This window comes from Anolis sagrei, chromosome 4 (genome assembly GCF_037176765.1).
Source record: "Anolis sagrei isolate rAnoSag1 chromosome 4, rAnoSag1.mat, whole genome shotgun sequence".
Lineage (NCBI taxonomy): Eukaryota > Metazoa > Chordata > Lepidosauria > Squamata > Dactyloidae > Anolis > Anolis sagrei.
Window position 1 is genome coordinate 46,584,395 of NC_090024.1, and position 288,358 is coordinate 46,872,752.

Here is a 288,358-nt window from a genome sequence, read left to right on the forward strand (position 1 = left end):
TGGTGAATTTAAGAAGCTGAAGCCACAGTAAGTTTTCCAGTTGAGACAGTCATTCAAGGGAAACTCTAATGTGACTTGAATGTGTAGAGGTAAGAACACTAGTTCTATAGCTCACAGTAATGAAGCAGCAATTGCTTGGCCAACAGTATTCTGTGTGAACTACATGGCAGGAATGGCATAAATCACACCTGCCTCCACTTCAATCCTTTCAGCCTGAAAGAAGATGATAAGGAACTATGATTGGATTGAAATATGGAACAGTTTATCCCAGTGGCGCATTGAGTTAAACCATTGAGCTGCTTAACTTGTTGACCGAAAGGTTGGTGGATCGAATCCAGGGAGTGGGATGAGCTCTTGTTGTTAGCCCCAGCTTCTGCAAACCTAGCAGTTCAGAAACATGCAAATGTGAGTAGATCAATAGGTATTGCTCCGGCGGGAAGGTAACAGCACTCCATGTAGTCATGCCGGCCACATGACTTGGAGGTGTCTACACCGGCTCTTTGGCTTAGAAATGGAAATGAGCACCAACCCCCAGAGTTGGACATGACTGGACTTAATGCCAGGGGAATACCTTTACCTTTTTATGGAACAGTTATTCCATGCATCCATCCATGTTTTACATAAAATAAAAAGTTAGAAAGGACAGGAGCTCTTCTTTTTGCCTTGTGAGTTGCTTAATGGTAGACATTCTGATATTCCATCTGCATTAAAATCTTTGAGGTCTACATTGATCTTCACTGATCTGTTTTGGCAATGTCCCTGAGGTGCTTAATGCTATCATGTCTGCATATATGGGATAATACATCTTTTTGGACAAGGAAATATCACTCCTCCTCTTCTCTTCTACCTGTTTTCTTTTCCTGATATTCAGTTTCTGATCCCACCTGGTTTTCAAAGTGTCCCCAGATTTCATGTACACTTGGTATGTTGCATTTTATGAGCTTTCAAGTTTGACTTATGGGGACACTAAAGTGAACCTAACAATGGGTTTTCTTGGCAAGATTTACTCTTAGGGCCTTTACTTTCCTCTGTGGCTGAGAGAGTGTGACTTGTCCAATGTTATCCAGTGAATTTCCATGCCATTTAAGGATTCAAATCCTGGTCTCCAAGTCATAGTTCAATGCTCAAGCCACTACACAACACTGGTTCATATGTCTACTCCTAAATTGCCTGTTTGGAGAATTTTACTCTTCCACTTCCCTTCTTTTTTAAATCTGTAAATCTTGGAGTTCTCTTGGATAGTTTTCTCTTATATGTGACTACTATTATTTTGGAAACATGAACATGATATATAAAAGCTTTGGATAGCATAGGGAAGGGTAAATACCTCTGTGGTGTTTGTTTTGCTCTCTGTGCCCTTGTTCAGGAGATTTCGCCTCAATTTCTGTCCCTGTGATATTTGGATTTTGAAAAATTTGGCTTGTTGTGGGAATAAGGATTGGTGGAAAAGCTTTAGTGGAGAGTGGAGACACCTTTTCCCCATGATAACTTTTTCAGGAGTGAGTATCCCTTCCTAGGGTAGATTTCTCTCACTTCCTATTGTCTTACCCCTGCTCTTAACTATGAGTCATTTGTAAGTCGGATGTTTATAACTTGGGGACTGCCTATACATACAGTTTATTACTTACAAAGTTTCTGAACCTATATTTGCTATATGAATGTCTGGACTGTTGGGATCAATTTCTGTGATCAAAAACAGAGATTGTGTCCACACTGCAGAACTGTAGTGTTTGACATATTAACTGCTGTGGAATTCTGGCATTTGTAGTTTTCATAATATATTTATTCTACTCTGTCAAAGAGCTCTGGTGCCATAACAAACTACAAATCCAGGATCCCATAGGATGAGGCTATGACTTCAAACTGCTGTAATTCTGCAGCATGGATGGAGGATAGAAATCAGGAGCTGTAGAGTAAGCCAGTAGTCGGGATCAAAGAACAAGACAGTGTGCAGTGTTAAGGAGAAAAACAGAATGGGGTCAGGAGTCAAGGACAGTGAGACCATAAAGGACCACAGTAGGATTCAGTAAGATCTCATTGCTTAATTGGAAAAGGGAGTCTTTTTATATCATTTCCTGTTGGGGGGATCTCTAGAGCCTGAGAACCTTAAACTGCCTGTAGAAAGGTTGAGATGTCCAGTTCAGGGATTCATCACACAAAGCAGAAAGGTTCCCTGTTCAAGCGAAAGCTGCTTTTGAAAATGGGTTGTTTGGAATTCTAGAAAATGCTGTTGTGGGTAACAAGCATACAATTTACAAACATATGGAGCTTGAGAGAGTCATCGTGGTGTAGCAATTTGAATATTGGACTGACACTCTTGAAGACCAGGGTTCAAATCCCAACTCAACCCTAAAAACTACTGGGTGATCTTGGGCAAGACACATTCTCTCAGCCTCAGAGAAAGACAATGGCAACCTTCCGACCTGAACAAGTCTTGTGAAAGATATGCATGATAAACCCAGTCATAGTTTTACAAATTCATGCCTTCATTTAGATTCTAGGGTAAGCATCCAAATTTGAGTTTGAGAAATGAAAATAGGTCTACTGGGAGAATTTTAAGCAGCACAATTTCTTTTTCTCTTCTTTTGAAAACTAATCATTTTGTGGGACATATTTTTGACATGTAGTTGAAATGTTGTGCAAATTTGACAACTGAAGCCCAATGTTTTCCCATAACGGAAACCCAGAATATGCAAAATGAGAGACAAAAATAAAGTCCACTTGTGAAATGTCTGCATATTAATATAAAGCAATGGAATAATATTAATAAACATTGGAAATTCAATCTGTTGAAGCAAAAGTAAAAAATAAAGATTCATGCACTGAATGCATCCAGCAAGGATAGCATCTCATAAAGATCAAAAAGGAAGTATGATAAGTAGAAGAAAGTTATAAGATATAACAAGATGTTCATGATACAAAGCTTCATACTTATGAGACCTACTTTCTTTCATGCTTCTTCATGGGCACATTATCAAGAGGGGGCTTATGAAGAGTTTAGGAGGCCATTTTTGATTTACCACTGTCACTGGCCAAAGATATCAACTGAAAGTCACTCTGTTTTGGACTTCTGGTTTCTGGTAAATCTATATTTTTTGTACTTTTCATTGCGGGTGGTAGTTTTAGTGTATGAATAAGTACAGGTAGCCATTTGTCAAGGAGCCCCCAGTGGATAACGCTATAATAATGTATTACCAATAATCAATAAGAAGAAGATATTTGGGGTGGATGTTTCCTTAGGCAAAACCTATAATGGAAAAAGGAGCCCTGGTGGCACAGTGGGTTAAACCGCTGAGCTGCTGAACTTGCCGATCAATAGGTTGCAGGTTTGAATCCAGGGAGCGGCATGAGCTCCCGCTGCTAGCCCCAGCATCTGCCAGCCTAGCAGTTTGAAAACATGCAAATGTGAGTAGATCAATAGATACCGCTCTGACAGGAAGGTAACGGCACTCCATGCAGTCATGCTGGCCACATGACCTTGGAGGTGTCTATGGACAATGTCAGCTCTTGAGCACCAACCCCCAGAGTCAGACACGACTAGACTTAATGTCAGGGGAAGCCTTTACCTTTTATGGAAGTGTGATAGGCTTTGAGCTAAATAAAGAGGAATCTATATTCTTAACTAAAAACCTCTTGTAAAAAGAAAATCAGTAAACTGGACTCTTTGTCTAAGAAATGGAGATGAGCACCAACTCCCAGAGTCAGACACAACTGGACTTTATGTCAGGGGAAAACCTTTACATTAGCTGCTTGTCATTTTTCATACATTTAAGGCAAAATATTTCTTTAAAATTGGGGGCTTGGGGAAGTCTGAAGGGGGCAGCCTGGTCCGACCCAGGTTTCAAAAACCTGTGTCAGGCCAGATTTCTGTCCCTACACTGGCAAAAATCCCCACACTTTCCACCCAGACAGTAACAACAACAACAACAAAACAGTGTGAGGTAATAGAGGATCTTGACTATGGGTTCACACATTGGGCTATAACATCTTCCAATAGCCTCAGCAAGCTCACACAATAATAAGGGCTCATGGGAACTACCATTGAGCAATATTTGAAGGTCTGGAGTTCCCCTCATCCTGATGCAAACAATACAAAGCTAAATGGACCAGAGGTCTAATTTAAGACAGTTAATTATGCAATATGCATCACAATGGAAGCATTTTTATAATAAATATTCACTGGTTTGATTTAAAAAAGCATTCCATGATGCTTTTACCCACATGAAAAGCAAATGTAGTAATCAAACCAGTAGCCCATGATTAGATTTCTTTTCATCCCCAATATATTTCTGATACTATTTTCTATATTTGGTCATATGAAAGTCTACCACCTTCCCTTTGTCCTATTAATCCAATGCTGTGATGCAATAATGAGCATGACCACTTAGCTTCTCATGCATAAACAGACGATTGATGTTTTTAAAATTTCACTTCCACTGGAAACATGATTGCAGCTCCACTAACATAAAATTAGTGAACACTTTCAGATAATTAGGCTGCATCGGGGGCCCTGTGTTCCACTTATGCTCAGCATAATGGTTAATCCTGCCCTGTTTGATTCTGTACTATTAAGGATACCACAATAGCTATATGTGTTCTACCTGGAGCTTTTGCTTAAACAACAACTACCACTTAGATGTTAAATTAACAGAAAAAACATTACTTGAGTGGTCCTTAGGTATATTTTATTATTGTGTTAATCAAGCAATTATTTCTTTTAGGAGTTATTTACTGGAAGGGGATTTGCTGTGTGTATGTACGTGTGCGTGCACACACACACACGCACACGCACACACATATAATACTGTTGCCCAGATGACCACCAAAGGGGGGAAATGGAAAAGGGGGTGTATGTGCTAGGAAACCCCAGGTCCTTTGAAAACCCAGATATTACACAAAAGCCATGAAACTACCACCACTGCTCAACTATTTCACCTTTGCTGCGAGGTTGTATGACCCCTCTTTGTTGGGATACCATGCAACCAAGAAAGAACTGATACTGGCAGCAATAATTACTTCCAACTTGTTCTGTACATCACACTGGAGAAATTGGGGTCTCGAGGTGATTTGCAGTAGATCAACCAGAGGTTCTGACTCCCACAACAACAAAACTTTATTTATATCCCATCCCATCTCCCAGTGGGGTCTCAAAGTGGCTGTCTAACAATAACAACAGCAAAAAAGGCTTTCCTCTACTAAATTGGGATCATGGGGGAAAAAATAAAGAAAACTGGAGTAAATTCTGTGAGAGAGAGTCCTGTGAAACTAGTTCTGATGCTGAGCCCAATTTCCTGAATTGAGGATATGCTCAAAGAAATAAAGAAACTGAACAGTGCAGTTGACCAGGCTCCAAAACATGCCAACTTCTGAAGTGGAAAAATGAGAAGATCTGGAGTGCTTGGGAAGGTCTTAAAGTTCTAGAGAAATATTATATCCCATTACAACCACAATAAAACTTCCATATTTATTTGAGTCAAGTGCGCCATTGAATGTAATGCAAACCTGTTTTCAAAACCCTGATTCAAAACAACAACAACAACAACACAAACATTTGCTGGTGAATGTAATGTGCAGCTGCAAAAAGTGCACTTTGAAATTTGACCAAAAAATATGTGTATAACAGTTGCTGCCTTTTTATAACTGCTTCTTTAAAAACTAAAGTGTTAAGACGCCAAATCTTCCAGAAATTGAAAGAAAAATCAGAAAAATAGGTAACAATTCTTTCCTCAAAGAGCCTCTCCTGTTTATCCTGCCCCAGCTTCCTTGTAGAATGAATGCAGCTTGACAACAGTTTAATTGTCCTGGCTCAATGCTATGGAATCCTGGGAATTGTAGTTCTCGAAGCTCTTTAGCTTTCTCTGCCAAAAAGGGCTGGTGCCTCTCCAAAGTACAAATTCCAGGATTCCATACACTGAATAATGGTATTCTCAGTGATATCAGACATGCTTACAGTACAGGTGCATCCTAGGTAATTCCAAAGTCCTTGAGTGCATATCCACTGGAATTAATGCAGACTATGGTTGAACCCACAGATATTATGCATGTACAGTCAGTCCTTCATATCTAAAGATTCAACCATCCACATCTTGATTTTTTTTAAAAAAATCCCAATATCAAACATTATTTTGTAGATAATACATCTAGAACAGTGATAGTGAAACTTTTAGAGACCGAGTGCCTGGGGGTTTGGGTACTTGGGGGCGGGGGAGCAAGCATGCTACAGGTTCCCACAACTGGTCTAGAACATCCATGGATTTTGGTAACCACAGGGGATGTTGGACCCAAACCCCAATAGATACCCAGGTCCCACTGTATAGGCATAAAACACAAGGAAAAATTCTTAAATTGTAATCAAACTATTTATAGAATTATAAACAATGAAAATTGCACTGGACATTATAAAAAACTTTTCACTTTCCTTCTTAAGGTTTGCCAGAATAAAAGACTGTTCCGCAATGGAATGTGTTGTTTTGCAGTGTGGTGGTATCTCCTCCGCTTGATGTTTTTAGGCAGAGGAGGGAGAATAACATGATCAGATGTCTAGAAGCCATGCCCCACGAGGAACAGCTTAAAAAGCTGGTTATGTTTAGCCTGAAGTAGCGAAGGTTGAGAGGAAACATGATAGCCATATTTAAGTATTTGAAAAGATGTCACAAGAAAGAGGGGAAGGTGTGTTTTCTGTGGCCCTGGAGACTAGGACTCGAAGCAATGAGTTCAAATTACAGGAAAGCAGATTCTCCTTGAACATTAAGAACTTACTGAACGTAATATCTGTTCAGCAGTGGAACTGTTTGCCTCAGAGTATGGTGGAGGCTCCTTCTTTGGTGGCTTTTAAACAGAGGCTGAATAACCATCTGTCAGGAGTGCTTTGCTTTTGTATTCCTGCATGGCAGGGAGTTGGAGTGGATGGCCCTTGTGGTCTCCTCCAGCTCTATGATTCTAAGCCCTACAAAGACAGAATCGAGCTATTCTAGGCATCCTCAAACTATGGCTTTCCAGCTGTTTGGACCTCCAGCTCCCAGAAGCCCTAGCCAGCTTGTTCAATGGCCAGGAATTCTGGGAGTTGGAGGCCCAAACAGCTGGATGGCTACAATTTGAGGATGCTTGGCCTAACCTCTTTGGGATGACAGTTCCACAACCCAGGTGAAACTGCCAAAAGATTATATCCAATATTAACAGCATATAAAGATGGCTATAAAGATGTCTGCACCAAGATAAGGGCTTTCTCAGAAGATCTCCTCAAAGCACAGGCAGAGCCAAAGCAGAGGACAGAATATTTCCAATCACTGAATCATAAAACTCCATAAAGGACATTTTGAATTGTGCCTGGAAAGAGGTAGCCAGTGTAACTTCTAATGAAGCAGTTCTGTGTGTTTCCTGTTACCAGCCCCAGTAAGACTTTTGTTTCTTAGTATTCATAAGTTAACCAACACATAGCCAACAAAGTGCCATTTATATTAATGTAGAAAAACACAATTAAAACAGGAGAATACAAAAGCATACCTAATTATTCTGCATACATTTCTTTATTCTTACAAATTAAAAAGTGCACTTTTTCTGTTTGGAAATAATAATTGATCACAGGCTAAAGAGTGCATATTAAATTAAAAACATGACTGAGCTTTGAGAATCAATTTGCATAATCCTGACAATAATTGTTAAAGGGCAGCAACAGTGCCGTGGACTTAAATCTGGAGTTATGAACTGCATAAAGGAAGGTCTAATTCTTAATGGATAATAAATTGATGCTCTCTGTCAGCTTTCCAGCATATAAAGAATCACACTGTAAAAACACACATCATCACTTTGAATATAATTCATTGTAAATATAAAGAAGTGAGTGACCGTTCTGGTGCTTTTATATTAATCCATGTTAATTGTCTTTTCGCTAATCTTAAGACAACATCTTGAAATTTTTGGGAAGTCTATTATACAAAATGGGGCCACTATCGATTCTGTCCTAGAACATGTGTGACCATCTATAACTAAATAAGTCTGAGAGTTTTAAAATCCACATTTCAACAGAAAGCATAGTGTGACCACAATATCCATAGGGGATATGTTCTCAGACTTCACATGGAAACAAAAAATCATGTATAATAGTGAACCCTATTGAAACAATGGGCTTCTGGCCTAACAATACCATAAAGTTGTGCTGAAGTTGTGCCTTAAAAATACCTAGGGAGGACATAGAGACAGGGAGATGAGAGACAGGGCCTTCTCTGTGGTGGCTCTTTGGCTGTGGAACTCCCTCCCCAACAACATCAGATCAGCCCCCTCCCTCCTGACCTTTTGTAAAAAACTTAAAACCTGGCTATGGGGTCAAGCCTTTGAGCAATAAGTTGGAATAATCTGAGAAGAGAATGTTGTAACGACCTTAATGGTTTGACCTGGACGATGTTTTAAACCAGCAAATTGTTTTAAATGGACTGTTTTAAACTGATTATTTAATAATGGTGTTATTGTGTTTAATTATATTGTGATTTTTAATGTATTGTATTGCCACCATGGCTTGCCTGTTGTAAGCCATCCTGAGTCCCTCCCGGAGGTGAGAAGGAAGGAGTATAAATGCCCCAAATAAATAAATAATATTTTGCTTGCCATGGAAAACTGAAACTGTGGATACTAGTCCCAGTCATACTGCACTTTAAAAAAGTAAGTAACGGGGAGTATTTATTTTCAGATAAATGGTTCCACTGAATCTATACACATCTATGAGTGTTATGCAGCTTTAACTCTTCCTATTAATCCTGAAATCTGTAGTCTGGTGAGGTGATTATGTATTTCTCCTAGAGGACAAGTGCTCTGCCTTGTAAAGATTTTTAAGTACTTCACCAGACTACAAATTTCAGGATTATTTAGGAGGTCACCATGAGAGTAAAGGCTATGTCAAACTGATGTAACAACATAGTACAGATACAGTGAAGAGGACATTCTCAAGGAAAGGACACCTCTCCATCTGCAATCAAGTCCAATCAACAAGGCAGCAAACAGAAGCGAGAATACACCACCATTCTGAAACATCCTCCAGCTGAACACACAGAGGTTCATATCTTTGCAAATATGCCACAGTTCCAGAATTTTTAGCATACTAAATAGCAGTAGATACAATCAGACTGGGATAAAGCTACCAAGGTGTGGGAAACTTTGCCCTTTCCCCAGACCAATTTCTATGTCATTTTTGCAGTGTCAAGCACTTTACACTGGGAGTTACTGGCACTGGGAGTTACTGGCAGCCATGTTCTCTCTTGGATTTACTACAAACCTTTACAGGAAATATCTTTTAGGTGGTGAATCCTATCCCCAAAATATAATCAGAACAATGTTGGATTAAAACTCAGAGCAATTTCACTGGCCACTTATTGTTTTATCTAGTGAGTCATGGCTTCTCATTATATGGCCAAAGTATGATAGTTTCAGTTTGGTCATCTTGTCTTCTAAGGAAAGTTCACCATGACTAATATCCAAAATCGACTGTATTTGCCACTTAAAATATAGGAGGTACAGCTGTTGATCTCCTAATGACACGTTTTTCTGACTTGGCTTTGTGAGCTGCTGTAAGTTACTAATATCTATGGTGGTGGTAAAATTTCAGTGAATTTGATTGAATTGGATTCAGTCTGCTGGGGGATTTTGTAACCTAGCACAAGCCTTCAGAATGGGTCAAGCTATAAATCCAAATGTATTAATGAGGTTTTTTTTTTAAAAAAAGAAAGAAACATGGATATTCTAAACAATGCTTTGCATTAAGAGTATGCACACAGACATATTTATATCTGTCAAAATGTGATTTCAAGAGCAAGAAGCTGGAAATTTAGGGTGACAACAATAACCATTTACCTTGATTGGAGAGGCTTTTGTTGGAGTTGCTGGCCTGAAAAAGCTTAGAGACTGCTTAATCTGGCTTTGTAATAATTGGAAATGGCATGCCCTATTGGCCTGGGATGAGTACTTGGTTTATATAGAATGCCACCAAGCCAAACCTGTAAAGGGGAACTCCAAATGGTTTTTATGCAGCATAGGATTTTGTCTGTCAGTTTTATTTCTTGTGATCATACATTATCAACATACCGAAAGCTATTAAATGTGATCAGTTCTATGATCCAGGATAAACAAAAATGGGACGGTTGAAATGCTTAGGTAAGAACCAGAAAAGATCCCAATGCTGGTACTAAGGTTATATAAAATGGCTCTGCATGAAATCTTTGAAGATCAGAATTTTATTTATCTTTAACTTTTCATGAATAATTATGGAAACTTTTAAATGTTAAATTAGATTCTTTAGGGGAACAATTGAAGGTGTGTGAGGGGAGACATTTCAATTGACTAGGGAATTACTCCTCTGCATGGAACATGCCATTATCTAAATCTTTTTAGTGAATTCTACAATATTCCATTCTATCTGCATTTTTAAAAATTAATGTTAGATTTGATTTTGGAGAGAAATATATATATATATAATTTTCTGATCAAATGAGAAAGCTTGAGTCTTGTGGAATGAACCAACATAGATATAAGAGTGACCAAAAGCTCCTTCAAAGGTTAAGATAGTTTACTGGTGGCATTTTTGTATTTTCTCAGGAAGAAGGGTTGGCCCAAGAAATTGTGATTCTAGAAATGCAGCATTAAAAGCCTACCCCCTACTTTATGCACACCCAGTTAGTCCTGCACTCTTAGAAAGAAATCCATGTGCATTTTCCATAGACTAGAGTGAATATTTTCAAATATTAAACACTTTTCCATGCAAGTCACAAAATTGAGCATATCATATCTACTGGTCCAAATACTTCTTAAAAATGAATGGTTTGAGTTAAGAATGTGCAAGTTTGGGAAGACAAAAGGCTCTCATCCCTACTTACATCATTTCGCAATTCAGTTGATCATAGACGATTACATGCAGATACATGCACAATAACTATGGTGCTTCAATATAGTCTACTGGATTAGTAGTTCTCCAGTTACAGTCATGTAGTATTATTTATGGTAGCATGCTTTGTATCTATAAAATGAATGTATCTATGTATTCATTTAATTAATTTATATGTTGCCTTTCTCCCAATGTGCAATTCAAGGTAGCTTCCAAAAACAGCAATTAAAAAATCATACAATTTAAAAACAAATGAAATTGTTTTAAATCAATTAAAACACAAAAGTTAAAAATGAAAGTAAAATATGCAAAATTAAAAATATTTTTAGATATAGAGCAGCTCAATTCTAGTGGTGTTCAAAAAGTAAAAGCTTACTTAAATAAAAATATATTTGCTTGCTGGTGAAAAGAGAGGGGGAGTTCCATAGGGTGAAATGGTCAGTTTGCTGCCCAAAATCTATTGTTGATTGTCAAATATAACATTCTTGCTTGTTTTTCTGATATTTTATTTTCAGACTAGGACTGGTTTGCTCTTTATATAGAATACTGTGCGATGACAATGCTTCATATGGAATGCTGTCCACCAAGAAGTAGAATTCATGGTTATAAAAAAGTAGGAACTAAACTATATTAAGAGCCAGCCTTTGAACTGGGGTGGGCTGTTTGCCCATCTGTCAATGAGACAGTAAAAGTACTAGTTTTAAAAGTGAACCCTAGAAGAGCTCTCCAAGGTGCTGAAGTTATTTAGGGGCAAATAGGCTTCAGCACCCGTGATAGTCGCCTTAAAGTTAAGATGAAAACATTTGTGTGGATGTACTACTCCATTGACTGCTAGACCACCAGCCACCTTTGCTGTGAACAAATATTACATGTTCATTTGAACAAGTACTTTTTTCAAATTACTTGATGGAGGTTCCTTCTTTTGAAGCTTTTAAACAGAGGCTGGATGACCATCTGCCAGGAGTGTTTTGAATGCGACTTCCCTGGCAGGGGGTTGGATTGGATGGCCCACAAGATCTCTTCCAACTCTATGATTCTATGGTTTTATGATTCAGTCTTCCAAAGCAGACCACTTTGCAATACTCTGACATATATACAATAATAAAAAAGCATTTGCAATGGTCATTCAGACTACATTTTGTAGGAAGGTCACAGATTTTGCATGAGCCAAAAAAGTTCCATTTACTACCATAACTAGCTCATTTCTTCACTCTTTTTCATGGTAAACCATAGGAAATGTGGAAAGAGTGTGTATTGTTTATATAATAAATTATAACATCTCATGATAGTTTCCCAAGAATTAAACTAAAATTAAATTCCAATAATCTTAAAGATAACACAGATACACTGATACTAGGATTAAACAATCAAAGGGTAATACACTAAGAAAGTTGAAATATCCCTACAGGGCCTTAAGTTGAAAGATCCCTAAAGGGCCATGCCTCAATGCTGACATCCTATAGAAAAGTGGCAAAGCACTCCATACATTTCAGCTAGATTTGAGTGTGGGAGCACTCTCAAACCTAGAATGAGGATGAGCATATAACCTCCAGTCTGCTTACTTAATGACTATAAAGACTTCTGCCTTGCCTGGATTAATTTTCAACTTGTGAGCTCTGATTTCAATAGCAAGAGACCAATTCAGGACATTCACTACCATCCTGGACTCCCAGGGGAAAAAGAATGTGAGAAAACCTGGTGTTTTCTGCAACTCATAGCACTATAATCACAATTCCCAGACAGCCCCTCCCAGAATCTGAACAGACCGAATGGTCCTGGAGCGACACAGTGGTCTATCACTACCATGTGCGGTTTTCCAGGTAAAACTAGAACCAACACAAAATGATGTTCCCCCTCCACAGTTGTCTAAAAATACCACTTTTTATGCTTTGGTTCATCGGAATCAACAGGTACACACATTCAATGTCCAGCTCCTAATGCTGATGACTAAGACAGTGTCAGACTCCAGCATGAGATGTAAACCAGACACAGGCACCAATATGGATTTCTTCTAATCAGGTATGAATTTGCATACTCAGATACAGGACTGATGTTAGAACGAATGGGACTTTTGTTCAGAACAGAGTGAACTAAGAAAAAGTTCTGTCTTGAAGCAGCAGCTTTCAAGAATGTTTCTGTGCACACCCTTTTTGTTTATACTCAGGCCATCTCCAGTGGGCATTAAGGATCACAAGAGAAAGAAGTATCTTATACAGTTACTTATGCTTCTTCAAGAACATTTATTCATGCAAGGAAAGAGATAGTGAAGAAATAGAGAAACAAGAAAGTGAGATCTGTGCAATCCCTCTGTGCACACTGCCATCTGCTCTGGGTTCATTTTCCATTAGCTGAGACCCATGATTGATTTGTCTCTTGTATCAACAGCTCCTCAGAGGACCTCCTCTATAGATCAAAATCAGCAGTTTCTCTTGTGACCAAACAGAATGTTGTATCATGAACACCTGCACAGAACTCAGAACTCTGGATTTATATAATCCATTCTATTCTCAACATCAAAGGAGTTCTTGAAGCATGTTGCCTAAATTGTAGAAAAGAAAAATTACTGTTGTTCATATATTCATGTATCGGAGGAGCACACAAAATGTAGTGAATTCATTTGAGTTGAAAGTTCTGCAAGATTCAGCATCTTCATCATTTGCCAAAGAATTACTGGGTGCTCCATAACCAGACACATTTAATTATGGATGGGCATCTCCTCCCTATCTTTGTTCCATGCCCATCAAAGTTGTAAAAATAATATGAAATAAAAATGAACCAATGTAAACTATGCTTTTATGACTCCCGCTCATATGGGGCAGGTTTTAATTAGGATTTATGGCACCCAAATAATATTTTCCAAATCTTAGGAGATCTTTCCTCTGCTAAATCTTACAATGTCCAAAACTACCAGATGTTAGGAGGTCTCTGTGGATTTCAGCATGCTGGGCTTCATTATACTTCTTTCATTAGGATTTCTCTTACTGGCATTCCTCTTTCTTGTGCTACAAGGGTCATGGCTTATGATCTGTGGGTTGGAGGTCCCTTCTATTCTGGATATTGGCTTTTCTGTAGGCTCCAAGAAAATGATTAATTTATGCACATATAACACATGTGCCTTAAGTCTTCATGATCACATTTTGGAAGGGTAACATTTCTAGATTATAGCTCCCAATCACCATGCTTCCAGGCTTTGTTAATGTTTTAGTTGATATTAAACCTCTGCTTGTGACATTTGATCTCTAAGGACTACATTTTGTATTTACTTGATGTTTCATATAATAATAATAATAATAATAATAATAATAATAATAATTTATTTGTAGCCTGCCCTATTTCCCCAAGGGAACTCAACTAGTAATTGCCCTGTATTCAAATCAGGGTTGGGCAAAATCCAGGACTTCCATCAGTCCTAGCCAGCAGACTGGTAGTCATGAATGCTGGAAGTTTCACTATAAGAGCATCTGGAGAGGAACACTTTGTGTTGCCTGTTTAAATAAAATTTCAGATATCAGTGAACCCAATGGGATTTGATTTCTAGTTTCTTGTATTTGAGTAATTTCATGTATTTGTCACAAATACACCTGGATAAGGATATAAATAGGACCTTTTGATTTATTTTAAAATTATCACTTGACCTAGTTCTGCTTTTCAACTGATCACAAAGTATTTATTTTATTTTGACCTTTACTATCTTTTTCTTTCATTTTGCTGTTTAGAGGCAACCTTTAACATATTTCAGACAGAGCTATTTAATATAGTGTATTGTAATTCTCCAGCTTCATCATAATCTATTTTCCTAAGGAGGTCACCTTTAGCACAGGATGAGATTAATATATTTTATTAACAATCCATCCTTTTTATGAGGTTGTCTAATTTGAAAAAGGGAATAGACAAATTCAGGTGGCCTTTTTTAATCTTTAAGAAATACCTTTTCAAAATCCTCTGTGGCATGAAAACGCAAAATGAGTTGGCTTTTAAAATTACAAAATAACATGCTGCTCTGCAGACTGTCTTTTGTTCTGAATAATATTTTGTCATTTCCATTTGTGATTTGCTGAAAAAATACATCTAATCTGTTCTAATATTCTGGTCTATTGCTGCAGTCAGTATGGTATCTGTTACTTTGTAAAATCACCTTTTAAAGTGTTCATTGAAAATTAAAGTGTAGTTTATAAGGATCATTTTAGGAAAAGAGACAATGCAAGATTTTGTGGCTACAGCTTTCCATTAATCTTATCCCTTTGTTTTGTTTACACACTCCTATGAAATCCCAGTATGATTATATTTGTTGGTTGAAGGGCTATAAAGTGCTTGGATAGGAAGGGAAAGAAGTCAGTTTTGCTTTTTGTACATAAATACTTGACAATGTTTATTCAATTTCAGCTTAATCTTTTAACCAGCGATAGGAGCACAATAGGCTGATCAGTTGGACTTTTGTTTAGACCAAACTCTCTCTCCCCCTCCCCCCTCTCTCTCTGTATGTATGTGTGTGTGTGTGTGTGTGTGTGTATATGGCAGAAGGTTTATTTCTGGTCTGCTCTGACAGTGGGGTTGATAGGTTTCATTCTCATAGCTTAATTAATACCTTTAATCTTTTTTAATGGTTAAACTGTCTCCCTTCGGTTACAAGGCAGACGAGAGATAAAGGCACATATGACTAGAGGTTAATCCTTCCATTTTACTTCTTAATATCTGTAGTAAAGATTTCCTCCCACCCCTCTTTCTGACTATTTGAGACATTGTTTAGATATTGAAAAATGAAGACAACAGGAAGTTTGTATAGCCCTATCATTCAAGATTAGGAAGACATTAAACTAAGGAGGATAGAATCTGAAATTATTATTATTATTTGAATGAATAAGCCACAGATTTCCATATTTGTTTAGAGAGGTTGTTTTTCAAGATGCAAATGAAATGTTTCTTTTGTGACTGCTTCTTTGAGGCTGAGAGCCCTGACAAAATGATTTTTTACAAATTGATAAAAGTACCATAGATGTTAAAGACAAAAGTGTGTACAATTTAGGTGATCAAAATGATGCCTGTATATCAAGAAATGCTGTTACCACTTCATTGATGTTCTCCCCTAACATTCCTTACCTTCAGAGTAAAATGTGCTCTTTCTTGTTCATATGAATGGTTTCCAACTGATATCCTTTTCAGGACTAAAGACTAGTATGATCCACAGAGGCTTCCATTAGTAGAGGAAGAAGTGAAAAGCAATTAACTTAAGAGATTTTCTAAGGCATAGGACCAATGTGGTAGTTGAATTTATTTTGTGGTTTTTTAAAAAAAAGTTTTTGCAAGCTGACTTTATCTATTTTATTAATCCATATCCCACCTTTCCCCCAATAATGGGACACATTATATAAAACAATATTTAAATTTGCAACATTTTTAAAACAATACAGGTTGAAAATAGATAAAATAGATTAAAAACAACATTAAAGTATGTGTTTGTGAATGTGTATGAATGTACACACTCCATGCAGTCATGTCAGCCACATGGCTTTGGAAGTGTCTACAGACAATGCTGGTTCTTCGGCTTAGAAATTGAGATGAGCACCACCGCCTAGAGTCAGACATGACTAGACTTAATGTCAAGGGGAAACCTTTACTTCTTCCCCTCCTCTCTCTTTCTGTATGTGTGTGTATAATTAAACAATTAAAATGTATTCAAAGACTACATGGAAATTACAAAACAGAACAGCAAACTATTACAGATCCCAAACAAGTCAATTTCTAAATATCTATTGGCATAAGAATGTTTTGTGTTGCTGGCCGAAGGTGACCAAAGAAAAGGCCATTTTAGCCTTTCTAAGAATTGAGTTCCAAAGTCTAAGAGCAGCTGTGAAAAAACCTGAGCAAGAGAAGCATTTTCTGATCTTAGTGCTCTAATGGGTCCATAAAGGGAGATGCAGGGTTTCACATAGCCTGGATGAAAGCTGCATATGGTTTTATAGGTCAATAGTACATAGGGGTTTATAGGTCAACAACAGTACAGAAACAGCCTGGCAGTCAGTGGAACTGTTGCAGCAAGGAAATGCTCTATCACAAGGTGCTCTTTGGACTAGCTGCCTAGAATAATCCAGATGGCATGTCACCCAGACATGTGTTATTGTAGCAAGATCAGGCATCTTTAAGAATGTATCCTAGCTTAAATTATGCAAATGCACTCCTAGGGCCCTTCCACATAGCCATATAACCCAGAATATCAAGGCAGAAAATCCCACAATATCTGCTTTGAATTGGTTATCTGAGTCCACACTGCCATATTTTTGAGTTCGAAACAGAAAATGTGGGATTTTATTCAGTTGTGTGGAAGGAGCCTTGGTCACCATTCAAATTTGAGCCTCAAGGTCCCGGACTGCATTTAGGAGTACATCCAAACCATTAACCTGTGTTTTCAGGGGAAGTGTAACTCCCCCTAACATAGCCTAATTCCCGATTTCCAGATTTATGGAAGTAAAAAAATGAAAAGAATAAAGGAAGTTGAGAGAGACATAATTATGTTTAGAAAAGGAAGCCTTCAAACATATTCTGTACATTCTGTATAATTATATCAAATTACCATTGCACAGAACAATCCAAAAATTCAGTACTAAATTGATAGTCATTATTTAAATAAATTTAAATACAGCCAGACCTCCACATTCACTAGAGTTAGGGACATAACAGTTAAAAAATGAATAAAAATGACTATTTTATTGTGTTTCTTTTCTATTGTTATACAAATGTCAATACATATGGTGTGTGTGTGTGTGTGGATGGCATGGTTAGGTTCGGTCAGAATCATTGTAATTCGAAATAAATTCAGAAAGATTTGCTTTTTGAAGCGATTTTGAAGTTTTTAAGGAAACTGGAAGTCCCTTTGCCCTTCGGAAGCTTTTTCAACCATTTCTGTTACAAAGCAGTAAGTGAGTCAGAAATGATTCAGCATTTCCCCGCTTCTGGTCCCTGGCCTTGGCTCAAGCTTGGGAAGCCATTTTAAAGCAGAGTGGATGAATTTCGTCCCTCTCCTCTCCCCTCGCTTCTGTCTGGAGCCCGGGAAGCGTTTTAAAACAGAGTGGATGAATTTCCTCCCTTTGCTTCCCCCCCTCCCTCCCACTTCTGGATTAAAACAACTACTTTCAAAGTAAAGACCACTCAATGAAACAGGAAATAACACTTTCAAACCATTAAGGAAGGATTTGGAAGTCTCAGAAGTTTCAGAAAGTATTGAATATTTTTTCTGTGAAAATCGGAATTGACTTTAGAATCAAGCCCCCAGCACCCCTTACATCCCAGAGTTTTGAACCTTTTTTTTTTTAATCAAACAAGCCATAGAGAAAAAGCCAGTGAGCAAACACTGGTCTAAACATTTCCAGCATGATTCTATGGTCAACTTCCACTGGAAGATGATCATACTACTTCATCACATTAGAGAATGAATCCACTTTATATCCGGTTTCTGCCTCCTGCAGAATTCTGGGGTTTGTAGTTTAGTGAGGCTGTTAAAGGCTCCTCCCTAACCTGCAAACCCCAGAATTCTGCAGGAGGCAGCAACCAGATTTAAAGTGGATTCATTCTCTAGTGTGATGAGGTCTAAATCACACTGGAGAACCTAAAGGTTTCTGGAAAAAAATGTTTATAAAATCAGTGAATGATCAAATCTTCAAAAGTCAGACCCACAAATGTGGAGGGATAACTGTACTGTTCCAGAATAGTTTCATTTTTTTTCTGAAAGGTGCAGGAAATGTATGGCATATTGTCTCAGTTTGTTTTCTGATGAAATGTTACTTAAACTGCCATTAGTATTGCATGTTTCTACATCTGTATTAAAAACACTAGTGTTTATAGTTGAGTACTATTTTGTTAGAGTACAAATAACAGGATCACCAGAGGCAAAAGACACACATTTTATGTACAAGAAGGTATTTCAGCAAATGAAGCTTCCATGACAAGTTATAACTTCTGAAATTCTTGATCCTGCCCAATTATTAAAGAGGTGGGCACCCTGTCCTCTTTTACATCTCCAAATGCTACTAAGAAATATCTAAACAATATCAAATAATGCCTGAGAGAACAGTGAAAATATACTGATTGGATGGTGTATATATTAAGAAAAGCCCAGCTGGGTCAGATCGAAAGCCTACCTAATCCAGCCTTTTATACTGAAAGAGGCCAAAAGAATGAGTGCACTGACACGGTCCTGCTTGTATTCCTTGGTACAGAGAAGGACACTAGCTCTAAAGGAAGCCAATCTGATTAATAGCAAGTGATGAATCCTTCTTGAGTCTGCCAGATGCATTTTCAAAGGTGTCCACATCATTGTACGTTGTGATGGTAATACCATCACTTGACTTTGCATCAGGTGAAGGATTATATGTTTTTCTCTTACCTTTCTTCTACAATAGTATCTTTCTTCCACAAGAGCACAAGTACACATGGGGTCTCTGAGTGGTTCCCCATATAGGCACTTCAGTTTTAGTAAGGTTACTATATCACATACATTTAAAACAGGGTAAGGCTGAAAGGCCTAGATGTAATGTGGCATGGGCCCTGTGGGGGGAATGAGGGACTGCTTTTGCAGTCCCAGGAACCTGTCCCCACAGCCCAATTTGCTTCTTCGGGCTCCATGAGCCCAGAGAAGTGAAGAGGGCACTCCATCCCTCCCCAAACTCCCTGAAAAAAGCCCTTAAAATAAGAAGAAACTTAATGCACACCCTGAAGCCTCTGGCAGGTCCTGTGGCACATAGAAATGATTACCAGGAAGCAGGGGAAAATTGCCATGCTGGCATAGAGACACCAACCAAGAAAGCACAGTTTTTTAGGCAGGACATGGGGTCTTAATTTATGTAATTTATGTTTTTCTTTACCATATTTATACCTTGCCCTTCTCACTCTGAAGGGGATTCAGAGCGGCCTTACAAGTAGGCAACAATTCAGTGCTGCATAAATACATCCAAATAAAATAATCACGTCACTTTATTTCTTAATTAGTCGCTCTCCACCAAGGTGCTCCGAGTGACTTACAGTCTAAAATAGCATTTACACAATATAAAAACATTCAACATAAAAACATTCAACAGTGACTATTTGGCAATTTAGATCTGATTACTTAAATGCACACCAAACAGCCAAGTCTTGAGTGCCTTTACAAAAGGTTGCAACTCTGACATTGCTCTATGGAATTGGAGCATAGGTCGAAAAAGCTCTACGCCTTGTAGCTTCCAGGTGTACCTCCCTAGGGCCCGGTATGTATAGGAGATTTTCCTATACAACAAAAACAAATACTAATCTTTAAAAAAATGGAATCCAAAAAACCTCTGGTCTCAATCATTTCAGGTAAGGGATATGCAATCTATATAGCCAGTTCCAACTCAAAATAATTAGTTATATAGCTTAAACAACACCTTCCACATAAAAGGGCAGAATTTTAGAAGTGCATGGATACAAACACACCTCTGCAAAGTGCCTCTCCCTCCACTGCAAAACAAGAGTGCAGGGAGTACTGTTTGCTTCTTATGTCACTGCAACAAGACAATGGGATTTCCTATGCCTATGACTTGGGAGATAAATGCCAGAAGTTGACAGAATTATCTAAGATGTATCACTCCTCAGCTTTTCAGCAAGCAGTTCATTTGTAAGAGACCCAGGGTGAAATTAGTGAATTAAAACACAAACATGTTGATGTGATTAATGAGCCATGAAGAGCAGAAAGGACCACAAATATGAGAGGCAAATTGATTACATTGATTGAAAGGCGAAAGCTATAAATATCCCAACAAAATGAAAGACTGTTGAGTAAAAAGTAGTCTTTCTCTACAACATAGAAACAAGTTTAATTGTTTTATGTGTATGTGCATCATGCACACATTCATGAAAGTGCAACTGTATAGATTTCACCATCTAAATTATATCTGAATATATATGTATTAAAACATTCCAAATCTCCCTTCATTGAAACACTTTAAAGCAGTGGTTATCAACCTACAGGTCCCCAGATGTTTTGATCTTCAACTACCAGAAATCCTAACAGCTGGTAAACTGGCTGGGATTTCTGGGAGTTGTAGGCCAAAACACCTGAAGACCCACAGATTGACAACTACAGCCTTAAACTGTAGTGACATATATACTTCATGTAAGTGTTTTCCAATTTTTGTCCTCCAAATGTTTTGGATGTTAGCTCCCAGAATCCTTGATTGATGGCTAAGTATGTGGGCCTCTGAAGGCAAAGTCTCAAACACTTGGATGACCAATGTTTGAGAAGCATTGGATTAAACAATGCAGTAAAGCATAATCAAAATTCTAAAACATATCTTTTTTTAAAAAAAAGAATGGAGTCACTCCAAGAGTATACTGGAGGCCAGGTAAGTTTTCTTTATTTTTCAAAGGGGTCTGGGGGCTTTGGAGGAGGGGGCTAGGGCCTCCAGATGTTCTCACGGACTGGTCCCATCTGGACACCTGCCCCAGAAAGTGCACGTTTTCTGGGGATGTATGAACAGGCCCCCAGTATTTTTAAAATGCGGATTCACCTGAGATAAAGACCTGTCCGGATCCACCCTTAGTTTGCTGACTGCTGAAAACTGAGAATTTAATAACAGAGTTATGTCCAGGGGTACACCCAAGCTATGAACCTGAGTCTGTATTTTATGTGATAATAAGCATAATGATTTGCAGTATCAGATGATGTCATGCATCAGCGTGGTGTCACAGTTCCATTATGATGAGCAATACCTTCTTTTAGAATGCAGGCTGAGGGCTTTTGGCATTTTGCCAGTCCTTGACATAATTTCTCAATAATTATTAGCTTCACTGCAAGGGAAGCATATGATTGTGAACTGTGGCTGGGAAGGAGTGCTAAGAAAGAACATTTGACTTGGATGCAGTTGAGAAGTAGCTGCATCTGCAACTTTGAACTAAGCACAAGTGTCCAAGTGAACCCACTCCCACTGAGAAATCTGCTTCCTTTCCACCATCCATATTTTTTATGGGGGAGAGGAAGAAGAGTAGGAGGAGTAGGAGGAGGATCCCAGCTTCAGAAGACTAACAGTTTGAGCCATAATGGATCAACTAATGGAGCTAAATCAACAGTCAAGTACACTTTGCACTCCTGTCAATACACGTTTACTTCTGAGAACAAGTGGCAAAAGCGGAGTGGCTAATTGTCTCAATTATGAGATACACAGGAAGGGAAGCCTTGGCACAATGATCAACACTCCACCACCCCACACAGACCTGCTCCATTACCAGAAGGGAGCTTGTTGTTGGAGGAATCTTCAAACAGTGTATTGTGGAAGTCAAGGCTGGGAGCAGCTTTTGTTTCAATCAGCAACACATTCCAGTTAGTGATCAAAGCAGACCCCTTCCACATCCTCACACTTTATAGTCAACATCTGAGGCCTGGATTAAAGCTCATAAAGCAACAAAGGGCTTGTGGGTGTCCGGACTATAGCAGGAATATAGTGGGTGCTTTTGCATCCTGAGTTTGAAACTGTGCCTTCCTTTAAAAGAAATTCCTGCCATCAAGATGATGTTTGCTGAATGTTGGATTGACTTAGTGACTTGATTAAAGAATGTGCCATTCTTCTCCTTTGTCAACTCAAAGAGGAATTATATTTGCTCTCTGTTTCGTGCATTAATTCATTGCACAAGGTGAGAAACATATTTCTGTTTAAGACATGAAAGAAGTGTAAAAGCAATTAATTAGAAATGCTTTCAAAATGACTAATGTTAAATAAATCTGTTTTATAATTTTCTCTTAGCCACTGTTGTTTTAAGCAACTGAGACTAAAAGAATCTCCAGTAGGGTGTCATTGTGGATTTGGACTTGTCAAAATGTACAGATCCATATATTGTTATTTTCTTATAGCATGAGAACCCCACTTCACAACTTTTCATGAAAAGAAGCTCAATAATGTTATAGGGCTCAATGTTGTCATATCTTCAGTAAAGGTCTATCTTTTTCTCAACTTGTTCTTTCTGCCAATATCATATAATGGGCATGTGTGCAGACAGGACAATGTCTTATATTTAGGGCTGAGCTTCTCATGTAGTGGCTAGATATGTCACTTAGCAGTAACGATGTCCTTTGCAAGGAGAATATTTCTGGTATCAAGGAAAGGCTCCTGGAGAGTCACAGCCAATCAGCATTGATAGTGAGTTAGATGAACCAATAGTCCATTATGCCCCTTCATGCTGCTTGCAGATGTGCTGATGCACTGGGACAGGGAGCACGTCAAAGAAACATTATTTAGCCAAACTCAACTATTTGTTTCTGGATCAAATCTATATTGTTAGGGATCTACCAGACATTTAATTCTAGTGCTAGAAAGTGCCCACCGTCACTCTCATTCTTGTTATTAGAGTGATATTCTGTTGACATCATTTTTCTGTGTTGAGTCAGTCAGAAGACACATTGAGTCCTGATTTGGAGAAGAAAGGAGATAGATACATAAGAGGGATGGCAATACCAATAGCAATATTCCACTCTGGAGCATTTGCAAGGTGATCCTCTATCCTACTTTACAAACTATATTTCTGTATTTGAAGGGTTTCAAATACAGACATATTTGGTCCCATGTTGATAATATGAGGGTGGACGGACAAATTGCTTTATTCAATATAAACCAACTTCTTATGTTCCTTTGCACCACAGATATATGAACTGCTATTGTTAAAAACAGTTTAGAAATACCTTGCCATGGTAAAGACCCCTATTCAATTGTCAATTCCTATTAGAATAGCTCCAGAGATTCAGTGAGCTCCCATGACATGAGAGAAGCCTCCCAGAGGCATCCCCTGGGCAACGTCCTTGCAGACAGCCAGTTCTCTCACACCAGAAGTGACTTGCTATATATTCTCAATTCGCTTCTCACACGATAAAAAAATGCAACTTACATAAGTGTTATGTAGTTCATTCAGTCAATTTGGGACTAAAATGTGAATTTAGCCCTCAAAAACCAGTATTAGCCAATTTGCCTTGTAGTGATTAGTGCTAGTAATTGTATCATGCACATTAGTTAATATAAATGATGGCATTGAGTGTTTTGGATCAAAGGTATATAATATTTGAAAGCATTTCTTGTAAATTCTTAAAATAAAGGTGGAAGTGCCAGATATGTGCAGAGCAATGCAGTACTTTCTCCATTCTATTAACAATTTTAATACTCTTATTGCTGATTTGCAATAGAAATATTAGATGATTTGTCTGTTTATTTCTCCTAATTAAACAGTGTTCCAATAAGTAACCTAGATATAAAATCTTTCTTTTTATTTTGATGTCCCTTTTGCATATCTGGAACAAATGTAGATTCAATTTTTTTTTCTCAAAAACGCATAATAAATGTATAATCCTCTTTACAAGGAAAGATTAGGGTTTTTTCTTATTATAATATAACAGCAGGAAAATTGAAAGGGCGCATTTGAGGCCATATTCATTTCAGCAACACAAGTTAAAGTTTTACAAATAAAAATGTTTGCTCTGAAGACTTTGCATAGTACATAAATATTGAAAGTACTAAGCTTTATTGCATAAGTTTAAAATTAAAACCAGGGGACAGTCTCCTAAATTGGGACAGTATAACTTTTTATATGATTTTCATTGCATGGTTATTAGATTAAAACAAAAAGAAAGTGTTTATTCAGGTGCTCATTTCTTTTCATAACTAGAGGGCAAAGCTTGGAAATAACCATATAGCTGATTGATTCACCAAATGATTGACTTGTTAATTTTTTCCTGCATATCATTTAACTTCCTCAACTTCCTCATTAATACCAAAGTTAATCCTATACTGTAATGAATTATTTTATTTGTAATGTTAGAATTCATTACAGTGGATGACTCTAACTCTGACAGATTCAGTAAGACAGGAAGGCCTAGAGAGGATAGTGAGTGGAGAAAAGATATCACGTGGCTCTGTTGCTAGGCAGCAGAAGAGCTGAGAAACAATTGAAAAGCTAGGACTGGGGAACAATTGAAGAAGAAAGGAAGGAAAGAACAAAGAATCCTCTATATGCAACGGAATGAAAAAGAACAAGGTGTATTAACTGATTTAGTTATGCTCTCAAGCAGCCCAATGGCGTCACTAGGGTTGGTGTCACCCCGTGCAGTAACTCATGGTGTCACTCATCCCAACTGAGCAGATGGCATGGGATGAAGGAAGGTGTCATGATGAAAAAGAACCGAGGCAGTTATTAAAATTTTAAAGCACAATGCAGCTCATGGATGAGGGAAGCAATAGTGTCCTATTCTGGGTGACAAGGCTCTTTGCAAAAGTTGTCAAGCAGCGAGAGACAGTAGTATGTTTTGCCTTCTCCAAGAAATTCTGAATTACCAACAAAGCTAGGTCAAGTAGTCATAGATCCACACCAAAGTGATCCATCAAAGGAGTCCATCTATGGAAGTCCAAGAGATTAATCTACAACAAAGCCAAGGTCGGGTCACACAAGAAACATGAGCCAAATATTCAAAGCCAGTTAGTTGCTGCTTCTACACAGGTTGGTTATCGGCAACAAACTCACAGGGCTACATCTCTTAGAATTATAGCCTAGCAGCAGCCCTCACCTGTGTCCAAATTGCTATTTTTTTTCTGATAAAGGTGTTGAGATCTTCTAATGCAGGGGTCCACAAACTTTTTAAACAGAGGGCCAGGTCACAGTCCCTCAAACTGTTGGAGGGCCGGATTATAATTTTTTAAAAAAACATGAATGAATTCCTATGCACACTGCAAATATCTTATTTGTAGTGCAAAAAACACTTATACACAATACAATAATTAAAATGAGGAACAATGTTAATAAATATAAACTTATTAGTATTTCAATGGGAAATGTGGGCCTGTTTTTGGCCGATGAGATAGGATTCTTGTTGTTGTTGTGTGCTTTTAAGTAGTTTCAGACTTAGGTTGACCCTGAGCGAGGGCCGGGTAAATGACCTTGGGAGGCCGCATCTGACCCCCGGGCCTTAGTTTGAGGACCACTGTTCTGAGGTCCTCCCTTTCTTGGTTGCATTCTACCAAGGCGGGCATCTATGTGAGTTGGTTTTGTGTCTGTTGAGGGTAGCTATTTTCAGGGTCTGCCAAAAGCTCCACTTTTGGCGGCTGCTGGGAACTACAATTCTCTGGCCCAAGTGTTGGCACTACCACTTGCTCTTCCCTCTCACTGTCAGAGTCCTGAGAGCAGGGCATAACAGATAGGGAGTATGCATGACTTTGAAGGTACCCAAAAACCTATATGTGGAAGAAGAACAAGAAGGAAGGTTTGTCTAGCAGAATATGGCACCAGGGATCTTGTTTAGAAAAAAAAATGTGTCATTTTGGTGTCACCTCCTCTGATGTGGTCCACAACTCCTGTTCTCACCACTGAAGCTGCTTACAGAATTTTGGTCACTTTTGGCCTAAAAGGCTGGTGTCCTCCACTCACCTTTTGGCCTTTGCAATTTTGGAGTTGGAATTTGTATAGCTGTGTATTCATTGTGTTGTTGTTTCTACTATATAGTATTCTATAGTATACAAAATTGTACTGTCACCCCAATCTATTACTATTTGTGGTAATATGCAATATAACCCTTTAGTGTGTTCATTATTATCCACACCAAACTATGCACTTAGAACCCTTCCACACAGCCATATAATCCAGAATATCAAGGCAGATAATCCACACTATCTGCTTTGAAATGGATTATTTGAGATCAAACTGCCACAAAATACAGTTCAATGTGGATTTTATACAACTGTGTGGAAGGAGCCTCAGATAGTTAATTCCTCAAATATGTCCTATTTCCTTCTTTCTTTTCTTTATTATTTATTTATTATTTATTTAAAACATTTATATTCCACCCTTCTCACCCCGAAGGGGATTCAGGGCGGAGCACAGCATATACATGGCAAACATTCAATGCCAAGACACAAACTCACATACAATACATAAATATTAAAAAACATTTATCAAAATATTAAAATACACCATTTAAAGCCGTCCTAGTCATCCATGTCAAATCTAATTGGCCTGGTCATCTTTCCTATTGCCGCGTTATTGCCCTGTCCAGAAAGCTTGACCCCACAGCCAAGTTTTTACCATCCTTCTAAAGGACAGGAGGTAGGAGGCCGACCTGAACTCACCAGGAAGGGAGTTCCATAGCCGGGGAGCAGGCCCTGTCTCTCATCCCCACCAATCGTGCCTGTGACAATGGCAAGATGGAAAGCAGGGCCTCCCTAGAGGATCTTAATCGCGATGGTTCATGGGGGAGATGTGTTCGGACAGTTAATTTGGGCTGGGGCCATTTAGGGCTTTATAGGCCAAAGCCAGCATTTTGAATTGTGCCCGGTAGCAAACTGGCAGCCAGTGGAGCTGGCGTAACATGTGAGTTGTATGCTCCCTGTATGCCGCCCAGTTATTAACCTGGCTGCCTTTTATTGGATTATTTGAAGCTTCAGAGCAGTCTTCATAGGTGTGTTGCAGTAGTCTATCTAACCCTCTATTCCCTCTTCTACTTTTCACTTACCTATTTCTTCTGCAGATTATGCATTTTGAGAGGGTTAGAAAAGTTGGGGTTTGGAACTAAAATCACAACTAGCTAAATTTGCTCCTCTGTCTCTCCTAATGCTTTCCATTTTTTAAAAAACCTATGCAACAGTAAATTCCATTTAGTGAAATGAAGCAAACATGTGCTCCACGGCTGATATTTGCCGATCGTCCCTCCTGGTTGGAAACATTGATTAGGAATTCTCTATCTTTGATCCACTGACTGATCTTTGTAGATCACACTGCAAGTTGAGCCATTTATTGCTAGACTTGCATTACATTAACAGATGAAATAAACACATAATCCATTATTTACACTTATTAAATAAAACATATAAAGGGCAAGTGAAAAGTATACATGCTGGAAGATTGGGGTATAAAAAAGAGGGGAGGTATAAATCCTTGAGAAAAACCTAATCACACAGATTGTAAGATGAGTTCCTTCACTTTGGGACACCCTTTCCCCAGCTCGTAGTTTTCTTACACATTGAAGTATTACTGTTTTCTATATTATGAGCTTTGTAGCATATTGTTTGGAGGGGAGTGATGTCCAAGTTGGGAAAAGCAAACTTTTAAAGGATAAAATGATCATTTTTGAAATTTCCAAGAACAAATTGTGCCTCTAGGATCAATAGTGATAATGTCCATGTAAATCCCATGGTCTGCAACAAAACTAATACACTACATGCTGTTTTAATTAATGATAATGACTTAATTAAATTCAGTTATTAATGCTCATGATGATGAATTGATTCCCAAAATTCTACCATTTCATATTATCAAACCTAAAATTTCAAACTCTGTTACAAGGAACTGGAAGCTTTTGTTTCAGTCATCCCACACTCTGTTTCTCACTTGATCATTTTGATAAGCGAGCTCAAAAAATGAAGTGTAGCCATATTTGAATGAGTGAAGTTAAAAAGCTTTCTTCTGTCTTAATAGGGATTGGAGGCAATGGGGCTAAAATAGTAGGACTGAAACATATGCCCCAATTTCTTCTGCTCTTGTAGAGAAATGAATGTCTGCATGGGGTATTCTTTCAATGACATCAACAGCTGAATCTACATTGCCATATAATGCAGTTTCGGAATGCAGAGTAACTGTATTGAACTGGATTATATGAGTCTACACTGCCATATAATCCAGTTCAATGCAATCAATAAGCATTCTGAAACTGCATTATATGGCAAAGTAGATCCTGCTAAGAATAAGAATTCGAGCCGCAAGGATAGGCAGGAAATAAAATAATAATAATAATAATAATAATAATAATAATTTACACAAAAGCACAGTATGTCACAGCAAACGAGATCTATATGCTGGATTTCATATCACAAAACCACAAGTCGAACACTTCCCAAGCGTTTGGACTGTGTGATGTATTTTCGAATGATGTGCACAGATCCAAGTAAGGTGGCCTTTTGCAGTTGACAGATCATGATTTTGTCAATGTTTATTTATTTATTTATTTATTTATCTATATATATAAATCTGTTAGGTTGGTTCAACCGGACAGCAAAACTCCACAACCCCCCAACGAAACTGTACCAAAATTCCCATGCCCATAACACAACCCACAAGGTACAAACATATCTACTCAAAATGAAAAACAACACAACAACACACTCACAAAACGGCAAAACAACAAAACTCAAAAAACCCCAACGAAACTTAACCAAAATTGCCATGCCCATAACACAACCCACAAGGTACAGACATATCTACTCAAAATGAAAAACAACACAACAACACACTCACAAAACGGCAAAACAACAAAACTCAAAAAAACCCAACGAAACTTAATCAAAATTGCCATGCCCATAACACAACCCACAAGGTACAAACATATCTACTCAAAATGAAAAACAACACAACAACACACTCACAAAACGGCAAAACAACAAAACTCAAAAAAACCCAACGAAACTTAACCAAAATTCCCATGCCCATAACACAACCCACAAGGTACAAACATATCTACTCAAAATGAAAAACAACACAACAACACACTCACAAAATGGCAAAACAACAAAACTCACAAACCCCCCAATGAAACTTAACCAAAATTCCCATGCCCATAACACAACCCATAAGGTACAAACATATCTACTCAAAATGAAAAACAACACACTCACAAAACGGCAAAACAACTGAGCATGCGCATTGGTGCCCAGCCGCAAGTTCCCTGGTGCGCGCACACAGTCTTCCGGCCAACGTTCCCTCTGCGGAAGCCATGCCCACTCCAAGCCCTGCCGCGCTGCTTCCCGCACACACACACACCCCCGCCGCACGCACACACACAACCCCACGCTCCATCACTCCCCCCGCTGCACACACACACACAACCCCACGCTCCATCACTCCCCCCACCGCCACACACACACGCGCAACCCCACTCCCCCCCGCTGCCGTACACACACACGCAACCCCATGCTCCATCACTCCCCCCGCCGCAGCACACACACACACACAACCCCACGCTCCATCACTCCCCTGCCCCAATCTTACCTCCTTTTACTTCACGCCACCTCCAAACCCCGCCCCGCCCCTTCCCACCCTGTCAAAATCCAGGAAAGACAGGAAGGAAGGAAAGAAGGAAGAAAGAGAAAGGGAGATAAAGAAAAGCGGGAAGGAAGGAAAGTTAGAGAAAGAAGGAAGAAGAAAAGGAAAGAAAAGGAAAGAAAAGGAAAAATGGAAGGAAAGAAAAGAGAGACAGCAGAAGAGAAAGAAAAAGGGGGAAGAAAGGAAAGAGGTAGAGAAGGAAGAAATGAGAGACAGAGGGAGGGAAAGAAAAGGGGGGAAGGAAGGAAGGAGAGAAGGAAAGGAAAAAGGGAATAAAGGAAGGAAAGAGGGAGTGAAGGAAGGGCGAAGATGTAGAGAAAGAGGGAGGGAAGGAAAGAAGGAAAGAGAGAAGGAAGAAAAGAGACCAGAAGAGAAAGAAAAGGGGGGAAGGAAAGAAGGAGAGAAGGAAAGAAAAAAGGGAATGAAGGAAGGAAAGAGGGAGTGAAGGAAGGGGGAAGATGTAGAGAAAGAGGGAGGGAAGGAAAGAAGGAAAGAGAGAAGGAAGAAAAGAGACCAGAAGAGAAAGAAAAGGGGGGAAGGAAAGAAGGAGAGAAGGAAAGAAAAAAGGGAATGAAGGAAGGAAAGAGGGAGTGAAGGAAGGGGGAAGATGTAGAGAAAGAGGGAGGGAAGGAAAGAAGGAAAGAGAGAAGGAAGAAAAGAGACCAGAAGAGAAAGAAAAAGGGGGAAGGAAGGAAAGAGATAGAGAAGGAAGAGGAGAAGGAAAGATGGGAGGGAAGGAAGGAAGGAGGGAAAGAAGGAGAGAAAGAGGGAAGGTTGGCCACAGCAACGCGTTATTTCTATGGTTGTTATTTCTATGATTATTATGATGCTATTATTCCTATGAGACCCTTTTAGGGGGAATGGGAGAGGTGTCAGGTCCCAGAGGCAATGCATTGCATTATTGTTATTGTTATGATGGTGGTGAAATAAAAGGAAATAAAAAGAGAAAGAAGGAAGCAAACAGGGAGGGAAGAAAGGCAAAGGAAGAAAGGGGGAGGGAATGAAGGAAAGAGAAGGATGAAACCAAGTAGTGAAAGAAGGAAAGAAAGAAAGAGGTAGAGAAGGAAGAAAGGAGAGAAAGGGGGAGGAAAAGGGGGAAGGAATAGGTAGGTACCTCTCTTTCATAATAGTCCAGATATCTACCTCAACTTTGATAAGTTTTACTATAGGCCACAGCAACGCGTGGCAGGGCACAGCTAGTTATTCTATATACCTTGTATTAAATAAGATAGAGAAAAAGATGAGGAGGGAAGATGTTAGATTCTCATTTCTATATGGAAATGTCCTTTTTGTACTTAACCAAGACTACAAATAGAATGCTCCTCGCCTAATTGGTCCATGCCTTTGAGAGCTTGCAATCTGTTTGAAAGAAAAAAAGAGAAATAATAGCAACTGATAAAATGCAAATAATTTGAACAAAGAAAAACCTTATTTCACAAAAGCATGCAAAAATGAGTATATTAGAAAATGCGTAAACATTCGGAAAAGTACACAAATGCCATACATTAATTTTGGGGGGAATGCAGTCAAACATGTATTAATCAATGCACGCAACAATGTATACATTAGACAAATGCTGACAGCCAAGCCAGAAAAAGAAAGTGTAATTCATAATGAATCTCAAAACTCAACACTGAAATAGAAAGGAATAAAATCACAAGTAGGACAATGAAAAACTGAACAGGGATGAGACTAAGAATTTTTCACAGTACCAGTAGGGTAGCAGTTTACTGTGGTGATCATTTGTTATAATACTTAAGAGGTAAAAATTGCATTAAAAAGTGACATGAGGTTCAGTATAAGCAAGTATAAAGTAATACACTCTGAAGCAAAAGAAAAAAAATCCCACCTTCTCATATACACTGATGGTATCTGGGCTGGTAATTGACTTACAACCTCATCACACTCACCTAAAAAAGAGTGACACAACATGGTGTGACTTCTAGCAGAGGTCTCACCCCCAACTGGGGTGAAAGTGTCACTGGAGGCCTCCGCAGAAGGGCAATGCTTCTCCAATGTTATGGGGAAATCATCACTGAGAAGGAGCTGCGCATTGGGTGACAGATTTGCCCCGCTGCCCCTCTCTTTCAAAGTGTCCCACTTTGGTGATGATGCCCTAAGACAGAAATCTTGGAGTTGTGTTGACAGTGTGCTGAAAATTGCATCGTAGTTACTATAAAATAAAAGTAAGAAAGAGACAAATTCCATGTTGAGCAAATTATTGCAATGGGTTAATCATCTTCATTGTAATAAACATACACATTGGTGATGCAGTTTATTCAGAATTATTAATTAATTCTACATGTTGCATATTTATCATCTGACACTTCTTGTATTGTTTAAATAATATCCAAGGGAAATATTCTAATAAATACTCTTGTTGTTGTTCAATCGTTCAGTTGTTTCTGACTCTTTGTGACCTCATGGACCAGCCCACGCCAGAGCTCCCTGTCGGCTGTCACCACCCCCAGCTCCTTCAAGGTCAATCCAGTCACTTCAAGGATGCCATCTATCCATTTTGCCCTTGGTTGGCCCCTCTTCCACCAAAATGGCTAAAGAACTAAACTGGAATCAACCTTTTCTTTGAAATAAGTATCTATATTTTACTCCTAGGGAAAAAATATCCTTCAAGTTTGACATAAATAATGTGGATATTTTCCTAAAATTTATTTTCACAGGGATTTAACTGGATTTTTTATAATACATTCCAAGGAATATTGGTTTTCAAAACCTTGAAAAAATGCAATGTCATTTTTCCAGAACAACTTCAATTTCAGTGCCAAGCATTTTATCTATATTATAGATGAACACATTATAAAATGCTATCAACAATTTCTGAGACATTTAGCTCAAGTGACCGCCTAGAGATCACATCACAACTAAGAAATAGCTTTACAGACCTCATGCAGTTTCTATTGATATCCCTTTAAAACTATTTAAACTCCATTACATGCACTTTTCTTCCTTCCTGAAAAAATGACCAAAGCCTTTTCTGTTCTAAGGTTGTAATACCTGGCCAGAAAACTCTACTGAATAGAGCTCACTGCTGAAATCTCAAAAGTGTGGTGAATCCTCTACAGCACTATTGGTTCAAGTTGGATTTTAACTCCTAGTCGGCAGAGCCAATGGTTAGAGATTCTAGATGTTATAGATCTCTACCTATTCTGTGCTGCATTTCCCCTGCTTCATCATTTCCTCCATTTTCCCAAGGCTGACTCGTTCTACTGCTTTCATTTTAGGAGAAGACTGAGGCAGAGAAGGTGCTGAGTAGTTCCAACTTTATATGTCCTATTAGTATTTCACCATTTTCTATATGCAGTGATCCTACCATTTACTTGTTCTTCTTTTTTGCTTTAGACCTAAGACTACTAGTTTACCTGACCATATTTTGCATTCAAGCATTTCTTACCATCTCCCTAAACATACTAGCTTTTGGTTTAAATCTAAAACTTTAAACATTTTCTAACTTGTTTTTAGCCCATCATTCTCTGTCTCCTCCCACATGTTTTGTGGAATGATGCTTCATTATTTTAAAAGACTCCAGGAAATAAACAGGCACAACTAGCGTAGATGTCCCTTGTAGCTTATGGGAAATAATTATGGAATCTGTCTCTTCTATATGGCAGTGGGGACATGGCCATTAGACTTGGCCTGACTTCTGCACAGTGATGAGGTCCTCTGGGCAGTACATGTTGGCATTTCACATCTGGTGGAGTGAGACCCTGCCAGCCTCAAGTCAGCAAAACACAAAGGTTTGGCATGCAGGATTTGTTCCTTGTAGCTATATTATTGCTAGTGGTAGAGAGGCCATAGGTAGAGCTGGTTAAAGAACAGATCCCACTTTCTCTGCTCCATCTGCACTCTCAAAAAATGAAGGGCATCACGGGAAACTCCCCTCAAAATGCGGGTGGGATTACCAGTAAAGTCAGCTGTTGGGAATATATTAATAAAATCTTTTAACTTGAACTTTCTCACTATTTCAAGTGATTTAGCACAATTCCATCTGTCTGTCATAGAAAGAAAAACTTTTGAAAATTTAAAAGAAAGGCCCATGAACTTGAAATTAATAGTGCCTGCTATGCACACACATATTTGGATATAGACACAATAATTTGCTTCCCGAAATGCCCTTCTTTTTTTGTTGGCTTCTGGAATAAATAACAGATTGTTTATCCCTAGTGAGTGCAAATCTCATGAAACAGTATCCACAGGAGCCTTCAGAAAAGCACTCACCACAGTTCAATGATAGAGCAGCTGCTTTTGATATAGACAGTCCCACACTCATAGCATGTTTGGTATGCCTGAGAAATACTCTTCTCCTAAAGCATGCAGAGCCACTTGCCAATCGGTCTGTACACTGATGAGTTAAGGGCAATTTTTCTATTGTCATAGTCAAATACTGTAGCGACCAAAGACAGTTTAGTCTGGGACCTTTATACCACACCATAGTTCTAAAATTTTCTGGAATGGGAAGCAATGAGATCACAGAAAGCAGAATTTGGAAAAGCTCCACAATGCACTGTTTTCTTACAACATTCTGGCAGTAGATACTTGTGGTTTTTGAGGTCTATTGCATCTATATTTTAAAAGAGCTCTCCTAAAACTGAGACTACATCTCAAATAGGTTCAGCACCTTGGACGGTTCCTTTACAGTCTGAAATAAATCCAAAGTAGATTTATTACACCACTGACATGGAAGTTGCCAGTTGCCCCTGACACTGGGCAATTTGCAGCTAGAGGAGATCACCATGTTCTCCCTAGGCTATCAGATTTCTTGCTTTCCTAATTTCTGGGGTTTTTTTTCTTATTATTTTTATTGTTCTTCTGCTTTCTTTTGGTATATGCTTAAAACACCAAAGCAAGTATTTTATAGGAGGAATCACAAGGCATTCTACAAATAGTTGTGAGCAGTATTTCTACTTTGGTCCACAGAGGAGGATATACTTTCTAAGACTGTTTGCATACAAATAAAAGAATACCACAGCTGGTTCAACATTTTGATGAGTCAGTACTCTTGGCAGAGTACTAAACCTTTGAGAGCAAAGTGACTCATATTTGTTACTATTGTTTACCTTGCATATTATCATAGAATCATAGCATTGGAAGATACCTTGTGGGCCATCCAGTCCAAACCTGACAAGAAGCAGGAAAATCACATTCAAAGCACCCCCAACAGATGGCCATCCAGCCTCTGTTTAAAAGCATCCAAAGAAGGAAACTCCACCATATACTTTTGGAGTCAACTAGCAACAGATTTCATAAGTGGGGAAAGAAGGCATATATACTTCCATTATTCGTGCACACTTGAAGACAGTGGATAAACAAACTGTAAAGGCATTGAGGAGTAACTTTCTCTGCTGTTAAATGATTGAATTCTTAAACTGTATTTATATATCTTCAAGATAAGTTTTCAATTATTGCAATGCTAGTGATTTGGGTACATTTAGATGGGGCAAAATAATAATGTGACAGAAAATTCTGCCTTGAAAAGCTACACTACTGAGGAGCATGAATAGCATTGGGTTTGGGCAGTCTATTAAAGCACAGATCACAGAAAGCAACCAACAATGCCAACTCCAAATTATTACATCAGCAGCAGCCTGATGGGGACATGGGACATTAGATTCCTGTTTCAGCAGATACATCATCCTGGGCTGAAGCAACAACTGCAATTTCCTTTCCTTCTCTAACTAGTGATGCTCATTTGGATACAGAGCTAAAGTTATGATCACCTATTCCCAGTCTCATTCTAAATGTTAGTGAATCAAACCTAACAACTTCCTCTTTCCCCTGTCCAAAACACTCATCTTCAATGGCTTTGATTCAGAGATCCTATAAATGGAAATCAACTCACAGCACATCCTGGTGAAAATACTGGGGAATAAGATCATGACTACCATTTTTCCTTCTTCCTAAAGAAGGCCCTCCAAAATATTTTCGAACTCACCTCCATTGGCTGGTCAGGCTTGAGCTTGTTGCAGTGAGATAGCAACATCTAGTAGGCTACATTTTGCCCACCCTTGCCTTATAGTTTCTAGGCCTCCTCAAAAACTCCCTCAGAGATTTAGTAATTGTCTGGAACCCTATGGGTTATGGCATAGTGAATTAAAAAACCAAAACTTACTTGGTTCAAAGTCCTTCCAACTCAGGGATTCAATTCAATGTATTTATCTCCATTTCTTTTTCTTTTTTACCGCTTTTCCTTGGAAGCTATTAATAATGTAATCAGCTTCAGTACATTCATTTGTCACTTTGCATACTGCAGTTCTGGGATTTTTTAGCAATTAATTTTAAATTTAATTTTTAATAGGTTTGTACTTCAGCAAAAAATCTCAACAACAGCTAAGTCCCACACTGAAAATTACAATGTTAAAAATGAATTCTAATATTTGCAGGTTTTGGTGACTTTTTAAAAGTATAATCCTTTAATTCAAAATTATAAATCTTAGAAGTTATTTTATATATACATTTTTCTTGCCCATAGTGTATTATTGCATCAATTTCTTTTTTTCCCCAAAGCTATTGATTTAGACATAAAATCAGTGAAACCCATCCATTGTAGAATTGATTTTTTAAAAATAAAAATAAAAATAGTATTTTCTACATATTTATAAATAATTTTTTAAGGAAATTGATAAGAGGACAGTAAGTACAATTCATTAATATGTTTTCTTTGTGAACACAGACTTCAAAAATATGAGGGCTTTGACAGATTTTTTCAGTTCAATTACTGACATGATTCGACAGTCCAAAAGTAATTCAAATATACTATGAATCATGAAAGAACAATTTATACAAAAATAGTTTTGTATCAAAACATGCTTTATGTAGTATTTTAAATATTGGATAGGGATTTTTTTTGTTTATGGGAAGGAGACTATTAAGCTATCAAATGAAAAGAGATACCATGTTTAATCTATTTCGGGGGGGGGGGGTGGGTACAACTACAGAATTTCCTTTAAAGTCTGTCGTATTGCATCTTTTTCACATTACTTTCCCGCTGAACTAAGTGATTTGCTGTGTATTTTAAATCCTTGATCCACTGAAAGTCATATCACATCATAGAAAAACTGTCCTTCAAATGGAAATACATTCAGTGGCAGAAGACAAAAAAAACTTACACTGACTCAAATTTATTTGGTACTTTCTTATACAGCTATTGGATAGCTATTTTCAAAACAGAGGATTAATAAGTATCTATTTTCATGTTGTCATTGGCAAGCGATTCCATCTCACTCAGACATCTTGCCATTCTGTATCACGAAACTAAAGCCTAGTGTTAAAAATGGCTTTAAAAACCCATTGTGTTTCATCGATTATTTGGAGTGAAAAATATTTTCCCTCCCTACTATCCCAGTGACTCATGTTTTAATGTTATTTAAACAAATCTTTATCCTAAAGGCATATTCATAGTGTTCATCTGTTCTTCTAGTTTATATACCTACATACACCTATTCTAGCAATGCAATAAGTGGCTAGTGCCCCCAGAATTACCTTTTGAGCAATTCAAATTATTAGAAGGTTAATAATCTGGTCATGAAAATTCTAAATCATTAGAGTAGTTACTCTTTTTATCTGGAATCCCACAGGTTTCACTTGAATCGGTTAAATAAATAGAACTACCCAGAACAAGGGATTTCTGTTTTGGGTGAAATTATTTTAAATATATACATACATTTTCAAAAGAATCAGAAATATGAATGTTGTCCAACGTTGAAATTAAGAATTAATATGGGCAATATTATAAGGAAAACAGGAGAAAATCACAACACCAAACAGAGAGAATAAAAGAAGGTGCACTGCTGGTTTTTTAAAATAAGGGGTGGTGGGCAGTTCTTGTTTCTTTAGTTATTATTAGGAGTAGGCTGCCAACATCAATTAGGAAATCCTTTCATTAAAAACTAAATCTAATAATTGTATAAAAATTTTGACTTTTATTTTTCTCTCCAGTCACCTCGCACTACTTGCTTTTAGTGAGCAACACAAATTAGAGAAATCCTCCAAAGTGTAGATGGTATAACTAGATGAAGCTGAAGTCTGCTGAAATCTTCTTATGTAAACGGCATAATAGTACTTCAAATGGCCCCTTTCTGTCATCCACCATCACCATCACACACCCCCATTTCTGCTGCAGTCAGGTGAACTGTCAAAGAGCTATTATGGTTGGCTGCCTAGAATTCAGAGGAAAGACAAATCTGTACAATTTTCTCCTTGGACAATAAATGGCTCTTTCGGTGCTTTTCGGTTTTCCTAAACAATCCTTCTCAACAAATAATAAGCGTTGTTTATTTCATTTCACTTTTTAACATGTTCACCAACAAAGGTAGTGGAGGGCTTTTGTTTGGGCGGAAGCCTTTACCATGAATGTATAGCTCTTTGATGGACATACACGTTAGCAATGCCATATCTGGGTAAGCTTTTATTTTTATTTGTCATGCTATAACTCATCATGCACGATTTCAAAATACATCAGGGCAGCATGCAAGATTTGGGGGGCTATGTTAACTGCTGTGAATAGAATAAGGGGTTCATTGAAGGGAGGGTCTGAATGTATATACATCTGCAAGATCACTCAATTTACAATTCAGTGCTGCGACTCGACAAATGCTACATATGCTTAGCATTCCATGCCTGTTTGAAATACTGCATGCTTGGAAATGGACACATTATTGTAATGTGTAACAGTGCATCTTCTGATCATTCTTAGCTCATAAATAAAGAAATGCACACATATGTTTTTTTTCTGAGAGGGTATTTCTTTAGAAACCAATGTTAGAATTATTATTTTTTATATTCTAGAACAAAAAAAGTTCAATAGGGTTTTTCATTGTGAAATTCAAATATTTAACAATCAGCTGGTTGTAAATGTTTTATGTATTTTAGAAAAATATAGCCTGGAAAATTAGCAGAACATTCTTCATTCCCCTCTCCCCAGTTTCCATATTTCCATATATCTTCTATTTATTGAAGAATTTGCCTTACTAATAACGAGTGGAAGTCAGATTTTATACACTTGGAGTGGCAGTTCAATAATTGCTTGTTCTGGTGTAGTCCCATTTATTTCAGCGATTTGACTTGTGTGAATAGTAGGGATATGATTCCCTAAATATTTTCTTAGAAGTGACTAAACTGCATGAAAGGCACAGTTGTTAAAAGATGCTATTATAAAAGGAACAGATGAAACCTGTGCAAACAGAGCTTTTAAAATCCTGTCTATTTCAAAATGTATATTGAAAAAAAGTTTTCAAAATAATATGCAAATTTGGGAATCCTTCCTCAAAAAATACCTGCTATTAAAAACATAGTGGCAGAATAGCTTAATACTTTTGTTTCCTTTTGGGGAGTGATAGGATATAATAGGATTGTTGTTAATTTTGTTTTTATTAGCATTATTCCTTAGAGTTATACAGGAAAAGTCATATGTGAAACTCTTTTAAAAATCATATGTCAGTTAAATTTTGCAAACATGTTATGATATGTATATAATTTTATATCATAATGAAGATAAAATTCTTCTTTTTGCAAAATTGCTTATAATAATAGCTTAGTATTTTTACATGTATGTTTCTTCTTTAAAACGCAGTCTTCTGATTTGAGGAGGAAAACACATTTTCTGTGCATTTATTGTTCTTCTGTAGGACATTCAGTCTTGCACAGACAAAAGAGTGCAGTGCATTTGAAAACAGCAGCATCAACAACAACCCTCCACTGAATACTTAAGAGCTACACAAACAGTGTTCTTCTGGTACATGCACCACTAAAGCATTGCTTAGCATTGTCAGCTCTGGTAACTTGGCTAAAATATGGGAGACAGACATTCATCCCAATCACCTTTTTTTTGTCTTTACCTCCATAAAGCAATCCATTCATTAAAAGTCGACAGTGCCCACTGCACTCAGGACCCTACTGAGCCACACCATCTCTATGATGAACACTGCTATGAACCTTTTCACACTGTTGTGTTCACACAGCAAAGCAAATGGAAGTCGAGCCTTTTGAATGGGGGCTGCCACATGTGAAACAGAAGCAGTGCTGAGCCCATATTACTGTACTGGCCAGGTTTTCTGTTCTCTCAATGCTTAGCTAGAGTGCCCATTACATGTGCATAACTACAGCCCACTGATGTGGGCTCAACATCCTTTGTTTTGGAGGCAACATTGTAAATAGCCTGTCTAAGCAGAGTCTTGAGATATCAGTCTAGAAAGGATAGTACCCTTGTGGAAATAGGTTTGCCTATTGATGACTAAAATGGGTATAAATACATCTGCCTGTGTAACTTTGCGTTGTATGGGAGAAAACAGCATTATCTGGAAATTGGGTCACTATTTATTTATTTATCGTATCAGGAGCGGACCAAGGGTACATTTGTACTGTATTTAAAACATTTTTTGAAAAACATAAAGTTTGAAAACTTGGCATTATTTTAAATGTCCTTTGATCAGTAGCTGGCCACTTGGAGTGCTTCTGGGTCACTATGCATCCATAACCCTGTATATGTTATATACAGTTTGTGCACAAAGCCTTGCACATCTGTTCTCTAGGAAACACGTTTGAGGAAGGCCTCAAAAAGGCTGTGTCTACAATTCTCTGCTTTACAGTCAAACTCGGTTCACCAAAACACTAACCCAAAGGCTAGAAATCAGTAATAGAATACTCTATAATGAATTCAGAAATGGTTCCTCACCAGGCTCTGGGTTTGACCAAAATCTACAATATAGATAGTTCTAGAGGTATGTTTCTGGACCTGTTTATAAATTCCTCTATCTTCTGAATGGAGCTGTGTAACATTTCTTGGCTAGAATAATTTGGTAAACATTGTTAAGTTTATTTGCTTCTCAGCTGTGTTGAAAAGTGGAAGAATATAATGCATTTCTGCATATCTGCTAGGCTGGACAAATCAAGGTGACAATCCATGCTTTGGCCTGTCAGGCCTTTTGTCCCGCTGCTGCTCTGAGTAGAAATACAATAGACACAAAGTGGTATATATAACAGTCCAGCTGCTTTGCTGTGACAGGAGAGCCCCGCTATTTTAGTGTGTCAGATCTTGTTTGTATACCAGTCTTAGGGTCATTCTGTACGATGACAATGCAAATTGTGAAGAAAAAAAAACCCCTCTTCTGCAGAATAGGAAGTCAGATGTGATATATGCCTGGAAATGTGGAAACTGCTTTAAACTGCTTTGCATTTAGGATCCTGTATCAAAGATTTTCTTAAATGTTTCATGTATTTCATAGGCAAACCACTTTTCCAAACAGTAACATGAAAACCAGGTAGTGTTGTGTTTGCAAATACATCAGAGGTTGCCTTTGTCAGGGTTTTGCACTGATGTTACTTTTTAAAGGTAGTTTTATATTTCATTTAAGCATGCAATTAATCATCTTAACAGTGCTGGGATGACTGGCATCAACAGTGTAGTTTAATTAAATTTCAAATTATTGTAGAGAATATATAGGCATCCAACTAGCCGGTCCAAATTAAATGCTGTGGTCTATTTCTTTCCCACAGTGTTTCCAATTTAAGTATTCGTCCAAAAGGTTACCCTTCACAGAATGGAACCATTTTTATGTTTAACGGTTAACAAACCTATAATAGCAATATCCATGCTAGACTTGGGTAGGATCTCTTCTTGTTATGTGTTCTCGCATGCACAATTATATATGTGTTAATAGAAAAATATACACAGAATTTTATATTTATGTTGATTTAAGTGCCAATATTCATTGAATGCTGTCTCCTTTCTTCTGTCATATAAGCACTGAGCTGGTTGAGGATGGAAGAGATGATCCACCATTTTGATTCACTTTTGTAATCAAGCAATTAGTTTACAAAATGGAAGCTAGCTGCTCTCCTTCTCACCCCAGAATCCAGCCATTTGAGTGGCATTTACCTTTTAGAAAGCAGGAAGCAAAGCTATATGCTGTATTTCCTGTTACAGCAAATTCTGCAATAAGTTTCAAGAAGGATTGAATTGATGGCTATTACTACAATGTGTGTGCTACAAAAAGAGCTTTATAGTATTTCCACATTCTGAATGGTTTACATTATATAATGTACTTGCTTATATAACGGAAACATTCAACTCAGTTTCTTTCTGGAAATGAACTGAAAACATTCGTAGAGATTTGATCATTCTTTTATTTTAAAGGTGTGTAGCACCCACCCGACTCTCCACACATACAGCTTGCAAATATAATTCACAACATGTCAAGCAAGAAGCTGGCCAGGAATACACTTGTGTATGTATGTGTAATACGCAGAAGGCTGCAGCAGAGATGTGTGTCTGTTTAGATGGATATTAAAGCTTTTGGAATCCTAGAAAATGTGTCATCTGTTAAGTGCAGTTCAGGTCTTCTGTGTGAAAAGCATCAACCTTTTTTTTTTCTTCCACATGCTGCTGTGTCTGCACTTTTTGAAATTGCATATTTATCAGCCTATGAATTATTTATGAGCTTAGAAGGAGAATTGGGAGGGATAGAAAGAGTGCAAGAAACACATGCTTAGAAAGAAGAGTATCTTATACGCATCTCGTACAAAGTCTTTTGCATGGATTACACCAAGTAACTATATTGCTGCAGCTCTTTTAGTATTTCACTGAGTTGGCTAGGTTTGGGATTCTTTGTTTCTTTCTTGTTCATTACGCTAGAGATGACTTAGAAGATATTTGTCATTTATGGGGAATGGTTCTGTAACATCCAAAGAGCAGGGCATTTAATAAATATTAATTCTTCAACTGTCATGATGTATTATTGTCAAGCAGGTTCTGACAAACTGGGGATTAATGACATCTCTCATAAATTAGAAATGGCCCCTTCCACAGAATGTCCAAACTCAAGATCAGGCCGGCACTCTGCTCCAGTTGAGTATCTTGTCTTTGTCAGTCTTGTGAAGGAAAGAAAATAAAGTCTTTTGCCATTCATTATTGTTTGACATTCAGATTCCTGAGATATCTGTGCACAAAATCATGAAGGTTGCTTTAGCCTCATCATTAGACGAGATACACAGAGCAGATACATCTTTTTGGTAGCTTTCCCCATCAGAAACATAAAAAAACTGGGGAAACAGTTCAGGATAACCATTGTCATTGCCGCTGTGGTAGCTGACAGAGGTGAGGGCATAGTATAGAATGGAAATTCACTGTAGAAAAAAAGAATCAAGATATGATTCCCTGAACTGTATATAAAAGCAAATGGGCATCAAATAAAAATTAAAAACAAATTTGAATGGATATGGCTTCTAGGGAATGTAAATACGTAGCCAAAAATAATTCATATATGGATATGGTGATTCACTCTTTGTGTGTGTGTATATATGATTGTATTTTCCTCAAACAGAGAAGGAAACAGAAAGGAATTTGTTCAAAGATCAAAGTTATCCTTTCGTATCATGAATTCGAGCAAACAAAATAAAAACCATTTGACCAGTGCATTCTGCCCCCCCCCCCCCAAAAAAAAACTGGGCAGATACTGTGCACAACATGAAGCTGGGCTACCGAGTGTATAAAAATGTTTAGCCTAATCATTCCTTAATGACAGTGACTTATGTCCTTAGTGCAGTTGATTTGTTTCCTGGGTTTTAAAAGTAGATTATTTCCATGGTGCAGGCTTAGTGTAAGCCGCTGAGAAACCACAAGCACTGCACTTCAGCCTGAGTTTGGGACATTCGCCAAGGGTAATCTGATTAAAAGGGCTTTTTAAAACACACACACATTCACACACACGCATTCTACTGCTTTGAAAATTCTGAGCAGCCAGATAGAATGGGGCCAAAAATTGCTTTTTCTAGGCAAACCGTTCTGCCTGAGCAGAATTAAAAGCACGATAAGCAGCATCACAGGAGGAGTGATTCTTTTTGACAGACTTGCAACTGGATAAACAAAGCATCTGTTACAGACCCACAAGCAAATCCATGATCTATTTAATGCTGGTTTTGCTTGTTTGTTCTGCCTTTAATCATGTTTGATTACTGTATAGGTGTGAGGCTCCCAGGCCTGGCCTTGTCCCCAAGAATTCAAAATGTGTCCTTATTTTTGAAACACGCATGCACGTATATACAAATGAAAAGCAAGACACCCACACCCACAACAGGGGTTTTCCTCCCCTTGTTTTTCTATGGCCTGACATTTACAAATGTTCTAGTCTACATGGCAATTGTTTGTGATGTGTGCTGGTACCATTTACCTGGGAAATTTAGTGGCAGTACATTGTTCAAAGGTAATTATCCAATCTCAAATCTCAGATGACTTCTAAAAAGAGAGTGCAGTATTAATTAAATATGTCATGTTTGCACACACCATAATGTGCTGTCATTGGTGTTTTTTTACAAAAAAAAATTGCCTTCTTGAACTACATTCCTGTTCTTCTGGTGCATTTAAACAACAAAAGAAAAACCTTTCTCCCTTCCTTAGTATTTCTTGAGTTCTGAGCATGGCAGATCACCTTGATCTTCATTAGTAGTACTGGGGAGGGGGTTACTTCAAAATGTGTCTGTAACAGATAATCTGATTCCATGTTTTCTTGTTCATTCAGCCTTCGGAGCAGCATCTCTCAGTTGCACTAGGGCCCTTTGTGGCAAGGAGAAAATATATATCATTTGTTGTCTATGAAACAGCTGTCTCACCTACACTTTCCTTCCCAACATTGAATGGAAGGGTACAGATATTTTTCTGTTCCATTGTTTCAGATGATAACGCTGTAACACAAATATAGTAATGCAATGGTGCCACATTTTTCTCCCTTTTCCCCAAACTAGTAAATAATATAGTAGATTAAGGGAAACTACAGGGCAGCCAAAACCATAATTTCCTTCAAATAAACATTGGTACGCAAAATTGCACCCAGAATTTGGCATTTATCTTTTATTCATGGATGCAGGCCACAATATTCATTGCATTAAGGCCTTTTAGCTTTTAGCTCATGTAGATACATACATCTTTGTGCTTTCCAGGAATGCCATGACAACCTTTCTAAAGTGACATTCCTATGATCAAATCATCTTTGCCTCCTCTCCTCCTCCCCACAGATCTCTCTCTACTTCTCCCCCTCCTCTCTCTTATATTCAGCAGCTTTCACGAAAAGGACTCCAACACTACAGATTGGAATGCGGGTTTCTGTCACATTTAAACATACAATTATTTAAAAATTTAGAAATCAGCTAGAAATCACAACTCTGGAATTGGTTTCTAAATAGAAATGCTTGGATTTGGTGAAATAATTCAGAGTTGAGAATCTGAGCCACTCTTATTATAAGGCAGTAGGGTTGCCAGGATTGCCAGGTCAGGCCTATCCCAAACTGTAATATTTCAAGGGCAATACCAGAGTTTGACACCACTTTAACTGTTGTGACTCAATGCTATGGAATCCTTGGAGTTATAGTTTTAGCAGGTCTTTAATCTTCTCTGCCTAAGAGTGTTGGGGCCTTGACAGTCTACAAATCCCAATATTCTTCAGCATTGAGCTATATGGGCTACTTTGCCCATCGTATAACATTTGTTCTCCCCTTTCAGCACGGAGCTAATTACACAACACTCATGTGTTTCCAGCCGGGCTCTATGGTGAAAGGAATGAGGAAATATCACACTCCACCTTGGCAGCCACACAGGAAGCTTCCCATGTTTTCTTTGGGGCAATAGTGAATGGGGTCCCAGATAAGTTGGGCTATGTGGGGCATGGGGTGACAGGTTCCTCATGCCCCCTCAAAGAGAAATCCATAGTTTTATCATGATGTGTGGTGTAGCTTGTGATGTTAGAAGCTCCTGAGGATGTTACGAGGTTGATGTTATGAAGCATGGTCTCTGGTGATATCATAAAACACAAAATAGTCAGCATCAACCAGTTTCAAAAAGTGTGTGATTCAAATAAAAAACAAATGAACAAAACACTTGCCCCACATACCTGGCAGCTCCATTAGGCAGAGTAAGGCAAGTGTCTACTGCAACAGAGAACCAAATTGTTAGTTATTTGATATGTTTTATTGAACTTTTTGGTACAAGGGAGAGGAGCCTGAAGAATGATTTTCTCTATGTTCTAAAATACCTTGTCTGCCTTTAAGCATTTGATATACAATTTGCCTGGTCATGAGGAGGGGAACATTGCTGCTCAGTCTAAGATGACAAGTCCTTGACTAGCTCTGCTAAGAAAAAGGGATAAAGTCAGCCATGGACCAAAGATCACAGAAACATCTAGAAAATATCTATTCAATAAAAATTAATTAGAAAATATAGTTAGAAACATAGCTGACGTGTAAAAAAAAAATTGTATACTGAGAGGAATACTATTTTTAAAAAGTGGTTAATGCTAATTGCTCAATAAACATGACAGCATCATGAACAGGAGAGGACAACAGAGAAGAATCAAGATGCGGAGGAAGAAACCTTTTCCTTCTGGATTTAGCATTCAAAAGTTTTGTTACCCAGATCTTCACATCATTATTTGTTAGCTTTGCTCATAATTGAAAGAATGATGTTGCTATTGTGTGTTCTTTGTTTTAAGCTGCCCAGAAAAATGCTTGCCATGTAAAAGAGCTTTAAAAAATGTAATGTGTGTGGTTGTGTATATATACACATGAAAATATTGATTGATCGATGAATTGATCGATCGGTTGATGAATTTATGCCCCATTTCCCCAGAATGTGATTCAGACCAATTTACAAATATTAGAAACATGACCACATAGTAGGCCTCAATGGCTCAGCAAACCTATAGTACTTTCAAAACACACTGTGTGCTTTTGTTTAGATTTTGAGAAGTTTTTCCTTGAAACTTTGTTTATTGTAACACCTGGGACTGATTTCTGTAATGTCTAGGATCAGGCCCGTAGCCAGGATTTCGATTCGGGGGAGGGGGGGCTGAGTCTGAGTAAAAGAGGGTCTACCCTAGCAAACCTTTTGTATCGTTACCCCAATACCCCCTTGCATATGGGATATATTGAGTATGGTGATCAGATCATGATATGAATAAACATAACAGTTTAAATAATGCACCAGTAAGGCCTTTTCACAAACCACCATGAGAATTTGGGGGAGGGGGGGGCTGAAGCCCCTGAAGCCCCCCCCCCCGGGCTACATGCCTGTCTAGGATGATGGGTGCTGTCAAAAAATTAGAGAACACATGGCCTGGCTCACATAACCAAGACCATGTTGTTATTGGGGAATATATGAGCCAGGCCATGATGGACATAAAGTCTAGATGCTGTCACATCTCCCTTCTTGTGTTAGATGACCACAAAAGTAAATTTCTCTCTCATAAAGAAGCAGTAGGTCCCCTTGGGATGAGTACTTGTTCTTTCCTCCCATGTTCACAGTCTCAGCAAAATGCCTTTTCCACTATGATCCTCCCACAGAAAGGTATAAGCCTTGTCTGGGATCCTTTATCTGAACTGATGACCATACAGCCACCTGGTCTTTTTGCAAAAGGACCAGAAATATGAAATTTATCTCACTTGAGATAGGCTTTTAAACAGAGGCTGGATGGCCATCTGACAGGGGTGCTTTGAATGCGATTTTCCTGCTTCTTAGCAGGGGGTTGGACTGGATGGACCATGAAATCTCTTCCAACTCAATGATTCTATGAAGAAAAAAATGCCACTATAGCCCCAGGGCCACAAGTATTTCAAGTGTAGAAAACAACCAGAACTTGCATAAACGTAACTATTCACCTTTTTTTTTCATGATTACATGTGATACTGAAATATTCAAAAAGTTTGTCTCCATTACCCACAGGCAATACTACAAGAATTTGTGTACATGTAAAAAAAATGGTCTGTGGCTTTTTAAATGTATATTTTGGGATTTTTTTCTGAAAGTTTAATTTATGCAAAAAAACCCCACATTGTTTTCATTCATATAACACGATCCTATGAATAAAATACACATCAAATACCTATTTTTTTTAAAAAAAAACCCACAATGGTTTTTGTGTTTTAAAACCCTACTGAAAATGGAAAACATGAGTGAAACTACTAATTTATGCTCTTGATTAAGTAAAACAAAATAACTCTGGACATTTTTGACAGGGTGTCTTAATGTGTCAAGGGAAGCTGAAATTTGAAAGTATGCTTTCCACTTTAAAACTCTAAGACTGCAACACTCATAATCTTATTTGCCATTAAAGTACATTGGTGTAGGAGGTGGTGATAAAGAAAAAAAATCACAGGTGATATGCCAAGGCAGTCTTCTCAGAGTGCCAGGGCTTCAAAGACTCAATGGGAAGCTAGGCTCTAGAGCAGTGACTATCAACCTGTGGGTCCCCAGATGTTTTGGCCTACAACTCCCAGAAAACACAGCCAGTTTACCAGCTGCCTATGTGCAAGGAATTTAAAATGAATTGTGTTTAATACTGTTTTAATATTTATGCATTTTAAATTATATTGTAATGTTAGCTGCTTTGATTTTCCTTGTGTAGAGAAACATAATAATAATAATAATAATAATAATAATAATACCACACCATACCATATGTTGCCATACCAGGTGACAGTCAAATTGACAAAAAAACAACAAGAAAAACTCATTCGTTATCAGGACCTTAAAATCGAACGGCAAAGGCTCACGTGGTCCTAGTGGTAATTGGCACACTGGGTGCCATGCCAAAAGATCTCAGCTAGCATTTGAAAACAATAAACATTGACAAAATCACAATCCGTCAACTGCAATAGACCACCTTACTTGGATCTGCGTGCATCATTCGAAAATACATCACACAGTCCTAAACACTTGGGAAGTTTTCAACTTGTGATTTTGTGATACGAAATCCAGCATATATATCTCGTTTGCTGTGAGATGCTATGTTTTTGTGTCAGTAAAATAATAATAATAATAACAACAACAACAACAACAACAGCAGCAGCAGCAGCAGCAACAACAACAACAACAACAACAACAACAACAACAATTCTGATCTTCACATATTATTCGCTGATACATCACACAGTCCTAGAGACGTGGGAAGTGTCCGACGTGTGATCAAAAGCCAGCATAGTGATCTTATTTGCTGTGTACGAATCTTGTTGTGTATCAAATAATAATAATAATAATAATAATAATAATAATAATAATAATAATAATAAATCGTAAGAATTGACCAGTCCCTTATATTATCCAAGAAGGCATTATTCACACGCATGTGTTCATGAAGAAAAGAAGCAAATGTACCAATGTCCTCAGTTTTGCCTCCATGGGTGCTGCCTCAGTCCCTAGACTGTTACTATATTCCTGATTTCATGTCCTCATGTACTGGCCATCTGCTCAAAAACTTCCCACCATCAGCCAGAGGTCTAAACAGGCTTAATCTCCGCTTATCTGCTAGTGACCTCGTTTACTCCTGAGCTGACTGGGAACTGGGAAGGCAACCAGGGCCCTTTAACACTGCACCATTAAAGTAGTATCATTCCATTTTAGCAGCTATGCTTCCCTTCTATGGCTTTTGAAGTTTAGGGATGATTAGACAGAGTTATCAGCCAGCCATAGTTCCTCATCAAACTACAGACCTCAGGATTCCATAAGATGCAGCCATGGAATAGACAAATCATTGGGCTTGTCTGCATGGTTTAATAGCCCACAGTCTCTGTACAGTTGCTCTTGGCTGTCTTCATGATGTTCTGTCACATCCAGTGCTTATTTCTGAGTAAACCTGGTTTAGTCCTGCATTATGAAAAGTCAGGAGAGCTTCACTCCAGTATGGACAGTGAGACTGTCTGTGAAGCAGATTGGTCTGCTGTCCACATGAGTCATCCTTATCCTCTTTGCTCATTAGCACAAGGAAACAAGAATGGACTGAGCCCATTTCATCATTATCACTGCTGTCAGCTGGTCACAGAACCAGTGTCCTGTGCTGACATCAGCAGAGTTGCTTTTTTGGCCAGGGAGAAGGAGGAGGGATTGGTGATACCAGCACAAGGTACCCTCAATGATCAGGAGGTTTTGGAGCTTTGTAGCCACCGGGCAGTGGTGATGATGTCATTGATGGTAAGGCGACCATCAAACTGGGCCTTAGTGGCCTCAGACTGGTTGTATTTCACCCCACCGCTGTCACTACAAGTTATGTACAAAGTGTGTGCATGCACACCTCCAGGGTCAGTCCAAAACACATTTGATCTGCTTTAGAATAGCCCTGGATTAAGTGGCCTATGCTGATGAAGGCATAGTTTTATAACTGCCTGTGAGTCAATTGTGAAAATCTTTTTCTGTTCAATCAATCAAAACTTTACTACAGCCCAAAGACCCAAGTAGTTCAGTGGTAAAAGGTATACAAAGTGCAGACAGATTAATGAACTAATTAAACTCATTAAAATCCAAGATAATGCCCTATACATGGTGCACATGAACAGGAGTGAGAATACTGCAAATAAATACAGAGCATCATCTTTTGCTATTGATGTCCTCTAAATATCACAACATCTGGATCTAAAATAGTGTGATGTATTTGCTGTTCCTCTTAGCAGGCAACAATTTTTTTTGGTCAGGGTCCACATTTTGCATGGGGACAGAATTTGACAAGTATGTGGAGCTATAGCCAGGTGCCAATGGGACTAGAGCCCAAAGAAATCATGCTCACTTTTCCTGTGTCTCTCTTGTGATCTCTTTTGTCTTTCTCTGATGATGTCCTCTCTTCTTCCTCCTAGAAAGCTACTGGGATACAGTAATGGCAGATGGTGACTCTATGTAATTGGGGCAATGAATTGACTCTGTGTTCTACTCTGAACTTTAACTTTAACTCTGAGCTTAATTCAAGAGTAATCACCTTATATGGAAGTCAATAGTCACCAAAGGAGTGGGGAAAGACAGTGACTCTTACAGTCGCTTGGTCACTTATGGAAAGCTATTGAAGTCTGATAGAAGGACAAATTAGATCAGGCTGAGATGCTCAAGCAGCCAGAATTAGAAAGTGTTGCTTTTTTGGTCTATCGTTTCTAGAATGTCATGGCCAGTATGGTTACTGGCCATGATATATGGAGAATTCTCTAAACAAAGAAAAAATGCTCAGTCTCAGCATATGGTTCTAGAGCTACAAGCCACTCTCAGCTGAACTAAATAAATGGAATAAATAAATGAAACTAGAGTAGAACAAGAGACCAGAAGGACCCTTTCCATTTCTAGAAGGACTCCTTCTGTAAATGTGATTTTGTTCCTACGAAAGAATGCTTCCTCCTTTTGTGTAGCCAAAAGAAAAAGAAAAAGAAAAGAAAAATATGGATAACAACCTGACAGCCCTGCAGTGCCCTTTATGTCATCTGTTATAGCTGATCTTCGTGTGAAGAAAAGCAGCACAAACAACATCTGAAATCTGTATGAACCAGTTGGTTTCAAATCACTTTTAAGATCACTGGAGTATCCATCCTTAATTTTTAAATTTTAGCCTTAAAAATTCAATGTGTGACCTGTTTTTCCCCCTTATTTTCTTCTGTACTTTACATCCTTTAAAGACACAATGTTGTAGCTCTTAAAAAGAGATGTTCATGTCAAAATGATGACCTGCTGTTTGGGGAGGGAGGGAAGAAGAAATCATGAAAAGAGATTTCTCAATAATCAAGGACATCTGTGATCCTGGATTGCTTGCGAGCGCACAAAGGCCTACTGCTCCCCTGCCAAAGTAAAATGTCTATGATCCCTCACCCCAAAGAGAAAGAGAGAGAGAAGGAGAGAAGGAGAAAATTATGTGACAAGAGATCAGCTGCTGCTGCTGCTTTTATATAAAAAAGAGGTTGTTGCTATTTAACATATAACCCTCTGACCTTACTACTGTGTCTGCTTTGAAACACCGAGCTATTTAATTATGCAAATTACAAACAGAGAAAAACATCAGAAGAATCTGGCTGGAAATTACCTTGTTTGACTAGAAATTAGTTGGCTTATTTGAACTTACAGGACGTTCTTTTTCAGTGCTGCATTCAGGCTTGGTATTCTAGTACATTTGCATTATCTTACTTACATCTCTGTGGGACACTGGAAAATGTTACGAATTAACTGGAGAAGTGATATTTCATCTATCATCCTTGCGCCTAATTATTTTAGAAGACATACCCTGCAGTGGGCTCTAATGAATGGAACTCTTCTTAAATCCTTGCACAAACAGAGTGAACAAACAATGCTTAATAATATCAATTTCATCATTTCATAAACTGGTGGAACAAACAATTATCTTTTGCCTAGACCGTTTTCATACTTGCCATTCAGGATTTCCCTCTTTTTTCTGAAGTAATTTTTTTATTTTGATTCTGACAAAAATGAACTCTACCTTTTGAAATCTCTGCTTTTTATCCCATGCATATTGTTAGCCATTAAAAACTGGCTGACATTTGGACTTGGAGCATGTCTCCATAGCTAGATATCCTGATGCTACTCTGCAAAAGTTCACCCAATATGCCCAGCACATTCTCATCCTATATGAGGGGTTAAGTCATTTTCTTGTAGCTGGATACATTGCAACAAAGATTCTTCTTTTATTGTCTCTATTGATTATATTCATGCAGCATGTCCAACTGCAAGAGATGTTTTGAACACCCCCAATGTGACAGCATTAAAAAGACCATCTTTTGGAGGTTGGAGGTCTGCTCTGCTTAGAAGATGAATTTTAGGGGAGATTTTGGTCATTGTATGGTCAGTACAGAATTCCAGCCACCAAAATGACTAATAATAATAATAATAATAATAATAATAATAATCACACAGACAGACTACAACCAGAGGCACAACTCTGTGGCCCAAATGATTAATTGGAACTTATGTCACAAGTACCACCTGCCAGTAGTAAAGAACTGGTAGGATCATAAACCTGCAAAGGTAGTGTAAAATGAACACACAAAAATACTGTGTGACTTTCAAATCCAGACTGACAAAGTTTTGGATCATGATACACCAGATACCACAATTGTGGAAAAGAAAAAAGTTTGGATTATTGATGTCACCATACCAGATGACAGTCCCATTGAGGAAACACAACAGGAAAAACTCAGCCATTATCAGGACCTCAAAATCGAACCGAAAAGGCTCTGGCATAAACCAGTACAGGTGGTCCCAGTGGTCATCGGCACACTGGGTGCTGCGCCAAAAGATCTCAGCAGGCATTTGGAAACAATAAACATTGACAAAATCATCGTCTGTCAACTGCAAAAGGTCACCTTACTTGGATCTGCGCACATCATTCAAAAATACATCACATAGTCCTAAACACTTGGGAAGTGTTTGATTTGTGATATTGTGATATAAAATCCAGCATATACATCTTGTTTGCTGTGAAATATTGTGTTTTTGTGTCAGAATAAATAATAATAATAATAATAGTAATATAAACAACACTTGAGAAGGGCCTGACATGTGATCCAATAGAACAGCCAGCATAATTATCTTGTTTGCTGTGTACTAATATCAAATAATAATAATAATAATAATAATAATAATAATAATAATAATGGCTGCTTACATGGGGACAAGCCTGGTCAAACAGAGATTACAATATAACACAATAAAAATTACAAATACAAAACATCATAAAAACATAACCAATGACAACAACTAATAGCCTAACATAATGGCCATGTACTAACTCATTAAATGACTTATCATGGCATAAGTCTGATTTATACCATCTTAATTCACTAACAGAATACCATCTTCTCTGTTTGGTTTGGTGTATGTTAAAGTATGTAGACAAAAGAGAAGAAAATGTAAGATTAGAAACAAAATATGACCCATTTCTGTGTTGAAGCTCAACTATTTATTTATTTATTTATTGAATTTACAGCATTTATATGGAACTACAAAGAAGCTTACCACTATCAAAGAGAAAACTTTGTCTCCCACCCACTTTCAGTATTGTGAGACAATTCCCACCTTCACTCTGTACTGAATGTTATGTTAGTGAAGAAACTAACTTCTGCAGCAGTGAATGTTATATTAGGACAAGCCCATGTACACCAGGTGTAATTTAGTTAGAATTAACAGTTAAATCACTTGTGAAACAATTTCTAAAACCATTTTCTGAAAGACCTGGTACAATGGCATGTGAAAGGACTGAACAGTAAGTCATGAAATGGCTATTCCAAGGGCATTTGTTTATGGAATATGGCTTCTTAAAGACATGAAAACATGTAGTGAAATGACACAGGGCCACAGAATATGTTTGCTAAGTAAATCTGACTTCTAAAAATTAATCCTACATAGCTAGGAAACAATCTGGGATTCACTATGCCATTCTGCATAGTGAATCCCAGTAAGATAAAGTGAGACTGAAGCCATCACTGCATAGAATCATGGAATCATAGAATCATAGAGTTGGAAGAGACCTCATGGGCTATCCAGTCCAACCCCCTGCCAAGAAGCAGGAATATTGCATTCAAAGCACTCCTGATAGATGGCCATCCAGCCTCTGTTTAAAAGCCTCCAAAGAAGGAGCCTCCTCCACACTCCAGGGCAGAGAGTTCCACTGCTGAACAGCTCTCACAGTCAGGAAGTTCTTCCTAATGTTCAGATGGAGTCCCTTGTAGTTTGAAGCCATTGTTCCATGTCCTAGTCTCCAGGAAAACAGAAAACAAGCTTGCTTCCTCATCCCTGTGACTTCCTCTCACATATTTATACATGGCTATCATGTCTGTCTCTATGGTAAATGGCCATTTCTTCTTGCACTTGTACAATCCTTGCTGTCATATTCATTATGATTGCAAATGAATGTATTTCAGTCGTTCACTAAAAACAGGTTTACAGACAAATATACATGTTTTTAAACTCTTGTCAAGTTGCACATAAATTTTGGTAATATATACAGTAAAGTCCTTATTGACCCCATCATGGCTCTGTTAAAAGCCTGCTTTAATGCAAACCAAGAAATATGTTTATTTAAACATAATTGACCAATTTCCATCAATATGCTCTAAACATACATTTGATGCACTATTAAATTATATTATATTTTTGGTTTAGTCTAAACACTGAAATATTTATCCACCTCACTAAAATGTAATGGAATTAATCTTGAAAATGAACGAAACGATTGAAGGATAGTATCTGTGCTGATAAAAAAAGTGAGGAAGCCATATGGCCAGCGAAAAACATAATCAGCCATATGGCTTGGGGCATATTTTGACTTACTTTTTGTACAAAAATACATTTGCAACTTATTCTGCCTGTTAGTTGCTTTGCAGATAATTCATCTCAGGTTACATTAAAGTTCAGATCCTGTAGCCCAAATTTGTGGTGCAAGTTGTCTTGCATAAATTGTCCTCTATGCCTTAATGTTACAACTGGGTTGAAATCCGTCTGAAATGCTGGCTAATGCATACTGAGTGGTATAGCAACCTTCCTCCTCACTTACACTTTTGAAAAATCTTCCCATGGAGTGAACCCATAAAAATGTGTGTTGGGTAATGACTAGTTAGAAGAGGGGAGAATTGCCCTATATCAGGCAGACCACTTCAAGGAGAGGACGGAAAACTTTGTCAGAATCCAAACCTACTTTACTGGAATAGTTGTGGATTCTGTCAAACCTGTTATTGGAATACATTCCAACACAGGAATTTATATACCCTTGTATATAAATTCAAGAGGAGGTGGACTCAGGGCGGCTTTCAACTGGCAACAATTAGATGCCAATACATACAGACAAAGCAATATATCACAAAATAAACTTTAGTTAAAACATTAAATTACAAATATCCATTTAAAACATTGCTAACATTACTAACAACAATATAGCCCCATTCAAACCCAATTCAGCATTCAGAGTTTCAGTTCAAAGCCAGTCCATTATCAATTCTCAAGAATCATTGTGGTTACTGCTAAGCCTGCTACCCAAATGCCTGGTCCCAAAATAATGTTTTGAGATTTTTCCTAAAGGAAAGGAGAGATGGAGCCAACCTAATTTCACTGGGGAGTGTATTCCACAGACAGGGGCCACCACCAAGAAGGCCCTATGCCTTGTCCCCACCAATCACACTTGCGAAGGAGGCAGGATCAAGAGCAGGGCATCACTGGATGATCTTAAACTCTGAGGTGGATCGTAGAGGGAGATAAGTTCAGACAAGTAGGCTGCGCAGGCACTGTATAGGACATCCAAACAAACATGCTTGAAATCTATTACAAATTGCCCAAGAATGACTTTTGGACTCATTTATGTAAATACTTTCTTTCTCTGCATGAGCTCTGCCTGTGCATTCACTTTCAAATTATTTATCAGATGCTTTCCTCTGAGTATTTGTGGGCCCCTTTTTATCTGTGGAACCTGTACAATGGGAAAATGTCCATTGGCTTGCTGGTGGCTCACTCATGCATCTTTTTTGCACCTAGGAAAAGTCATTTTGAGTTTTCTCAAGCCTTTTGAGTTGAGTTATCTAACTTCCAGTTTTTCTTTTCTTTTCAGGATGTTGCTGAGTTATCATCATTGTTTTCTTAGATTTCTGGCTTTTTACTGATAAATCATGTTTAATGGCCAGAATCCTTTCTAATGATTTATGTTATGCAACTTTTTTACATGTACTTAGCTGTGCAGCAGAGGTGCTTGGAAACCCTGTTAGTGAATTGCAAAGATGCACAGCAGGATCCATGGTGGACTGGTCATTTTCTGTCATTTTCTGACTCCCCTATATAGTAACATAAAAGCATTGTCTTATGAGACAGGACATTAAGGAAATGACCAAATTCTAGGGGATTGCATGATTCTTTTTGCAATTTGGGATTCAGGGGAAATCGGTGATCTGGCAGCCAGGCTGCTGAAAATGGACCAGGCAGGGGCAGCTGAAGACTCAGCTGAAGTGAACCACATGACAGCGGATCTTTCGGCTACGTTTGGGAAATTCGGCTGCTCTGTGATTGACAAGAGCAGCTGTACACAAGTGTTTTCCCTATTAGCTTTGCCAGAGCCAATCAGAAGAAAAAAGTGGATCATGTGTCTTTTTTCAAAGTTGATCTATATATACTAGGATGAGCTCCTCCATTTTTCTGTGGTGTCCTGTTGTTTTAGAGAGAGAGAGATCATGTTCTAGCTAGATCCATGTTCTATCTTACTGCTGTCACTGCTTAGGATCACTTTGAGAATGCCAATCTTTTTCTTCTACATTATATCATTAATTTTTCTTAGTTAATATAATCCTTATTTTATTTTACTGGTTTTGCTAGGGAGGTATGGGTAGGTGTACTTTGGGGGGGGGGGGGCTGTGAGTTTTAAAAGGGCATTTTTACTTTAACTTGACTGAGTGTTTAGGGAAGGAAGGGATAGCCTGACTCCCTTGAGTCCCCACAAGAAGACTATTATTTCAATTCCAATCACTCCCCAGCCCTACCTTTTGGCTTCAGTACTCTGTCCTGCACCAGCAGCTACCTCTCCCCACCCAAATATTTTAAAATTTAAAAAAGCCCTTTCTTCTCATTCACCTCTTTGACTCTCTGCTATTCCCTCACCAGCCCTGCCTTCTGACTTGTGTGTACTCCTTCACCAGTCTAGCAGCCTTCTGACTTTATTTGTAGAAACTTTTAAAATGTCCTAAAATCAGTGGATGATCCAAATCTTCTGAAATTTGGGGGACTTGCAGTTGTAAATGTGTCCTCCAAGTGTGGCCATTTTTGTCCCAATAGCCATAACAATGATGGAAAGAGGAGTCTTGCAAGATCCCCCATTGTTGCCAGTGGTCCTGATCTTCCCAAAATGTAAACAGAACTTCCATCTGTCGTATCATATCAAGGAATGGTATTTTTCTCCTCCTGATTTCAGGAATTTCCCTGTAAATGGAATTTGGGGGGGGGGGGGGCACCTGAAAATGGAACTGAAAACAGCATGTTTTTTGGGCATCTCACACACTCCTACCAAATTCTAATTCCTGAAAATGAAAACCCACTTGTGAAGAAATAAGTTTGCAGCAGGATTCCAACCAATGTATTAATATTTGCTGCCCTGGGAATATTTTTCATAAAAGTTGTGAGACAATACAACTGTATTCTTGTGTTTTCAAGCCATAAATCAACATATTGGCTATACCCAGCAGATTGTCCAAATCTCAGGTTGCATTGGAACTGTAACCTGTGCCCACACATCTCTATTCACCTTTGAGAAATACACCGTTATTATGACTGCATGGCCTTGATTTCTAATTCAGATTTGATTTCTTCCTCTTGCTTTTAAAATAATCTCAAGCACAGTGCACATGTCTTTTTGCATTTTACTTCTTATTGCTGAGAAACTTTATTTTTCTGCAATTGTGTCATGTATAATTAAGAACAGAAATCACAGGGAGAAAATCACTGTTATTAAGTCTACTTCTTTTGCGTTTTTACAGTTTTGTAGCCAGTGAATATAGATGCTGAATTGATGCCAAATATAATCAATTGCCAGTCTCTCCCACTCACATGGCATGTGCAAGGTTTCCACCTAAGAAGCAGGGAAATTGCTCTGCTGTCAATATGATGTAGTTAGCTAGGTGATAATAGCTTAATTCTGAATGAAAGGGGGCCCATCTGGGTTGCTCCTCTACCAGTGTCCTCTAGCATGGCTGAAGCATTGGTTTTCCACAATCTGGAATGACACAGAGTTCTGCTCATGAACTTAATGTAGCTCAATATTATCCAGTAATATCATTCCTTGTGACCAATGATATAATGTCTGTACATAATAAAAACTTGGCAATGTTACTTTTTAGACCTGTTGGCAAGTGTTACTTATCCTACAGTAGACAGCAGCAACAGAACAGTAATGAGTTGCTCATGAACTGGGAGGGCAGCTTTATCTTCATAGAATCATAGAATAATAAAGTTGGGAGAGACCACATGGATCATCTAGTTCAACCCCCTGCCATGCAGGAGAAGCACAATCAAAGTGCCCCTGAGAGATGGCCACTCAGTCTCTGTTTAAAAGCTTCCAAGGAAGGAGCTTGGACCACGCTCCTAGGTAGAGAGTTCCACTGCTGAATAGTTCTTACTGTCAGGAAGTTGTTCCTAGTGTTCCGGTGGAATCTCCTTGCCTGGAATCTTTGGGAAGATATCACAAGTTATATAATAATAATAATAATAATAATAATAATAATAATAATAATAATTTAAACCCATTGCTCAGAGTCCTAGTTTCCAAGGCAGCAGAAAACAAGCTGCTCCTTCTTCTTTATGGTATATTTATACATGGCTATCACATATTTATACATGGCTATCATGTCTCCTCTTTACCTTCTCTTCTGCAGGCTAAATATACCCAGTTTTTAAAGATGGTCCTCATAGAACATCATCTCCATGCCCTTGAACATTTTAGTTACCTTCCTCTGGACACCTTCCAGCTTGCCAATATCTTTTTTGAACTGTGGTTCAAACTGGATACAGCATTGCAGGTGAGGTCTAACCAAAGCAGGATAGAGAGGCATCATGACTTTCCTCGATCTAGATACTATACTCCTTTTGATTCAGCTCAAAATCCTGTTGGCTTTTTAAACTGCTGCATCACACTGTTGTCTCATGTTCAACTTGTTGTCCATGAAGACTCCAAGATCTTTTTCACACGTAGTGCTGTCAAGCCAAATGGTGACACTCTCTCCTCCCCTCTCTCATACTGTGCTATTCTCCTGCAATAACTATATCAATGGAACAAAATGCTCCACTAAGCATGAAACACCAACAAGATTCTCGTCAAGGAAACTTTTCTAAGTTCTGTTTCTTACATTTTATTCAGTGAAGATACCCGTTGATGCTAATTAAACATTTACCTTTGATCGTCCTCCCCATGTACTGTTTTCTCCTCCTTAGGACCAGGAATTAGTGGTTAATTGTTCACTGTCATTTTTGTTGCTTGAGTGTATCCAGGCTAAATTATCACCTGATTTTGACACATCTCCATTTATTTTTTGAAAAACAACAATGGAGAACATCCTAATGCACCCACTACAAACAACAAACAAAAAGATAACTGAGGGCAAATTATCAGTCTCTCTGCCATATTGAGCAGGAAAACAATAAAAAGTGAGCAGGATGCTTTTAATATAAAGAAATACTGATCTTTAAAAGTGTGCTAGCAGTCTATGACGAGCAGCCTGGCAATTGTGTATGTCACCGACATATAAATATATACAGTTGAATAATGGTAGATCAGTCTAAAATAGTTCAAAATAAGGTAATATTTGGGGGGAACGTTGCTTTATATTACAAATCCCAGAACTACCCAGCCAGGATGGCCACTGTGCTGGGAGATGCTGGTAACTGATCTTTTTTTTTAAAAAAAATGATTTCTACATGGTGGTTAGGCAAAAATGTTGCTTAAAGCTTTACTTCTAACTCTCAATGGAATGAGTACTCAGGCTATAGCCTTCTTTGGTTTGCTGAATAGGTGTAAGATTCCTGCCTGGATGACAGATAGTCTGGAACTCGTGAAAAGTGTACTTACTTAGCCTTCTAATAGGAATAGTATTGTAGCAATAAACTGATTACTAGCTAACATGAATAATATTATTTTTATATATTTTGTGTTCTAAGAGATTGCTCAATGAACATTCCCCCAAGTTTGGCTGCTCCTTCCCTCACTGTGTTGCAAATTTTCATTCACAGATCATCATAGCAGTTGCTCCCCACCTCTTTTTTCAGCAAAAAGGGAGCTGCTATAAACACTTCTGTTGTTGTCTTAGTTACATTTGCTGGGCAAAGATCATCATGCTCTGATTTAGTGGTTTTCAAATAAGGATGCCCTTTGGTGCAACCTTCTATTGAGAGACAACACAGCCCAGGCAGGAGAGTTCAGCATGGCCACTAATAAAACACAAGTGCTGCTTTGTCAGGCCATGAGCGATTACTTGAACAAGTGCCAACCAAGAAACCAAACATTAGAGCGCAGCTCTTCAGACCCTCAAGACAAAGGGCCAATTGACTTTCCTCATTAGTTTGTGTGCCAAACATGCAAACACAGTTCCTCTCTGTCTTTGATGCTCAGACCATGCCAGCTTGTTAACATCTTGGGTGGCATCATGGTTTATGAGCTTGTAAAGATTATTATGTATGGAAATTATTTGGCCTTAATTGTGGACAAATCCTATGAATGACCCTTGTACATGTACACATGTCCACAGACACAGTGGATCCTCCTGACAGTTTATAAATTCTGACTTTGCACTTATTGGCTTTGACTGAAAGATATGCAGAAAAGCCCTTTCTTCACTTAATCCTTAAATGCCCAGTTTATGAATACAGCACAAGAGCTGAATGGGTCACAGTCTGTGAATAATATTAGCAATTCAAACAGGGATCCTGATTTTTATGAGTTAGGAATGCTGTTTCTAGTTCCCCTGTCCTGTCCTTTCCATGCCAGCCTTTAATTGTGGAGTGTACATGCAATATGAAAAAAGGAAAATTAGAGTATTTAAATATTTTCAGACACATCAAAAAGATTACCACAGGATTTTACCTTGCTATCTTCTGCACATGTCTTTGGACACATCTAATTGATAATGTGAAATCTGAAATTTGTAAAACCTTCACTATGTCCAACAGTATTCATTAGCCATGTATGAAATAAAAATCGTTTAATTATGTCTTTCTTTATCCGCTCTAAGATGCATAGTCATAAATGAGAAATGCCTTTTCTTGTTGTTTTACTAGAGTGTATATGTATTACAGAAATAGTCAGATAGCCCCTTTGCACAGACAGAAACTCCAAGCTCCATGCCCATAAAAGTATCCCTATTCACCTTAATGTAGAGGGAAGTTCTGACAAATATTTTGTTTGTTTACAAATGTGAGTTTGCAGAATGTGGTGGAATGGGTCCTTTGGCAAACCACTCTGCTGGTTCACTGTCCTCCTAGGAAGAGATTTCTTAGTATGTAATTGTTTTAGTGACATTCATGCATGTAAGAGTGTATATGTCTGTGGGCGGAATGCAAAGTGCCCTTTTTCCACCCCTTTCCGTACTAACCAACCTACTCATCCCCTGTGCCTCCGGTGGTGCAGTGTGTTAAACCTTTGTGTCAGCAGATCAACAGGTTGAAGGTTCAAATCTGAGGAGAGCATGGATGAGCTCCCTCTGTCAGCTACTGCTCTTCATGTGGGGACACGAGAGAAGCCTTCCACAAGGATGGTAAAATATTAAAACATCTGGGCATCCCCTGGGCAATGTCCTTGTAGATGGCCAATTCTCTCATACCAGAAGCGACTTGGAGTTTTTCAAGTAGCTCCTGAAAACAAAGTCCCCTCTGCAACTATGAAGTCCCGGAAGGACTGCTGCTACTACTTATTAGTGGGAAGAGGATGAAGGGAGAGACATCTGCATTTCCAAGGGTAAGGGCTATTATGCAATACAATCCTGATATCCACAGAACATGCATGATTTTACTTAGCTATAGTTTCAGTTATTCATTTAGGACCTCCTATGAAAGCTACACTTCCTTCTTGGGACTTCCATTGTTTGTCCAATTGAAATAATACAGTTTATTATTATCTACAGTTTGAATGTATCCACACGAAGTACAGGTATATATACGTCACAGATATAGGAGTAGTATTACAATATTGAAGGCCCCAGAATTTTGAAAATGCTTTATAACTTGATAATAAAGTAAGCGCACACCATTTATTATATTACAATGGAATAAATATTGTTCATAATATCTATCTCTGTAACTGTGTGCATTCACAAACACACACCTGATACTTTGAGATAGGTTTAATACATTGAAGTAAATTAACAAGAGCATATTAGTTATACCAAAATGGGGGATCTTTTATGTGTGTACCCACAACAAAGTCATTACACCATCAGGCTATTGAAATACTAGCTGCTCCCCCTAGTCCTAGTTAGAAATACATTAAATTGAAACAATCCACAACAATAATGAAACAAAATCAAAGATTATCCTCTTTATTTCACCTTCAACAGATCACTGTGGAAGAGAAACTATGTGTACAACACCATCTATTACCAGTTTTGACATTATAGAAGAAAACATTTTTTTAAAAAAATGTTCTAAAATGTAGGATGATTATGTGTACATGCAGGTAAAAATGAAGGTTGAAGTTACAATATTTTTGTCATTTGATCATTTGAATTATTCATGTGAGCTTTGTCAAATTACCTAACAATCTGAGATGAATGCACTCTGCTTGTTTTAAACAAGTTGAACTCTTTATGTTATATTGCCAGGTAAGGCAAATGAGCATTTTGGTTTGGTTTTGATATAGTTGTTATTGCAGCAGGAAAGCATACCGTAAAGTGTGAATGTTTGAATTCCTTCTGAGAGATTTCACTTCACAGTCATCTGAAATATTCTACAGCAAGCAGTTGGTGGCATGTTAAATTTAGACATAACAGCATACAAAGAATAGATATTTGACCTTAAACTGTGAATGAAAAGTCATTAAACCTAACATCAACTGATTCCAATTCAGGACATTTTGCTTTAAATGAAGAACAAGATGGTCCCCTGCCCCAGCACCATTCTCTGTAGAGAAAACCCAAGAGACTGACAGTTGAAAGTCAACTTGAGATCTGACCCAGCTAATGCTATCAGAAGCTTGTCTACACAGACTAAAAAAGTCATACTTCATAGGCACTCTGATTCTGATGCATGATGTCCATGATGTAGTATGTTCACGATGTAGTATCACTTCACTGTGCTGTTGGAGAAGGAATCAGTGCTGGATGTAACTTGTTTGGGGGAGATGAGAATTCCAGCCAAGAAGTAGTTCTTTCTTGGGTGGAATTTTATTTTATTTTTTAAAGAAAGTTTATGCATGTGGAAACTAAAGAGCCATCTAGACAGGCCCGTGTCCCGGGACCTGTCTGGGTTTTAACCAGGGGTGTCCAAACAATGCTCTCAGTAAAAACAAATCAATTCAGAATAACTTCAGTTATTCCAAGTTAATAAATATCCCATTAGATCTGGGCCTACCTGAAAGTCCCAGGTCTAATAGGGTATTGGGTTGGTGGGGACTTAGTCCCAGGACTACCCAATTTGCCATCACGAACCTTTTGGGCTCCTTAAAAGTAAAGAGAAGTAAAGAAAACTTACCTAGCCACCATTAAGGTCCTCCTTGTATCCTCCTGGTGCAAGGAAATGATGCACCAGGAGACGGGAGAGGGGGAGCGAAGAGCTATTTTCCTCCTCGACCCCTGTCTTCTGGCACATCATTTCCCTGCACCAGGAGGACACAAAAAAGGACTTTAATGGTGGTTAGGTAACCTAACCCTAACCCTTTTCTTTACTTTTAAGGGTTGATTTATGGGGCTTCAGGGTAGCTGCATGCCATCCCAATAGTAATCAAATGACATGTAGCTACCTTCCCCAGGAAAGTCCAAATTTTGGGTGGGTTGTGGGGGCAGAAATGTGGACTAAAACCTGCTTTGGCCTGTGTGGAAACACCCTATCATACCAGTATTTTAACAGAAAACATATTTACTCATATGCAGGATTGCGGTGGGGGGAGCTGAGTGTCCATGTGCATATAGCTGAGAATAATGCAAAGTATTGTAAATGTGGATTATCCCCTAACAGCAATGGGGGAAATGGATATTGGTCGTTTATGGAGATCTCATCATAAAAGATTCACTACAAACTGAAAAAAATGTAGTGCCAAATAGATTTTTTCCATTGCATTCAATAAGCCCCTGGTGACATGCCTGGAATCTGGGTAAATTCAGTTCACTGGGCAATATGGTAATTGTAGTTTTGCCTTAAGTAGGCAGCAGGATTTTCTACTTATATGAAGTGATCATTGAATATAATTCTTATTCAATATGTTATGTTCTCAAAACATTTATCTTAATTGATTAAAATGTCTCTGGGTTTCCCAATTTTTCCCAAATGCTAGGAAAACTTTCCCATTTTGTAAATATCAAATAGAATACATGTTATCAACTGTAATCCTCCACCTCACTCCCCCTCCTCCCATTATTTCTGTTTTGGGCAAAGTGTCTTTCAAGTAATTCATAGAGGAACAAATTAAAACAAAAAGATATAAGATAAAAGATACAATCCTCTTTCAAGCCTATTCCTCTTTTTTCCTTTCTTTTGTACTCCACTGTTTCCACCACAAATGGGTTATGGCAATGCTAAACAGACTGATATATATCATCCACCTATGCTCAGCTACAATTGGAAGATTTTCTAGACAGGAAAACAAAGGAATGATATAATGCAAGTCCTTCTCCCACTGTTCATTAAATTAAATGGATGCTATCGCTATTGGCCCTGAACATGAAGCAAGCCTTTGTGGATGATTCCTGCTATCTTGATGCAATTTATTGTGGGATCCTGCCTACTGAGTTAGTGGCCTTTACACCACGACCCTAGTGCAAAAGAACAGATAAATTAATCTTGTAGCAAGTATACTCATGTACTATTGATTGGAACGGGAACAGGTGACAGATTCATAGGAAAGCAATGTTTGAACCAAATGAAAGAGAAGGGAAACAAACCAAAAAAAGAAATAGGTCCAGAAAAGCAACTGTAAATTAAGTGTGAGAATGAAATGGACAAAAGGCCTGCTTGCTTTTACTGCATTCCTAAATTATAGTGACACTTTGCAGCATGCAAAATGACCACTGGATCTTTATCTAGCTCACTGAGAAAATGGAGAGGAATCAAGAATTTTGTGTCCAGTTTCATCCCTAAATGTGATACTCACAAAGTTGTGTTTGTTAAATAATCTCTCTATTCTCTTCCTCCTCCAGCCATTAAGTATCTTAGAATACTAAATAAACCACATGGTAAAATGCTTGGTCTCACTGATATAGTTATTCATCTTATGATAAAAAATACTTCCTAGAAGGAATCTGCTGGTCATTTGTCTGCAGTGAAACATACTTATTCATTTCCAACATACAAATTACTATGTAAAAAGGTGGGTCAAGCAGGCTTCAGGACAAGTTTAGCAATGTTTCTGACTTGGGGTCTTTGCTTCCAGATGTCATTAGACTTTAAGAAGCCATGGCTAGCAGTATAGTCAGCAGTGAGGGTTTCTGGGAACTGAATAAGCCTCAGTGTTTATTGTATGTTAGGAACAAAAAGTGCACATAAAATAACACAGAACTTGAAAAAGTTACTATTTTGGTTTATTTATTTATTTATTTTTATTTGAGAAATTTATATCCTGCCTTTCTCTGAGCACAGACCTAAGGTGATTACAACAAAATAAAAACATGCAATGCAAAAGTTAAAACAACCCATTAAAACACAAATGTTTGAAATGGGAAACACAATTAAAACCATTTGAACACTAAAACCAAGACAAAAACCAAAAATGCTTTCTTGAAAAGGAACGTCTTCGCAGCTTCTGGAATGACATTACAGAAGACGCCAATCTTAATACTTCAGGCAGTGTGTGCCATAGCTTAGGGGCCACCACCAAATCCATGTAGGGTTTTATAGGTTAAAATCAGCAGCTGAAATTGGGCCTGGAAACAAATTGGCAACCAGTTGAGTTGTCTCAGTAGAGGGGTGATGCATTCTTTGAGATCAGATCCTTACAAATTAGAGTTTTCACAAGCTGGAATGCATCCAGAGGAGAGCAACCAAAATGATGGAATGTCTTGGAACCATATCTTACAAGGAGTGGTTTCGGGAGCTAGGTAAGGTATGTATAGTCTATGTGACATCACAGCAAGTTTAAATATATGAAAGGATGTCATATTGAGGAAGGAGCAATCTTGGTTTCTGCTGCTCCAGAAACTAGAAGATGGAACAACGAATACAGGAAAAGGCATTCAATGCAGAGATTCATGATGGTAGAATATACTGCCTTGGGGTCTCCTGGGATTGAACAGACACGGGAGTGTATATATTGTGTAAATAGCAGAAGGTTGGACTTGTAGTCTCTTCCAACACTATTAGTGAATTCCAATTCAGGCAGCTGAATCATAAGAAGAGAGGATGCAAATCCTTTTCAGAAGACTTCCTTTAGTTAACTTCTGAAGGCTAGTTTTGCTCATATTAGCATTATTGTTAGTAGCGAGAGCAAAGCAGTAGTACAAGTTGTTAAATTCCTCTTTTCTTATACATGGGTCATAAGTTTCGTGCAATATTCAGTACATTTAATGCAAGGCCTGCTGCTTAGCAAGTTTTTTTTTTCGTGTCAGGAGTGACTTGAGAAACTGCAAGTCGCTCCTGATGTGAGAGAATTGGCTGTTTGCAAGGACATTGCCCAGGGGATGCCTGGATGATTTTTTTATGTTTTTATCATCCTTGTGATCCAATATCCAACGCATGGGCATGGCCCGCACCAAAAACTTAAGAATCGAAACTTACCCAAAACCTTTTCCTTTTTATTTTGTAAATCTCGGAAACCTCCCAAAGTCAGTTTCATTTTCAGTGCAAAAAAGCAAAACAAAGCCAAAAAGGCTGTCTTTCCTCATTAAATTAATGGCCTCTCACCATTAGGAGAGGAAAGCAGCAGAGAAAAAGCAGAGTTCACTGGGAAAGAGACTGAGAAAGCACAGAATTCTGGAAAATGTAGTTTGGGAAGGCGAGGAGCCCTATGCCAGATAATTCAAAAGGCCCTGCCCTAAACTACATTTCCCAGAATTCTGCTCAGCATGAGAAAGACCTAATCAGGATAGCGGGGAGATTTGTCCCTCCATAGCAGCAATCAGCCAGAATTCTAATAAATTGTTGAATCTGCAAGAAGGAGGACTGACTGATACTTCTAGTAAGTAAATCTCTGTACTGGGCTGGGGAAAAATCCCCAAATAGAAGTTCTATTCACAGCTGTAGGCATAGTTGGAAGACAAAGGGTGGTAAAAGTTTGCCTAAGTTTTGGATGTGTAAGCTTTTCCAAGTAAACAACCCACAATCACATTTTGCACAGAATAAATTCCAAATGCAAATAGTCTTTGAAAACTACATTTTTCAGGGGCTTTCTCATACTGAGATAAAAAAATCTCAAATTATTGATTGTTTCCTTTAAGAACAAATCAAGGAAAGGATTATATCTCTAACTGACATGCATGTTTCCCTAATTGTAAGATTGAAAAAAGTTTAGGTGGAATTTTGTTAAATTTACTCTTTTTCAGGAACTATTATTTAACTATGTACTAGTTAACACATTTTGTTGTCAAATAATATCCTCTTCCTTAATTTTCTTCTATAGAAGCTTGTCAGTTTTTCAGTATTGGGTTTCCTACTTTTAGTGTTCAAAACAAAAACTCTAATCTGTAATATATAGGATCATTAATTTCTACATTTTACACCTGAGTCAACAGCATTCTGATTACCCGCTACAATGAAAAATAAGTAGTGCTGCTTCTGTAGACTTAATTACTTACAACTGGGTCCATCTTTCCTAGTTATGGCATGTAGTCTGTCAATGGGGTGAAAAGCAGTGTTCAGAAACAAATTACCTGATGGGCAAAGGAAACAAATAGGGAACATTTGCTGTCTATAAACCAAGCTATGCTTCATATGGAATCAGACTGGAAAGTAAAGAACCACCTAGTATTTGCAAATATTCCTAATACATTCTTATAAATATTGCAAATGTCTTTTGAACATCTTAATAGCAATATTAAGATGTTCAAATGCAACACAAATGCCCTAATATCAATAAATTTCCGTGACCCTGATGTAGAGTTTTTTCTTGTGCATTGGCTCCTGTAAATATGGAAATTTTCCTTTAGTTCCGGTGGGAAAAGAGATCAATTAAGGGACAACTGAGTTTTATCAGGTAAGGATGATAGAGACATTTAAGGAATTATTTTATCACCACTTAAAAAAAACAAAAACAAAAGGACAATCCTGACTATAACTTGAGAGTTAGTTTTTTTTTAAGTAACTAGATGCAGCTACAGCCCCAAAATAGTTCCTATTGTATTGCAGGACTGGGAGAATGTAACTCTTGTAACCTTATAAACATGTTTGCTGGAGAGCACCAGGCTGAAGAAATATGCCCTACAAAAATCAAGAAAATGTAAATCTAAAATGATGTTATACTTCACTAGATCATACAGGTTGAGCATCCTTTATTTGGAATTTTGAAATAATTAAGAATTCCAAATGATCTCCATAGATAGCTGAGATGGTGACACCTTTGTTTTCCAATGCGTCAGTTTAAACTAACTTATTTTCATTACTAAAAAGATTGTATAAAATTATCTTTTGGCTATGTAATTAAGGTATATATGAAATATCAATGAATTTCATGTTTAGACTTTGGTCCTAATCCCGAGATATCTCATTATGTACATATGTGCAAATACGGTTATTTCAAAATCTAAAAAAAATCTTAAATTCGAAACACTTCTGGTCCCAAGCATTTCACATAAAGGATATTCAGCCTGTTTTAGCCATTCCACTAACTTGGAGTGTCACTTTTTGGGTCTGCATCTCTCAGACTACTCCCAGATAGTTGCATTCTATTTCTGCTTGCATTTTTCCTCAGCCATATTTGAACTTTTACCTCTGTCTTCCCTTTGGATATTTGTATCAGCATTAATAGATAGGAAAAATGTGTTTGTTTACAAAAAAAGCAAGCATTTTCTTATAAACTTAAAGTACAAAATCACATAGTCTATAATTGATGGGTTTTCTGTTACTATATGAAGGATAAAAATTGCTTGAACATGTAAATTCTTATTTCCTGTTGATGTTGTTTTAACTTTTCAAATGGGAATGTCATGAATTTCCAGCAGAATTTTAAATTTAAAATCAACTGTTGATCAATTTGTATTAACAGAAATATGGTATATTGCACTAAATATTATACATAGATAAAACATTCAAATTTGTAACTGAGGTTCCAAGTCAAAAACTGTATTTTTAAAAAACTAAATCACTAATCAGATAATATAATAAAAGATTTCTCAAGTGCCAACAAAAATCCATCAACATTAATCACTCTGAACAATTTGTCATGTGCCTCCCTGATTACATTGAGAAAAATTAAACAAAAGCAAAGGAAAATACCGTAACTTAATTATAATTTTGTCCCATGCAGTTTTAAACTTCATGTAAACAACACTATTCAAGATAACAATTTATCTGGTAGCTTAAGTTAATGCACTTTGGGAAAGATCTCAAAATAATGACAGTTTAAAAATGTGTGTACAGGTAAGGCAATCCCAGGTAAATCACATTCTCTCAACCTTAGAGGAAGGCAAAGGCTAACTCCCTCTGAACAAATATTGCAAAAAGAATCCATGATAGGGTCACTTTACAGTTGTTACATTACACAAACAACTTGAAGGTACACAACAGCAAGAAGGACCCACAGCAAGTACCAAAGTAAGGAGTGGATAAGTCTAAGGACCGTATCCTATTAGCCAGGCATAGTACCCTGTTCCTCTGGCTTTGCTACCAAAATGAGGGGCAGCTGGGGCAAATCCACCCCCCACCCCCCACACACTGCTCCCTCTTGATGATGGATTTCCTCCCACGTGGGAGTAGCGTCACCCTCCTAGCGAGGCCCCGTGTTGACTCCTTTGGAGCCAGCACAACATAGGTAGCCTCCAGTGTTGAGAGAAATGTGTTGCATGATTTTCCCTCCAGTTGGAGGACAGGCCTCCACAGGAAGTTCCCTTACATCGTGTGGTGGGTGGCCGGCCTATCCATCATCCAGCTAGAGTGGAAGCATCATATGACAAAAGAGAGAGCCTTCTCCTCTGTGGCTCCCCGACTTTGGAAGTCTTTACCTGGAGAGATCAGGAAAGCCCCTTCACTAGAAATGTTTAAAAAGAACCTTAAAACCTGGCTCTTCCGCTGTGTCTTTGGCGAGTAGGTGCATACCATGACATTTTGCACCCCTCAACATTTTTCTGCTACTGGAGTTCGCACCCCCCAAATGGGAAGTTTAGCCTCACAACTCTATGTGTTTTATGAGTTCCCCGTAAATGTCCTGCCCCTATTTTATTTCATTACAGTCTTTTAACTGTTTTATCATGTACATGTGGCCCGCCCATTGTTATCGTTATATGTAATATGTTGTCCGGGTTTGACCCCATGTAAGCCGCTCTGAGTCCCCACTGGGGAGATGGTGGCGGGGTATAAAAAAAGATGATGATGATGATGATGATGATGATATTATTATATGACACTTCCAAAGGTAAATGTGATGAGGTCATAAGATCCCCATCATTCTCTCCATTCCATTTTATGCCCATGACTTCTGTTATTATGCTGTAACCAGTCAGCATGCACAGCCATCACAGTTCTCCATAGTCTGCTTTTGAGTAGTCTCCTAAAGGTATTTTTCCTCACCAGGGGACCTTTCACACTACAGAATTATAGCACTATTATTCCACTTTAATTACAATGGTTCCATTCTATGAAATTCCGGGATCAACAATTTAGGCAAAAAACATGGTGTTGTAATTCCTTCCCAATGGGCAAACCCCCCAATTCCATAGAATGTTACCATAGTAGTTAAATTGGAATCATAGTGATAGAACTGTATTGTGTGAATGCCTTATATCTATGTGAGGGGCAGAACAGGGAGATATCTATGATCTGAAATCAGCTAATCTGGCAGATCCAAATCAGGAAAGACATTTTGCTATCCAGTTTTAAATTGCATAATATGGTAAGTGCAGAGTCAGCTAATGCTGTTTAACTGCATTGAATTAATGTATTGTCGAAGGCTTTCATGGCCGGAATCACTGGGTTGTTGTAGGTTTTTCCGGGCTATATGGCCATGTTCTGGAGGCAATTTTTCTCCTGACATTTCGCCTGCATCTATGGCAAGCATCCTCAGAGGTAGTGAGGTCTGTTGGAAATAGGAAAAATGGGTTTATATATCTGTGGAATGACCAGGGTGAGACAAAGGACTTTTGTCTGCTGGGGCTAGATGTGAATGCATTGAATTACTTTATATGAGCCTACACTGACCATATCATGCAGTTTGAAACTGCGTGACATGACAGTGTAGGTGAGGTCCAAGGTTGAAGGTAGTAAGTCCTTTTATTTGTGGACCAAAAAGTAAAAGCTAAAAAAAAAAAGACAAGTTAGTAGAGATTTTATGTGAGCTATGGCAGTCTTCAATATACTCAAACTGACTAGTTTATTGGAGACAAGATATACAGAGCTCATCATCCCCCCAGCCTGCCCTGAACATTTCTTGAGTAAGACTTTATAAAATTCTCTGATTCTTTAGTACCTTCTAAACAAGAGTTTGCTTATTACAGAATGAAATAATAGTCTATGCACCCTAATATCACTGGGGTAGCATCAAAACAGATGAATTTAATTTTTTTGTCATGTCAGGAGTGACTTGAGAAACTGCAAGTTGCTTCTCGTATGAGAGAATTGGCCATCTGCAGGAACCTTGCCCAGGGGATGCTTGAATGTTTTTGATATGTTACCATCCTTGTGGGAGGCTTCTCTCATGTCCTCGCATGGGTAGCTGGAGCTGATAGAGAGAGCTCATCCACGCTCTCCCCAGATCCGAACCTGTGACCTGTTGTCTTCAGTCCTGCTGGCACTGCACCACCGGGAGCTCCTAGATGAATGGATAAATTGATGTAACAGACAGAAAAATGTGTACTCATCCAGGCAAACAGCTCTCCTAATGTTTTTGCACTTTCCATGCAGGAATAAGATGACAAGCAGCATTTCTCTATAGGTTATTTGGTTTGAATCTTAGATGTCTTAAGGGCTGGTAAATATTTATTTTGTCAATCAAGCATTCTTTCTCTTTACCCTGAATGCCTTGCCACATCCCAGCCCTTGAAGTCCAGAACGATTCATCCTGTTTCCGCGTTTGGCTGGCTAGCTGCCAGTTCCTGCCCAGGCCTTCTTGTTATAGATTCATTCCTTTTGTGCAGATGAAATTAGCTTGATTGTTCACAGTTATTGAACACTCTGGCCATGTGCCACAAACATTCTTTTCCCAATGGTCCTGAATCTCCTAGGCATTGGAGCCACACTTCTTGCAAAAGACAGTTAAGTGTCTCATAGTTGGCTCCTCAAGTGATAAACTGAGGCGAATGACAGTTTAGTCTCCTGTGGAGAACAGGAAAGGCAACTGCATCTACAAACCAATCACACAAGAAGTATTAATAGCATTTCTGATAGTCTAGTTCTGTTTATTAAAAGATATCTATCCCAGTACTTTGAATAGCCATCCCAGTACATTGGGTTTCCTGGGAGACCTGGCCTTTAATAGCTGAAATCCAAGCACTTGCTCTTGACAGACTATGAGCATTTTCTAAATGTGCATAGATCAGAGCTCATTGATGCCCATGATTCACCTGACTAGCCAAGTTTAGATTTTCCTTTAGTAGCTGCTGAATGAAAGCTTTTTGCATTCTCCTGGAGATGCCGTGCTCTTTGTTTTCTAATATGGAAAAGCATGAGATAATTGTGTCTGTATTCCTACATCTTTGTATACTATCCATGTAAACCTCTCTTATTGTATTATCTGGCATGAGAATGAGAAACCACATGATTTCTGCCGTTGACTGTGAAATATCTCTGCCTTTTCACTGAGAGTGCTTGGACATATAAGAACAATGTTGGTCATTCAGTAGCAAAATTACACAAAACTACAATAGGTACTGAAAACTATTGCATGTATTTTAAGAAACTTGAAATCTTTTCCATCAGCCATTTTGTTATTTACATTTGTTATTGTTAGATTCCTCTTCCTAAGACTGCATCCTACATACACAATTAGGACAGAAACTGCTGACTGGCAATTTCTCCACAAACAGAAGTCATAAATACACCAGTTTCACATTCTCCTGCATTCAGATTTTTTAAAAAAAAAACTTTCCTAAATTTTGTCAAACTATCAAAAAAGGAACACAACACAAAGCTGAACATTTAAAAAAACATAGACAAATTCAAGAATTAAAGTACTCATAGATTAAAATATATAATTAAAAGCAACAACAAGACAATTTTAAACATATTAATAAGGAAGGGGAGAGCACCCATATGTTAAGATGTTCTTTCATCAGCAACTGATCTACTGCAGAAAAGTTGCCTGAATAAAATAGTCTTTGTTGATGAAAGAATCAGGATTTAATCACACTAGAGAATGAATCCACTTAAAATCTGGTTGCTTCTTCCTGCAAAATTCTGGGGTTTGTATATTAGGGAGGAGATTTTAACAGCCTCACTAAACTACAAACCCCAAAATTCTCCAGGAGGCAAAAACCAGATTTCAAGTGGATTCATTATCTAGTGTGATGAAGCAATCAGAAAAAGGGAGTTCCAGAATGTGCCACCAAGAAAGTAATACCACTCCCCCAACATGTTTCTAAGGATATCAGGTACCTAGGGTGCATCTGCACTACAAAATTAATGCAGTTTGACACTACTTGAACTGCCATGGCTCAATGCTATGGAATCCTGGGAGTTGCCATTTTGCTGTTTCCTCACCAAACTCCCAGGATTTTGTAAAATTGAGCCATGGTAGTTGAAGTGTTGCCAAAATGGATTAATTCTGCTGTGTAGATGCACTCTAAGAGAAAGGCATTCCCCGTAGCTCTCAAAGACCAGGTAGGATCAAGTGAGAGAACATTACTACCTAGTGAAGCCTTCCTCCGTTATTGACAAAGAATTTACCCTGCAGAATTAATGCAGCTTGAAACAATTTTAACTGCCATGCCTCAATGCTATGAAATCATGGGAGTTGTAGTTTTACAAGTCCTTTCTTGCCAAACAGAGATTTGAAGTCAGACTTTTGAGCATTGGCTCTCAGAACTCTGAACCTGGATCACTGAATCTGTCAATCTTGGGGTGGGGGTGGGGGTGGGGAAATCTCAAGGTTTTTTCCTCCTAATCAGGAATATGAGGAAATATACAAATATCAGTGATTATTATTATATGATTATGTCATTATATTTAGAAAGGAAACAAAATGTTCAGTTCTTCCTACCTTAAAATTTGTTTAGCAAAATAGACACAAAAAAAAAACATGGCATGCACCACTGCATTCATGTAAACCATTGCTGTATGTGTTGAACATGCTTGCATATACAAAAACATAGCAATATTTTATTCATAGGTAAGGTATTGGCCTTCACTTTTTATAGTTACATTTACAACTGCCCTGTAAGGCAGAGAGAGGGCGGTCTAGAAACAAAGTTTTATTATTATTTACTTATTTGAAAGTAACAGTATAAAATGATGTGTGTATATCCTAGTCTATAAAACAATTTTATCTTTTATAAATTTTAAGAATTTGTTGTAAGATGGTGAAAGGTGAATTTTCATATGTGTATGATTACAATATGGTCATATATATGCTTACTATATTACAACTTCTGAGCATAGTAACACTCAGACAAAATGATAAATAATAATGGAAACTGTGCATATAAATGAATATATCACAGATTCTATCTGTCCTTAAATCAAAAGCCCCCAAAATCTGCACATTCAATGGAATCAACAACTTGTACAAACCTTTTATAAATGCAAAGTTCATATAATGTGTAACTCTCTCAGTTCTTTAAAATGAACCTAACAAAATGTCCATAGACAGTTGAAAGCAAATGTACGGAACAACCATACTGATAAAGACAAAACCATGCATGTCAACAACATCGTTAAAAACCAAGTGTATTTAATTAAAAGACTGAAGTCAATTAAAATCAAAATAGTGCAGCCTGTGCAAATGCTGGAGCAATCATTAGGCCTTGCTGAATAATGGAAGAGTATAGAATTTTTTTAAAAAGAGAAACAGCAGGGGTGATACATTACACAAAGCAACAATCTACACCAATATGACAATTGAATTACTTCAGCCCCATTAGGCAGGTGCAGAAGAATTATTATCATGAGTTTCGCCAATGGAAAAAAGAAAAGAAAAACTTTTTACTCAAGACAAACTGCTGGATATTTTCTCCTCCCAAATGATGTGAAAATAAAATAACATAGAGGGAATAGCAATGGCAAGGTGGATGGTTTTGTGAAAACTCTTTTTGCAAACCTGGTTAATGGGGAGATAAAATATGCTTGTAATGCACTGTAAGATGTTGGCATCATGAGAATATTCGTAATCCACTGAGGAGAAGATTTTGATCAAGCTGAAAACAAAAATGAAAAGGTGTGTTATAGTCATTTTGCAAAAGAATTTAAAAATGCATTCTATCATCTGTACTTGAGGCTTACATGGCATTTGATTTCCCAGTTCAGATTCAAAACAAATGGTGACCTCTAGTTTAGATGCCAAGTCGTGAGGGTTTCCTGAAATGTTAGAAAGAGGAAAGAAATATTGATTAGTGAATGTGGCTAGGTTCAGAACCTGACACTGATGCCAAATATAGTTTTCCTGTTCTAAAGTTCTTCAGTTAAGAAGTTATCTACATCCCCATGGGCTGTAAAGGCAATTAGAAGAGGAAGTCAAGAAACTTCAAGGAGCTCTTGTCAGAAGTCTGATGTGTTACTTCAGCCAACAAACAAGTGAATACCAAAGATTAAGCCTGCAAATGCTCTCCCTAGGGTACAGTTTCACTGCAGTCATATATATCTATTATAATAAAAGTACTATTTCCCCCCAGTAGAATTGTTGTACTGAGTTCTCCATTTCTTTGTCACTCAAAGATTTATCCACTGCAATGTGATTTTTCCTTTTTGTTTATATACCAAGTAAAAGCTGAGACCACACACAATCCTGAGCTATAACATATAAACATAGAAGTGAGTAAAAACACAATAAGTCAGTCAGATTATATCCATCTAGCCCAGTATCTGACCCAAGTAGTTTCTAATAGACAGTTTCCCCATCTCCTGCAATTGAACAATAAAGGGTTGAACTTGGCACTGTTGGCCATCCAGGTATGTGTTCTTCCACGGTTCTCCATCCAGCTGTTTAATACTATGAGAGCTGTTATACAAACGTAGCAAAATGTACATTTTGACACACAGTTCTTAAGCGGTTTGACATAAAGTGTTGTTTCTTTCTTCTGCCTTTGCATATGCATGAGATCTGTGCCAAGTGAAGGAGTAGGACTGGATGAGGTTAAAGACATACTCATACCACTGACATTCATAGTAAGGATCCACTGAACTGTCTGTGCATGCATTGCATTCCTACAAAAAAAAAAAAAGCACAGCACAGGGCAGAGAAAATAAATGCAATTGAACAAATATATGAGAACACTGGACATGCTATCGGCACTGTGGCATACATGGAATTCATCATGTAAACAGTTCCTTTCAGAAACCCCTGGTTTTGATGTATTACCGACAGCCTCCTTTAAAGTTAGCTCTGAAAATGAACCCTCACTGAACAGTACATACTTTTACATCCTACTGAAAGATTCTTTGGACATATCCAGACAGAAAAATCTTGGCTAGTGCTGCTATGAACTGTGCTGTGGCAGTGTGATGTCTATACCACTAGAATTTAAGCAGTGATGACTATTTTCCACATTTTCTAAATTGCTAAGAGTCATAGTGTTTTCCTGCAACTAATGGCAGTTCATTTAATTGTTGTTTAATTATTTTTATGAGATAAGCATTGAGGGGGGGACCTTTGAATATAAATAAATGAATTTCAAAGTGGGGGTTGGATGGGGGAGACAAGATAGCAAATCAAATTCTCCTCAGTCTGATCCAATTTACTTTGGTAAACCAGGAAGGTGGTGCTGAGGGTTCAATATGCAAGTATCTAAACACATAACAAAATGATGGTATGGAAAGTGAATAATTTTGACCACTGTCAGAGAGGTGCAGAAATTCTGTCTTTTAGTGTGCTGGATTGTTCTAAAATTAGTTTGTTTTATGCCCCTCTAAAATTATAAGTGCACAATTTGCATAAAATGGGAGCAGAGTGCTGATGAAGTCCTATGTAGGTAACAATCAACATCATTCTGGATGAGAGACAACATATTTTAAGAAGGACCTGCCAAGGAAGCATTACAGTAATTAACTCTGACTGACAGAACGTTGTGCACTCTTACATTTCTCAGTAGCTGAAAATCATCCAAATCCAAATAAATAAATAAAAGAAAGCTTGATATGCTTGGTTGCTTTGGGACTATACAGTTCTCTCCAGCATCCACAATCCATAAAGATAATGGGCTGTTCAGAAGTGAGGTGAAAGGAAGACAACTGGAGCAGAAATTCTTAAGAATGTGGCAGGCCAAGACAAGGATGGGCTGCTTTCTTGTAAAGGATGCCAGAATTTTAAAAACAAAATATGGGCTTTTGTAGCCCCAGGGTTGTTGCAATGCAACGTGAGAATCATGGTAACTTTTATTTGCTATACTCTGCCCTAAAGAATCAAACTACCAGCTGCCTAAAGTGTCATCATTGGATAGAAAGACAGGGCATACATTTAAGACATATATTCTAACTAAATCACTCTACATCACAAAATGGATCTGCCTCAAACAGCATAGATAGACCAAAGTCTCTTGAGAAGAAATTGCACTGGGCTTAACTTCCACTGGGCTGCTCTCCCCCTCTGAAATACCTATATAAAACATATTAATGTCTTTGCTATGAACTATTCTCCATTTGATGACGGGTAGAACAATGTCTCTGAAAAGGAGGAGCAGGAGGGAGGGAAAGAGCATTATATGCTGCCATGGCCACAAGAGATGTGGCCTAGATTGATGCTCCAATATGCAAGTCCATTCCATCAGCTACCTGCTCTCAAGGCTTTTTGCTTTTAACATGCCCCAATGGCATCACCTCCTAAAACTATTGATGCTATTCCCCTCTATCCAGCTTCTTTCATACCAAGGTCTTTGTAAGGAAATATGTTCCATATCACATACACTTTCTACTAACCAGTGCAATAACTGCATGCATGTTCTCTCATAAGAATTTCTAGATTATCCCAGATGACTCCATGGTCAACTTCCATGGGAAGTTCTCCCTAGACTCATGCTGGAGGGTTCTTAGAGAAGTGTTCTCTTTTTTGTTGGAGTTTTGCACCCCTAGCATCAAAGAGAGTGGAGGATCTATTATAATAATAAAATGCACCCCTGTCCCAAAAAAAGTTGCTGCTGTGGAAAAGAATAAGCCCATGACTGAATATAGAAATGGCATATTAAAAATATCTATCCTGAAAGTTCACCTGTAAGCTGTAGAGTTCTACACTGTTGAATCAGGAAGTTAATTTGCTGATTTACAAAAAAAATTAGAAAAGTAGAAAAATAGTGAAATAACCAGAGGAATTAGACAAAGGTGGGTGTTTTTTTCAATAGGAGAAACTTCACCATAAAAACTCGAAAGTGAAAGTGGGCAGTTCTAAAGTTGCTTCAGTGCCTGATAACTGGCCATGGACATATGAAGCAGTGTGGTGAGGGGGGGGGGGGGAGATAATTTGCTGCCCTTCAATGAGAGGAGACAATGGAAAAGCAATGTCCTGGTGCCATATCCTGGCATTTAGAGATAGGGTGGGTGGAGCAGATCCTATTTAAGGCTGCACTGCCCTCAGATCTCTCTTGACCAAATGAGTGGTGAAAGAAACCACCGTTTGGCATGGCCTCAAATTTTTCACATCACAAAGGTCATGAGACTTGAGGTTAGGGACCCTTGAGTTGGCCTTCCAGAAGATAGCCAACTGTCAGTAATCCAGAGCTTGAAAAGTGTTTCTTTCAAGAGCTCATGTGATTTTGCCCAGGGAAGTTGAGGTGGAGATCTTGCAGATACCAAGTGCATCATCTGCTCCTGCACTAGGTTGCTCTCTTCTCCTCTATTTGTTTCACATCTCAAAGAAAAACTAAATTGGTGATAGTTTATATAAAGCCACCCATATTTTCAGTCCATCTTTTGTGTGAGGTTTCATTATTCCATGGGTTGGTTAGCAATTGATTAGATCCTACAGTGGACTCTTTTACCCTTTAAGTGTCCTTATTGAAAGACTGAAATCATATTGGTGTCATTCCAAGGTACCCCAAGAAACCAAGTGAATATTTTTGGTAAGTACATATTCAGAAGTGGAGCTGATGCATGTGGCACATTTGGTTATTCATTTTATTTTCTGTTTTCATGCAGTCATTCAACACAACACTTGAGTAATAACATTAATGTTTAAATCCACATGTACAGATTAATGCTATGCAGTCCCAATATAGGATCTCAACCAGGGAAAATGTGTATCTAATATTTACAAGACTTATACTAAACAGCTTTTTATCCAACAGACCACCAAAGGAGCCAGAATAGTTTTCCTCTCCCCATGAAGTGGGGAGAGAAAAAACATTTGTCAGCCTCACATGAGGCAAGGAGGAGTTCTGGTGGAACCCTCCAGAACATACGGGGGCGTGGCCTGCGAGCACAGGCCAGGCCCTCCCAGGCTCATTCCACGCCTGGAAGTTGGCCCACCACTCCCGCCCAGTAACAGTATATCTTGCGGTTGCCTGCGGAACCGGGTAGGAATTTTTTCCTCTTCTTGTTTTATAGGGGGGTTTTTTTGCCTACCCTATACTGTTTAGGGGCTAGATAGAGGAAGTGGGCTATGCTTTAAATAGGCCAGGCGTAAATAGATAGGGAAATTCCTTTAGTTGGTGTGCACCTAGGGCACCCCTTTAAGGGGTGAAAGGCCATTAAGTTAAACACTCACCTCAGTTTAAAGGGTGAGGTGTAGTTAAATGGCCTTTAATTGGAAGGAGTCTCGATACAAGAGCTCTGGAAGAGACTCCTTATTCCTTTCCCTTGATGGTGATACGGTTTGATTACCGGAACCCAGGTGCTTCGCCCGGAAATTGTTGTTATCGGGTAGTGATACTACCTGGGTTAGGTTACACCAGTTCCTTGCATCCTTGAGTTAGGTTAAGAACTTAAATAGGTAACGTTAAATAAAAGTTGCCCAATTTGAATCCAAACATTGGTGTTGTGTCTTTTATTCTTGTGTTTTACTTCGTGGGTTGGCAGACAAAGGAAAAGGGGGAGAATGGGTGGCAGAAAGAAGGAGAGAAAATGAGTAGTCAACTACAACATGAACCCAATCTCCAGAACTAAAGTTCTAGGATTTTAAAAAAGATGCATTGCAAATATATCTCATGCCTCCAAAATGTGATCCCTATTACAAAATGTGACTTTTATTCTTTGTGACCTATTGTTTTCAGTAAAAGAAGGCAAACAAACAACAACCAGGCATTTGGAACTTCCCTAGAAGAAGTATGTCACATTTCCTCCAGTACTGCTCAGCTGATCCAGTGGAAGGAGGTGGGGAGGATGAAAAGGGGAAAAATTAAACACTTTTAATAAATCATTTAATGAGTTTTCGTTTCTCCTACCTGTTCTCTATAAATGAACACATTAAACTGTGAAGACTTGGAACGTCCAAAAGTCTTTGATGAATATTAGAATAATCTAACAAATTAACCTCAGGATTCACAAGCATGACACAGTTAGGCAAAATGAATTGGTGCTTATGATGAACAAATTTCCAGGTTTGCTGGCCCTGAGGTATCAAGTTAAGTTTTTAAAAATCCACCTCAGCAGAGGTGGGGACACTTTCCCTTGATCTGCCTTTTGCTACAATTTACACTTGGCAGTAGAGCAATTTGGTGCACTTTATAAAAAAAGTTTCCTACATAATTTATTTAAAAGGCAATATTAAAATAGGACATTTGATTTCATGTGTCTGAAAATGTGATCCTTTCTCACTTATGTCTGAATTTTGTTGCCATTTTTTTAAAAAAATGTTCAAAATAGTCAAGCACACCACAGAGATGTGGCCAATGAGTATAACTGTCAGCATCCTCAGAATGACTACTTACAATGTTTGCTTGTTTGTTTCAAATATTTTTGCAGCCCTCTCAAAATGCTGTGTGGAATTCAGTGGAAAGTCACACTCATAATAAATATCGCTTTTTTTTCTTTTCTTTTTTTTTTGCTATCACGATGCTATGCTTCTTAGAAATAAACATTGAACTTGAATGGGTTTATCTTTAGTAATATCTATGGAGCACCCAATGGTGTAGTGGGTTAAACCCTTGTGGAGGCAGGACTGAATACTGACACATTGGAGGTTTGAATCTGGGGAGAGCACGGATGACCATGGACAAATCACACTGGCCCAGCCTCAGAGGAAGTCAAAGGCAAACCCTCTCTGAAAAAAATCTTTCATGATCGATTCACATATGTTGAAAAAGTCACAACAATCCATTGGCACAGGGGAGTGGTAACTTTTCCTCTGCCATTTAGCCACCAGTGAAAGCAAAATGGCATTTGACACTTTCAACCCTTTTCCCCAAATTTCTGCTAACACATATTCCTTGCCTTTATCATTGAATCTCTGATAAAGATCGAATGCCAATCACAACAATCATTTATTGGCATGAAATCCGATCTCTTGTAATTTTCTGGGGACATTAATCAGTCAAGTTGGAACTTTTCACCTATGTACTTTGAAATTCTGACTAACCTAATTATAGATTGAGTACATAAGTAAATGGGAGTATGCTAAGAGAATATATATGATCTGTACATAGGAGCTCTAGGTGGCACAATGGGTTAAACTCTTGAGGAAGCAGGACTGAAGACCAACAGGTCAGAGGTTTGAATCTGGGGAGAGCGCGGATGAGCTCCCTCTGTCAGCTCCAGCTCCACATGTGGGAACATAAGAGAATTCTCCCACAAGAATGGTAAAATATCAAAACATCTGGGTATCCCATGGGCAATGTCCTTGCAGATGGCCAATTCTCTCACACCAAAAGCAACTTGCAGTTTCTCAAGTCGCTCCTGACCCGAAAAAGTAATATCTATGTGCTAACAATATTGTTAATCCCAATTCACCTATTAAATACAACAATTCTATGATTTGTAATCTTTCTATGTGTTGGAAGGATATGAGATGCTTTGGCATTTCTGTATTAATATTTATTAAGTTGATGTATACCTCACTTTCCTTCCCCTACATAACTAAGTATGAAGAACACAGATGGGATACTAAAGGTGGCCAACAGAAGGCTGTTTCCCATTTAAGGTCTGGCCAGCTCCACTTCTTTTCTTTCTCAGCAGGTGGTGTATTATGTGTTTTAGCTCAAAACAGGTTATTGGACTATGTATTGTCGAAGGCTTTCATGGCCGGAATCACTGGGTTGTTGTAGGTTTTTTTGGGCTATATGGCCATGGTCTAGAGGCATTCTCTCCTGACATTTCACCTGCATCTATGGCAAGCATGTGATATCTGTTGGAATTAGGAAAATTTGGTTTATATATCTGTGGAATGACCAGGGTGGGAGAAAGAACTCTTGTCTGTTGGAGCTAGGTGTGAATATCTCAACTGGCCACCTTGATTAGCATTTGATGTCCTAGCAGTATTTTGGTGTGGCTTGCTAGTGCCTAGGTAATCTTTTGTTGAGAGATGATTAGCTGTCCTGATTGTTTCCTTTCTGTTGTTTTGCTGTTGTAATTTTAGAGTTTTTTAAATATTGGTAGCCAGATTTTGATCATTTTCATGGTTTCCTCCTCTCTCTTGAAATTGTCCACATGCTTGTGGATTTCAATGGCTTCTCTGTGTAGTCTGACATGGTGGTTGTTGGTGTGGTCCAGCATTTCTGTGTTCTCAAATAATATGCTGTGTCCAGGTTGGTTCATCAGGTGCTCTGCTATGGCTGATTTCTCTGGTTGGAGTAGTCTGCAGTGCCTTTCATGTTCCTGGATTCTTGTTTGGGCACTGCATTTGGTGGTCCCTATGTAGACTTGTCCACAGCTGCATGGTATACGGTAGACTCCTGCAGAAGTGAGAGGATCCCTCTTGTCCTTTGCTGAATGTAGCATTTGCTGAATTTTCTTGGTGGGTCTGTAGATAGTTTGTGTGTTGTGTTTCCTCATCAGCTTCCCTATGCGGTCAGTGGTTCCCTTGATGTATGGCAAGAATACTTTTCCTCTGGGTGGATCTTTGTCTTTACTCTCGTGGCTTGTTCTTGGTCTTGCAGCTCTTCTGATGTGTGAGGTGGAGTATCCATTGGCCTGTAGAGCCCAGTCTAGGTGGTTCAGTTCATCTTGGAGGAGGTGGGGTTCGCAGATTCTTTTTGCACGGTCTGCCAAGGCTTTAATGGTGCTTCTTTTTTGACTTTGGTGATGATTGGAGTTTTTATGTAGATATCTATCTCTGTGTGTGGGTTTTCTGTAAACTGTGTGACCCAACTGTTGATCTGGTTTGCGGATGACTAGGACATCTAGAAAAGGCAGTTTTCCTTCATTGTCTTTTTCCATGGTGAATTGGATGTTTGGGTGGATGCTGTTAAGATGGTCCAGGAACCTGTTTAGTTCTTCTTCTCCATGGCTCCAAATGGTGAAAGTGTCATCCACATACCTGAACCATATAGTGGGCCTTTTTGTTGCTGTTTCCAGAGCTTGTTTTTCAAAGTGTTCCATGTAGAAATTTGCTATGACTTGGCTGAGAGGACTCGTCATAGCTACTTCATCTTTCTGTTCATAGAATTCACTGTCCTACTGAAAGTAGCTGGTGGTGAAGCAATGGTGAAACAGAGCTGTGATGTCTTTTGGGAACTTCTGGTTGATTAGTGCAATGGTGTCTGCTACCAGGACCGTGGTAAATAGAGACACCACATCTACGTTATTGGACTTTTTAAAAAAGGTGAGCATATTATGTCTCCATCAAAAGAGGTCTTTCTAATACAATATAATCCCTGTAACTATGAGAGATACATTCCTCGACTTGATGTGGATACACAAAACCACAATCACTAGAAAACCATATTGAAACGAAGGGGTTTTGTCTAAGAATATCATAAAGTTGTGCTAAGAGTTTAGAGGGGACACATTTTGTCAGATGCGGGTAAATCAGACCACAGCTACCAATCATATACATATAGGGATCACATTGTATTCATAATGACTGAAATGTGTTTGCTTTTCTTTTTCTTCTGGAGATACTATGGCCCTCTGTGGATCCTTAAAATATAATAGCCTATAGTCATGAAACACTCTTCTGTCTGTTCTCCAGAAGGAATACCACTGAGCCATGGAGACTTGAATTCTTTAATATGTTTCTTTGTTATCTTGATCTTACTTCTTTTGTCTTCATTGTTCCTGAAAATTGCTAGTTGTCATCTTAGCTTGCCTCAACTTCTTATATACTTTATATGACAAAAACAAAATCCCTTTCCCAAATATTCCAATTCACTGATAACGAAACATAATAAAATATGCAGACATTTTGGCAGCAGCCCTATGTGTCTCGTAATTGTTTAGCTCTGCCTTTGCGAATCCTACTCAAGTCACTCTTGACAAAGAAACTCTAGCAGCTACACTATAAGAGAAGCTGCATTCTGTAATATGCCACAGTGGAATAAGGATGGAAACAAAAATCTAATTTACGATAAGTCAGACTGTTTGGATAATTTAGTCCATTACTGCCTACTTTAATGATGGCTCTCCTTTCTCATCACTGGAAACATATTCAGGCCATGCAGCAAAGTACAGCAAAATCCAAAATCCATTTACTGGGTCAACTAAAAAGCACAAAAATAAATTTTGCAAATTTACAAAGCTACAGAAGAAGAAAAGTGCAGAAGAAGAAAAGAAGAAAAAAGTGGTAGTGTTAAAGTCAGAAGTTGCATGTATGCTATAGAATTCACATAGCCACTTTAAAAGACATGGCTCAATGTCATGGACTCATAGAGGTTGTAGTATTTTTTTACAACGTCTTTAGCCTTTTCTGCCAAGTAATGCTAGTAACTGTAAATATAAACATATGACTCTAACATTGTCACTCTATGACTCTAACATCATCACTTTTTTTCTCCTGCATTATTTTTAACATCTTGCCTGATAAAGAAGACAATGTGGCTTTGACAGCTTTGATATACTTTATGCTTTTTAGTTGCCCAAATAAAGTTTTTTTCTTTAAGGTTACTGGAGATGTGAAGGATTAAACCTCCTTGTCCCCTTCCACACAGCTGAATAAAATCCCACATTTTCTGCTTTGAACTGGAATATATGGCAGTGTGGACACAGATAACCCAGTTCAAAGCAGATACGGTGGGATTTTCTGCCTTGAAATTCTTGGTTATATAGCTGTGTGGAAGAGACCCTAGATACACAGCATGTTCTCCACCATTGTGTCGTGAAGCTTCTGCTTAAATACAAAGCCTTGGCCATTAATACAGGCAGCTCCCAAGTTACAAACAAGATGGATTCTGTAGGTTTGTCCTTAAGTTGAATTTTTATGTAAGTCAGAACAGGGGCATTTTTAAGTGTAATTCCAGCCAAAAATATATATTTTAGCTTTGGATTGCAAAAGGCAGGGTTAACATCCTTGTGGTGTCGTGGTCTTTGTCCCTTTACAGAAGATTTCACTTTCTGTCCCTGTGATAATTAGATTTTGAAAAAAAATGGCTTACAAATTACTCATAGTTAAGAACAGGGTGGAGACAACAAGATTTCTCTCACTTCCTGTTGTCTAGCCCTGTTCTTAACTATGAGTAGTTTGTAAGTCGGATGTTTGTAATTCAGGGACTGCTTGTACCTAGTTTGCATTCTTAACTTCACCAAAAATTAACCATGTCAAAATCAGAAAGAAAGAAAAAGGAGGAAGAGGTATCTTGTTAATAAGATTCCGTATAACATTACAAATCCTACTTTGATCACTGCAGAAGCTGGAATTCTCTTCTTCCATTGCACAGTGACTAAAGATCCCTAACAATCTACCCTCTTCCAATCTGTTTCCATAGCCATACAGTGACTAGAAGAGAGGAAGGATGTATAAGAAGCATCTGGATCTGGGACTATAATCAGATTTAAAATGGTGAAGGCATCTCCCTGGATCTCTCAGGCATCTTCTGGAATTTCAAGAAAATGATGTCATTGCTGTGTATCTGCCTATGGTCAGATAGCCAGGCACCTCTCTGCTGTCTGCACTTTCCACCAGCCACTAAATTGTACTGGGAATTGACATAGGAGGAAGGCAAATCCTACAAAAACGGAAGGGGTTTTGTAATTCTGCCATAGTGGAAGTTTACAATACGTTTCTCAATGAAGTTTCTTGGCTGCCAATTATTATACAATGCCAGGAGCATCCTGGTAGAATTTTTGATAGGATCTGATCATTTCAATCTAGATGGAACAGGTTACATACAAGGAGACGTCATCAATGATCTTCATCCATCTGTCTATGCTCTTCCTATATGTGATGACATGTGTTGCAGTATATGTGAAAAGTTTCTACCAGCCTCTAAATAAAGCTTAATAATTTATTTACAGCCCACATAGAGAACCATACCCTTGGTTAATATTTGAGTGATACTGAACTCTTTAAAGCAGATGGGGAAGTTGTAAAAAGCTTTTGTGTACCATTTTCTACTGTTTGCTCTATAGATATTTAATGAGTTGTGTGCTGGTACAGTTTCAAAATAAAATTGGCTCAGGGATCAATATTGTAGCGTTTGGGAGAAATGTCATGCCCTTGTTTATTACTTATGCTATATGGCAACCCTGCTATGAAGACCAATATACAGGTAAAAACTGAAGAAAGCAACAACTTACTGGTAGTATTTAAAGCACCGAATAAACTGTGGTAGTGTATCATGTTCTACCAACCAGAGCTTGATCAAGAGTAAATAGTGTCAGAGCAAGACCCTGATTTACAGGGACCACAGAATAAATTTTACAAATGCTTCTGCTGAAGAGTAGTCCATGCAGATTCCTGAAACTGAAGGAGAAAACTTCCTTTCGAAAAAGGTCAGAAAATCAGTTTCTATGGGGTTTTTTCCCTGAATATTTGGCACCCCCAATTTAAAACCATTGCTGTCTATGGATCAGTATATGCTCCATACCCATTGGTTGAGATACTACATCAGAGCATAGCTCCACCTATGCAGTTTCATATCATTGGTCTGTGAAAGAGCTCCTTTAGCTTCTGCTGTTGATGCTTCTTTTCGATGGAGATGGGATGTTGAGTGCACTTTCCCTTTCCAGCCCGTAGAGCTCAGAGGAGCTGTATCTCCATGGTATAAATTGCCTCTCCTTCTCCTCCCTTGTGGGGACAAGATAATGGACCTTGCGCCCTGTCCAAAAAGGGACATGTGTGCATGTAAGTCCCACTTGTGTGTACGTGTCACTAACAGGATGCCAGCCTTAGAATCCACCCTGTGCCTGTCCAAAAAGAAACATGTGTGCATGTAAGTCCCAGTTGTGTGTACATATCACTAACAGGATTCCAGCCTTAGAATCCACCCAGATCCAATGGGGAATACAGAACAGCTAAAACCCTAAGTTCAACTGATAATATTAGTTGGAGAGCTCCATAAAACATCAAACTGACATTGGGTTTGCCTGAGAAATCTGTATGAACTGACTTTGTGAAGCTAATGAGATGAGAGTGGTTTCATCAGGAATAGATGTAGATAGAGTTGGCATATAGTACTGGCTTTCAAAAAGAATAAAATATGGATAAACATCAGTACCCACTGAAAATATGATCTCTTAGAATTACCTAAAGGTCTTAAATCAAGAATACAGTAGTGCTTTATGCAGATATCAAGCCAAAACTGAGAATGGAGAGCTAGAGAATGAAATATCATTCAAATGACAATGTTATGAGTCAGATTTTCACTTACAATTATTTTAAAGTTAGGCTGATTTTTGGGCTTCTCTCCAGTGAATATTACACGAGTGGAGAGGAGAAATTCTTTTAAAGTGGCTTTTCTTTTTAGCTGAATGTGATTTCCTCTTCTTTCTCTATGAATGATCCAGATATACTACTGGACCAAGGCTTTGTTTTTGTATTTGTTTGGCAATTCCTTGAAGGCAGAAGATGTTAAGGGCATCTGGAGCTAATGTAAAATGTATGAGCAGGCTGTCACTTGGAGATTCCTTCTGTGGGGAACAGTGGCCTGGAGGAGTGAGGCCGGATTGGGAAAGACATGGACGTAATTAGAGATAGAAAAAAAAAGAATGAAAATTGAAGACACAGCAAGAGTGTGTGTGTGAGGAGGGGGGAGGACAAGAAGAGAAAGGGGGAATGGGAAGAAAGGCATGTCTGGAAGAAAAGAATGTATGTATGAGTATAGGACAAAACTTGGAGTAATATTGAGAACACTTGCTATATTTATTTTTATTCTTTTATTTTATATTTTATTTATTTTTACCTCACATTTCTCCCAGTTTTGGGACTCAAGGTGGCCAACAATAAATTTGACACAATACAATTAGAACTATGCAGATGCATTAAAATATGAATATAAAATTATTCTTGTTGTCATGGGATATTAAAATATAAAATATATTTAATACTATACTTAGACATTCATAGCTCCTCCAAATCTCACTTACATCACCCCCAGGATCCTGCCTTTCATCATTACATAAATGCCTGATTGCAGAAGTATGCATTTATTTAAATATTGGGAAGTATGGATTTATTTAAATATTGTTTCTACCAAGCACCTCCTTGGAGAATTGACAAAACCAAACCAATTGCAAACTGTCTATCTTGGTGGGAAAATCCCAATCTTCCATTTTATCCTGTTATTCAAATATTTTTGTCTAGGGCTGCAACATCTTGGAGCACTGGTTGAAATCCACATTTCCAGGCATGTCTCAGGACTACTGGCACTAGCGAAGGAGAAAATTCGGTTGTGTTGTTGCTGCTGTTGTCATGTGTATACTATTCAAATCATTTTTGACTTTAATGTGGACCTATCACTGAATTTTCTGGGATTGAGGCTGGATTTATACTGCCATATAATCCAGATTATCAAATCAGATAATCCAAATTAACTGCTTTGAACCAGATTATATGAGCCCACACTGCCATATAATCCAGTTCAAAGCAGATAATCTGATTTTTATATAGCAGTTTAGATGGGGTCTGAGAGTGTGTGAATCGCCCAAGGTCAAACTGCATTAATTCTCCAGTGTAGACGTGCCCGTGAATGTGTAGGATAGGAAAAAGATGAGTCATTAGCTAAGGAGAAAGACAAGAACATCAGTGAATGTTGCCTTTTTCATTTTTTTAAAGCATGAGGAAGTTTGGACAAAAGGGAAAATTTTAAATCAAAACCAAACATGTAAAAAAATGAAACCTTGTTCAGTCTAAATAAAAGCCTGATCCCCAAATCCTGCAATATAGATATAAGACTGAGGTAAATATTTACCTGTTCAATAAAAGAAGTACATTATCTCAGAATTTCATTTTTAAATGAAAAATAACAATGTATGAAGGATAAGGTATTTTCCATCTTCTTTTTTTAATACACAGAACACCTAATTTAGAATAAAAGCAGGTGTGTTTTCTTCATCCTTCCAAAGCCGATATTTGTATTCATTGAACTGCAGGGTTAAATTTCAGTTAGCAGTAGGGTTCCCACTTTGATCCATAGATTAGAAAAACAACCACTCTTTCCACCCCTCATTGGTAGCACTGTATGAAAGAAAAATATTCTCTAATAACTCAGTCACTACTGTAGTTCTGCCTAAATGCACTGCATCATATGCAGTTTGACTGCAAGAAAGAGGGAGAAAATGTATCTTCAAGACATCTTCTCCATGTCTTTTTGAAGTCTTTGAAAGCAACCTGATAATTTGTATTATTTGTGACATTAAAGAAAAGATATTGAATGGGTCTTGCTTTGCAATTCTTCAGTTGTACAAATAATCTTAATGAAGAATGTCATTTACTCAAAAAGAAATGACAATCAAAAATTGAAAAAAAATCAGAATAGAAATGTATGAAATATATTTATACATATTTGTAGCTAAGATTGCTGGGCGGAGGAAAAACTTCCCATTGTTTTTAAAAACAATAAAATCAACAGGAACTTTTCCCCCAGCCTATTTTTTTTTTTTTTTTGGTGTCAGGAGCGTCTTGAGAAACTGCTAGTTGCTTCTTGTGTGAGAGTATTGGCCGTCTGCAAGGAATTTGCCCATGGGATGTCCTGATGTTTTGATGTTTTACCATCTTTGTGGGAGGCTTCTCTCATGTCCCCACATGGGGAGTTAGAGCTGACAGAGGCAGCTCATCCATGCTCTCCCCAGATTCAAACCTCCAACCTGTTGGTCTTCAGTCCTGATGGCTCAAGAGTTTAACCCATTGTGCCACCTAGAGCTCCTTTGTACAGATCAATCATATATATTCTCCTAGCATACTCTTATTTACTTATAATACTAAATCTATAATTAGGTTAGTCAGAGTTTCAAAGTACATTGGTGAAAAGTTCCAGCTTGACTGATTAATGTACCCAGAAAATTACATGATACTGGATTTCATGCCAATAAATGATTGTTGTGATTGACATTTGATCGTTATCAGAGAATCAATGGCAATGGCAAGGAATATGTATTAGCAGATATTTGGGGGAAAGGGTTGAAAGTGTCAAATGCCATTTTGTTTTCACTGGTGGCTAAATGGCAGAGGAAAAGTTACCACTCCCCTGTGCCAATGGATTGTTGTGCCTTTTCCAACATATGTCAACCTTGATGTGAATCTATCATGGGGTTTTCCTATAAATAATTTTTCAAAGAGGGTTTGGTTTTGACTTCCTCTGAGGCTCAGCAAATGTGGTTTGTCCATGGTCATCTCCTGAGTGGGAATTCAAACAATGGTCTCTAGAATGGAATTCCAGTGCTCAAACTACTATGCCATGTTGGCTTTCATGTTCAATAAATACCATTTATTGTCATCGGCAAACTGGTTCTTACATGCAAAGTCACAGAATTTAAAGAAAATCATATACCTCTGAATGTGCTGCCACAAATATAACACCATTACAGTTTCACTTCACATAAAAAATAATGCATTTTAGTGGAATAACTTCAAATGTCAACATGCAAATAAACAGCAATCATATGAAGTTCATGATTGATCTCCACTGTTTGAATCTGATAAAGCCTGGCCTTTCTGTCTGCATTTCCTTCCAGTTCTTTTTCACAGGATGTACCATTATAATCAGTTTTTCAAATAAATTAGCACCCATCTCCTGACTTCTCAACCACACTGAAGTTAGATAAGTCAATGCATTCTTCTGAACCTATCTTTATAGAAACAAAGTGATGTCGTAGATATTCTCCTTTAACACAACATCTTTTTTTTTAGACATATGAGTTCTTTTGCAATATTTCTCATATGAGTTGTAAGAAACTTTCTTCTTCAAGGAAAACACATATGACCTTTGTAGTCTTCTAGGACTGAGGTTCATGCCATACATTATGGACCTTCATTTGGTGCCAACAGGCTTTCTCAGTGGTGTCACTCAACATTTAGAATGATCTCACCTCTGCAATCTGCCAGGCATCGACAATCACTCTGAAGTTTATTAAAACATATTTCTTGGCCCAGGTTTTCCCTGACCATTAACTGATTAGGGCTCTATCACATTATTCCATTTTAACTGGCATGACAATGTCATGTATTATATGCATTTAAGGAGGGGTTTATGGGCCTCAGACTACAAACTCCAGAATTTCACAGGATGTTGTCAGAGTAGTTAAAGTGAAAAATAATAGTGCTGTAACACTGTGTTGTGAAAGGGTTGGACTGGAGGGCCAATGAGGTCTCTGCCAATTCTATGATTCTATGATTCTAGTGCTTGTACATTTCAAATACTCAACATATTTTTTATTTATCAAGTCAGAAGCAAATTGAGAATACAGTTATAATGTATTTTTAAAAACACAAAATTAAAAACTTGGCATTATGCTAAATTTCCTTTGACAAGAAGTGGGCCACTTGGAGTGCCTCTGGTTTCACTGTAAGAATGTCCTCCATTGTGCATGTGGCAGGGCTCAGACTTCATTGTAGTAGGTGATCTGTGGTTTGTTCTTCTCCACACTCAAATGTCGTGGACTCCACTTTATAGCACCATTTCTTAAGGTTAGCTCTGTATCTCAAGTATCATATTCACATTAAAGACTACCAATTGTGCAATGCTATTTTTAAAAAGAGTTGCATAATGTGTTGTAGAATTCTTTTGTGAAGATAAGTGTAGTGGTCTGAGTCTTGAAGTAAGACTCTGAAGACCAGGCTTGAAAGCCTCACTCAGCCATGGAGACCCACTTAATGACATTGGACACACATCACATCCTCTCAGCCTCAAAAGTGAATAGCAAATCCCCCCTGAACAAATCCTGCAAGAAAAGTCCATGAAAGGGTCACTGTCGAGTTGCTATTAATTGGAAATGACCTGAAGGCAGACAGTAAGAATTTTGATGAAGCTTATTAATTTCTTGCTTGTTTACCTGCTTACTGTAACTTCCCTGTTCATCTATGTTGCATTGAGATGATACTCAGCTCCTTTATACTGGAGCAATTCCTCTAGCCAAAATCTTCAAGCTGTATTAAGTTCGCATTTATCTGTGTTGCCATTTTATGCGACCATATATCTTGGTGTTTATATAATCATTACACAAGAATTACCACTTACTTTTCAAACATGCTTTGAAATAAAATTTTATATACTTTATCTAATCTATTTTTATATATTTCTAAGATCTCTAATATAACTGAACTATAGAATTATTTATGAGCTGATTGCTTTTGCACTATATTAAGTGCCCATTAGTGCATAAAAAGCCTAGCAACACTAAAAGGAGATATCTAGAATTGGATCCAAAGCCACCATGGGGACGACATCTGAAATAATTATTCTAATACATAACATATTTATATGCAGTGCACAAATGCTACAAATCTAGCCAGCTCAGACCTTGCTAATGGAACAAATCTTTCCCGGATAGATCAATAGGCTTGTGAAATTGAAATGTAATTCCTGTTCCCATCTTTCCTTTCACCCATTACTGATTCTCCACATGAAAGTGGCCATTTTAAACATTTCTTGCTCCATGCCCCTACTCCAGCATCACATCATCTGAACAACAGTGCCACTGATTTTGAGACAAGTAATTGCTAAGGAAAAATGTTTTGGTGGCTCTCAAATGGAGATAGTCGTGGCCTAAATCTAACAGTGTCATTGCACTAATATAGAGTCTGTAGAAAATATCAGATCCCAATAGAGTTTTCCACTAAATAACTGGTTGAAGAAAGCAGACAACATGGGTTTGATGATCTTGCTAGTAGTTGGAAAATAATTACAGCTAAATGAAGTTCTCTATCATCACTTTGGAAACAAAACAAATAGATCAGACTTTTTTTAAAAAAATAGGTGATGTTACTTTAGAAAAAGAAGGCAGGGTGAAAAGAAGTTTACATTTCAGCATCACAAAAATATGATACAATACTACTGCCACACACACTTGACTATTCCTGTATGAGTACTGTTTTAAAACAGCATTTTCCCAGATCAGATGCTTCTTAAAACCATAATTACTGATGATGAGATGAAGAGATATTTGAGTAGCTGTAATTTATTAAAATATTTTTATTATGCCCAAATATTTCAAGGCAAGATATAATTGAATTTAAACTAGGGGTTCGCGATTAAACAAAACCCATCCCATTTTCAGTCCTGTTTTTGGCTGGGTTCCTGTTCTGTTTTTTGGGACATTCCTAAACAGAAGGTGAGAGTGCTGTTTCTTGAGCCGTCAGCCGGAAGCTCTGTTTTCGCTTCGGGAAGATCCGGGCCATTGGTGACAATGGGAGAAATTTTGAGGCTCCTTTTTCTATTATTCATATGGCTAGCAGGATGAAAATGGCCACGAAGGACACATTTACCACTGCAAGCACCCCTAAGTTTCAGAATGTTTGAGTCATCTACTGATTTTTAGGCATTTTTAAAAATTTCTAATATCTTTTTATAGGGCAGTGTGGAAGGGGCCTTACATTTAACTTGTGATATTTAATAATCTGTGGTTCCTTTTCATGTGTGCTTTCACCAAGCCAGGCATCACCCATTCTGTATATTTATATCTGATTTATTCTATATAAACAAAGAACTTCACATTGTCAGACCTTACTTTGCAAGGACTGACTAAGAACCTCATTGCAATGAGGTCCAAAGAGTGGCCAATAGCGGGCGGGGGTGTGTGTGTGTGTGAAATTTGCCAGTCAGCAGGGGAACCCATCGTTCCACACTCCACATTGCCCGCATTGCCCCTTACTCATCCCATGGGAGAAAGCTTCACCACCCGGCTTCCTCCCCCCCCCCCATGCTTGCCCCGTTCTTTTAGATTAAACACAGGAAACATCCTGTGTTCTCTAGGAAGTATCCTAGGATGCTTGGAGGACACTGGAAGCATGGAGCCCCACTGTTGTCTGATGGGCTCCAGCAGGCTCCAAACTTAGAAATTTCTCTAAGTGTCCTAACATGCTGAAAAAAGGTAATGTGATGAGGTCCTAAGGATAGATCTACACTGCCCTATATCCCAGGATTTGATCTCAGATTATATGTTTATTCCAGATTATCTGACAGTGTAGATTCATATAATCCAGTCCAAAGCAGATAATCTGGGATCAGATCCTTGAATATAGGACAGTGCAGAAGGGGCCTCAGTGGAAAACACTTTGAATCCTGTTTTGAAATATTTAAAGCATTTCTTATTATCCACCATATTTTAAAACTGTCAGAACTATGCTGGCCTTAAAACCGATGAACAAGTTTGATAGTTTACAGCTATGAAATTTTCTCCTTGCTGTCTCTTCCAGTGTAACAGCCAGCACTCCTAATCTTCAGCTAGGCGTCATTTTTTATTGTTTACAAATCTAAAAATGCAGAAAGATAATAATGTTTAGAAACCAAAGAAAATGAATCTGTGTTCAGATGGCATTATTAGTATCATAATTATCATATAGTTAAAGTAATGACAGATTATGGGAATAAACATTTTCTTTATGTTTTAAGGGAATATAGCAATGCTCATCATAGAAAAGGCATGTAAAAGGGGAACATTGAAGATACTGTTGTTTCTGGAATAAATATAATAAATGTTGATCAATCTTCCTGATCAGTCCTGGGACTTGTAGCAGTTGCTGCCTTGTAAGTGGCAATTGGGGGACTTCTAGAGTCCCTAAACATTCCTTCAATTATGCAGTAATACTCCAGCATTGTCAATAGACACCTCCAAGGTCATGTGGCTGGCATGACTGCATGGAGCACCATTACCTTCCTGCCAGAGTGGTACCTATTGATCTACTCACATTTGCATGTTTTCAAAAGGCTAGGTTGGCAGGAGCTTTGGCTAACAACGGGAGCTCACCCCGCTCCCCAGATTTGAACTGCCAACCTTTTGGTCAGCAAGTTCATTAATTAACGACAAAAATGTCATTAATTGGCCTCCTCCATAGCTTAATATATATCTCTGTAGTGTTATGCTGAGAGTGAAGATCAGCATATTTTTTGCAACATTCCTGCCAGCTGGGCCTATCTGCCCTCACTCATAGGACATAAAACCAGTCAAAGAACAGAGGGGGTTCCTATTGTAGACCTTGAGTGCCTTCAGGGTCTTAAACTTAGTGTGGCACTGGCTCACGTTGCTGTTAAGGCCCCGTTGTTGTATAGCACATGCAGAAGCCAAATAAAAGTCTTGGTTTCTTCTGCTGGTGGTTGTCAATACCCATTTGAGTTTGAATTGAAGAATGTTACTGCATTGTTAAAATGGTCAGATCAGGGCTGCACACTCAAACTGGGATAAACTCCTTGTGTGGAATCAGTCTTAGCCTCAGAGGTGCTACAAGATCCCTTTATATATTGATATCCAGCTAACATAGCCATGTTTTGCATTCAAACTCTTTTTAATGGTTTGAAACATTAAAAACCAGTTTAATAGAACAGTTCATGAGGGCCCCAGCCTTTTTGGTTGCATAAGACACACCACTAACATCATTCAATGTTTATGATGAGTAGAATTTCTGCCTGCCATGGGAACCGGGAGTACATTTGCCTCCATCCTTCAGGGAGGAATTTGTGGGATAAAACTCACGTTAAACAAAGCACCTCAAATAGGCAGCTGTGTCAGATTGGGAATTTATACCTTGCAACAGGATCTAGTCAAACTATATTGTTTTGACACATTTCTTTTGTTTCTTCCTTTATTCGGGTTCAGGGAGCCATACTTTTGTTTTAATAATGACAAATTGGGGTGGTTTAAACTGAACTTTCATCTGTTGGTTATTTTTCTGTTGTCACCCTGAGTATTTTAAAGTGGTGGCTTTTTAGACTGCATACTTTCATTTTAAGTGAAGGATAAATTGCCTAAGTGAGCATTTTGAGCATTTTAAGATGCTTGTCATCATGTTCTGCTTTTTCTGTGCTCCTCTATGGGAGAATATTTCTTTCTTTTGTTTTATAGCCAAACTTTCTTGCAAGGCTTCATGGGTGATTATTAGGCTAAAGTAAAGGTTTTCCTCTGAGATTAAGTCCAGTCATGTCCGACTCTGGGGTGTGGTGCTCATCTCCATTTCTAAGACGAAGAGTCAATGTTGTCCTTAGACATCTCCAAGGTCATGGGGCCGGCATGACTGCATGGAATGCCATTACCTTTCTGCCATTACCTATTGATCTACTCACATTTGAATGTTTTCGTACTGCTAGGTTGGCAGAAGCTGGGGCTGACAGTGGAAGCTCACGCCGCTCCCTGGAATCGAATCTGCGACCTTTCAGTCAAAAAGCTCAGCAGCTCATCACTTTAACCCACTGTGCCACTGGGGGCTCCAGTTGATTATTAGTAAAGGCTTAATATAAGAATGACAACAGAAGAAAGATATAATTGCATTTAATATTATGTTGATAAAATGAACTCTTACATACCAAATAAGATAGGACGTGGGCAATATTGTTATGTGTGTTAAAGTCAGTTACCTTACAAAGGACAAACCTCCAAGAGCCTGGGGCCCTTCCACACAGCCCTATATCCCAGAATATCAAGGCTGAAAATCCCACATTATCTGAGTGTAGACTCAGATAACTCAGTTCAAAGTAGATATTGTGGGATTTTCTGCCTTGATATTCTGGGATATAGGGCTGTGTGTAACTGCTCTTGGTCATCAACTGCCAAACTCCAATCTTGCCAATTCAGGACCCTGGATTTCTTGAGTGAGCCATTCTACCTGTCTTCCTCTTTTCCTACTCTTTCAATTTTTTCAGTCTGTTTTCATTACCAATCTCTGGAAGATGAACACTGTCAGGTCTAAACAAAGGAATAGGCATTATTGTGCACAACTAGGTGCATCTGCATTGTAGAATTGATGCAGTTTGACACCACTATAAATGCCAAGGTTCAATGTTATGGAATTATGGGAAATGTAGCTTTATGAGGTTTATAGCCTTCTTTGTTCAATAGTGCTGGTGCCTCACCAAACTACAAATCCAATTATTCCACAGCATTGACCCATGGCAGTTAAAGTGGTGTCAAACTGAATTAATTCTACAGAGTAAATGCACCTATGGTCTCATGAAATAAACACAAAGTAATACATAGCCACATCAATTGTCAACCATTGCACAATCAACGGGACCTGAAGGATACAAGACCTCCTGTATATGATCAAGGACTGTCCTAGAAAAAAATAGGGGTTTTTTTCCTCTCTGAATTACTTCCAGGGGTTTTAGGTATGATCTGACATAACTTCTTTGTTTCCTGAGTAGGTTTCACTCCTAGGGTATAGAGTGGTGGAGTGGGAAAACAAGTCCCTAAGTTACCTATTTAGAATTTAGTATTACTATTCTTCAAGCTTCTCTGGTTCCACAAAATGGCATACACATGCCGCATAAATAGGGACCTATGGTTTGCAAATACTGAACAGCATGTTATGTGCCTATTTGTTAAAGGTCTTCAGAAGTGTACAGCGCTTGCCCATTTGCTAAAGACTTTTAGCCCTAATTGATTTTATCCAAATCTAAATCAGCACCATAGTTACAAATGGTTTAAAACATTTTGTTGATATGCATTTTAATATATCATGTTTTAATTGTTCTGTTGGGCCTGACCCTATGTAAGCTGCCCTGAGTTCCTTCAGGGAGATGGAGATGGGGTATAAAAATAAAGTTGTTGTGTTTTTGTTTTTTGTTGTTGTTGTAATAATAATAATAATAATAATTTTAACTACCTTGGTTTAATGTATCATTTTTAAAAATATATATTTACTATTGTCTAAATGATTTTGCTAATAGTAAATATATATTTTAAAAAATGATACATTAAACCAAGGTAGTTAAAATTATTATTATTATTATTATTATTATTATTATTATTATTATTACAACAACAACAACAAAAACAAAAACACAACAACTTTATTTTTATACCCCATCTCCATCTCCCTGAAGGAACTCAGGGCAGCTTACATAGGGTCAGGCCCAACAGAACAATTAAAACATGATATATTAAAATGCATATCAACAAAATGTTTTAAACTAAATGTCTAAATGATTTTGCTCATCAGGCTGGAAAAAATCAACTTATATCCCCATACCAAAAAAGGGAAATGTGAAAGACTGCTCCAACTTCTGTACAGTGGCCCATATTTCTCATGCCAGTAAGGTAATGCTCAAGATCCTGCAAGGAAGACTCCAGCAATACATGGAGCGAGAGTTGCCAGATGTTCAAGCTGGGTTTAGAAAAGGCAGAGGAACGAGAGACCAGATTGCCAATATCCGCTGGATAATGGAGAAAGGCAGGGAGTTTCAGAAAAACATTTACTTCTGCTTCATTGACTATTCTAAAGCCTTTGACTGTGTGAATCATAATAAATTGTGGCAAGTTCTTAGTGGGATGGGCATCCCAAGCCACCTTGTCTCTCTCCTGAGGAATCTGTACAAGGACCAAGTAGCAACAGTCAGAACTGACCATGGAACAACAGACTGGTTCAAGATTGGGAAAGGCGTACGGCAAGGCTGCATCCTCTCACCCAACCTTTTTAACTTGTATGCAGAACACATCATGCGATGTGCGGGGCTGGATGAATGCAAAGCTGGGGTGAAAATTGCTGGAAGAAACATTAACAACCTCAGATATGCAGATGACACCACCCTGATGGCCGAAAGCGAGGAGGAGCTGAGGAGCCTTCTAATCAAGGTGAAAGAAGAAAGCGCAAAAGCCGGGTTGCAGCTAAACATCAAAAAACCAAGATTATGGCAACAAGAATGATTGACAACTGGAAAATAGAGGGAGAAACCGTGGAGGCCGTGACAGACTTTGTATTTCTAGGTGCAAAGATTACTGCAGATGCAGACTGTGGCCAGGAAATCAGAAGACGCTTACTTCTTGGGAGGAGAGCAATGTCCAGTCTCGATAAAATAGTAAAGAGTAGAGACATCAGACTGGCAACAAAGATCCGCCTAGTCAAAGCCATGGTATTCCCTGTAGTAACCTATGGATGTGAGAGCTGGACTTTAGGGAAGGCTGAGCGAAGGAAGATCGATGCTTTTGAGCTGTGGTGTTGGAGGAAAGTGCTGAGAGTGCCTTGGACTGCGAGAAGATCCAACCAGTCCATCCTCCAGGAAATAAAGCCCGACTGCTCACTGGAGGGAAGGATACTAGAGACAAAGTTGAAGTACTTTGGCCACATCATGAGGAGACAGGAAAGCCTAGAGAAGACAATTATGCTGGGGAAAGTGGAAGGCAAAAGGAAGAGGTGCGGACCAAGGGCAATATGGATGGATGGCATCCTTGAAATGACTGGACTGACCTTGGGGGAGCTGGGGGTGGTAACGGCCGACAGGGAGCTCTGGCGTGGGCTGGTCCATGAGGTCACGAAGAGTCGGAGACGACTGAACGAATGAACAACAACAACAAATGATTTTGCTACTTTACACATGTGTGATTAAAATAACTTCAGTTGGCTTTATTCCATGCCCTCCCAAGATATTATACAATAAAGCAGGATTTTTGAATTCAATAAAAAATAAATAAACAAACAAACATGCCCTTGCCCTATTTATTTACTTTTTTAATCTCACACATGCTATTTCATACTGCAATTATAGTAGTGAGTAGTATCAGTGGATACCTGTCTCAGTGACTATAATCCACTTTCAGAAACTCAGAAACAGTTCAAAGTCAGCATACCTTGGTATAGAAGCTGCTGGGGAAATCAGGTGGGATGATGAAACTGCCTTCATAGCTTACTGGACACTTTAAGAAAACAGGATGCTGGTTTGATCTCAAAGGGATCTTAAGTTCTTATCTGTGATTAAAATTTCATACACAGTACATGAGCTGATAATTTGTATTTATGTTGCCCGGATTTTAAAACTGCATCTTGTGACCAGCTCGATACACTGTCAATGCCTCTTCAACAACTTTTTAACTCTTCCATTCATTTCCCATTGCCGTTTTTTTTTTTTTTTTGCTGTTGAAGTAGATATTCTTATATTTTGATTTATTGGAATCAAAGTTCTAAATTTCCTGGTCCATTAAGGAAGCAATAACCTCTGTGCAATAATAGTTCTGTCAATAATGCCAAAATGTCACTAATCTTTCCCTGCTCTTATTTAAGGCAACATGCAGACATTAACCGCAGTGAAATAGAAACCTTTGCCAAGCATACTCTGCTAACATGAGCAACATTACTCCGTTCTTCAATTTCTCAGCACCATGCAAAATGAAAGCCTACATTTGCTGATTTTCTCCTGCTATGTATCTATCTGTTCACTTCTCGGAAGGATATGAAACCAAAACTCCTCCAGGGGACAATACCACCTGGTTTCCTTTACCTTATCTCTTTAAGCTTACCCTCCACAATTCAGACTGAACACGAAGCAACTTCAGGTTTTAGCTTCCAGTGATAGCTTGATATCCATGAAGAAACTGCTGTGCTGTGGATCAACAAATTGGCTTTCCCAGCAAAGTACTATCTAAACAACCACCAACAGATATTAACTGTCCCTTTATATAAGTAAAGACTGCATATTTCCTGAAAGTACATGTGAGCAAATCAAAAGGCTACTAGCTTCCTTGTCCTGTTTCTAGGTTATAGTCTAGATCTTAAAGGAGCTGTCTATGGTTCTAAACCCTTTAAAATGCAATCTAAAACTCTCCACAGATTTACTACCTCACTGGCATGAAAGCCAATAGCTATCATTGCTAAAAAAAAATTCACAGAGTTTGGAAAAGTTGCTTTTTGTTGCAGGATTCTGAGAGTCAGAGTCCAAAAGAAATGTAATTTCTCCAAACTTTGTGCTTTTCATCCTTACATGTAAACCTGACAGATGAAAATTTATGATTGACAGATTTACCAACAGGGAGAGTTAGAGATTACAGTTTAATAATTAAGAATTGTCACTCAAACTATCATAATTTGACTACATCCTATATTTTCTTTTAAGAGAAACATATGTTTTAACAATATAGCAAAACATGTACTTGTTATTTCTTAACCAGCAACCTTCATAGCACAATAGCACTGCTACAGGTCATGCATAGGTGAATTATTTATTTATGTATTTATTTGAAATATTTATATATTTTTCCAGAGCAAAGAGGCTCAGGATTTATGCTATGAAAACTGACTGAGCAACAGAAGAAACACTATTTGTCAGAACACATATATAGATGTTCCACAGTAAAAGGCCCCACATCTCAACCAGATCTTGTCTAGTGCAGGAAAGGCAATGTATCTACTGGTGAACCCAAAGTTCTCCCCTTTTCATTACAAAATGTGTACATTGTGACTGTACATAATTATGTTCTATAGCCTTTTGAACTACAAAGAACTGTTAATATTTTCTTGAACTTTCTTGATTACACGTGACACAGAAAATACCAGTGTAACATCCACAGCACAATGATATCAAATCTGTTGAAATCAAAAGGTATGTTAAAAATCTCTTTCTCTCTGCTGGATCATTAATGGATTGTACTTTTTGGGTAGATTATCACAAAATGATTAACAATTGATGTTTGGAAAGCAGAGGATTTCAGCTCATTTTGAAAAACAAAACAAATCTGATAATAGCAAAATATTTCGAAAATGGAGAAACCACAGAGCCATAGAATCAGAGTTGGAAGTAGCTACATGGGCCATTCAGTCCAACCCCTGCCATGCAGGAAAAACACAATCAAAGCACCTCAAACAGATGGCCTCTATTTAAAAGCTTCCAAAGAAGGAGCCTCCACCACCCGTCTACCATTGGACAGGTCTTACAATTAGGAAGTTCTTCCTTATAGTTAGCTGGAATTGCCTTTTCTGTAATTTGAATATCTGTCTTGAATTGTGGTGCCTGAAATTGGACACAATATTCCAGGTGAGGTCTGACTGCATTTGGAAAACCTGGAGAGCTACTAGCTGTTAAATCATTCCAGAGGGAGCCAAGCAGTACTTTCTAAACAAATATAGAAGTGTGATTTTACAGATTCCTGGGGTTAACACTTTGGTGAGATAACAGAGTCTCTGGCCAATAATTCTGAATACTTTTCTGAAAAGTAGTACATTCTAGGTTTTCATAAAAATGAAATCATGACAGTTTGAATGGGACCATAGTGTTATAAATAGGTAGTTTGAAAGAGCACCATATTGCCAGGGTAATGACTACTGATGAGAGATTGTTATGTTTACAGTCTAAAACATATGGAGGCCATAAGGTCATCTACTTCTAGGCTCAGCATTTTTGCTAGATTTTTGCTCAGAGTGTGGTGGAAGTTCCTTCTTTTGAAGCTTTTAAACAGATACCCCTGTTTAAAGTACCCCTGACACATGGCTAGATGGGCATGTGTCAAGGGTACTTTGATTGTGTTTTTCCTGCATGGCATGGGGTTGGACTAGAAGGCCCAAGTGGTCTCTTCCAACTCTGTTACATTATTCTATGATTCTATAATGTTATGCCCTGGCTGGGTTGAATTTAATTCCTTGTTATGTAATGGTTACAACCATAGCTAAAGTGTCCAGAATATTTTAAAAAAGCAAAACACCTTTCATGATATTCAGATTAAGAAACTGTGTACAGCAAGTAATGGATGGGAACCCTTAACAATATTAACTTTCACCAGTAGAAAAAAAAATGATGCTGCTAATGACAAGATTCTGTATAAGAAAGAGATCGAATAGATGTTAAAAACAAAACATTCTGTCCTCATTAAGTCTCAGAGCATTATATTTTCTCCTCTTTCCATGAACTTCCAAGACTGCTTTCTGCAGACATTCCCTTGCATTTTTTGTCCAGTTGGAAAATGGATATAATTCTCTTAATGGCAATCTCCATAATATCTGTTAAGAACACCTACATGATAGTTATATAAACTGTGGCTTTTAGCATTTTGTCAGAATTGCACAAAGCTCATAAATTATGTATATTCATTGCAGACATTTCTTGAGATTATTTTACAGATTCCTGCTTCTTGGCAGGGGGTTGGACTGGATGGCCCATGAGGTCTCTTCTAACTCTATGATTCTATGGTTTGAATATGTTGATTTTAAAATAAAGATATTTTAAAGATATAACTATACATATGTAATTGGCTGTAGATTGGTAATGTTTTTAACAAATCTGAAGATGCTTGTCAATATATGTAGTAAGCTTCAATACAATGTAATAAACATGGTGCAGTTTTCAGGGGCTGGATATGTGAACTCTCTTTTTGATGTTTGCAAGTGGGTCCTTTCTCATTCCTTTATGCTTGTTTTAAAACTGCCTCCTTCTTATGGTATAGCTACACTCCACAAAGCTCCTTAAGGTAGAAGCATGAAATCCATGTCCTCTCCTCAGTCCTAGCCAAAACAATAGTGAGAACTGATGATAGTAGTTACCTAGTAACATTATGGTATAGAGTTCAGATAATTCATTATGACTACATATTGGAAGAGAGGTTTTAGGAGTTACATGATCTTTCTCTTTGCTTTTAGGCAATGGAAACCTTTCATTAGACTAGGCAGTTCTTGTATCTCCATCTGCTCCCCTTGTGCTGTCAAAACTGGCTTTGTAGCTGCCCTAACTTTGTATTTAAACATTGATTTATGATGTGGTGTGTGTGTGAGTAGTAGAGAAGGAAAGAGAAAGGTGTAACTGCTCTTTCTTGGAGAAGAGGAATTAAATGTCTGTTGGACAGTGGCAGCTAGTCATTTCCTTGTCATTGGAGCAGTGAATGCACTCTTGGTGTCAGTATAAACATTAAAGGACCTCTAAATATGGTTGAATATGTTTTGGCAATATGGCTTAGCATTTAGACAGGTTCTTCAAAGGTCAGACTAAAATCAGGAGTAGATTCACCATCCAGTTGACATGGAAGTCACCAACTGCTGTTGCTACCAGAAATGCACATTAAATTAACTTCCTATTTTTTGCCACATATTTCTTTGCTTTTCCTGCAATTTGCTTTCTGTTTGAGGTTCTAAAGTCACAGAAGTGACTACTACAATCTCATTAAGGATGCTGTAATGTTAATAAGTTCATTATTTCTTCCTACACAACTTGCCTAAGTCCAGTCTGGAAGATTAAAGATACTTGAAGCTGACTTATCTTACTATAAATAGTTTTCTCTATTTCACAGGACCATCCTGAGGGCAAAGATAAACTAACCTTGAGTTAAGCACCATGATGCATGGCAAGCCATATTAGAAACTTCAAAAGCATTTTGTCATGTGGTATAGGATACAGGGTGTTTCTGCCCAAAGGGAGGAAAATTAGATGTTCCACTGGGTTCACACAAACCCCCTAGGCTTGACTGCTGTATCATTCTTGGTTGTGTCCAAGCTTTGCAAGAGTTGTGAACAGTTTTAGAAATGTGCTCCAAGGGCTTTTTATTTAAGCTCATAAAGTTTACACCAGTTGGACCAAAATGAATATTTTCAAACTTTATCCAATTAAGAATGCTTTCAAACTGAGTAAAATATGCCAGCTTCCATATGATATGAGCCTTCCAGCACACAGCTCTTGAGAGTTCCTTGCACATACCTTTTGCTTTTATTTATTTGCTGGATTTTTTAAAAAATTATATCTTACCTTTCCCCCAGTATGCCTTCTTATGAAAGTAGACATGTCAGATTGCCATTGCTTTATGGAAGGATAAGCTCGATGAGCGTCTTGAAAAAATCACTTTTCAGTCTTGATGCCAATAGGGATAGGCACAAACCCTCTTATATGGCCTTGTTTTTAAAAGATGCAATATGGAAGGAGACTTGGAAAGAGGTGATTCTCCTTTGCTGACTTATACTGGAAGGAGATAGGCATAAGGGTCTCTGGGAGGATTCTGAAGTCTTACAATATGGCACAGGGTCTCATTTGTCCTGTGGGTGATATGATTCTCATGCGTGTGCTAAAGAAATTTCAGCTGAACCAGTGTCTTTCATTAAAAGGGTGGTGTGTGTATGCCTGTATCTGTGTTTAAAATGCTCAGTCTGGTTTCTGCAATATTTTCAAAGTATCCAAGCACTAATAATCCATCCATCCTTCACACTATGAGCAAGATTTTCAAATGTAAGCCTTGACATAGGCATATCTGATTGGTAGGCTTAACATTTCCTGTCATGGGAAATGGTGAGGGTGAAAATGTCACTCTCATTAGTGACAAGATCTGTTATTCTACTTGTGGCTGGCCAACTTTCTTCCCTTTTAGCCAGGTATTATCAACTGATCTGGGGACGTTTGAAAACCGACAATGCGCTTGAGATGGAGGATGCCACCATCTATTTTCACTATTGGTTTAATTTGTCCTTTACAGTATTCATTTTCAAAGTATGCAGAAAAAATATGGCAGGAGAGTGTTGGGAAGCTTCCTAGAACTGGTTTTAACAAGGTCCATTGGAGAATTCTCAGGAAAAAAACCCCAAGGATAATTGACTAAGTGGTATGTGTGAATCCAAGGCTAATGTTCCAAAGTTTGTTCATATGGTTGCAAAACATGTCTTCCTAACATCTCTACCTATTATATCTGAATTGCAGGCCTAAATTTCTAGGGCCCAGCTAGACTGAAATCTTGATTACTTGGTTAACCATTTCATCACTTCAGCCAAATAAGCTCAAGATGGGATTACAATAATTGGTTTTAATAAAGAGAAAGAAAACGGTCAATTTAAACAATATTGTTAATATTAACTACTCTCAACAATTATTCCAAAGTTGCCATTCAATGGCCCATCAACAATCAGCATAAAACTTCTTTCTGGTCTGTTGGGAGCTGGTGGGTCATGTGTTTCTAGCATTGCTCTTTGCTTCCAGCTGCTAAATCTCATTAAAAACAGCTAAAAAATACATTAAATACTCCACTAAAATGACTTTTCCATGAAAGCAGTTCTGAGAGTTAAGATTATTTCTGCCTCTGAAGCTACTCCCTTCCAGAAGCTAAATAAATAATAATTAATAACTTATTTATAAAGCCCTGCTATCACCAGCAAAGGGCTTACAGCACTGTACAACATCATCAAAACATGATCAAAACCTAATGAACAGAAGTTCACCTTCATTAAAATTCAGGCACCGGTACGATTACAGATGTGAGAACATGTTTTTCCAATCACTCTGTCTGTTCACACAACTGGGCTTAACACAAGTGTTGTTGCTATAGGAGTAATTCTTAGAAATCAAGTGAAGTCAAAAGTTACACTCATATAAAAGATACAAAAACACTTTGCCTCCATTACTTCCCCAATATGTAGGCAATATACTGAGATTAACTACCATCCTTTCTTAGCAATGGATTTCAAAAGCACAGCTCATGCTGAGAAAAATGTTGTGACCAAGCCATAATCAGAGCTGGGCACCCTTGAAATATATGTATTTGAAATTGGTATTCAAACCCAATTGCTCTGTCCCACTGGGATTCTGCTTTAGCTGCAGGGTATAAATGTCTGTTTGCGCTGAGGCAGCTAAAATGGAGACATAAGCAGATTATAAGACCATATCTTCAGATGTTCAAAATAAAACTTAAGCAACACATTAAGGAGGGATATAGGGGCAAACGTCTCATCTTTCACTTGTCCAGAGCTGGACAATCCTTTTTTCCTTCTTTTTTTTTTTTTTTTTTTTTTTTTTTTTTTTTTTTTGCATTTTGCTAAGCTGTAGCCAGAGGTAAGAAGATGAAAACTTTTTTGACTGAGTGCAATAGATAGTGACTAAAGACTGCACATTTTAAACCTTAAAAAATGGGGAAGGTGTGAGCTAAAACAGACAAACATTTATTTGTTACAGCTTTTAGAGCATTGGTGTACTTTTGGGCAATAGATCATGCCATGTTAACTTATGGAAACCCCTCAACCCACTCTCTCTTCAGAGAAAATGATGGGATGGCAGAAAATAACATCCACCTGGATATAAGCCACACAGGACTGCCAGTCAGGCCCGTAGCGAGGGGGGGGGGGTTTATGGGTTCAACCCCCCCCCCGAAATGTTTCAGATTTTTTTAAAAAAACCTGGTTTACTCATGAATTTTAACTGGTTAACCAAAACCCCATGCTAAGTCTATGAGATGCAAAAAATCAAGAGTCCCTCCAGAACTGCAAGCACTATCTCAAGCAAATATTAGCAATTTATTCACACTGTCATTACTTGCAGCAATAGCCAATGTAGTTGTTCTGGTACAGCTGTACCAGGAGCTCCAACTTTATTTGCTTTGTATTAAATGTTTGCTTGCAGTCCTAGGTTTCAGGGACTCTGCAGATAGGTGGCTTCTTTGGTTGCAGTCATAGGGCAAGTCACCTGTCCATCATTGTTAAGTTTTGGTCCCGCCCCTTGCTCAGGGCAATTGGGAAGGGAAGGGAGTCATTTTTAGTTAGTCTCAGCAAGGTAAGTTTATGTATAGGGTGTGTGCAAGCTTCCCCTGTACAAAAGCTTCAACCCTTAAGACCCTCTGGGGGAGAAAGGTCTTAAGAGTCTCCAAAGAATTTCCAGGAAAACAGCCCTAAAGAACTCCAGCTGGAGAACATCTACTGCCTTGCTGGTAGGTCCATTCGGCATTCGAGACACAGTTCGACCCGGTAGCGGAGTCCACATCAGTAAGGGTTAGATTACAGTCAGCCTGGGAGAAGTTAAAACGCGGATTTTCCTTTAAAGAAGTTATTGAAGACAGTTGCCTGTCTTTCGTGGGCAAGATTAGGAATTCACCAGTTGCCTAAAAGCTTGGAATCATTTGCTTAACTTTACTGAAGACAAGAGAAGTTTCTGTTTGATTGTTCATTAAGAAAATACTTTGTTGTACTTCTCAAGTCATCTAAAGACTGTTTGTGGTGGAAACCTCTGAGAACTTCTCTTTAGGCCCCCTGGCTTCCCGCTGGGCAAAGGTTGCACATCCTGTTCTAAAGACAATTATTTACAGGCCCGACGCGCGACAGAACAGTAGTGAAGCAACCAAGTTTGGGGGGGGGGGAATGTTGAATGCTCTCATTAAGGAGGCCAGACTTGGTGGAGGTGGTTGACAAGGGCGTAGCTGCAGGCTATTGAAGGCTGCTCTGCCCCTTGCTGTGCTCTTTGCTTCAAGCCCCCCTGCAAAATTTTCAACCCCCTCCCCCCAAAAAAATTTCAACCCTTCCTGAAATTTTTTTTCTGGCTACGGCCCTGCTGCCAGTCTCCAAAATCTGTTAAGGGGATCCCCAAAGTGGGAGAGATCAAAACTCAACCAGTGTTCCCCATCCTAATGGATATCATGCAAAGCCAAAACTGGCAATCATAAAGTTGTGATAGAAGGAGATATAAAACATCCGTAAAATTCCATCTACTAACATACAGATTAATGTGCCAAAAGGAAGTCCAATGGGAGAAATCAGAGCTGATTTACTGCTGACTACAAGAAGAGATGCTTATATGCTTGTCAGGCAATCCAGAAGAGGATGACCCTTTCCAAGGGTGCATCTACACCAAGCATGGAAAAACTTCAGCCCTCCAGGTGTTTTGGACTTCCACAATTCCTAACAGTCCATAAGCTGGCTGGGATTTCTGAGAGTTGACATCCAAAACATCTAGAGGGTCAAATTCTGCCCATGTCTGCTCTACATAGTGAAATTAATACAGTTTGATTCCATTTTAACTGCAGTGGCTCAGTGCTTTGGAATCATGGAAGTTTGAGTAGGCATTGGTACTCTTCGGCAGAGAAGGTTAAAGACCTTCTAAAATGATCACCTGCCATGACTCCGTAGTATAGGGCCATGACAGTTAAAATGGTGTCAAACTGCATTAATTTGAAAATGTAGATGCACCATCTCTCTGCACAAAGAATTTTGCTTCCCATATGGCTAATCAAACTTCTGATTGGTCAGCTAGGGGAACATATCAGCATGTGCTGGGTGCAGTGCCACCCTCAGATATCACACCAACCAATAGCCACCCTTAGCATGCCATACCTCCACCTCAGGCAACTAACAAAGCATCCATAAGACTGGAACTGAGGTGGATTATGATGTTATTTGGACAATTGAAACAGACACAAATATTTAAAGGTGGTTTGAGAACAAAAAGAAAAGACGCTCTGTTTATGGTGCTGTATTGAGCATCATACACATGATGGTTAATTGTTACAAAAATGAACCTAGTCTCCTATTCTGAAATTCTGAATTCCTTCATTTCCTCTGCTCTTTCTGTTTTATTTCAAGAAGATTAAAAGCATTTGCCTCCATTTTAAATTAACTACAGTTATGTGTCATTCAAATCCTAAACTATGATTTATCTTAACTATGGTAAAAGAAAACATGAAACAGAAATATAGAGGAAAAGGGGAAAGCATAAAAGCCTCACAAGCTGCCCCCAAATGTTGAGTAACGATTATAAGTCTATAGAAAAGAAATCATAAGAAAAATGGAAGCTGGTGAAAAGAAGTCACATCTGGTTGCATTTTGGAAAGACCTAAAATGTTAAAGGTTAAAAATATTTCTCTTTACCCACTATCTCCTCTGGGCATTCATTCAGAGGAGACACACACCATTAACAGTGGCTGTTTTTGAAGAAATATATTTGGGTATCATTGGCATACCGATAACACCCTGCCACTGGATGATCTCTCCCAGTGGTTTAATATAAATATTTAAAAGCATTGGGGATAGAATGCCCCCTTGGGGGATGTCATATAACATCTCCTTCTTTGAGGAGTAGATATTTCCAAGTACCACCATCTGAAACCTGCATGAAAAGTATGACCAGAACTACTGCAACACAATGCCTCAAATTCCCACACCTCCCCAGACATTCCAGAAGGATACCATGGTCAATGGTATCAAATGCAACTGAGGGAAATAGAAGCACCAACAACCAAAGTAACATCTGAGACAAAACATAGGCCTGTGTCTTTCACATCATCATTGTGTCATTCTCATGTATGACATTTAACATTTTTTTCTAATGAAGAACCTTCCAAAGCTCGTGTGATGTCTTTGGTGCATTTTGGTTGGCCAATAAAGATATGCTACAACCACCTTATGCATTGTAGATGCATATCAAACTTACCATTGTTAGCAAAACTGTTAACTTAAGTAACACTTCTCTAGAAATCATCAGTACATCTTCCAGGGTGCCTTTATAACCAATGTCTAACAAAAGCATGCCACAATGTCAAATTGGAGGACCTAGAGAGGACATATTGTCAGATGGGGGTAAATAAAACCAGTTGTGCAGATAAAGGAGTCATACTGTATGGCTTGTTTGCTATTTGCAACTAGAATTACTTTAATGATTCCAAGGGAATTATCACTACAACATGTGTACAAGGACTCAAACAAGGGAGTGGAAGAGAATAATACTCCATTTTACAGAACCTAGAATGTGGGGCAGCCCAGGTGGAAAGTCTCTCATCACCAAAACCGTTGGTCATGGTTGAAGATATTTTTGAGATCTTTGTTCTTTTAGTATGAATTTTCTTAATGTCCAGACTGAGATTTATTAGAGCAAGTAGAAACAATGTTGGAGCAAAATAAACCACAATTTGAATGAACAGTTGCTGGCTTTCTCTAGAACAGTGTTTCTCAACTGTTCTATAGAGTCCCCAGATGTTTTTGCCTTCAGTTCCCAGAAATCCTAACAGCTGGTAAACTGTCTGGGATTTCCGGGAGTTGTAGGCCAAAACACCTGGGGTCTCACAAGTTGAGAACTGCTGCTCTAGAACCTGTTCTTGCAGGTAAACTGATACCTGTTATTTGAGAGAAAGAGATTGTGCATGCCCCTTTGAGTTCCTTGTTCATACTGACAAAGCAGAAGAACAGTCAGTAGGAGTGAGTCCTCCTGGGGAATTTACAACACATCCATATTTTAAAAAATATATTGCAAACAGCCTCACACTCCCAACTGCAATGTTTGGTAATAATTTTAAACCATAAAGTGGGATTTAGTGTAGAAAGAAACTGTGCTACCAGTTAGTACTGACTTCTTAATGCAATGTAGTGACCCTCAATAGGTATATTAGTAGCTGTAACCATTACCCACCACAGACAACCTTCACCACCACAGCAGTGCTTCTCTGTTAGTGGTTTGCATTGATAAGTTTTTCAGTTTTCTATAATACTCCTCTTTCCAAGACAATATTATTATTCTTCTATCAACTGCTGAATGTTTTGTGCTCCCATACAGTTACACATCCTCTAATGTAAACCTTGAAGCAGTATGAATTGTGATTGATGGCATGGCATGCCAACAAATACAAATCATTATTCTGTGCATTCGTCTTGTTAGCAGAGAAGAAAATTATACTGTGAATTATACTGGAAGCATCTTAGTTTGAGCTCAGGGGAACTGAATTTTAGCTCAGTAGTCCTTATACTTTTTAATTATTTTTCCTTTTGTACATCAAAATAACTTTATAATGGATTCATTGAACAATATGTGGGATATGAGGGGATGATTTAAATACCTGCAATTCCCATTGTTATTAATCAAAGACTTTTTCAGGTTTCTAGATAAACATTTCCCTTTTGTTTAGGGGACTTAAAATGAAAAGATAAAAATTCTTCCAACTTACAAACATAAAATGCACAATATAATGGTCCTCATTTAAATGTACTGTGAATCCCAAGAGATTTCTTCTAACATTATCTGGAACATTGCAATTTTTCAAAATCTGAAAAAATGCTTCTGATCCCAAGCAGTTCAGGTAAGAAATACTCAACCTCTACGAGATTGGATCCAAAGTATTGTCCTTCCCTTTCTCTTACACAGTTCTGCATGTGTTTCCCTTGATCCAGAATCTTAGGGTGGATCTACACTGCCATATAATCCAGTTTCTGATCCCAGATTATCTGCTTTGAACTGGATTATATGAGTCTATGCTGCCATATATTCCATTACAAAGTAGATAATCTGGGATCAGAAACTGGATTACATGGCATTGTACAAAAGGACCTCAGAAATCCAAGTTGACTAGACCTTTTGAATTAAAGACTGACCTCTCACTTTAATGCTATCAGTTGTCTCCAAAAGGCAATCTGAAACACCTATAATCCTCCAAAATCTTTGAAGTTAAATCAGTGCTTAAGTATGAGGAATCATTTCTGGTATATTATCTTCATGGAACATTGTCTAACTTTAACTACTATATTCTCTGTCTCTTGTTTAGCATGTTATCAAGCCACAGCACCTCTACCCAAAGGTTTAAGAACAATTAAATGACTTCAAGCAAGATACATTATTTTTTCTTTATTTTTTAAACATATACCATATGCAGAAGCCACTAGAGGCTCTGGAAGGACGTAGCAGAAGCTGTACCAGAACTCTTATCAAATCTAACCCATTAATAAATTAATCAAATTGATATATTATGTGTAATTTGTATTACTTGTATAGTGTATCAATTCTTAAATGTATCAAATGTATCTTGAAGGCAGCTACCTCCCCATGCCTCAGTTTGCTTAATCCCTTAGGGGTGAAAATCACAGTCAGGGTCCCTCCACTTATTTTCCAAGTCAGATAATATCAGGACCTTTGTATATGTGTGTGTATAAAGACAGATGATCCCCCTTTTCACCAAGATGAGCTCAGTATGTTGGTCCGTTTATGTGATGCTGAGGGCCCTTCTACACAGAACCTAAAATCCAAGAGAAACCAGGATAAAAGAGGGTGTATGGCTAAATGACGCTTGCTGAAAATGTGTGCTGAATTGCATAATTAACTGGAAAAATATGAGATTTGCCAATATACATATTGTCACATTGCTGTATATCCCTGCACTAAAGAAAAACACAGGACTTCATTATGATATGCTGGTGTGGACTGCTACAGCACATGTGAAAATTTAAATCCCAAAATAACTGATGAGGGTTGAAAATAGATGGAGCCACAGACACACAGGTGACTAAATGGAGGCACAAATGGAAAACAATTCCCATGAGAACTCTCTGAAAACATTCCCTTGTTATCATATTTATGAAGTTAAACACAGTGGGCACCAGCATGGCAAGCAAGTGACCTGAAAGGGAAGCGGGGTTCAAGAGGGTGAACATAAAGGTAGCAGGAGTGTGAGGAGAGATAATGACAAGAATTGTGCTTGTGTGCAGATTCATATATCTTCATCAGCATTTCATCTCGGAGAATCACTAAACAATTAAAAGAAAACTTCTTCCGGATGTCCTGCACCCATTTTGAGGATTTCTAAAATCCATTACAATTCCAGGGACTATTTGCCAGGCTTGGCAGCTCTGTGTTTGGACTTTCTTTCAGGTACCACGCTTTTTTGCCCAACTTCTTTGTCCCGGATTATGAGACTGTCTGGAAGGGCCCTGAGAGATTGCTGCTCCCACAGAAGAAAAGGTTCAGAAACACAAATCCATTAATTTCCTGAATGGGCAACCAAGCCCAATTATCTGAAATTATCATTCTTTTGTCTTCTTTACTCTTGCACCCTTTGCTTCAATAGATATTACTGATAATCCTTGGTCTTCACTCCATTAGTGTGATACTGGCACAATCAAAGAATCATCTACATACCCACATCATCACTTTCCCAGATGGTGTCTCTAGAATTGACTGGATTCTTTAAACTATCCAACCAGCAAGTGTTCTTCTTCCCACCATGGGAAATTTCTATTTCTCCCTGTGATGTCAGGGGAACCTCTGACCAATCTCTGCACAGATCCAAGTCAGCCCCTCTTTTCAACCAATCAGAGAAGGGAGTGCAAAGTCTGAATAGCTGTCAGAACTGCATAAAATGTCATGTATTTTTCCTGTAAATTTGTGTTTGTACCTTTTGAAATGTATTGCTTGTACTTGCATTCCAATTAGCCAAATCGTTACAAACATCTGTAGCTTTTCCTTCAACTTGGAGCACCTGTCCTCAGTCTGAGCTGATCTGGTTTAACAGAAATTCACCAGCCATGGATGTCCTTACCCAGGGCCCTAGATGAAATCTCTATGAGCACACTTGTCAATCTGATTCTTGTCTCTAGTTCTTTACATTTTATGTGCCTTGTGCCAGAACTGCGCCTGTACTACATCTAGTCTTGGATGTAGCCTAAGAATTAATGCTTCCTCAGTGCAAAATAATTCACAACCTGAAAATCCTTTATGGAGCACTGGAAGGAGGAGGTGGGGAATCCATTTTGCATGACTGCAAACAAATTATATAGAGAAAACATACTGTGTGAGTGGGCTTCAGCTCATGAAATTAATATACTATTCCATCAAAGAGAAGAAATGCTGGAGTTTCCATTCCACTGTGTCATATCATAGAGAGTGAAATCAACTTTTTCTTCAGTCTCGCCCCTTTCCAAGTGTTTTATCACACTACATCTTAAAGAGTAGGCAGAGTTAGTGTGATACTGACCCAAATCTCATCAGTTCCTCTCTGTTATCAGGCTTGCCTATGTCACCACTGGATTGAAGTTCAAATGTTACTTTCTGGTGTTTGTCATTACTTTCAAGATGAAAGAAAGAGGTATAATGAATGAAAGCAGTGCTTGTGAAGTTCATAACCTTTATACCAGAAGGATTAGTTACAGTTGCAAAAAAACCCCAACAACCTTAATCCAAATATATATATATATATAATAAATGGAAGATATTGAATTCTGTGTTTGGTCTGCCATTATGATGTTAGGATTATCATGGATAACATTTCTTTGTATTAGGTCAAGGCTATTTATATTTTGCAAAAAAAGAAAGAATAAAATGCAATCTTATGAGAGACACTGAGTGAACACATGCACATTCAGGCTCTAAGTGTCTTGTTATTGCCCTGTACTCTTTTTGCATACACTGATAGTTGAGATAGAACAAGTTCCAGAATTGTTTGGGATTTTTAACTGCTTCTTGGGGTTAAAGTAATTATGAAAATGCAATACACTATGGTGGTGTAAGCACTGGAAAATTAATTAATTCAGCTTGTGATTAGTTATTTTACAAAATGATAAGATGAAGAAAGGTACGACACAGTGTTCAACAGCACCATCAGAAACTAAGACTTTCTCTTCTTCTCTCCCCCCACATTCTTTTTTTTCTTTTTATTGAAAAGAAGTATGAGTATGAAAGCTCAAAGGCACGTCGTATTTAATGGTACCCTGTGATGAATTCCCTACCTGTTAGGCTGGGAAAAGCTCAGAAAGTATGCCCAGGAAGTTCAGCAGCCATTTTAGAAGGGTGCCTGGGGGCATCCATTTTAGAAACTCATTTCCTGGAGGGGGAGGTGCTTAGGAGCAGCTTGGAAGGAAATGAGGGGAGTCTGTGATTAGCTGGGAGAGAGTGCTTAACTTGGGAAAAGAAAAAAAATTGACTTGACGGGTGTGTTTTAAAACCTGACAGCTCAGTTAGGGTCAGTGTGTCAACGAAGAAGGAGTTTGGGTTGGGTGTGAAGGAGAGGAGTGTGTTGGAGGAACAGAGCTAGAGAAGCCAGAAGTTGATCAGTTAGTCAGCAGAGTTAGTTAATGAGAAGAATTAATAGCTATTGGTAAGGATAGCTGGTTGAGTGGAGAGACAGATCCAGAAGGAAAGGACTGTCTGTGTGGAGTTTAGAAATATTAGACAGAGAGGAATCCTGTCAGTAGTTTCTGGAGGGAGAGAGGAGTGTTATTTCCAACTAAGTACTAAACTGTTTAAAGAAACCATATGCTTTTATCCAAGATTGAAACTGCTAAGCTTAAAACCTGTATTGTTCAAGTTCTCTCAAATAAACAACATTGTTCTTTGTTCACAACCACTGCCTCATGTGTGCCTCTGTGTGTGAAGTTCCACAGCAGATTACAGAAATCAAAGTTAAATGGTGGTAGTGTGTATTTAGAAAGGAATCTCTTTAGTGTTACCTCAAAGAACAAAGCCTGAGTGCGAATCCAGCACATTCTACCCTAAAGATAACTCAAGTTAAGCCAAGGGCTAATCATTTCTTTCAAGAGTGGTGGTAGCCAGTGTTCTTTTAAAAGGTTTTCAGCCAGAAGATCATTCCAGCTTATTCATCTTTTGATTTTTATTTAAATAAACCTCATTCCATTTCAAGTGGTGACACAGTGGTGGGATTTGTAAATAAATAATCTATAATCCTTTATATACCCCCCTCCAAACATCCTTAGAATTTCCAAATATCCTTCTTTTTGTGTGGCATGTATGTGTATAGGCATACATAAATCATATACAATCATGTGTATATATTGTTTCTGTTGTGGTGGTGCCGGGTTAAGTATTTGGTTGGGTCAATTACATGTACTTTACTGTGTAAAACTCCAAAATCTTTGATGTGAAAGTACTCCCATTCCCTGCCATTTATTCTGGTCCACAAAGTATAAAACAGACAAATAAGGCATGCAATCCAAACTGAAATCAAAACATAGCCAATCAATTTATACAACATATTGTTTTGAATGAAACAAAGCTAAATGTGTGATAAACACAAAACAACGAAGCATCTGTGACCCTGTTCTAATAGCTGCTACAAGAAACTTGGCTATCTTTTCAGTAACAATTTTCTTAGTATTTGCCATTAATGAAAGGATACACTACTCATTGGAAACTGAATGACAGGAGATTGGGGAGGAAATGGATGAGAGATCAGGGGGGAAGCTATATGAGAGGAAGCTAGATGAGAGGTAAACTGGAACTGTGTCATGTTAGTGTTCATATCTAAGGCCTATCTTTTAACAAGAGAATTGTGTAATGTTTCAATGAGTCTCAGAAGCTGTGGAGTTTAGCAAGATTGACTTTTTTTTAAAGGAAGACAGTGATGAAGATGTCCATCTTATGGATTGGGAGGAGTCATCCATCTGCTGTGTGATGATCAATGCTCATTATTTTATTTGCTACAGGAGGAGTTGCGGGTATGATAGGGTTGATATGTATCCAGTTGTATCCATCATGTCTGATTAAACCATGGGTTGCCTGCTGAAAAGGCATTTTCTACAGTACATGTGATAAGGTCCTTAGTATTCTTAGAGACCTTCACTTTCTTTAGTGGAGTTCTTAAAATAAAGCTTTAATTTCCTTTCTTTAGCCATTAGTGTTTTTTATGGTTTAATCAGAATTGGTAGCTGCTTCACACTCATACACTTGCCATGAAAATACCCCACACTTGAAAATATATGGAAATAAAAACAGGAAATTAAATCCTGTTTCATTTGGGCCACTTTTGGGAACAGTTCTTCCACAGTTATTGATTCTTAATGTACATATTTCTTTGATCACATTACTTTCTATATCACACACACACAACACACAGTCTAGACTGTGCTGTCATGTATAGAAAAGTCAAGATGGCCATTATACAAGAAACCCAACATTGTTCCATATAGCATTCCATCCAACCCAAGGATTTCATCATTTTGTATTTTATGCTAAGTATTCAACAACTATCAATCATTTCATAGGAAGATCTAGGCTCTATGGGCTTTTTGCAAAGAAAGAAAGAAAGAAAGAAAGAAAGAAAGAAGCCCCAAAACATTAAAATTTGATTTTTTTATTGAAAGGCCCATGTAAAGAAAATCCACTGAATCTCTACAATTCGTGTAAGTTTCACGTTCTTTAACATTTCACAGATAAAAATTGGGATACATGTCATACATGTCAAACAATAACAGGAAAAGTTATTAGTGCCAATGAACACACAAACTAGAAGAGGATATAGCATTTTGCTTTTGCTTGAGTCCACTGAGAAGCATTGGATGCCATCCATCCTCTCCTCTCTGTTAACAGTGCAAGCTGCATTTGCACTTTGAATTCAGGTTTCAGCAAATAAAGTTAGCTGAAGATATTATTTTCCATATAATATATATATGAAAGTAGGAAAAGGAGAAAAGTTGAGACATTTTAAAAGCAGCTTAAAATTTGTGATCAAAGAATGGATGAGGACAGTTCCTTCAAAACTGTGACAATTAGAGGTTATGAAGTTTTGGCATATAAACTATTCATTGTTGATTCAATATATTTACTCTCTTACTATGTCCCTTCAAGTCATTTATCACTCATGGCAACCCTAAGGTGGTCCAATCAGGTGGTTTTCTTGGCAAGATTTCTTTGGAGTGGGTTTGCCATTGCCTTTCTCTGAAGCTGAGCGAGAGTGTGACTTGCCCTGGGTTGCAAGTAGCCTTACATGACTGAGTGAGCTAGGCATAAAAATTATATTTAAGCCTTAAACTACAGTCCTACACAGACCTGCAAGTAAGTTACATCAAATTCACTAAAATGCATTTCAAGGTAAACATAGATAGGATTGTACAATTTTCCTTTATCAGTGAAGTTTTAAAATCCTTTACAGTTAATGAATGGAATTCGATAGTGGATTTAACTAAGCAATTTATTTAACATCATAAATAGATGCTGGCTTCTTCACCCCAAGCAAGCAATTACACAACTTTATATAGAATTCTTACAAAAACATGCAATGGTGGCAATTGAGCAATAAGGGAATGTACAATTTCTAAACTATGCATGTAGTACTTGTTCTTTGTATAGTACTCCAAGGTTCTAGTTGTTTTTATATCAGAAAAGGGACTCTCCACACCAACACAGTTGGTGGGGAGAGCGATTTGCCCCTCCCCCTGAAGGCAGAGAATGGTAGGTTCCTTTAGAACCTCCTGGAAGAGGGGCAGGGGCTGGCTAACCACGTGAGCCAGCCTCCTTCCCTCAGTCTTGTTAGACTTTTCACCCACCACCCTCACCCATTGACAGTATATTTGGTTGCCCGTTGGAGCCGGGTAGGAATTTTTTGCCTCTCATGTTCTGGGGGTTTTTTTCGCCTACCCTATACTGTTATTAGGGGCTAGATGGGGTGGTCCGGTTTAATTAGGCCAGCATAAATAGATCAGGAAAACACAGACATGGAGGTATGCGCAAGGCACCCCTTAACGGTGGGGGTCAGTGTACAACAAACACTCACCTAGAAGTCACCAAATGGGTGAGGGGACATCAATTGGCACAGTAAAGAGAGAAGCTGATATCAATAATCGGACACAGGCTTCTCCAGACTTTTACCTTCATGTTGCCCGGTTGGGGATCCAGGGCACACAAATATTACACACTAAGTAGCCGAGGACGCTGCCTCGGTTAGCCACCAAGTTCCTTGACACTTAGTTTAGTTCAGGAAAAGTTAAATAGGTAACATTCAATAAAAGTTGCCCAATTTGAATCCATACCTTGTTGTCTGTCTCGTTATTTCAGGGGTTAAGGGGCAAATATGTCAAGATATTTTGAAATAAGACTTTTACATGTTTAACTTAAAACCACCAAGAATTCCAATATTTTCTGTCTAAGCAAATGTATCCATCATTCTCACTGTACTGCATTTAGACCTTATCACTTTCTGACTTACCCCTTCACAATGTGAATCTGTATAGTTAAACCTGTTTAACTATAGCTGATATCTCCCAATGGCTTGTAATGTTTGCTGACCTCTGTTGTTTGTGTTATGCTAGAAACAACTATAATATTGTGTGCCAACCAGAATTTAAGACATAGAGTTCCAGACCCAGAAAGCATACTTATTAGCAAATTCTTGATACATGCTATACTGGTCATATTGTCCTGAAATAAGGATTACATATGCATTAAATAGGGCAAATCAGTTTTGCTCATGCAAACTTTATCATTGTAACTCTGAAATTCTATTAAATACTCATGTTTAAATTAAACTTCACATCGACCAGTGCTGTGAGTAGGTTGGACTGACAACCAATTGCTCAGTCCTGGGACCTCTTCATACAACCCAAAATTTGGCAGTGGCAAACTGGTGTTTCTTAGTTCTGCCATGGAGCCCAGTGGCTCCCATCACACCCTGGAAAAGTACTTCTGGAATGGCTCCATGGCAGAACTGTCACCAAAATCCTGCTGCCACCAAATAATTACCGACAGTGGTTGATGGGAGGCTTCCCATCTTTCAATGGCAGTCAACAGATGTAGCCACCTTCTTCATGCTTTCCCTCATGTGATGAGGTGGAGGGAAGCCAGGACGGTGTGTGACAGGTATCCACACCCCCTGAGTGAGTGCCACTGGGATCACCACAATCCATGGTGATCTGTGGCAATTCTGGTGGCATGTGTGACTAGGTCTCTTATGGATCCTTGGGTCAAAGTTTTTTTTTAATTTTGTTTTCTGTTTGTCTTCCTGCTTATCTTTAGGGCTTATCCAGTTCCTTATCGCATCTGGATAGGATATTTCAGTCATACCCAATACTGTGAATTTCACATATTTAAGAACAAGGGCATGACACAATAGCTCTTAACAGAAACATTAAAAATCTCAAGTGTCATGGAGGGAGAACAATTGTTGCAGTCTAAATTGATAGGATGAATTCAATTCAAGAGCTCTAACTAATAATTGCCAAAGGTAGCTCGTTGGTGACGAACACGAATACAGCATAAGCTGTACAGTTTTTTTTTTAAAAAAAAACCTGAAATAATAATAAAGTACAAATGCCTACTTAATCAAAAGGTGTTAGAGCATATGATCAGAAAGGAGATTTGGGAATCATTGCAAAATAATATCCCTTCATCCCCAAACTCAATATGCAGCTGTAGTGATTAAAGTCAAACAAGATATTGAGTTGTATTATGAGAGAAATACGCTAAATTATTAAGTGCAACCATAGAGGCTGTAGACATACAACCTTGTTAACCATTGTGCTTCAGAAAAGAAAAAATGCATATGAAATTAATGCATTCTATAATAGGTAAAAGAGTGGAAGAATATAAAAAGTAATTAACTGGAGAAGAATGAAATCTGAGCAATGTGAAATGAAGATAAAGTACAGTGAGAAATCGAGTATATGCAAGTGATAAGAACACAAGAAGAACATTCTTGGATGGGAGTAAAGGTTCATCAAACTGGGGAATGTTTTTGTTTTGGAACAAATGGAAAAACTGAAGACATGGAATAGAAAAAGAAATAACAGAAGAGCAGGTAAGAAGAGCAGAAACATGAAAAACATAAATGATTAACACAAAATGAAAGAGTGCAACATATTTCCCAAAAATATCATTGGTGAAAAGACAGATTTTTCTTTCTAAGTAGTATGATTTTTATATGACAACTTAGCTGAAAATATTTGTTTTTTTACTACTTAGAAGCTAGAGAGAGAGATAAAAATGGCAACAACATGAGAGACTTGTTACAAATTGTTTCACAACCAAGTCTGGCATAAAAATTTACAAATATTTCAAAGAGATTCTGAGGCAAAAGTTCTACAATTAACTCCAAAACTAAGGCTAGATCAGGAAGCTGACAAAAGCTGCTGAAATAAAATTTCATATAGCCAACATTACCATGTATTAAGCAAACACTTCAGGTAAGAAATTGGGACCAAAACTAGAACTTTGTCAGCAAAATCAGCTAATAAGGACCCTGCATGGTAAGACATACCACTAAGAGTCTACTTCTTATATCTGTCTTGTATGATATAGGGGAAGAGTATTGACATAAATGATCCAGGACCTTTCACAAAGCAAGGATACAAGAGATAGACTTTTATAATAACATGGTCCAATATTCTGCTTCCTGGACTTTGTAGAAATTATTCTTTTGGGCTCCAACTCCTAGAACCTCCATTGGATTAGGCATTTTGGGATTTTTATTCCAAAGTAACATCTCTGGGCTCCGAGCCAAATGGCTTCTGAATGAAAGAGCCATCTTGTAAGCTTACTTTCTTTTGGCTATGGCTATGGCTAAAGCTTACCTCTGAATATGGAAAATCCATTTAGCCACTGATAGACATTTCACCCAGTAGGCTGTTAAGAATTGTGGGAGTTGAAGTCCAAAACACTTGGAGGGCCAAAGTTTGCCCATGTCTGGTATATAGTCTGGCACCTCCATTTTTGTCCTCAGAGTTAGGCTGCTGGAGCTGTGGAGAGTGGATGATAGACAGAGGAGGGAGATAGTGTGTTTATTGTGTATATAACTGTGTGTGGGTATGAATATATATATATATATATCTTCTGAAGCGACCGAAGGTAAAGCCTTCCTGCATACTGCAGTGAAAGAATATATGTGTGTTGACTCTTTACACAGTGAATTTTCCTGTATCACTCAGGAGAATTTGGAGCCTAGCTGGTTCAGGGCTTGGGGTCACTTCTAGCACTCTGCTGAGGTAGAGGAAAATACCTGACAATGGGCACTCTGACTGAGATCAGCCAGAGCATCAAAGGGGATAGGCGAGGTTTCACAGCAAGGGACTGCCACGACATAGAGGGAGGAGACTGCCATCCATGTTCCTAGGCTACCTGAGCCCAGGAAATGTGGGATGTCAGTCAAGGTAGCTGTGGCCAGTTATGGTTAGAGAAAGGCCCACCATTCTTGACATCTCTCATGTCAGGAGAAAGCCCGAATCCTGGGCCAGAATTTGGCCTTTCCCCTGAGTTAGCTTAACCTGGGTCAAGGTCACATTAAGGCAGTCTTCCCTGGGTGTTTCCAGATCAGTCACATGCAGCATTTAGTTGCCACAGAGCTGTTCCAAACACACACAAAGCTAAATGATCAATGTAGATGAGTCCCTAGTCTACAAAGATTTATAGCACAGTAATGTGTTCGATTTTAAGGTGCACTCTTCATTACTGTTGTTCTCAGTAGTTATATAAGAATGTATTGCAGAACTATTAATGCTGAATCAGCTTTACTCATGACTGAAATGGTGGTCAGTAGAAATATTCAGCAAGCCAGGCTTGAAGATTACCATAGTATATTCCTTTGGTTCTTTGTGTAAAACTATTATGAAAAAAACATTTTATGTATATTGCAGTCTTTAAAATACTAAAATTGCTATTTTAAAATGGGAGCTAAGGCTAAGTGTTCAAATTCAACATTCAATCATAATTTTAAAAACATATAAAGAGAAGAATCCCTGGAAGTGTCTGTTATAAAATAGTGAGAATTGCATAAAAGTTTTATTTTATCAGACATCCATTACAGGAAGATAAGGTAGTCTTAGAAAGCATGCTTTAAAAAATGTCTGTTGTGAATTAATTCCTAGGAAGATATTTAACAGTAGGGAAAGACAGTAAATTCTCTCTTGCTTTAAAAATGCAAAAAAAACTTGTTAGGTGAAAAAAATAAGGTTTTTCTTCTGCTTAAAGGCTACATTATGGAAGGAATTTATATCTGCAAAACTGGAGCCAGCAGTTACAGATCCACACCATACTCTTTTTCTAAAGGAGCCCTTCTATGCTAACCAGTTATATAGGTCTAAACTGGGATCCCAGACACTGGATCAGACCCACATGGTGGCCAGAGAGGGACTTCTTGAGCTGCCTTCAAGGCAACAGGGAGTCCCAACTACCCAGTCATTCTGAACACAATTTGTGTCGTAGACAGCTCTGATAGTGAAGATGAGGAGAAGCTATTGGAAGGGTCAGCATTGCCCAGCAGCTTCCTCAGCCAAGCTTGAAAGAAGAACCTTTGGAGGAAGCTACCACTTCTCAGCTTGCAGAGCAAAACCCAGTACATCTGGGCAGGCAGAAGAAAGTTTAAGTGTTTTTTTAGATTTGCAAAGGGAAAGGCTCAAGTTTGCAGGTCCACCCGATTAGCTGAAAAACAAGCAATTAATAAGCAACACCTAAGAACTTAGCTTAAAAGGTTCTCAGGAATTTCATCTTGTTGCTGGCAGCAATGTTGTTTGGAGGTGTGGTCTCAGACTGTTGGTAGTCTTGGAATTCATGAACTGCGGACTATATATTGGGGGCTTTGGCTTTTGGACTTTAGATTGATCTTGGACTTTATTATCTGTAGAAATCAAATCAGGCCTTGAATCTCAGAACGTACTAAATCGGTTTGTGTTATTCCCTTCAATTTGTGTCTTTTTGGCTGGATTATCTGGTTTGAACTTGGGCCCCTTCCATACTGCCATATAATTCAGATTATCAAAGCAGATAATACACATGATCTGCTTTGAAATGGATTATATGAGTCCACACTGCCATATAATCCGGTTCAAAGAAGATAATCTGAATTTTATATGGCAGAGTGGAAGGGACCTTGAACTGCTTGCTATTTTGATTAACCTCCTGTTTGGAAGCTGGGAATTGGCTTCATGACAATTTGGCACTGCTGGGCGGCCTCCTCACTTCCCATGTCACAGATGTCACCAGAGTATTTTTATTGTTGTTCATTCGTTCAGTCATTTCTGACTCTTCGTAAACTCATGGACCAGCCCACGCCAGAGCTCCCTGTTGGCCGTCACCACCCCTAGCTCCTTCAAGGTCAATCCAGTCACTTCAAGGATGCCAGCCATCCATCTTGCCCTTGGTCGGCCCCCCTTCCTTTTCCTTCCATTTTCCCCAGCATAATTGTCTTCTCTAAACTTTCCTTTCTTCTCATAATGTGGCCAACGTACTTTATCTTTGCCTCTACTATCCTTCCCTCCAATGAGCAGTCGGGCTTTATTTCCTGAAGTATGGACAGGTTGGATCTTCTGGCGGTCCAAGGCACTCTCAGAACTTTCCTCCAGCATCACAGTTCAAAAGCATCTATCTTCCTTCGCTCAGCCTTCCCTATGGTTCAGCTCTCACATCCGTAGGTGACTATAGGGAATACCATTGCTATAGCTATGCAGATCTTCATTGCCAGTGTGATGTCTCTACTCTTCACTATTTTATTAAGACTGGCCATTGCTCTCCTCCCAAGAAGTAAGCATCTTCTGATTTCCTGGCTGCAGAATGCATCTGCAGTAATCTTTGCACCTAGAAATACAAAGTCTGACACGGCCTCCATGTTTTCTCCCTCTGTTTGCCAGTTATCAATAAGTCTGGTTGCCATAATCTTGAGTTTTTTATGTTTAACAGCAACCCAGCTTTTGCACTTTCTTCTTTCACCTTGAGTATTTAGACCAATATTATACCCCAGCTTGTTCTAATAAATACTCTGGGTGATATCAGCAAAGTACTACCATGCTAGGGGATCTGAAAAAAGGGAAAGCCCCACTTTCCTCCTCACCCCTTTCCCATCAGCATGCAGGCACTTTGGCTTACATTACCCAGAGCACCCAAGAGAAGGTAGGTGGAGTGTGGGGGCTAGGGGCAACCATGAGGCCAGGGGGAGGGGGCAACAAGGAACTGTCATCCCACATCCCTGGGGTGCCTGAGCCTGAGGAATGTGGGATGACAGTCAAGACAGCTGCCACCTGTTCCTCTTAGAGCCGTAGCAAACTAGGATTTTGCGAGAGCAAACTAAGCCAGCACGAGCGATGCTCCGCCTCTTTCTCCGCCTCTTTCCCTTTGCTAGGGCAGCATTGCGAGCATATGCTCGTGCCGCAGCAAACTACAGGAAGCTTGCGCTCGGGCTTGCTCCGAAGCCCCGCCTTTTTCCCCCCCGAGGCTGCTCTCTCTCTTGCTAGCGTGCCTGTTTTCCATTGCAGAGGGCAGGGATGCGAGCGTACGCTCACAGTTGAATTCTGCCAACTGTGAGAGTACACTCGCATCGCTTCCCTAGCAAGGGAAAACAGGCACACTAGCAAGAGAGAGCAGCCTCGGGGGGGGGGGGGAAAGGCGGTGCTTCGGAGCAAGCTCAAGCACAAGCTCGCTCTCGCTTCCAGTAGTTTGCTACGGCTCTTAGGAGCCATCCCTGCTGTTTCCCTCCCCCACTAACCTGAGAGAGCCTGAATCCTAAGTCAGGAATAGGGTTTCTCCCCAGGTTATTTTAACCTGGTGCAAGGATTAAGCAAATCAGCCTCATGCAGCATTTAGCTAGAGTGGGCTGACCAAAATACACAGAGGCCTAAATGGTCTGCATAGGAGAGCTCAAAGTCACTACCTCTCTTCCTTGTGATCTCTTCCAACTCTATGGGACCATCCAGATAGGGCCTTTATTGCAGAAACTCCTGCAATAAAGGAGGGGCTGTCCAGACAATGTTCTGGACGGTCCCAAATTAATTTTCTACAAACCAGTAAAACCCCATTTTGTAGTGAATTAATTTGATAGTGTATTTATTCTGCAACTTCTTGGTCCTGGGGCTTGGGGGGAGGGCTCCAGACATTTTATCGGCCTAGTTCCAAAAAAATGTCTGGACAACCCACCCCAGAACGCACGCACTTTCTGGAGTGGGTATGGACAGGCCCTCAGAAACATCCGTGTTATTTTAACATGCATGCTTCTGGGATAAAGGTCAGTCTGGATCCGCCCTATGATTTTATAATCTGGGGGGAAAATTTTGAGAGAGGCCAATTACTGGTAGTAGCAAATCATCAGGATTTCTGACAAATGTTTCAAGTGCAAACCTGCTGCAATCCACAGCAGTAATCATATCAAAAGTTACGTTTTTAATATCTCTTCACTTTCATTTTTATTGATAGTCTCCCTTACATTTCCACAGAAAGGATTTTATTACTCCATAACACAACTGTGTTTCATAATGGTGCAACTAAGCTTCAGTGATATTGGAGTAAAAGCTCAAGTAAGGATTATGCAATTATTACAATGGCAGTAAATTGATTCTGATAATAGGAAAAGAATAGTAATGACAGTGAATAATGGCTAGAATTTTTTTCTATCTATTTACTGCCTTATTAACAATAACTATTCTTCACCTTCCTTTTTTATATACAATATCTGCACCTACAATGGCATTTTTACTCTGGAGTCCTTTTTTCTTTTAATCTGCCTATGTTGACTTCATAACAGCAATCTTTTGATGTGTGAGCTTTGATTTATCTCTCTCTTTTTTTAAAAAAAAGTGTCATTTGTATGATTTACGATTAGGCAAGGCATTTAAAATATATATCTTAAGGAATATACTTAAGGTTATATAATGAATAAATCTGAGACTATGTTTTTAATTAAAAATTGAGGCCTTTGTTGTGATGTGTGTGATATTGCACCATGTGTCAAAACAAGCTAATTGGTGTTTAAGAAAGGGTAAAGGAAAGGTAACATAAGAAATTATGTGTAGCTTTTTTAAGGAGACATAATAAGCTATTCAGGAAATCCCTGTTCATAAATTAATAAACTGAATATTCTAACATTAGTAAAATTGTCAAAACAAATGGTTTTTAACTATATTTATATTTTGTCTTGCTGTGATTAAGTGATGGTAGTGGAAGCAGAAGCAGCACTTCAAAGAAGTAAAAAAATATGTTTCATCTGACATAATCCACATAAACCCATTATTTCAGTATCTAAGTAGCTTCGTATTGTTTTGTGTCCCATACTGGATGTCTTCTGCGTGTCTTCCAACTTGGTTTGAAACAGTGACCACATTGAAATTAAGTGAATATCACTCTCCTTTTTCTTCTTCCTCCTCCTCCTCCTCCTCCTCCTCCTCCTCCTCCTCCTCCTCTTCTTCTTCTTCTTCTTCTTCTTCTTCTTCTTCTTCTTCTTCTTCTTGTTTGAAACACAAAAAGATGAGCCCATAGCAAATCACTCTACTGGCTGTGGTATTGGTTCACACATTGGACATTTCCCAAGTGTCTTGGACTGTGTGGTGTATCAGCGAATAATGCATGCAGATCCCAGTAAGGTGGCCTTCTGCAGCTGTCGGATGGTAATTTTGAAAGCGCCAATTGTATTTAAGTGCAGGCCAAGGTCTTTAGGCACTGCACCCAGTGTGCCAATCACCACTGGGACCACCTTTACTGGCTTGTGTCAGAATCTTTGGAGTTCAGTCTTTAAATCCTCATATCATGCTAGCTTTTCCAGTTGTTTCTCTTCAATCCTGCTGTCACCTGGGATTGCAACATTGACAATCCATACTTTGTGTTTTAACATGAAGTCAGGAGTACGTGCTCCAAAACTCTGTCTGTCTGAATTTGCAAGTGAAATGAAGAATCTCCAGCTCAAAAATACCAGAGTTGGGCTGAAGGACCTATAAAATGAGTAATTATATTTTGTCAGACATGGATAAGTAAAACTATGGTTACTGGTCCCATGCATATAATCTTGTTGCTGTTTTGAAAACCTGGCAACCCTACTGAAGAATAATGAAAGGAATATGTCAGTGTTAAATGATCATGGAAGACTACCTTGTACCTGGTGAACGTAATTGTCTATCCACTCCAATATTGCCTACCTATTGCTTAGAGCAGACATGGGCAAACTTCAGCCATCCAGGTGTTTTGGACTTCAATTCTCACAATTCCTAACAGTCGCTAGGGCCAAAGTTTGCCCATGCCTAGTTTAAAGTCTCATGTACATCATCTATTCCCTGATGGAGAGGGCATGACACTGACTTGGGATTTTTTTAATGCAAAGCACATGTCTGACCAATGAATGACAGTCTCTTCTCTAATCAAAAATACATGTTTCATAGTCATCTACTAAATCACAATTTTTATGAAATGTAAACCAAAAAGTTTACTTACCTTATGCTATGAAGTATGTAACTAAACTAAGCACAAAATACATCTTATTTTTTAAAAATGAAAACAGAAATATATTCATTTTTTAAAAATGAACTCCATTAGGTCATTTGCTCCAAGGGTACTTTGATTCCAGATGTAATAATGTATTGCAGTAAATTTTTGATCAGGATCACAATTAAAAATTACTTCGCCCCCCCTTTTTTTTTGAAATATTATTTTAAGTACTGCACTAACAAAACACAGTTTTCTGCTGTTCCCATCCACACATAGCATACCTATTATAGCAATCTGTGAAATTAGTTTGAGATAAACTGTACAGCAATTTTATTCATAGCCTCCCTGTATCTCACACTGTTAATTTGCATCACAGCTCACTAAATAGTGCCTAATGTTTATTGCATTTAACTGAATGTATACGATTTTGAGGGTTCGCCAGGGACCGATTATCATAATTATACATGTTTCTATGGAAACCCACAAGTCTATCAGTTTTGATTCATTATATTGTTATACCTTCTAGCACTTTCTAATTATTAGGTGCCCATTAAAAAAAGTCTCCATCTTGCGGTTACTATAGAAATGAGCTATAGACAGACCTCAATTTTTAACCCTTAGACAGCCAGAATTCAGAAGATTTTTGAAAATCCAACAAATTGAAATGCAGTTTTGTTTTTAAGCTGCCAGCTTTTTAAAGAAGGGAACTACGTGTTTATTTAGGTTAAGATGGCTTTAAATGTTCCATGAATTTGCTTATTTCAAAATGGAATTTGACAGAGACTCATTAGATTTATAAGTGTACCTATCTGTAAAATGCTTATAGAATCTAGTGGTCTGTGCCCATCTTTGCAATGATTATGCCATACATATGTATAGCATACCTATGTATAGTTCTTTAACCATTTATTTACAGTCTAAGAATGCACCAATTAATCCATAAGAAGCACTGCCTGAACATCAAGCAAAAAGTAGGCACTAGAAACAATATCATATGAAAGTTGACTGGCACAACCTGGGGATCACAACCAGACACAGTGAAGACATCTGCCCTTGCGCTATTCTACTCTGCTGCTGAGTACACATGCCCAGTGTGGAACACATCTCACCACACTAAAACAGTGGATGTGGCTCTTAGTGAGACATGCCGCATTATCACGGGGTGTCTGCACCCTACACCACTGGAGAAATTACACTGCTTAGCCGGTATTGCACCACCTGACATCCACCGGGAAGTAGCATCCAATAGTGAAAGGACCAAGGCAGTGACATCTCCAGCTCATCCCTTGTTTGGGTATCAGCCAGCACGTCAACAACTTAAATCAAGAAATAGTTTTCTTGGATCTACAGAGACACTCGCTGGAAGACCTCAGCAAGAGAGAGTCCAAAAGTGGCAGGCTCAAACCCAGACTGGGCGATTTGGAAGGTGCTGAACAGACTGCGCTCTGGCACCACGAGATGCAGAGCCAATCTTAAGAAATGGGGCTACAAAGTGGAATCCACGACATGCGAGTGTGGAGAGGAGCAAACCACTGACCACTTGCTGCAATGCAACCTGAGCCCTGCTATATGCACAATGGAGGACCTCCTTGCGGCAACACCAGAGGCACTCCAAGTGGCCAGATACTGGTCAAAGGACATTTAATCAACTACCAAGTTTGCAAAATTTGTGTTGTTTTATCTGTTTGTTTGTTTTGCTCTGTTAGAAATGTAATACAATGGTATGGTTGCTGATGACATGATAAATAAATGAATAAATAAAAATCCATATAGGTACGATATCACTTTACATGTTCATTTTAGACAGTTTTCACATTATTTTGCATTGCATAAAATACATATCAATGTATGCAGCTTTAGCCAGTGTATAAATTTTGTATGCATCTGTCTCTAATACATGCTTATTTGAATATATTTTTTCTTGATGCATATGTCTTTGAGACATTTTTTAAAGCAGAGAATTGTATCACAACATTGGGAGTCAAAAAAAATACAAAAAAATTAATTATGTTCTGATCCACGCATTACTCTGAGAAATGCAAATTAGGTCAGCTCACTTGAAAATGAAAGCCAAACAAAATTCTCCAGAATCCCTTATAAGGACTTTTTGACAACTATTTTTTACAGAGCAAAACAACAAGCCATTTTGAACACTGCACAGTTTTGCTGGCATTAATGTGGAAAGTGTGAACACAGCAATACCACTTCATTCTTATATCAATTCTTCTGTAATTCTCCACCATGATATACTTTGAAAATGGACTTGGTTGTAATCAGATTAATTTTCTTTTCTCCAAATTATGCCACATTTCAATTCATCCATCCATTCATTCATTTTATTTATTTATTTATTCATACCCTACTTTTCTTTTTTCATCAAAACCCAACTTCTCCCCAATTATATCATTTCCCCCTGTAATGGATTAGCCTACCTTACAAGGTTAGTGTACAGGTAGTAACAGGCCTGGCTTGGAAAAGCTAAGGAGAGCAAGGGGGAGGAACGATCAAGCAGCTTCACATAGCTAGTGCAGTCTTATTGGCTGATGAAATTGGAGGACGTTGTTTAGCAACCAGAGATGGGAAGAGCCAAAGGAAAAGAAAGAGCTATGTCAGCCAGAGTTTTGTCAGTTAGGATTTGGAGTTTGGAGCTTGAAGAGAGAGATAGTTAAGAGATTTGAAGGGGAAGAAAGGTAGGAAGGAAAGGAAAGGAAAGGAAAGGAAAGGAAAGGAAAGGAAGGAAGGAAGGGTTTCAAGAACTGTTATTAGAAAGATACCTCTTTGAGGGAAATAGTTAAATCCTTCAGGGAGAAGGATTAAGAAATATAGTGAGCCTTTATGGTTTTAGAGTGCTGGTGTTGTAGCCTCAAAGAGGACTCAAAAGGTTTAAAACAACCTGTTTACATTGCTGTGCGTGGAACATATAAAATTATTCTTTGTATAAGTAAATCCTGACAGTTTATCAAAACCATTATGCATCCTTACTGTTCAATAGCAAAATAAACAAAATAAACATCAATTTCTTGTTTTTATTCCACCTAAGAGTTTGTGCATCTTCTTGAACATCCTAGCAAGGTGGTGGTCTATGGATAAATAAATGGTGACACCAAAAGAAACTTTAATAATAAATGATGACAGCAAAGCAATATATAACATTGTAATCGTTATATATATATATATATATACACACACACACACATACAGTTGTAACATTTCAGCCTGGTCGCCACCAGTATATGCTCTTTCGCCACCAGTATATGCTCTTTTGTGTGTGTGTGCGTACACACACACACACACACACACAATAATAATAATAATAATAATAATAATAATAATGCTAAACGTTGATTGTTGTTGCTGTTATTCTCCTTTCAAGGCAATTCTCACTGACACAGTTTTCTTGGCAAGATTTATTCAGAAGAGGTTCGCCATTGCGACCATACTTATACCCCATCTCTGATGCTCTTTGCCTACTGGTTCCTATGGATCTTATCACATAGCACAAGATCCATTTCATTGGACACTCAAAGGCCATTGTAGGCAAAAACTCTGATGTGAATACTTTTTGAAAAATGGAAAATAATCACCTTCATTCGTCTTTAATTTTACCGTTTTTTATGTATTATTTGTAGGCCTACCTGCATCTTGTCTTCTGTGCCAGTAACAAGTCTTTTAGGCTGAGATTTGAGGGAAAGCTTTTTTCCCCCACTCAATTCTCCTTTGTTGACAGTACACTTTTAGTGGAGATCAGAGAAATACCATGAGTAAAGTCATAACTGTTTTTCCATTTCATTTTTTTATATATAAAAATTAAAGTTCAGGACTGCTTAGCTCCATAGGAACAAACATATATTTTTACATTTCTCCATTGTGACAGAGGTCATGAATGTGTGTGGTTGCACAAGATTCACAAAAAAAAATTGTTTTAAGGCAGACCATGATGCAAGGGAGCGTGGCATATATTGGAAGGAGTCTTGGCTATGTGAGAAGTCTGATGTGCATTCTTTTATTTGATACAGAAAGAGAACAAACATGTGAGATGAGGTGAGTAGCTACCTGGTTTTCACCAAGTATTCTCAAGCAATGGGTTGACTATTTAAAATGCATTTTTGAGGAGTGTGTAAACCTTAGAGGTTTACACACTGGGTTTCAAAGGCCTTACTGATATCAAGATATGCTACATCCACAGCATTCGCTGTATCTACCAAGCTTGTTATTCTATCAAAAAAAGAAGAAAAAAATAAGATTAGTCTGGCACGAGTTGTTTTTGAGAAATACATGTTGTCTTTTAGTAATCACAGCATTCTTTTCTAAGTGATTACAGACTGCCTTCTTAATGATCTGCTGCACATTATTTCTTGGTATTGATGTCAAGCTGACTGAATGGCAATTGTTTGGGTCCTCCTTATTTCCCTTCTTAAAGTTAGGGTCAGCATTTGCCCTCCTCTAGTCTGCTGGGAATTCTCCTGTTCTCCAAGAATTCTCAAAGATTATTGCCAGTGGTTCTGAAATGACTTCTGTTTGTTCTTTCAATACTCTTGGATGTAGTTCCTCTGGTCCTGGAGACTTGGATTCATTTACAGTAGCCAAGTATTTCTGGACTACTTATTTACCTACTTTGGATTGTATATCTCATATTACCTCATCCACTCCATATTGCTCAGGTTGAACACCAATTTCCTTTTCAGAGAAGATTGAGGCAAAGAAGGTGTTGAGTAATTCTGCATTTTCCCTATCCCCTGTTGACATTTCACCACCTTTTCCACACAGAAGCCCTACTATTTCTCTTTCTTCCTTTTTTAAAATTGACATAACCAAAGAACCTTTTTATTGTTTTTAATCTCTTGCAAGCTTGAACCTTTCAGACCTTTCCCCTACATGTGTTGGTTACTTGAATTCCTCTTTGGTGACCCCCCCCCTTTTTTTCCCCATGTTCTTTTTAAATCTTACCTCAGTTGAAAGTTCTTTGGGCATCCATTCTGGTTTCTTTAGACGTATCCTATTTTTTATCCTTGCTAACATTATTTGCATTTGTGTCTTTAGTATCTAGCTTTTAGGAAACTCCCACCCATCATTAACTCCCTTCCCTTTATGCATTCCTATACCTGGGATCACATTAAATATTTCTCAAAGTAAGCTCTCCTAAAATCTAGAATGCATATCTTAGTTTCCTCTCTCCTCTGTATCACAAACTCTAGGAACACACTCCCAGGCCTGTAGCGAGGGGGCGGGTTAGGGGTTCAAACCCCCCCGAAATGTTTCAGATTTTTTTTTTTAAAAAAAACTGGTTTACTCATGAATTTTAACTGGTTAACCAAATCCACATGCTAAGTCTATGAGATGCAAAAACATTGAGTCCCTCCAGAACTGCAAGCACTATCTCAAGCAAATATTGGCAATTTATTCACACTGTCATTACTTGCAGCAATAGCCAATGTAGTTGTTCTGGTACAGCTGTACCAGGAGCTCCAACTTTATTTGCTTTATATTAAATGTTTGCTTGCAGTCCTAGGTTTCAGGGACTCTGCAGATAGGTGGCTTCTTTGGTTGCAGTCATAGGGCAAGTCACCTGTCCATCATTGTTAAGTTTTGGTCCCGCTCCTTGCTCAGGGCAATTGGGAAGGGAGCCATTTTTAGTTAGTCTCAGCAAGGTAAACTTGTATATAGGATGTGTGCAAGCTTCCCCTGTACAAAAGCTTCAACCCTTAAGACCTTCCGGGGGAGAAAGGTCTTAAGAGTCTCCAAAGAATTTCCAGGAAAACAGCCCTAAAGACCAAAAAACTCCAGCTGGAAAACATCTACTGCCTTGCTGGTAGGTCAACTCAACGTTCGAGATGCAGTTCGACCTGGTAGCGGAGCCCACATCAGTAAGGGTTAGATTACAGTCAGCCTGGGAGAAGTTAAAAAGGGGATTTTCCTTTAAATAAGAAGTTATTGAAGACAGTTGCCTGTTCTTCGTGGGCAAGATTAGGAATTCACCAGTTGCCTAAAAGCTTGGAATCATTTGCTTAACTTTACTGAAGACAAGAGAAGTTTCTGTTTGATTGTTCATTAATAAAATACTTTGTTGTACTTCTCAAGCCATCTAAGAGGTTTGTGGTGGAAACCTCTGAGAACTTTTCTTTAGGCCCCCTGGCTTCCCGCTGGGCAAAGGTTGCACATCCTGTTCTAAAGACAATTATTTACAGGCCCAGTGCGTGACAGAACAGTAGCGATGCAACCAAGTTGGGGTGGGGGATGTTGAATGCTCTCATTAAGGAGGCCAGACTTGGTGGAGGTGGTTGACAAGGGCGGAGCTGCAGGCTATTGAAGGCTGCTCTGCCCCCTGCTGTGCTCTTTGCTTCAGCGTGAGCTAGGAGGCAGGTTTCAACCCCCCCCCCATGAAATTTTCAAACCCCCTCCCCGAAAATTTCAACCCCTCCCGAATTTTTTTTCTGGCTACGGCCCTGGTCACTCCCATCTAAGGAGTTGGCACTTCCACTCCATTTGCCAGGTCCTCAGTGTTGGTTAGGATCAGATTCAGAATAGCTGATCCTCTTGTTGCTTCTTCCCTCTTCTGGACAATAAAATTATCTACAAGGCAAGTGAAAATTTTGTTTTACCTTGTACTCGTAGCAGAGTTCGTTTCTCAATAAAAACTAGGAAGATAAGTCTAATTCATAAAGTGAATCTTAAAAGGTAAGGGCAAACCATTTGTGTGTTAATCTCTGAAACCAGAATGTTACGTTGAAATTTATATATTTTGCTATGTAATTTTGTTACTTAATGTCATTATAAGAATACAATTTCCCTTGGTCTCTGTTTTTCTGGTCATAGGCTTAATGTGGTTTAACACCACTTTAAGTCTATGATTCCATGTTGTGGAATCATAGAAGTTGTAATTTCACAAGGTCTTTAGCCTTCTTTGTCAAAGTGGCATAAAACTGGAACTCCCAGGATCCCATAGCATTGGGCTATGGCTGCTAAACTGGTGTCAAACTGCATTAATTTTACACTTTAGATGCATCCTCATTTCTCTCTTTCTCTCATTATTTCTCTCATAATCTTGCTCTTTCATTTTTGTGTGTGCATGATTCTGCCTCTGTAAAGCTGCAGTTTAAAAAAGGGGGGTAAAAAGAATCTGATACATTAACAACCTTATAAAATAGTGAAAATAAAAGCTTTATTGCTCTAACATCAACGTGGCTTTTCTAGGAGATTTTGAAGGGCAAAGATAGATTAAACTAGCATTTACACTATTTGCAATATGCCACATGCATTTTTAAAGCAAACTCTCTAAATCCCCCAGGACCAACTCACAAATGATATTTATGTCCTATGTGGCCACACAGCAGCAGGAAAAGCATGTTACATGTTTATTATTATGTCTGCATTTCCATTGTTATCAGACTCCCAGACACCAAATTATGAATTGCTATCTGTGGCTCCATTGAGATATATATCCAGCATGCATTGTACTTTTTCCTTACCTGCTAATAACCTTTCAAGAATGTCCCTTGAAATGTTTTAGAATGTTTCCTACTGCACCTTAGGACCTTGCGGAATGGCTCCATAATTATTGCAATCCTCTCACAATACTCTTGAAAATCCCATGACACCTAATGAAGAGACACAAAGGTTTCCCATCTTTATCTGATTTTATCTAAAACTTCATCCTGGGCATGTTATCTCATCTATAGCACCTATTAAGACCTACTCTGTGAATCTTCTATTTTATGTAACTCTGCCTTAAACACCTTTTGTCCATTGGTTGCAACTCCTTTGTCTAGCTGCCATTGGACCATCAGGAAGCATCAATCACCCATCAAACACATTCCACCTAGACACATCTAGTTTTTGGAAAGGACTCACAGACACAAGACTTCAAATCTATGAATGACATTTTGTTAAATTTCCTGCCTCACCTCTAATTGGCTCAGGGTCAAAAATGGACTTGCACCCCTTCCAATGGGGATGTGAATCTTAGCCAACACACTCCAGGACCAATGAGGAACTGGCCTAGCAATTTCCAATTGTTTTGTATTGCTCTGCCTTTCTGACAAATGCATTATAAATAAACCCATGCATTCAGAGTTGTGAGTATGTCAGTTCTTTGAAGCTATCTTCACTGACATCCTCTATGGCCATTGAGAATAAAGCCTCTGATTTTGCCTTCAGCCTATCAGTGTCTTATTTATTTATTTATTTATTTATTTATTTATTTATTTATTTATTTTGCATATTTCTACTCCACCCTTCTCAACCCCCGAGGGGGGAACTCAGGGCGGCTTACAAAAGGGACAATTTGATGCCTACACAATAGTACAAAAATCATATATAAACAGCAATTAAAACAGTTATAACAGTTAAAACAATCAATTATATATCACAATCAATAAGGTCATGTGGTTTTGGGAAGCTTGGTACTCCAGGTCCTAAATCTGCAGTTATGTCATATATATATTGGAAGAACCCTGAGCCTGTTATGCCTTCCCAATGCATGTTCATGAGAAACAAAAATAACATCATTTGAAAACTTCAACTATAACAGAATATTAAAAGTGTGCATATGTTTTGCCTACTCGTAGATTAAAGACAAAATGGGCAACTCATTCCCCAGATAATTTTCTGTTATCTACAGTAACAACAATCTCATATGTATGTAACTTTTCCTGAGTTATTAACATTTAACCATTTTAATATTACTGAGGTGAAACAGAGAGGTAATTTAATCAGATAATTTGCAAAATGTCACTAATGTGTAACTGAATATGCAAGATAAATTAGAATGCAGATATGTTTATATTAAATAGACACCATTAGATTTATATTGGGGTAGACCTGTTTAACATTTCCCTAGAACATTTAGCAGACAGAAATAAACATGTTTGTACATTTTTATACCTTCCAACACCCCGCCCCCTTCAAGTTCACAGGCTATTGTTTCAATTCCTTTTTCTCATAATTATTTTGTTAAAAACTCTGTCATCTCAGATTTTTATGATTTTATCTCACAGTAAGGCGTGTTTAAAACCACTGTAATCCATTATCTTAACCACACTTTACTCTGTGCTGACCTGCATCCCATATTTTTTCCGTGTTCAATGCCTCTAATCACTAAATTGAAAGAACAGTTTGATGCCACCCAAAAGATCTCACAGATAGCCAAATTAAATTGCAAATTTAGTACAATAACTTAAGCATTATAAATAAAATGCATGCTTTTGCCTATATTAATTCATAGTTCACTTATGAATTGGAGCTATAAGGAGAGGAACTCCATTAAACCATAGGTCCCCAATCTTCTCAATCATACTGAAGAAGTTGTGCAATAAGAAGAAGAGTCCTCTCATAGGATCGTAATAGTTTTAAAAGGGAAAGCAGAAAGCAGGAATAAATGGTAAGTTCTTTGGCTAGTGAGATCTGAACAGTTGAGTCCTCTAAGTACAATACAAACCTCATACCCCCCAGCCATTTCATCCACTTTTCAAAAAATCTGGCCTCTCAGTGCAACTCTTTGGCAGGCCTGCACAACTTGGCAGTAGTAAGAGGACAAAATTAAAATAGACTAAACCTCTTTTGGCCATAGATATGTCTGTAGTGCTTTACTTGTAGTTAGTGAGAGGGTTTCTCTTAGAGCAAGCAGCAAAGCAGCATAGTTTTTTTCTCCCTGCTTCCCCTCAGCATGGTGAGAGGGAAAGAAGTATCTGGGTTCTTGCCTCCATCACTCTTACTTTCTCTTTGTCTCTGGTTACCCCTGTTGTCTCTACTGAATTTTTAAAGTTGTACTGGACAGCTGGGTGAAAAAATATGTATAGAGTGTGGCACTTGTGGAAAAAAATATATGACCAACTTCATTAGAAAGATTCTACACAAACACTGTTGACATCATACTATCCTTACAAAAAGCTATGGGGAGATCACACTATGGATAGTTACAGTCACTGCCCTTCATAAACAATGGTGGAACACTTAAAAGGTGAAAAGGGGGGTAACCATAATCATAGAAAGGTCTGAGCAACTCCCCCAGAATGTTTGGGGCTTTCTGACTTACAAAAAGATTGGGTAAGTGAAAGACATTGTTTATAGGGGGGGGAAACTTTGTAGTCGTGGAGTGACATGACTGGTGTAAAGATCCCTTACCTTTCCAGCCTGGATGGCAGGGCCTAGGAACAGCAGGCCAGTTAGTTGCAGCTTTAGTAGGCCTGGCAGAGGGCAGCAGTAGCCATTTTAGTTCAGGGAAAACACCATTTTAGAGAGGGGGGGGTGTCCTAGGCCTGAGTTAGCATTAGAACAGCCAGGATTGGTTCAGAAAGGGGGCAGAGTTTAGCAAGGTTTGGAGGGAAAGAAAGAGGGCTTTTTGAGTCAGTCTGTTGTTGTTAGCAATTAGAGTAGGAAGGTAGTTTAGGAGTTCGTGTGTTTGAGATTAGCTAAGAAGGCAGTTTGCCTTAGGTTTGCCAGAAAGGGGAGCTGTAGCAAACTAGAATAGCTATCAGGGAGAGATAGCTGGTTTTGTAGTTAGCTAGGCCTCAGTTTAGGGTAGCTAAGCTACAGTTGTATCTCGACAGAAATTCAGCTCCGGTCAAGTGTACTTGTTGTTAAAGGGAAGAAAATCTCTGTATCTGTAACAAAGAAAGAGTCATTACATGTAACCATTACGCTTTGAACCCAAACCAGAATTTCTATGTAACAGCCAAGATTTCAACCAGCATTTATTCTCTTCTGTATTTTTTTTATCAATAAATTTTCCTTGTTTATTTTAAAACTCAAAAGGCCTGAGTCAAGTGTGCCTTTTGTGGCTATAGTCCCTTTCTCAAACAATCTCAATTGTTTTCCTTTAAAGAAGCAAATAGAAAGACACAGTGCTTGGTGGTCTTAAAAGCCCTTTTTATTATTTAAACAGCTAGGGTGTTCCTGTACCTTTCAGTGTTGGTGGCAGCGGACATTAACTAGAGAGACATCCCCTCATCACATTTATATTGGTGCCAGTGAATTCTTTATATTGCTGGGACAGTTGGTGGGATCTGTTTGCCCCCCCTGTCAAGATATATATAGTGGTGACCTACACGAGCTTTTATAACTGGCACTAAGAAACCCACATCCCTTTCCTGAAGCTTCTTGCTTTTTCTTCCAGACAACGTAAGCTGGAGTTTTGAGGATTCTATTAATGGGCATGCATAGATACTTTGAGGTAGGAACTAAACAGAGAAAAGATGATGACATGGACAAAACATCAAAATCCCAGAAGCAATTAAAAATGGAGAGAAAAACATCTTTTAAAAAATTCAGAGTGTTTCTTTTCCCTGATTCCATTAAGTTTAGCTCAAGAACTTGGGGTGTGCAAAACGGAAGAAATCCATTCTGTTTTCATTTCGATTTCAGATGCCTCCACAATTCTGTTTTTGGGAATATTCCGGGAGTTTGGGGGGGGGGGGGATTTGAATTTGTAATTCAGAGCCCTGAGTTCCATTTTCATTTTGGTAGGATTTGGTCCATTTGTGTCAATGGGGAAATTTAGAGGCTCGTTTTTCTGTCATTTTTAGAGCTATCAGGATGAAACTTGCTACACTTGTAGGACACATTAACAACCATAAGCCCCCAAGAATTGGGACTAGCAAGCCCCACCTTTATTCTACTCAGATATAATAATACCTGACTAGGACTTATGTCCTATGTCATTCTAGGATATTGTTGCATTCAATTTGTGCACTCAGAATCCATGCAAAATAAATTATCCTTGCTCACCAAGCAAATGAGATCAAATGAACACTTGTTAGTGATTTAATTTTTACCAACTCTATTTACTAACATTTATTTGTTTGTTTTTCTAAGTTAGAAGTGTAATAGGTTCCATTAAGTATCCAAATTAGGGTAGGTTGCAGTAAAAAAGGAATATCCAAAAAAGGGGCTCCAGATAATTATCCTTTCCTTGCCAAAGACACCACATGATCTTGCCAAAGACATGCCAAAGACACCACATAAAGACATTAGGCCTGGGTAACAACGCAAAAATTTGTTTCTAAAATCGATTTGTAATTGGGGTGTTTTTTTGTTTCGATATTTAAAATAATTACAAAATTTTCCAAAAAAAAGTTCGGTATTTACGAAATTTCGTAAATATTTACAAAACATTTTGTAAAGATGGCGCCCTTTTTTTTCAATATTTTAAAAATATTTTTTAAATTTAATTATTAATTTAGTAGAATAGGGAGGAGAAATTATTATTGAGGGAAGGCAGGCACTCACTCTGGCGGGCCCTCTCGCTCGCTGCTCGCTCGCCGCTCGCCCTCTCGCTCGCCCTCTCGCTAGGATGGGTTCCTTCCAGGAGGGGCTCTTTTTCCCAGGCTGCCAAACTACAACTCCCAGGATGCTACAGCATTGAGCCAATGAAAGAAAGAGAAGGAGACCTCCCTCTCGCCCTCTCGCTCGCCCTCTCGCTCGCCCTCTCACTCGCCCTCGCCCTCTCGCTCGCCGCTTGCCCTCGCCCTCTCGCTCGCCGCTCGCCCTCTCACTCGCTCGCCGCTCGCCCTTGCCCTCTCGCTCGCCCTCTCGCTCGCCGCTCGCCCTCTTGCTCGCCCTCTCGCTCGCCGCTCGCCCTCTCGCTCGCCGCTCGCCCTCGCCCTCTCGCTCGCCGCTCGCCCTCGCCCTCTCGCTCGCCGCTCGCCCTCTCGCTCGCCCTCTCGCTCGCCGCTCGCCCTCTTGCTCGTCCTCTCGCTTGCCGCTCGCCCTCTTGCTCGTCCTCTCGCTCGCCGCTCGCCCTCGCCCTCTCGCTCGCCGCTCGCCCTCTCGCTCGCCCTCTCACTCGCCGCTCGCCCTCGCCCTCTCGCTCGCCGCTTGCCCTCTCGCTCGCCCTCTCGCTCGCCGCTCGCCCTCGCCCTCTCGCTCGCCTCTCGCCCTCTCGCTCGCCCTCTCGCTTGCTCAGCCGGCGCCGAGAGAGGAGAGCTCCCAGCAAGCCAGGCGGCCATCTTACGTATTTCCGAAATGGACGGAAATACAAAATTTTTTGGCGCCTGCCGTTTTGATATTTAAAAACACTTCCAGGTTTAAAAATAAGTTTTGTAATCGTTTCGTAATTCAAAAATTAACGAATTTTTTAACGAATTACGAATTAACGAAACGAATTGACCAGCCCTAAAAGACATATATGCTTATTTTTACCATATCAAAAAGGAAATTAATTGGATCATTTCTACCTGTTTAATTTCTACCAAAAACAAAGATACACCATGCTACACTTTTCAGAACACAGAGTGAATATGAATTAGTGTTCTACACCATTACTTTTTCCTTAAAAATTAATATTTAGTGTCACATATTCACAGTAAATCATACAGAAAGTTATTGCTGCAAAAAGGGAAAACCGATTTTGAAAGCAATGGGTATACTCACTGCTGACTTATTCCTGTTCAACATACCACACTGCAATTAGAATAACAACTTGGCAGGTGAAGATGCCTTCTTGGAAAGGATAGCAGGACTTCCGTACTGATTCTGGGTATGTGCTTGTATTCAGCTATAGAAGGATTATGACTTTCCTTGGGTCTTTATATTCACATTGGTGTCATGTACCGATCACCAGCCTCTTGGAGCTAAGAGATCACCAACCATAAAGATAAGGACTCACAATATACGAGTACATCCAAGTCTGGACCCTGATTGCAGAGATCACCACCCTTCATTTCAGGGACCCTGAACACTTAAATATCATAATTCCATCTCTATTACCCAAAGCTGAACTATTATGCTGGTCAGAAGCCCCCTAAGTCCTCCAAATACCATCACAAGAACTTATTGGGGTCATCCACTCCCAGAAGTGCATCCCCTATAGCTAATAAGGCTGCCAGAAACCAACCATGGCACCCCCTCCCAGCTGGGAGGGAATCCCCGCTTGGAATCAGTGACATCAATGGAACCCAGCAAATCAGAGAGTGGGCCCAGGGTGGCCCCTTCTCTCAGTGAATCTGGGAGAGAACAGGAAGCTTGAATGGAAACTGAACTGCTTTAAAATCCATGCTGTCTCCATATTTATGCTTGTATATTTTTTTGCATCAGCCATACTTGCATCCTTTCTGGCCAGATGGTAAATTAAATCTCTGTGACTATCTTCACTTGCTGAGTGTGTTCTTTAACCTGACAAGATCATAAACACCATCATATTTTAAAGTCTGTCTGAATAAAAAGGTTTTAGCCTGAGAAGGCCGTCTCTCTCATTCCCACCAACTGGGCTTGAGATGGTGGTGGGACCTAGAAAGGGCCTCTCTCGAGATCTCAGGGCCTGGGCAGGTTCATACAAGGAGATGTGGTCAGCTGAATAGCCTGGACCTGAACCACTTAGAGCTTTAAAGGTCATAACCAGCACTTTGAAGTGTGCCCAGAAACAGACTGGCAGCCATTGGAGCTGCTGCAACAGGCGGTTTGTTCGCTCCCTGTAGCCAGCCCCATATAGCAACCTGGCTGCAGCTCTTTTGACCAGCTGAAGTTTCTGAACATTCTTCAGAGGCAGTCCCATGTAGAACGCTTGTCAGTAATCCAGACAGGAGAACCAACAGGAACACACCCCCCCCCCCCCCCCCCCCCGTCTAGCTCTTTGTGTAGTCATCCACCAAGGCGACCAAAGCTGTCTCTGTTCCATAGCCAGGCCTAAAACCAGATTGAAACAGATCTAGATAATCCATTTCACCCAGCTGGGAGGTCACCACATGCTTCAGAACCTTGCTCAGAAAGGGAAGCTTGGACACTGGCTGATAATTGTCCATTATAGAGAGGTTCAAGGATGGCTTTTTAAATACGGGCCTCACACTGCCTCCTTTAGTTTAGTTACACCAAATCCTATATCAGTGTGGTAAATACCTGGAGCTGGCAATGGCTGTTAAGGAATTGTCAACCTTGACTGATTTTTTGGACATTTTTTGGACACGGTTTTAAGGTTCTTCATATTCGTATCTATTATGATGCTCAGTGTAACAGTTACTTCAGCATACTTTATTCTTGATGTATTTAGGTCTGTTACTATTAAAAAAACATCCTGCCTTTTATATTCCAACTTTTCAATCTTCATCTGCCCATATCCTGCCACTTGCTAATCTCTTCTTCAGTAGTGCTTTATCCTCTCTCAGCATGAGGAATCATTGTAAAACTATTAAATATAGAAACATGAGGACAGATTATGCAATTATGTGAAATTGTAGCAAAGTTCAAGTAAATAAATTAATTTGCGGTACATCTTCTAGAGAAGGACATTTCTTCACAATATATAGCAAGGAAGAAGGCAGTGTATGCATTTGACTTTCTTTTTATGTTTCTCTTAATAGATTTCTCCCTGACTCCTCCCCATTATGCAGCCTGCCACTTAAATGACCCAGGTTGCATTTGAAATTTAGGTTCTGGTGACTGGTAGAATTATAACAGGCACTATTAGGCATAGAAGAAGTTTCAGATGGCAGCAAATACAGACTATAGGATTGAAAACATCGCTAATGCTTTCTTACTTATTTCTTTATTGAATTTGTATCCCACGTTTTTCAAAATGAGATCCAAGACCACTCTCTACTTGTTAACTGGCAGACAGCATGGCTCTATAATGAACAAGAACTGTTCAGAAACGTGAATGTCTTTGTTTGCCTTTTAATCTAAGTCCATCTTGGCCATTATCAGATATTACTTGACCACTTTTCACCTGAAGGAGGTTTTATGCAGATTTGGGCCATGATCTAATTAAGTATTTATAGTAGATCCCAGAGCTTCTACCACAATCAGAAACTTCCCTGGCTCCGGCATTTCTCAATGCTTGTAAGACATTCTGTCCAAGGATCCATTCACATTATATAATTATAGTACTATGATTCCACTTTAATTGCCATGGTTCAGACCTATGAAATTCTTGGAGGCGCATTTAGAATTATATATATAAAATCTTTTCTCCATATTTATACTGTTCTGCTAATTATTTTTCTTTCATTAATTGTTTTTGGAAGATGTGTCTTCTATCATGCCTGTCTCTCCAGATTTTTAGTCACTTCAAAGAGTTCACAATGCCAATAAATTATACAGATTAATATTTTTCTCAATATCACAGGAAACTGCCATGTCACAGGCATATTAAAAAAATCAATATCAGTGGTTCTCAACCAGTGGGTCTCCAAGCCTACAACTGCCAGAAATCCCAGCCAGTTTACCAGCTGTTAGGATTTCTGGGAGTTGAAGGCCAAAATATCTGAGGACCCATAGGCTGAAACTACTATTCTTTATGCATCAAACAGTTCTGTCACTCTATAAAATGAGAAAGAGGGATGGAATCATTAAATGAATTGCATATTGCAGGGTTATATAAAGTGGATTCCATTGAACTCTATAGGACAGACGAAAATGTCAAGACAGAACTAAACTTTCTTCTGTAAAGTGTTCATTAGGAATATGTTTAGCATCTAACACTGTGGTGTCCTCAAATGTCTTCCTTTTCATTTCACAAAATCATTTAGTGACTGATATGAAAATGTCCAAGGAAGAGTTATGCCTCATTTGAGAATAATACATCAAGGTAACAAAAAAAGTTTCCAGCGCTCACAAAAAATATCAGAAAATACAATTCTACATCCTTCACATTTCAATTTTCTAAATCTCAAGGTCTTCCCCTCATGAATATGAAAAATCTTATAATTAAAAACAAAATAATACCCAAACTGAAACAAAGTCTGTCATCTGTTCAAATTCAGTTGGAATTATCCCCAACAATGAGAGAAGGCTGCCATATAAGAGATGGAGGTCTACTCTGGGGGGAGAAAAGTGGAAATCCTATGTACTTTACAAATAATACTGAACACATGGGAATTCAACTCATTTATGAGCGAAGCAATCAGAGTTCTTGGCCTACATAGATAAACTTTTCAACATTATTACCAACCCCCATCGGCAGTCCATTTGAAGCTGCATACAATTTTCTTTTGAAATTGTCAATAAATTGTTATCCTAGCAACAAACTGAGACAAAATTCACATCCATCCATGGCTACCATAAATAGTAAAAAATAATGGTCCAGAGAAACAAAAACAAGGCTTTAAGGGAGATGCATCATCGGATGATGCTGGCTTGGCCCAGTCCTCATTCCTGCTGAAGTGGAGAGGACATATTCCAAGATGCTTCCTCTGCCATGATAAATAAGTGTGTTTTGAGTAGCTCCAGTGGAGCTACCTGCATTTTTTTTTTGCTCTTTCCTTCATCTGATGGAAGTAAGGGCAATGTGCATTGTTGCCCTTTCACCCATGTGTTGGGGATAGAGTCCCATCCTCAACATGTGATGGGGGAAGAAGGACGGGTACATGCGGTGCCACATGACTGCTGGCAAAACAGCATGCCCCCAAGGAGAGTATGAAGAAGTTCCAAAAATCCAAGTTGCATACAACTCCTAGTTACAAACAGGGGTGAGAAAACAGGAAGTAAATCTACCCCTGGGAAGGGAAATTAACTCCTGCAAAAGTTATCATGGGAAAAAGGTGTCTCCACTGAAGCTATCCTTGTTTCCACAACAATGCAACATTTTAAAAACCCAATTGTCACAGAATCGGAAAGTGAGGTGAAATCTTCTGAACAGACAGAAAAACCCTGCTTTCTCCCAAGGTTGCCTAGATTCATTATGTAAGGTTTTGAATATGCTTCCAAAGTTCCTATGCTAACATTATTTTTTGTGTGTTCGTTTCAGAGGGACAAGTAAATTTTAGTTCAGTACACATCTCAGTAAAGCCTGATATAAAATGTGGCCTTACTTGCTGTGATCATCAAGCTAACTGAATTAATTAAACTCACTATTGGGATTTAAGGCATATTCAGGCCAGAAATTGGAAAAGCTACTTGGAAACCATAATTCTCAGAACTTCCACCATGTATTTTTATTTCTCAAAGAAAAATATCGATGCTCTTTGGAGAGAACAGATTATCTCTGGATCTACCTTCCCTTGAAGTAATTTTTCAATGAGATGCTGTGTGGCGATAGTTGGAGAAAATGGTTCAAATCCAATTGCAATTTCCAAATAGGGTAGATTGACTGAATCAACTGGATGGTGTTGACTTAGGGCACATCTGCTTTATTCAAGTCCCCCAAATAACATAAGAACACAATTCTTTTTGATCTCAAGCAAAATACTCACAACCTGCCTCCAAAAAGTACTGCAAAGGCTAGGCAGGAAGTATATAATTAGTTTGGTTTGGAATCCAACAAAATAATGGAAATGATCTCTTATTTCATACTCACCGATGTAAACACATTCCATACTGTTTTGATTAGGCAAATGGGATGATACAAAGCTTGTCTTTTCATTTACAGTCATCAGAAATCTCATCTACTAAGGATATGATAGTTCAAACAACATCAAAATGCATTTTAAAACATTTTTATTTATCCCTACAAGAATTTCCACATCAGAAAGTGATGTTTTCTATGTAATGAGAAATGATGATAGTACAGAGCAAATACTAGGCTTCTCTCAAACACTGTTGTCGATATAAACTGTAAGCAGTATCTTACATAGAGGCAGACAAGTGTAGGCTAGTTCAAAGAGACAATGTTTTAGCACTATTGATTCCCTCTGAGCATAGAAAAGTTACTTGCCTGGACAACCACTCCCTATGGCCACAACGGCTGACAATTCTGAAATATTTAGGCCAATCAAGTGATGTTTCCAGGCCCCATGCTCCTTGTGAGTAAATGTAGACATAAGTAACAAGGTCAGTATTAAAATCCATAGCTTCTATGGCAGTGGTTCTCAACTTTCCTAATGCCACGACCCCTTAATTCAGTTCCTCATGTTGTGGTGACCCACAACCATAAAATTATTTTCATTGCTACTTCATAACAGTAATTTTGCTACTGTTATGAATCGTAATGTAAGAATCTGACATCCAGGGTGTATTTTCATTCACTGGACCAAATTTGGCTCAAAGACCCAATACGTCTAAATTTGAATACTTGTGGGGTGTTGGGGGGGGGGGATTGATTTTTGTCATTTGGCACTGGCAGTTGTAGTTCCTGGGATTTATAGTTAACCTACAATCAAAGAGCATTCTGAACTCCGCCAACAATGGAATTGAAGTAATATTGGCACACAGAACTCCCATGACCAACAGAAAATACTGAAAGGGTCTGGTGAGCATTGACCTTGAGTTTGGGAGTTGTAGTTAACCTACATCCAGAGAGCACTGTGGACTCAAACAATGATGGATCTGTACCTAACTTGGCACGAATACTCAATATGCCCAAATGTGAACACTGGTGGAGTTTGGGGAAAACAGACCTTGACATTTGGGAGTTGTAGCTGCTGGGATTTATAGTTCACCTACAATCAAAAAGCATTCTGAATTCCACCAATGATGGAATTGAACTAATCTTGGACACAGAACTCCCATGACCAACAGAAAATACTGAAAGGGTTTGGAAGGCATTGACCTTGAGTTTTGGAGTTATAGTTCATCTACATTCAGAGAGCACTGTGGATGCAAACAATGATGGATCTGGATCTACCTTTGCACAAATACTCAATATGCCCAGATGTGAATACTGGTGGAGTTTAGGGAAAACAGACCTTGAAATTTGGGAGTTGTAGTTGCTGTTATTTATAGTTAACCTACATTCAAAGAGCACTCTGAGCCCAGCCCACAATGAATCTGCACCAAATTTGGCACACTACCTGCATGTCCAACACTTAATACTGATGGGCCTGGGGGGCTGTTTTTGAATTCTAGGAGTTGCAGTTTGTCAACACCAAAAAGGAAGAGAAGAACAGGTGGAGAGATCTTCAACCTTCTCTGCCACAAGGGTTTCTAAGACAATTAAAAATATGTGTTTTCTGATGGTCTTTGGCGACCCCGCTGAAACCCCCCTCACGACTCCCCCAGGGGTCCCGACCCCCAGGTTGGGAAACACTGTTCTATGGCTTTAATTGGTTGCAAAGATTTGAGAGAAATCAATTCTACCCCCACTCATGTACCCCATCCTTCCCTCCCCGACTTCCCCATTCATCCCCTCACCCCCCACGCCTTTCCCTAACTACCCCCCCTTAAACCCCATTTTTACTGTTGTGAAAGAAAAATTACTAATAAAAATTTATACAAAAAAAAAAAAGAAAATCTGAAAAGGCAGCCCTTCTTTGGGCAGAAGAAGGGCCAAAGAGACACCAAGCTGCTGTGGCCATGGCTTTAACATTTGGTTGATGTCAAGTTCTGAAAATGGAAGTAACTATCTGGCAACATTTTCCCCCACTGGATAATATGCACCTTTATTTCTGTATTCTCCACTATGGAAATAGGGTTATGAAAAATATTATGCTAAAAATATGGGGTGTTTGTTTAATTCCTAACTCCTAGATTATTAAAATATGGTGTTATGAATTTTGAAATAACATACCATATCAACCAGAAAAACACCTGGCATGAACTGAGAGTGTTATTCTCATGCTGATGACACACAACATTGTTTGTAATACAGTATTGATCCTCTCTATGTCTTAATTCCAAAAGAGAAGTGATAGTGTAATTTATGTAGCAATGTGGATCCTTTTGGTGATGTTGCAGACACAAAACTGCAGGACATTGTTTGACCTGCAAGACATTGTTTGAACCCTTGAGGGCAAGAAACCCTGCTATGGGGTCACCAATTTTCTTTCTGCGCATCGTGAAAAAGGAAAAAAAATGAGAATATAGCATTTTCCACACTATTTCTACCATATTTCAAATAAATCCACTTAAAATTAAAATTTACAAAATTCAAACAAAATTATAGAAGAATTTAAAATGCATAAAAGAAAATATTTTATTTTCTAAAAGATGTGCAGTTGTGATATGCCCCTTAGCGTATAGCTAACAGGTATACAAAAATTTAACTCTCCTGGAGATTGTTTACAAAACACAGCAGTAAAGAGAACTATATTTTAATCGACCTTAGAATAGGATTGCATTGCAGAATATTAACGAAAAACAAAGTTCATTTTAGATACAAAGAAAAAAGCACAATCTAGCCCCTGAGATATTAAAACAATGAGGCAAACCTAAAATCTTTCACAAGAATGGGAGGAACATTTCTTGTGTGTATACTTAAATTATGCAAGCTGTCAGTTCTATGCCACAGTGCCCCACTTTAGATACAAGCTAAGTCCAAATGTGGAGAGTCAAGCACATTTTGTGACACCATTGGCAATTCTACCCACGCTTTCATACAACTGCACTAAAATATCCACGTCAGATGTTTCCTTAGGGCTGCGCCACTGAGTGCACATTTCAGTGTACCTTTCCTTTTATCTATGATAGGCAACTATACTTTCCCATTCCTTCTCCTTCTCCATCCCCCACTGCAACCAACGTCCCAGGAAAGCACTGGTTTGCTCCCATCATAATAATTATGCATTTTTATTTATTAATCACATTTGCTATGCGTTTGAACTACACTCTCTAATCAAAATTGTGAACTGGGCCAGAAGATGTGGCAACCGTGTCACTTTGTATCAGCTGCCTCTTATTTATTCCAATACCACTCTGACCTTCAGCTATAGAGTCGTGTGCTCCCCTAATGGCTCTCATCGCTTTCATTCTCCAGCAGCCATAGCTCCCTAGAGATTATCTGCATGGGAAGATAACTTTAGGAGCCTCTAGGGCTCAGCTTTCTGTTGGCTTCTACACTGCCTTTGTATACATTTTAAAAAGCAAAAAAAATTTGTTCCAATCCAGCGCATTTTATTTTTTGTGCTTTATTTAAGGAAATCCAAATTGGGACGGGGTGTGGAAATCATACAGTTTTCCTGCAAATGCTACAGCCTAAGTACTGCCTGCTGAAGAGAACAGTTAAACACAATCAGTCAGAAAGCTTTAAAAATACAATATCCTCTCTTGTGAACTGTCTGCTTGTCAATTCGGAGTCACCTTCGCACTTTAAATCAACCAACCACAGAGCTGTTATGAACAGCAACACATTTTCCATGCAGCGCTGCAAACCAAAACAAAAATCACACCATGTCCTATTCTTAATGGCCACAGTTCTTTGCCTGCAAAAGAAGAGACAGCCATCATTGCTGAGTCAAGCAATATTGGAAACACACACACACAGGCAAACAAAGAAACAAACAAAAGGTTCAAGTAGAAACCATGTGGAGCCCTTGAAATGTACTGGTACAGTCCCAATTATACATGCATTGTACTGCGTGGGACCAATTACTGCCAAAGAACAGAATAGTGTTTTCTCTTCACTGTGACTTGTAGATGTTGAGAATGACTATCCTTGTTATTTTTTAAGGACAGAATACAGCAAACTAAATGGAACTTTAAATATTATTTTGTTAATACATGGTATGTTTTATGCAGTAAACATTAGAGGTGTGCATTTTTTTTGGTTGCCTTGTAATTCGGATCAAATTAATTAAATATATTTATGAGGCAATATCTGACACGTGGGTGTGGCCTACACAAAAAATTTAAGAATCGAAATTTACCCCATACTTTTTTCATTTTAGTTTTGTAAATCTCAGGAGTCTCCCAAAGTCAGTTTCCTTTTCAGTGCAAGGAAGCAAAACAAAGTCAAAAAGATTGCCTTAGTTCCTTGCCTTGCTTTTTCTCTAAATTAATGGAGTCTCAACATTAGGAGTGGGAAAAAATGGGAGCAGTGTTTGCTGGAAAGAGCACACTCTGGGAAATGTAATTCAGGAGGGAGGAGCTCTATGCCAGATAATTCAAAAGTCCCTGCCCTAAACTACATTTCCCAGAATGCATCAGCATTAAAAAGCACCAATTAGGGTAGCAGAGAGAGAGATTTGTCCCTCCCTAACAGCAGCCAGTGAGAGTTTGAATGAATGACTGAATCTACAAAGAGGAGGACTGACAGATACTTCTACTAAGTAAATCTCTTACTGGGGAAAAAAATCTCTAAATGGATAGCCTCCATTTTTTTTGTCGTGTCAGGAGTGACTTGAGAAATTGACCGTCTGCAAGGACGTTTCCCAGGGGATGCCAGGATGATTTTGATGTTTTTATCATCCTTGTGGAAGGCTTCTCTCATGACCCCACATGAGGAGTTGGAGCTGATAAAGGGAGCTCATCCGCCTCTCCCCGGATTCGAACCTGTGACCTGTCGGTCTTCAGTCCTGCCGGCACAGGGGTTTAACCCACTGCACCACCGGGGGCTCCTTTTGATAGCCCCCATGCTATTAATTAGTTTAGAGGCTGGATGGCCATCTGTCAGTAGAATTTTGATGGCGCCTTTCTGCCTGGAAGAAGGGGGTTGTACTAGATGGCTCTTGAGGGTCCCCTCCAACTCCAGAATTCTATGAAAATGTCAAATAGCTAAATATTGGTTTCTATTGCTTAATATGAGAGACATTCAATGATATAACTGTTGAACTTTTTAAAAAATCCCTAAAATCAGTAGGTAACAAGTATGAATATTTCTGAAAGTTGGAGAATGATTCCCTGTTATCTCTTGTCATTGTATAGAAAATTTAAGAAGATAGCTCTTGTAGAGTCTTGTTAAAAAAATGTTGTTTATAAAAACTTTGAAAATTCCCCAAAAGTCCTTGGATAAGTGAAACATTGTGAAATTTGGTGGGCTAACAGTGGTAAATGTGCTCTACCATTGTCTCAAGTTTCACCCCAATGACTTTAAAAATGAAGGAGAAAGGAGCCCCTGAAGTTTCCCCAATTATAGTAATGTATGCACAAGTGCTGTAATAAAATAGTAACAAAATTTCCTTACTCTCGCTATAGTAATGAATTTTTCACTAACTATACTTCAGAAACACTTTAGAAATGAAATGCCAGTGTTCCACAGTTTTGTAATGACTTTTGAACCATTTTAATGGATCACACATCCCTAGTAAACATCCTTGATTTAAAAAAAAATCTTATGGAGAATCTTCATTGATTAAAGATGTCATCAGATGGACTAAATTACCTGTCCTATCATGGTCCTACTCTACTTGCACCATAAAGCCTGCTGGCCCACATCTCACGACATCAAACTACTTCTGGTGGAGCTTCGTGATACACATAGAGCAGGAACTTCTTATGAAGATGACATGGCAACATGGGAGGCTTCCAGTGTTGCATAGCCAATAGTGGGGGGAGCTGAGCAGTGGATACTCCCCCCCCCCCCCATGGAATGAAGTAAAGGAGAAGCTGGGCGATGCAGGTAATGTGATGAGGTCATAACTCAGTTAAGCGTTTAAATGTGTTAGAAATCATGCAGTGTTTTATTTCAATTTCTTTATCTTCTTCCATATTTTCTTTTTCCACAGTAGGATACATAGATGGACAGATAGAGCCTATTATCTTCCTCAAACCATTAGCTGCTGTGTCTGAGTGAGGAGGCCATACTTATTGCTTACACATTATTTTAGATCCAATGCAGGGGCATCTATGAATGGCTCCACTCCCATGATTTTACATGTAGAGAAAAACACTGGATTTTGATAACAGAAGATTTAAACATAAAGGGACAAATACTGCGGGATGACTACAAACCTATTACATTTTATTCGTTTAACTATGGGAAATACTAAAGTATTTTGCATTTCAAGTTGAGAGTGGGTGACACTAACTGAAGGAGATCCCTTCATATTATTCAAAATGTATTTAAATTTAATTCCCCCTTCTATGTGCTGTTGTTCTGGTATGCAATTTTTTAGGAATGAAGTAAATAGATTTTGCCATAGTGTCAAAATGTTGTAGGCCAGACAAGAACATCCTGGTCAGTATTAATGTAAGCTGTCCCCCATGTACAAATCTAAGAACATTTTGACTGGCTCGCTGATTATGCTAGGAACTGGTTTAGAGTATGTGTATTGCAGGAATGGGATAGCATTTCATTTGTGCCTGCACATGTGCATAGTAGTACATGTACAGTTCAGGCACACTTCCTTCATTGCTTCAGTGAGCCATGTACAAGCACAGGCTGACTTGTAGTCCTGCAAAATGCAAACATTCCAGGCAAATGTGTATATCTTCCTAGGCAAACCACCATCTCCATGCATGTCTTCTAAAGGGACAAAAAGCAGATGCTTAATGTTGTGTTACACTAGATTAGACATCAGGAAGCATTTCCAGGAGATAATTCTCTCTAGAAACAAAGGCAAGATATATGGGGGCAGTGTATCAGTGACACAAGCATACAAAAATCAAATACACAAAAGGTAGAGATGTTCCTTGTGGTATTCTATTTCCACTCCTGTCTCAAAATCAAGGGGTCAAGATTTAAGCCATATGAAAAATTCAACCCATCATAAAACTTATGAAACAAAAAAAAATGCAATAACCATGATGTAGTAGTTAGAAAATTGATTCAAAATCAGGAAGCCACTTATATAAGTTCACTAAATGGTCTACAGCAAGTCACTCTGTTAAGCTTTTGATTTCCTCCTGCATAATGGATTTAATAACACCCATTTATAAGGCTGTTGTATTTTTGAATTTGGCAAAGCAGTATATAAATGATGTGTATCACTCTAGAGGCACTTCCATTAAGACAAAAAATTGAAATGTAGACTAAGGCTAAAGTTGTCCAAAGATCACATACCTGGCAATGACTGGGAAGGACACGAGGCATGAATAGGGTGCATCTGTACTGTAGTTCACTTCGTTGCATCTATGATTTAGGATATACCTAGTGCAAATATATCGAAAAGTAGAAAATATGCTTGAAACTTTTCTAAGTGGCACTGAAATCCCTGCAGAACAGAATGATGTGCTTCTAGGTATTTGCATCACACAAAACAATCAACAAAATGACATAGTTCAAGGGTCAGAACTGACTACGGTGAATAAACAAACCCACAATTAAATTACTTGTGTTGTTCCACTAAATACATTAAAGCCCATAACCATCATTGTACTGTAGGAGCAAGGAAGCATGTGTCTCATTTTTTACTTATATAAATAATCACTTACTAAGCAATTAATGCTTATATTGACTTTTCTTTAATCTGTTGAGGTTAACATTGTTTATGATAAAAACAAACATCAAAGAATCCAGCTGCTATGCTAATGAGTCTACTGCTATCATTATCTTAACCACCTATTTGCAAACACAGAAACCATCAAAGATATAATGATGGTTAGTTGTCCTTTTGTTTTTAGAAGTTTAATAAACAAATAAATTTTTACTAATTTGCATCCAAATATTAATAGTATTTTTCTAATTATGCCGAATTGGCACTTCATAAATATAAAACTGAACTAGATTTTAATTTGAGTCTTATCTGAATGTACATTAATTGCTTCTAGAAACAATTTTAAAGTATGGTGGCATTTCCCTAATTCTGTAACATCATCTATATTACTGTGTATTGCTTCCCTCTGTTTTAGAAATGATTTGATACTGTCACTAATTCCAAGTAATTTCAGATAAATTCCAGGGGGGAAAAGCTTCCTTTTCGGAGCAGAGATCTAAACTGGCTGATAATATTGGTTGTGATATATTAAATTGATTCACAACTTAATCTAATTTTAGTCAAAGTTAGGGGTTTCAAACTCTGCACATATAGACCTAAGAAGTTTATTAGGTCAAACAAGTGGGGACTTTGCATAGTACCTACTCCCACATAGAGTGGGGCATTTTTTCACTGGTTTTATCTCTGGAGTCATAGCAATCCCTCCACCCTTATTAGGAACACAAGGCATCGAATTGTGACTTTGTTGTGAGCTGCCCTGAGTCCCCTTCGGTGAAAAGGGCAAGATATTAATTAATTAATTATGTGTTGGTACTAATTGGTGTTCATAGATGTGAACTAAAAGGCACTGCATGTGCTGAATCCCATTTTTCCATTCTGTACTGTAGTAGAACATGGAGGAAACAATGTTTAGTATATATTACTTCAACTCATTATGAGTAGTTCCCAACCTTTGGTCCTCTGGATGTTTTGGATTTCAACTCCAAGAAATCCCAGCCAGTTTACCAGCTATTAGGAATAGTGGGAGCTGAAGCCCAAAACACCTGACCTAGACTAATATGTATTCTGAATAGATCTAAACTTTGGCAACATCATTAACCATCTTTCACAAATTGTTAAGGTTCAATGCAGATTTCACATACTTTCTTTTTAATTTATTAAACAGGTACAAATCAGAACTATTTGATTTTAGAATATGGACTACTATACTCTTTTTAAATGGGGACTGAGATGCAAAACATGACACTTAGTATTTAGATATCTAAGTCCCTATACACATTAATAACATTATGTTACAAGCTAACATACAAGTGGTTCGTATCCATTATGACTTCAGATACAAAATACTATTGTCTCATTAGGATAAAATGAAAATAAATATTTTACTTCATTTGATTCATTCATTTAGAATCTACATGAAACTGTTTTCATAAAATAAATTTCACACTTTCCAGTTTTCTGTGAGATTTTTTAGATATTGTGTCAGAAGCAAATTGAGGATACAGTTATAATGTATTAAAGACCACAAACAAACTTTAAAAACCACAAACACAGTTTTTAAAAATTTTGTGAGATGATAATTTACAACATATCTTATTTTGAAACTTTAAAAAATGTCATTGGAACAGGGAGATTTCCACTTAGCCAACCTTGTCACTTATCATAAAGTCATTTTTAGTTTCACAGAGCCTTCAAACATTTAGAGATATTTTCCCTAATATGAGAAAAATATTTTTATAATATTTACATTTTTAAAAATGGTGTGAGCTGGGCTTATAAATAAACTAGGGTTATCCAGAAAGTAAGATTACAAGGCACATAGCTCTCACAGAGAATTTTCTTGGGGGAAGTTGGTATCGCTGCTGTGTAGCGGGAAGCCAGTGGAAGCGAACGAGCAGTGCCAGTCAGCAGTAGCTCATCGACTGGTGTTGTGGTGAAGGTTAGAGATGACTATCCTCATTCCATTTCCCTCCAAGTGCGAAGTTCGTGCTGTAATATGCAATCTAAATGCTAAGGGCATAAACGTCACTGTGATTCATCATTAAATCGTTGATGGAGAGGACATAATGTCAAGACAGCATGTGACAAAATGGATACAGAATATATTGTGAGTCCATGAAAAGACTTTGCAGAGCCATCCAAAACAAATGCCATGGGATGCTAATGGTGGGAGTCTGTCTCCTTCATGACAATGCACGTTTGCACACCACTCATGCAACACAACAGTTACTTACTACAGCTTTTCTAAAATCTAGATAATATAAGAGTCAGTGTGAACACTTTACAAGATCTCATTCTCTGAAATGCTAGAAACCAAGGAACTGCAGATGTACAGGCTTCCCTATGCAGATATCACATCAAAATTCTAGAAAATATTTATTAGTGAAAATAATGAGCACTATCATTTTTACAAGATTAAACAAATAGATAAGACAAAATGTAAATCTATAAGTCTGATTCTGCAATATCGTTGGCACAGGGAAGTTACATAGATTACAGATGGAGAACATAAGCAGACAACTTTGGCATCTATACATTAGTTGGCTCTTTTTACAACTTTTACTGTAATCTTTTTACAATTTTGTTGTTGTTGTACAGAGCAGTCCTATCACTTCATCTCCTTGTAAAGTCTACATATTTATCACAATATGAGCAGATTTGCCTAATCACTCTTATCATCCTAAGAGAGTGAACAAAGAATAGGACATCCATTTGGGCTGGGGAAGTGGTCATGTAGCTATGGAAGATTCTGATGTGATTAACATTGATCTGGGGCAGATTTAGCTTGATCCTGCGTCTCTGATGGATGTTACAATCACAAAATGAGGTGTGATTGTAGTGTTTTGGCAGTGATTTCTGTCTGATTATTACCAGTCATATAAATATTCCCAGGCCATTGTCTGATTAATTATTTATTTAAAATGCATATATATTTCTAGACCCAAAATTACCTTGGGGCCATTTGAAAAAATTAAAAGAAAATCTATAAAATCACAGCTTTTTCCTTCAATTCCAGCATTTTTTTCTCTGTATTACAATACTAAATATAGAAGAAATCCAAAATCAGAGCAAACACATTGCCTTTTAGAAGAAGAAGGCTTTAACCTGTCTTCTAATGCCATCAGTGAAGTTGCCAGATGGATCTCTCTTAGGAGACTAGGGGCAATATTGGTGAGTCTCTTTCTCTGGTAGCCATCCATCCAGCTACTATGAGTGGCAGTAGTTAGAAAAGTCTGAAGATAACCATAGTAATCTTGCAGGAACATTTGGAAGCAGGACACCCTTGAGCTATCCTTTTCCTAAGTCATATAACTCAACCAAGAAATAAAAGGAAAGGAAAGAGCAGAATGAAAAGTGATTTATGCTTGTGCAGGCCAATCATTATAATTGTAGAGCTTGTCATTATCTAAAATTCTTGAAATGGGAAACTTTCCAGATCATTACAATATTTAAGAATGCAACTAGACAAGAGGTATAAAAATGTTTTCTAATGTTTTCTCAAAGCTCTGATTACAGCTAATCTAGTACAATTGTATGGGCACAATCCATAATAAAGTAAGCCAGATTGTATGGGAATAACCTATAAAAGCTAGCCCAACAAACCCTATGAATATAGGGTTGTTCCAGATTTGCTGCTACATAGACGTCTGGAACACCAAATGGACAACTATATTGTGACAAGGAGGTAAAGGAGAACAGCTGGTGGAGCATATAGAATGAATAAAGGATAACTACTTGGGGGGGGGGGGAACCTGGGTTAGTAATATGCCATATATTTACTCTTTGAGTCAAGATTTTCAGCACGTTGGAGAGCTCTTTTAAATACAATAAAAAGCTAGAGGAGTATTCTCACCACATTGAAATAGGAGTCAGTGGCTGCCACAACTTCAGATATGATCCTTGTGAGGTTTTTTTTTTCCTTCCTAAAAAGGGGAAGAAAAGCTGTACTGGTCATAAAATAGGGTTTAGCCATTGGGTATCAAAAGAGGCCTCAGTCCCAGATGGATGACCATTGCAACAGTCTTGCCAAATGAGGAAGAAGGATAGGGAGACACATATCTTGCCATGTATACATCAGTGCTCTCCACACTTGTATGATCCTCTGTATATGTTGCAATGCTGGTTGTTCTGATTTTAAATATGTAACTATTTTTAAATATGTAACTCCATTAAAATGAAATAGATTCTCATTTTCTAAAAGGAGAAAACTCTTCTTGAAGTAATTACATATAAATTACAGTGACAATATTTTATTTTTCATAACAGATTCTTCATTTCCCACTGGGACCCTCCAAACCTATTGGACCAACACAGTGACAACTCATAGCTCACTGTGGCATTATATGGCTTATGGTTCAAAACACTTACAGAACATTCAGTTGGAGGAGGCTGCTATCGTTATGAGATCCAATCAACACTAAATGTTTTTTGGTTTCTCTCTAGGTCAGTGGTTCCCAACCTATGGCTCTCCAGGTGTTTTGGACTTCAGTTTCCACAATTACTAACAGCTGGTAAACTGGCTGGGATTTCTGAGAGTTAAAATCTTGGCCATGGTAGTCCATGCCTTAGTTACATCCAGGTTGGATTACTACAATGCACTCTACATGGGCTGCCTTTGAAGACGACCCAGAAACTGCAACTGGTACAAAGGTCAGCAGCCAGGTTGATGACTGGAGCTAATTATAGAGAGCAGATGACACCCCTATTAAAACAGCTCCACTGGTTGCCAGTAAGTTTCCGGTCCCAATTCAAAGTGCAAGTTATCACCTACAAAGCCCAACACAGTTCGGGCCCTGCCTATGTTCATGACTGCATCTCCATCCCCTATGTACTGGCACAAGTGTTAAGATCTATCAGGGAGACCCTCCTCACAGTTCTGCCACCGTCACAAGCGCAGTTGATGGGTGTGAAGGAGATGGCTTTCTTGGTGGTGGCCTCCAGCTTTGGAATGCCCTCCCCAGGGAGATTAGCCAGTCCCTCACACTGCCCTTCTTCCAGAGGGAATTGAAGTCTTGGATGTTGAGATAAGCCTGTGAGAATGTCTAGCCCCAATCATCCACAATTAATGACTCAGTACTGCACTTTTGTCCCATGCCCTTGTTCATTAGCTACTTGCACTTTTCCATTCCCTTGTTCTCATTTATAGTTGGCCATGTTTTACAACAGTTCTCACCATAGGTTATTGGGTGCTGTTTTGAGTTTAAATTATTGTTTTATATGCCATTATTTTTATTTTGTATTGTACTGTGTGTTTATTTTATGCATTGTGTCATATGTAAGCTGCCCTGAGTCCCTTCAGGTATATGGAGGCAGGATACAAAAATAAAGTTGTTGTTGTCTTTGTTGTTGTTGTTGTTGTTGTTGTCATAATAATTATTATTGTTGTTATTATCTGGAGGACCAAAGGTTGGGAACCACTGCAGTCTCAATAGACCTGAAAACACAATGATGCCATCTGCAGGTGATCTTTCTCTTTGGAGAAGATGCCAAGTGACAGAATGTGGCTGGTGCATGGACTGTTAGTTAGCTGTGTTACATAAAACCACTGGATCAGAGACAACATAGTGTTAGATATGTGTTTGATAGTACAATGCTCCAGAGCTTGGGAAAATTTATTATTTGGGTTACAACTGTAAGAATGTGCCCACATTTTTGGCTAGGAGATGCTGGCAGTTGTAGTCAAGAGAGGCTGTTCATTTGACTTTAAATATGTGGTGAATTATGGGGATAATTTTCAAATTAAAGTAAAATTCTTGTTTAAATACAGTAAGTTCCAGACAGTATTCAAAGAGTGAATCACTGGGTATTAATAGAAGAATGCCTTGAGAGAAACTAGTCAACCTGTCTAAATCTATTCAGTGAGTCATATTCTTGTCTCAAATTCTGTATTTTCACACAGTCTTGGTAAATCCATTATAATGGATAACTTTGCAAAAAAACTTTCAAATACTATGTACTTACCCAAATCCAAAAACATCTCCAATCAAGAAACACAATTATTTCAATCTCCTATCAAAACATAGTACATATATGTTGATGTCAGAACTAATAGTAGGATCTAATTTCCTTGCCATAAGTAACTTCAAAAATAACATCTATGCACTAGGGACTGTATAACAAGCTCTTATTTAGAAGCATTAAGACTAAATCCAACATTTCTAGAACTGGACTCATTTATGCTGGAAGAGATCATCTACGAAACATTTCCACAAACAATCCTGTGATAAGCTCCCACAAAAGCTTTGCTCTCAATAATGTTCAAAGAGTGCAAGTCCACTGGAACTTTGTTATACAGACAGTCCTGGGGTTACAAACATTCAATTACAAATGACTCAAAGTTAAGAACTGGGGTGAGACAACAGGAAGTGAGAGAAATCTACCCCTAGGAAGGGAAATTCACTCCTGGAAGAGTTATCATGGGGAAAAGGTGTTTCCACTGAAGCTTTCTCATCAATCCTTGATTCCACAACAAGCCAAATATTTCAAAATCCAATTATCACAGGGACAGAAAAGAAGGTGAAGTCTTCTGAACATGGCACAAACAGCACAACAAACAAACAAACAAACAAACAAACCCACAGGGGTGTTAATCCCTCCCTATGCATTCCTTCTCTCTCTCTCTCTCTCTCTCTCTCTCTCTCTCTCTCCCCCTCCCTCCATGGCTGGGGTTACACTTACAAAATGTACCTGTTCTGACTTAAAAACAAATTCAATTTAAGAACAAACCTAAACAACCTATCTTGTTCTTGAGTTGGGGACTGCCTGTATATTGATGCATTCACAGATAACATAAAATTCCATTATTTATTTAGTTCCAGCATTTGTATCCTGCCCATATCAGCCTGAAGGCGACTCCATGATAGGAGCCCCAGAAAATATTCCACTGATAGTGTCAATAGGCATTTCAATTTTTCCTATACCTAAATCGATGAATTGTGTCAATTCCAAGCTGCCATTAATAGCAGCACTCACATAATAGGTTACAGAATGAACCTTGTTCTGGTAGTTGTTAAACAGAAGTAGAAAAGGGAAAAGTATCTATTTTATGCCTTTCCTAAAAGTTCAAATAGGTTTGATTCAGAATATAGCACACATTGAAATGAATGGAAAATTAACTTAATTTTCATTGATTTCTGTGATTTCACTTTACATTTTATTTTAATAATACGCTGTAGTCCTTCACACCTTTTTTTCCTATAGTCCTTTCAGACCATTTTGTCAGTCACAGTTAACTAATTCAGTAACACAAACTTGACAAAAGACTGCAGTCTCACACCCGAGTTTAGGTACAAATTAACTGCAACCCATCACATAATCTAACATTAATGGTGAGGTGATGGAGAGAGAAGTTCTTTTCTAGCAATTTCACTATGCACACACTCCTTCTGCTCTATACAACAGCAGATTGAAGCTGTCAGTATCCAATGATACTACTGGCTGTGCAGAAGTAGTTGTGTGTAGTGGGTTAGTTCAAATTTAGACCTGTTGTGCTCTACAGCTTGAATCCTATTGGTAATCTTGACAAGAGGGCATGTGTTGAATCAGTTGATAAATGGTGGGCCAACATTTATGTGAATCAGTGGGAGACTAAGTTAATAATGACTGAATTACCAACAGAATTCAACAGGCTTAAATATGATTCAAGTTCAGTATTTCTAACTCTATTGGATATCTTTTAGATAGACTGGGTGAAGCTATTGTCTTAAATACTAACTAATTTTCTTCCTGTAGCAGATGTTCTATCATTGTCAGACATTTTAGAACATTATCTCATATCTTAAAACAAAGAAAGTCTTGCTGATTAACATAAAGATTCAGCCTAACTAAATATTTTGTTTCCAATGGGGACACCTGTATCAACTGCTAGCCTTCATGTCAGTGGGCATAGACATTCTTTTAATCCAAATTTAGTGGAGCAAAACTCTGTCCCCAAAATAAGTATTCTGTCTTAAAATGCTCCTTTAACATTTATAATAGGACATGTAGTGGATTCATCACCAACATGGGATCTACCAGTCATCACATAAATAAGAATGTATCTCATCCTGTGTTATAGAATCATAGAATCATAGAATCATAGAATCAAAGAGTTGGAAGAGACCTCAAGGGCCATCCAGTCCAACCCCCTGCCAAGAAGCAGGAATATTGCATTCAAATCACCCCTGACAAATGGCCATCCAGCCTCTGCTTAAAAGCTTCCAAAGAAGGAGCCTCCACCACACTCCGGGGCAGAGAGTTCCACTGCTGAACGGCTCTCACAGTCAGGAAGGTCTTCCTAATGTTCAGATGGAATCTCCTCTCTTGTAGTTTGAAGCCATTGTTCCGCGTCCTAGTCTCCAAGGAAGCAATGTTGGCCCATTGGTCTAATTTGCTAAGTATTGTTGATACTAACTGGCAGCAGTTTCCAATGTTTCAGGAAGAAACATTGGAAACTTGAATTGGGATCAGAAAATAAATGGCAGCCAGTGGAGTTCCTTAAACAGGGGGGTTGACCGCTCCCTGTAGGTCACCTCAGTTATTAATGTGGCTGCCGAACGTTGAACAAGTTGTAGTTTCCGGGCCGTCTTCAAGGATAGCCCCACGTAGAGAGCATTACAGTAATCCAGTCTAGAGGTATCTAAGGCGTGGACCACCATGGTCAAATCAGACTTCACAAGGTATGGTCGCAGCTGGCGCACAAGTTTTAACTGTGTGAAGGCCCTCCCGGCCACCACTGACACCTGCGCATCAAGTGTCAACGCTGAGTCCAGGAGGACCCCCAAGCTGCAGACCTGTGACTTCAGGGGGAGTGCAACCCTGTCCAGCACAGATTGCCACCCAATACCCTGATCAGACGGGCGACTGACCTGGAGGTCCTCTGTCTTGTCAGGATTGATCCTCAGCTTGTTCATCCTCATCCAGATCATCACAGCGGCCAGGCACTGGTCCAGTATCCAAGGTGCTTTCTTGGAATCTGATGGAAAAGAGTAGTGAAGTTGGGTATCATCTACGTAGAGGTGGCACCGCACTCCAAAACTCCAGATGACCTCTCCCAGCTGTTTCATGTAGATGTTGAATAGCATGGGAGACAAAATAGAACCTTGCGGGACCCCACGGGTCAATGGCCAGGGGTCCGAGCAGGAGTCTCCCAGCTTTACTAACTGGGAACGACCCTCCAGGAAGGACTGGAGCCACAGAAGAACCGTGCCTCTGAGTCCCATCCCAGTGAGTCTTCCCAGCAGGATACCATGGTTGATGGTATCGAAAGCCGCTGAGATGTCCAAGAAAACCAGCAGGGCCACACTCCCCCTGTCCAGTTCCCTGTCATCACCAAGGTGACCAAAGACGTCTCAGTACTGTGCCCAGGCCGAAAGCCAGACTGCAACTGATCCAGATAATCGGTGTCATCGGGGAATCCCTGAAGCTGCGAGGCAACCGCCCACTCCAGAACCTTGCCCAAAAAAGGGAGGTTGGAAATTGGTCTGTAGTTGTTACATACCGTCGGGTCAAGGGTGGATTTCTTTAGAAGAGGTTTTACCACTGCCTGCTTAAGGCAGGATGGGAATTTCCCTGACCCAATGAAGCATTTATTATTGTAACAAACCATTCCAACAACCCTTCTTTGCCCAGTTTAACTAGCCAGGATGGGCAAGGATCTAGAGCGCAAGTGGTCGCTCTCACAGACCCAAGGATCCTCTCCACGTCATCAGGTTGAACAAGATGGAAGAAATCCCATAAGATCGAACAGACAGGTGCCTCGGTTACCTCATCTGGCACTGCATTTAAGCTGGAGTCCAACTCAAGGCATATCTGAGCAACAATTTAAATGTAGCATCATTAGACAGGAGCCCCCAGTGGCGCAATGGGTTACACCCTTGTGTCTGCAGGACTCCTGACCAAAAGGTCAGCTGTTCGAATCTGGAAAGCAGGGTGAGCTCCCATTTGTCAGCTCCAGCTTCTCATGCAGGGACATGAAATTAGCCTCCCATAGGATGGTAAAACATCTGGGCATTCCCAGGACAATGTCCTTGCAGACGGACAATTCTCTCACACCAGAATTTAGGCCAATTTTTCTGCCTATGGGAAGACACCTAAAGAAACCTCTTCCTTCATCCAATTGAAGAGCAAACTATGATAGACATTTCCACAAATGCCTCTACTTCTCACTAGCAATAAAAATACAAGAATAAATTGTTGAATAATTAATGATAATTTTCTGTTCTTTCATGACACCCAAAATTTGATGCACCATTTTGCTTGATGGTAGAACTGGCCCTGTTTGGGTTGTTTGTGAAGTTGCACCTCCAGATTTTTCACCTGGAACAGAGATTAGACCATTCACCTGTCATTCCAGTCCCTTTTTGAGATTCCACTAAACCATCCACACCACACATTTGCATTTCAAATCTTTGAACAATCTCATACTCAGATAACAAGTGGACTTGTTGACATTTGGCCATGACTCTGAAAGGCATCACATCTCTGGAACCAAAATGCCTAAATTCTTTCAAAAGTTGAATTTACAGCTGAGTCCCCCTCGCCACACACACATTTGTGACTTATAAAATAAATATTCTACACCTCCTTAAAGGAACTTCATGACACTGCTTTTTAATGGCACTGGCAGCCTTTTGGACTTGTTTATATTATTTCCAACTTGTGGTACATATTTTATCTAAGAATTTTGTATTATAGGTTCCATAATAATCCTCTAGGTACCTGAAGGGATTTGTCAGAATCACAAGAGCTTTCTATCCTTTTTTTCATGCTACTATGAATAGATATGATTGGCTCCAATCTAAAGCACCATCCATGTGAAATGAAAAGTTACAAAAACATAGATTTAGGTATCCTTATCACAACATGAGGCTCCACAAATTCATTCATTGCATTGGAGAGCACAGAATGAATGGGCATTTGAAAAAAAATATAAAACATCAAGAGCTGTTCTGTCCACACACACACACACAAATAGAGGAGGGAGGTATTCATTATACAAAATAAAATATGGCAGCATGTGACATATTTTCAATTTTAATTGGCATCTGGCAATAGCGTGTATCTTATGTATTCATGCAAATAATATTTTTGAAGACCTCAGCTCTCTGTGGTGTTCAACTCTATTAGCTCAAATTACTAATATTTGTTTCATGATTAAAATCATTTGACACTGAAGAGACTCAAAATGAATAGTACAAGAAATAGAGCATACAGTCACAAGGATGTCTCATAGCTGCTTTCTGAGGAGAACATTTACCACTTGACGTGTGCATATTACTTGTGGGCTAATTTATACTCTGGTTTATTACAATGGGATTAGGCAGGGATCCCTAACAGTTACTTAAAGGGGGAAAATGTATTTTGCTATTGATAGCATTTTCAAAATGGTGCAGGGCTTGAAATTAAATTACATCAAATTCCTTCATATTCTTCTGCATTAGGTTCTCTTTTATTTACTGTCATCTTGCCAGCATGATATCATTCTGGCTGAAGAAGGATGGTAATGCTATTTATATTGTGCTGCACTGTCCTTTAATTGACCTTGTTTGTGCAGCGGAATGGCGGCTTTCCTCCAGCTGCCAGACGCGTTTCATTGCTGCATTTTCACCATGCACTAGTGGTTCTTTGTGCTGCTGCTCAGTTCAGGAATCAATACTGCATTCCCCACAGCCAATAAAGGAAAGCCGACAGCGTGGAATTAACTGAATGTAGTTGGTTGCATGGAGGGCTATTGTCTTTAAGGAAAATTGGGACGATTACCAGCTTCCATCACTTAGCAGAAGCTTTAATGCAAAGCACGAGGTTGCTGTAATTTGATTTTGGCCTGCTGCTCTGACACACTCCCTTTTGCTCTCTCCTCATGGAGGCCAAGCTATTAATGGCTGCAAACCAAAAAAACAAAAACAACCTAGGAGACAAAGGCACTGAGACACAAGTACACAGAGCTAGCTGTTGCCTCTAATTTAACCAGAGGGTTTCTTTTCTCCTGGTATTTATGGAAATTGGCAAGCATAAAGTCTGCTCACCCTTGAACTAATCTGTAGGACATCAGCCAAAGCTACCTAAGACCCAGCACACTCTTTATGCAGCAGCAATAGGAAAGAAGGGAAAACGTGGGCTGGATAAATGCAAAATGAGACCATGTTGTTCTTTATTTCCTCGGCTTTGGTTGAGACAGTTTGCATCTATAGCTGTAGTTGGATGGTATGGCAAGCATACGTAGATAAAGCCTAGGTTAATTAAACAGAAATTTCAGAACTCTTTGTATTGCTTGCTTGCTTGCTGATGGCAGTGGGGGTGTGGCTGCTGAGAGGATGAATGAAATGGCATTTTACAGAAAGTAATGGATTTTAGTCCAGGTGGGATGAAATGGAAAGCTTTAGTTCTATCTGACAGGTAATATTGCTCATTCAAATGGATTTAAGCTCAGTTATTTAAAAGGGCAGTGTATTAGTCACAAACCATTTAACAGACAATTTCAACTTGTTTTCCAGTGTGACAATGGTATGTGAGTCTGTCTGGGCAATAGCATTTTGAAAGCAATCCCTCTAAAGATTTTGTCTTCCCTTTCCTGTAAAGCAGTAAGAAAAATAATGCTGCGGATGGGAGCCTGGCCTATCCCTTGTGGGAAATATAGAAAGTGATGTAGTGTTCCCAAATCTCAGGACCTACTCCTTTCCTTTGGGTCATATGAATGAGGAGAAATTTCAGGCTGAGAGTACTGTCATGAAAGATTTTTGGAGAGGTATTGCTTGCTCACCCCTTCTTCTGCAGACTGCTTCAGACAAGTTCTGGGAGTTTGCCTTCACCCCCTTTTGCTTTCCCTCAAGTTTCTTCAAGTATACCTGACACTGAGGCTCAGTGAGAGAAAACAATCAATCAGGGGAAATAATGGCTAGTATTCACTTTCTCAGTAGTTATTGGGGGCCCATCCAGACAGGGCCTATATCCCAGGCCCTCTCGCATTTTATTGAAGGTGTCCAAACAACACCTCCCCTCTAGTAAAAGAGGATTTATTTGGGACAAAGCAGGAAAACCCTGAATTATCCTGAATTAATTTGATAGCCTATTAGCCATGCCTTTGTGAAAGGTCCAGGTCTAATGGGCTATGGGCCTGTATGGACTTTCCTGGGCCCTGTCCATACACCCATCTCGCACCTTCAGGGCTCCTGGAACCCAGAGATGTGAGATGATTCCCACCCCCACCCCTTCCCACCCCCCAGAAAAGCCCTAAAAACGGGTAAGAACTTACCAGGCTTCCATTAGGCTTGCAATACGCTTCCTGGAATATACCAATTATGTACAAAGAAGTGAGGGGGGACAAATTGCTCCTGCCCCCCCCCCAGCCTCCTCGCGCGTAATTGGTACATTCCAGGAAGTTTGCTGTGATGTCTAATGGAGGCCTAGTACATTCTTAACCATTTTAAAGGTTTTTTTTGGGGGGGTGAGTGGATGGATTAATATCATATCAGTAATTATCAGAATTGTTGCACCTCAGAATAGATTCACCTTGCTGAAATCACCAGAACTGCACACAGACTGAAGTCTTTGTAGTTTATTAAAAATAAAAGATGAAAAGTTTAAAAAGCAAGTAGTGTTCCAAAGATCAATAAAACATAGCACTGTAAAGCAGAATTCCAAATGGCACCAACGAAACAAAGTCCCATGAGAACATGACAAAATCCCAAGACCATGGACACAGGGAAACGAGCACAAGCTGCTTGGTTGAGTGAGAAGTTGCTCTGACAAAGGTTTGTTTTCAGACCCTGCTTAATACCCTTTGCAATACATGAAAGCATTTCTTTGGCTTCTGACCTCCTTCTTGTTGGCTATTCTCACACTCCTTTGAACTCTGAATTCTAAACAGTCAGCCTGATCTAAGATTCCCGTTTCATCAAGGTCAGGCTGCTCATTAGTGTCAGCCTGGTTGCCTTCCTGCCTACTATCAGGCTGAGAACTGTCCTCCGTTTCTGAGTCAATTTGCACCTGGCTAGAAACTAAACTTGCACACCCTGTTCCTCATTGTCTACAACAGGAACATTTTGAACCTGATTGTGAACCTGAATCCCATCATCCTCGTCAGAGTCACTCTGAGACCCCATCTGAGTCACAACACTACCAGTCTGTGTCTGTGGTTCCAGCTGAGTCACAACAGGAATGGTATGTAACCTCCCTACTGGGAAAGCTGATTTTTTAGAGGGGGTGGACTTTAAACAGTGCCAAATCAGGTTTTTTAAACCCCCTTTGTCACAGGATAAAGTGCTGTCTGGAACCATCCTGAGTATAGTAGCATAACACTGCTGTTTTGTGGCTTCTCCCAGTTCTGTTCTCCATTTTTCATTCTCTCCTACATAGCTGCTTCCTTTCTTGGTCTTATGTTTATATTGACTGTAAAGCAAGAGACAAGCGTCTTACTCCAGTTAAGCACTTGATTCCTTTCTGTTTTAATTCTTTATTTCACCCCTCTCTCTTTCTCCTCTTCTTACTCTCTCCTCCATTGTTGGCAATTTATGGCTAAACATCTCCTTCCTTTCGCTTTCTTGTCCTCCTCCCAAGCACCTCCTGTCCAGAATTATGTCCCTTGTTCCTTAAGTCTATCTCTTTGTCTCATTTTTTCTTTTTGTCTTTCATCTGCTCCACAAGTCCCAGTAAACTCCTTCCTTTCCCATTCTTTCACTTTTTTTCTTCCTTCTCCATATCTCTCTGCTCCAAACCTATTATCTCGTTCCTCATGCCCAGTTCTCAAAAGCAGGTGAAGTAGACTTGTTTTAAGTTTTGGGTTTAAAAATGAATAGTGAAAGCTGTCACCTTATGGTATAAAACAATCTTTCCATCCACCTTACTGTTACCTCAAAACCATAACACAGAACAAGGCTGTTGCATGAGGAAACACGCATGCTGTTGCATGAGGCAACACACAAGCCAGTGCTTTAGTTATGTCATATGTATCAGTAATTATACAACCTCACCAGACAGCCACGGCACTCTGTCTAATAAAGGGACATGGGGAAACTGGCGCCCCACATCCCGCATTGCCTGGATTCAAGTGAAGGCGGTCACATGGGGGAAAGCGTGAGTGCAGTGGTGCGTGCGGCTTCCCCACATAGATTGTATGGCAACACGGGAGCTCTCCAAAAGCATGCACCGGCTTCTACCTTCTTCACCCATGGAGCCAGCATGGTGTCATGTGATGGGAGCCAGCCAGCTCCGTGAGTGACCTGGGCTAAAATCAGTGCAAGGTGCCAATTTTAGCCTTTTGTGATGAGATCGATATTATTGTTATTTGTGAAAGGAACTATCTCATGCTCCCACAGAGGCTTTTGCTGTTTTCTTTGTCAAGCCTCAGTTGTCCCTTATTTAGAATGGGTTTAGTTCCTTTTTTAATAGTTTTCTGTGGGAGTGGTTTTAATTGGACTCTTTCCTTTTAAGAACCCCCTCCCCCAGGTGGAACTTGCAGTCCTCCTCAGCAATTCCTTTGCAGCTAGTCATTCTGATAGTGCCAAAGAACCTACAGTCTGTAGTACCTTCCACGTTAAAGACTGAAGAAATGAAGTTTAAGACTTAGAGAAACAAGGTTGAAGTATTGAGGAACTAAGTCTACAATTTGTACAAGAAAAGAGACAAACAAGAGGTATTGAAAGAAGTCAAATCCTGACAGAAAAGAAGCCAGAAAGAATATATATTTGGAAGAAACCAAGAGAAACCCAGTTAAGTTCCAAGCTTTGATCTGTTCTATCAAGTATTTTTTTTGTTGGTCAGACCTTGGGAAAAGTTGGACTGATCTTCAATACAATGAAATTCCCTTTTGTTTACTGTTACACCTTTTGTTGTGTGTTTCCAATTCTGTTCTTGCCAAGAATAGGGCACCTGAGGAGAGTTAGCTCAGGGAACAGGCAAACTACTTAAAAGAAAGTAGTGATTGTCTAGATTTTCTTCAAAGCTCAAAGCAGGAAGAGTAGCAATAAGCAATCTGAGGACAAAACTATGGCCTGTACCTTATTGTTAGGCTCCAGTGAATCCACTCATTGAATCCACGACTGATTCAATGAGTTTGGATTTAGATAAGTTCCAAATAGTTGCAAGTACCAGTAGAATTCAGGTCCTACAATATTTGTTGCGATCAATCACATATTGCATCCTAAGGATCTTATATAGCCCAGTACATCATAAACTATCTTGCTACCCCATTTTCCATAAGTGTAGAGGTAGAAATTGCCTTATTGCCAGGGTTGAAGTAAGATTCAGCTGGCAATCTGACACTGGTGGACCTCTTTTTTTGTAATTAATATGAGTTTTGTCAAGCTTTCTACTCTATATCTCAGGAATCCTCAAAAACATAATGATGTTTATAGCAATAAGAAAATTCATCACTTTTGCTAAGCCGTCGAATAAGTGAATTGGAAGAATGCCACGTTTTAGCTAACACTAAATAACTTTCAATGTAAAATAATAAAAAGGAGAATTTTTTCTTGGATAAAAAGGCTCTCTCTATGTGTATGTGTGACTGCTTCTCTTTTTTGAGAACTATATATACTTTCAGAGTTTTTCACTCATTACTACACAGACAGGCCTATAGAAACATAAGATTCAGAAACATCTGGCAATTACAATTGATGAGGAAACAAGATACATATTTTTACAGGAAATTTTGCAGAAACTGTCCATGCATGTTTTTCATTCTTTCATTGCCATAGTGACAATACCTTCCTCATGAAATATGATGTACAGAATTAAGCCATTCAGACCCCAAAATAGTTAAACTATTTTGAAATGATGTAGACAACAATTTGGATTTATCTAACATAATAATGGCACGTAGCTACTAAAGTGTAATTCTCCCTCCTGCATCTATGTTACCTGCCATGGTTTTTGCTAACTCTTGTGTTTCCACTGCAGCAGCATCCGCTGGTTCCTCTTCCCATTTGCAATGGAGCCCTCCTAAAGTAGATATGCATTGTGGGATAGGGGCCAGTGAACTTTGTCCCCAAAGGTAGGAGGAACTGGCATATCCCAGGCAGTTTAGCCCATATGAGGAGGTCATAGGATGATGTTTCCAGCCCATATCACACCAGAAGCAAGACTGTGATGACAAATTGTGAGAGGAATTCTGCATTTTGCATAAAGTTTAACTATGTAATGCATACGTAAAATTTCAAATGTATAGATAATGACTAGAATCTAAGTAGGCATCCAATACATCTTACCAAGGTGATGGAAATTGAGACCATATAACCTGTATACCTCATATGTCTGTTGTTCATATTATAACAACTGATGGGCAATTTCAAGGCCTCTTCTCTTTCTCTCATGTGTATATTTTTAAAAATCATAAACAAGACATAGAATTAATGCAGTTTAATACCCCTTTAACTGACTGCTGACACAATACCCGGCCTGGAGGGGGGGGGGCAGGTTGGAGCAATATTGTCTCCCAGCAATGTTTCAGAGAAGCATGCCAGGTCAGCTCCCTCATCTTTGAGGAGATCATAGGTGATGTACATCTCACTTTTCACTGACCTGGTATTACTTAAAAGCAAGGTGAGGTTTTGTGGGTGGTCTGGCTCACTCTTCAAGTTCCTCAGACTGGCAGGGTGACTGGAAGATGAGATAGATATTAAACTTTTTTCTCCCCTTCCTGTATAAGGGCATAACCCTCTATAAGGGTATAGCTATACTGTCTAATAACTGATACTGTCTAATAACTGACAACTGTTTCTTTTTCAACAACTTACAGTGGTATGGTCTCATCAAACACACTTTAGGTTCTGTCTCATGATATCCATCTGCTTTATGCTGCTGAATGAAATCCCATTTTCCCCCCAAAGATCACTTAAAAAGTAACTCAGTTCCTTGAAAAATGGCAACATTTAGAGTAGGGTTTGGGGGGCAGGGGGGATAACCACAGTAGAACACCTCCCAATTATATCCTGGGGCCTCCAAAGTATAACTGTAAGCACTAAAGCAGAATTCATGGTCTCTCTTGTAGAATTTTTATAATTCCTCTTAAAAATTAAGTCTAGAAAGATGAAATCATTATATTCTCTGAGAAGGAGCTGAACACTCAGGATCATACCATACCACATGCCTCCCCCCTCCCACACACCTTTTAATTTAAAGACTAACCTCCATGACCAAAAAAGTCTCAAATCAAAGGCATTATTTGTCAAAGCCTGATGCAAGGTTGGCCATTTGCTGCCAAATCTCTTATGATCAATAAAAGCCTGAAAGTATTGGCTATAACTATAGAAAAAAATCAAGAAAACACAATGTGCATCTACATTATAGAATTAATATAGTTTGATATCGCTTTAACTGCCATGTTGCAGTTTAGCCCTGGAAAGGTCACAGGTTCGAATCTGCTGAGCGGCATGAACTCCCGCTGTTAGCCACAGCTTCTGCCAACCTAGGAGTTCGAAAACATGCAAATGTGAGTAGATCAATAGATACTGTTCCAGCGGGAAGGTATCGGTGTTCAATGCAGTCATGCCAGCCACATGACCTTGGAGGTGTCTACGGACAACGCCAAGTCTTTGGCTTAGAAAAGGAGATGAGCACCAACCCCCAGAGTCAGACATAACTGGACTTAATGTCAGGGGAAAACCTGTACCTTTACCTGCAGTTTAGCAAGGCAATTAGCCTTCTCTGCCAAACTACAATTCCCATCATCCCATAGCATGGTGCCCTGGCAATTAAAGTGGTGTCAAACTGCATTAATTCCACAGTGAAGTTGCACCCTACATCAACTAATGAAGATCCCTTTGCATACTCTCTTTTCCCCATTGAATTTCTGTGGAATATGTAAGGTGATATTTAGAAAAGTCCATACTGCATACTCTCCAATATTTTCAGAGGAAAATGGGTGATGGGGCATGTGTGAACAATATCACAATGGCCTATAAGGTATTCTACAGTTTTCTTTTCTCACAGTCCCTTTCACAGTGCACAATAATAGCATTGTGTTTGCAGTTTGAATGCCACCGCTGTATGCTATGGAATCTTGGGACTTGTAGTTTGGTGAGGCAGTAGAGCTGCCTGGCTGAGATTTCTAAATGTCCCTCCCTAATCTACAGATTCAAGGATTCCATGGGATACAGCCATGGCAATTAAAGTGGAATCATAGTGCTATTATTGTGTAGTATGGAAGGACCTCTGGTCATAAATATCTCATAAACTAACAATAGATGAATAAGGAAAGTGTTTTGTCATACTTGCTTGTAATCATTTAAATCTCACTCCTAAATGGATTCTGTCTACCCTGAGCAGTTATATGTAGCCTTGCTGTGAAGCAATCGGATGTGTTCATCTTTCCTCTATCCCCAGTCAATGTGGGTACCATGTATATAAATATTTAAAAGCTATAGCATAATAGCAAGGATTTATTTTGATTCTCGTTCAGATTTATATATTGTGAACGTTCTTGTACCTGGTTCCAGATGGGCCAGACCGTGCTGTGGATCAATTTAAGATAAAGCCAACTTTCTGCCAGATATAGCCTCACTTAGAGAGAGAATTAAAATTTAAAAGTTATAGTCAGCCATGATGAGCTGTCAGAAGAAAGCAGTTTGAAAATAATTAGCATTAACACTTTTGGCATGCAATACAAATCTCCTGTAATTAAGGATTATGTAAAACTGGGTACTTAAGTGCTCATCAACTATTTTACTATTATCGCTATTTTATCTAGAAGAAAATGATTGGAGTCCGGTTGGTGTATTGTGCTAACGGTTGCACTTTTTCCAGGGTTACGCAGTGGTAGAAATGTCAGCAAATGAAAGCTATCAGCACAAAGCAGCCTATTTCTCCGATGTTGTCTTGGTATCATGGCTTCCATGTCTATGGCTTTTTCTTTCTGCTACTATTACTTTCACTGGCAAATTTGTACTGGCACAGTAAACCAACAGGATTTCAAGCATGAGCCATAGCTGGTCACTCCCTTCCATTGGCCAATGGCTATGGGTCAAAACTAACAAAATGAAGTTCAACAGTGACAATGCAAGAAACTCCACTTAGGCAGAAAAAATGAAATGCAAAGATACAGAATGGGTGAGCGTGGCTGAATAGCAGTACGTGTGAAAAAGATCTTTGAATTTAACTTGTTTGACAACAAGTTAAATACGAGCCAAGAGTGCCGTACAGTGGCAAAAAAACTAATGGGATTTTGGCCTGCATAAATAGGAGTATATTTCCCAGACCCAGGGAAGTCATGCTACCCCTCTATTCTGCCTTGGTCAGACTGGAATACTGTGTCCAATTCTGGGTACAGCAATTGAAGGGAGATGTTGACAAGTTGAAATGTGTCCAGAGGAGGGCAACTAATCAAGTTTCTGGAGAACAAGCCCTATGAGGAGCAGCTTAAAGAGCTGGCCATATTTAGCCTGCAAGAGAGAAGGCTGAGAGGACACATGATGGCCATGGATAAATATATGAGGGGAAATCATAGGAAGAAGGGAAAAAGCTTGTTTCCTGTTGCCCTGGAGACTAGGGCATGAAACAATGGCTTCGAACTACAGGAAAGGAGATTCCACCTGAAATGGTGGAATCTCCTTTCCACCTGAACATTAGGAAGAACTTTCTAACTGTGAGAGTTGTTCAGCAGTGGAACTCTCTGCTCCAAAGTGTGGTGGAGGCTCCTTCTTTGGAGGCTTTTAAGCAGAGGCTGGATGGCCATCGGTCTGGAGTGCTTTGAATACAATTTTCCTGCTTCTTGTCAGGGGGTTGGACTAGATGGCCCATGAGGTCTCTTCCAACTCTATGATTCTATTATTGCATTTAAAAAATTAAAAAATAATCAGAGATAATTTATGTGCTTAATGCTATAGGGTAATAGTTAGTGTGTACAGCTCTATACTGGCATGTGAAATACATTGCAAGGAAAACACCTACACACCTTGAATTCTTATCTTCTTTGTGGTCTGCAGTTTAAAATATATCAACAGTGGGGGAAAACACAATAAACACCAGTGGTCTGGATGCTGGTGGATAAGAAAAAGGTGACTGCAGCATTTTTATTAGCTGTTCCTCTGACTTTAAATCAAATCTGCGAAGGAGGCGCGGGGGGGAGACAATTCCTCTTTAATCATTTTGTCAATAGTTCAGAGAGGTCTCAAAATATAATTTAAAGCATTGGTACTGAAAATGCTTTTTCAAAGCAGTAGAGCTATGGTGCTTCTTTGTTGAGGAACATAAACATATAGAGACCTCACATTTACTGATGGGCTCATCTTCAGATGGCTCTGCTGGTCCTCCCTTCATTGGCATTTTTTTCTTTTGAATTTGTCTATCAAACTTCTCAGAGAAGTAAAAGCTAATCAAAAATGTGCTTTCTTTTATTCTCTCTTCAGCAACCAGGACTCCCTGAGAGACCCCTTTCATTGGCTGTTTCCATCTCCTGCTTTCTGGCATCACATAACCCTGCCTCCCAGTGCCGACGGTCAACATCACATGTGAGACGGATGGAATAAGCAATCTGAATCAGCCACCCGCACAATCAAAGGTGTCAGTACATCAAGAGCAGCAAAAAAAAAAAATTGGTGGCAATGTTTTTCTCCCTGCTTAAAAAGTAGAACACCTTGCCAAGCATCAGCTGAGCCCTCTAAATCTTGATTTTGCACATCTGCCAATGCACAGAGAGAAATCACGATGCATGAGAAATGCCCTATTTATAATACTCTCATCTCCTTTCCTATGCAGTGTAAAGATGTATAGGGATACACTTTCTCACCAAAGCTCGCTTTTTCATTTTGCTACATCACGCTTGTTGTTAAAACCCAAGCTGGAATCCTGAGGCAAGTAGAAATATTTTTCCCACCAAATATCTCTGCCCAAAATGGCAATAACAACATCCATATTTTTTAAAAGAATACCATGTGTTTACCTTGTTTCAAATGTGCAATGGCAGAGGAGAACACCCACAGATAAATCCACAAATATTAAACACAAATATCCCCTCTTTCATCCATTTTCTCATTTACCAGTGATTGCAGTGTTTTGAACAGACAGCTGCTAAATTGAATTTCTGATATTACAATATACAAGATTTCAGCAGACAGTGCAATATTCGTTCATATATGCGTAAATGGATGTGTCTCTTTATGTGTTGTTCTAGATAAATGTATGGGCAGAAAGACACAGATACATATATGAATATATATTAATCATCTGCTGTTTAGCAGGCCAAATAATTTTACACTGTTGTTTTTATTGTCTTTTTATACAGAGAGACTACACATGCTTCTAAAGCTACCACCACAATCCGCTTTTATAAATCTGAAATATATAAGATAGTTCTGTAGTGCATCAGGCTGGATCTACACTGCCCTATATCCCATGATCTGATCCCAGATTATCTGATTTGAACTAGATTATATGAGTCCACTCCCAGATAATCTGGGATAAACAGATAATCTGGGATCAGATCCTAGGATATAGGGCAGCGTAGATCCAGCCCCAAAGCATTCTAAATGTCTCAGATATAAGATTGGACTCACCCAAGTAATCAACAAGCAAGCCATCCTTTCACACTATACAAGGAAGCATTCTTGCACCAACCTTGTTTAATATCTTTACTAACGATCAGCCACAACCACCACAAACAGAGAGCTTTATATGTGCTGATAACCTTGGCCTAACAACACAAGCAAAAGACTTTGAAACAGTTGAAATCCAACTTACTAATGCCTTGAAAGATCTCTCCAGCTACTGCAAAGATAACCACCTGAAGCCTATCCCTGCCAAGACACAAGTGTGTGCTTTCCACCTACACAACCGTGAAGCCAACAGGAAATTGAAAGTCACCTGGGAAGGTCAAGAGCTTGAACATTGTTTCCATCCTAAATATCTCGGTGTCACCTTAGATCGAACACTAGCATATAGGAAACACTGCTTGGACACCAAGCACAAAATAGCTGCACACAATAACATCCTGCGGAAACTTACTGACAGCACATGGGGTGCAGACCCAAAATTAATAAGAGCATCAGCCCTAGCCTTGTCTTACTCAACTACCGAGTATGCCTGCCCTGTTTGGCATAAGTCTGCCCATGCAAAGCAGGTGAACATAGCATTGAACGAAACATGTAGGAAAATCACAGAATGTCTTAAACTTACACCTGTTGATAAACTCTGCAAACTAACTGGCATTGCCCCCCCCCCCCCGATGTGCAACGGGAAGTTGCTGCTAAATGTGAGAGAAATAAGGTTGAACACTGCGAAAGCCATCCACTACATGGCTACCAGCCTCCTCTTAGTAGACTCAAATCAAGGAAAAACTTTATGAGAACTACCACTCCTCTTGGCATCCCCCCAGCAACAGGAAGGGTATCCCTCTGGGCAGCTAAACCAGGAAATCCCAACTGGATGCCCCCCCCCCCACGAGGGTCTTCCTCCAGGGGCAAACCAAGAATGGGCAACTTGGAAATTCCTGAACAGACTCCGAAGTGGAGTGGGAAGATCAAAAGACAACCTGGCAAAATGGCACTACCTAAAAGAATCCCACACCTTGTGTGACTGGAGCAGAACGGACAACTCCGCATCTGTATACTTGTCCACTATGCCTTGCCTCATGTACGGAGGAAGAATTGTTGGAGGCTACAGACAATGCCATTGCTGTTGCCTGTTTTTGGTCAAAAGATATTTCGCCTCCTGTGCTCCTTCTATTTTTATCAGTTTTATTACTAATGTATGCAATGCTTTTGAAACGAAATAAATAAACACTATATAATTATAGAGCTGAAATTACACTTTGAGATTCTATGACTTTATCCCATGTAATCCTAGGTTTGTAATTTGAGAAGACATTAGAATTCTCTAAAAATTCTCAGTACTCCTCCAAAAAATGGCAAATTCAAGGATTCCACAGAACTTTGACATGGCAATTAATTTGGAAACATAACACTATACTTGGTAAGTGTGAAGCAGTTCACAAAAGTCACCATCCATGTGGTACTGTATTATTAAATCAGTTTTTCTTGGCTTCCACTTGAATGACAATACTCATATATGTTTCTAGTTAAAAGACGTTTTTTAAATGTCTTCTTGAGTTGAAGGCAGTGGGTTCTCTCTGACCCTGTAAGCCAGGGGACCTCAAACTTTTTAAGCAGAGTGCCAGTTCCTAGTCACTCAGACTGTTGGGAGGGAGGACTATGGGGGTTTTTTTTGGGGGGGGGGGGTGACGACCATGAATGAATTCCTATGCACACTGCACATATCTTATTTGTAGTGCAAAAAACCAAATGAAAGAACAATACAATATTTAAAATGAAGAACAATTTTAACCAACATAAACTTACCAGTATTTTAATGGAGAGGGTGGGCCTGTTTTTGGCTGATGTGAATCACAATCTGTCAACTGCAAAAGGCCACCTTACTTGGATCTGCGCGCATCATTCGAAAATACATCACACAGTCCTAGATGCTTCTGAAGTGTTCAACTTGTGATTTTGTGATACGAAATCCAGCATATAGATCTCGTTTGCTGTGACATACTGTGCTTTTGTGTAAATAATAATAATAATAATAATTTATTTGTATCCCACCCCATCCCCCTAAGGGGACTCAGAGCAGCCTACACATACACACAAATGTTTCAAAGTAGACCATTTGCAAGTTTTGGAGTCATGGTACCTCTTGAGAATTGGATTCTTATTACAACTATCTTGGTAGTCATACTTGTTAAGTAGAATCCAAAAAATATGAGCAGCTCTATATCAATAAACTTGCTCTGGCATGTTATCTCTACAAAGATTGGATCTTCTATAAAGCTGATGGATTGCCAGGTGAAATAAAGGAGAGGGGATTTCCATGGTTGTTGCTTGTCAGGAGCTTCAACTCCGCAAGGCCTAGATACATAACAACATTATCTCCAAATGCATTTTAAACAATTTTCTCAGTTGAAATACCCAAAACAAAACCAATGTTGTGGTAGAATGGTCCAGAACTATTGCATATAGACCTGCTCTTTTGATATAATACTTCATGTATTTTTCAACCATCCCAGAGATGCTAAAGAAAGAAAGAAGAAATGGACCAGATGTTAGTCCAACATGATCCCATGCCCCTGTGTCCATTAACTACCGGAAGCCTGTGGTGTACTGGGTCTAAAAATATTGGTTGTCAGGAGACAAAGGGGGGCCAACTACAACATTAAGGCTCTCATTTAATTCCCTGAAAAATGATTGTATTGTATTGTTGAAGGATTTCATGGCCAGAATCACTGGAGTGTTGTGTGGTTTCCAGTCTGTATGACAGTGTTCTAAGAGCATTTTCTCCTGGTGTTTCACCTGTATCTATACCTGGCATCCTCTGAAGATCTTCTGAAGATGCCACCCACAGATTCAGGTGAAATGTCAGGAGAAATGCTGCTTGAACACAGCCATACAGCCCAGAAACCACACAACACCTCAATGATTATATTATTTTTTATTAAACTAGAAATACAATGTACATTTTAGTTGTATACAGTAATAATATTGGATCTTCTTTTATATTTTCATTAACATTTTAAACATATTGTCTAATGGTTAAGGGGGCCCACTTGCCATTGGGCAAGCTGACAACCTAGCCAGTCCTCCATTGAAAGAAGCATAACATCCATGTAACTTATATATTTTCTATCTGATTGAAGTAGTTAAACAGATGGAGGTCCATGACTGAAGCATTCTATCCAGTGTTTCTGCAGGCTTTCTATATACAATATCATACTTTTGTCTTTTTAATTTGTTCAGTTGATAACAGGTGCTACTTTAATGTGCTCATTTATAAAAGAATGCCCAAAAAATATTAGTGAGTACAGAGAGAGAATGAACATGACTGCTCTCCCTGTCCCTTACTTCCATATAGTCATCTGAAGGTTTAAATAGATTTTACAGCAGAAATAAAGTTGAACATGCATAGATTCCCTCCGAGTAAACAAAACGCTCAGGAAAGGCAGCATTTCCAGTCATTACACATGAGTGTGCATAGTTCAATGGCAGTCACTAAAGATTGGTTTCAGTCTTTAGTGGGGCTATTCAAAGTTCTGAACCCTTTGTTCAGCACCTTGGACAGCTCTTTGATAGTCTGGAGTAAAATCAGAGTCCGGTTCATTACACCCCTATCACAAGAGTACTGGCAGTTATACATCTTTACAAATTTTCTGATGTACACATGCACCTCTATGTCTTCCCGTCTACACATGTTTTGACCCAACTTACCCAGGCAAATGGAGGCTAGATTTAAAATGTAATATTTAATAGGGGGCATGTATGTCATAGGGAAGTCTAAGCAAAAAGAGGTAAAACTTAACAGGAGTCCACTAATGATGGTCTCTCTTACAGATCAACTTGGATTTGCCATGCACAATCCTACTGGCATTGGCCTTGCAATGAATCCTATATAAGTACAGGGACAATCAAGGGTCTGAAGAAGGTGAACTCACAGTACATATCTAATGCAATTCTGTGCTTCCAGAATATTTAGATAGAGGGAATTAAATGCCAAAGAGAAATGGAAACTTCCCCCTGAATTATTGTATTTATTTTATTTTGGTGTCAAGAGCGACTTGAAAAACTGCAAGTTGCTTCCGGTGTGAGAGAATTGGCCCAGGGGATGCCTGGATATTTTTGATATTTTATCATCCTTGTTGGAGGCTTCTCTCATGTCCCTGCATGAGGAGCTAGAGCTCTCCCTGAATTCGAACCTGTGACCTGTCGATCTTCAGTCCTACCGGCACAAGGGTTTAACCCACTGTGCCACTGGGGGCTCCTTGATTTCCCCTAATGCAAAAAAAAAATTGCTCTAAAAAGAAATTTTAATTGGAACCATAGCACTGGAGAATGCTTAAATTCGCCCCTTCTCACTCTGCCTACCATGGCTGTTGTTTCCCAGCAACTGTATCTGCATCAACTGCATTCCCAAGAACTGCATCAAAGACATGATCTCTTTCATCTGGAGTAGCCTATGGCCAAAAAAAGCTCACATATTTGCAGCCTTAACCTACTGAGATTTTATGAATTTGTCTAATCCCTTTGTTAGAACATTCCCTCCTGGTGTGAGCCTTCAAGGCTGCAGGGATCTTATATGACTGCATCTCCCACCATTCCTCACCATTGGTTATGCTGGTTAAGGCTCCTGTGATTTACAACCCAACAACATTTGGAAGGCCACAGGATTTCCACTCCTGGTTTAAATTAAAAACACGACATTGATTTGAATAAGAATAAGTGATAATATTACCTATGATTTTAGGCTCTCGTTAATCATATTGGTGACATTCTGGGTTTCATGTGCTACAGTCAATGATTTTTAAAAATAATTCTGGGCTCTTTTATATCTTTGATTATAATTTCCATTTCTCTCAGTCTCTCTCACACACACACTCGCTGTCTCTCTCATCCATTAACCTTCTACACTCCTCTTCCTCCCTTTCTTTCAATGAAAAGATGCTAGGTCATCAAAAATGCTCCATACTGACTCAGTGAAAAGGACAACGTATTGCTTTCTCCAAGGGAATTATTGCTTTCCCTCCTACAGCCTGTCTTCTGGCTGTGAGGAGTTGCATTCGATTGCCACTTCACGGCAATACATCTCTTTTCCATTAAAAGTGCAATTTGTACAAACATCCTTTTATTACTTATCAATTGTTTTGCCAGCAAAAACAAAAACAAAGGCAAACAAAAGAAGAGAAAATGCAGAGCTAGAGAGAAAGGCAAGGCAGAAAAAGGACCCAGTGAACTGGCAGGGAGACAGTTGCTTAACCCAGAAAGGTTATGTATTGAATGAAGGATACCAAAAAGGCAATTTTGTCTGGTAGGTATATTGAGAGTTTTATTTGATTAGTATGGGTATACAAAAGTAAGCAAGAAAAACAAATTATATATGTTGCTTTCTTATATGGATGTCTGTCTGGTTTTCTATATGGCTTATATTGTCGATTGATGAGTCCAGGAATTTTTAAGGAGCTTCTTTGCAGGTACTGCTGAAGGATAAGAAGAATTCTTGTGTCTGAGCCATTTCTCAGAACTCGAGCTCATGCAAAACTGGCACAGGATGCTTATGCAGTAGAGAAGTCTGCACTGCAGTTAGGGATTTGACACGTGACTTGGGAAAGCAAATTATGTCTTCATTTTCTCCTATAATTGCAATGCTTCTTCGTGTGGGATGCAGGGCATGGGACCTTCAGTTCAGCCTCTTTGTGCATAATGGTGCTGGGATTGGGAAAGGTGCAGTGAGCAAAACAGGCAGAGAATGTATGTTATAATCAACAATGCAACTGAAGATTTTATAGCATTGTAAATATGCCTCCCATGTTTTCTGTCGCACATAATGTTATAAAGCTACACACTTTGTTAAATTGAGAAATAAGAGATACATAGGCTATTGAAAAAAAGCAAAAGGTTATGTACTGTTTTCAATTTGCAAATATGAGATGCATTTATTTCTTCACGTTTTGCATTGTTTCGGGGCAGCTATTTGCACCAGAAACTAAGGTACTGGAATGCATGGATATTGTTCCCAACAAATTTGTTATTCATAGTTTTTTATATACCTTTTCTCCCTCTGCCTTCCAATCAAATATGAAATGTCCCCACAATTTCTCTTGATCTAGTGATACACTTGTGTAGCCTTATTCAACATGAATCTCTCCCCATGTTCTGCTCTTCAATGCACATCACTCCACCCATTTTGGCCAGTTCTCGGGGATGTTAAGGAATTGTAGTGCAAAACACCAGCAAGGAATATGGGGTGAGGAAGCAAATTGCACTCAGAAATGGGTTTCTTTCTATAAGGATCACAAAAGAGTTCCTTGCCTGCATTCAGTATATACCTGCAGTGCTCTGTTCCACCAGCCTTCAGCAAACAATAGAATGCAGCACTGGACTCAGTCCTGTCTAAGTGGTGCTCAGAAAAGGATGAGGGTGAATATTCCAGCTTTTGTAGAATCCAGAGGTCTCTGGATCATTACGAGTAAATATTTGACAGATTTTTGTATCATCCATCTTCTATCAATTTGATTTTCATACATATTGCGTATGACTTATCCAAAATATTTGGGGCCTAAAGTGATTTGGATTTTGGATTTATAAACATTTGAAATACCTATATTTGCATATCCACAAATAATGAGATATCTTGGGGATGGGACCCAAGTCTGAACACAAAATCTATTTGTGTTTCATATACATATAAAAATGTAAAGGTTTCCCCTGACATTAAGTCTAGTCATGTCTGACTCTGTGGGGCAGTGCTCATCTCCATTTCTAAGCTGAAGTGCCAGCATTGTCCATAGACACCTTCAAAGTCATTTGGCCAGCATGACTGAATGGAGAACTGTTACCATCCCACAGAAGCGGTACCTATTGATTTACTCACATTTGCATGTTTTCAAACTGCTAGATTAGCAGAAGCTGGGCCTAAAAACAGGAGCTCACCCCAATTCCCAGATTGGAACCACCAGCCTTTTGGTCATCAAGTTCTGCAGCTCAGTGGTTTAACCCGATGTGCCACCAGTGAGTCATTATACATATACATATAGCATGAAGGTAATTTTATACAACATTCTGGAATGCATGAATCAAAGTTTGTGTGCACCAAACCATCAGATGCCCAGTTATCTTTAGAATGTACATTTATAAGAGTGAGCGTCTCAGAGTAACACAACACATTTTGATTACTTATTTATAATTGTTTCAAAGCATACTGCTTCTACTGCTTCTACTGCTCTTAAAAAGAAACTCAATAGCATCATTCAGAGCCAAAGCAAAACTGATGAACAAAACTATTAATACATGAAAATAAACACACCAAAAGTGTATACAACAAAAATTCCTTTATTATCCATTTAAAGGACAATGGAGAGTAGGCAATCCATCTTGCCATGGGAAGGAGTTCAACTATCTGGAGGCTACAACCAAAATTATTTTGGCCTGCATCCTGAATCTCCACCAAATATAAAACTTGATTATGGACTAGACTTTACAATATAAAAGACCTGCAAAGTCAATGAAATATTGTAGGTTACTCAGTCCATTGCTTAGTTTTTACCTTTGACATATTAATTTCATTTCACTGTACTTACTGTTCTTCAGCAAAGGGGTGGAGGAAGGCCATGCAAGGAGGTTTAGATGACCTTCATGGCCTATTTGCATAGCATATGACTGCCAACACCAGATGTACAAGGCAGGAAAGCAGGCTGAAAATTGCAGTATCAGCTTCAAGTGAGGAATCTGCACCAAGTTCTAAAGCTTAAATGAAGTTTGTTTTTTCCCCTCTTGGCTTTATTCCAACTCCCCCAGCTGCTATCACTTTTCACAAGGTGAGAAGCTTAGAGGGACACATTTTTGGCCCAGAAACAATCAAGAGTTTGTGCTCTCTGTTGTTCAATAATAGATTTGGGGATTGTAGAATTTTTGGAAGGGTTGCTATTGCCACACTGCTAGAGATCCCTAGAATTTTAGGCATTGACATCATTTTAAGCTCAGAGGTCTTTGGATCTCCAGTGGTGCCTGGGCATGGTGTTTTATCTATTGGTACCTACTGATTATTTATTCTCTTGAATCCATATCTAAACTGCTGGATCCCAACACATTGGGTTTTCTGGAAGTACTTGGCTGAAAGTCATTTAGGCCACTGGTTGATGATAGTCTGTGGTTCTCTCACAGATATTTGACCGGGGAGGGATGACCTGTATGGGAACCGTACACCCTCACAATGGCTTTTCACCAATGGCAAAGTAAATCAAGGGTTGTCATATAAAACATTTAGCGAGGCAAAGGTTCCAAGCATCTGCAGTAGCTCTTATTTATTATTTATTTATTTCTTGCACTTATTGACCGCCACTCTCAGCCCTAGGGCGACTCGTGGCGGTGAACAACATAGAAAAGACAGTTTACAGTAAATCAAGACAGTACATGACAATCTACTACTACATAACATATACTTATGCTAAAAATCCGCTTCGTCAAATCCTGGGGTCATAATCAATTTCATAGTCATTGTCCATTCCGGTCATCGTTCCAATGATATAGCACTCAATTGAAGGCCAGCTCGAAGAGCCATGTTTTCAGGCTCCTACGAAAGGCCATAAGGGAGGGCGCCTGTCTAACTTCAGCAGGGAGGGTGTTCCACAGCCGGGGGGCCACCACCGAGAAGGCCCGCTCTCTCGTCCCCGCCAGACGTGCCTGTGAGGCGGGCGGGACCGAGAGAAGGGCCTCCCCGGATGATCTCAAGGTCCTCGTGGGCTCATAGGCCGAGATGCGGTCTGCAAGGTATTTTGGGCCGGAACCGTTTAGGGCTTTGTAGGATAACACCAGCACCTTAAATTCCTGTCTTCATAGCAGCATCTGTTCTGTGTTCAGAATGTCCAAGTAGAATTTTCTCTCACAAGTAAATACAGGCAAATTTGTATATATCTGCATATATTTGTATCTGTCTATGATTTTATTTACTGCACTTTTTTACTATCAAACTAAGAATATCATACATTTTCCTCTTAAAAGCCATACCCCAAAAACATTTCTTCTTAATTGGTTATGGCTGAAAAATGGGCTATAGCCAACTTCTTGGCTTGAGAAACAATGTAAATTGCTTTGGTTCACTCTGAATATTTCAAAGAATTTAGGACTTTGAGGATTATAATTCTTTTAGCATAACCTCTGGCAATGCTGACCTAGACACTCTGAGAATTATAGCCTAAAAAGTAACTTTCCAAGTCCTGGTAGGTCATCCAACGAGCAAAATTATATAAGGATTTAGATATTGAACAGCACATATGCTAAAATCAGAACAATAAAGAGAAGATTAGCATGGGCCATGCCTTGTTTGGATTCCAGATGCCTTGGGCCTCATGTCAGGAGAAAGGTTGGATAGTAAGCAAACAACAACTATGTTGTTGTTATTATTATTATTATTATTATTATTATTATTATTTTACTGACACAAAAACACAGTATGTCACAGCAAATGAGATATATATGCTGGGTTTCGTATCACAAAATCACAAGTCGGACACTTCTCAAGCATCTAGGACTATGTGATGTATTTTCGAATGATGCGTGCAGATCCAAGTAAGGTGGCCTTTTGAGGTTGATAGACTGTGATTTTGTCAGTGTTTATTGTTTCCAAATGCTGGCTGAGATCTTTTGCCATGGCACCCAGTGTGCTGATGACCACTGGGACCACCTGTACTGGTTTCTGCCAGAGCCTTTGCAGTTCGATTTTGAGGTCCTGATAACGGCTGAGTTTTTCCTATTGTTTTTCTTCAATGCGAATGTCACCCAGTATGGCAACATCAATAATCCAACCTTTTTTCTTTTCCACAATTGTGATGTATGGTGTATTGTGTTTCAAAACTTTGTCAGTCTGGATTCGAAACCCCTCAGTATTTTTGTGTGTTCATTTTCCACTACCTTTGCAGGTATTATTATTATTATTATTATTATTATTATTATTTATCCTTTGTTGAACAGCATTCTCTGTCCTCTACCACCTTTCAAATGTCAAATCTAGCAGTTTTCTAGAAAAACAGTCATCACTATGATTTTTATCCTCTGGCCCAAAAATAAGACATTTTCAATATTGTAAGAGGAGGGTGTTCTTCTAAAAAGCTGCTGAAATGGGATTCTTTCCTTCCTCAAGACAAGCAATGCAGGTTCTCAATACAATGCCTGTCTGCACTGAGGATCCACACTACCTTAGCTAAAATAATAATCGAGGGGTTGCTAGCTCAGAAGCCAAATGGTGCTCAGTTCCCTGCATATGGCCTCACTTTCATGTTTCTGCTTCACACCAGATTGACAAGAGGAGCTTGTGAAGCCTTTTCTTCATGGCTGCATCTTGACCTTGACCTAAGAGCTTTAGAGAAGGTTCCTGGCATTCGAAGCAGCCATTGTCCACTGTCAACTCCTCTTTTCTTTTGATATTAAGGAGAGTGAAAGGTCATGCAATATGCTGCCTTTCCTAGGTTTAGCATTCGAAGGGAGTGCAAGGGTGGAAGCTTCTGTTGTTTCCATTGCAAAACATTTTTGTTTTGACTCCTTTTCTCAGGTCAGATATGCAACAGCATTCATTTCTTTCACTTATTTCTTCCTTTTCCTGTTCCCTTTCTCTCTCTCTCTCTCTCTCGGGCGCGCGCACACACACATACAGAGAGAGAGAGAGAGAGCCAAATCTATATGTGTCAGACATTCAGCAAGGGAAAGACAAAGGCACTGAGTTAATTACCCATCATTTACTGCTGCTGAGAAGAACAGATGGTAGCAAGCGATGTGTGAATGGCGTGGGGCAGGGAATTATTCGATCTTTTTTAGATTAGTCGCCAGTGGCAAAGTGGGTGATTACAAGCTGTGACCCTTCTACAATATAGAAAATGTATATATGAATTTTCTGTTAAAGGCATTTTTAAAAAAAAAATGGATGGTGTTAAAAGCATTGAAACAATTGTTATTATGCTGAGGAATCACATTACTAGATGCTGAAAGAGCAATTGTGCTTTCAGATAAACTTTAGGAAGACTCCTGTTTGGGCAATTTTTTCTGGAAATATGAATAAGGTAAATGTAAAGAATAAGCCATATGTTTTCAGCAATTTTAAAACCTTCCGCTCACCAGCTATCTTTCTGGGGGCCAGAAAAAAAGCCAGTGCATGAAACAGTAAGTAGGATTGTACTAATTTTAAGTGCTAATAAAATTCAGGTTCGAAATAGAAAATAAAAATAAAGATGGTGAATTTGTTCTACATTCCACGTTGTCATAGGCAATGATGGGAAGAAAAGAGCTACGTATTTACTGTACCGCTACCAGTCTTATCAGTCTATCTCAGCACCTTTCAAGGTCAGTATAATATAATTTCCTCCTCATCTTGCAAAAAACACCCAACATTTCTCTTTCTGTATGGGGGGAAAGGAGGGAAAAAAGGTCTACTGCATTTTCAGTTGCATCAATAATTAATTGGTACATGAGAAAAACAGGTGCTGTCTTGTGCAGATCATAGAAAGTGTTCCATCATCAAAATCTCTCCAATCATCTAATTATTAAACCTATACAGTGCTAATATTATGGTGGAGGGTTGGGTGTGGTGGGAGGGAGGGAAGGAGGATGGAAGAAAGCCAGCAAGCCACAAATACCACTCCCTGAAAGCATTGCCATTGCAACTACATTTTCTGACACTTCTAATCTTATTGGGGAAGCCATTCTCTGCAACATCGAAGAGCGCAGCGAGGGCAAGATTTGAGGGGGAGTGGCTCAGCTTCTCCTCCTTGCATATTCTTCTTCATCAAGACAAGTGAAACATCAGCGGTATTGTACCGCCTGATGTCTTGCACATGTGTTTTGATAGTAACGGCAAGGAGGTGGGAGAGGGTGAGAGGAAGCTGGGGAACAATGCTGGATTGTATTAGTCAGCAGCATTGGGTGGTGCATTTATAACTGCAATCCATTTAGCCTGAATATAGGATCAGGAAGAAAGTGCAGCCCGGGCCAATCTGCCCTGGAGGAGGGAGAGGCATAAACCATTGCAGGAGACTAGAATTTCCAGTGTGTGGTTTCATTAAAAGCCAGGCTCTCAATACAATACCATCAATTAGAGGATGGGTTTCTTCTCTCTCTCTCTCTCTCTCTCTCTCTCTCTCTCTCTCTCTCCCCTCCCTTCCCTGAGCCACTCTCACACACATGCATACACAGACATTTTACTTTATATGCCAACACATAGAAAATATGCAAATACTGCAACAGCAGTTTCCAGTAAACATAACAGTACAAAAAATATATATGGCATGTGTAGTAACCTTACCTAAATTAACAGCACATTGACTCTGCAAGGAGAATGGCTTCATCACTGAAGGGGGGAGGGGGGTTAAAAAGTGCTCTGCATATGATTCTCCTTGCTGAAGGTTGTCACGATGAATTTCTCCAGCGTGGTGGCTACTGTTTAGGCTGGTATTTCTCTTCTTTTTTTTTTTAAATGCAATTCAGTATTTAAATCCGCAAATGGGCGGAAATGGGCGCTGAGAAAAGAAGATTTGAACCAAGACATTGTTTCCCCATTTCTGAAATTACAGAGGAAAGAAAATATGTATCCAACAAGGATAATTCTAGCAAGATTTCAAGTAAAATATCCAGTTGGGCTTTGATGAGCGTATCTTCTAATCCTGCCTGGCCAAGATAAGGAGGTCCTGTAATGTTTATATGAGCACAAAGGGTGGCTGATTTATAGTAAGAGCACCGCCATACCTGTGAACATATATTTACAGCACTTCTTGAAATGTCACATAATCCGGAACACATTATTTACACATACACAAAAATAGCTTTGAAAAAAATTAAGCACAATGGAGCAGAGGAGGAGTGACTCATTTCTTAAGAAATAAATGGATCACAATCCAGACAATATATGGACATCTGACACACACACACACACATATTGTTCTGAGTGTATGAGGTTCATAAGAGAAAACAACTGGTTATGAATTTTTGCAGGTTTTGCTGCTCTAGAAGTATGCGTTAAGAAGACTGAAGATAGCCATTTCTAATAGCCCTGTAGGTCTTTATTCTTTCCTTTTTTTCATTTTTTCTGAAACACAGATGAAATTGAAATTGATTTTGGGGGGTGACATTTATATTGAAAGGAGGTTCATTTGATATTTTTCTCAAGGTGAAATCTTTATTCATTTTGAAATAGGAAAAGTGCAGGGAGCCCAAGTATTGCTGTACAAGTGCTGCATGTATTCTGCATTGCTAGTGGCGTTTGTTGTATTGTTCTCTGATATAGCAGCCTGACCTTTATGCTTTATGTTCACTACTGCATGCATGCATGCATCTATATGCTGCTTCTAGCTGAACATAATTCAAGCAGAAAGCATCTCATATATTCGCTTGGTACCTAGAGATCTGTACATTGCGATTTTTCTCCTCCACTGCTGCATTGTTCATGCTTGATGAAATCCACAAGGACATGGTGCCAGCTAAAAAGAAAAGATACACATAGATGGCAATCCTACACATCATGAGCTTAATTAAATGCCAATGAAATCAGTAGTATTTAAACATCATAATTGTATATAGGATACAACTTCAGGGTGATATTTATGGATGTGGCTCAGGAAATATATATGGGCTTCGTCTGGAGAGAGAAAATGCTTTTTATTAGAGAAAGAGAGACAGCGCTAGAAACAGTTAAATTGCTGCATGGACTGGCACACTGCACTTTTGCATCATCATGCGATTCACATCCTTTCTCCTGAACCATTTTCCTAAGGTTGAGAATATCAGCATGGTAGCATTTACCCATTAGAAGAAAATTGTGTAAGAAATTAGCATGCAGGCAAATGAGTCAGAGGTGGTAAGAGAGGCCATATTCAAATAGGAAGTCCAAAACTAAAAAGTAGAATATAATGTGCTAATACTGTAATCAGTTTTACAGCACTACACGTGCCATTTTTGCTCACCTTCGCTCTGTAACCATATCCATCTATTTTCCGCCTGTTTTGTGTTACACTGACTTTCTTAGATGAAGGGAAAGGGTGATCTTGTTAAGATATAACTAAATATATGACTCCCTGTACATATGCAATTTACAAAGGTATACACAGACATGTTTATGTCTTTATGAATATAATGTGTGCATAATCAAAACTATTCTATATTCTATGAAGTTCCTATAAATTGTATTTCATGTAAAAATTTATTCTGATATATTCTGCATGCCATCCTGGGTCAAAGTGGAAACACTGTAGGAGCTCTTTTTGGGGGGAGAAATAGTGATTAGATCTCACTTCAGGAAGAAGTTCATATTAATTAGCAGGTCCCTATGGCTACTATTTAAACCAAGAAAATGGTGCTCTGACAGGAGAAACTTTATCTTTTCTACCTTTTCCTTCCCCTGATCTAGTACACCTCTTTACCAGTCATTGCTTCCAGTAATTCTAGCACCATGAATTCAATTCCTACAATTGTGAAAGAAAGTAAGAAACACTAACAATAAACATATAGTGTAGTTTTAAGTGGAAAACCAGTTGGCTAAGGATACAGCTTCACCATTTTATATACATCTTTGTCTACATGACAAGTGATTCATGGTCTCAATAGTTTGATGCCTTACCCTTATATGGAGTGTGAAGCACTTCCTCATGTACACTCATGCTCTGAACATTTGGGTGGGGGGGGGGGGGTTAGAGCATGAAAGATCTGGCCCAATCATCCAAATAAGATCCTTCTTGTGCATACATGCAAGATAAACACATGCAATAGACGCAGGAACATGTGCTGAAAAAAAAGACTAGTGGATTTATTCTTAACAGCATTAAAGTCCCCATTTTATTTACTTATTTATAGTATTTATATTCTGCCCTTCCCATCCCAAAGAGGACTCAGGATGGATCACAATGCACTCATAGACAGCAAACATTCAATGCCATTTTTAGACATATGAGACATACAGACAGATAGAGGTAATTTAGCATTTTTTCCAACTTCATCTCCTGGGTTAGGGAATCTGGTAACAGCTAGATGTTTTGGATTAAATTTATTTATTTACCCCTCAGGGGACTCAGGGCGGATTACAGTGTACATATACCTGGCAAACATTCAGTGCCATAGACACACAACACATATAGATAGACAGTCAGAGGCTATTTAACATTCCAACTTTTTCTGGCCACCATCCATCTGCAACACTGATGAAGTACTTCCTCATTCCCCGCATGCTTTTCCTGGAGATTTTTATGGCCTTGTAAATTAGTTAACTTAGCCTCCCCACATAAGTGGTACCTAATTTTCCTACTTGTCAGATGCAACTGTCTTTCAGGTTGCAAAGGTCGACAGCAAGCTTCACAAATTGGCCAGAAGCTCACTCCGAACCGAGCTAGCTTCGAACTCATGACCTTTCAGTCAGTAATGATCTTAATGCAGCTGACACCCAGCCAGCTGTGACACAGTCCCGGTGCACCTATTCACTTTTAAAACATCTATTCTATTAAAACATCTATTCACTTTGTTGATCTGAGCTGTTGCCTGTGAATATCTGTGTTTAACAATTCTTTTCAGTGAGAGAAATCCTAGAGTGCTTTCACAGTACAGAGTTTGACATCACTTTAGTTGCCATGGCTGTATCTCATGAAATATTGGGATTTGTAGTATAGAGAGGAACTAGAACTATCTGATAATTTGGAATATCCCTGCCTAAACTACAAATGAGACCCACTGTGGTGTAGTGGTTTGAGTGTTGAACTACAATTCCAGAAATTCCCTACTCAGCTATGGAAAGCCACTGGGTCACCTTGGACAAGTTATCTCTCAACCTCAGAGAACAGAAAAGGCAAACCTGAGCAAATCCTGACAAGAAAACCCTATGGTAGGGTAACTTAGGACTGCTATTAAGTCAGAAATTATAATAACAACAAACTGCAAATCTCAGCAGTCCAAAGATTGAAACCATGGTGTAAGCATATTTTTATAATTATGTAGTATGTATGAAACAAACCCTACTTTGCATAGAAGGCAATTTAGTTCTAACCATAATGGGTCTATTTATTTTAATGTTTTTTACAAACATTTTACATTAACTGGGGATCCAGCCCATATCTTGGAAATGAGGTATCTTGTTTTTTAAACAGGTTTTTCATATTGATGCACATAGTGATATAAATAATAATAATAATAATAATAGTAATAATAATAATAATAATCCATGTTGCATTCCCAGGTGACAGCAGGATTGATGAGAAGCAACTGGAAAAGCTTACATGATATGCGGATTTAAAGCTAGAACTGCAAAGACTCTGGCACAAGCCAGTAAAGGTGGTCCAAGTGGTAATCGGCACACTGGGAGCAGTGCCTAAAGACCCTGGCCTGCACTTAAAAACACTCGGCACTGACAAAATTACCATCTGTCAGCTGCAAAGGCCACTTTACTCAGATCTGCATGCATTATTGGCCAATACATCACACAGTCCTAGACACTTGGGAAGTGTCCAGTGTGTTATCAATACAAAAGCCAGCATAGTTATCTTGTTTGCTGTGTACTAATCTTGTTATGCATCAAATAATAATAATAATAATAATCATCATCATCATCATCATCTTTATTTGTACCCCACCCCCTCTTCCCAAAGGGACTCGGGGCAGCTCACAGCAACCATGGCAGGTTTGTTTAGTGCTCCCAGCTCTGGTTGCAAATAAATGTTTTCAATTATTATGAAATACAGATATTTAATCTTTCCCAAATACTGTGCAGAAGAATTTAAATGCTGCATGAAATGGTGGTCAACAACCATGTACTGTATTCAGATCATGAATGTAGGAGATGAGCAGACATTCTGGATGGAAAGGTCATATATAAAATAAAGTCTTCCCCTCCGAGTCATCACTTTAAGCTTTGGATCCTGATCTGTGGAATCCATTAAATACTTCAGCAGTCCCAGTATGCCAGACTATATCTGGTTCAGACAGCAACCCCTGTGCCACCCTTGTTTTACACTATAAAGAGAGAGGGGAGCACTTCAGCTAATCTGAGAGGCATCATCCTTGTGATATTGCTTTTAACAATTTCTTTCTTGCTCACATCCCAGGATAGTCAAATCTACAGATTTACTTTCACAATTAAATCCAAAATAATTTAGGTCCTGTTCTCTTGCTGTTTAAATCAAAGCATTGGAGCCCTCTTTTGGCTGAATGTGAAAGTGTCGCTGCTAACTGGCTACATGAGCATAAAATGTTGCTTTTGCTAATCCTATTTTCATAGAAATCAATTGCATTTCTGTTAATGAGAAACAACAGTGAGACATAAAAGTTTTTTTTAAAAAAATAGCGCCAGACCCTATTTCTAAAGGGACACATCCCTGCACCACTAGCTTTAAAACTGGAGTATAACTCCCACACAAATTCCCACTGTTATACGTAGCGCTTTCCAGAAACATCAATTTATGCAAGAGCATTTCTGGAAAGGAGGCAAAACATTTGGCACAAAGCCTACTATTACTCCAGCACATGTACTAAAAACCATAGAATCCAGATTTTGTGCATGCAAAAAAGAAAAGAGGGCACATAGAAACTTAGAACCACAGCACTGGAAGAGACCACCAGGACCACCCAATCTAGCCCCTTGCCATGCAGAAATATATAATGAAAACACATCTGACCAATGAGCACCGAATCTTTGTTTTAAAAGTTCCAGAGAAAGAGGCCCCACCACACTCCAAGGTAGCATATTCCACTATTAAATGACTCTTACTATCATATTTAACATTGTAGATCAAGACTGTTTACCTAGTTAGCTTCCTGGAAAATATAGGAAAATTTGAATCATAATCTTTATTATTTTAACCCAGCATCAAAAAATATATAGGGCTTCAAGATGTATAGAGCATCAGACAGATAGGTTGTAGAAGGCTCACCCTTTGCCCTCTCCATATGTGTGTCTGGGTACTCATCTAAGCAATGTGGCAGTGCAGAATGAGAAATCAATGCATGATTGGACTAATACGGAATAGGCGCATTTACATTGTAGAATTAATACAGTTTGATACTACTTTAACACCCATAGCTCAATACTATGGAATCATGGAAGTTGTAGTTTTACAAGGTGTTTAGTTTGACAGTCCCAGTATGCCAGACAGTGAAATACATTGGCTTGGAGTTGATAGAGTCTCTTTCTCCAGAAGTTTTTTAACAGAGGCTGAGCGATCATCTGCTAGGAGTGCTCTAAAGTATGTATTTCTGCATGATCAGGAGTTGGGCGGGATCTTGTTGTCTCTTCCAACTCTATGATTTTTTGGGGAGCAGAGACTGAGGGAGTGACAAATTGCCCCTCTCATCCCCTCTCATACCACCACCAAAAAAGCAATCCTATACAGCAAACTAAATAGTATTGCAGATAGGATAAGTGTTTGTGTACAGTCCTAAACACTCTGAAATCCTTTAAATATACTCTAGATTGGCCTATCACTGGGATAGCTAGACCCTAGTAAGGATTGGGAAAACTTTCCATTATAGTCTTCAACCATATCATGTTGCCACCTACCCAGGGGCGGTTCAACCCATTACGCAAAGTAAGCATTTGCAGTATAGTTGATTTTTCCCAGGGGTGCTCTTGAGGCGCTCTTGGGGGAAAATAGACCTTGACATATGCAAGTTGTAGTTACTGGGATGTATAGTTCACCTACAATCAAAGAGCATTCTGAACTCCACCAATGATGGAATTGAACCAAATATGGCACACAGAACTCCAACGACAAACAGAAAATATATATCAGTGATTGGTGTGGGGGGGGGGGGCAAAATACTGTTTGCTTACCATTGAAAATTACCTAGGGCCGCCTCTGCACCTACCTGCTGCCATAGTTAACTGGAGCTCTTTTTGAGTAAGCATGAAGGCAAAGGTTGCCAAGTGCATTTAACTACCATTCACTTGCCTATGGCATAGCCAATAATTGTTCCATACACCCACACTCTTTCCACGGTATTAGGCTAGAGCACACATAAATCTTCCATTAATTTGTGCAAGGTCTTTAAAGAGTTGCAACATTTTAAAAAATAAATCCCCTCAACATCCTCTTTGGAGACTTATATAGATGACAAACAATCCCTGAATATCTGCAGAAATATTTGCTATCTGTGTTTGACTTCCTGTGAGAATTCTTTTGACATCTGCTATTTGATAAAACTTGACAACTGGTAGCATCCAATTTTGTCCTTCAGCTCACAGAAGGGTCTTTGCTCCAGTAGAAGCTTCTATTAAAACAAAGAAAAGGTAGTTGTTTCTTGCACATATCCATTTCCTATTGTAGCTCCTGGGTGGATTCCTATGTGTTCCCAAGGATGCCCCAAATCTCTGGTGCATTTGAGAGAAGCAGCAGAAGGAAGAAGGAATCAGATAAATCCGTTGTTAGATTAAATAGTCTTACACAGAGAGAGAAACTCATCTGAAGTTAATTCAGTGATATCGGGAAGATGGCAACAAGGACATCAACAACTGAGAAGTATTATCATGTTATAATGGATTTAAAATTCTTCCTCCAAATCAGATCTTTTCCATGTCATCTTGTCTGCTAACAGAGATCAGTATAAGAAGTAAGAGGACTGGGAAAATCTAACAATTCAATTTTTGTAAATTTCATTCATCTCACATACAGAGATATTTGTCAATTTTGGTAAATCTTTCAGAAAAAAATGGAATTCCCTCCCTTCTGCACTAAGTTCAGTAAAAAATAATTATTTTGCCAACAAATAACCCTTTTGCCTACTTGTCTGTTACATAGTGATTAAAGATGAGGAGAAACAAAGAGATAGCATGAATTCCTCATTAACATGTTTGAATAGACAATGATTCCAACTCAGATTTTTAAAAGTTATGGTTAAATAAGTCAGTTTTGATTTCTACTAAATTTGTCTTTATTTATTTTTAAAAAAACATTTTTTTTTAAAATGTTGATAAATTATTCTCAGATTTCAAATGAAAAATATCCTCCATTCTGGTGTTAGTTTTATCTTTGAGAACCTCAGGTAAACTTTTGAAGATTCAAGCTTTTTAATAAGGCAGTTTGACAAAGTATTTGTAGAATATATTTGACACGGCCTACAAATGTATTCAATATTTGTTTAATTCTGATATTTAATATGTTTAACATGTAATGGAATTTGATACTGAGCAGCTGATAAATTTATAAGATTTCTTATTTGAAGCTGACCAGGATCAAAGTGAACAAGCTCAAGGCAACATTTCCTTATTCAGTATGTGTAGCTAAGGTTGGCAACTGTTGAAGGCTAAGAGTTGTATTCACCTACCAGAAGACCCTGGAAAGCTACATGCACAGCTCACTACAAACACCCTGCAAAAATATTATTCCCATGGGAGGCTTTATGGTTAAGAGAGAGCTACCATTTTACAGTGTAGGGTATACTGCACAGCATTCAAATATTTGATTCCCATACCCCTTATAGAAACATTTATTGGCAAAATGTGTCAGATTTTAAATGTTTTATGCTCTGGTTTTACTTTGCACCCAAAAACACACAATGAAGGTCTTTGATGACCTCAATGGATAAATGTCAAGAGTTAACTTCTGGCTGCCTCAGAACTAGAAGGCATCACATGATGTACAAGGAGCAAGAGGGCTATTTCAGTTTGACCTAGCGCTTCACATACTTTCAGCTTTGGATTTGGAGACTGGAATATCTCTTTATTGAGACAGTTTGAAGGAGATTCAGGGTATGGTTTGGTTGGTAGTAGTCCCGAATCAGAAATGATCATTTGAGAGACAATTTGACACACGGTCAGATGGAGTGAGCTATTCATAGCACTGGGTTCTGCCCAAGGGAGACTGAGGAAGTAGTCATAGACTGACACTGAGCTTGAGTCAGATCCACGTTAGAAGAGATGTAGTAGTCATGGGCGATTTCAACTATCCCGATATTTGCTGGAAAACAAACTCGGCCAAGAGTACAAGGTCCAACAAATTCCTCGCTTGCCTTGCAGACAATTTCATGGTCCAGAAGGTAGAAGAGGCAACAAGGGGATTGGCTACTCTTGATCTCATCCTAACAAATGCAGACGACCTGATCAATGCAGTTGAAGTGGTCGAATCCTTAGAGGCAAGTGACCATGTGCTCCTGCAATTTGAGGTACAAAGGAAGGCTGAAACTAAGACAAGTCAAACCTGCATTTTGGACTTTAGGAGAACCGATTTCTGAAAAATGAAGTAAACTCTGAGCAGCATTCCGTGGACACGGATACTAAAAGATAAGGGAGTTACGGATGGATGGGAATTTCTCAAGAGTGAAATACTCAAGGCACAATTGCAAACTGTGCCAACAAAGAGAAAAAATAGGACAAGTGCAAAGAAGCCAGAATGGATGTCCAAAGAACTTCTAACTGTGCTAAAACACAAAAGAGACATGCACAAGAAGTGGAAAAAGGGAGAAATCACCAAAGAAGAATTCAAACAAATAGCCAATACCTGTAGGGAAAAGGTCCGCAAAGCTAAAGCACAAAAGGAGCTCAGGCTTGCCAGGGACATTAAAAACAATAAAAAGGGCTTCTTTTCTTATGTCAGTAGAAAAAGGAAAAACAAGGAGGCGATGCTGACAGGAGGTAGGGAAAAGGCAGAACTACTTAATGCCTTCTTTGCCTCGGTCTTCTCACAAAAAGAAAGTCATCTTCAACCTCAGCAAGATGGAGTGGATGAGGGATTAGAGGACATCCAACCCCAAATTGGGAAACAAGTCGTCCAGGAATACCTGGCCGCTCTAAATGAGTTCAAGTCCCCAGGGCCAGATCAAATACATCCAAGAGTACTGAAGGAACTAGCTGAAATCATTTCGGAACCATTGGCAATCATCTTTGAGGGTTCTTGGAGAACGGGAGAAGTTCCAGCAGACTGGAGGACAGCCAATGTGGTCCCAATCTTCAAGAAGGGGAAAAAGGATGACCCAAATAATTACCGTCCGGTCAGCCTCATGTCGATACCAGGCAAGATTCTGGAAAAGATTGTTAAGGAAGTGTTCTGCAAACACTTAGGAACAAATGCGGTCATCGCTAATAGTCAACATGGATTTATCAAAAAGAAGTCATGCCAGACTAATCTGGTCTCTTTTTTCGATAGAGTTACAAGCTGGGTAGATGCGGGGAATGCCGTGGATGTAGCGTACCTGGATTTCAGTAAGGCCTTCGACAAGGTCCCCCATGACCTTCTGGCAAACAAACTAGTCCAATGTGGGCTAGGCAAAACTACGGTGAGGTGGATCAGTAATTGGTTAAATGGACGAACCCAGAGGGTGCGCACCAATGCTTCCTCTTCATCCTGGAAAGAAGTGACGAGCGGAGTGCCGCAGGGTTCCGTCCTGGGCCCGGTCCTATTCAACATCTTTATTAATGACTTAGATGAAGGGTTAGAAGGCATGATCATCAAGTTTGCAGACGACACCAAATTGGGAGGGATAGCCAATTCTCCAGAGGACAGGAGCAGACTTCAAAACGATCTTGACAGATTAGCGAAATGGGCCAAAACTAACAAAATGAAGTTCAACAGTGACAAATGCAAGATACTCCACTTCGGCAGGAAAAAAGAAATGCAAAGATACAAAATGGGGGACAATGCCTGGCTCAAGAGCAGTACGTGTGAAAAAGATCTTGGAGTCCTCGTGGACAACAAGTTACACATGAGCCAACAATGTGATGTGGTGGCAAAAAAAGCCAATGGGATTTTGGCCTACATCAATAGGAGCATAGTGTCTAGATCTAGGGAAGTAATTCTACCCCTCTATTCTGCTTTGGTTAGACCACACCTGGAATATTGTGTCCAATTTTGGGCACCACAATTCAAGAGAGATATTGACAAGCTGGAATGTGTCCAGAGGAGGGCGACTAAAATGATCAAGGGTCTGGAGAACAAGCCCTATGAGGAGCGGCTAAAGGAGCTGGGCATGTTTAACCTGAAGAAGAGAAGGCTGAGAGGAGATATGATAGCCATGTATAAATATGTGAGAGGAAGCCACAGGGAGGAGGGAGCAAGCTTGTTTTCTGCTTCCCTGGAGACTAGGACGCAAAGCAATGGCTTCAAATTACAAGAAAGGAGATTCCATCTGAACATAAGGAAGAACTTCCTGACTGTGAGAGCCGTTCAGCAATGGAACTCTCTGCCCTGGAGTGTGGTGGAGGCTCCTTCTTTGGAAGCTTTTAAACAGAGGCTGGATGGCCATCTGTCAGGGGTGATTTGAATGCAATATTCCTGCTTCTTGGCAGGGAGTTGGACTGGATGGCCCATGAGGTCTCTTCCAACTCTTTGATTCTATGATTGCTTCCTCTCTTATTTGATCCAGGTATACCATAAATAGAATTATAGGTCAAATAAAGTAATGGTGATCACTCATGGCTGAGTATAATGGTCTTCTAGTGGTAGAGTCTTGGCGGTGAATCCATAAATGATCGTGAAGGCCTATTCTTGATCCACGCAGTCTTCACATTGAGGACATTGATTTCCCGATGGAAGGCAATCACAACAAGAGTTTGCTTAATGTTCCTTTCTCTTGGCACATTTCTCCCTTTTGCCCTCTATTTGTGCATCCTCAAAAATAGCACTATTGATAACAACTGATCTCCAGTTAGAATGCTCAAGCACCAGGGCTTCTCTGTGTTTATAGTACATGTTTTTAGGTTAGCTTTCAGCCCATATTTAAACCTCTGTTTTTGTCCAATGACATTCCATTTTCCATCTTAACTTGAGAATATAATAACTTAGATGGTGATCAGGCATTCGGACAACGTGGCCAGACCAGCGAAGTTGATGGTGGAGAATCATCACTTCAATGCTGGTGGTCTTTGCTTCTCCCAAAACACTGACATTTGTCCACCTGTCTTTCTAAGAGATTTACAGCATTTTTTGAAGGTAACACTGATGGATTCTTTCCAGAAGTTGAGAGTGATGTTTGTAAATGGTCCATATTTTGCAGATGCACAATAGAGTTGGAAGGACAATAGCTTTATAAGCAAGCATCTTGGTATCCCTATGCATGTCCTGATCCTCAAACACTCTCTGCTTCATTTGGGAAAATGCTGTGCTCACAGAACTCAAATGGTGTTGTATTTTGACGACAGTCAACTTTTGTGATGGCTGCCAAGGTAGTCGCAATGGTCAACATTGTCTAGCATTACAGAATTAAGCTGTATTGCTGGTAGTATAGAAAGAGATTTGGGACAATATTTGCATTTTAAATTAGCTAATTTGATTTCTGGTAGCAAGTAGTAATGAACAACAAGTGACTTTAAATTAATTAATAATGAATGACATACTATTTTTTTAAAAGACATCCCAAGCTCAATATAATATGGAAGAAACAACAGAGCTTCCATTTGATCTTTGTTAAACAGCAACCCAAAAATTGTTTGCACCTTCATTCATGGAATGTTGCAGTTTTATTGGGGAATTCCTTCTTTTATTTCACCAGGCTATTGCTAAAGAAAGCATATCATGGCTACTGAACTGTACTCCACTGGCATCAGTAGCAAAATTGTGTTGATATTACTGTTTCAGGGTTGTGACTTACTGAATTGCTAGAGATCAAAAGGATTGCTGCATCATGCATCTTGTTCTTAAATTACCTCAATTTGTGCCACGCTTTGACACAAGGCTGCAGAAGTGGCATGCTCACTTGGTTTGTTTACTGCCACATTAGTAATTCATTTTGCATTTAACGCAAAGCAAGCAGGCTTATGTCATATACTGGAGAAGTCACATTGGAGATCAGTGGTGATGTATCCAGATGACAGCTTCCCACAAATTGGTTAACTGAGACAGAGCACAGCAAGGGGCATAGGATGCACCATAGAAATTGTCTAGAAATATCCCCGAACATGTCCAAAGGCATCTGGTTAGGGTCTATTGGGGAAAGAAAGCTGGATTAAATAAATTTTAATCATTTCTAGGAACATAATTATTCCATTCTGTCTTATATTGTCAGGACTTTTTATTAGTGGAACACCTCCCTATTTAGCCTTGTGAACAGTGTCATTTCTCTTGGTCCCATTTCAGTTTCTATAAAGTTTGCTTAGGAGTCCAGTATGATGAATATCTCAAAATTGTGGGGAGACAAAATGTGCAGAAATACCATAGAGAAAACAGTAAACCACTCTGAGATTGTTCAGATTTTAGGATCTTTTTTCTTTGCAAAAAAAAAAAATTCAGAATGATATTTGCTGGGGGATTTGAAGGTGAGTATTTTGTATAGCAGAGTTTAATTTTACACAAGGAAATGTTTCATAACAAAATCCTAACTTGAGAAAGAATATTGAAAAATGTACAAAAACTCTTGCCATCTTATACATATTTAGGAGAATATATTTAGAAGCTTCCATGAAACTGGGAACCTGGGAACTGAGAGTTTCTATTCATGGAAAAGCTCTACATGGAAGCTCCAGCAGGTAGAAAGCTTATTAAATAAGGCCCTGTCTATGCTGTCATATAATGCATTTTAAACTGTATTATATGATCAGTGTGGACTCATATAATGCAGACTGAACTGCATTGAAGTGGATTATATGATTCTATACTGCCATATAATCCAGTTCAATTGTATTATACTGGCAGTGCAGATGAGGCATTAGTTGTCCTTGTATAACATAGTGAAGCAAGTAAAGATTTATATTCCTAATAAGAAATTGGTCTGAACACACAAAAGCTAAATTTGGGGTGGGAATCAAGGATACATAAGAAGAGCCATTTGGATAACACCAACTTCAATATTCTTTTCAGAGTAGCCAACCAATATTCATACCAGCTCCATTGTTCACCTGCCCCTATTAGCTACCATGCACCCTCACAGATGGTTAAACAGGACTAAGGGTACATCCAGACAGCACCTAAAGTGCGCACCATCTCACATGTTTCCCCGGGGCATCCAAACAACATCTCAGGTGAAAACAAATTCCTTCAGCACAAAACCAGAAAATCCTGTTTTGTGCCAAAGTAATTTCTCAGCTGGAAAGACCCGGGTCTTCCAGAAGACCCAGTATTTCAAGCTGTGGCTGCTGTGTTGATGAAGACTAGGGATCGCATTGTGTGACTTCCAGTGCTCATCCACACATCTGTCTCAGGTTTCTTGGTCTCCTGGAGTCCAAGAAACCTGATACAGCCCCCACCCACTCCCAAAACCTCCCAGAAAAGGCCTTTAAACAGAAAATAACTTACTCAGCCACTATTCCACCTTCCCTGGAACTCTCTCTATGCATATAAATGATGTGTCAGAAGAAGGGGGAGGAGGAAAATTGCTCCTGGCCGCCTTTCTCCTGACATGTCATTTCTATGTGCTAGGAGAGCTCCGGAAAAGGAGGAATGGTGACAAGGTAAGATATTTTCCTTTTTAAAGCCTTTTCTGGGGGGGTCTTGTTTAGTGTCACAGTGCCCTGCCAGCAGGTCATCTGGACCCCCCCCCCCCCCAGGAAAACGTTATGTTGGGGAAAAGTGTCTGGACTTCAACCTGTACACAATCACATTTAAGAAACGCAATTGAGCTCAGGTTAAAGTACTGTCTGGAACTGCCCTACGTTTATCAGTATACTGCAATAGCTGGAGCAGGGAAATGGGAAGACCCATTTCATGAACCAAATTCCATTTGGGGCCAAAATGGTTGCTTTGTCACACACAAAAAAGAACAAAGTGAGAACCACGCGTCTTGTCTAATTTGATCTTTAGTGGCTGCACTCACATAGCCCAATAATGGTGCCATTTCGTATGGAAGTTGAAACATTACCAAAACAATCCAATTTTTGAATCCCTTCTTTGCAAAGTACCTCTGCTGAGATCTTAAGGAGAGAAAAGGAAACAAAGCACCACTCAATTCCCAGGAGACTTTATACTTGCCTGAGGCTGAGTTTGTTCTTAAGCAGTGTACATGTTCCTTAAAGGTCAATGCACATTTTTTTTAAAAAAAAATTCAATGCACATTTATGCTCAACCACATGTCTATTTGTTTTCCCAGCATCCTGCCCAGAAAAAGAGGAAGAGGTTATTTTGGATTTCACAAGTTTGGAGGAGAAAGCTTTTTGCACTCTACAACATTTGCTTTCAGAAAATTGATCCAAGAATGCAATGGCCCAATTCTGGAGTTGAGATAGTTGCACAAATCATTCTACCCCCTCAGAACTTGATAACAGCTGCTTTCCAATTCCATTGGGCAAATTATACGGGAGTAGAAAAGCAAGGTGTCAAAACTCCTTGCTGAGCTACTGTAAATTACCAGTAGATCCCCATTCACATTCGTTTCCCCCCTGGATGCAGTGCTCATTTTTCAGGAGATATCATTCTCTTTTCAGCTTTATTCTAGCATTCCTACTGATAATTTTTTTTAAAATTGTGTCCAGAATAACATTTGCTGGATAAGAGGAAAGATTGTCAACCAGAGGTGGGCAACTTTGTTCAAGCTGTGATGAAAGTTTGGTTAAGTGCTCACTGTCAATGCAACTTCACCTAGCAACAACCTTTGAGGTACAAACAAGCAAAAATATATACATGCGTTGACTTTCATATATACAAAAGAAGATGATGATTATGATGAACTACCTCCTGGTTGATTAACAACTAAGGACCCTCCCAGACAGGCCCTCGATCCCAGGATCTCACCCCAGGTTTTCTGCTTTGAACTGGATTATATGAGTACACTCTGCCAGATAATCTGGGTAAATAGAAAACCTGGGATTAGATCCTGGGATATAGGGTCCGTCTTGAAGGACCGTAGATGCCAGGCTGCTATTTAATACATCCTATAAAGTCTGTACATAGGCTGAATGTGAAAGCTAACTATTCTGCTCATCAACTCTTCCAGAAATTCCAACCCCCTATGAAACATGTAATTTTCTTATTAATTTTAGGAAAGTTTCAGTCTTAGAGATTGAAATGAAAGAGCATTTTGACTAATTGCAGTGCCAGATTCTGAGTAGTTCAGTTATCCATCAGATGAATCTCAGATGTGGATAGGATTGTGCTCAAATCTCAAATGATAAACAGCACACACAAAAATTTCAAAGGAGGAAGTTGTGCACTGAAACATTGACCTCATTTTTTTTTAAAAAAATAGAATTGCTATGAGAAAATTTCCGCATTAACAAAAGTCTTATCAAACTAACAGTGAATGAAATGCTATGTTCAGTGGTGCTTTGATGTCTTCTGATAAGTAACATATATTACAAGCTAGGGTGCTCTGATGTTTCCGAATAGAAAACGGTTATAAATATGCCTCAAAGCATGTCCATTTCAAAATATATAGCTTTCAAACTGAACAAGATGAACCAAGTGTTATAAAATAATTCTAAGCTGCATCAACGGAAGTATAAGGTTCAGATCAAAGACGTAATAGCACCCATCTGTACCTTCTCTACAGTATTGTGCCCATTACTGGATAAAATAGTTTGAGGTGGGTATCATCAAACTGGAATATGTTTGGCAAAGGGTAACCAAAAATGGCAAACAGTCTGAAAACCAATGCTATATTGAGGGAGTATAGGTTGGAAAAGTTACAAAATGGGAGATGGTATAATAGCAATCTTGAAATATACAAAAGAGTTGTTCTATGAACGATGCGGAATGACTAGGTTTAAATTATAAGAAAAGCAATTCCAACTAACAAAGGAGTGGATTTCCTGGTGGTTTGAACTGTTCAGCACTCCAACAGACTACCTTGAAAAATGAGTTTTATTTTGATAGAGGTTTTTAACAGAGATTAAATGGCCAATTGCCATGAATACTTTGGCTTTGGATTCCTGCATTGGCAGGGAGCTGGACAAAATGACCCTTGGATACCTTCCTGCTCTAATGTACTATGATTCTAATTTCTGAACTGTCCTGTCAGCATTATACAAAGAACATTAGTTACAACAATGTTTTTACCCTAAGGGGAGAGTCCAATTAAACCAAAGCTTTTTAAAGTTTCATTGTTTTTGACGGGGCCAAGTTAACCACATGTTTTATGTACCCTGTGACTCAGTCGGACTTCAGTGTGTTTCACTTTGATAGTGTCCTGAATTTCTTTGAATATAATTGTACACCTGACATTCAACTGGCTGAACACTTATAGAAAACAGTATAACTGCTGCTCAATTGCTGGAAATGAAGGCCCACAAGTACAATATTATTTATGTCCCTGGATCCCACCCTTTTCTCATATAGAAATCTCACAGACATAGCTATTCCATTGATGGCATATAATTGGCAATGAGGGCCAAATGCATGCATCAGGAAAGCCAAGAATCAATAGAATCCCAAACTTTCACCAAATATTTTGGCTAACCAGAAGCAGTTGATGCCCACCTGGAATGATGAGATGGAAGAGGAAGTCACCAAAGGTAAAACGAAATGGTCATTAGAGGTGGAGTTGACTATGATTTGTGACACAACCTTCCTCCACAAATCTAAGTACCTCTTGAATACTCTTGTTGGCTGGAAAGATGTTGGATTTAGCTCCCTGCCTCCCCATACCAAATGATATTCTCTTCTAATGTAAAGAATCCTTAAAGGATATGCTTTGAGTCCAACCTATCTTCGAGACCACGTCTCCTTCTATGAACTGGTGCAGGCCTTGAGATCTGCTGGGAAGGTCCTTTTCTTGATCCCACCACAGTCACAGGTACCGTTGGTAGGGATGAGAGAGAAGGCCTTCTTGGTGGTTGCTCCCCAGCTGTAGAATGCTCTTCCTAGAGAATACCCCAAAATCTCCAAACCTTCAGTTCGAGCCTAAAAACATGGCTATTTACACAGGCCTTTGACCTGGAGTAATATACTATGGTCATGTGATGATGTCAACCATTGTTATTCACCACTTTAGTTTGTGTTTGAAGAATCCCAATGACCCACATGTATTACTGTGTTTTAGAATTTTTAGAATTTTAAATTTTATCATTTGATGTTGTCCATTGTTTCTATTCAATCAAATTGCATATTGTTTTGATGATATGTATTTTTATTTTATGTGTGGCACCTTGACTGCTTTATTAGTCGCCCGAGTCCCTTCAGGGGGATGGTGATCGAGTACAAATAAAGATTATTATTATTATTATTATTATTATTATTATTATTATTATTATTTAAACCAGAAGTAATTTCACTGTCTTTGAAATCAGTAAAAAGGAAAAAAAATCTTTCTTCCTCTTATTTGGACATAAAAGATGAGCAAATTTTATATTTTATTATTGTCCTTCCATGAACTAACTCTCAAACTCTTTGTCACTTGCACACATGGAAGTGGGAGAAGACAGGGAGTGAGTAGAATAGCTTTACCAGCATTACTTCTTTCCTAGTTTGGCATATAAGAGATCTGAGTAATCAGTAAAGGATGGAGTTCATTTTTGGGCTTCTAGTCTTAGAAAATAATTTTAACAGGAAGTTGAATGATTTCTAATATTTTGAAATATATTTTAATGGGAAATTGAAAAAAAATAGCATCTTTAACAGCAAGAATATGTCACCTAATATCAAACATGATTGTTTTTCTGTTATATCTCACAAGAGCAGCAATACATTAATTCACTAAGAAGAGTGCAATTTTTAAAATGACCATTTCCTAGTATTGTTTGCACTGCCGTTTTCTTTTAAAAGAAACTGCCATGTGGTCAAAAATATATAATCCAGGCAACCTAGAAATAAGTGGCATATGGCCACCTTCTCCTTTTGTTTAGTGAACTTTTGCACTCATTACCTTCCCCTGGGGTTCGCATGTATTTCCAATAATAAATAAGCAGTGAGTTAGCATAAGAAAGCCGAATGTTGTATTAGCTAGTTTCTATTTTCTGCCATGTGTTTCTGCCAATGACGTATTCCATTCCCTTTGCCTGATAATTTTGAGGCCTGGCCCTTCCTAAGAGATTTGCTTGCTACTTCTCAGAACAGAACCAGTGCAGAGGTTTGGCACAAAAACTTGCCTGTTTTTCTGCACCAATTCCCTTTTGTACACTTGTGTATGCTGTTTCTCTAGACTTTAGTATCCATTAACAGGAGTTGCTGTGACTGCAATTTACACAACTGTGTTTCCCTTATCTTGTTTGAAATAAACTGGGTGCGCTAAGTGGAAACATTGCCGCTTTCACTGCTTTGGCATCATTTATGCAGAGAACAATTTGTTCCCAGACCTTTATCAAAATTGCTTTCCCACAATATATGAAAATTTCCTTGGTTGACGGAAGCACTGTTTGCAGGATTCTTTCTAGAATCAGTGCTAGAGGACTGCTGTGGGGAGAAATCCAGGGTTTGCTGACCCATCCTTTTCTATTGACTGCCCTCATGTCCTCACAGCTCCCATTGGTGACAGTAAAGAAAACACAAGACCACTGGGCATAGTGTTCACAGTGAACTTTTTGAAACTGTTTGGCAACAGCTCTTCACTGCTGTTAAAAGATTTATGAATGAAGTCTCTAAAGGTTGACACATATGTTGCTCAGGAAAAAATAGAAAATGTTATCACCCAACCAGAAGTGATGGGATTTGACGTAAGAGAAAATGTCTTGAAAATCAATTGCTTGTATCAGAACAACGTGGGCCATTGTAATACTTGCTGAATATGGTCCCAATGGCTGGCAAACTTTTACAGTTTAATCAGAAGTTTTCTGTTGCAATTATTTTCTGTGGTAAAGTCTAACTTAGGCCCAATCTACACTGTCAATATAATGCAGTTTGAAAGTGCATTGTATGGTTAGTGAAGACTCGTGTAATGCAGTTCAATTAAAATGCATTAGATGAGCCTATACTGACCATATAATGCACTTTCAAACTGCATTATATAGCAGGCCTTTATCTATCCCTACCATAACTTCAGCAGCAATAAACAGCTTTTTTTTCATTCTGGTTCTTCTGTATCTATTTATAACAAGGAAATATTGCTTTATCTATTACTCCTGTTAAAGCAGAAGTTGGCAAACCGCAGTTCACATGTTGTTGGACTGCAGTTCCCATCAGCCTTAGGCAGCACTGCCAATGGTGAGCAACACTAGGGATGCTAACAAAATTTAAAGAATGATCACCCTTGCTCTAAAGGGACAAAGCAATCAGGGCAGAAGTAACATATTTTATTTCTGAAAATGATTAAAAATAACAAATATGTTTCAAGAAAAACAATATAACTTGACCCTCTCCCATGCAACTCACACATACACACACCTATACAGCATATACATATGAAGTTTATGAAGTTATCCCCCATGGATACAGGAATCATGCTGTATTTCCAATCTCTATAAATAATTATGAAAACTGAACAGCAAAGAAAGCTGAAAGGAAAAGGTTCCATTGAAGTTCTACATTTGTCATGGACTGCCAAAGATTAAAAAAGCAGGTCTGAGGACAAAACAATGCTGAAATCTCCATAGAAACCCAAAAGACTAAAGTGAGTTTGTTGTATATTGCATGTTCCATGATCAATATGAGTCATTAGAAAAAATAGTAATGCTTGATAAAGTGTGAGGCAACAGGAAAAGAAGAAGACTGTGTGGTGGATAGACTGTGTTCAGGAAGCCATAGCTTGGGGTATACAGGACCAGAGCAGGGTTGTTAATGTCAAAGTATATTGGATGTCTCTTGTACATAATTTAGCTTTTATTGCCAAGAACAATGTAGAATTCTCAGCGAGAAGGAATAAAAAAATCACGAAACTGAAAATCTTAAGATCTTATGGAATGTTACCATTGTGGTTATGACAATTGGCTTGTTCAAAGCCTAAAATTCCTTGTGAAATCCAGCAGCACAATCCTCAATGACTGTCTCTGAAATATGGCAAATTTCAGAACTTCATCTCATGCTTCAGTCTAGAAACCATTACACAGCATTAAATAGTTGGATTTGGAAAACTAAGTGACAGGTTAAAAATAAATTAAAAGGTCATTGGACAATTTTTGTCATGCACAGTATTTTGAAGATTACATCTGTCAGGAGGGTACACTATAATTTGACACTGCATCAGATGATACAATTAAGATATAGCTCAATTAAATTTGGTGGATTATGGATTATCTGCCTTGATATATGGCTTTGTGGTAGGGCCCTAAGAGAGCATATAGTCTCTTCCAGGGCCTTCCACACAGCCATAGAACCCAGAATATCAAGGCAGATAGTCCACAATATCTGCTTTGAACTGGGTTATCTGAGTCCACACTGCCATATAATGCAGTTCAATGTGGATTTATACACCTGTGTGGAAGGGGTCCAGGTCAATATTTTGTCATCAGACAAAGACATCTTTATTCAAGTGGGCTTTGCGGCAGTGGATGGATGCCTGAAGAAAGAACTTGTTACCAAGTAGCTGATAGAAAATTTTGGGTTGTATTGTTTTCAAATTGTGCATTTAATTTAATCCTGCTTTACTCTTTGCTCTTGTTTTATGCTGTTGTTTTTATGTCAAATAAATAAATATATTTCTCCATCCTTGATAAGCAGATCTATTGGTGGATTGAAAAATGCATATGAATGTGGCTTCAAACACTAAAAGTAAACTGTTGGAACTTTGACTTCTTGTGATCATTGAAACTCACTTTTTTTTTACTATCCACCACTTTTGGATACTCTCAGAAAGTGCTCGTCTATCTCGTTGTTTCCTCCCCCATTATCATTTTCTTTTTAGTAGTCATCCAAACACATTCACTACTGTGGTAAATATACCATAATCTAACTACACTATGCAAATACAATCTACTTGTGTGTGAGTCATATTTTCCTCCCCAAAATGTATTGGTTTTCCTTGGAGCAAAATTTGGTGGTAGTTATTTTTTCTTGTTTAGTGACTAACTTAAATCAGACTAATTATTATAAGGGCCTGTTCTAAATGTAACTGAAAATCTAATGATGACTGTTGCTTCTGCTTCTAATCATCAGCATCAAAAGCCAGAGAAAACAAAACAATACCATAATATCAGTGTCTTATGTAATAGCACCAGATTATTTTTGTTTCTGAAAAACGTACTTGTCCTAATGAATTGGCCATAAATTTCTTTCAAAAATAGCACTGAGGGAGGGAACAAAATTGGGTGGTAGAGTTGTTGCATTCAGATTTAATGACTAATTTTTTCAGGCGAAGTTCCCTACATGCTCCCTAAAGACTTGAATCTTCTTCCTCCGCATTGTCCTCCTGATGGCGATAGTGGTGTTGGCAGTTGTAATGATCCTGAACACATTGATGAAAATAATTAGCTCTGAAAAAGAAAAACTAAGCAAGTTGGACACAAGAATGTTATGGAACAGTCCAGATTGTTTATTTTTGTAAATGAAAAAATAATAGAAGACTACTTTGCCCCTTTTTTGTCTCGATTCCAAGCTCAGGGAAGAGGTCCCACTGTTTTTTCTTGGCATGATTAAGGTTGGGTTAGAAAGGAGAGTAGACAAAAGGAAAGGCCCTTGCATCTCTTTCTCCTTCTGTTGACCACGGCATAATGTGCAGGGGATTAAAAATAATAACCCACCCCTGGCTGTCTTGCTGTGCCCAATTAGTATTCCACCCCTGAGCTGTCCCATCAGAGAAAAATGCTTTCTGTGCACACGCAGCCACGATAGTGCTGATGGATCTGAGCGGGGCCTCTCCAAATACAGGGACCATCTGCTAGGCAAAACATGGGGCTCTGACGAGCAGGAGCCATTCAGTCCTGTTGTCAGGGCACATCATTACATATTTGACAAGGGTAATGAGAAGCTGTCATTAACCTTGCATGACAGTTGTTACGACGGCACACGTGAAAGAAAGAACAAAGAAGGGAGCTCAGGTTTTTGGTATGAGATTTGTTTGTTTTTTCTTTTAAAAAATCATAAAAGAAAAAAGAGACAAAAGAATGAGAGAAAATTCATTTTATGTTTGATTTTTAACCCAGAAAAACTCAGTTACTGTCATTTTGAAATAAAAAAACTTATGACAAGTAGAACTAGTCTTATTTACATTTCTTTGTCCCCTCAGGGAGGTGGGGTAGGATATAAATCAAATTTATTATTTGTTTCCCCACCCATGCTCTGCTTGAAATGTATTCCCTAGGCAAACCTTCTCCAATCAGGCCCCTTCCAGATGTATTGAACTACAACTCCCATCATTTCCAGAAAGTATGATGACAGGCTGATGCACCTAGAACTTCCCCCACTCTGTTGAATATAGCATCAAGGAAACAGTATTATTGAGCTAGTGGGGAAGATGCATTATTTATCATAACACCATCAAATGTAAGAACAGAGAGGGTCTCCTGGAGGAATGAACCTAACAAGACATATTTCAGGAAACCTTCTGATACTGTGAATGGCATTGCTTAACTTCAACATTGATATTTAAGGCTACCATTTCATAAGTGTGACATTCCACTCATCTGCCATGCCTTTTCGAACAGACTCCCCAGCCACCTTCAAGCCATATGACTGTCTGCTAAACATGACCTTGCTGTAATTGCTACTCTATATAATCATGAGGAACACAACTACAGGAGTGATTAATTCCTTCCCCATCTTTCGGCTAAATAATACATCCAACTTGAGAACATGTTTCTTCAAAAGAATGCTTGATGTAAATTTACTGGTCCTAGATTTCTATTTTGTTATGTTGTATTGTGTTACCTTTTTTTTTTTTTTTTGCAGAACAGCTGGGAATAATCCACAGTTTCTCCACCCAAAAACCCTCCCCATCCCCCATGCCATTTCCACAGTCACCTCCCAGCTATACTAAAAGTCACAGAGCTGTGGGAGTGAACATACGATCTCATCACAATACATCAGTTCCTTAGGAATTCATCAAAGGAACACGAAGGGGAAAGATTATGTCTCACTACAGGAAATTTGTAGACAGTATTGGAGCAACTTTTGCTCACAAGGTTCAACAGCAACCAATGAGAAAATAGGACATCGAGCGGTGGCTGGCTGTAGTATGAGGATGCACAGAGATAGGGAGGGGCTCTCTGTGGAGCTGCTGTACATAAATAGCATACTAAAAGCACACTCATTTCTTTCTGCATGCAAAGAACAAAGAGCAAAAGAGAAGAAAGCAAAAACCACACCTGCTGCTGCTGTTATCATTGTCCATTTCTATTGATTAATTTTTTCCCCATCATGGCACTTAAGATGACTTATCTTAGCCACCCCAGTGGCCTTTCCACCAAGCTCTGTTCATGTTCAAACCTTTATAGCTTCTGCAAGATAGCTGTATCTTGAATCTACAGACATTGCATAAACAGTGTATCAAATTAGAAATTAAGGAAAAGGTCTAATATTCACAATTAATGTTTTTTTTTTATCTGCCACACTTAGAATTAACTTATTTTCATACCAACTAGATTTATTGTTCAGCAATCTGATTTACAAATTAGAGCTGTATTTACTTTCCAATAACAATACAAAACAAAGCCTACTAAATGCAAGATAAACAGATGAGAAAAAATACTACTATAACAGACATTCTTCATCATGGGAAAGTGGTACATCTCTGCAAAGGAATCTAATAAATATATTGTTTAGTTGTGCTTTAGTTTTACACATCTCTAATAGCCTGACTCCAGCATTCAGACCCACTTTTGTGAACATGCAAGATGGACAGAGTGTGCTAGACCTGTCCTATTCTGCGGTCACTCTCCTCACATGGCAATCTATAGCAAAGAGACTCTTATATGCATGGAATTTCTCTGCATCATTCTGAACTTCTGGACACCTTCCAGCTTGTTAAAAGAGATATTGACAAGCTGGAAGGTGTCCAGAGGAGGGTGACTAAAATGATCCATGGTCCAGAGACCATGCCCTAAGAGGAGCAGCTTAAAGATCTGGGCATGTTTAGTCTGCAGAAGAAGGGGTTGAAAGGTGACATGATCACCATGTATAAATATGTGAAGTGGTGTCATAAGGAAGAGAGAGAAGGCTTGTTTTCTGCTGTCCTGGACTCGGAGCAATGGGTTCAAATTGCAGGAAAGGAGATTCCACCTAAACATTAGGAAAATTTCTTGACTGTAAGAGCGGTTCAGCAGTAGGACTTTCTGCCTTGGAGTGTAGTGAAGCTCCTTCCTCGGAAGCTTTTAAACAGAGGCTGGATGGGCATCTGTCAGGGGTTCTTTGATTGTGCTTTTCCTGCATTTCAGGGGGTTGGACTAGTTGGCCCATGTAGTCTCTTCCAACTCTAGGATTCTATGAACCCTATTATACCAACATTCAGAATAATTTAGAGCTTCCACAAATAGACAGAATTTTCACATTCAGGAGAATGATATAGGAGCAGTGAAAATAGCAAAATGAAGATGCAGGGCTACAGCATCCCCCTTTCTTGTGTATTTGCTGAAACTAGTAAAAGGCAAAAGATATGATCTGAAGAGAAACCAGAGTAAGAAGACACACTTTGATATGAAAACAGTGATTAGTCTATGAAAAAGCAGAACACAAAGTCATTTTGCTGATCGCTGAATATAAATAATGGTTTTTACAAAATCCTTCTAAGAGAAGATGCAAAATCTGACAAGTATTTCTAATGTTGTTCCATGGCTGTCTCATTTTTGCTTTCCAATTAGATTATATGACCTTTCCTGTCTATGCTAGTTCTACTTCCTCCCACAGGACAAGTAGACTAAAAGACACGAATGCATTCTGCTTATACAATAGTCCACACAGAGCTAATGATATCATTATTATTTATTGCCCTTCTGTTATCTCTGGAACAACTCCATCCCAACGGTGGTGTTTGCTGCCCAAATGTCCTACCTCTGAATCAATAGGCTTTACCCGATAAGAGCTAAGCTCTCTCAAGGGAGCTCACATATGAAGATTCTCAGGATGCCATTAATTAAACCTTCCTGGTAAAATGTGGATTTATGAAGGAAAAAGCTGTGAAGCATTCTGCACCACAGCAGTGTCAACAGAGAGTTCCAGAGAGGGGCCTCCTTCCCCACCCCAAAATTGGGTTGCTGTTGCTTGATGCTTGTTTATTACTGTTATGCTCTTTTGTGTCATTTTAATTTATAACTTGTTGTTGCTTTGCTTTTAATTGTATGTTGCCTGGGCTTGGCCCCATGTAAGTCGCCCCAGGTCCTCTTGGGGAGATGGAGGCGGGGTAGAAAAATAAAGTTGTTGTTCTTCTTCTTCAGAGAGTGGGGGAGGGGCATCCAAAGCCCTTTCCCACTTTCCAGGAGCTTCTTTGAAATCTTTGCCCTGCATATTAGTGTCCTTGTACAAAAGTCAGACTTGACTGAATGTTCCCCAAATTGTCCATCGGTACATTTGTAAAAAAAATGCAGAATAAACCAGGTTGGTAAGTGTGCTGAAAGCATGAGCCTCACCATTCAAGGAAGACTACTTTCCTTTTCCCAAAGTCATTCCATTATGTGATGTTGAGACATATTGGCAAGCAAAACACAAATTCCTTGATGTCTCCTGGCAGGTAATGGGTACTTAGCAGATGTTGGTTGAAAAACCTAACACATATAGTACCTAACACTTTCAAGCAACTCTGAAGTTTTATTCTGGGCTTTTATTTTGTTTGTTTGTTTGTTTTGCTTATGAAATTACTATTAGGGGGGCATCTTTAGATATTTCTACTGCTTTTTTTGCACTTGAATGGGACCAAAACACTATGATACACATAACTGTTATTTGCAAGTAGCACAGGGGTCTGGTGTGCAATTGCCAGGGGCCTCCTGACTGGGTTGTTATTCAAGAACTTTGCAATGAGTTCTTCTGTTCTTCATGCTGACCCATCAATTCAATAGGGACATGCAATCTACCCTTTAAAAAGGTTATTAATAGGTACTTCATATTGTTTTAGTCACAATTTCCACAACTATTTGTTTTGATCTTAGGAAAGATGGGAAGGATCCGAACCAGTTTTTTAAATGTATTGTAAGCAGAGGGCTAAATAAATATAAATAACACTCCAGAACATAGGGATTTATCTTAGCTAAAGGGAGGGAAGGAACCAGGAGGACATGGTCAATTTTTTTTCTAAAAGTGGGCCCCCTTTTGCAATTCCTCCTTGCACCAGAAATTGCTTGTAGGAGTGGAATGAAAATATCAGTCTGCTCCATCTGGATTAATAAGGGAATAGGCCCCTGTTCCTCACAACCGCTTCTGTAAGCAAGCAAGGATTGGGAGGGAGTCACACTGCTTAGCTATACTGATAAGGTAGTTTTGTAACTAAGCAGCACTGCAGCATTCTTAAAGGATATTAAGAAATGGGAGCAAAACTTTGAGTAGAAAACGGAAAATACATTCATTTGATTAAACAAATATTTCAAAATTAGTTAAATGTTTGAGGATTCTATACATACGGTATCTTGAAAACAAAATAGCTCAGATAGAAAACATTTATTTATGCAAACAGTAATGTCACATTTTTCATAATATCCTATAATAAAGGAATAATAAAAATCAAGATTATCTGCTTTGAGTCTACGCAGCCATATAATCCAGTTCAAAGCAGATAATCTGGATTGTATATGGCAGTGTAGATGGGGCCTAAGATAATCCAGTTCAAATCAGATAATGTGGTTTTTCTGCTTTGATAACCTGGATTATCTGGTAGTGTAGAAGGGGCCTCGGATACAAAAGAAAATAAAATAAACTTTTCATCTTGGAACTAGTCGTGGTTATATTTATTTTAATTAATATCAGATTCCAAGAAAAGAGGATGTTTTTCCTGTGGCTCTCAAAAAAGAAGAAAAAAGTGGAAATCCCCACTGGACATCTAAGCCCTTTGTACAACCTCAACATCTTTAAACTTACTTGCCCAGTGATGCACAGTACTCACAATCACCATAAACAGCTTGCATTCTCTGATTAATCTCCTTTGGAATGGCACCTTCTGCTGTCAAGAATTCAATGATTGCATGTTGCTTAAGTCACAGGGTTCCATACTTTGCACTTTAACAACACATTCTATGCTAAGGCTTCCTGCCAAAATAACACTGTAGAGGAGAGTCTACTGAACAAGCCAGTACCTGCTGCATACCAGTACTGCCATCTGTTGAGGAGTTATGAAGGTGGAAGCATTACTTTTCATTCAACCCTCATATTAGTACCACTACGAATTAGAACCAGACATCCTGAGGAGTGGGGTTGAATGGGCCTTAAGAAGCATTGCCAACAACAAGGCAGCAGGAGACGACGGGATCCCAGCTGAACTATTAAAAATCTTAAAAGATGATGCTGTCAAGGTGATGCATGCCATTTGCCAGCAAATATGGAAAACACAAGAATGGCCATCAGACTGGAAAAAATCAACTTATATCCCCATACCAAAAAAGGGAAATGCGAAAGACTGCTCCAACTTCCGTACAGTGGCCCTTATTTCTCATGCCAGTAAGGTAATGCTCAAGATCCTGCAAGGAAGACTCCAGCAATACATGGATCAAGAGTTGCCAGATGTTCAAGCTGGGTTTAGAAAAGGCAGAGGAACGAGAGACCAAATTGCTAATATCCACTGGATAATGGAGAAAGGCACGGAGTTTCAGAAAAACATATATTTCTGCTTCATTGACTATTCTAAAGCCTTTGACTGTGTGGATCATAATAAATTGTGGCAAGTTCTTGGTGGGATGGGCATACCAAGCCACCTTGTCTCTCTCCTGAGGAATCTGTACAAGGACCAAGTAGCAACAGTTAGAACTGACCACGGAACAACAGACTGGTTCAAGATTGGGAAAGGCGTCCGGCAAGGCTGCATCCTCTCACCCAACCTTTTTAACTTGTATGCAGAACACATCATGCGATGTGCGGGGCTGGATGAATGCAAAGCTGGAGTGAAAATTGCTGGAAGAAACATTAACAACCTCAGATATGCAGATGACACAACTCTGATGGCCGAAAGCGAGGAGGAGCTGAGGAGCCTTCTAATCAAGGTGAAAGAAGAAAGCGCAAAAGCTGGGTTGCAGCTAAACATAAAAAAAACCAAGATTATGGCAACAAGAATGATTGACAACTGGAAAATAGAGGGAGAAAATGTGGAGGCCGTGACAGACTTTGTATTTCTAGGTGCAAAGATTACTGCAGATGCAGACTGTGGCCAGGAAATCAGAAGACGCTTGCAATGTCCAATCTCGATAAAATAGTAAAGAGTAGAGACATCACACTGGCAACAAAGTTGAAGTACTTTGGCCACATCATGAGGAGACAGCAAAGCCTAGAGAAGACAATTATGCTGGGGAAAGTGGAAGGTAAAAGGAAGAGGGGCCGACCAAGGGCAAGATGGATGGATGGTATCCTTGAAGTGACTGGACTGACCTTGAAGGAGCTGGGGGTGGTGACGACTGACAGGGAGCTCTGGCGTGGGCTGGTCCATGAGGTCACGAAGAGTCGGAGATGACTGAACGAATGAACAACAGCATTAGTACCACATTTACAGCCTCATCACACCAGGGCATGGATTCACTTTTAATCTGGTTTCTATCTCCTGCAGAATTCTGAGCTTTGCAGTTCAATAAAGCCCAGGAATTCTCTGACTGAGAAGTTTAAAGGCCCCTCCCCTAAACTACAAACCCCAGAATTTTGTAGAAGGCGGAAATTGGATTTAAAGTGAATCCATGCTCTAGCATGATGAGGTTCTTGGACTATCTATGTGTGTTTGGAAGCTCATATGAAGAAGAAAATATCCAGACAATGTCTTATAGGATTTCTTCAAAAAACTTTATTAGAGTGCAAAAATCATGATATTAAGCAATACAAATGAGTCAGAGAATTCTTCCTTGAAGTATTTGCTTCAAACACGTAATAAATATGTAAGAGCAAAGAGTCTCTCTTCAAGCTTCTAGACCTTGTGTTTGTCCTGTCCCCAAAGATACCAATGTACTTCTGTGTCTTTATTTCCCACTTGAGAAGTTGTCCTTCACTGAAAACAAGAAAGCGCTACTGGAAGCCTGATATCTGCCAAGAAAGGATAAATCTGTGACAGAGAGCGAAAGAGAAAAAAGAGGTGCCTTTTGTGAACACAGGATCTCTGTTGCAAACAACATAAAACACAAGAAATGTTTTTGTGTGTATTTTAACTGTAAACATAAAACGAAACAAGACATGATTTAAATGTATATTGGCATTTAACACAGATAATTTTCCAAATAAAATAGCATCTTCATTGGAGGTATGAAAGGGGTAATTGGCATGGATTGTGAGTTTAACTTTTTCTCTCATCCTCCAATCCAGCATTTCTGGACCACTCTAACATTCACACCTAGCTCCAACAGACAATAGTTCTTTCTCCCATCCTGGATATCCCACAGATATATAAATACCATTTTCCTCACAACCTCTGAGGATGCCTGCCATAGATGCAGGTGAAATGTCATGAGAGAATGCTAATAGATAGATAGATAGATAGATAGATAGATAGATAGATAGATAGATAGATAGATAGATAGATAGACGGGAGTGGGTGCGGGAGAGTAGGGGAAGGGGGAGAGATGGGGCAGAGAAAAAATGGGGTTGGATTAGGGAAGTTGGGGTGAGGAGTGTTAGAGTGGGGTAAGAAAGGTTGATTTGTCTTCCTGTCCATTCCATGGAGGGTTATTTGTTCTGTGTTGTAGTCTATTCTTGAATTTTCGCTTCCTTATTGTTTCTGATTTTTTTTCAATTTATTTATGTGACCTTCCTACTTATTTAATTTCATTTTCTCCTGTAGATATATTCTCAATGGTTTCCAATCCATTTTTTCTTTATTCTCATCTTTTAATAAGTGTGTCAAAAAGTTGAGAGAATGCTTCTAGAGCATGGCCAGACAGCCCAAAAAAAAAACTACAACAACCCAGTGATTCCAGCCATGAAAGCCTTCAGCAATACATTAACCCAGGAAACCTCCTGGGCTCTCTGGGAAACATCCTAACATGATGCCAGGATGCTTCCTCTACAGAGCCTCACCAGAAATAGCCTTGCATTGTGTGATGGCATCCGGCAGGCTCCATCAAGGAAGTATCCTAAGACACTTCCTGAAGACCATGTGACGAAGTGGTATGTCTTATATTATTGTGTTTCTTGCTCTCTAGTTTCATGTTCATTGGACACCCCCACCCCACCCCCAATTCAATAACTCTCTAGCTGCCATTTGATTCTGCTTAAAGTATTTTTGTAATTAGAGCCCAGGTTGCTACTACTACACCTTTGCTCTTATGGGCCCTTTGTGTATGCCCTTGGACTGGCTTGGTTACTATATTATTTCTTGAATTAGATGTGTACACTTCTGGAGACTTGCCACTCTAAAACAGAGCAGATGCCAGGTTGAAACTGAAACTTTCTGCATTAACAGCATGTACATTGCCTTTGAGTTATAGCCCCCAGGGAGTTAACTATACCTAAAACACCACTGATATATGCACAGGCAAGTTTGTTACATTGCATGATGGCAGAACTTTGCCAAAGCTCAAGTGGAAATCTCATGTTGTCACATCTCCTTGATTTAAGTATATCCTTGCTACCTTCCAACATCACACAGTTATGGATACATCACCCTGATACAGGCTTAGTAAGTGTCCCATAAAGCATCAAAATAGGTAATATAGCTGTGCATCCACTTGAGAGACAGCCTGAATACTGAGGTGACGCATACTACTGCAGATTTTGTTCAGAGTGATTTGAAATGAAGTGGGCTCCTGATGCTTGAGACCCAGTTTGGAGGGATTAGTACTAGTTTTTTTCTCTTTTAGTGCAATTGGTCAATTTTTAAAATTTCCCCCTGACAATCTCTTTTTAAAAGGACAACATTGGAGAGAGAGAAGAGGAATGTAGTTTGTGGCTGACAGCTCTACCTTCCAACCAGAAGCTGACATTTCCTTGGATTTTCTTTCCAATATAATATTTTCAAGTGAGATGTAGAATAGCTTTTCAGAAGTTTCAGGGCAATTCCACACAGCCATATAACCCAGAATATCAAGACAGGTAATCCACAATATCTGCTTTGAACTGGATTATCTGAGTCCACACTGCCATATAATCCAGTTCAATGCGGATTTTATACAGCTGTGTGGAAGAGACCATAGTCTCCTCACTGCCTTATATGACACAATTCTGCAACATTTCAATCATCTACTTTGGTGCATTAGGTCCCTTCCGCTGCTGTACTGGCAGCAACATGATGTTAAGTGGTGGTATTTCTTCTCCTCTCCTTTCCTCTTATTATTATTTTATTATTAACTTTATTTGTACCCCACTAGCATCTCTTGAAGGACTCAATGTGGCTTACAAAGGCCAAGGCCTCAAAAACATAGCATAACAAATACACAACTTAAAGCAAATCAAAAACAATTAAAGCAATATCAAAACAACAAAACAATAAAAACAATACACCAAAACACAATAAAACTGGGGCCGGGCCAAATATAATGGGTATAGATTAAAAGTGCTGATGTGACAGGTGGTATGTCGGATTTTAGGGTAAGTGCAGTGTGCAAGCAATCTTGAACTCTAATAAAGTGCTTCTGGAACATGTTGTTGGAGTTTTCCTATTCTAGAAAGGCACATCGGAACAGCCAGGTCTTCAAGTTCTTCCTAAAGACTGCCAACATAGGAGCCTGTCTAATGTCTTTGGGGAGGGTGTTCCAGAGTCGGGGGGTCATCACAGAAAAGGCCCTGTCTTGCATCCCCACCAGACACACCTGCGACGCTGGTGGAATCGCGAGCAGGGCCTCTCCGGATGAACAAAGAGAATGCATGGGTTCATAAACGGAGATGCGGTCACGCAGGTAGGATGGTCCCAAACCGTTTAGGGCTTTGTAGGTAAGCACCTGCACTTTGAATTGGGCTCAGAAAATAAACGGCAGCCAATGGAGCTCCTTGAACAGGAGGGTTGACCTCTCTCTGTAAGGAACACCAGTTAACATCCTGGCCGCCGCCCGTTGGACCAGTTGAAATTTCCGAGCCGTTTTCAAGGGCAGCCCCATGTAGGGGCAGTAATGCAGGATTGCAGGGTTAGGAAGGTATGCAGAAGTGCATTCATGGGATCACAAACTGGCTAATAGTTAGAATGGCACTAATGGAGAGAGGTGTGATATTGAAAGTGCTCAATGTAGTATGTATTCATTATCAACATAACATGTCTGTAGTGGAATTGTGGTTTGTGTGATAGTCCTTTGTCTTCCCATGTGGTTGAGGCTCCTTCTTTGGATGCTTTTAAACAGAGGCTGGATGGCCATTTGTCAGGGGTGCTTTGAATATGATTTTCCTGCTTCTTGGCAGGAGGTTGGACTGGATGACCCACGAGGTCTCTTCCAACTATATGATTCTATGATTCTATAAAGGGGAAGAGGGGAGGAACGAACATGACTTATCTTCGAAAGGTGGCATCACCTGCTCCAAATGGGTCCAATATCTGTTCCATAAATTCTAGAAACAACATATGCAGGATGAAGTCAAGTTCCTTCTGTCTCTGCTGCTACCTTTTACTTACTTTTACTGCTGCTTAATTAAAAGCTACATCAATCAACTGGCTTCCTGGCTAGAAAATGAAGAACAAAAAAGGTTTCACATATCTTTTCTCTGCCTGAAATCAAAAGGCAAAGATACTTTGAGAACCATCCAAGCTAGTAAGGGTTTGGCATTTCCACCAAGAACAGACATGTGTGCATGTTTTGCAGGGGAAAATACAACCAATAACATAGAAGACTGCACATAATTTGCACCGTGTTCCTTTCCCACATTCTTTCTCTCCCTATGAGTTTGAAAGCATCCTTCTTAGATTTTTTTTTCTTTTCTCTTTCTCTATGGCTTTATATGCATCCCCCTATCCTTCCCACATTTCCCCACAATTTTCCAGCAGTATTTTTTATATATTTTCACTATGAAAACTCAATAAAATGTTTTGTTTTTTAAAAAAGATTGTTCACACTGCTTTGCTGGCATGTAAAGACGAGACAGAGTTATTATTTTGATTCCTTGAGTAGTCCATCCAAACAAGAATGCATACCACATACAGTAACTTAGGAGGCCTTGGTCTGGAATGATGCATGAGTGTGGAATAGAGGAATACCAAATTTACCATAAAAAATCAAGAATCTATTTCTCTCTCTGAAACAGAATTGCTGCTGATGTAAATCAAAGGGAAAGTGGAATGCTGGGCAGAAAAAATTACTAATTTGTGGAAGCAGGAGGGAAAATTGCCCAGCATGACTGGAAAACTAAGAAAAGGATATAGCCCAACACTGGAAAGTCCAAGAGGGATACAGTTCATTTCTAGGTTTCCTCCTCTGCCAGTAAAACTCCGGAAAGGGACAACACTTGTAAACAGATCATTGGCTTGAGCAACTGAGTTAGTCTGATCAATAGCGACTATATGTACAGCAAAGAGCTCTTAATGGCTCTTAATCTCCATTAGACTGTGTTAGAAGGAATTAAGGGACTGAGAAAAGGGGCTCTGCCACCCTCTAGTCATTTATAGCAGCAGTCTGGTATTTGGCAGCTTTCAGGGAATACAAGCATTAGTTGTGATGCTGAGGTGCTCTGGGATAACAGCTATTACTGGGACAGGAAACTATTGCACCATTACAGTCCAGGAAATGCTCTGGCAATCCCCGGGGATAAAGTTGCCACAATACCAGTTTATGCATATTTTAGCAAAAAAAAATGTAGGCAGATAGCCACTCAAAAGAACTTAAAAGTCATAATGTTTTTGAAATTATTATTATTATTATCATTATTATTATTAACTTTATTTATACCCTGCAAAATCTCCCAAAGGACTCGATGTGGCTTACAAAGGCTGAGGCCACAACAACAACAGCAACAATAAAACTCATAAGCAAATAATAAAACATCAAGCATAACAATAAACAGTAAAAACAATTACACCATGACGCATTTAAAACCTAAAGGCCGGGCCAAATGTAAAAGACAAAATTTAAAAGTGCTGGACTTGACAGGTGATATGTAGAGGCATTTGGGACTTGATGCCAGGAGTTACCTATTCTGGAAAGGCACACTGGAACAGCCAGGTCTTCAGGTTCTTCCTAAAGGCTGCCAATGTTGGGGCTTGTCTGATTCCTTGGGGAGAGAGTTCCAGAGTTGGGGGGCCACCATAGAGAAGGCCCTGTCCCTCATCCCCACCAAACGTGCTTGCGACGCAGGCGGGATTGTGAGCAGGGCCTCTCCAGATGATCGAAGGGAACGTGTGGGTTCATATATGGAGATGCGGTCACACAGGTAGGCGGGTCCCAAACCGTTTAGGGCTTTGTAGGCAAGCACCTGCACCTTGAATTGGGACCGGAAGATGAATGGCAGCCAATGGAGCTCCTTAAACAGGAGGGTTGACCTCTCTCTGTAAGGAGTGCCAGTTAACAACCTGGCCGCTGACCATTGGACCAGTTGGAATTTCCGAGCCGTTTTCAAGGGCAGCCCCACGTAAAGTGCATTACAGTAATCCAATCTAGAGGTGACCAAGGCATGGACCACCCCGGCCAGATCAGCCTTTACGAGGTACAGTCGCAGTTGGCGCACGAGTCTCAATTGTGCAAAAGCCCTCCCGGCCACCGCCGACACCTGAGCCTCAAGCATAAGTGATGAGTCCAGGAGGACATCCAAACTGCAGATCTGTGACTTCAGGGGGAGTGTAACCCCTTCCAACACAGGTTGCCACCCTATACCCTGATCCGGTTTACGATCGACCAGGAGGACCTCTGTCTTGTCGGGAAATGGCTGACAATTAAATGTGGGCCCTTCTCCCCTATTATTCAGGGCCTGCCTTTGGTTCAGCTTGACCATTCAGGAAGAAGGAAAATTAATGGTGAGTCAGGGGGTCACTTAGGAAGGTCTGTTCCTCTTGGGAGTGCGGAGTGTGGATTTTAATCAGAGATATGATAAATCTTCTCTTTTGATTTAGAATATCAATATAGAAACCCTATGATTTGCCTGGCAAGAAGCAATTTTTGTTACCCTAAGTTATGTATTTCCACAGCATACTATTCAAACTACCATGAAGGTGAGGTAGCGATGGGCAATTTCCCCCATATATTCAAATAAGTAAATATATCCAATATATCCCATACACAAAATACCAGGAAATACTTCTGCCATTTCTGAATTGACTTATTCCTCCTAGCACCCCAATGGTCAAGATTGGTTATATCAGGATCTGAACTTTCCTCCAAACCCCCAAAGTGTTCACACCTTCTTACACCCTCGTCTGAGCCCATGTAGCAGTGCCATCATAACTTCTAATTACTTATTTATTTAAGGCATCGTCTCTTGACACACTTCTTGTCCCTGGTTATGATTAGATGGCAGGGAAGAAATATCTTTTAATCAGTTTATAATGAAATTAGGATTTCCTGATTGGAAAAGGCTTTGGAATGTGTACACCATTGAAAATTTCCCTGATTTCAGTTAAGGGTGGTCAACCCTTTTTGGGTGGAAGGTCAAAGCTACATAGGTGAACAGTGCTGGTGGTTAGTGTGATAATGAGTGTAGCAAAACCATAAAAGGACACAGACACAATTGGCACACCTTTCACCTCATCTCTCATACCATGTACATGCAGACAGACACACATTATTTTACTATCAATTAGTATGAAAGGCAGGGGGGTGGACTTCTTTATGAATCTACACCAATGGTTCTCAACCTTCCTAATGCCACAACCCCTTAATACAGTTCCTCATGTTGTGGTGAACCCCAACCATAACATTATTTTGTTGCTACTTCATAACTGTAATTTTGCTACTGTTATGAATTGTAATGTAAATATCTGGTATAAGGATGTATTTCCATTCACTGGAACAAATTTAGCACAAATACACGATACACCTAAATTTGAATATTGGTGGGGTTGGGGAGGGATTGATTTTGTCATTTGGGAGATGTAGTTGCTGGGATTTATAGTTAACCTACAATTAAAGAGGATTCTGAACTTCACCAATGATGGAATTGAACTAAACTTGGCCCTCAGAAACTCCCATGACCAACAGAAAATACTGGAAGGGTTTGGTGGGCAATGACCTTGAGTTTTGGAGTTGTAGTTCACCAATATCCAGAGAGCATTGTGGACACAAACAATGAGAGATCTGGACCAAACTTGGCACGAACACTCAATATGCCCAAATGTGAAAACTGGTGGAGTTTGGGGAAAATAGATCTTGACATTTGGGAGTTGTAGTTGCTGGGATTTAAAGTTTGCCTACAATCAAAGAGCATTCTGAATCCCAATGATATAATTGAGCTAACTTCCCATGACCAACAGAAAATGTGTTTTCTTATGGTCCTTGGCAAACCCTTCGGTACCCCCTTGTGACCCCCCCCCCCCCCAGGGGTTCCAATCCTCAGGTAAAGGCTGCAGTGGCAGAAATTACATACTAATTGGAGAATGTACAAAATCTTGCATGTAGAAAATATGTGTATTCTCTCTTGGAGATACAGCACATTGACCAGAGAATACACAAATCACATTTGAGACACATATATACCATAAAGTATGTTGAAGATCGGGTATATATATATTTACAAACATTGTCACACAGTATATGTCCTCTCAAGAGCTGTAGAAGAATGGTCATATTAAATAAGAAATATGCAGAGCTTCCTTTACATGAACAAATTATGTGCACATCCTCAATGATATATTGGGAATGAACACAGTAAATAGATATGCATATTAGCCATTCAACTTTCATTACTTCGTAAAATATTGTGGCAATTGGAAGATATGATTTTTCTTTTGCCTGTTTTTGTTTCCTTAAAAATATTATACTTGTAGGCTTGATTGGTATTCATCACACATATTTTCTACCAGCATGTTAAAACTAGAGCACAGCAGCACCCTGGTAGAAGGCTGATTTTGAGCATTTTGCAAATTGTGTTTTCAAAATGATACCAGCTTTGTCTGAGACTCAAAAATATGGTAGGATATTTGTAAAGAAAAATAAAATAATAATAATAATAATAATAATAATTAACTTTATTTGTACCCCGCTAGCATCTCCCGAGGGACTCGATGCGTCTTACATAGGCCGAAGCCTCAGAACACAATACAGTAAAACATAACACAACAATAAACAAAGCAAATCAAAATAGTTAAGCAGAATAACAACAACAGTGACAATACATCAGGACACTTTAAAACTGGGCCGGCCAGAGCAATGGGGTACAGGGTTAAAAGTGCTGAAATGGCAGGAGGCACATAGGATTAAAATAGTGCGGTGTGCAGCAATATTAATTGTACTAAAGTGCTTCTAGGACTTGGGATGGGGAATTCCTAATCTGAGAAGGCACATCGGAACAGCCAAGTTTTTAGGTTCTTTCTGAAAGCTGCTAAAGTAGGGGCCTGTCGAAGCTCTTTTGGAAGAGCGTTCCAAAGTCGGGGGGCCGCCACAGAAAAGGCCCTGTCCCGTGTCCCCACCAAGCGCACATGCGACGTGGGTGGGATCACGAGCAGGGCCTCCCCAGATGACCGGAGAGAGCGTGTGAGTTCGTAAATGGAGATGCGGTCACGCAGTTAGGGTGGTCCCAAACCGTTCAGAGCTTTGTAGGTGAGCACCTGCACTTTGAATTGGGCTCGGAAAATAAACGGCAGCCAGTGGAGCTCCTTAAACAGAGGGGTAGACCTCTCTTGATAATGAGCCCCGGTTAGCATCCTGGCTGCTGCCCGCTGGACCAATTGAAGTTTCCGAGCCGTCTTCAAGTGCAGCCCCACGTAGAGCGCATTGCAGTAATCCATTCTAGAGGTGACCAAAGCATGGACCACCCCGGCCAGATCAGCCTTCGCGAGGTACGGTCGCAGCTGGCGCACAAGTCTCAATTGTGCAAAGGCCCTCCCGGATACCGGCGACACCTGAGCCTCAAGTGTGAGCGAAGAATCCAAGAGGACACACAGACTGCGGACCTGTGGCTTCAGGGGGAGTGTAACCCCGTCCAACACGGGTAGCCACCCTATACCCCGATCCGGTTTACGATCGACCAGGAGGACCTCTGTCTTGTCAGGATTGATCTTCAGCTTGTTCCTCCTCATCCAGATCGACACAGCGGCCAGGCACTCGTCCAGCACCCGAGAGGCCTCCTTGGAATTAGGTGGAAAGGAATAGTAGAGTTGTGTGTCATCCGCATAAAGATGGCACCTAACTCCAAAACTCCGGATGACCTCTCCCAGCGGTTTCATGTAGATGTTGAAAAGCATGGGTGACAAAATAGAGCCTTGCAGGACCCCACAGGTCAAAGGCCAGGGGTCTGAGCAGGCGTCACCCAGCTTCACCATCTGGGTTCGTCCCTCGAGGAAGGACCAGAGCCACGACAAAACCGCGCCCCCGAGGCCCATCCCAGAGAGACGACCCAGAAGGATACCATGATCGATGGTATCGAAAGCCGCTGAGATGTCCAAGAGAACCAACAGAGTCACACTCCCCCTGTCCAGCTCTCCAAGGCTGTCTCGGTGCCATGACCAGGCCTGAAACCAGACTGTGACTGGTCTAGGTAGTTGGTATCGTCTAAGAAGCTCTGAAGCTGAGAGGCGACCACCCGCTCCAGCACCTTACCCAAGAAAGGGAGGTTGGAGATTGGCCTGTAATTGCTCAGCACCGTGGAGTCAAGGGAAACCTTTTTGAGGAGTGGACGAACCACAGCCTGTTTCAAACCAGATGGAAAAATCCCTTGCTCCAACGATGCGTTGATGATCAACACAAACCAATCGACCAGCCCCTCCCTGGCTGATTTAATGAGCCAAGATGGGCACGGGTCTAGAGGTGAGGTGGTCGCCCTCACAGCCCCAAGAATCTCCTCCATGGTTTCAGGAAGAACAAGCCTAAAAGAATCCCACAAGATTGGACAAGCAGATGCCTCCGTCACCTCTTCTGGCACTGCGATGAAATTGGAGTCAAGCTCAAGGCGTATCTGGGTGAATTTACCTGCAAAATGGTGTGCAAAATCGCGACACCGAGCTGCTGGGTCATCAGTGACGTCCTCCACCACAGGTGGGTGGAGGAGTTCTCCCACGACCCGAAACAGCTCAGATGATCTATTTGCTGCAGACGCTATACGAGTGGTCGTGAATGATTTCCTGGCCACCCGTATAGCCACGGAGTAGGCCTTAAGAGAGGCTTTAGCCCGTGCTTGATCAGACACGTCCCAAGATTTCCTCCATTTGCGCTCTAGCCCCCTTCTCGCATGCTTCATCACAGTCAGCTCCCTGGTGAACCAGGGAGATGGCCTGTCACGACGCAACGAGATGGGGCATTCGGGTGCGATCATATCTAGCGCCCTGGACATCTCCCCGTTATAGAGAGTCACCAAGGCGTCGATAGAATCGCCAGGCTCCAAGGCAGGAAGAACCCTAAGATTCCTCAGGAATCCATCCGGATCCATCAGTCTCCTAGGGCGGACCATTTTAGTCTGTCCTCCACCCCTGCAGAGGTTAGGAGTCGCAGCAAGTCTAAAACTGATCAGATAATGATCAGACCATGACACCGGAAGGATGTTTTGATCTTCCACTCTAATCATTTCGTTGTCCGCCACGAAAACAAGGTCAAGAGTATGTCCAGCTTGATGAGTGGGACCAGATATTATTTGTGACAGTCCTATGGTCGTCATGGTGGCCATAAAGTCCTGAGCTGCACCAGATAGGGTGGTCTCAGCATGGATGTTAAAATCTCCCAGCACCACCAGGCGCTGGGAGACCAAGGCCAAATTAGAGACCACCTCCGCTAGCTCAGACAGGGAAACTGCTGGGTCGCGGGGTGGGCGGTACGCCAGCAGGAACCCCACACTGTTACGGCTCCCCACTTTCAAGTGGACACACTCAAACCCAGAAGCCTGCGGAACAGCGCATCTGATCACGGCGATGGATTGCCGAAAGACTACTGCGACCCCTCCTCCCCGCCCCCCTTGTCTGGCCTGCTGATGCACTCTGAAACCTGGTGGACACAACTGAGTGAGATTTACTCCCCCCAGCTCGTCCAACCAGGTCTCGGTGATGCATGCCAGATCCGCCCTCTCATCCAGGATCAAGTCCTGGATGGCCGCGGTCTTACCATTAACGGATCTGGCATTAATCAGCAGGACCTTAAGACCAAGGGGACTGCCATGGAGCCTACCACTACCTACCTTCTCCAGGGTCGCAAGGACTCTGTTGCGCTTCTCCCTGGGATGTTGGTGATCCGCTTTTCTCCTCCCCCACACGACTTGAATGGCACCTCCTTCCTCCGGAACCCTCCCCCCCCCTACATGGCCGGGATCTGTAACTAGTCAGCTCTCAGAGGAAGAAATCGGGCTGGGGAATAATCTCCCTTGGGCATTAGGTAGGGGTGTTTCTGATGATGAGGTAGATAGTGAAACATCAAGGGAGCTGAGTGGGCTAAATAAGGGAAGTGTTCTCGAGCGAAGGAGTGTGGCTGGTTGAGTGGGGGCGACCGGGACAGATGGGGTCTCGAAATGATACAAACCAGGAGGGGAGGCCCTAACCGGTGAGCTAGTTGTGGATACACGGGGACCTGATGGAGTATGGCGAGAAGGAACCCCGGAGGCAAATAAGGGGCCTCCCCTCCTGATGTCCCAGGGCTTCCTGTGAAGGAAGTTTTTAAAGGCTGTGTGTGCCTTGAAATGAGTACAATGCAGGAAAAATATTTAATTAAAACCCACTAATGACATATTTTAAATAATACTGCTGCAAAAGAGCAAATGTTTTGAGCTATGTTTTCAAATACTGTTTTTATTTCTAAAAAAACCTATAATGATTGTATATTCATGTATTAAAAACTTGTTTATATGTCAATGTGGATTGTATACTCCTGTGTAGGAGAGGCCTAAGAATGGAAAGGCCGCTCTGAAGGTAGTGATATATTGCCAGTGTAACAATTTATCATTAAAAGCCAAACTCAAAGTCATTCATATCAGATTTCTTAGTTTTATCTATGAATGTGAAAACTGGATAGTGAAGGGATTCAGATCAATGCCTCCTGTCGTCTCCTGAGTAGCAGGATAGGAAGGAAAAGTCTAAATCCCCAAAGTTTCCCAGATCAATTCCTCTTTCCTCCTCAGGAGTAGCAGGACTGGAAGGGAAAGTCTAATATTCCCAAAGTTTTTTCCCCAAGTTTTTTTAATTGAGTGGGTGGGAACTGCACTCACTTATGTGATAAATCCGAAAATGGATAATTTCAGAGAAAAGGCAAAAAAGAGCAATGTGTGATAGGATCTGAGAAACAGTACAATATGCTTTCTAATGCAACAGGACATAACCCTACAGATATATTATTTATTTATTATTAATTCATTCTTAATTTGATTTTGGAAAATTATAAACCATGGCAGTTCTGGGCTGGAACAAACATCCTCTAATACAGTTATCCTTAAATTTGGTTACAATGAGGATCATTTTTTAATTTTTTTCTTATTATCTGTGGGTCATTGCATTTTCTTAATTGATGACACTCAGCCTCTGTGAGAAGAAAACATGGAGCTGTGATGTGCACTACAAAACAAAAAGCCCTACACAGATAAAGGAAAATTGGGATCATAATTATCCTGATGTGATTGTCCTGGCTTGCAGGACAAGGCTACAGTTTTATTTCTTTATTAAATATTTATTGACTATGTAGTAAATTCTATATCATTATTTTAAACTGTGTATTGGTTGAATGTATTGGCAGATTGGCAGTATATAAAGATAGTAAACAAATAATAAATCAATGAGCTTTGAGCTGTTTTATTGGTAAAGACTTGGAATAAGAAAAATGAAAACAAATTAGAATTAGTTTTCACTGAAGAATGAGTACAATATATGACTTTGGAGAGATTGTTTTTAAATAGTGAGGCTTCCTAAACCAACTTTGTGTTGCATTTCTACCACATAAAACATTATAAATGCACATGTTTTGTTTCCTCAGAATAGCAATGATATGCAAATGTGTGCATAATAAAAAAATCTGTATCTATAAGTAAATGTAATGGAGCTGTCATATACTGTTATGCTCTTAGAACAAGAAACAATGTTGGAACATTTATTGTTGATATTTGTCACTGTTGGAAATGGAGAAGAATTTTGTTTATTCTGATTCTCACTTCCCAAATCAATATGAGAAATAGAAAGTGGTTAATTTTCAGTATTTATTTTATTATTTTATTTATTTTATTCGCTATACTTGTATACCGCCGTTTCTCAGCCTAGCCGGCAACTCAAACGCGGTTTACAACAACTTATAACAAACAACAGTATACAGTTTAAAAAGCATAAAAACATAATCCACAATACATATATCAATAAACAATCCAATACATCTCTTGACTAAAAACGTGATCCAGTTTCGTCGTCCAAATTGCCAGTCCTTCAATCATTACACTTATTGCACTATTTGAACTTTGCTGAATTTCTCAGGACTGTGGATTAAACGAATATATATAAATCACAAATATTGGATGAAAGTATACACAACCAGTGTTCATAATCATGAAAAGTTCCAACAGAACAGTATTACGTGAAGGAAAAAGAACACATAAAACTATGTGCATAGCAAAATGTAAAGATCAAAATGTCTGATATAAAGAAAGGAGCATTTTTTTAAAAAAAAATCATAAACTGATTCAGACATTGGATGAAATAGATTTAGGAAAAATCAGAAATGGACAGAAACTGAAACTGACCAATTCATCCATTCCGAGTTACTGATTATTTTGATGCTTTGCACTCTTGTTGGCCCTTTTTCTTCTGGAAGCATTCAATTTCAGCATCATCATAGAACGCTTCCAGACAGCACTAAATCACAGGTTTAAAACAGGGGCAAAAAATCCCAGGACTTCAGAAGATCCTGGTCCTGGGATTTCTGTCTCCATTGTCCAGCCTCGGTGCTTTGTTGTGAGATTTAGATGTTCCCACGATGGCTGCCACGGGACTTCTGCTGTTTTGTTTTTTTTAAACACCTTAAGATGTGGATATGTGGATATGCGGAAAATCACTGCAGCGAATCACTGTTCTTGTCCTGGGCAGAGAAACTGTGCTCGAGGTGTTTCATGAAGTATCTGTCACCTTCTTTTTAGAAACTGATCAGGAACAAACATCTAAAATCTGGTAACAAACCCAGATGAAAAATCCTGTGATTTCCAATTGCAGGGACATACAGACTTTTGAAAATGCAGGTATTCAGCTCAAAATCATGATATTCCTGCACCTGGAAATCTCACATTTTTCGGCTTTTGTAGCGATTGCTTCCGCATTTACAGGGAATGACATCTGGCCACCCTCCTGTTTGCTATGGAAGCTCCTGGGATAAAAGCACTCTCTGGACAGGCCCTCAGATGAGCTAATATTCAGCTAATTTAATGTGAGGCATTGGGGAAAAGATAGAAAAATGCATCTTGTTTCAACATTATTTTCAAATGATGGGTGGAAAAATGTTATAAAGCTAAGAGGATGTAGAATTTTTCACACACCCAGCATGAAACTTTCAGCACTGAAATAGTAAAAAAAGAAAAAAAGAAAAAGAAAAAAGCCCAGTGCTAAGTTTTTTTTAATCACATTCAATAAAAATGGCTGCTTCAGATTTTAAGGGGAGTGATTAATAAAGAATAATGGATAATTTGTTCATCAACACAATATAGGATCCAAAGCACAGCCACTGTCATGACACATGAAGTGCAAAGGGCTTTTCGCACTCTGCCAGACAGTTTGCTAGATGATCCAGATTCCCTGCCTAAACAAGCTCATACATACCATTTCAGCAAACAAACATCACTCATACACAAATACTCAAGCACAAGCATAATTCTTCTGTCAACTTGATCTTAGGGCATTACCATATGAATAGCAAGTCTCAGAAGCATTACAGCAGATAGGCACAAAGTAAATTAGGTTTATAATGTGGAGCACAATGAAATATGAAGGCAGGATTACTATCAGTAATGATAACTACGAGACCAGAGTTTACTCTATCACATATGTACACACACTGCTATCATCAACATACAGAAGATCAGCACAACAACAGCTTAGGGAGAAAACTGCCCCATATTGCTTTGGGAATTGTTCCAAAAGTTTTCACAATCTTTATCCCATGGATTTTAAATTTATCACTATCTATTTACACCCCCCCACACACACACACAATCTTAATTAGAAATGACATTACAACACTGTCATTAAACAGATGCTAGAACCCAGTTCTGAAGTAGTTTTTATTTGAATGTGCCAGTAATGTTCAGTCATTAACATTTGGAAGATGGAATGAACACTGGGAGTGTTGGTTTCAGGTTTCCCTTATGCATATTGATTTAAAAGGGTTGTATGTGCAGCAGTGCAATCTAAATACATTAAAAATCATGATACCTGTCAATAGCACAGGGCATTGGCGCTTCCTGCCACCTGAGCACATTGAGCAATATTTAGTCTCTATATAGAAACTCACTGGTTATCATCATCATCACCACCACCATCATCACCATGACAGAGTTTTTATTCTCCCGTGTGTTTTTTTTTTAAAAAAAGCTTAAGATGTCAATTGAAGATAAGAAAAAGATGGCACAATATAAGAAGACAGAAAGATCAATGTGAACACCAAATGATAAGAATCCATTTGCTCTTGGAATAGAAGATATTGTAGATGGAACTCTTTTATATGTTAGAGAATATGTATAATAATTCCCTCCCTCTTCATAGCCCCAGTGATACAATAGGCTCCTGTATAGAATTAATTTACTAACAAAACTCCGTGACCAACATATATTTTTCTACTATCTCCCACCCTTTCCCCCCTTCCTTTCCCCCCTTTCCTTTATGTCATGAAACTGTGAAAATAAAAAACTTGTAAACAGAAAAAAAGACTTCAATTGAATAGTTGAGCTAACCACAAGATAATAAAAAAAATCAGGACACGCTAACATTTTCTAAACAACCATCAGAACAAAACAACTAAAAACAGTGTGGGAGGGCAAACAATAACTCCAGATACTTACAAACAGTAAAGTACTTGCTACTGTAAGCTTTACCATTTCTTAGAAATTGCAAGATCTTCCTGTTTGAAGTGACTTTTGGTGACCAAGAGTGAAAGCACAGGAGTCTGCTCTTTTGACCATACATTACTTTACCTTGTTTTTCACTGGGTATATATTAGTTTAGCATTGTTTTCTGTCTCCAGCCCTAAAAATTGGGTTTTAGGAAATGAGATCAAAAGCTAGATCTCTTTACTCATTGCAAATGACTCAGTGCATATGATGAGGAACACTGTTATTCTGGATTTTTATGAGTGTGCTATTAAAAACAGATTCCAGTCATGAGTGTTAAAGAGGCTATAACTGGAGCTGCAATTACACTAGTTTAAATACTCCAGAGTAGCCTGCTCCAGAAATGCCCCAGATGCAGCATGGGGGGATCTCAAAGTTGTTCTGCTGTCCACACAGATGGCTCACTCAGCACAAGGGCAACCATGTGTTGTTCTCCTGGAGGCCACTGTCATTGCTGCTTTGCCAGCCAGAATCAGCTTTCGGACAGAGCTTTTCTTGGTGGTGTCACTTTTGGCAAAGTCACAACAGGACACCCAGGCAAGTGATCATCAGAAGTGATATCATCATCAAGGTTCTGCCAGGAACCTGCTTCTGGCCAGAGACACAGCAGTGACTCCTTTCAGTGGCCCACCGATCCATACTGATCCACTTGAACACATTGGCGGTCACTCTGTAGTTTGCTGAGAACCCCAGTAAGTTGTAGTTCTTCCTGTGCCAAATTAACATCTGGAACTGGGACTTCTGCTGAGAACTGGTCATACATCACATGGACTACTTGGAGTAGGTTCAAGGTGAGTTTGTGTTATTTGGCACATGTGAATATAATCTGTGTATACTGTGAATTATTGCAAAGAGATTTAAATGACTTAATTCAAAGAACTTTTTATTTTGTTCTGTTTACATTGCAGTTCCCCAAACAAATACCACTGGCTCTCTTTATATGGTGATTTTTTCTTTGTTTTCCTGTGTCATGCATTCACAAGTTAAGGCTTATATGGTACCTGGTTCATTAGAGCCAGTTAGTTTTTCATTAGCCAAGGAAAATGAGACTTTGCCGCATACAAGGCAACAGCCCAATAAAGATACATTACTGTCACTTCACTCTACCAGACCAGATGGGCCATAATAGTATGTCAGATACCAATACATTTGTAGAGTCATTTTTTCTTATCAGCTAGTTAATGAAATGAATTTCTATCACAGCATCTTTAAAATGTAATACACTCACAACTATCTTCAAAGACCTATTTTGAACTAAATATGTTATCTATCAAAATACTCATTAAAATTAGGTGCAGGCCCACAGGAAGAGATAGATTAAATCACTGAGGCATCTGGGCCTCTTATTCCTCTAATGTGACCTCATTATATTGTAATTCGTTACTGCAGAAATTTAATTTTCGAATGCCATGGCATTAGGAATGATTTTCACAGTCCCGGGATTTCCATCCTCCTAACAGTAAACTTTTCGATCACTTTGTACAGGAGACCTGATTATTTAGAAACTTCACATGAACTTTAAATGAGCAACCCTTATAAGCTAAAACTATGTCATATATCACCAATTACATTGAGATAAATATCTCAGCCTTCTTAATATCTCATTCAATTATCAAGACAGAAAAGGAAATTGCTTAACTGCAACAAAGGCAAGATTTATTAAAAGGCATGTGCGCCAATTTTTTTGGTCACTAAATGTGCTTTTAAAATATGTCAGTAAGGAGTGATCTATAGAGAGTGGCCTCAGACCCAGTAGTTTACATTTCTCCTACTAAAGTCAGGGTGGGCAACTGCAGTCCTGCAGGTGCTTTTGGACTGGCACTTCCACATTTCTTCACCATGCTGGCTTGCACTGAAAGGAGTCATAGGCAAAATATATCTGAAAAGATGGAGAAAGCTTACACCATTTGAGGATGGCAACACATAAACTTGCACATAGCAGACTTCATAGCCTTTGATCAGTCTACATCAACTTGGATCACACAACACATTTTGTGGACTATGACTTTCACTCTTCATGTCTGCTCCTTATGGCTAATTTATTATTGTTATTATTTATTTCCTTCATTTCTACCCCACCCTTCTCACACAAGGGGACTCAGGGCAGGGTAGAAATGGAAATTGTAGATCAAAATTAGGGAAGGTTGCTTCAAACGAATGGAAACAACTCTGTACCAGAGGTGACATGAACATAAAGTAGACATCTGCTATTTACTACTATGACTAGGAGCAGTATTTGAAGAGATTACTTTTACATTAATGTTCTGGAGGTAAAAGTTATGAAGTGTGGGATGGTTCATGACCTGTGGAACACTAACTGACCATTATGGCTATGCAAAAGTTTGGACGCAGGTCATAAATTGTGAATATTTCGGAAAATTCGTACTTACAACACGACTTGCAAAACTAGAGGCACTGCCCCACCAAACACAGACAAATCAAAACACTCTTCTCTGAAAATTTTGGAAGACGATTGTTTTCTTATGTCTCCATGAGTTGGCTTGTTTTTGAGTGCAAGAAACACTCTTGGAAGGCGCAGTCAAACTTGCTCCTTCACATGCTCTCTTCAGCCTATCAGGGCTGAAGAAGAAGGGAAGAGAGGAGAGGAGGCAGAACTTTGGCTGCTGGTGTTTCTCCATCATAGCAGCAGTCAGCTACAGCCAGCCGCCACGCTGCCTCCTCTCTCGTCATTCTGAGAGGGAGATCGATTGAGGTATCAGGAACTCATTTTTGGTCCATTCTCCAATGCTTTTGCATGCAGCCACCAGTCTAGCAGCTACAGTCAACCACCACCAGTAGCCAGCTAGCTACAGATTAGGAGACTTCTAAAATAATTTTCTTTGCACGTGTGGGTATTTTCCATTTACTACAATATGTTTAGAGAGTGATATGTGAATCTTTCTGAATCTTTGGAGGAATTATACCCTGATTAGGTAGTGTCATTGTAGGGAAATTCAAGGAAATAACTCTTGTAGGTTTTTTTTATTCATAATTTTTTTTCCAAAAAATCAGTGGATGAGTGAAACATTCTGAAATTTTAAGGGCTTACAGTGGTAAATGTGTCCTACAAGTGTAGTAGTTTCATCCCGATAGCCATAAAAATGACAGAGAACTTAGTCCCAGAAATGTTCCTCCTGGCGTGAATGGGCAGATTTGTGAAACAAAACATTAACCATTTTTTTGGTGTTCTGAATTCAAAACAAAACAGACCCCACAAGATAGTTTAGAGAGAGAAGTATGAAACAAAATGGGAGGGGGAGGGCATACTATATTCATATTTCAAAATGAAGTGGATTTTTGGCATTTCACACACTTCTACTGACCATCACTATTTTGAAGTTTAAATAAATATATAGTGAAGACAGATTATATTATAAACATCTGTCTGGATAAATATTTTATATATAAATACTTGTATTGTAAATAAAAGGAAATTAGTAATAAAATATTTTATTATTTTTAATGCACAGACAGTATCCAAGGTAGAGCTACATAAGCATGCATTAAAACAGGGATGGTCAAAGAAAACAACCATATCACATACCATGCTCCTCTTCTAAATATAAATATAAATAATGACCAGAATTTTGTTGTTTCAACTTGGAAAGACCTCCAAGTGGGTCTATGTATTTACTTAATTAGGTTTCTTCATATTCTTCCAGTCTTTTTGATGGAAGCATATAGAGAAAGGGGTTGTTCTGTGTGTTTTACAGGCACCCAACATGATTCTGAAAATGTCTCCCTGTGTATTTGGGATTGTATGTGTTGTATGTGTTGCACAACAAAGAAGACAGCAAATTGACAAAAAATGGCATACATGTTAATGGCACCACTTGCACTGTACAGTGTTCACAAGGTTTACAACAGTGGTAGACAAAGTGCTGCCTTATGGCCACATAAGCCCATTTTACAAGCTGCTTTTCTGGTGTTAACTCCTCCAGGCTATTGAAATCACACCTTTCCCAAACCTTCCCCTTAAAAAAAAGGGTTTTCCTGGAAACCTCAAGGAGTGTTGATTCAATTTTCAAATATGTGGTGGGAAGAAGACTGTCAAACATGTTTTAAAAATACCAATTTCTCAAAATGAAAATTTCTGGAAATGATGTTGTTTTTATGGGGTTTTTTTCTTTTTTGCATATTTGGCAATCTAGGTGGCCTCCTGAAATGCTCCTGCGTAGAAAAAACAATCCTTGTAGTTGTCCATCCCACTCTATACCGTTCAGTTGTATGGTAAACATCCTACAAGAAAAACACAAATGATAAGCAAATCTTGCAAAGGGTGAGGCAACCCCCAGAAAAAAAAGCCCCTGCATTTATAGCCTGCAATTTCCTTATAAGTAGCATAAAAGTGTATTCCAGATTTTTTACATTGTTAGTAGTACCTTTATTTGAAAATAAAATATTAATTTTATATTAATCCAGCATAACCTTAGAATCATAGAGTTGGAAGAGAAACCATCTAGTCCCAGCCATGCAGGGAAAGTACAAAGTACCCCTGACAGATGGCCATTCTGCCTCTGTTAAAAAGCCTCTAAAGAAGGAGTCTCCACTACACTCTGAGGCAGAGAGTTCTGCTGTTGAACAGCTCTTACAGTCAGGAAATTCTTCTTAAAGTTCAAGTGGAATCTGCTTTCCTGTAATTTCAACCCATTGTTCCAAGTCCTAGTCTCCTGGGCAGCAGAAAACAAGTATGCCCCCTCTTCCTTGAGGCCGTGTGCTTGAGGAGAGTGGAGCTTTGGCTCTGTGCTTGAGAAGTGGAGCTTCTGCCATGTGCTCAAGGGATGGAGTTTCAGTTAGGTCAACTGACCTTTCTAGGGGCAGAGCCAACAGTTGAGCTCCAGCGACTCTATTAATAAAAAAAAGAGAGAAGACTAGTCTGGCATGACTTGTTTTTGAAAAACCCATGTTGACTTTTAGTAATCACAGCATTCTTTTCTAAGCGATTGCAGACTGCCTCCTGAATGATCTGCTCCAGAATCTTTCCTGGTAATGATGTCAGACTGACTGGATGGTAATTATTTGAGTCCTCTTTTTTCCATTCTTGAAAATAGGGACAACATTTGCCCTTCTCCAATCTGCTAGGACTTTTCCTGTTCTCTAAGAATCCTCAAAGATTATTGCCAGTGGATCTGCTATTCCTTCATTACTCTTGGATGTAATTCATCTGGCCCTGGAGACTTGGATTCATTTATAGTAGCCAGGTATTCCTTGACTACTTCTTCACCAATTTTGGGTTGTATATCTCCTATGATCTTGTCAGCCCCATATTGCTAAAGTTGAATACTGATTTCCTTTTGGGAGAAGACTGAGACAAAGAAGGTCTTGAGTAATTCTGCCTTTTCCCTATCCCCTTGCACCATTTTGTTTGATGTTTACTATGACTACCAAGTTTCATTGCATAATACTTGCACTCCCCCCCCCCTTTTTTTTTTTTAAAGGAAGAGACGAATATTGCTTGAGGAAAAGGGTGCTTTTTTGTTCCAAAATAATAACTTTTTATTAAACTGGTTGAAAACAATTTGAGAAAACATACAAGAGTGTCCAGAAAAACAAATTTACATATTAAAACATTTTATCTTCCTTGACGAAAGACTCTACATCAGTGCCATTGCTTTCATTATCTGATGTGCTGTCCTCAGCACTGCTCATGTCAGATTTTTTTTCCCTCCCATAACTCTCCCACAGTGCATCATCTTCTGATTCATCCACTGCAGGTGCAGAATAAACCCACTATCAAATCAATTCACCACAAGCCAGGGTTTTCCAGGGTTTTCCTGGCTTGTGGCAAATTAATTCCGGTTTGGCCAGAACATTGTCTGGACAGCTCCCTTTTTATTGCAGAAGTTGCCACAATAAAGCGGCTGTCTAGATCCACCCCCAGATTATATGGCAGTGTGGACTCATATAATCCAGTTTAAAGCAGAAAGCTTGGGATCAAATCCTGGAACATAGGGCCTGTCTGGAAGGGCCCTCAGGCCCTTTCAACACAGCTGTATATAATTCCACATTATCTGCTTTGATGGGTTATATGGCAGTGTGGACTCAGATAACCCAGTTCAAAGCAGATATTGTGGATTATCTGTTTTACTATTCTGGGTGATATGGCTGTGTGGAAGGGCCTTCAGAAGCACTGCTCCAAAGAGAGTCAAATTCCTGACTGAAGTGAAAGTGGCATGCTTATGGCTCTGAAGACATATATGCCAAAAACATGGTTCCTTCCAATAAGGTAGCAAAGAATAATTACATCTGGAACTTTACACCCCTAATCACTGGTTCCAAATTAAAATAAGCCCACACACATAGTCCTTTTGGCAATTCTCCCCACCCCACCCTCTTTTTTGAAAGTTTTGGTCCAAGAAAAATCAGCACTTCTCAAGCTTCTCCTAAATGGCACTGAAACTTAGCAAGCATTAATGGGTGTGGGGGGATTTAGTCTATTATACAATAACATCTCCCTTATTCCATTGTTGCTGCGCCTTTCATTTCTCGACAGCTGCAAGCCAGGCTGCAATCTGCTGCAAGCAATTCTCTCTCTCTCTCTCTCTCTCTCTCTCTCTCTCTTTGCCCTTCAGGCTTTCTTTGCCATTGTGATGCATTAATGAAGTAGAGCTGCCCTGTCAGACTTCATCAGCAGTCCCATGAAGGAAGAATGAAATCACTTCTATTGACCCACTGGCATATTTATAGGCTCCTGTTTTGTTTTTTGTTTTTTTTATTTTTGCTGAGCATGGTAGTTATCACCTTGCCATCCCCATGTTGTGTTTATTCAGCAGCAGGCTAAATCACATCTGTGCACAAGTGGGACATTAATCAGGAAATGTAAGCCACTCATAAAGGAAGCTGAACCTATCTAATTACACGAGCTTTGAGAGCTTGCACACTCTACCCATGGCATGAAATTTCTTCTTCCCTCAAACAATTAATATGGCCCTCTGAGCTCACACATTTCACTATTTTCACTTAAACAGCTCCCTTTTCTTTTTCTTTTACTCTGGTTGGGTTTGCATACAACCTTCTCTCTGGGATCAGCTAAACTCAAGAAGTAAAACATGGTGGGTGTTTAGGTCTCCATCCATATGAAAATGGAGAGGACTGAAGTTTCTAATACAAGGCTGAACAAGTATCAGAGAGATGGGTGAGCAGAGGAACTTATGGGGCCACAGGTGCACATTGTCATCCCCCCCCAAACACACACAGTGTACCCCCCCCCCCCCCACTGTATGCCTGCGAGACGTAGACTGTCTACAGACATCACATGCAACTTCTGGAACAATTCCATCTGCGCTGCCTCCGGAAAATCCTGCAAATCTCTTGGGAAGACAAGTAGACAAATGTCAGTGTGCTGGAAGAAGCAAATAACACCAGCGATGATCCTCTGCCATCAACTCCGCTGGACTGGCCATGTTGTCCGGATGCCCGACCACCGTCTCCCAAAGCAGTTGCTCTACTCTGAACTCAAGAATGGAAAACAGAATGTTGGTGGACAGGAAAAGAGATTTAAAGATGGGCTCAAAGCCAGCCTTAAAAGCTCTGGCATAGACACTGAGAACTGGGAAGCCCTGGCCCTTGAACACTCCAGATGGTCCTCCACCATCAACTCCACTTTACTGGCCATGTTGTCTGGATGCCCGACCACCGTCTCCCAAAGCAATTGCTCTACTCCAAACTCAAGAATGGAAAACGGAATGTTGGAGGACATGAAAAGAGATTTAAAGATGGGCTCAAAGCCAACCTTAAACAATCTGGCATAGACACTGAGAACTGGGAAGCCCTGGCAAAAGAGCTAAGAGAAAGGCGCATCAAGCCAACCCCGACCGGGACCACCTTCCACCTGGAAACCGATGCCCTCACTGTGGGAGAAGATGCAGATCAAGAATAGGGCTCCACAGTCACCTATGGACAGGATACTACACTTGGAGGACCATCATCCTCCGACTACGAGGGATTGCCTAAGTAAGTAAGTAAGTAAGTAGGCCCTCCACCTTTGTTAGATGTATGGGCATAGAATTCCCATGAAAGTGAAGAAACTGCAAAGAAAAAAAAGCTCTTTAAAAAATCTGAGACAACATTTCTTTAGAAATCTCAAGGTTCTCCAGTGCAATCTGTGGTCAACATCAACTGGACTTTTTGTGAAGCCTGGCTGATTTAAGTTTCTTATTCAGATTGCATGTGGATTTTGAATATAAAAACAAGCTAGAAATGCCAGTCCAATAACAACTAGAAATATCCATTTCATTTACATTCCATTTGCTCTAAACATAAGTCACAATAAAATAAAAAAAAACACATTAAGAGAAGTATTAACCACAAGAATATAAATAAGTCTGAATTTTAAAAGAGCTAGGTTTGCATATAAAGCAAATGGAAAACAATATTTAAAAATGAATATGCATATAATGTCTTGGGTTGTTTTTTGTTTGTTTGTTTTTTGTTTGTTTTTTTTGCTGACATGTGCAAATGGTACAATGTTCCCTCTTGCCTGTCTCTCTTTGTCAATAATAATTATAATAATACAGGCCAGTGTTCTTTATCAACTACTTAGTTATTTGGTTAAGTAGCTGATACAGAACTAAGTAACCTTTCCTGGTTACAACCCTGTGGCAATAGTGTCACAATTGTGACTAAGTAGCAATCGTGAATGTTAAACAGTTATGGATGGGTTAATGTAAGTGATAATTTGATATTCATCACTGTTAGTTTATCAATATTGTGCTACTATTGTCATGATTGTAACTCACCCAACCGAATTCACCAGGCATCAACTGCTTGGAAACAAGGAGATTCATTCAGTGATTCTAGCATGAGTGATTGAGGTTTGAGGTTGAGGCTAAACCATGAGAGGTTACTTATGTGTATTTAACTAAGTATATCAAGTGAGTATACTCAACTATGTGGCTGATACAAAATATTTGCAATTATATTTAAATATATTATAATATTTAAAACAAATCAAAAACATTTTGCCTAGGTCAAAAACCCATGCATAGAGGGACAGGCATTTGTGTCTCTGTGTGTGTCTATCTGTCTTCTTATAAAAGAGACAAAGAGAAAAGTATCTTTCCCTTCCAGACATCACAGCTGCAGTATTTCAAGAAATATGATATATTTATATGATTTATATATCCAGAGAGATATACCCAGGGAGACTTCTAACTCTAGACTCCTACTGGTTATTACAAGCCTATTGGTGTTTTGAGATCTTCTGAGGGTGAAATTGTCTTTGCCCCACCAACGTTGCAGGTTAATCTGCTGAGAACACAGAAAAGGGCCTTCTCGGTGACTGGCCCAATGCTTTGAAATCCTCTTTTGAGAGATATTGGACTAGCACCTTCCTTGCTATCTTTCCATGGATAGAAACCTTTAAAGGCTGTTTTTAGAGGCTTTTGTAATATCTGGTATTCTTTATATATACTGTATTTCACTGCATATTAATCACAGTTGTTTTAAAAGGGAGGGTGTGTAGTTGTTTAAAAAAGGGATGTGGTTATTATGTGGGGTGTGACTATTACACAATGAAAATGGGTGAAAACATGCAGCTGCAAGGCTTCCCTCAGTTAGCAGTTGAGGCAAGCCCCATAACTCCAAGTGGTCAGGTGCATGGATGTGTTGGCCTATAATTCTGAAGTTCAGGATTGATACCCCCACTCCATCATAGAAACCACTGGGTAACTTTGAAGGACTCGCACTCTCTCAGCCTCAGAGAAATTCAGGAATGATGGAAGATTAGGGTTGCCAATCTCAGAGCCTAGACTGTCCTCCCCAGTCTTTGAGGAAAGGGGGAGAAACCCTCCGATAAGAGCACTAGGGAGAGAAAAATATTTGTATAATTAAGGAAAAAATGAGAGTATGAGAGGACATACTAGGAGAAGCAGGCCCAGTTTGCTTTTGCCTTTGCCTATTGAAACAGGCAAGATTTTTTTTCTCATGAGAATGCTAGGTTTTACAGCCTTGCTTTGATGACTTATGATGGAAACACTTGCAAGCTGTCTCTGCACAGAGGTGAGAAAACAAAATAATCCTGGGTTTCATTGATCCACAGTCAGTGTGTACTCTCTTGCATCTTTGAGCAAGTTTGTGGGGTGCCTGTATAGGTACTCCAAAGTGAACCGGATTTCTTAAATCCACATCTTGACCCAGATTAAATGGTTGCGTGGTTACTTTAAATTTCTTGGTTCATATTTTGTCTGGCCTATAAAAAAGTGAGGACCCATGCAGATAAGGCCCCAAAATGCAGGGCCTCTTAGACTTTTATCAGATACATCTGAACGATACCTCAAATAAAAGCGAAATAATTCAAGACAAAGCAGGTAAACTCTGATTTGTCCTGAATTAATTAGATACCCCATTAGACCTGGGTCTTCCTGAACGGCCTGGGTCTAATGGCATATTGGGTCTGTGGAGACTAACTTCCAAGTAATCTTGGGACTGCCCAAGAGTCAATCCACACAGTTTTTCAGGCTCCATGAGCCCGAAGAACCAAGAGGGCACCCACCCGCTCCACCAAACCCCCTCAAACCAGCCTTAAAAGTGAGAAAAATGTATCAGGCCACCATTACACTGCTCCAGAAGTCCTCTGGTGCATAGAAATGATGCACCTGGGGAGTGGGGGCAAGGAACAAAATCGGCACAATAAGATTTTTACAATTTTAAGGCAGGTAGATGAGGGTTGGGTGTCTGAGCGCCATCCTGGTAGTTACTGGGAGGGCATCTAAGCACCCCACTGGGAAAGCTTGGCTTGCTTGGGGGTGAGGACAGAAATGCACACTACAGTAGGCATTTCCATCAAGTCTGGAAGCACTCTGAAATATTTCCCCTGAAAGCAATAGTTTGCCTCTTAAGTAGGATGTAGGTCTCCTTACACCATTTAATATATTTAAAAAATACATGTTTTTTTTAAATCAGAAATAGGGCACTGGATACTTTTTTTGTTTGCTTTTTTGTTGTTGTTTTTTTTTGTTTTATGGGGGACTGTGCAACTCCAGAGTGTCTCGAAAACAGAAAACTGCCCCATAAAACTGATAGTCTATTCCTCCTCCATCAGCTTACTTCTGAAAGAGTTAACAACTCCATTGTTTCAAAATAATTTCAAACCGCCCAAAGAGCTGAGATAAGGCGGTCTCATTCTGCAGTGTTTGCTTGGAGATATTGGGGGCCAATGGATTGTGTACATCTTGGCAATTTTTGTTGACTCACCTCCACATCCTTCTAATCTGGGTGACAACTTTCTCATTGCATAACCCTGCTTGATAAAGATTTTTTTATTTTTTTGTAAAGACCAAGATATTCAAGATAGCAGAAACCTGGGATTAAAATATACTATTTTTTTAAACTGCGTAAAACTGAAGAGGCCAGGGGCAGAATTTCATTATTGCATTACTGCAAAGCTAGACAGTTAAAGACTGAATAGCATCATTTTGTCATTCCACCCCCCCCCCCAATTCCCACCATACCTCACTAACAACTATGATAAAATGTAAATGCAATATTCCTCTTTCCAATCTGTTTAGCAGATGCAAAGAATAAATAAACTTTTTTTCATCAAATATCAAGGAGTCCTGAAGTACTATTATATTTAAAGCATAAAATTTCAGAGATAAGACCCTGTGTTATCAGATGGATACTTTCTGCCACCACACATTTGTGGAAGTTGTTTTGTTTACAAAAAGCTCATGTTGCTGGAAATGTGTCTTTAAAGAAGTGACAAAAACTCTCATTTCCACTTCAACAGACTCACTTATTTTTTGGGCATATGTCCTCCTGAGATGCATCAGATTTAGCCATATGAAGTGGAAATCTAGCACCTGCATGGCAAAATTCATGTGGTTGCAGACAGAAAACATGTAATTAATCCTGTACACAAAAAGCAGGAGACTCAAGTGAAGGTCCAGGAAGGTGAAAATCCTAGTATGTCTCTGTGCTCTGGAGCTGAGTGAAAATGTGACAATTTCAGAAATGCTGTTAATGTCCCATTAGCCCGAATAGGCCAGTCTCTGGTTCTTAGTTGCCACATTAAATGCAAACTTAAATTTCTTTCAAACATAGAATAATAGAATCATAGAGCTGGAAGAGACCTTGTGTTTAGCCTGAAGAAGAGAAGACTGAGATAGCCATTTTAAATATGTGAGAGGGAGTCATAGGGAGGAGGGAGCAAGCTTGTTTTTTGCTGTCCTGGAGACTAGGACACGGAACAATGGCTTCAAACTACAAGAAAGGAGATTCCATCTGAACATTAGGAAGAACTTCCTAACTGTGAGAGCTATTCAGCAGTGGAACTTTCTGGCCCTGAGTGTGGTGGAGGCTTTTTCTTTGGAGGCTTTTAAACAAAGGCTGGATGGCCATCTGTCAGAATTGCTTTGAATGTGATTTTTCTGCTTCTTGGCAAGGGGTTGAACTGGATGGCCCATGAGGTCTCTTCTAATTCTAGGATTCTATGATTCTATGTGGCTGTGTAGAAGGGCCCTCAATTCAAAGCAGTGGTTTATTCTGCTTTGGTATTCTGGGTTATATGGCCCTTCCACACAGTAATATAACCCAGAACTAAAATATCTGCTTTTAACTGGAATATCTTAGTCCACACTGCTATATATTCCAATTCAAAGCAGATATTGTGGGATTTTCTGCCTTGATTTTCTGGGGCCCCTTCCACACCAGTGAATAAAATCCTACATTATCTGCTTTGAACTGGAATATATGGCAGTGTGGACTCAGATAGTTCAGGGCCCTTCCACACAACCATTAAACCCAGAATATCAAGGTGGGACTGGTCAGCGGCAGGGAAGGAGTGGCAGGTAGCATGAAAGGATCAGAAATAATATAATATAATATAATATAATATAATATAATATAATATAATATAATATAAAGAGGAAGGAGGCTCACAGACCAGATGTTTGTCCTCGCAGCCCACTGGTGGTCCACGGCTCACAGGTTAAGAAACACTGGTCTAAAAGGTGCTACAAGATTGCATTATCCCTTTCCATGACAAAAGAGGCTGTGGAACTCCCTTTTGTCTGAAGGCCAGTTGGCCCCTTCCTACTCTTGTTACACCAGTTTGTGAAGATTTTTTTTTATTCTGACAAGATCTAAATTACGTAGCCATAGCATGTCTGCAGTATGTTTGCCTGTCCACAGGCCAACTACATGGACACCTACTGGTTGATCTTGAATAAATCACACCCTTTCAACCCCATTGGAAGACAAGAGTAACCCCACTCTAAACAAATTCCACCAATAAAACCCTGCAATAGGTTCACCATAGGATCACCATAAATCAGAAGTTACCTGCTGTCTAAAGTCCGCCTTTGAATCACAAAGTATTACGACCCTACAATGTTTGTTTATTTGTTTGCTTGCTTGTTTTAAAATAAAAAAGAATGAGACAGACATCAGAAAGTAATAGGAATTTGACAAATGCTTTTCTCAGCATTATGTCAAACATGTTTACAGAACTGCGCAATTAATAGAAAAAGTCACGCCAGAGTCCCTAATTACTATTCTACACAGGGTGTAACATTTCTTCATTATCCCTTTTTGAATTGATTGTGTACATCAAACAGTTGAGATATAAGTAAAATATGCCTGCATGCATAATAGACTCACATTAAAGCATGAGGCAATTAACCTATGATTTTTTTCATTAATTAAATTAAAATGGTCCTCTAAAAATGCTTTAAAACAAAAACAGGTTTCATTTGGGGTACTTTTACCCTCCTTAATAATGATGGCCAAAGATCTGAAAGAAATGTCATCAAATTATGCTGTATCTTCACACAGTTTTTTTTCCAAAAGAAATCAATAATCAGCCATTTTCTCATGAGGCTCTAGGGCTCCAACAAGCTAAATGCTGAACCCAATTACAACATTGGTTTTCCTTGTAATCTTAAAAATCATATTTACAAAAGTCTTCCCTGCTCTATACTTGTGTGTTTAAATCCTTCTTCTCTAATTATATTAGGCACCTTACAAAATGATGTTAGTGTTGAGCCCATCTTTAAATTGGCAACTGAACTTTTATCTGCCTGGAAGTCCATTTTCAAATAACTGTATTATATATTGTAGGTGTATTTATGTTTTAATGTATGTGATATTATTCAATTATTTATTGAGTGATCACTTTGGGCATGAAAAGTTTGTCTAACAAACATTCAATACAGGTTGCAATCAACCTAAGGCAATATGCAGTTATTTTAAAAGGTATTAAATCAATAAAACCAAGAGCAAACTATAAACATATTACCAATGCAATCCTAAATCAAATGTTAGACAGTTGTAAGATGAGGCAGAAAACTTTACCAGCAAAAATCCTTCAATTGTGGCAGAACACTCTTCTGCTAAATGATCTCACAGGAAAGCCAAAAGACCAGTCTACCACCAGAACTGCTCTGCTGGCTATAACCTTCTGACAAAAGATCCAAAACAAGAGTGTAGAAAGGAGGAAGTAGAAGAAGAGACAATTCATTCCAGTCCCAAACCACTTCCAGCTTAGGGACAGAGGATGTCTCTATACAGACATTTTCTCCCAGGCAGATCTGGAGCATCAAATTATTTATTTATTTATCGTGTCATCAGCAACCATACCATTGTATTACATTTCTAACAGAGCAAAACAAACACACAGATTAATAAGAAAAAACAACAAAAAAACACAGATTTTGCAAATTTGGTAGTTGGTTAAATGTCCTTTGACCAGTATCTGGCCACTTGGAGTGCCTCTGATGTTGCCGCAAGAAGGTCCTCCATTGTGCACGTGGCAGGGCTCAGGGTGCATTGCAGCAGGTGGTCAGTGGTTTGTTCTTCTCCGCACTCACATGCCGAGGATTCCACCCTGTAACCCCATTTCTGAAGGTTGGCTCTGCATCTCGTGGTGCCAGAGCGCAGTCTGTTCAGTGCCTTCCAAGTCGTCCAGTCTTCTGAGTGCCCAGGGGAGAGTCTCTCATCTGGTATCACCCATAGATTGAGGTGCTGGGTTTGGGCCTGCCACTTTTGGACTCTCGCTTGCTGGGGTGTTCCAGCGAGTGTCTCTGTAGATCTAAGAAAACTATGTCTTGATTTAAGTCGTTGACGTGCTGGCTGATACCCAAACAGGGGATGAGCTGGAGATGTCTCTGCCTTGGTCCTTTCACTATTGGCTGCTACTTCCCGGCGGATGTCAGGTGGTGCAATACCCGCTAAGCAGTGTAATTTCTCCAGTGGTGTGGGGCGCAGACACCCTGTGATAATGCGCCATGTCTCATTAAGAGCCACATCTACTGTTTTAGTGTTCTTCTCCGCACTCGGACATCTCCGCACATCAAATAATGAATTGCCTTCAGGATGGTTTTGACTGCCACCCCAGAGAGCTGTTGTGTAGGCTACAGGTAGTCCTGACAGTCCAACAGCACCAAACCCACTTCGGCACAATCAGATACCCTTCCCATCCTCCTCCCATTCACATCATAGCAATGGCCAGTGGGCGCAGTGTTGCCTTGATCTGCTTCAGCCCAAATATGCTCTGTGCATCATGCAGCTACCATGGAGCAGACTAGTCCAATCTTCAAGAAAAAGTATCAGTGTAGATAGGTCCAGAGTTGCAATGCTTGCACAATCTGGAGCTAGGCTTATGGTTATTCCAGTTAATTTCCAACAGATTAATCATGGCTTCAGATGTCTTAAAGTTCTCCCAGTTGACTTTTGGCCATCTTGACCAGTTAGGATTGCATTCTAAGAGAAAAAGTCTAACCCCAAAATAATTTCTCTAAGAAGATTCAGATATGATGCAGAGTAACTCATCCACAGAATGGATCATTTACACCAAGCACTTGTTCAACATGTAGCAACTCCAAGAGCATAACTACTGAGGAAAGAAGTACACTTCAAAATCAAGCTTTTCTGGATAAAACAAGCTTAGCTTTGGACTCCCTAAAATCTGGCCCTGGAGCCCCTTTCTTCCTCAACCAGGCCTAGGATGTTAATGAATGGTAATTTTTATCTAAATGGATACAACACACTTCCTACTCTATCTACATATGTTCTAAGATGATTGACCCCTTGGGAGGGGTGGCCCTCTGGGGCATGGTGGCCTAGTGCACCTGGCGGGCTGGGTAAATGCCCCCCGGGGGGGGGGCGGGTTTGGCCCACGGGCCATAGTTTAAGGACCCTTGACTTAAAGGTATACATTTAAATGGATCATTTGAGGTACATGTATAGGCTCCATGAATGGAAGTCAGGAATGGGACTGATGAGTGCAATCTTGATTCCCAGCCTCCATCCCCTGTATTCATGTTTACTTGAATAAATCCCTGAACTGGCAATGAAGGAAAAGAGAGAGAATCTCTGGGAAAACCAAGTGGTGTTTTGATTCAAAGACAAATTAATGCTTCACTGAACATCTGTGCTATTAAAAAAATAGCTGAACCCTAAAGAGCTGAACTGGATTTGTCTGTTTACTGTGAAGAAAGATGCAAACATGACAGGTGTGAGAGCACATTGGTACAAAAATCCGGAAACACAACAGCATGTTGTCCCCACTTGTCAAGAGAGAAGAAAAGTAGTAAACACTAATTTCCTATGCTTTCAACTGTCTTAACAAAGAAAGCTAAAGATTATTTCATACAAAATATGCACTTATGAGGTCACCACAGTGTACATTTAATATCTAGAAAGGAAGCAGAAGCATTTTTATGACATCACTCTGACAATCTGAAATGTTTTGTTGTTCTGAAAGAAACCACATGGGGTGGATCAATAAAGGAGATTCCCAGGTTACACTGTTTATTTACATGTAAAATCTGATCTTGCTTGCTATTTTGTCTGCTTGCTTGGTTCTGCATGCTCATTTTCTTTTTCTTTTTGTTTTTGTTTTGTTTTTGCATAGAAACAGATGTGAGAAAAAACACAACAGCACACTGAGTACTGAGAAAAAGGGTCACTTTGAGGAGTTAGTTAACCCCAATTACATGACTGTAGCCAAAACAAGGACTTACCCCAACATTACTGGACTACAAATCTTACAAGGCTACATACCAGATTGACAGGGATAGCAGAACACCGGGCCCATATGCCCTTGCTGCATTGTGATTCTTTACAAATCTCCAGTACATGGCTGTTTATCTTTGAGAGCCAAAAGAGATATTTTACTCATGCTTTTGGAGCAATTTTTTAGCCTTCCTTGGCATTTCCTCCCCACAACTTGTGAGCTCAATTTTTTATTTACTTTTCCACTGAGAATAGTGATTCTTCCCACAGGCTGTACACTCAATTTTGCTTTTCCACTTTCTACTTGTGTTTATTATTGCACTTACTTGTGTTCTGATTCTATTGCTGCATCATGACAAGTGACAGATATAGAAAAGAAGAGGGGACATAAGACACAAGTTAAATTAGGGGAAGGAATCCCTGGTGTGGCTAGAAGAGCAAAAAGCAGGGAACTTGCAATCTGGGTGAATGCAGGAGACCTCACATCCATGTTACACAGATTGGTTGATATGGAAAACCAGGCCAACACAACTTGCAGCCCTGCTTGTGCATCAGGCTTCATGTCCCCTCAACAGGCCCGTAGCCAGGATTTCGTTTCGGGGGGGGGGGGGGCTGAATTTTTTTCAGGGGTTTTTTTGGAGGGGCTGAGTTTCGGGGGGGGGGGCTGAGTCTGAGTGAAAGAGGGTCTAGCCTAGCAAACCTTTTGTATCATTACCCCAATACCCCCATGCATATGGGATATATTGAGTATGGTGATCAGATCATGATATGAATAAACATAACAGTTTAAATAATGCACCAGTAAGGCCTTTTCGCGAACCACCATGAGAATTTCGGGGGGGGGGGGGGGGCTGAAGCCCCTCACGCCCCCCCCCCCCCCAACCTGGCTACATCCTTGCGCCTCAGTAGAAAGAAATTATCCTAATATTTAGATGGAATCTACATGAAAAGGGATTCCACCTAAACATTAGGAAGAATCTCCTGGCAGTAAGAGATGCTTGACAGTGAAATATGCTGCCTTGGAGTGTGGAGTTTTTTAAATAGAGGCTGGATGGATCTCTCTTGGGAGTGCTTTGTGTATTCCTGTATGGCAAGGGGTTGGACTGGATGGCCCTTGTGGTCCTTTCCAATTCTGATTGTAGGGTCATGCAATCTCTTCTCTCTTTCATTCTAAGGTTAAGGAAACCGTAGCTTGGCTTATTTGGTAACTGCTGATTGGGAATGTCCTACATGAAACAAACTGTCTAACAAGTGCAGCCTGCACTGACAGCCAGCAGCTCTCCAGGGTTCAAAGCAGAGCATAGAGGTTGTACTTGAGGGTGGGGGGGGGGGGTGGTGGTGTTTGTCCACATATGCTTTTATTATTCTTATTAAGGTTGAACAGCAAATATAGTGGCGACTTCTCCTTCTTTAGCAATATCATTTCTGCTGTACACATACGTTGATTACTATATTATATTTCTGCCCTGTAAAACAATCCACTTTGTCTTTGAATAAAACATTCACATTCTCTTCCAGAAATATTGTAATTAGATCCCACTGCCCCCTGACACTGAATATTAAAAGCTGCATAGTTAAAATCTCAAGAACTCTCAGTACCAGGAACTATATGCCTCATTCTTGGCTGTGTATCCATCATTTTGAGATGCTTCAAAAATACTGATTTGAATTCTGGAAGTTAGGACATTATGTGTGCTTGCTGACAAATTTATTAGATATGTGCCTGTTATCAACAGGATCTTTTTAATGTTGAGCTTTTTTAATGATGGAACTCACCCCCCAGGAATATGTATTTGGCCTCATATGATTAGGTTTTCAGTGGATCTTGGTAACCTTTTCTATTTCTAACTTTTCTCTGAAAGGCAGTGAGTAAATAATGCAAATACTAATTTCACCACCCTTCTTATCTGTCACTGTACTGTAACTTAACCTTATAGACCTGAGGTGGGAATCACAAGGCTCACAGATGAACCTCATCGTTGTTGTTCAGTGACACCTTGCAGAATTCTTCACCACTGACTAGGTTGACCAGGGCTGGAGTTTCAAACCAACAACACAAGGAAAGCCACACAATGGGAATAAATAGCAGTTCAAACAGCCTCAGGGAAAGTGCTATCTTAAGAAAGATGCTTAACTCTGTTCCAGTGGAAGGGTCTTGAGTGCAAATGACCCCGTGGAAAGTGCCACCTTAAGAAAGATGCCTTAAATCTGTTTCAGTGGAGGAGACTTGAAGGCAGTGCTGCGTTAAAGGATACCTGTTTTAAAAAGTGTGCTGGTATCCTTGAAATGGGAGGAGTTACCTGCCCATGTGATGGGAATTTAGTGGATGGTTGTGTTAGAAGCTAGAGGGGGTGATCCTTGTGTGATGAGAGGGAGTAAATTCTTTGTTTTCTTTAAAGACAAAACCCATGAAACTTCACCCTTTTCCCCGCTATCCCTTGTTTTCTCCAGCTATTTGTGATGAAGTCCAGAGGGAGACGGAGAGAGACCTTCTGTGCATCTTCCAAACCTTTTCCAGAAGTTTGTGTGAATCTGATCCCCAGCGTAATTAGTTGCAAATGACAAAGTTGGAATTAATTCAGTTTCCAAATAACATTAGTAATAATAATAAAAAGATAAAGGTAAAGGTAAAGATTTTCCCCTGACATTAAGTCCAGTCGTGTCTGACTCTGGGGTTGGTGCTCATCTCCATTTCTAAATTGAAGAGCCGGTGTTTCTGTAGACACCTCCAAGGTCATATGGCCAGCATGATTGCACGGAGCACTGTTACCTTTCCACCAAAGTGGTACCTATTGATCTACTCACATTTGCATGTTTTCAAACTGCTAGGTTGGCAGGAGCTGTGGCTAACAGCAGGAACTCACCCTGATCCTCGGATTCGAGCCTGCAACCTTTTGGTAAGCAATTTCAGCAGCTCAGTGATTTAACCCACTGTGCCACCAGGGATTCCTCGTAATAATAATAATAATAATAATAATAATAATAATAATAATATGTGCATGTAGATTTGGACTGTGAGTGAAGCTCTTTCCACATTCCAGGCATTTAATTTTATTTCTTACCTGCCTCTTGTCATGGCTCAAGGTGGGTTCAACATTGCTAAAAACACATAATCATCTAAAAACATTCTATAAAATACACACATTAAAATACATTTCTATAAAATACAGAACAAGAGCAAACATAAGAGATAAGTTTAAAATTTATGATTGAAACTAATGTGTCATGATTGCAATTTTAAAATATACACTGTTTGGTGTAACTATAACTTCTTTGTTACTCCTGTAATTATGAGGGCATGGCCTCACCAAATATTGCGGAAGGAATATTATATGGGTCAGTTGATCACTAGTGCCATGCCTTGTGTTGCTGGCTCGTCCTCTCTTATTTAAGGTTATGGCAGAAGCAGAAATTCTGTTATTTCACAAATGTCCAGAGTTCTGGAAGATAAGCATGCCCGGTATAGAAAATAGAACTGAAGGCCTTTTAATCGATTGGCATCCTCTCTCCTTTCTTTCACATGTCATTCTAGGTCCATCTCCTACAATAGACTAGACCCAGAACAACATAGAGTATGTCACCAAATTTTCTAACTTGAGAATCTTCTCCTTTCTGCCTTCACTAGTTTCTTTCCACTTACCAGCCATATAGCACTTCTCTAGGAAAACTAGAATGGCCCCATTCTTGATACTCTTCTGTCCATTTTTTTCAGACAGGAGTTTAGCATCAAAGGCTTTTGAGAAAAGATCTCTAAGGGTTGTATTGTTTTAAACTGTATTGTTTAACTTCACACCCCCTACAAAACTGAAGATCATAAAACATTTTTAAATTACAGTAATTTGACAGGAATTTAGTGTTCTGAATCCAAAAGTAACCTCAGATTTGCTCTATTACATACAGGGGTTTTTCAGAACGTGTTTTAACATTTTTCTTTTGTAATATGTGATTAAGGCAGATTTTTGGAGGGCATAAAGAGTAAACAGTTAGAAAGGAGTTAAAGTCGTCTAACAGACTTTCAGAGCACTTTAATTCACTAATATAAAACACAAAACCTTTTCAAAAGCACTAAAAGAAATCACACTGGAACATCAGTGCTGGCACTTAATCAAAACTGAGTGGCAACTGAATTTATTTTTAAAATATCAAATTTGTGGAAAAAAAGGTTTGTTGTGTATCTAAATTTGAGACAACAACAATATTAAAGGGGGGATCATTGCAACCTGTAACATTTTTTAAAGTGCATCTTATTAATACGGTTAGAAATATAAGTCATCTTTTATTTTTGTTTTGTTTTGTTTTGGAGTTTTGTTTTGTTTTGTTTTTTAATGTATGATTTGTCTTGAGCCCTAATACTGAAGAAAAAGCAGGACATAGATAAAGATGACTATTATGTTGTTGTTGTTCTTGTTGTTGTTCCAGTAATACATCATGCATTTGTTTTCCAATTTCATGCCTGTGCTTCTCTACCAGTTGTATGAATGTTGTAGTGTTCATACAGCTTCTACACTGTATTTTTACTAAGCATGATATCACTTGAAATTGTCCTAGTTTCACTTTAAAGAACTCTGGGATTTAAAGTTTAGTAAGATATTTAGAAATATCATATTTCATTGCATAATAGTCACAATTTAATACATTTTTGGATGAAAAAGGGGTAACTACTATGCTGTGAAAAAATTGTGCCCCCCTCCAGCTAGAATGCTTCACTCAGTTGAACCCAAAAGCATGTGATTTTAGCACCATAGATGGAAGAGGGAGGATGAGTGAGTGAGCAAATGAAGCAGGTACTTTGAGGTTATGAATATAAGGATGAAAAGCAAAAATATCAATTGGGGAGGGGGAAAGGGGGTGCGACTGTTACATTGTGGCAACTATTGCACAGTGAAATACAGAATTTAACCAAGCAACAAATATCTCACCAAGCTTTAATGTACCCCTCTAGACTACTTTTTGACAAAATTCTCTCCTGAAAATACAGACCTCAGGAGATGGTTCCAGAGCTGTTAACATAGTATCACAGTTCCACAGGTTGAGAATCTCATATCTGAAATCCTTGGGAACAGAAGTGTTTTGGATTTTGGGTGCTTTTATATTTTGGAATACTTGTAGTTGCATACATGTACATAATGAGATATTTTGGAGATAAGCCTCAAGTATAAGCACAATATTCAATTATGCTTAGGCACATAGCCTGTAGGGAATTTTATACACAATATTTTAATGATTTGGTACACGAAACCAAATGTGTGTACATTGAACATTGTATACACTAGAATGCAAGGGTGTAAACAATTTTAGAGTATTTCGAGTTTTGGAATTCTGGGTAAGATATGTCTAACCTGTATAACCGTGTAGCATGGATATACTCATGGTGTGTAGTACATGATGATGTGACTGGATGCTGCAATAACAGAGGACAACAGTGTCCATTAATCAGCTGTTATCACATTAAGTCATTGTTGGGTGTAGACATAATTCCTTATATTAAACACTGATAATAGTTGATTGATGTCAAGATGACAGCCCAGAGATGTCCTTGCTATCAAGTCAGATTATAGTATCCAGTACCTCGGAGTATAGTGGAAGCTCCTTCCTTGGAGGCTTTTAAACAAATGCTGGATGGTCATCTGTCATCTTTGATTGTGCATTTCCCACATGGCAGAGGGTTGGACTAGATGGCTCATGTGGTCTCTTCCAACTCTATTATTCTATGATTCTGTGATTCTAAGAGTGGAGCTAGACTCTTGCCTTAATTTTATATGCATATTGTCACCTCAGCTTCACACATGTGGTTAGATCAAACCATAGGTAATAGTTGCAATCATCTGTTAAGACAGCTGGCAAGGTGATGTTTTCAATTCCTGTTCTTGCTGCAATATTACTCTGAAATATCATTATAAGATAGAACTTACAAAATCAGTTTGCACCTATCTGACTGGGTCAAGAACTCAGGATACAGTTCATTATATTTTTATTTTAATAGATTGCTACTGCTCAGGTCAATATAATGAATGAAAACATAGTAATTAGCCAAGACACTTTGATGACACTATATCCTAGCTGAACAGCAGGTACACCAGCCGATTATAGTTCTGGACAAAATCCATGAACTGGAACTGTGTACTACCCCCAGATCTCAAAGAGAAAGGTGGTCCCAAGGTCATGGAAATGCAAGTTGATTTCATTCTAAATTACAACACTGTTTCTTAACACAATATAAAAGGACTTAAATTTAAATACATATTTAATGGGGAAACATATCTTAACAGATATATTTCTGGAATGATCAACGTAGATGGGGTACACATCATTTACTGGATGTTGGTGACGACAGAAAATGAGCTCCTATTGACAAAATGAATATTTATTATTCTTTACAAAGAATCACCGACAAAGAAAGCTGACAGATATTTCTGAAACCCCGAAGAGCACTGAAAACATAGGAGAAGCAGGATGATTTATTCTATTCAAACTCTACAGGTCTGCAATCAAGACCTACACAAAATAAAATTACTGTTCAATATTTACCACATGTAGGCTTATTCATTGTATTTCAATTTAGGGGATGCTATATTGTATCTTTATGGCATTATTTTAGGTTCTTGCACAACTCTTCCCTTAGTTTCATTTCACCAATTTCAGCAGCTAGAACATAAAATATAAAGGCCCAAATTATATTTGCATAGCACGTGTCTTCCTGTGAAGGATACATGCACTGAAGGTGTAATGTATGAGTGCTCTGAAATGTATATAAAGGTAGAAAGAGGAAGGCTTCATGAAGAAGTTCCGACAGACTGTGTTCTCCAGACCCCCTCTTGTGTCTGTCTGTGGATAATGCAGTTAGAGTCCAGTTTTTGTATATGTTACACTTACAATGACCCCCAAAAATTCATAGGGTTTTCTTAGGCAAGGGAGACATTTGGCTGATATAGCCTAAAATATCTGGTCTTCCTTGACAGTTTCATGTTTTAATCAGAATTAACCCTTTGTATAAGATAGGATATTGTTCATTTGGGATATTTAGGCTACTGCAAATTTTATATTCATCTCTTACCAAATAAATGGTCAAACGCTTAACATATTTATTTTATTTTCTCAATTGTAATTCCCCACACTTCTTGAAATATTTCACTAAGCACTGGCTTTGAAAAATAAATGCAAGATTTGATTATTTTTAAGGTGGAATGGGAAGAGAGAGTTTTGCAAATTGAACTGTTTTAAGGCTGGGAAGTGATGTCCAAACCAGCAGAGGTAAGCTATCTGCCCTTGTCACATTATATGACATCTTTGTGTTTACTTGATGTAAAGATGAATGCACATCGGGATCTTCATCAGATGCTCATCAATACTCTTGAACTAACTGGACCTTTTAACAAGGATGGGCATTTCCATCTCTAGCTACCAAATGTTTGGGGGGGGGGAGTGGAAATTCTAGTTTTATCTTGGAGATGGGCACTGAAAATTCTGAGATAAGTCCTTTGTGATTCCAACCAGTAAGGTGGAAGTCAAAGAGGAGAAGTATTTTCCCTTTCCTCAGACATCCTCCCATCCTGTTAAGCAACTTCCCTTTAACATCCATACAAGAGGATTAACTAATGGCACCTTGAGAGATGGAATAATTACAACAGCCATCAATTTTAGTATGTGTCCAAGAGTCAACATGTCTGGGCAATTGGATCCACTCTATAACTTCCTCCAGATCACCACCCATACAACCCCTCTCATGTCTTCCTTCACATCTTTCAGTGCACCTTCACTACACAGCTATGGTAGCTTGGCATCGGATTCACTGTTGTTATTTAATCCTTTAAAAAAACATATATTTGTAGTTTGCTGAAACTTAGAATTCCCTCTTACAGTGCTTTAGAGCTATAGTGGAACTACCTACAAAAGGAAATTAGGCTGAGCCCATCTCTTTTAAGTTTCTGGTGGAGCAGCCAAAGCAATACATTTCCGCATAGCATTCAGTGTTTAAAATTGCTGATTTAACTGCTATCCATAAACTCAGGCTTTAATCCAGACAATACAACAGCTTTCCAAGACACTGAAACCTTTCCCAAAAGGGCTTCAGCACTTCAGATAGCTCCTTTAAAACTAGTCAAAACATGGAGTAAATTTACTATCCCAGTGCCATGGGAGTCAGAAGACACCACTGAATAGATATGGCATTGTAATTTGTATGTGTCTCTCTGTGTGTAAAAATTTGTCAGAGCTTCAATATTCTGCATAGGGAAGCAAAACGAAAACAGTAGAGTTAGAAGCAAGTGGTTGTCACAGTGTATTTCTTTAAAATGTTTTAGCCAGGATGTTTCTACATTCCAGAGGTTAATCCTTTGTATATCTTCTCGATTTACACACTCGTGTTATGGTATACCAACCATAGAAGTTTGGAAACTACAGCTGGATGAAGAGACGACAACATACTTCTCAGCAGCTGAAAAGAGGCACAGTTCAATGAGTTTTATGAGCTATAGAAGTATGTGAATATGAGTTTTAACATTCCTACTCCAGTAATAACTAAATCTTGAGTCAGGCCAGTGTCCATAAACTAGAGACCTCATCAGACACACTGAGCTGCTTATTTCTACACACTTCTAATCCTTTGTGAGGACTAAGTGCCATGGAGCCTATCAGATGATGTTTATTGACTTCCAGTTGTTATCCAATGCCTTTCATGCTCAAAATGGATCAGAACTGTGGTAAAACTGAGAGAAGATAAGACAGGGCAAAATTGTGTTCTGAGCCCCTGAAACCCTCAAGAACAGGAGAAGTTGCCCAAAAACACATGAGATGGGATCTGTCAAATTTGCCTATGCCATTTCATTTCAGTGACATGGGGCAGTCTTTTGATGAGAATTGCTGTTACAGTTCTTGTCCCAAGTCATTCATTTTGAGCCTTAAACCTTTTTGAAAAAAATATCACTGACAGATATTGCACTATTGAAAGATATAATTACTCTGATAGATGAATGTTCTTCCTCTGCAGTATGTTTTGTTTTCAAAATAGTGCAAAAATATATTTTACATTTTTATGTACCCACTTCTGCCAATTCAAAGTATAGCAATAAATATTCACTTTTATATTCTCTCCTTACATGTACTAATTGAAATGCATAAGACCCTTTTTCCACAAGTGCTTTAAAGTATTTTTTTAATCATGTGCTGAAGTACTGTGAGTTTTCAGACTTCCATAATTACAAAGATTTTCCCTTTAAAAAAAAAGAATATGAAATGGGTGGGGACGAGGCTTGTCTGTGTGAAGGTTTCAAACACGGGCAACAACGGGGAAAGTTGGGGAACATGCACATGTAATGGGAAGTCTATAAATGAAACTAGACAATTTGGGATCTAGCACTATGATTTGCTTTGCTAGCAAGAAACCTTCACACAGACAAGCCTCGTCCCCACTTCCCACAGCTCATGTGATAAGGTCCTAGGTGTCTAGTATCTTATTTATTGCACTGCTTTGACTTCTCATATTGGTAGCTGTATAGTTTGTTATTGAAGGCAAACCCTGACACAATGCCTGATCACAATTTGGTCCTAAGAAGCTCAAGATACAATTAAAAAAGTAATTTGGATCTATAAACAAAGATTTGAGGGTTTGCATACAATAGATACTTAGAATCATAGAATCAAAGAGTTGGAAGAGACCTCATGGGCCAACCAGTCCAACCCCCTGCCAAGAAGCAGGAATATTGCATCCAAATCACCCCTGACAGATGGCCATCCAGCCTCTGTTTAAAAGCTTCCAAAGAAGGAGCCTCCACCACACTCCGGGGCAGAGAGTTCCACTGCTGAACGGCTCTCACAGTCAGGAAGTTCTTCCTCATGTTCAGATGGAATCTTCTCTCTTGTAGTTTGAATATAGAGACTCTACGAAATCTATAGAGACTCTACGGAAGCGTTTCTCAATCTAGGGGTTGGGACCCCTGGGGATGTTGAAAGGGGGTGTCAGTATTTTCTGTTGGTCATGGGGGTTCTGTATGGGAAGTTTGGTCCAATTCTATCATTGGTGGGGTTCACTTCTTTCAAGATGTGAAGTCCTTAGAATACTACTGTCTTCCCATGGTCTGACAGGTACAATGTATTTTAATGACCGGGCTAAATGTTTCATCCATCCCTTCCATGCGACTTTGCCAATTACTTGTTCAGCACTAAGCTTTGCATTCCATTGGCTTTAATTAAATTATCTTTTTATATTATTAATTTTTCAACATTGGAAAATCTAGTTTCTGCTGATATAGATGTTGATATGCCAAGCAACATGCATTATTAGCCACTCTGTTAATCTAACAGCAAAACTGCAGTAAGGCTCTTTATATTTCCAGTAATTAAAGCTCCATAATGACCATCACGCTAGCTACATTAAGGCATATTCAAGTATAAGGCATAAAACGTTGAAGCATTATCAACATTGACTAGCATTTGTTGCAGGGCTGGTGGAAGGGAATATATACTTAATGAAAGAAGATTTAAAGGAATGTGAGATACTGTGTAATACCTGTGTGAGCAGTCTTGTGAAATATGAGTAAAACCTGAATTTCTTTCTTTAGCAAGGTAATAGCAACCTTGTAGGAAAGTATGAAGCTGACAAATCTTTGTTGGGTCACGTTGACTATCTATGAACCTATTCTGGGATGCCGTCTGTCTCCATAGCATTGTCCTGCTCAGTTATTAGGTCAGCCTCATCTGCATCCTTTTTTTCTTCACATACTGCTAACAGTCCTCGGCTTACTTTTCACATTGTGCACCTCTTTCCTTTGTTAAGGAACTGAATAAGAGTACAAAAATAATTGTAGTGCCACAAATATAGGCCTCACTTCTGTGAGAGGTTCAACATTTCATTCTTATTCCTCTGTGGATTCTAACATGGTTTTGTGAAGAAGTTAATATAATTTCATGTTCTTCTAGGAAACCAATCACTCTTTCGCTCTTAGCAGCATGATGGGCCACATGTTTACTGGTAATTTCACAACTTTTTAATTTTATTATTTTATATCCTTTGTTTCCACAGGCATAGCTAATTAGAACAAATTGTTCTTTGTAGTGATATCAACTTTATCTTGCTTTTGTTTGGATGTAGCCAAAAGTTTTAATGGGCTTCATATTTGGCATTCAGGCGTATTTATGAGGTGCCTTTAGTTGGGTATCTATTCTATTTTCAGTCATTATAGCATCACCCAGAGTATGCAGCGAAAATAAATATCTACCCTCGTGCACTTAGGGTGCATCTACATTGTAGAAATAATGCAGTTTGGTACAATGTTAACTGCCCTCCCTCCATACTCTGGAATCATGGGATTTACCTTAATGCCTCTTAGTTAAGTTCTTGTTCTGAGTTGAAAAATAACTCTTGGGTCACAGTATCAAAGTCATTTGTGCAATAGATGAATGCAGTTCTCAGTCTTCAGTGCTTAATCCCCATTCACTTGTTGAACTGAAAGCTATACCATAATTTTAAAACGCATGAGCAAATTAAAAGTCTTGTTCAGAAATTGTTCACTTTCCTCCTTTGAAAAACATTTCATTGATCATACTGCAATGAAAGTTATGAAACAAAACTGAGACATTATGAACTGTCTTGCACAGTTCTATCTAGAAGTTAGCAATTCAGAGTTCCACACCCATATCCTTGAATCTGTGAAAAATGTCTCTTTTTCCTATCTCATTCCTATTAATGGTATCAAAGAAAGTATCAGAGTTTGTTCTATCTATAGCCCAGGAAGCTGATTTCTAACTGCTCTAATGCCAATTCCTTTGAAAGAAAATGGCTTCCTCATATTTGTATTTTGTGGGAATTGTCAATGTTTGGAGGGAAAGGTGCAGTCTTTGGCAAATTGATCTGTTCTTTCGTGATTCGAGCAATGGAATTCCAATTGGCTCTTGGATGGAGATTTTTCACCCATTCTTCTTGCTGATTTACTAATTTATCTATTTGAATTTTGAGTAATGGGAAGCTGAACACTTTTGTACAAGCATTCTCTTCTGAGCCATGAGATAACATAATCAGATTTCTAATAATCTATTCCACCCAGAACAGACACAAAAAAATATTCTCCCAAATTTCCAGTAGAAAATACTTTCTGTTCACCAATAAGATTAAATCTATTTAATCTCATGCATCAAAGACTGTAACCAGAGTAGTTATGCATGCTTCACAATTCCTCATGGTTTCTAATTTTAGTTTCACCAACTTCCTAATCTAACTTTCTGGGATTTAGAACATGTGTAGCCAAATTATTTGTAAAGACCAACATTTCTTTAGCTGTGTTACACTGTCACAATGATTTATTGATTGTTCTCCAAATAATCTATATCATGTGTTACAGTATTCTTTCTCCACCCAAGCAACAGCATCCGCTCTGTTTCAAGGTACACTTTCAAGTCTATTTTAAGTGAAATTACAACACATGGTCAAATTGAGGAGAAAGAGGGGGAAATGGATGCAGGTTAGAGTGCTATGAGAAAAAGATTAAATGTGGAAAAGCAAACCAACATGTCGGAATGTCATCATAAACATATGGTGTGTTTAGAGTTATATAAAAGTAACATGCAAGTCCATCAGGTGATAAAAGCTTTGGTTTGTTGCCATATAAATCTAGGAATCAATACAGATATGTAGACCTAGTGCAAGAGTGCCCCAAGCAACGGAGTGACCTTTGTGCTCTGTATTAGTTGACTACAGTGTCTGCAATAAGATAGGGCAAAACCAAGACAGACAACAAGTAAATATAGCTGTAAACCTCTTTAGCCTTTTTTTCAAAATAGTTGTGGTGCTAACTACAACAGTGAAATTGCAAAATGAACTTATTAACATGTTTCCTTTTTGCTATCTACTTGATGTCATTTTCCTCAACTAGAATATTATGTTTCCCACTCAAAGTAATCACATGGTTTTTTAGTCATAAGACTCATTATTTAAGTATCTAATCTTTCCACTTATGGCTCTGTCTTATGGCTTTGTATTCTGGCAGTATGTGTGTGTATCACACATTGCAGAACAAGGCACTTCTTCAAGTATGTTCCCCTTGTTTTTAAGCAGGATGAAATGGAGAGCTGTACCATCCAGTAGCAGAGTGTAAGCTTGAAGGTCTTAGGTTACCTTCTGGCTTACCTAATTAGAAGGATCCAGAAGTATGTAACATAGAAGGTGTCTGTCTGAAGTTGTGGGGAATCTCCTGCCAGTTGGAGCAGACAATTGAGGTTGAGCATCCCTTTCCTGGAATAATACACCAAAAAAAAACAAAAAACAAAATCGGCCATGTAAGTGACTGAGAGAGAGACACCTTTGCTTTTTATGGTTCAGTGTACACTTAACTTTGTTTCATGCACAACATTATGTAAAATATTGTTTAGAAAATTACTTTCAGGCTATGTGTATAAGGTATATGTGAAATATTACTGAATTTCATGTTTAGACTTGAGTTTCATCTCCATAATAACAATAATAATAATAATAATAATAATAATAATAATAATAATAACTTTATTTATACCCCACTACCATCTCCCCAAGGGACTCGGTGCGGCTTACATGAGGCCGAGCCCAAAGTACATCAACAATAAAAGCAATAAGAAAACAATCAATACAACAGTTAAAATAAATCGCTGGAGGGTAAAAACCAAATATGCCAAATCAGCCAACATAACAGAAAACTGGAAAAAAATGTTTCTTCGCTGGCACATTACGCCGCAACAACTCGCCAAATTCCAAAAAGGAACAAATAACAACTGTTGGAAATGTGGTAATCATAAAGGCACCTACTTCCACGTATGGTGGCAGTGTAAAAAGGTAAAGAATTTCTGGTCAGAGATACACAAACAAGTACAAAGAATATTACGGATTAAATTTAAACCCAAGCCGGAGTACTACCTCCTCCATTTGCTAGACTTCAATCTAGACAAAAACAAAGATAAGTTACTCTATCACCTGGCAGCTGCTGCAAGAATACTAATCGCAAGCCAGTGGAAAAAGAAAGAGTTACCTACAATAGACAGCTGGCTACTCAAAGTAAGAGACTTGATGGAAAACGACACTCTGGCAAATTTAATATATGACAAAAGCAAGAAAAATAAGATAGACTGGCAACCGTTAAGAATATTTCTAAAAGAAAGGAAAAACATAACATTATCAGAATAAGAAGCGAAAGACATAAGGAAGACAAGAACTACACATCGACAAGTCTAAGAACTTAGAAAACCCGCAGCCTTGATTGGAAGTCAACTTTGTTTTTTAAATATATTCACCTACCACCGCCCCTGTCGAAACCTTCCACCCCCATTTCCAACCACCCCCCCTCCCCTCCTCCATTCCTACCCCTCAACCCCTCCCCCCTTTCTTTAGCAGTAAGTAATTCGTGTTGTTTGTTTGTATGTATTATGGGAAACTTCAATAAAGATATTTAAAAATAAAAAATATCAGTTAAAATAAATCGCATAAACAAAAGTAAACAGTAACAATAACAACAAGCAATTAAAACCTATGACTGGGAAAATGTAATAATTTAAAATTTAAAAAATAATGCTGGGCATGGACAAGGTAGGATATAACTGGGATAGAGTTTTCAGGTAGAGATGGGGTGTGCAGACAATCTAAATCAGTGATAAAGTGCAAAAATTTCTTTATGTATACATATTCAGGTATTCCTATTGCAATCATTTTGGATAAGGGATACGCAACCTGTATTAGGCTGGCTAGAAAAACTAGTATAAGGCAGTCCATCTATATTTCTTCATCTACTTGAATTCTCATGATATATTTTTTGCTACTATACCATAATCCAATACATTTGGGTGAATGTGGATTGGCTTTAGATGTGTCAAGAGGAGTTTTATTCCACTTGCCAGTGTTATCAGAACAGCAGTAAGATTTTTTTACAGTTCTTCTTTCCTGGGAATATCAAACAATTCCTTATCTTTGCTGTGAAGACATCAATGTTGAAATCATTATCTGTCAAACCTAGCTGACAATTTGCTTAATTAAAACAATGTTAAAAGCCATAAATAGAATATCTGAAAGATGTTTGGAATATTTTGGTTCAATGTTTCAACTGCTCCATGACAGTTCTGTAAATATTATTACAATAGTAATAATAAGGACATATTATTAAAGAGAAGTTAAAATGCAGAGGACAAAAGCCAATTGATAAAGAACTTTAAAATATGCTACATTTTAAAAATATATAAAATATTTAAAATCACTGCGGACACCTCATAATAAGTGGGATACGAAGCAATTTATAGATACTGCCCATTTCCAATACATCACTTCCCATCCCTACTGATGATGCAGCCTGAGGCCATGTCATTTTGGGCTTATTGACAGAGCCACATTCATCTCCTAGGATTGCCCGATGCTCAGGAAAGATTCAACAGAGCCTTTTTAATGGATTCAGTGTTAGGCTTTAAAGCCAAACATTGACCCTCCCCCCCCCCCCCCCCACATGGCCCCCTTAAAGACTGGGCCTAGAAGACTCTTTCTGACTTTCAGTGAAAAATTCCTATTGCCAAACAGTAAACACACACACACATATTGCAGGTAGATCAATGTACGGAAATACATCTGGAATTTTATTGTATATCACTCAGACACATCCAATGTTTAGGCCTTCTCTGTAATAAATAATAATAATAATAATAATAATAATAATAATAATAACAAATCTTTATTTATATCCTGTTTTTCCTCCCATGAAGGGAACCAAAGCAGCTTCCAACACGTTAAAAATACAGTACAAAATCAACAATTATAAAATCACAGATATAAAACATAATAAGTAATCGGTAAAACATAAATAAGCATTTAAAATGATAGACATTATTGTGGTATCTTGTCAAAGCTTTATTGCACTTTGCACCACCCAATAAAGATTAACCTTCTGGTTACTTCAGCCTAGGTATATTTACTGAAGACTTGTTTAAATAGGAAGGTTTTTAGCTGTTTCTTGAACAATGTTAAGTGCCATTTTGATCTCCAAATGAAGGGTATTCCAAACCCTATACCCTGATTTGCCTTACCACTGACAAAGAGGAACTCTGTCTTGTCTGGATTTAGGCATGTAGCCGGGGGGGGGGGGGCTTGAGGGGCTTCAGCCACCCCCCGAAATTCTCATGGTGGTTCACGAAAAGGCCTTACTGGCGCATTATTTAAACTGTTATGTTTATTCATATCATGATCTGATCACTATACTCAATATATCCCATATGCATGGGGGGCATTGGGGTAACAATACAAAAGGTTTGCTAGGGTAGACCATCTTTCACTCAGACTCAGCCCCCCCCCCCCCCGAAACATACTCAGCCCCCCCCCCCCTCGAATTGAAATCCTGGCTACAGGCCTGTCAGGATTCAATTTCAATTTGTTTGTCCAGTATTCAGTCCAATACTGCTGAGTCTGTGCTGATTCCTTGGCTTTTGGTGGAAATGGGTAATACAATTGCGTGTCATCTATGAACAGATGGCACAATCTCTAGATGATCTCTCCCAGCAGCTTCATGTAGATGATAAACAACATGGGGGAGAATATAGAGCCCTGCAGGACCCCACAGAACAATGGCCCTGGGTCAAGCAAGAATCCCCCAGTATCACCTTCTGAATATGTCCCTCCAGGAAAAAAAATGGAGCCACTGTAAAATAGAGCCCCCAAGTCTCATTTCAGCTTGATGGTCCAGAAGGATACCATGGTTGATGGTATCAAAGGCCACTGAGAGGTCCAGAAGAAACACACTCCTCCTTTTTAGTTCTTTACGTAGATCATCTACAAGGTGACCAAAGCTGTCTCAGTCCCATCGCTGGGCCTAAAAACAGATTGAAATGGATCTTGATAATCCATTTTATCCAGGAATCTCTGGAGTTGTGAGGCCACCATGCGCATCAGGACCTTGCCCAAGAAGGGGATATTAGAAACTGGGTGGTAATTACCTATTTCAGTTGGGTCCAATGTTGATTTCTTTAATAGAGGTCTTACCACAGCCATTTTCAGCTGTGGTAAGACCTCTATTAAAGAAATCAATATTGGACATGGAAATTCGCCTTGAGTTAGGGAGGCATTTGCCACCCTCTTCACCCAGTCTTCCACACACCCCTCTGGCTTGTTTGATTAGCCAAGAAGGGTAAGGGTCAAGGATGCACATGGTGGTTCTCACTTCTCCAAGGATCCTGTCCACATCCTCACACTGCACCAATTAAAATGAATGCATTGAACCTCAACAAGCAGGTTCTTGAGTTATTTTTGTACAGACTGTATCAATAGTGACATATATGTCTGAATGGATCTGAGCTACTTTATCTGCAAAGAACCTTGCAAATTCTTCAGTGAACTGCTGAATGGCCAGAGGATCCCACCCGAGAATCAGGGTTCAGGAGTCCCCTGGTCACTCGAAACAGCTTATCTGGATGGTTCCTTGCATATGCAATGTTGGTAGCTGTGAAAGATTTCTCAGCCGCCATCATTGCCACAGAGTAAGACTTTGAATATGCTATACTCTGTGTTCTGTCAGATTCAATACAAGTTTGGTGTGAACGTTGCTATAGTCTCCTACACATTTACTTCATCGCCACCAGCTCTGCATTATACCATGGAGCTGATTTGGTTCTGCTCTGTGAGAGGGGATGTTCAGGAGTGATTGTGTCTACTGCCCTGGCAGCTTCCATATTTGAGGTCTGTCAGAGCTTTGACAGAAGCACCTTCCATAGTGGCAGGAAAATCTGTACACAGATCTTTTGAGGGTATAGGGCCAATTCAGGACTTTTTACTGTCTGTGACAGCAGCAAATACCTCCCCCAATTCTCAAGGTCTATAGCACTGTGTGTCAACCAAATTATATTGGCATTTTAAAGAGAAAGTTCTACAAGTCCCTCAACCTCTCTTCCACTAGTTAAAATGCAGGCACCTCCAATGGAATGTATAACAATGCGCTACTTTTTTTTTAGAAAATACCAGATCTGCTGCCTGAAACAGCTGCCTCATTCTGACAGAGGTAATTACAGAGCTAGCCATGGATATGAAGAAGTACAATTGATTTGATAATTACATGTCATTGGAGGTTAGAGATGAATGAAACAGGTAGTTCACACCCTAATATATATGAAACAAGCTGCTACAATCTGTGGGAAGATGAATGCTCTGTGTTTCCTCACTTGGGATAAATGCAGAAAGAAGTCCTGCTACCTAAATTTGGCCAGGATGCAGAGAGATCGCTGCAAAAAAAAAAAAAAAAACACCCGGTAGTTCCAATTTCTTGCTTTGTCATCTAGAAAGGAGTCCTATAGTAAATAGATATTTTATTCCCTATCATTTACTGCTAACAGTTATTCACATACTTTTTTCATGAGATTTTATAAGCCACAATATCTCTGAGGACTCATAAGCCATTTTGGCTTCCCACAATGCTCTAAAGCAGTGCTTCATTACACAAACCAGGGTTTAATCCAGAAGGCACCAACTTGCACTTTAGAACCATCATAGCACTATACCACTTTACATTGAGCACTTTAGATCTCTATCTGCCAGAACTCTTGCCAGTAGCAAACCGGTCCTAAATCCCAAATCCATGATCAAGTGATTGATTGATTAATTGTGATTAATTGTGATCAATTGTGTCCCACTTTAAATAACTCTCAGGGTTTGGCACAGTCACTTTGGAACTAAGCACAAATATTGTTGTTTATTAATTACCCTACTCCTATGCTACCATTAACTCCAACTTTGCTGCTATCGATACTAGTGCACTTTACCATTTTTAATACACTGGAAGGAGCAGGCAATCTCAAGGGGGGGGACATCAAGTTCCAAATATATGTGACTACAATTATCATCAAGCATTGACACATGGAACAACAATAGATGGAAATGGGGGACATGTCCCCGGGGAAAGGGGTGAGCCCACGGGTGGGGGTGCCGCCATAGGGGTGGTGACAGGCAGAGGGAGATACGGGAAAGGGAGGGCAAATTATCTATTCCGGCCCAAAATTTATGATAATAGATTGGCAACCTCCAAAAATGCTAACAACCCAAGGAAAAATCAAATTCGGCCAAAAATCTATAACAGAACATTGGCAATTCCAAAAATTGAGACTACAATTCGGCCCGAAATTAGCAAAAACAGATTGGCAGCTCCAAAACATCCTCCTGACAAGATACAACTGAGGTCCCAGGATGGTGGACCCTCCAGGTTAAAGGTGGTGCTGTTCAATGCCAGGTCGGTAAATGGAAAAACTGCTATTATTCAAGATCTAATCCAAGAAGAACAGGCCGACCTGGCTTGTATAACGGAGACCTGGCTGGACGAATGGGGAGGGGTTAACCTCTCCCAACTCTGTCCGCCAGGCTACTCTGTTCAGCACCAACCAAGACTTGGAGGGCGGGGAGGAGGAGTCGCAGTGGTCTATAAGGAGTTTATCCCTCTGATCAGACGTCCCATCCCACAAACATCTTCGTTCGAATGTGCCGGCTTCAGGATAGGTGACCGGGACAGGATAGGGATTCTGTTAGTGTACCGACCACCCCGCTGCACTACAGTCTCCCTACCTGAGCTAGCGGGAGTGGTCTCGGACATGGCTTTGAGCTCCCAGAGGCTTTTAGTCCTGGGAGATTTCAATGTCCATGCCGAGGCCTCTCTCTCAGGAGCGGCTCAGGACTTCATGGCCGCCATGGCAACCATGGGCCTGTCCCAACTAATATCTGGTCCCACCCATAGTGCCGGGCACACTTTGGATTTGGTTTTTGCGCAGGGATGGGATGAAGGTGACGGGGTGGAGGAGCTGACCATCGCTCCATTGCCATGGACCGATCACCATCTGATCAGATTTAGACTAACTGTGCCTTCTAACCTCCGCAGGGGTGGTGGACCCATTAGAATGGTCCGCCCCAGGAGACTCATGGATCCAAATGGTTTTCTGACGGCTCTTGGGGATTTTTCCACCTCCTTGGCTGGTGACTCTGTCGATGCTCTGGTCTCTCGCTGGGACAGTGAGTTGACCAGGGCAATTGACACAATCGCTCCGGAACGTCCCCTCTCGAGTAACCGAGCTAAACCAGCCTCTTGGTTTACTGAGGAGCTGGCAGCGATGAAGCGAAAGAAGAGGAGGCTAGAGTGCGTGTGGCGCCAAAATCCCACCAATCCAGCCCAAACACACCTGAATGCCTTTTTAAGGTCCTACGGTGTGGCAATAGCGGCAGCTCAAAAAACATCTATTACAGCCAACATTGCATCCGCGAAGAATCGTCCGGCTGAGCTCTTCCGAGTTGTCAGGGGCCTGTTAAATCCGCCAAAATGCGAGGCCTCGGATAACTCGGTGGCCCGCTGTGAAGCATTTGCTCGATTCTTCTCGGATAAAATTGAGCGGATTCGGTCAGGCTTTGACGTCATGTTAACGGCAGTCTCCGGGGATGTAACGAGAACATCTGCTTGTCCAGTTTTGTTGGATTCATTTCAATTGGTTCAGCTTGAGGATGTGGACAGGATCCTTGGAGAGGTGCGACCCACCACATGCATCCTAGACCCCTGCCCATCCTGGCTGGTCAAGGAAGCCAGAGGGGGTTTGGCGGAGTGGGTGAAGGTGATGGTTAATGCCTCCTTACAGGAAGGAAAATTTCCAGCGAGTCTAAAACAGGCTGTGATAAAACCGCTGTTGAAGAAACCATCACTGGATCCCACTCAATTCGACAACTTTCGGCCAGTTTCCAATCTCCCCTATTTGGGCAAAGTCATGGAACGTGTGGTGGCAACACAACTCCAGGGGTTTCTGGTAGACACTGATTATCTAGACCCGGCACAGTCTGGCTTTAGGCCGGGACATGGAACTGAGACAGCCTTGGTCGCCTTGGTAGATGATCTGCGCAGGGAGCTAGACAGGGGGAGTGTGTCCCTGTTAGTTCTGCTGGACCTCTCAGCGGCCTTCGATACCGTCGATCACGGTATCCTTCTGGGGCGCCTCATGGAGATGGGGCTCGGAGGCACTGCCTTGCGGTGGCTCCGATCCTTCCTTGAGGGACGGACCCAGAAGGTGTTATTGGGTGACACCTGTTCGACTCCGCAACCGTTGTTGTGTGGAGTCCCACAGGGTTCAATTCTGTCCCCGATGTTATTTAACATCTACATGAAGCCGCTGGGGGAGATCATTCGGAGTTTCGGAATGAGATGTTATCTCTACGCAGATGATGTCCAAATCTGTCACTCCTTTCCACCTGTCACCAAGGAGGCTGTCCAGACCTTGAACCGGTGCTTGGCCGCTGTGTCGGACTGGATGAGAGCTAACAAATTGAAATTAAATCCAGACAAGACAGAGGTCCTACTGGTCAGTCGTAAGGCCGAACAGGGCATAGGGTTACAGCCTGTGTTAGACGGGGTTACACTCCCCCTGAAGACGCAGGTTCGCAGCTTGGGAGTGATCCTGGACTCACCGCTGAGCCTGGAACCCCAGGTCTCGGCGGTGGCCGGGAGAGCTTTTGCACAACTAAAACTTGTGCGCCAGCTGCGCCCGTACCTTGGGAAGTCGGACTTGGCCACGGTGGTCCACGCTCTTGTTACATCCCGATTGGATTACTGCAACGCACTCTACGTGGGGTTGCCTTTGAAGACTGCTCGGAAACTCCAACTGGTCCAGCGGGAGGCAGCCAGATTGCTCACCGGAGCGACATACAGGGAGCACACCACCCCCCTGTTGTGTCAGCTCCACTGGCTGCCGATCCAATTCCGAGCACAATTCAAAGTGCTGGTTTTGACCTACAAAACCCTATACGGTTCCGGCCCAGTGTATCTGTCCGAACGGATCTCCCTCTACGTCCCACCTCGGAACCTAAGATCTTCCGGGGGGGCCCTGCTCTCGACCCCGCCTTTATCACAAGTGAGATTGGCGGGGACGAGGAGCAGGGCCTTCTCGGTGGTGGCCCCCCACCTGTGGAACTCACTCCCCGGGGAGATTAGATCGGCAACGTCCCTCCTTTCATTTAGGAAAAAGCTGAAAACCTGGATATGGGACCAGGCATTTGGACATCAAGGCAGCTAAAGAAAGACCTGATGACGAGTGGAATCTGATGAGACGGAATGGATTTACGAAACTTCGAATGCTGAGCTCAGGATTAGCCTACTACTGCGTTACTGTATTTTGTGTAGTGATGTTTTTAAACTTTTTAATAGGTAATTGTTTAATTTGTTTATATATGTATGTATATGTGACAAGGCATCGAATTGTGCCTTCCTTTGTAAGCCGCCCTGAGTCCCCCCCCGGGGGTGAGAAGGGCGGGGTAAAAGTGACGGAAATAAATAAATAAATAAATATGTCAAGAAACTAAAAATGTTGGATAGCTTCTTAACCACTGCTACTTCCACCATTAAAGTCTAGAGCTGCCCAGTACATAGATGGCCCAAGTAACAGTGCAAGTGGACTCAGTGCAAGTGGATGCCTTAGGCCTTAGAATTTTTCCAAAGATGTCAGGTGTTCTTATCATTCCAGGAGTACCAATGAAATGCCATAAAGTCAGTGAGTGAAAGCAGGGCATGAGAAAAATTTCCATCTTGTGAAATTCCTTTTCTTGGGCTATAGCAGGTAACTAAAGGAACAATTCACTGGTGTTAGAAGTAAGTACCACAGCTGAAAGGCAGATTTACAGTGAACTATCCTAAGGCCCGTCCAGACACTGTGGGTTTTCAAATCAAGAAGAAACGAAAATGTGACTAAGGGCCCATCCATACAGTACCTTTATCCCAGGAGTTCCCACAGCAATAAGGAGGGTGGCCAGATGCCATTCTCTATAAACCCAGAAGTAATTACAACAAAGGCAAAAAACACAAGATTTCCAGGTGCGGGAATATCGTGGTTTTTAGCAGAATATCCAGATTTTCACAGGTCTGTATATCTCTGCAATTGGAAAAAACAGGATTTTTTTATCTTGGTTTTTTCCTGGGTTTTTGATGCTTGTTCCTGATTGTTCAGTTCCTAAAAAGAAGGTGACACTTGAGTAGAAAGCAAAAACTTTGTCCTGGGAAAAGGAACTTCATCCTTCACCTGTTTAATGAAGTTTGTGGCAGAAAAATAAAGTTCCTGGGGTGTAACAAGTACTTTCACAGTAATTAGTACACAATGAAACAGGAACAAATATGTTCAAACCAGGAACAGAATGTCATCATTACTATAATTACTCAGATTTTGTTGTGTGGCCATCTGTGCAGACCGGTCTCATGGTGTACTTGTGCCAGGGAACAACAGGATGATGTTGCCGTGTTATACAAGTTGGTTGCTCATTGAGTGTATGATGATAACATGAGTACAGTTTATGGCAAAAAAAAACATACTACTGGCTGTTGGGACATGGATGTACTGGAGAGGAATGTGAATACTGAGAGCCAAGGTCATGTAGATGGCTAATAGGAAAAGCCATGAGTAAACCAGGAACAGCTCAGTATTGTTTGATGCCACAAGTACACAACCAAATCTAGGCAGCCAGGCTCTAAGAATAGTGGATAATGACAAAGTTCTGTTCCTGGTTTTAAAATGTGTGTTCCTGTATGTGTACTGATGACTTGGACCGTAGTGGTTCTATCCCATGAGATTTGTAATTGTGGGGGGTACTTCATGAAACGTATGGAGGGAACAGTTTTTCTGGCCAGGACAAATAAATGGAACTTTTGCGTTTTGCCGTATATCCAAATTCTGCATTTCCACATATCCATATCCTGCGATGTTTTTAAAGAAAACTGCTGGTTTCCAGTGGAACTCCTGCCTCCAGCGGCCATCTTGGGAACCTCTAAATCTCGGAACAAAGCATGGCGTCTGAACAACTAAGGCAGAAATCCAAGGACCAACAGGTGTGCATGTGGGTGTCTCCTGTAGTCCTGGGATTTTTTGCCCCTCACTAAAGCCCATGATAAAGTGCTGTCTGGAACTGCCCCTAGTCTTGCAACATTCTTTCCTGAATGACAGTTTTGATTATTATTGTTGTTGCTGTGCACCTTCAGGTCATTCACAGCTTATGGTGATCCTAAGGTGAACACCTCATCTAGTTTTCTGGGCTGAGAATGTATGGTGCAGCCAAGGTCTCCCAATGGGTATCCGTTAATGGGCTGAGAACTGAACCTTGGTGTTCTGAATAGTCTGATATTCAATCCATTATGCCACACTGGGTCTCAGTGTCCTTATATCTCCTTTCAAAGCTTCCCAACTAAACTTTTGTATACTCTCAGGAAAAAATATCATTTCAGGAACATAGTTTCTAGTTATCTCCAGTGTTTGATTATGGTAAGTTTGAAACTCCCTTCCTTCCAAGACCTCTCAGAAGATACCTAAGGGGAAGAGGAAGATTTATTTTAGAGCATGGTTCCCTAAGATCATGCCTGAGTTCTATAATAATATAGATTAATAAGGTACTCATTCTCCCTTATATCCAGTCAAGGCAGAGCTACCAAGAAAGAAGGAAAGGGCATCAGTATTCTCAGAAGTGCTGCAAGGTTTTCAGAAATAGGAAGAAAACCTAAGTAGACCAAAACTCAGAATTAACAAGCCAATGAGACTGAGCATATTTGTTAGACCCAGAAAATTGTGCCTGCAGATTGAGTTAAAAAAAAAGAGTGATGTAGTATAAGTTTAACATTTTTAAAGCTTTATTGATTAAGTTTTAAACAATACCTTGAATGAAAATAACAATAACTCCATCCTCGTTGCACTTAACATTTAGTACAAAACCACAAAAAGAGAGAAAGAAAAAGAATGTAATGGTGTGGAACACATTATCTTTTATTATGCATTCTTTTATGATAATGCTATAATTTATAGGAAAGCAGAAGATTTGAAGAAAATGCTCTCTTGAAAGAAGACATGACCACCTGTCTGGCTGGACTACTGAGCCAGAATCTTCCCTATTGCAACTTCCTGCGTTGGCTTCCACTTATTTTTCTATGCTCCCAAATTCCTAAAATGAACAACAAATTGTTCCATTGTTGTTTAAAAGCAGATTGGCCAATTTTCAGGATTATCAAGCAAAACATCAAAACTTCCTCTCTTTCCCATCCTTTCATCAATTTCTCAGTCAAGTCAAATCTCAGTGTCCACTCTGAGGGATTGTTGCCCATTAGGCAATCTATTCCATAAAGTATGGATATATCTGTTTTTCCCCAGCTGAGGATTTTCAGCCTGAACACCAGGGATAAGCAGTTCTTCAAATTAAGCAACATGAACATCCGAAAATATTACATCTGTATAAAGACATATATCTGACACATTGGGAACTCTCAGAACAATAGCACCAAGGGAACTCAGCACATAACCATCTGACTTCTTTCTTTTCCTTTTCAAAAGGAGGTCAGGGATTTTTTTCCTCTTAAGGGGTGATGATCACACAGACAGTACAGCTGCATAATGAGGCTGAAAGCAGCTTGCTTGGTTGAAGCCACTCCTCTGTATGGTTGATGCCAATAGAGATTTGCTACAAAGCAGACAGAAAGCTGCAATGCAGCATTTTCCTCTGAAACTTTGCTATGCAGCTGTACTCCTTTTCAGGTTTCCTGTAAAGTCCCTCTCTACACAGTGTAGCCCAGTTCAATGGCAACAGTTTGCAAGTGTTTGCCAATCCTTTTGCAGGAATCTGCTAGTTCTCAATACTCCAGCCATTCATTTCATAAGCAAATATACATAGATGGCATATGATGCCATACATCACCTACACAATTTATATTCCCACATGATTTTTATAATAGGAATTAGAAATAATGGAAATAAACACAATTATCAGACGCATTAGGAATATTGGACAAACAGAATCCTAAAGAGAAATTGGAGAAATAGTGGCCAGTAGTAAAGAACTATGACATTTTTAAAGCATTCTTTTGCTGCAACATTCATATGACCATACTTATGATGACATTCAACAGCCAACCAGGAGTGACCAAAAAGCCAACCAGTTCAATATACCAACATAGGGAAGAAACATGTACCCATAGTTTAACTCAAGCTTCCCTAAACTAGTGATGACTGCTGCATTGGACTACAATTCCTATCATCCCAAGTTAGCATTGTAATGGCCATCTGGGTCAAGCTATATAATTCAGTGGCACACTATGCCACATTGGTAAAGCAAGGAAGGCTCCAAAATGCCTACAGAGAAAAGCAACTCTACATTATTTATTTAAATGGTCATCATGAAAACACATCACTCATTCAAATGATCATAATGACATATTTCTTTTTCCTGAGGTGAAGCTACAGGATGCCCGTCGGAACCAATAGACTGAAAGAAGCTGTTAAATGACTCCTAGCTTCCACCCACACATCCATATATTCCATGAAGGCACAAGAAAGGTGGTGGATCATAACCTAAAACCATAATATGATATCATAACATAAAACGGCTATTAAATTACCCTTAACACATCCAGTGGCCTTGTCACACACCAGGGCTGGGAAGGCCCCTTTAAAACACTCTCACACTCCAGAACTCAGTTTATAAGCAAAGCAGTTTATTAAGGAATAACGTAGCTTCAGCAAATAATAATAATAATAATAATAATAATAATAATAATTCAAAGATCAAAGTCAATACAAAATATAATCCATGTAAAACAAGGCACTTGAAGAAACTAGAAATCAATAATCCATAAGTCCAGGAAACAGGCAAGATCTTGAAACAGGAGTCTTTAACAAAACACAGCAACCCAGAGGATCAAAAGTACACAGCTGCTATAGCATGAAACCAAAACTACAAAAGACCAGGAAATCACTTGAAACTTGGAGCTATACAGAAGGCCATGAAAATCACTAGATACTTGAAACATGAGTCCATGAGGAAACTCATAGTAAATCCCAAGACTTGAGTCCATGAATCCCAAAACACATGAAAAACCTTGAGAGAAGAACCTGAGGCATATAACATGAATCCAGACGTTGACTCCTCTAAGGAATAACCCAAATCAAACCTCATTTATACTTAAGAAACTATGCCTCTTCCCTTGAGAACCCTCTGCAGGGCCCCTTCTCATCAACAGGTGCTGAGAGCAGCACCTCCCTTCAGCTGCTTGTCTTTGTTGACAAATTGCTCTTCTTCTAACTCTGGAGAAACAGGGCAGTCTGGAGGTGACACATCTGCAATTACTACATTCCAATCAGAGACTAACATTGGTTCCCTTGAGAAATCTAACTCAGGCCTGTCAGCCTCTGAATCTGTCTCCAACTTCAAATCCATTGCTGGCCTAACATTCCTAGAATCCTCAGCCCCATCAGGTAGAGAACCAGACTCCTGTGAGTCCTCAGATGTTGGCACAATCTCCTCTAAAACCTCAGACAATGGTACAATCACAGGCTGAACCACAACAGGCCTTTCCTCTCACTACAAAAGGAGTTCTGCATTCACCTGTGTTATTTATTTATTTATTTACAGTTCTTATATTCCGCCCTTCTTACCACGCAGAGGACTCAGGGCGTATTACAGTAAACACATATATGGCAAACATTCAATGCCAGTTTGACAAACAACATTTAACAGACAAATACACTAAGGCTATTTAACTTTTTTTTTCTGGCCGCCAGGGGAGCTGCTGCTTTTCATCGTCCATCAACGACACCGATGAAGTTCTTCCGCATTCCACATTCCCCGGAGTCTTTTTTCTTTATGGCCTCATAAATTAGTTAAATTTAGCCTCCCACACAAGGTGGTACCTTATTTTCCTACTTGACAGATGCAACTGTCTTTCGGGTTGCAAAGGTCGGCAACAGGCTACACAATGGCTGGACACCCACTCCAGCCCGGGCTGGCTTCGAACTCATGACCTTTTGGTCAGAGTGATCTTAATGCAGCTGACACTCAGCCAGCTGCGCCACAATCCCGGTGTTAGAGTAATCTTATGATACAGCTATACTAGAAACAACACAAACATATAGCCATTTCTGTTGTTGTGTGCCTTCAATTAATTTCTGACCTATATTGATGCTAAGGCAAACCTATCAAGGGATTTTTTTGGCAGAATTTGTTCAGAGAGAGTCTTCTTCTGAGGCAAAGGAAATATGACTTATCCATAGTCACTCAGTGGGTTTTCATGGCTGAACTGGGGTTTGAACTCTGATCTCCCAATGTCTTCATCCAACACTCAGGTCATTACACCATACTAGATAGAAATTTGCAATGCTAGAAATTTAGTGATGGGAGGATAATTTCATAGGGGTGACAGAATTTTTGTATGAGGAGGCAATTTCAGTATTGTGTTCTCTTAGTAACTACACTCCTGATATGCCCCAAGGCAATGTTGGGATCTAGCCAATTAAAGGAGTTTTGCTGAACTGCATCCTACAACTTACTGTCTGATTCCAGGACATAGTCACCTAACCGCTCATCATGACTTGGTGAATGATATAATATTTGTTGATGTGAAAAGCTGTCCTGAATACCCTGTTGAGAAAAAAAAAAAACTGTCACCAACCTTTTATTCCTGTGTGGGAATAAAAGGATTAGACAACATTTTAATCAACAGATACAGACATAAAATTGTATTTTATATCAAAGAAAATTGTGTGGAAAAGATTGTATTAGAGTGGAGAGAAATAATCTTTTACCAAAAATGTTAAAAAGTTACCAAATGAAAAAAGGTATAACTCTCACAATCTCATACAATGAGTTACGGTTTAGCACAAAAATTAGAAGCTAGGAGTCAAGAAAGTTTTTTTCCCCCAAGCTTTGTGTAACACAGGTGCAATGTAGGTTGCAGCTTGTCTACATCTATTTTCCTGATAATGTTTGGGCAGAGGTGGACAGAACATGTGGGTAATCATCATGTATTTTCAGATGTTTATGGCATTCTATCATTTAATCATTAGTTGTATTATGTAGAATCCATGATAAAAACTGCTATCATAGAATGCTGTTTGAAATAGCAACATTCTTAAGCCTTCACTACTTATTTGTGATATGTAACATCCAAATATTCTTGGAATTTATTTCCAAATACATCTTTAGATGTCTCCAGGAAAATCAGGCAGGCAGTAACTGAATCAAATATACTACTTCTGGAGAACAAAGTGGAGTGCACATTAAAAATGCAGGCAAGTCAATTCTCACGTTTTATTCCACCTAAGAATGTTGATCTATCATTATTACATTATGGGTGTGTGATAAACCTTGGATTGCTCTTTAAAATCCTCCGGTGGGACAGCATTTCATTAAAATGCAGACAGGATCCAAGAATGCCACTCTAAAAAATGTTAGAATGAAATCAGAAGTATTAAATTACCATGGAGTAGTAATTACTTAGATGTAAATGGCAATAAAAATATTAAAATGTTTGGTTTCTTTTATGGCAAGAAGTCTCTCCTTTTAATTCACTGTGCTGAAATTCAGATTTAAATGTTGGCTTGATACTCTGATTGCTCCTAATTAAGCAGCCTTGGTTCTGGTCAAAAATCAAGGGAATAAAAAAACCAACATGTCTTGATCAAAACTGATGCTTATTTTAGAGACCTTTATTTTACTCCAAAAGGACTTCCAGAGAAGAGACATAAAAGCACACCTAATCAAGATGATAGGAAATAGTCTGTATACACAAACTCCAGCTGCATAATTGAAGAAGGTAGTTTTGCCTGATGAAGTAGTCAACTATCTCAAGAAGACTGACATTGTCACGAAGACAAGTTGACAGGAGATAAGAGAGAAAGATGCATGTGTGTTTTTAAGTGTGTGTGTTCTCTCTCACACACACACACACACGCACGCACACACACACACACACACACACACAGTGCAGGGAAAATGTATAATTTTCTGGCATACTTGCAAGCATAATCATTAACTAGCTGTGTGCCAGAGGCCCCAGCACTACACAGGAGGTTGTCTACTGGAATATCAATACAATTGCCCTCTTACGCTTTTACTCCTTGAATAATAGGAATAGGTAAAATGCAACCCTGGGGAGACTCATGCCCCTCCTCAGGCTATTTTTTGTATCCCCCGATCTCTATAGACCAGTGGTTCTCAACCTGTGGGTCCCCAGGTGTTTTGGCCAACAACTCCCAGAAATCCCAGCAACTTTACCAGCTGTTAAGATTTATGGGAGTTGAAGACCAAAACATCTGGGAACTCACAGGTTGAGAACCACTGCTCTAGACCTCCTGAACTGCTTTTTTCTAGACAAAAGAATAATCAATGACGTCTCCGTTAGGACCTTATGTGAAGGGCCAGTATGGTGTAGTGGTTTGAGTTGTAGTTTGCTGAGACACCAGACTGTCAGAGAAGGCTAAAGATAATGTAACACTACAACTCCCAGGATTTCATAGCATTGATTCATGGCAGTTAAAGTGGTGTCAAACCACATTGATTCTACAGTGTAAATGCATCCCTAGCTGGAAGCTGGAAATCAATTAATGCCACATGAAAAATAAATTACACTTCAACTACTATGTTAATAAACAGCAACACAATGAGTTTCCAAAAAGTGTTGAATGCATCTCTTTAGCTATAAATCATCTATAGACAAGTGAATGAACTATGTCTACCTGTACACAGCTTATCCATACTTCACTTGCAATACAATTTGCAATTTGAGATACTGTGACTTTCATGATGATATCATTAAAATGCCAACAGTACTAAATAATGTAGCAACTTCAACCAAGTGTGAACAGTACAACCAAAAGAAGTAAGAGTCCAATACAACAAAGATATTTCATAGATGTAATAAAACCTTTACTCTGTCTATCTAAACAAACCATATCTCAGATTTTTTTTTAAAAAATGTGATTCCTCTTGTTTACCTTCACTGTTGTCTGCACTGAAGGCATTATTCTCTAGTACTTCCATTTCTTTCGGGGAGGAGGGGGAATCCAGAAAGCGATGCTGGGGACCGCAGATTGGCTCCTTGGCTGTTGGTCATGGGCTACTGAGAGCTTGGTGCCACCACCCAGGTATTTGACACATAAGTGAAATTGCTGAGAAAGGTTGTCCAAAGTTGTGAAGTTCAAAGATATCAGAATACTGATGACATATGTGATGAATTGCTTACCTTTAGACCAGGAAAAAGCTCAGGAATTAGACCCAGTTTTTGTTTTGGCAGCCATTTTGTGTGATGGTGCCTGGAGGCAGCCATCTTAAGTTATTTCCTAGTGGAGGCGGAACTTAGAAGCAGCCTGGGGGGAAATGTAGAGAACCCTTGTGATTGGCTGGGAGAAAGTGGGTGGAGCCTGGTTAAAATGCAGGGGGAAAAAGAGCCTTAAAGAATGCTTTTTAAAAACTGACAGTTAGTTAGGTTTTGGGGTTTGAAGAAGACAGTTAGGAGAGAGTTAGGAGAAGGAGAGTAGACGTTAGTGAAGCCAAAGAGTTAGAGAGTTCAGAGAGCTATTAGGGAAGAATAGCTGGTATAGAGATTATAAACAGATCCCAGGAATAGAACTGTTTGGAGTAAAGGGATTCTAGTCAGGAAGAAGTCTGCTAGTTTCCTGAGGGAGTTAAGAGTTGTTATTGGAAACCAGGTACTGAACTGTTTTAAAGTAACCAAATAAGCTTCATTCATCTCATTCTTGCAACCATTATGCTTAAGTGCCTGTGTTTTTAAAAACCACACAAATAAACATATTTGTTCTTTGTTAACAAACGTCTCAGTGTGCCTCTGTATGAAGAAGAATTCTTAGCAAGTTAGGGAAACAGAATTTCCAGATTGGTGGCAGCAACTACTTAGAAGAATCTCAATAATATCCACCTCAGTGTCCTGTGCCCTGAGTTCGAGTTCAGCACCATCCAGCTTATTTTCAATACATATATCAAAGAAATTGAAACACCTTTTGACTTTGGTGGTAGCCTGATTCCAGAGTAAAATCTCCTCAGAATATTATATATTGGTGGCAGAGACTCTACAGCCTCCAAATAATTAATGAAATTAAATAATAATCTGTTATATATTGATGGCAGCAGTCAGAATGGCTGAATAAAGGGACCCCCCTGCCACAGAAGATCGTTTGAGACTACAGCCTCTAATTAATTAAACAAATAAACAATTAGTTCTCGTTATAACATTCAACACACCTCTATTTTTTCTTTTTACCTCAACCCACAAAATTGGGTTTGGTTATAAACCAATCATTAATGGGCTGAATAAAAAATTGAATCTTAATCCAGACAAGATGGAGGTTCTCTTAGCAATTTGAAAGGCAGATCAGGAAACAATACCATCTGTCTTGAATTGGACTGCACTCCTCTGAATATACAGGTCTGCAGCTCAGATGTATCCCTGAATTCATTTCCAAAGCTGGAAGCTTAGTTTCTGTAATTAGCAGACATGCAATTTCACAGTTAAAGCTTGTGAGCCAGTGGAACCTCTTTCTAGAAATGGAATGCAACTAAGACAAATGTCACCATAGAGAGATCACACATTCCTAGCAATATCGGATTTGGGTTACCTTAATGTGTTCTATCTGGATCTGTTTATGAAAGATGCTCAGAACTTCAGCTGGCCCAAACAGCTGAGGTTAGACTGTCTTTGGACTGTAATAAAGATCTATTTATTGATTATGACTGGCAACTAGAACTAGCTATAGAGAATGTAATGTACCATTTCCTTGTTGAAGCAGTTTCATCAGCTGCAAATCTGTTTCCAGACACAATTCAAAGAGTTGGTTGCAATTTATGAAGCCCTATACAGCTGAGATCCAAGTTGCCTTAATGACCATGTGTCCACATATGCGCCTATTTATATTCTGAGATCTTTCACTCTGCCCCATCATCCTCACAGATAGACTTGGTGAGAATACAGGAAAAGATCTTCAAAGCACTGTTCCCATGCCTTGGAACGTCTTTCCTTAGTTGGTATCCATCTTGCTATCAGACGAAGCAGATTAAGACTTTTGTTTTGTTTTGATAGTCATTGGGAGATAAATTGTTCATGAGAAAGGGCCTTTAGGAATGTGCTGTAGTTGTTATTTTCTTTTTTTTAAGGGCATTTAACATTTGTATGTTGTGAATGTTTAGCAGTATCTGTTTTAACTTTTGCAAGCTGCCTTGAGTCTTAGGCTCATGATAAGCCAACAAACAATGTGAGTTGCAGTCCAACATATGAATTATCATATATTCCTTCACCATATTTTGGAGAAGCTGTCCCCGACCTTTAGTGATCCAGATTTTTTGAACATCAGCTGCCAGAATCCCTGTTTATTAGTCATACTGGATGGGGTTTTCGGAAAACAAACATCACATACATCTTGAGAAGAAAAAGATGAGCATTTCTGCAGTAGAGTTTACATTCCATATTACAACTTTTTAAGCCTATTGCTTTTGGGTTTGTACTATTTGTAACAGAAACTGCCGTGATCTCAGTCAAAAATAGACTTTGATAGGTCATGTGCACAATATCTCCATGAGTAGAATGCCTATTTCTGCTTGTGAACAAGGTTGAGAGATAGGAGAAATAGTCTGGAATCCCAAAGCAAAAGAGCTGGTCCTTTTATCAGGCAGAGTGAAATAACCACATGAAGCAGCAGATTGGAAGTGTGATATCAGGACAGGAAATTGTTAGTTGTTTACTTTGATATTATTTTGTTTTTATTGCCTGGTACATGTAGGATTTTCTCTTGTATCAACATATGCTTTGGAGACTATGTATCTTAATTTAAGTGGCTGTGGGCTGTCATTTGTTTTTCTTCCTCAGACAGGAAACTGTTTTGAACTGGCCTTGCAAAGCAAAACGATGCTGTTTACAAGTTCATTTTACTTTGGAAAAAAGAGCCAATGAAGCAAGAGCACAGTATGTAAACCCCGGTATTTATATCCAACTCTAATCTGTCCAGACTGGTACATTAACAGATCAGCATGTCTCACTTATGCTAGGATCCACTTAACTGGAGCCCCATCTGCTTCCCCAAAGAAAAACAATTTGAGTGCCCCACAGAGAAAAGCTTTCCAGCTTCTCAGTCAGCAATGTAAGCATGAGCATGGATGAGCCTTTTGAAGTAGTCCAAACAAAGCTTTCTAAACTTACTTGAGTCAAAGGCATTTTATTGATTTTGTTACAGAAAAAGTGCAGATTATACTCTACACACTTCAATCCATGCACTTTTGAAAAATTGTATTTGAACTATAATAGCCAAAGTCCCACAGCCAGAGTAATCTCCTGTAACATGCCCAAGCTATGATGCCATTAGAGCTGACAGGTCCTTCTTCTCCAGTTCTTGGAATGATAGGATGGAATCTCAAGGCATTCCTTTTAAAGCAATGATATTGTCCTGAGATTGATAATTTGTTGTATTAATGTAACACAACCAGGGCACTTCACTGTGCCGCTACAGCAGAGATTGTTGTTGCTGTATTGCTTGAACTCCAGAACTTGTAGGGCTAGAGTTTGTCTTAATGTCCTCAGGTTTCTAAGCCAAAACCCAAGATGTAGGGATTCCCCTGGTGATGTCATTAAGTATTATAAATAAAATACCAACCACAGTTGTTCACATTTTGTCACTAAAACCCACATGTAGAGAGATAGTGAGATAACTCATTTTCCTGTTTGGAACTTACAACAGAAATCTTAGCTAAAGGAGCTAGATCTTTGATCAATGAGAAATGAAAAGAGTGCCTCTGTTTGCTTTAGGAAATGAGAACATTAAATGTAGCCTACTTACTTTTTGCCAGAAGGTGGATACAGAGCGGAACATATGGTGAGCCCTGGCACTGGAGCAGCTAGGAGGGGAGGAAAATGTAAATCCATAGACACTGGGCAGTCTTTATAAGTTGCACCAACAAATGGATTAAGCAAATCAAAGCAAATGGCAGCTTTCATAGCTGAGTTGGACATTTACACACAGTTATTTCTTCTTGCCTTAAGCTGAACTCACCAAGACTGGAGAATGTGCATCACTGTCTCCTACCCTTGAAAACTGGAGATTCTGAGCCAGACCTTGAGATCTGACAACCCTATATTGGATTGTAGCTCCCATGTTCTCAGCACTGGCTATGCTTACTGGGTCTATTGTCTGAGCTGTAGTCCACCAACAGTGGGGGAGGTGACACATGATTCTCATGACATAAAGAAATCAGTATCTAACACATCCCTGTGAAGAATCAGCAAGCAAGCAAGAAAGTATAAATGCTGGTAAGAATAGCAAAGCCCAGCTAAGCAACCAAAGTGACCTATTTAGCAATATACATTAGACGGATTAGTTACCATTATAAATGGATTTATTACTCAGCCCTGGACCTTGATAATAATTCAATGGGCCATTTTGCATTTTCAGCAACAGCAGATGCCGGATTTGGGAAGTTCTAATGCAACACTGTTGTAGCCATATGCGGAGCACTTTGGAATATGGGTACAACAGTTCAAGAAGGAGATTGCTAAATTGGAAAGGATTCAGAGGAGAGGTGATAAAAGCTGCCTAGAGGGCTTTTTAAAAGTCATATTGGTAAAGTATAAATTTCAGAGAGGGAAAATGTCTGGAATATTTATTATTTATTTATTTAGGACTTTTATATCCCATTCTTCTCTACCTCCATTGGAGGGACTCAGAACGGCTAACAGCAAGAATTCAATGCTAAACAATAAATATCATTTTAAAACAACATGTATAAAACAGTAAGTTAAAAATACATATAAGATAAAATACATATAAAGCCATTCGCCAAGTTAAAACATTGTCCAACTCAGTCCACACATTGTGGTCCAATAACTTTAGTCTTTACCGGTCTCAGTTGTCATTCTGCAAATGCCTGATTCCAAAGCCAGGACTTCAATTGCTTCCTGAAGGTCAGGAGGGAGGGGGCAAACCTAACTTCATTTGGGAGAGAGTTCCATAGCCGGGGGGGGGGGGCACAAAAGGAATACAAACCTTTTTGGCAAGGATTAAAATTGCTTATGTTTCTTTTACAAAAAAAGAAGATAGAGAAGGTACTGGATGGACTTGTTTGTAGTATAATAAGAGCTTGGATGCTTTCTATGAATAAGCATGAATACAAGGACATTTTAAAATCATCCATAACAGAACAGCAGTCAGATGACATCACTGTGTCTGCATATTCATCTTTCTTCAAAGTAAAATTTCAAACTCTTAAGACAATTCACAGTGAGCATGAGATCCAATAAATATATCATTGGTTCTACCTGCTTTTAGACCAGAGAGATATTATATTTA

At 39.2% G+C, this 288,358-nt stretch overlaps 2 long non-coding RNA genes across 3 annotated transcripts; one reads left to right on the forward strand and one right to left on the reverse strand.

The window, feature by feature from the left end:
- The first annotated feature begins 38,148 nt into the window (after positions 1-38,148).
- On the forward strand, positions 38,149-178,743 carry LOC132774879 (uncharacterized). Its single transcript, XR_009631451.2, has 3 exons — positions 38,149-38,343; positions 169,055-169,179; positions 176,361-178,743. It is a non-coding gene; the product is annotated as an uncharacterized lncRNA (long non-coding RNA).
- Positions 75,318-189,946, reverse strand: LOC137096922 (uncharacterized). Of its 2 annotated transcripts, XR_010909804.1 has the most exons (4): positions 189,781-189,946; positions 154,668-154,754; positions 75,918-75,992; positions 75,318-75,832 (listed from the first exon to the last, which is right to left on the reverse strand). It is a non-coding gene; the product is annotated as an uncharacterized lncRNA (long non-coding RNA). The 2 variants fall into 2 exon arrangements; XR_010909805.1 differs by lacking the exons at positions 75,318-75,832; positions 75,918-75,992 and adding an exon at positions 150,170-151,149.
- Between the last annotated feature and the right edge of the window lie 98,412 nt (positions 189,947-288,358).